The sequence below is a fragment of the Pleuronectes platessa genome, chromosome 9 (genome assembly GCF_947347685.1).
Source record: "Pleuronectes platessa chromosome 9, fPlePla1.1, whole genome shotgun sequence".
Classification (NCBI taxonomy): Eukaryota; Metazoa; Chordata; class Actinopteri; order Pleuronectiformes; family Pleuronectidae; genus Pleuronectes; species Pleuronectes platessa.
The window spans coordinates 11110904-11391361 of record NC_070634.1 but is presented as its reverse complement, the minus strand read 5'-3'; the positions used below and the strand labels follow the sequence as shown (position 1 = coordinate 11391361).

At 42.4% G+C, this 280458-nt stretch overlaps 4 protein-coding genes across 21 annotated transcripts; 1 reads left to right on the top strand and 3 right to left on the bottom strand.

Moving 5' to 3' along the window:
- Positions 1 to 10056: 10056 nt before the first annotated feature.
- On the bottom strand, positions 10057 to 11259 carry rxfp3.2b (relaxin family peptide receptor 3.2b). Its single transcript, XM_053431135.1, has one exon. The coding sequence runs from the start codon at positions 11257 to 11259 to the stop codon at positions 10057 to 10059; it is 1203 nt and encodes a 400-aa protein (XP_053287110.1).
- Positions 11260 to 20715: 9456 nt separating this feature from the next.
- creb3l3a (cAMP responsive element binding protein 3-like 3a) lies at positions 20716 to 27786 on the bottom strand. Its single transcript, XM_053431304.1, has 10 exons — positions 27502 to 27786; positions 27039 to 27155; positions 26589 to 26832; positions 25691 to 25824; positions 24509 to 24619; positions 24301 to 24407; positions 23460 to 23528; positions 23168 to 23252; positions 22512 to 22605; positions 20716 to 21444 (listed from the first exon to the last, which is right to left on the bottom strand). The coding sequence occupies exons 1-10, from the start codon at positions 27520 to 27522 to the stop codon at positions 21128 to 21130; spliced, it is 1299 nt and encodes a 432-aa protein (XP_053287279.1). The 5' UTR covers positions 27523 to 27786; the 3' UTR covers positions 20716 to 21127.
- A 16836-nt stretch (positions 27787 to 44622) lies between these two features.
- celf5a (cugbp, Elav-like family member 5a) lies at positions 44623 to 221314 on the top strand. 18 transcript variants are annotated; one of them, XM_053430504.1, is made up of 13 exons: positions 44623 to 44986; positions 62468 to 62550; positions 145643 to 145697; positions 161043 to 161049; positions 173522 to 173538; positions 192147 to 192275; positions 195093 to 195172; positions 202617 to 202760; positions 209410 to 209554; positions 217237 to 217490; positions 217708 to 217756; positions 218720 to 218803; positions 221187 to 221314. In XM_053430504.1, exons 1-13 carry the CDS (start codon positions 44623 to 44625, stop codon positions 221312 to 221314), a joined length of 1539 nt encoding a protein of 512 aa, XP_053286479.1. The 18 variants fall into 18 exon arrangements, with proteins under 18 accessions (XP_053286479.1, XP_053286477.1, XP_053286480.1 ...); XM_053430502.1 differs by having other exon boundaries at positions 202617 to 202763; XM_053430505.1 differs by lacking the exons at positions 161043 to 161049; positions 173522 to 173538 and adding exons at positions 146008 to 146016; positions 148582 to 148596 and having other exon boundaries at positions 192150 to 192275.
- A 12163-nt stretch (positions 221315 to 233477) lies between these two features.
- On the bottom strand, positions 233478 to 240559 carry rgmd (RGM domain family, member D). The gene is made up of 3 exons (XM_053430625.1): positions 240336 to 240559; positions 236860 to 237368; positions 233478 to 235058 (listed from the first exon to the last, which is right to left on the bottom strand). Exons 1-3 carry the CDS (start codon positions 240427 to 240429, stop codon positions 234369 to 234371), a joined length of 1293 nt encoding a protein of 430 aa, XP_053286600.1. The 5' UTR covers positions 240430 to 240559; the 3' UTR covers positions 233478 to 234368.
- Between the last annotated feature and the right edge of the window lie 39899 nt (positions 240560 to 280458).

The window sequence follows — 280458 nt, the reverse complement described above, 5'->3', positions numbered from 1 at the left end:
CTTTTTTTAGCTCTGGGCACCAAACAACGGCTTACTTTACGCTCCCTGGTTGCAATGCCCGGATAATCAAAGAAATTTGCCAAGATGGAAGTCCACCTGTCTTTTTAAGGAAAAGGAAGGTGGCACTCTAACTGGTCTAATGAATGGTTCAGCCAAAACACACACAAAATCGTTATGCTAAGTACAATTATTTGTTACCATGTAACTGGTGAATCAGTCAATCTGTGTTTTTTGCTATTTAACTAGTAGATTTGGACAAACTTTGAGGACCATGTCTTAAATTACACATCCCTATTCTACACTTTGTTCTGTTGTATTGCAAAAGACAAGACAATTTCATAAATTTTATGAAATTTTAACTTCCGACTTACCCACAGAATTTTCTGATCTATATTCAGGATGCTCACTGAACAACACTACAAGGCAGCCTGCCTATACTATCTGCAGGGATTTCAGATCCACAGAGGAGCTTGACACTGACTTCTTACCCCTCAGGTACAGTAAAAAATAATAAGAATCTCATTTCTCTGTGGTGCCTGCAGTATGTGGGCATCATGCAGGGTACAAAGCCCTTTGTCCTCCACTTGGGTAAGTAAGAGTCAGACAAGAGACAATATTATACTTAGAAGCATCAGCAGGATTAATAAATGTTTCAATAAACACATCTTTGTGTTACTACTCTGATATAATTTAATGTTTATTATTTTGCTCTCAGCCACAGAACAACATTCTCAAGCTTGTTATGTGAGCAGCAGCAATATGTCCAGCATTTATCACAGCGATGTGGTTCAGTCCACAGAAATTGAGGGATGGTCGTAGAGTTTTATTTCTCTTCTCCACCAAGACCCCAAGCTTGCAATGAGGAAGGATGTATGTGGCCTGTGGCGAAGACATCCAGATTATACGTCTTCATCGCCCTTGCGTGGTGCCCCTCAGAAGGAGGCAGGAGGTCAATGTATGGGAGGAATGATGATGACGAGAGGTGGCTCAGTTCATCTTGAACACCTCCTTAAAATCCAAACATTGGGGGGAACAAAACAGAGGTCCGGAAAATCTGAAGACTGAAGAATGTGACTTTAATAATACATCATGTCAGTAAGACCTCCACCCCAGTCTGGCCCCTGAGGTCCAGTCAGCATTGAAATTATGGGCTTAACCAGGAGTAACCAAGAATGAGCAGTAACTACCCAAATTGCCCATGTACAGGGAAGTCAGCATGCCACTGGTGACGTGATAATGTCAAAGGAAATTTCCACTGAGAATACTCTCTTTGACAATATATGAGGGAGTGGCTCGAGCCCTGTTTGAACCACGAGTCCCTGCAGTCAAGGGTCACTGGAAAGGTCAGGAAAAAGGAGTGTTTAAAAGAACAGGAGAGTGTGAGGGTTTTCTGGGTCCAGCTTACCAGAACCCTCCTGGTTACTGATGAGCTCTTGCTGTTACTGGACAGGTCCCAAGGAAGTTAGCCCTTATAGGCAATGATCTTACTCCGAGGTGACCTCCAAACTTGACTCGAGTTACTCCCAGCCACCTGGCAAAAGAATGTCTGTGTTGTTGCTGCTCGACATAAAAGGCAAGCACGGCTCGGAAAACTGGTGAGAGAAAGGTTAGAGGGTCTAGACTTATAGGGCAGTTGGTAATGTGGTAAAGGCAGGCAAAGAATGAATTAATCCATGAATGACTGCATGAATGAACTGTGTCAAGTGAACATCAGAAGTGCACTCATTAGCGAAAAGGAAGCTGTGAAGAGAGGGAGACAGTCGGCCTCTAATACCGAGAAACGCTGAGTGACTGCTCAGCACTAATGAGGTTACAAAGGAGTCAGACATAATCACATTCTGTGGCCTCAGGAGACTAAACTGAATTCAGTGATGAACTTTGTAATACATGCTCGTGACTATGCATAGATAGATATTATTCCTGGAAAATCTTCACAATCCTTCACCTCAGAGGTGCATAATATGTATCTAGGAAATGAAAACAACTCCCACAGAGAGTAATGTATTACTTTGAATGATCAAATAGATCTGTCCAAAGTAAACTGTGACTTGATGAGGAAACTTTTTTTAACTTTTATCTGGCATACGTTTTTCTTTTAAAAGTCCCCTTAAAATAGCGTAAATGCACGTAATTAGGGGATTAGCTAGCAAGAGGGCTCTAATCTTAAATTAAAAGATAAGAAAAGTTTGTAACAACACATAACAGAGAAAGAGGCACAGAAACAGAAGATTAGAGTGATAAAGAGAAGTAAGAGGAGAGTGTAATGATAATGAAAATTGACTGCAGATATTCCAAACACCTTTGGCACAATTCTCAAATGTAAATTCCTATTTTTAACAACCGAGTCTAATCCTTCATCTACTGGGCACTTGTTCACAGCAGATTTGACTTTTTCTTTTTAAAAACTGCAAGATTACCGCAAGTACAATTGTCTACAGTTTGCACAAATGGACCCAAAAATGTCTTGAACTAAAAACTGTTGAAACTTGAACTACACTGACAAACAGAGAATTTCCTACATCAAGCAGATACACATTCTGTCAGGTTAGCTGACAGGTGCTATTCATGAATATAGATTTTGCCCAACAAGGAGCTTGGCTGCGATGGATTCACTACCGTTTCTGCACAAGGCGTGTTAAATAAATACAGCTGTGCTAGAGGAAGAGAGAGGAGTAATTATCCTCGGTGCTGCAGTGAAAGATGACAGCGCTAGAGAGGAAGAGGCAGCCGGGTACAGAGACATAAGGCTTTCCCATATGGAATACAGGCCACAATTATGGACTATGTTATTAACTACCTTACGAGGGTAGAGGGCAAATGCAGTATATGGTGTAAACTGCGCAACATTTCCTGAAAGTATATAGGTGAAATTAGGTTTCCAGAAAGATTGTCTGGAGGGTAACAACTTTATGGATGATTGAGCGATAGCTAATAGCCCTGCAAATAAAACTTCACAAAGCCATTCAATGGAGCAAAATACCAAGTTATAGACCTCTTATGTTATAATGACAAATGTACTTTTTTTGGTTCAATATGAAACCGTGGTGGAACAAATTGGAAAATAATGGATCAGCCTAGATAATTGATGAGAAACACTTTTGACTTGGCGAGATTAGCCTTGGTGGAGTTATGTGTTTGCAGATTGTCCTTATGTTTGAACTCCTATATGTAGGACAAAATGGCCAAAGTTTGTTAGTGACAGAGGAGCACTTTTTACACCTCAAAAAGCCTTATTGTATATTAACAATACAATGAACTGAGGTGCTGAATGAATGTCACTGCTGCTATCAGCCCTGCAATAGAACAGATGGGGATTAAGTTAATGATTTCAGATACAGGCTGTTACGTCCCTAACACGTCTAAGGCATGAGGGATAAACAATTACAAAATATACCGGGCAAAAAACAAGAAAACCCAGACATTCAAGCTACGGATCACTGCATCCTATCTCTTTCTGATCTACTCCATGACTTTAGGCGGTACAGACCATCTTGGAAATTGCATTTGACCTTTATTCTGATGTCAACTTCACACCTTTGAAGCTTCATTACTGTATGTTGGACAGTAACAAAGGAGGTGACTCATTAATATGAGAATTGGAGGAGTACACATATTTTCCCAGAAACACCAGAAGGGGGGTAGAAGTCACGAAGGAGCCATTGGCCTCCCCCATGTCACATCCCTGGCCCACTTTCAAGTCATGGATCACTGTATCCCATTCATGTCCATTCCAAGGCATTAGGAGCTACAGACCATCTTGCAATGGGAACAAACCAGCGACGATACCTGCCAAATATCTAGTAGTGACGACTGTACTCAGGGGTCAGAACATCAGTATTTTTTCTGGTGTAATCCAATCACAAGGTGTTCTCTAGTTTTCGATGTTTTCTGCACTGATGCATTTCTGGAAGGAAATGTGAATGCAATGTAAACCAAACAGGACAAGACTTAATTATGGATACAGAAAACATTTGTTGGGTCCACTGCCATACAGACACAATTTCTAAAGAATTTCACTGATGTTGTTGATGCAATAACAAAGGAACTGTATTTTCAATGAGACAACAACCCTGTTTTGAATCATTAGATGAATATTGTGGGGGAGTTATGATCTTTGGCAGTCGAGCTATGGCATCACCACGCATCCTGGAAAACCTAGAAAACATGGACATTTAGTGACGACTTTTCTGGTCACGGAAACAATTTCACATCAGATTAAGATTACCAAATATTCTGGAAATTACAATCCTGGATTTTTAAATCGTATTTTAACTCCTTACATAGATAGCAAACGTAAACTAAATTAAAACTAAAACGCCAGATCTTTTGACTTGCTTGATCACATAATCTACAATGTCAGCTATAGCACATTAATTCAGCCTTCCCATTCCAGTCTAGACCCAGATCCGTGTCAAGGTGAAATCGTGTTGTGCACATCATGAAATCACCTGCTGTCCTGAGGAGCTCCTGGATCAAAGAGTGGGAAACCTGGCTGTCTTGTCAAATGCACCTAGAGTTTTGTAAATGTTATCACAGAGAAATGAAAAACAGACAAATTTGTGATGGTGAGTCCTGTTTTTTGCCAGACGCTTTCAACAAAGCCCACTTTGTGCTCTGTTATGTAATTCTTAACTAATGAGAAGTTGCATCTCTCCTGTATACGAGATGCCTTCCCCTCTCAGATCTCTCCTGAGCTGCACAGTTTTCCGCCTTAAATATTGGTCATACATAAACAATTCAACTGTATAAGGTCTCTTTCACCACAGGAACTTTTGATGGAGACTATGTGGCTTTTACACACTATGTGTCTCTCCCGCTCCCAAACAATCCCATCCCTGGTTGAAAAAGTCAAAGCCGCCTCAGCCGAGCCTGCACCCGTGTGTCGCTAATGGGGGACAATTAAATATTCCACAGATGCAACCGTAAAGCTATTATTAGGCCCTGGAGAAAGGTCAGCCCCAAGGGTGCTGTGCAACCTTCAACTACCACTTCCTGTCCAGGGGGGAACTTGGATGAGTATTGATCAAACAGCCTGACATGAATGGTATGGTAAGTGCATGATGATCTATGGCAGCACACCTGTTGTGTTTCAAAAGAAAGAGACAGAAAAGGAGAAACAAATGACTTTGACACTCGGTGTGAAACTTTGAACTCTGATACGAACTCAGATCTAAGAGCAGACAGTTCAATAAAACGCCTTTGCATAGTGTAATGTAATGTGTAGTGTGGTCTGTATCTATGTATTACTTTTCTAGTCTTGATGATCACTCAAAGCATCTTAGAATACAGTAGACAGTCATTCACACATATTCATAAAGTGCATCTATTGGCAGCACATTTTTTTCTATGATGGGCCATTCAAGGTTCAGTATCTTGCCCAAGGACACTTCGGCATGCAGATGGGGAAGATTGCACCGCAGACCTTCTGGTTGGAGGATGACCAACCTATCTCCTTGGCAACCGCTGCCCCTGTTAAAATGTAAAATCTAAGCCTGGCAGTTCTCTAGATTAGAAATAGGAGCTGAAAGTCGTTCTGCTGCCTTGGATTTCCTTTGAGTCAGCCAGTCCTCCATGTCCTGTCCTACATGCATCACTCCACCTTTATTGTTCAAAGGTTTAGAAGTCTGTTCTCCTCCTCCTCTCGGGTGTGGACTCCAACATAAACAAAAGTAGAAGTTACTGTTTGGTGACCTGTTGTAGTTAGTGTCATATTTACATCAGTCTCAGTCTATTGTATTTCCCCCGCGGAACTTCCTCATTATCATTTTACTTGTTCGGCTCCCGTCAAGCTGGAGTGTGACCTTTAATGATGTAATCTGTGACAACATCAAAAGGTTGCGGCTCAACTCGAAAAACCCAAAAAACATTGTTACTGTGGTAACCCAGTATGTCTGTTGATCTTATACCAAGTACCCAGTAGCTACTGGTGGTGGGATGTAAGTACGTCTACTTTGTTACTTTGTTACTGTGCTTTTTCATGAATATGCACTTTACTAAAGTAGATTTATTTTGGGGTACTTTTGACTTTTACTACACACTGAAAACGTTTTTTGGGAGTACCAATTCTAAAAAGTACATTGAGCCAATTGGAAACACAATTTCCTGATTTAGCTGGATACCCTCTACTACAGAGATCTTATTTTTTGATTGGATAATGTATGCAAAAAAGTCGCAACACTTGTTGAAGGCTGAGTTTGAAGACGGATGCAGTCCTACCAGGACAACAGAAGTCAGGCCGTGTCCTTGGCTCTACAACTGTACAATGGGATCACACCAGCTATGATACCTGTCAATAATCTAGTAATAACGACTGTAGTATCGATCAGAGCGTCAGTAATTACAGGCGTTGTCCCAGCGCAAGGTAGTCTCTAGTTTGTTCTGCTCTGACCTATTTCCGTATTTATTGTGCCAGTACAATTTTAGCCTTTCATTCTATTGTCAACTACAAACCTGGAAAGTTTCGTAATTGTATCTCACACAATAGCTACAATATAATGATGACAGTTATATTCAATTCACCTGGTAAAGTGCTCAAAGCAACCTCTGTTGGAGTACTTACCCCGGTGGGTATGTCAAGAACACACCTCAATGTCACACAAACAGACTCACAAGGGGAGTCTCCACTGTTGAGGCTGGTAACAATGCAAAGGCTGAACTCTTTTCTGTAGACTGCACAGCAGGATTCAAAGGATGTGCCGGAGCTACAAATCTCGGGCATGCATGGGTAATTACAATTAAAACAATTAGTGATTTTCCGGATAATAATAAGCTGCTGGAGTTATGGGGTCATTCAATAAAATAGAGTATAACTCTGATTTTTGGCAATTTGTGGACATGGTCATTCTGTAAGACCCAAATGTGGTTTCAGCAGAAAACAGTCTATTTTCCCAGCATGATCCGATAAATCCACAATAGGGGCCCTGGGGTTAAAATCTGAGCTCCTGCTGACCCATCTCTTCCCACCCTTTGTGTATTGTGTATGTTTCAGGTTGCTGTCAAGTACAGCCCACGCAGCAGACAACCCGTGGCAGATAAATGATATGTTCCCCAGAGTCAAACAAACAATAAATTGGCCACTTCTGAGCTCGAATATTGCCAGATTGTTTTTGCAGGTTTTGACAGTGTGTGTGGATCATTATACAGAAGTTTGGATGCTCTTTGTCATTTCATGCTTTACTGAGGCATATTCAAATACAAGTGAGCATGAACTTTAATTACTGCAAACCAGTGGTGACTGTGGGGCTTCAGTAGAGCAGTTGCTTGCTTTGCTCATTGCCCTAATTTTGATAAAAATTATAGGTAATAATTCATTACTATGCTCACGATTCGGTCTGTGACTAACCAGAGAAATGGTGATTCCATCCATGAGCTGGGTCAAATTTTTCTCATTACGCTTAAGTAATAATGGATGTAGGGATATTTTGTGTATGCTTTCCTATAATTAAATTTTCTCTCTCTTGAAAGGGAAAATTCTTCCTTCATCCCAGCTCACCAGAGAGGATTAGGGAGAGCTTCTCCCTTAGTCTGACAGCGACTCTTGTTAACAGCACTTTGTCAGCACCTTTATTATGTGCAGCGTGGATGTTAGTGATTGAAGAGGAGGTGCAAAAACACTGCATCAGAAAATTGAATCCCATGAATAAAAGAACAGAGGAATTATTATCAATCAATTGTCAGTTGCTCCTCTGTCCATATGGTGTTGTTTCACAGCATGCTTTTTTAAAACCCTTTAGAGGCTGAGCTGTGTAAATCATCCCCACATGTATGTTATATGCTGTCTATTCTAACTTGGCCTGGACCAGTTAGACCAAGTAGTTCATGCTCAAGTTTTTTTTAATGAAATCTTTACTACATTTCATTTACATAGTGTCTGTCGATACATTTTTTACCATTGAAACATCAAATCAACAGCAGTTGTCAGATCAGGATTAGAGTCACAGTCATTACAGAACACAGAGAGATGACATAATCACAGCAGATCACACTGTCACATCAGTTTTACTTGGTTATGTGCTCCTGCAAAATACAAAACAATGTGAATTAACGGAGAAGGAACGACTGACGGGGGGAGTCAGTGGACTGAGCTGTTGAGAAAGCTTTATTTTTATGGAATAATGTCAGAACTGATTTTGATATGCTGCAAAGACATACATTCAATGTAAATTTAATGCAAATTTTCAATTATTCATTATGCTTTTCATTCTGACACATCTACAAGAATGAGAAACATGCACCCAAGTGTGTGTGTGTGTGTGTGTGAGAGAGAAGATATTTTCCTATTTCTGCGCATAGAATGCAAAACTGAACGACCTCATCTCTAGAGCTCCAGGTTGCCACAAGGACACATTCAATTCTAGTCTATATAATAATTACACTGAACTCTTCGATGTATATCAGTGCGTCCTATCTTTTTATCCAACTGTAAATTAAGGCGTCACTATTCGTCCAGAATGCAAAGAGTCTTTGTTTTACAATGTAACCTGACTCTGCTTTTACTTCAGTATCTAGGAGAAACAGCCTTTGGGTGATTTCATGCGCCAGTTTGACGTGGACTGCACTTTTCTTGAGAAAGGATAGGATATATCAGATCTTCTACTTTCTATTGATTTTGCTGAGTTTTATTTTCTCATAATATGAGCTGTGAAACTTTGTAGCAAGACTAAACAACTCACATTGCAAATTACATTTCAGTTGAATTTTATTTTCCACGAGTTGTTCTTCTTTTGGAGAGAATCTATCATTCAGTTCATCTTATGGCAGATGCAACAGCTCTGTCCACGCCAGCGGCAGCATCAGCTAAAATAAACATGCTTCTGCTGCACTCCCATTGGGCGCTCATATCAACTCCATTCTAGATAAATGGTTATGATTGGCCAGATCAGTGGATTTAAACATGAGCTTGCTGATTGGTTACATTTCACAGATGTTGTTAAGCTTAAAATCTCATTTTCTGTAAAGAGATTTTGACAATCAGCCATAACTCTGGACTTACCACAAGCTACGAGAGTGTGAAACATTGGTACATGCTCCTGTAGAGGTACCTCAATCAACAGCTGTGATCAGTGTGGTTGCTGTTACCATGGAAAATGTATCACAACAGCGCAAATACTGTCCAATGCAATTGGATGCTTTAACGTTTCATTATGTGGACCACAGAGCTACCATGATTTCCCTTTCTAACATGCTGCAGTTTTTCAGAGTGGAGAAAACTGTCTAAAGGGATGAAAATCCCTACAACAAGGTGAAGTCATTGGAAAGAGATCATTCCGAATGCTTTATGGGATGTGTAGTTCCTTCACTCTTAAAAAAGTTATCTACAGAGTCCTGTTTCTTTTTTGCTTAAATCTCTTTAAGCCTGAAACCGTTTAACAGTAAAACACATAGCAGACAATTATAATGGTTGGAGAAGATCTCAATTTAGAAACTAAATGGTAAATTTACTTCCGGAACAAGAGCCGTTGTCAGTAAAGTGGCCGTCACTCTTATCCTCTATTGTCTCAGCTTCAAACAACTGTGGACCGATAAGCTTTTACTTATTTCTTCTCATTGTCATTTGGATTTAGCAAATATATACAGTTAGCCTACTTTTTCTAGTTTGCTTTTTAACGAACATTGTACACAACTGCACCAAAGAACAAACTATTACATTATTAGTAGTTCACTATCAGATTGAGCGGATTCGTCTCAGAGATGTCTGAGAGCTGCGACTATTTTAATCTCATTTGTGATCGACATCTATACATATTCATGAGAATTTACCAGGGTGCAGTTCAAGGGCTGCCAGTCAGAGGAAGAGAGAGAGCGAGACAAACAGCCAGAGAGTCGCTCAGTGAATCTTGGAGCGTGCGTTGAAATTGGGGCGCATAGCGATGGGTGGTCCATTATGATGGTGTTGTTTCCAAAGTCACGCAGATGTATGGGGGGCTGACAGGGCTGAGATAAACACAGTGTCATGGTAAATAGATCCAGATCAAAAGTTTTATATGGGCAGCTATCACTTATTCACTTTGTCCCTCACTCCATCAGCTGCTCTGTCACAGTGAGCTAGTCGTCCTGTCAGACATCCATTTGGACCAGCACCAGCCCTGGCGGCGCCTCAGCCACTTTGGCTTTGCGACGCAGCAGATGAGTCAGGCTCCTGAAGGATGGAGTGGCGCGGAGGAGAAGTTCCTTGAGAGCAGCCCGAAACTCCGTGCGGACCAGGCAGTAGAGCACGGGGTTGAGGCAGCTGTTGGTGTGAGCCAAGCACACAGTCAGGGGGAAGGCGTACTCCTGCACATTGTAGAAAGCCTTGCTGAAGGGCACAAGGTCGAACTTTATGAGCACCCCCCACAGAGTCAGCGCCTGGTTGGGCAGCCAGCACAGGAAGAAGGAAAGAACCACGATGATGATGGATTTGGTGACTTTGGAGCGCCGGTTTTGCCGACCCTGCTCACTTTCTGTGCTCGATGCACCGGCTATTCTTCGGGTGAGGATCAAGCGCAGAAGCAGGAGATAGCAGACTGTAATTATGATGAGAGGAATGAGGAAGCCCAGCAGAACCTTTTGCAGCTGGTATAGACCCAAGAGAAGCTGCGGATCCCAACTGCCTGTGTCTGGAAAGCGCACCAGGCATAGCTCCTCATCTGATACCTGGGCACTGGTAGAGTAGATGGCGTGGGGCAAAGTGGCCAGCAGAGAGACAGCCCAGATGCCAAGGCTTGTGCACTTGGCCCTGGCAGCTGCTGCACGTCTGCTGTGCATCTTCATTGCAGTGGAGATAGAGTAATATCGTGCCACGCTCATAGCTGTGAGGAAGAACACGCTGGCGTACATGTTCATGGTGGTAACAGAGCTGATGATTTTGCACATCACACGGCCAAATGGCCAACGGAAGTCCAGGGCTGTGTCCACTGCCCAGAAAGGTAGAGTGAGGACAAACTGGAGGTCTGTGATGGCCAGACCCATCACGAAGCAGTTGATGGACGACTGCTTCTGCCTGTAGCGCGAGTGCAGCAGATACAGAGCCAGCGAGTTTCCCACCAGCCCGAGTGCACAGACTATAGAGTAGACACACGCTATCATGATACGCACCACCAGGCTGGAGTATTCTCCTTGAAACACCATGGTGGAATCCCTGGTGAGGAGCTGCAGCCAGCAGTGCAGGGACATGTTGCTGGTGGAATCTCTGCTGGAGTGGCCAGCGTTGTCCTCCTGCAGTATCTGCTGCTCACATGGCTCTGGAGCCAGTGTCTGAGCTTCAGACTCATTCAGCTGCATGGCTGGACTCTCCTGCTCACCTATCACTTTGGTCAGTAAAAGTTGAAATCCACAAAAAAAGAGAGAGGAAAAGTTTGCGTGAGCCTCATTTCGAGCGTTCCTGCTCCATCTGTGCCAGGCTATTTTCCATAGGGCGGCAGATGAGATCCTGAGCCGCTGTTATCCTCTCCTCCTCTCCTCCTCTCTTCAGCTCCGCGCGCCACGCCACGTTTATAGGTTTCCACGCGAACGCGCACAGCTCATTCGCGCGGTCGATGATGCGCTCTTCACCATGCAGGATGGTTGGAGCGGAGCGGACGCACGCCTCTGATAGCCTCAGATACATCAAAGGGTGCCAGCATGTCCATCATTCCTTCAGCATAATGCATTTTGAACCCAGGCGCCTCAACAGAATCACGTATGCGCAGCGCCGGCTATAAAAGCGAATACGCGGAGACAGTGACGCGCGTGAAATATGCGAACGTTCGGTGAGGATGTGTGTGCAAAATGTTTACTGTAGCCAACAGGTAGGACAGTTCTGTGTTGGATGAAGGAGATGAGGAGGGGAAGGATCAAGGACATAAAGCGCTGCAGGGAACCCAACTGGAGGTTTCTGGGGGGAAAGTGTGGATGCGCACATTGCGAACTCACTGTAAATGTCAAAAGGATAGAGATGTCTTGCGCCTTCCTTCTATAAAGTGTGTCCATGTCCTTAAATCCCGCGGCTGCTGCAACTTTCTAAGAAGAAAAGGAAACCGGGTCAGCACAGGGAATTTTTGGAATACAGCATGAAAATGAAGTTTATGGAAATTGTATAATGACGTCTGAGAGCTCTGTGCTCTGTGAACATCAGAAATGATACTGGACAAAAAATACTGTTCTCTGAATGTTACGTTTTCAACCTTTATATGATTCATTTAGATTTTATTTTGTTCACTCGTTTCTCAATCTACCGTAACTACACAGTATATGTGCACAGTCTCTACTTCATATAGGAGCAGCAACACAACTCTAGTGTGTATTTACGAACTAAATTGTATATGTATGCACCTATATTTTGCTTCGTGTATTTGAGTTTGCATTATTGCTTGTGTCAACAATAAAAAACATCACAAATAAATATCCAATACAGAAGCCAAACTTTTAGAGAAAACACTCCAAAACATTTGATCTCACCTGATGTCAGCAGGGACATTATTAAGCATGAAGCTCAAAGGGATAAGAGGCAGATGGACTTGAAAACATTTTAGCTTTAAGATTTGAGAGCTGCCGTTCTACTAAGATCCCAATAGGTTACCATTTTTCAAACAAGATAAAAGCTGGGGATTTGTGTGTTTCTCTAAATAAACAATTTGTGTTATGGATTGAGAAGAGTGGATAGTTTAGCAGCACCAAAAGAAAATAAAGTACAAATAAAATCATGCGGGAGTTAGTTACAAACAGAATAAAACATTTAAATGAATTCCTAGTATAACATCGCCTGACACTCTGATTGTAAAGTGTTTTCTGGCTCTGAACTGATATAATTTGCATCATAATTGTTTGAATATCGACAATGATGAGGCTTATCTGTCCTCCCAGACTGTGTTAATGTGTCTCCTCTTTACATAATGTACTGTAAAACCACAGTTGTATTATCAAAATTCACTTTTCCTCAGCATCCATTGGCTGCCAGCTGGCATCGAGTGGGAGAGTGCACCGTGCCACCTGTTGTGGCTGCTGTTGATCCAACACCGGAGCCCAGGTACACTTCAGAACAAGTGAAGAAACAGCTTTAAATGAAACCTATTGGTCGACAGAACAAATAAAAGGGTATTTAAACAAATGAAAGGGTGCTATCATCAGCTTGGTTCCTTTCCTCAAAAATCTTTTTTGGGGGCAATCACTTCCTCCTTGTCTGTAAGTGATCCCTCCCTGCAAGTGTCAGAGCAAGTTATAAAGACATGACTGCGAGAAGAAAATAATAATCCTCACTCTTCTAATCTGTCGTGACCCACCTCTTGTCATTCAATCCTTAAACCTCCGAAAGCACAAGCGCTGACAGTGTTAATGTTCTCAGCATTCAAATTTATAATGTAGAATAAGGACCTGACATTTCTTTGCAACTCAAATCGCTTTTCATGTGAGTTATTAAGCTGCGGTGAACATCACTAATTGCAGCTGATGGAAAGGCCTTCTCATCGCATCAGTTAACGTGGTGAGGTTCCGTTTTTACTTGTGTGGTGTGTTAAAAGTTGTATATTGTAACCCTTCCTCTAGCATCTGCCACAGATTCTCTATGGGAGACAGACGACTGCAGCGCCCAACACACTCCCTCGCCTCTGAGTCCCTTGCAAAGTTTGTCAGATATTCTAATTGGGCATGATTATAACAATGACCCCCTCATATACTGCACATATTGGTCTGTTGTGATATACTTTACATATGAAGAGAAAACTGTGTAGATCTATAGAAGTATGGTCCTTGAAGAATGATAACAAATTGAAATGGCCCTTGAGGTTGTCTCTGTGTATTGGCCCAGCAATACGCTGGAGCCCTGTACCCTGCCTCTCATCCAATGCCAGCAGGGATTGGCTACAGCCCCACACAACCTTCAAAAGAAATGCAGTATCGATAATGGGTGGATGGTCCTTGAAAGGAAGAAAGTTGGTCCAAGGTCTGCATCTTTCTGACTTGTACTGCTCACTGCTTGGATGAATCCACAACTGAACGCATCGAAATGCCCAAATGACACTCAGCAGCTTTGCTTGTTTTTAACAGTGACATACAAAGGCAGCAGTACTGCAAATCGCAGTAACTATCAAAAATGGCCCACGGGGGTGCCATTGTTCTGGCTAGTTTAGCGATGATAACAAGCAATGCCTACACAATGAGGGGTCCTCTTAGGATAGCAGAATTAGAACAAGCTATATGTTGCTCTTTATTTGCAGAACACAGGTGAATGTGAGGTCATGGTGCCAGGATGATGACTTTTGGAGTTGTCTTTATTGATCATGCAAATTTGAGGGCAGCAAGTGAGTGAGCTTTTTGAAAGCATTAGCGCTTACAGAGCAGTACCCTCTGTCTGACCCAACAGATTGTTCATTCATCCTTTATTACAGAATCATCCCATGAAAGGAGAGAGTGATCAGATGACATGTTTTGAGGTCAGTGTGTTTGACCGGATCCAAGAACCAATGGTGCCAAGGGGGCCGGAGATAAGGCGTGCTCACATATTTCTGATGGCACCACAATCTCATGTTGGAGCGTAGCGTTAGGCAGCAAGTAAACAGAGCTGGCCTCGGGCTCGCAGTCAGGGTCTCCTTGAGAATGATTAGTATTCTAGGATGTATAAAGAGCAATACCAGATTCTCGTTTGTTGTGCCAATATTTGATGTCAGTCCAACTCTGGGGATGCAATTCCCGTTTCCAAACATTCATCTATGACTACACACTTCCACTTTCATATCAGAGTGTTGCAACTCCTCTGTTTCCACCCTTGTTCTCCACAATGGAATGGAGTGCATATCTAGTTGTGAGTCCTGCTTTTGAGCTTCTTTATCTAGGTTGCCTTTACATCTATCTAAGGAGATCATGTTGATATGTGTGGCTGTGATATTTGAGAAGATGGACGTTTTTAAGATTCATGTTTTAGTGGCGAGTGGAGCCAGCAGCTCTGTAGGGACACGGTGTCCTGTCATTGAAACCTTCATTTGTTTGCACTGTGTCGGTGTGTGTGTGTGAAGTGTGTGTTTGTGTGTGTTTGTGTGTGTGTGGGTGTGTGTGTGTGTAAACTGCCAAACATCTTAATAAGGCAACTGGATCAAAGCAGGTTTAAAAAGGCTTCCTACTCACAGCGAGTGCTCACACATTACAGTCATCATCCTGCCCACAGTCCTGACAGAGTGATCAGAGGCAGGAGTAATTGTTGTGACTTCTTGACAATTTTCAGAAAGCCAGTGCCAGAACTTATTTACACTTCTCCGATCTGTCCAGTACGAGCTCTTAGAGCAACTAACTGCTGTGGTTTATAGGCTACAATCCTTGCCTTCTGCAAAAATGTGCTGTCAGGGCTTATGTTATTTGGTTTAACGTTATAAGAGTTAAAAGATCTGTAACAACTGTCAGAGGAGACCTCAAGGAAAGTTTAAATGCTGTTGTAATTTCATTCATTTGGTGATCACGTGTATTTGGTCCATGGATGCATTCCTTCACAGAGATTGAATTTGTCATTCTGTTGAGATAAAACGGAGAGCGTGTCTGAACAAGGTCAGTCTGTTTTTATTAAGTTATAAAAGGCATCGCAACCTTTCAGTGCTACATGTAACTCATGTAGCACTGATTGAGAACTGTAAATTAACAATGTAAACTGGGCTGTATAAACAAATTCTATAATTAGATACAATTAATTAAAGTGAATTAGGTGCACAAATGCCTTTTTTTACAGACCCATTCTATTAATTTATGTAAAGAGACACAAAACACTTAACTCATATGCAATGATTTTGCTGAAACTGATATGACTAATGATTTAAATGAGCCCACAATGTATCTGTCTGGAGTGATTTGCCCTTTAGCCTGATTAAGCTGTACGCAACAGCTATTTACGCAATTACTCTGCAGGGATCAGAGTTTGTGGAGCGTCAAAGTGAAACTTTGAAGCAAAAGTCATGAACTGTTGTAGATAGAATAAAAGATTAGTTTTTTTCAAAAACCAAAGTACAAAAGATCTGTCATCATTTATTTATAATTTATTTCATTATTAAGTTGCTTTTCTTGATTAATTCTGCATATAGCATTAGATTTGACAGTTAAGTGTTCACAGTGTCCTCACAATTTGACAACATAATGTAAAACATCTTAAGGCCTTTTCACACCTACCTTGTTTCGTCCAGTAGGCCTATTGTGCGAACCAAAATACAAGAAAACGTTTGTGTTGACAGTTCAGACTTTAAGACCAATTGCAGTAAACAATAGAAGAAACACTCAAACATCTTTAGACTCAAAGGGACGATTCAGAAGATCCTGTAAGGTTTCAAAGTTCAACATCTTTAGCCAAAGGTCACAGACAGAGGGTGGTTCAACAAGGCAAAGAAAGCAGACAAAAAGTGAGGAAAAGGCAGAAAAAAGACACACAGGGAGGAATGTTTATATTTAACAAGACACATGCTGGACAACAGTGTGTGTGGAAGTGAATTGAGAGTGTGGCCGAGGAAGAGGAAGCTTTATATCCTCTGAGGAATAATTCATGATGAGACACAGGTTGACACAGACAACTGGAAAAAATACGAAAGCAGGAAGTAAAAACAACAATGACGGGTAAATGGTTTCAAAATAAAACAGGATATAATGCATAGAGTCCAGGCAGCATGTCACATCCACAGTTTAAATCAATTTCTGTGCCTTGGAAAATTCACTTAGCCGTTATTCAATTCCAAAGCTCAAATCATTTTCTTTAATTCATTCTTCTCGATTTTGCATTTAATTGTACTGAACTGCCTGATGTCAGCATGCGCTGTTAAGTCATAGGATGATTCATTCTGATTCACATCTTTAGTCATGTTGAGTAAAATGTCTTTTCAGTAAACTGCTGTTACCAGGTTAAACTATAATGTGTATTAAAGGAAAACATTTTATCCACCAGGATAACATACGTGTAGACTTCTAGTTTTGATGCTATCATCGAGAAGAATTCATAACTCTTTATTATCACACAGTGGATACACCAGGACTGATCATCCCCATTCTGATGTCTGCCTTTGGCCGAGAGTCAGAGACCTGCTATTTGAACAGCTTATAGTGCATATAAAGATAGAATGGCCTTAAGAGCCTGCAGGGAAATGGGTAGCAGTTAATCCAGCTAAGTACAGTCATGTAATTACGAAGATCAACTGATAAACTAACAACATCAATAAAGTCAAAGTTACATTTAAGAATAGCATCTTATTCTGCAGACTTAACGACATTACTCTCTCCCACATGATGATTCATTGAAGAAAGATACTGAAGGTGAACATGGTAATATAATAGATATCATTGTGATCAATCCCAAGTTTATTTACATTATGATGATCATTTTTGACGATTTTGTTTGATAATGTTTAAAAAGGCAAAGAGAGGTGCTGTCTAATTAGATATGTACTTATTTGAATACATTTACAGAAGGCAAAGCACTGTATGAAGCTTGGTTCTTTTTCATCAATCAATAAATCTGACTAATGTCAAAAAGGGAATAAATTGTTAAACAAATCAAGCAATGAATGATGTGTAGACAAAGCTCTCTTTAAAACTTTAGGAATATAAAAATAAATAAAACCTAAAATTTAAAAGTGTTTTCTTTCTACTAGTCTGAAAGAAAACACATTATTATGGAGCAGAATTTTGACCAGTGCAGGCAAAAAGGTGCCAGTGGTGTTGACTTTATCAAGTAGTTCATGGTACAGTTTTACAATGTACATACAGAAAACATACACTTTTAAAATTGTATTATTATTCGAAACCAGTGCAACTCTACAGTCCTATAACCTGAAATCATTAAATTAGTGCTGCTGCGGAAAAAAGCTAATCGCAGAAAAAAAAAAGAAGTAATATAAACCAAAAAACGTATAACTTGAATTGCTCTTGCACTTCTCCAAGGTTTGAGATATTGATTCCGCTCTGAGCCCTGAAGCTCCAGTTTACATTTTAAAAGTTTAAATCCCCCTCTTTCTCTCTGAAATTTGGAAACTATTTAGTTAATAAGCACAATAAGTTGATCAGGGGCAGCGTCATAGCTCCAAAGAAAAAGCCAATTTGTAGATTAAAAAAAATAAGGAAGACGACGAGGGCGCTCTTTGATTTGCTCACTCAGTCGACCTGTCATTCCCTTGTGGCGGACCAAACTCAGTGGGAGCCAATCTGAGTGTGGAGGCAGTCTGGATCTGAAGGGATCCAGCTGATCAAAGGGAGGGGTTGAGGTGCTGATTAAAGTTCAAGAGACTTTTACCCTGATTAAAGACAAAGCGAGACAGAGGCAAATGAAGGAGACCAGGGGACACGCAGAGATCAGCAATTCAGAGATAATGAATCAATGAGGTCATACATCAGTCCGCGGTGACACAGAACTCACTGAGTTTACTTTTTCTACACTTTCTTTAACATTGCATCATTAAAAGCTTGTGTTCGGACAATTTGACAAATTTCACAGGTAATAATTAATTTGTTTGAATGAACAAATCTCACATATTTAGGGATCTAATACCAAAAGCCCCTTTTCCACCAGTCAAAAAATCCATTTACATCCACCTAACCTGTCTGCATTGGGAATGGATGCATTCAACGTTCTTTCCTGGGCCAACGGACTCTGCTGTCGTTTTTTGGGCTCTGACTTCGATCGGAAGGGTTTGGAACACCCAGATGTTCGTGCTCGAGTTTAACCTCATTAAAAAGTTGCCTCCTAATTTCCTTATTATACATATTAGTTTGTATATTAGAGTGTGCGATTTGTTCTGAATCCAAATAAATCTGGATCTTGCAGATTTCAATTATTCAGGGAGGTAGACTGCTGTACAGTAATACATTTTGGAATGAATCCGGACAAGTGGGCAGATCCAGGAATTATTCATCACCTTCTTTGACATTGCAAGATAGCACCCTCTGCAGAGCTCTACAAAGTGCCTTTCTACTTTTGAATTACTTTGGTAGTTTTACAGAACTGTCCTCTCCTCTGCGGACACTCTTTTAAGTCAAACCCAGTGCAAAGTCAGACATTAATAAATTCAATTTGAAAGTTAATTGGTTTTGAAATGACTGAAGAAAGGAACACCTCCGGCTAAAAATAATAAAGCAGTGGAATTCAATAACCAGGCAGATAACAATGTGTATATAGCAATCAAATTTAAACATTAAAAGAGGCATTCGAAGGTGCATTTGAAGCCTGATGATTTTACCTACATTAGCTGTGGTAAACTGTAGTTAGCTGAGAAATAAAAAGTCACAGATTATGTACTTACCCCTATGCCAGTGGAGGAGTGGGTGAAGTGTTTGAGTCCACAAAATAATTAAGGAGTTTCAGGGGTTAACAGTGCAGCAGCCGGATCCAATACAATTGAGTACAGTAGATGCCTATCTTCAGACGTAATAAAACAACAGAAAAAACACAACATGCCTCCATACTGCTCTAGTGGTGTCATCAAAGTGTCAGCAAGCCCGGACATTAAAAACTGACTCGAAACGAGGTCATTTCTACCCTGTTTTAAGCCTAAACGTCCACCAGAAGTGGCTAAGCTAGAGGACGTTAGCATTTTCAACAGGAATGCAGCTTGTTGGAAGATATCAGCGGACATTTAGGCTCAAGACAAAGTGTAAATGATACCGTTTGGAGTCAAATATGAATGTCGGGGCTTCCGGACACTCGTATGACAACACACGAGCAGTTAGGAGGCATGTTTTTTTTTTTATATATATCTAAAGATAGTTCACCAGTTACTTCAATTGTATTGGATCTGGCTGCTACATTGTTTGCCCTTGAATAGTGTGTTGTGTGACACGTCACCCGCCCCTTCATCGGCATAGGGGTGAGTAGATAATGACAGAATTTTCATTTCTGGGTGAATTTATCTTATCATCATTTTCCGGCACACCCGCTGAAGACAATAGCCACAAGTAAGTGAGCGAGTCACGGAAATGGCAGCTTCAATGAGGCAATCCTAGCTTTAAAGACGAATTTGAACAGTTTTATCATGATTTCTGTGATTACCTGATGTTTTTCTTCTAGTGACATCATTACAGTCAAAGTTTTGACTTGTCCAGTACTTTGGTTTGTGACCAATACCTGTCAAGCCCCAGCTGGACTTTGCATTTATGGCTAATAAGATATAAACATTGTTCTATAACACTACCCAATTGGAGACTAACAGAGAAAAAGGTTTAAGGAGAGAACGAGCCGCAACAGTTTCAGCCAATTATCAGCTGAGAGCCGATGTGGTTACAGTCCAATGGTGCCTGACAGCCTTTCTTTGAGTTTGATGTGGCAGATTCATAAAGGAGTTTTAAAAAGACGGATGCTGAGATAAAGAAAGGATATTTCTGGTAGAATAAAATTCCCTGTTGCATTTCTGATTGAATAATATAAAACATCTTTTAACATGATAATGCTGCCGTTCAAGATTCAGTCAGAGCTGTAGATGTGTCAGTCTGAGGAAAAGGTCACTTTAAAATCCATATGTCAGGGATGTTTCAGTCTTCCAATTTCGGGATAAATTTGATTTGATGAAAAACATGGTGAAGTTTTGTTTTTGTTTTTGTTATTCTGTTCACTTTCCACAGGGGATATTTCAATCACAGAGTCCAAAAAGTCAGACCTTGAATCTCAATCGATGGATCAAATATCCCATCACGTCTTTTCATGACATCGCATCTCTCAGACCCATCTCATGGGAAATAATGCACCTTGTGATTTGAGCCACTTTTGTCCTAGTTATGAAATCTCTACTTGATTGAGAAAATACATCCACAGTGTTTTGATCCCACCAAAACGTTTTTGGATTTTTTTTTATTTGAAGCGGTTTTAGCCATGAATAAAGCACTTTCAATCAATCATTACCTGAAAACATTTTACAAGTGATCCACTAAGCTCAAACTGTAGACACCACCACGTCTCTATTTACTCAGTTTGTGACTCAAACACAATCATTTACACTGACATTTTACCAAAGCCAAGGAAAAATGCACAGTTTATCTTGTCAGGCAATTTCAGTGTACGATTTTAAATCCTAATACTGATATAAAACAGCATCCCCCCAAAAAAAGAAAAGGCAAAGGGATACAGAGTGAAAATATATTTAAAGGAAACATCAATGATTAAAACACAATTTCCCTTTCTGTGTCTACCATTAGGAGGAGCACATTGTGGGGAGTTTCTTAATATGGCTCACATGTCATCAGCATGTGGTCGCAGCTTGGCGGAGCGTCGGGGGTCCAGGGTCACAGTGGCTATGTGACCAGTGATTGGATCTACCTGGAAGTGGCCAATTCCCTCCACCTGACTGCTGTTCACAGATACGGTCTCTGAACTCGAGCGCTCTTCGTTCACTCCCAGCTTCCCCATCAGTGTATTCATGTCTTCCAGTCCATGGTCTGTTGGGAAATGTCGGCGCAGAGGCTCTGATTCATGTTCAGTGGAGAACGGGGGTTCGATGACGCTCAGCACGCGGGAAGCCTGGAGGTTCTGCAGGGACCGGGACTGGACTGTGGGAGGACAAGACATTCAGAAAAGAGAATTCAACTTTTTCCTCTGCTAATCCCAGAAACCCCTGTCTGCCTGTCTGTCTGCCTGTCTGTCTGTCTGTCTGTCTGCCTGTCTGTCTGTCTTGGCTTCACACCCTGCATGTGTATGCTTAAGAGCACAAGGAAGAGCATTGTTGAAATTGGTGCGATTTAGACATGTGATACATTCAATATTAATATATTCTAAATTAAAAGGCCAACGGTGCCTTGCAGTCGGCAGGGGAGGGACAGTGGGCCACAGTCAGCCGGCAGAGTTGAACACGTCTTCTCCATCCCCAGATAACCCAGAGCCATGATCGACCAGGCCATGCGTCTAAAGCGTCCCATCGGATCATTTTGATAATTGGATTTTTGTGATATTGAAGGTGCCGAGCTGACACCCATAACCTTTCATTTTATAGTGTGGGCGTTCCCAACAGTGACAGTGAGAAGTACTGCATATTGAATCTAGCTTCACTGAACTTTGAACAAAAAGGTGAACAGCTCTTTCAGAAAGAAATCTCCAACAGTCATTACCACAGGCCAAGCTAACGGCCCATTCAGAACAGGCAGGTTTACAACAGGCTTTGCACTTCAAAAACCTGATGACAATATAAGACTCTGGTCTAATCTAAGGGAAGGTGCAGGGTGATTCCATGTTTCATGTCTGTCAAACAACTTATCGCAACAAATGACATCTTGCGGCTATGCAAATCCTCATCTTGTCTCAAAATGAAGTTTGTGGGCCTGCGCCAACAGAGTTGATATCAATTTATGGTAATTCAGTAAAAGCTGCTGACAGAGCGTCAGCCCCATATCTGTAATGATAATGCATGGATTTGGTTCTCCATGCACTGGCTCTAATCTAATAGTTTTGAAGGTGAATCCTCCTCCGACATGCAGAGCAGGGCTCTGAGGCTCGGCAGGTGAGAGCATCTCCAGCTGTGGGTGAGACTGCAGTTCTGAGAAGCTCCTCGGCCGTGACAGAGCGGCCCAGGATTAGCTGACAGGTGGACACAAAAATCTATTCGGTGCCATACTTTACTCACTTCTGACTGGGTTGAAGTCTCCTTGGCTGACCTTGCTGTCGGGAAAGGGCTTGAGGCTGGGGAACAGGATAAGCGACAGGGACAGCAGAAGTACCTACGAGTGTGATATGGGAAAAAAAATCAAATACAAGGGACAGAGAGAAAGATTCTGACCAGAGAATATTTGCTTCATGCTGTATTCAAGTCAAGGAAAGTTGGTGTTTGAAAATCTGTGTTCCACACTGTCGGGCTTTTCTATGGCTGTCGGCTATTCCCTCTGTGAATATGCTTTCAGATTGCAAAGTCTAGAAGAAAGTAGCCTTGCTGCGAAGGAAAATATTCTGGGACCGAGAGCAGAGCCCTGTTCAAGTTTTTAGATTAGAAATTACATTTTTTAAATTCTTCTCCTCTTCAGGTCTTGCTCCTGCTGTGATCAAAGGCAATAAATGGCTGGTTTTCAACAGTGTAAATATTTCTCCTCATGGGGGCTGTGTCTCTTTGTGATGTCTCGTCCACTGTGCACATATCTATATTGGCCTTTTTCAATGGCTAATTCAGCTGTAGCTCTTGTTGCAGTATGGCTTGCATTGAGGGGAATTTTCTTTTAACAATGAGTCATACGGGGGGTCTGGGCAGTTTATTTATCTGCCTGGCACACACACAGAGGACGTCCTTACCAGTACACATGTCCCTGTCTGGGCTGGCTTGTTAGATGTATTCATGAACAGAGCCTGCAGCCTGCGCAACTGTTCCATTAGTGACCTGCAGACAGGGGAGGAAAGGCAAGACAAAACAGTTTGAACAAAGCTGAAAATGAAAAACACATTGAAAAAAATTCTTGGATTAACAAGGGTCTGTGGGGAGCAAGAGGGCGAAGTTTACTGCTGGAGGCAGTTTCAAGAAGGACATGTTTTCAGGAGATTACAAAAGAATAAAATGGGAGAAAAGCTCTATTTTACAATCGCTCACATGTTGCACTTCTCCAGCTGGGACACCTTCCTTTGCAGCTCCTGGTTGTGTGCGTTGCAGGCGGCCATCCTGGAAGAGAACGAGGTGAGAACAAGGAAAAACCCTTACTCACAAAAATATGACAATCTTAGTGTAAAATCATTTTTTTTCAGTCCTGGTTGATGTCATCTCATCTGATGTGAGTGAATATGAAATATTCTCATAAATGCACATCACAGTATGTAAATAAATAATAACTTTGACACAAAAATGATGATAGAATAGATTACATATTTGATTAAGTTTCAGGTGAATTTTGCTCTTTCCGGGGCCAGTAAGGGTCATCCTGTTCAAACATAAATACTGTACATATCTAAAATCCCTATTGTACATATATTTTTCAAGAGTTTGTAATATTGTTTCCTACATGCTAATGCGCAAACATACCACAGCAAATTATGTGTGTACACCTACTTGGCAACTGACCCTGATATTGACTCTGATTCTGATTCTGAAGAAGCTAGAGGCTTAGGAAGAACATTTTTATGGCATTATATCCTCAACAGCTTTAAAAAAGAGACAGGTAAAAGGGACAGAGATGGAAAATGACATATAGCGTATAACCAATTACACTTCGGTCATATCAGGGTGCCACAAAGTGACTTCCATGATGAACTGAAATAAATTGAGCAGGGGCTACCTCAGGGGTACGACAGGAAATAAACCAATACATCTAGAGTATATTGTGAAAAAAAAATGGTTGTCAGTAATGGAAAGCACAAATTCAATTTGCAGTTAACATCCAAAATTTGCAAGACCATCATCATTTGACTGGTCACTCTTGGACAAGGAAGATTCTTACCTGCTCTCCAGTCCATCAATATATTCCTTCTTCTTCTTCCTGCTCTCCTGGGCAGACTGCTTATTACGAATCTTCCGGCGTATTTTCTTCAGAACCCTTTCTTCATACTGATTAAAAAGAGGAGGCAACATTTTTCATACAGCACGCCGGAATTGAACATAAGGAGCTCATAATTGTTTTCATTATTAAAGTATTGATAGCAATTTACCTTTGTGAGCGGTAGCTGGCTGGGTAGAGACACCCCCTCCTTCGCTAGAAGCTTCTTCTCGTCCTCATTGAGAAGCAGCTCTGGAATAGACTGTTGCGATGCCGGTGGGAGCTGGTGGTGAGGTACGAATACCAACATTTAAAACATCATCACCACAGTTTGATTAAGTTTATTCTCTGGCTCCAAAGCCCCCCTCCCCCCACCTTCCCTCCCTCTCTCCCTGGAGCTAGGATGTAGTTAAATGAGTGCAGATTATCAGGCCACCTTCATCACTCTCATTTCATGGCTACCTCAGAGCAATTACGGTGTGGGAGCCCACGTTGCATTCCGCCACTGTGTCCTACATCCTATTAAACAGGGCAGCGGAGATGGGATCAATACCCCGAGTCCGATGAAATCTGAGTGTACTGCAAACTTTCCAAAAAGTTTAAAAAGGGGAGTTTGATCAGATTTGCAAAAACCTCGTCCCTTTGCGGGTCCATGATTACATCAGCAAAAGCTGCTGACAGAGCTTTTCCCTGAAGTACATGTGCACACTCAGAGTAATTCACAGTCGTGGTGAACAACAACAGGAGTCAGGTGGCTACAAAAAGACACTCACACACCCAAGACAACTCACTGCCTTGCCCCCAGCCCCCCCCCCCCCCCCCTTCACACACACTGAAAAAAACATTACTGACTTTATATATTTCAATTACATATTCATTATATATATTTATCTTTAAGTTTGACATTATTTAATGAAATCATTCTGAAGTTATTTGATTTATTTAGAGCAACTCAAAATGATAGACATAAACACAAATTCATGCACAAAAGTTACACACAAATTTAATATGTATTTGAAATACATAAAGTCACCGTTTTAGGCACAATTAGTTCTTTTGAATTTGCGAAGAACCTACCACCACAACCAGGATAATAAAAATATATTATTACAACTCTATTTCTATAGTCCTTATCAAAACATGATTAAAAATTGCTTTACAAAATGCATGGGATTAAAACAATTCAGAATAAATCAAGCGATTAAAGACTTCCACATAAAAAACTGTGTTTGAAGTGATGATTTAAAAATAGGTAAAGTGCTGGCAAGACTAATCTCCTCAGGCAAGGAGTTTCAGAGTGTAGAGGCTCAGATGGCAAAAGCCTGGTCGCCCTTAGTTACCAGGATGCACTTACTGGGTCGGGTGTTCCAGACAGAAGCAGGTCTTTGACTGTTAGCGGGAAGCCAGAGGACAGCTCTGGTCTTTGTACATCAGGTGGATATTGTATAATCCTCACCCTGCCTGCCGGGAATCCAGATTCCCATCCATCTACAACCACACAGACATGAAGATACACACAAAGCACATGCAAACAAACACAAATATGACATGCTAGTGTCATTGTTTGTATTATTTAAAAAAAAAATAAGAAATGGTATTTAGAGCTTGAATGTTCCTCAAATACCAATTAATCTGCTTGGTTCTCAACATGTGTACTATGGTTTTGAATCACTTGGTAGTAACATCAGTGTCTTTTCTGTATTCTTATATACAATCTTCAATTGTACATAATATCCTACTTTATCGTATGTGCTTCTGGGATTTATGTGCGGGAATAAAGCCAGAAGAAACTGTGAGTGAAATTCTAGATTAGATTTTTTTCCATCTACATCTTTCAATATAAGATAGATACAAGTGTAGAGTTACAAAGTAAAATAAAATATGTCTGTTGTGTTATCCCACTGTGGTGTTATATGTACATCTCTATGTGCGTACATGAATTCCCGTAACGTTAGTCCATTATGAATAATTTGTTACTCAATGTGTTTCTGAACATTATTTGACAATTATATTCAACATAGTGTAATCAAAATGAAATAATGATGTTAGTAGAGTAAAGTTGATCTACAAAAAGTTGGCAAAAATTCCCATTCGATATAATACAATGTGAATGTTTTCTGATTTCACTACTTTCATGACAATAGCCTCTTTGGGTTCTGTTGTTAAAAGCAATGAAAAATCGCTTTGGACTTGGTTCCAACCCTCGATCTCTGTAACCATATGAAGGTGTTTCTTAGATATTTGAGACTCACTGAGGTCCATGGGGACATTGGCTTCCAGGGCCGCCTTTGTTTGGGGCGTCTTACTGAAGAACCGAGTGTCCCTGTGGGGGCTCTCGGGACGCTGTGGACTGTCCATCTGGTCTGAAGGAGGGTCCTCGCTGATTCCACTGTCACTGGGAGATGGGGACCACAGAGGTGAGCCTGACACCGACTCACTCCCACTCAGGAGGGCGTTGAGGAAGTCGTCATCTGCCTGTCCGGGCGGCTGCAGCATCTGATGGGTAAAAAACCCTAAAGGCTGTCATTAGTCTGTCTGCGTGAGATGATAATGTGGCGAGAAATGGGACTCTGAACAAAACATAAAGAAACAGACAAAGATCTACAGAGTATGCCAAGGATGAACTATACGCAGTGAATAGAAGGCAAACATTTATTTGCGGTATGTATGAGGGACATTACAGATCCCACACTCTCACGCACAATCGGCTCCTGGTTTGGCCAGGTGTGATGGTTGCCATGGTGCTCCGATTCTTCATGTCGAAGAATTCCCTCATTTTGATCAAACAGCCAGTCGAGCAGCTCAATGCCATCACAACCCTGAAATGAGATCATGACCTTTAATGATAACAAACTCGGACTATGTATGTCTGCCACAGCTGGGGACTGGTGTTTTACTGGCAACAATTCACCGTGATCCTCCTTGAACAAACTGTACTGTACATGTCCCCCTAATCTATGGGGATATCTGTGGCTAGCAGGACAGTTTTTACGAGTAATAATTTTAATGCCGTTTTAAAACTGTGATCTAACTGTAAATTTGATGACCATTTAAAGATCAGTTTTTAACTTCCTCTCAGGCCTGAACTTTGCTCTGTGAAGCTGACCCAGCTACCCACAACTGACGAACTACGATGCAACAAAGAGACAATATTTAGACAGTTACCTGGTCTGGGTAGTGCTCCATAAAGCCTCGGTGTGTGTAACACAACAGAGAGGCCTTATAACACAACTGAGATCCAACAGAAATATCCAAATCCCTGTTGTTGTGCAGCAGCTTTGTCTTTGTTCCTGAGAGTCTCCACTGTATCTCTCAGCTCGTCTTCTTGAGTCCAAAGTTTAAACTCCAACTCAACACACCCAGCCGACTAGCTTGCTCTGCCCCTATTGGCTCTGAGGAGATATCATTTGATTGGTAGGCAGTGGGACACAACTGAGGATATTAACTTCTGTTTGGAGACGGACAACAAGGAAAACATCAGAAAGGTCAAAGTCTGTTGTTACCTTTCCTTTTATTTATTTATTTTTTGATAGTGTATTGACATTAGGATAAATATGACCTTTAGCATATATTTATAACACAATGAACAAGTTTTAGAAAACTAAAGGCATAACACTGGTTTTAAGAGTAAAAGATTTAGATTGTTTCACAGTCTTATGCATTTCAAATCATACCAGAAAAATGTAAATGATCTTACATTTATTCTTTGTTGAAGTAAATAAACAAGTAATTGCACATGGTTAATACATTACTGTGTTATGACTGGATTACGGGAATCATATTGAGTTGGAATAAGACAGTGTTGCCTGGAGCCTCTTTAAATACTAATCAGCTCTGGTTCAGAATGTGGTGCCCACTCTTCAATACATTCTTAATTTAAGACCAGCAACTTGTCTGGTGGCTTTAAGGTTAAAGGCATTATATTTTTTCAACTTGAGTAATATGTACCTTGAATTAGATCATCTTTTTACTTTTATTTTATTTTATTTTACTGCAACGAAGACATGATCGCACACCTCTAGGTTGTTCCAAATGTAATCACCAGACTTTAAACCACAAAAGATTGATAATATCAGCCTTTTTATCTTCCCTTCAGTGTCTGAGTGTTTAAGTAAATGTTGTAATATTTTGCTCTGGTCTTTGAAGACTCTGCATGGATTGGCACCCAGCTACTCGGCTCAGCTTAATCAGTACTCACCAGCCCGTAGCATGAGATTGTCAATAAGGCCCTGCTGTCTATTACTCACCTGAGGCTGAACCTAAGAGAGACCAAACATTTGCAGTAAGGCCCTGAACCCCTGGAATTTCGCTTTACCGATAAGAACTCACAATTGAAAAGTTACTGTCTGAGTTTTAAATCTCTCAAAACTTTTTATTGAATTGAAATATGACTTTTACATAATTCAAGTCTTAATTGTAAGTAAGTAAGAGGTAAGTAAGAAGTCCTTTATTAGTTCCGCAATAAGAATCTTTGCAATGTTACAGCAACAGAAAGACATCACATAAGTATCATGCATTGAGACTTTTATCATTTTTCTTTTACAATTACATTTAAATGTTATGTGTTATCAATTTGTCTCCCCAGATTTATAGCACAATAACATATTTAAAACCAAACTCACCTGAAAAATGAACACTTACAAACATCGGTGGGATAAGAGGTAACTAAAATGTCAGAAACCAATCTCTGGGAAAGTTGTATTTGATGTGTTTTACTTTTTAATTTGGTCCATGTCCCATCCACTAACATTAAGGAGCAAGGATCTATGACCTTTACAGCATCAAGCATCCTGGGGGCTATTAAACTGCTTTGGCTTAACTTTTGGGGAGCAGTCATGTCGTCCATTTTTCATCTAGCTCTGGGCCTGCCAGCACCAACCTGATTCTCAGCTGGGCGTCCTTCACCCTCAGGCACATTTAGCAGCCTCAGCTTCAGTAACTCTCTAGTCAGTTTCCAAAATAAATAGCAGACGACCCATAGTCTTCAAGCGTATTAACACATTGGTCAGCAGCCTGTCTGATTCAGACCCTGATTGCCTTGAGCCGACCCTTTTTGGGGGTACTCACTCTCACTCTCATATAAAGGGTTATGAACCCCTAGGAAGAGGTCATGGAGATATTGATCCCGAAAGCTGGACAGCACCACAGTGACTCTGCTGCTCAGCGACCCGGAGCCTCAGGAAAACGTTGTCAAGTGGCCCAAACCATCCTGAGCCTGCGGCTTTAATATTGAACTCACACATATTAGAGGAAATGCACAGAAAAAGGCAGAGTGGTTGAAAAGTTAAAAAGATTTATGAATAGTTCTGATGAAAAGATTTTCCTAGAATTAAAGTTACATGATGAGATTGATACTGTGTCACGCCTGCTCGGAAAATATGAAGCTACCCCCAGCAGTCAGTTAGCTTATCTTAGAATACATCTTACATGCAAGGGATAACAGCTGGCCTGCCTCTGTCCAAAGTTAACTGAATACAGCTTACTTACCTCTTAACTGCAACATTACATTTTTACACGTTTTAATTATTGTATATTAATTAGTGAGCTTTAAAGATGCTCTGTGAAGGACTTTATTAGTTTTTAGTAAACCAAGTTGGTCTTCCTGCTAAGCTCACTAGCTACTGGCTCTGTAGCTCCAGCACTGTCATGCAAGTGGTGCAGATTTTCTCATCTAACTCTCAATATGAAAGTCAGTAGGCTTCCTTCAAGTGTGTGTGTGAAACCACCCCAGGTGAGAGAATGCTAAAATAGTCGGTTTCCCTATAAAAATCTGTATCTCCATCATCTTGTGCCTGTGAGGCAAATATGCCAGATGTAGCCAGGACCAACACTTCTCAACCTTCCCCCAAAATCTCCCCCTCACATCCTCTCTAATCTCACTACTGAGTGAGTACCTCATGTCATGTGTTGCATCCAGAGATGGACATTTATTTGACTTAGCTCCATGGACTGCAAAGTGGAGGGAACATTTAACAACCAATCATTCCATATTAAACACGGCAATGCCATAGCAGCAAGGAGCTGGTCAGGTGGAGGATGTGGTGAAGGAGTCTTCTGTGAATTAACAGTGAATATGAGCGTGTACGCCTTTGAATACACCCCCGGATCTACTGAAATATGATGGCATGATAAGCTAACTGTCAGCTGACACATCGGAGTTAAAATTGTTTTGCCAGGAATAGTCCATTAGGTTTCCATAAAAGAAGAATTACATAATCATTATTGCTTTGTTATCTGATGGAAGGAATGTTTCAAAGGGCAAAGCTCTGTATGACTTCACAAGCTTTTCAGCTTTGAAAAACGCTCCATGAAAAGGAGTGTTCGTTACAAACAGAGAGTTTACATACAATGAGAAAGGTTTAGTTTCATGGCCTCGGATTCATTTGCATTATGAAACAGTATTTTCAGATAGAGACAGATGCGATTCAGCTGCCACCAGTTTATCTATTTCTTCCCTCTTATCTCTTTTTGTGTGTGTGTGTGTGTGTGTGAGAGGAATATATTATATAACCTCAGTCTATGACAGACGTGTTATCAACCAAAGGGAGTTTTGGCATTGATTTTAGTTAAACCGTCACAGTTAGATCCGTTAAGTTTACTTTAGTTTTATTTTTTAGAGTCTAATGAAAAGCTGTAATGGATAGAAGACATTCTTAGTTTTTCCCTTTCCTCAAGTTTGTTATCTAGGCTTTTGAGTATGTAAAATATCTGCCAAGTAAAAAGGTCCCAAGTCCGCTCTTGGACCTCAAGCTACTGACATGTGTGGTCAGTAGTTTCGGCTTATTTATGAGGTATCGTGATGTCATGTGACAACTTGTGTATTACTCACACAGTGGTTCATCTGAAACACCTTCTAAAAAAAAAACATAAAGCAAGAGCGGAGGCCGGCATTTCCTACAGCTACATAAAGGGGTTGACCAATCACAACAGAGTGGGCTAGCTGGCCAATCAGAGGAGAGTGGGCTTTATTAGGGTGGGGACCTTAAAGAGACAGGAACCATATCCAAGTGTTCAACAAGTGAACATTAGGCTGTGTAAACCTTTTCAAGTAATAACCCAGATTAAAATCATGAACCTGAACATGAGCATGGACTGGGATGAATAAAAGAGCAAACACTGTACTGGTGTGCACATGCCTCAGGAGACATTGCCTTGAAACCATAAGTGTCTGAGAGCAATGTGAAATATTAATTTGAAGGTGTCAGTCAGAAACTTGACTTACTGTTACGGTAACATCTTTTTTATGACTTTACTGAATGTCACACCATTTTTCTACCAATTCTTGAGGGACCTTTTTGGGACAGTTTGTTGTTATTCCTGCAGGAATATAAAAACCCTCCTGAATAAATACAGGCTAAACTTGCATTATTAAAGAATTGAATTGGATACATCAGTGCCCAGACAGTTCCTGTTGATGATGAATTGTTGGGACATTTGCCAAAAAAACATAAATTATCCATTTTAAGGCTACTCTCTGCTCTATTTCATATTCCAGCAATCTGGAATGAGGGTCAGATGACAATATTTTCTTGGTTGAAAGCTCAGGGAGAAAATATGCTAATATGTTAATGAGCTTTTGAAAACAACACTGAGCTGATATTTACAGATGCTGAAGGCCAAATGCCAATCACTACAGTAAATGCCAGTCTGACAAGAGCTGCTGCACTGCAGGGCCACTCCTATAGGTGGCATGCATAATGTGAAACTAATTTTCTCATTTTAAATACCTACTGAGAAGCTTTATATTTTAATAATATGGAATATGATCTGGCTATAGTAAAATAGCTTGGTTATTGTCATACACCATCCTCCTTGACAGGTATGACATTCAGTGGATGGAATTATTTAAAACATGTAGTGCGGATTTGGGCCACTTCAGGCCATGATGCAGAACTTGGCCTTATTGTTGCTGAACAAAACGGATGTGGGGCTAAAGGGGGCACACTTGTGAAAAAGCAATTGTGGCCCAAATGTCCCAAAACAAATGTGGGTCCCGCTTTGGCAAACATGCAGTGCTCTAGGTGAGGTGTAATCTGGATGTGAAGCTAAAGTGGCCAATGTGGTAAATATTAAATATGGCCCAAATATCACAGAACAAATGCAGGCCACCTTTAGCAGACATGCTGTATTTCTGTGGCTTACTTGTGGCCCGGGTATGGCAAAATGGAGCGGACAGCCAAAATGTCCATGTTATGAGTATTCAATACGATACGACTTTTCATTGGTATGAGAGGGTAGCGTGTTGCAGCATCCTGGCTTTTGTTTTATCTCTACAATCATGATAATTTAAAATCTCCTCATGTACTCAAATATAATAAATCGCAATATTAAAATTGTGAGCTCGTTTGTCTTTTATGTAAACTGTTCATAAGATCTTTTGTGCTTTTGGACGTTGCTACATCTTTACCATATCCTTACAATACAGCTGTGTATCTATAAGCGTTGTCTTTGTCAGACCTGTTGTATGAAGGAGGGAATATCTCTTGGAAATTACAGGAGAGCTGGTAGCGTTTGTACTGAGCATACAAAGTAGCACTCAGGGTCTGACACCGAGAGACTATTAGCATTTCTGGCCAGCTATGAGACAATCAGCCTCATTTGCATGAACTCTCTTGTGAGATACGGTCAAAATCAAGACTCCAGGAATAAGCCTGATCTGAGATCTGAGTGATGTGAGGTTTTTTGTTTTTTCCCCCCAAAGACAGATTCTCAGTAGCTTGCTCTGATTGAGGCTTTATGAAGTTAAAGAAAAAAGCTGCCGAAAGTATAAAATATAGAAGTATGCAATTGAATTGAAAACTAATATCTGAGTGGTATTTTACACCAGTGAGTTATACCAGACCAGTGCTGGAGCTAGGATTTTCCAAAAATCAGTCTCCAGCATTTATGCAAAATTCCTGATTCAGTGAGGTGCATATTATGTAATTCCTTGGTTACCGTTTGTTCTATATATTTGAGCTGAACTTGAATACACTTCAGTGAATATATTACAAAAATTGTTCCTTGTTCAATAATATAGTGATATATATATAAATATATTACACAATACTAGTAAACAGTTGAATGACCCAGAAAAATGACCCAACAGGCTCAACCCCACATTTAGTTAGATTAAATAATCACGCATTTTATCTCTGTGTATCATTTACTGGTCAATCCAATTATGTGATCTGGTAATTACAAATAATTAAATTGTCATGGGCATTCATCATATTCAGTGAGTCATAGCCACAAAAGAGCTGTCAAACCATCAAGAGAGACGCAGACGATGAATGCTCACAAACAAATCAATCATTTTTCAAAACTGAACCAGCAAGGAGAGCGGCATACGCACAGTGGATATGAACAGAGTGAAGAGGAAAGTGAACAAAGCCCCTTAGTGAATAATGGCATGAGCATTAGTAAACCAGTACAATAAACCATGAAGCAGGATGGGACTCCAGCTCCCGAATGAATTGTTTGAGGAAGAGGAGCTTGTCTTCCACAAAAGTAAATTATTCTCAGGATGAAACGTGGGCTTCACCATGCATACTTCTGAAAGAAGGTTTCTAGGAGACAGCTGGTTTTGTGGAAGAGCAGGGCTTTTGAATTGTAGGTGCAGACAGAGACAAGGCGTAGTTATCTTACACAGTCATGTATAAAAGATGGTGAAGAGGAGACAGAAATAAGTGAAGAACAAACAACTACAGCTTGTAAAGAAACAGAGAAGCTGGAGCGATTGGCCGACTGAAGCAGAGGGGTTTGTAAAGGGCAGATGAGACACACTGTGGTATTAAAAGGTATCAGCCACCATTAATGGTGCAATCAGCAAAGTGATCAACAAAGGAGTGAAAAGTTGTTATTTTCTAGTTGTGCCTGTTTCTCTGAAGCTTCATTTTCCTCCCACAGTCAGAAGGGATAGATACTACAGGTGAATCTGTCAAGATGTGTTAGTTTACCAAGACCACACAAAAAACATCTGGTGACATTTTATAGTCACCATGTGGATTTTGGACATTTCAGCATGACCAAAGGAAGACCTCATTGAATGGACTGATATTTACCAGTGTGCAATGGTGCGGATCCAAATCGTTTTATAATGGGACTGTTGGGCCTTGGCTGAAGTGTGTACCCTATTACTTGTTGTTCTCCATGGTTGTTTGTCTGTTAGTCAGCAGTGTGTGCTGGAATCGGCTCCTGACCCCTGCGGCCCTGCTCATAGAAACGGATGTGATTATAATTTGTATTCTTTGGTCAGGTTCTGTGTACGATATTTCTAAAGCATATCTTTTAACATTAACTGTGCCTAGGGATGAAACACTCCACAAACCACACAAAATGTTGGCCTTTTATTTTTTCCTGCAAACCTAAAATGCAGAGAAACTTCGAACATTCATTGTTTAGCGTGATCCTTGATGTTGAATCAGATTTTGTGTTTTGGCCGTCACACTATCACACACTAGTCATGCACAGCACAGCTGTCACGGATCGGACAAATTGGGGTTCACTGTCTTACCCAAGGACACTTTGGCACTTTGGAATCACAACACTGACCCTGAATGTCCGACCCACTCTACCTCCTGAGCCGCAGCCTCCTATTTTAATATATATATATATATATATATGTTCAATATATATATATATATATTCTAAACACTATAGTGAACAGTTTAAAAACCCTGGTTGTACTTAGCTTTTATTTCCCGTGCCATTATTCACTAAGGGGCTTTGTTCACTCTCCTATTCTCTCTGTTCATATTCCACTGGGTGTCTGCCACTCTCCTTGCTGGTTCAAATTTATTTAGCTCCTTGCATTTGATTTATATGTATTAGATGAGAGAAGCATGTTTCTAATATGAAACGCTCATGTTGTCTCATAGATTAACTGCAACCATTAGTATAAGAGTGTCTGGTTTGTACAAAGGAGCTGTGAGTATGGTTCAAGTCTGTTTACCCCGTTTTGGTCATAATCAGTGAACCAGATTCGAGCAGCCTTTTGGCATCACTGACTTGTCCAAAGGGCATTTCCACCAATTGTGACTCAGAGTAGGTGAAACAAATAACACCCGTTATTACTCTGTTTTATTAATGTTGCCCAGAGGCAATGTCAGCGAGCAGAATAACGAGGCCCTGCAACGCCACAGAGGCATCCAGGTTCACATTTACCCAGACAGACAGATGGACAGGGAGGGACAGGCAGGTACAGACACAACCTGCAGCAAGACCATGAGGACACAAAGGGAAACAGAGATGTGAGTAAATATCCCGGGTGGAGGGGGTTGGTATAATCTGCCTAAATTGGGATTATATTTACCATGTTCATGAGAAGAGTCCATATTGACGGCCCCTTCGTCTACAACATGTATTCAATTTTTTTTTGAAAATGGTGGAGTCCTCCTGAGTTTCTCAGATATTTAATTTCCCTGACAGGAACACATTTTTCGAATGATTCCAACATCCTGTGTCAGCGCGAAGAGATCCATGAGGCATGACTCACTTCTCCCAGGAGATCAAACCTGCTCAACCCAACCTTGTCCCATTCATATGTGTTCCGCATGTCAGTGTTCTATGCCTGTGCCTGTGCCCATGGTGCTTTTCAGTGTTTAGATTATAGGAATTAGTTTTGTGACCCTGCCTCGTACCTTTGCCTGTTGGATTGCTAACTTGTGTACCAAACTTTATTTTGTATTGACACTTTACCCGAGTCATTTCCTGTTTGTTCCAAGCCTTATAAAAAGGTAGGAATGTAGGAGGCATCATTCTAAGTCATACTTAGCGTGAACTCATTTCAAGCTGATATCTTAAGCTAAAATAGAAATGTACTTATACTGTACACGCTTGCTAACTGTTGCCTAGTAACAGCAGCTCTGTGGTGAGTGTTTTCTGTGGGATGTTTACAGGTCATTGCATCACTTAAGTTATTTTCCTGGTATAATTTGCATTTAAATGAGAACTCCACCTGTTTGTATGCATTTTCTAAAAAAAAGACAAATTTTACATCAAGTATACAAGTATATGCTTGTGTTTCTGGAGTGCATGCAACAAGTCATCCACAATGTAACACCTAAGTATGCCTCATAGTCTTGATGATGCTTCACAGAAGGTGCTTTCAGAGTAACACTGAAATCTGGAGATCTTCCAGAGTTTCTCAGGAGAAGAAGGATGTGTAAAAAGCAAATGTCTGAGTGACCTCAGGAGTTTCAGCTGAATTTTTCCACCTGCCAACCCTTGTATTCAATCCGCAGAAAGTCCAGAGGAGTAGTTGTGAGAACGCAGCAGGAGATCCTCCGAGGTCTTCAAACTCACCACAAGCATCTTTGAAGCTGACAAAGATGGCAAAGGAGTTTGTGGTGATAAGAGCCTACCCTAGTGCCGATGAGCTGTAAACAAAATCATGGGATCTCTGCAGCTGAATGAATAAGTTACGTCCTGTCTCTGTCTACTGCACCCCCCCTCACCTGACTCCTGCAGAGGATTTGTTGTTGTTGCTGTGAACGTGTCCAAGTAGAGAGGTTTCCGCTGAGTTGTGCAAGTGTCAAAGGGAAACTGCAGAGAAAGTCTGAACCCAATTCTTTCGGGGTTCCTCCGCAGGTCATGTCTGAAAACAGCTATAGTCTACCCGCAACATGTTGTAAGGTATTAAACGGCAGTGTGTTGACAAGCAAGATGGACGGCACTCACCCAGTGGAAGTCAGGTGTGGAGTCTGCACTGGAACATCCACCCGGTGGTTTGTCAACTCCATGCAGTTGCAGGCTCCAAACTGAGGTAGGCCCTAAAAGACATGTCAGAGGAGCTTCTGGTTTCCAGCTCCTGTGGGAAAGCAAGGATCCTGGGGCTGCTGCAGGGGGAAGATGTTCACAGATTAAATGAGCAGAACGTCTGCAGGGTGGCTCCGGCTGACGAACCTGCAGCACCCAATGTAGCTGTCGGAGGGGACTGTCAGGAAGAAATGCCAAGCACGTGGACCCAGCTGTGTTCACACATGTTTTTTATGTAACCATAGCAGAACTTCAAAGCTGCCTGTTAAATTAAATTAATCTCGCATGAATTAAACTGGCTATAAAACGTATGGAAAAATGGACGAGATATCAGTCCCCTAATCATGCCTGATTTTGAAAACCATGAAAACAGGGAAAATGTTAAAAGTAGCCTATCTCCCAATGTGAGAATAAGTGAAGAAAAATACTTCCCCTGATTCAGATGAGCACCAAAATCTAATGTGTCATGGAAATCCCTTTAGTAGTTTTTATGTAATCTTGCTCATAAACAAACATTCTAACAAATGGACAGGGTTGTACTATAGAAGAGTAAAAAGCATAATGTGACATTAAAACATTTTGAATACAGTTTTGTTTCACACCTGGGGGCCACTGTCACACACCTATCTTTGCTGTTTGTGCTGGAATTTTTTGGAATGAATATTATGTTGCAAAGGCAAAAAAACATGTCAGTTATTGATATCTGTGCGGGAGGAGTGTTTGTTCCACCAGTGTCTCCTTTGCAGCAGCTGTCCACTGGTCCTCAAACATCCCCCTCTCAGTTTGTTTAAACCCAACCGAGCAAAACACACTTCACCATTATCACTTCCATCGAATACCAAAAAATGTTTTATCATGCTGCTATTACGATATGAGCATTAGTGTTACAAAGTTTCCTCAACACAGTTGCTTTTAGTTTCACACGCCAAAAGTTGTCGAAGAGCCTCATCTGCATCCACTGTGCTAAAGCAGTCGAGTGAGGAAGCCAACCATTTACAGCTATATCTAATCAGCCCTGCTTCTTTGGCTGGCAGTTGGATTTCAGGGGATATGGGTTAAAGATAGCAAATTATATATTTAAGACACGGCTTTAGGGGTACTGGCAATAATTTATCACAGGTTAGTCATTATTTAGATCCTCTAAATGTCCTCGTGCGACCAGTATGAGTGGAGAGGAAAATCACAACGGAGCGTAGCTTCCATCTGGTGGCTGGAAAGTGTTAGTGCAAATTCAGCATCCAGAGTCACTGATATTTTCTGCCACGTTAACAGTGTTGAATGTCATCCAGATGTTAACATACCAACTATGACCAGGATCTTACTTTTCCTGAATGAAACTTAATAAATTACCAACTATTTATGCATTTAGAATAAACATTTTACAAGAATGTTCTTTAGTGCATTTACACACTCCCATGTTTTCCACTGTTCAGGCACAGATTTCTATTCATTTCCGTTTTCAAGAGGACAAATATAAGCAAGGATTCCGTTGTAAGAAGCTGGATTATTATTATTCTCACATGTCGTCGTGAGCACATCCTCCCAAGTCCACCTCAATATTCCAGGGATTTACTACATTTTCTGACATTTTCCTTTGTACTAAAGACTCATATTCTCTCTGTCACTCGACACACTGGAAGAGAAGGTATTTTGAACACTGTGCAGTCTGTTGATATGATGATGGTTTCTCTGGAGATAATTGTAATGATACTAAAGCAGCAGCAGTCCAGGCAATCTTGATATTTAGGGAGTCGTGGAGGCTACTCGTGTCACAGCAGTGACTCAAATTGGCGGAAAAAATATAAAGATTGCTCTGCAGGCCGACTGAGGAAGAGAATCATCACAGTGGGTGAAAGTGCTCTTTTAGAGGCAGTTTTTCAAATGATGAAATGAATCTTTAACATCCTCCTTTTTCAATGATTCCAACCCTTATCTTATAATGCAGGAAGTATGAGGCGCCAACAACAAGCTGTTCAGTGGGAGGAGGGTACATGATTTGGATTTGTGCAGAGCGACACCCAAATTATCCAACTGCCATAAACCTAACCAGTATTAAATATGATCATAAACAGACCTGGGTAATTAGCAAGAAACATTTAAAATTGCAATGGTAAAGTATAATCCGATGTATCACGCTAAATCTGAGGAAAGATCATTTTATTAATTCCTCCAGTGCAGTTAAGGTCTAACATTTACATAAACAATATTTTGTTAACGACTTGTGGGAGAAGCAAAGTCGGTGTAATCACAGCTTAGTGCGTGATTATTAAGACAGCGAGCTTCAGTGAGACGATGGAAAGAGGCAGCTCTCTGACCTCTTTCCTCTAATGACTACATCCATGTTCCATCCTAATTGGAATTAAAAGCACGACATCGGGTTGCTCAAATGTTTGTATAAGATGCACACACTTTAATTCGTCTCCTGGATGCGGCGCAGAGATTTTTTTGAAGTACCTACAATCTGATATTTCCTGTGTTGACAGTTTAAGATGAGGTTTAATCAGAAAAAAATCAACACTGAATGATATCACAAATTAAATTAAATAGAATAGCCATTGTTGGTGGTAAAAATGTAAGTCTTTCTCTTCAAGAAGTGTGCAGTAAAATAGAAACACAAAAACAGATAGCAGCAAAAAATATGTACAACAAATGAATGTGTGAGTGTGTGTGGGTTATTGTTCTCAGTGGTAAGTCCTTCAGTCATTGGAAAAACAAAGTGGACTAACAATTACATATTTTAACCTATTGCATTGTTGGGGGAAATCACTGTTTCAATGATATTAGTTCAAGTTGAGTTTTTAATTTACTTTTCTTAATTATACATTCAACAGAGTCTGTCTCTTTAATGGTTGCAACAGGACCACAGCATTAACAAACCGTGCCGGAGTGTTTCTGAGCTGAAAAGCTGATCGATTTCAAAGTCTTCCTCTTCACTTTTAGCCCTGGGATCTAAGGCCGGGAGAGAAAAGGTGCAGTGCACTGACTCCACAGTTCAGTCTGCTCTTATCACATCTCATCAGCCTGTAGAGTCACTGGTCCATAAAACTGTCTCCACTGTGATGTACCATCATCACATCACACCCTAATTTCCTTGAACAACACCTTACAGTTGAACAAGCATGCTTTGCACTGCATAACCGCAGTGCGATGGTTGAATTGGGCACCAGGGGACATCTCCCTCTCTCACCGCTTATTAAACCACCAGCTCCACTCTCAGAACTTCACCATGCCAGCCCAAGCAGAGAGAGGAGGCTGAACAGCAACAAAAGAAAGTTGCAGGATTTGTTTTTGTCAAGCTCATTCACTGACTCGTAACTAGACAGCACAGTGCAAAGTTCAACTGTGTGATTATGCGTTTCTCTGCCTATGTACATTGCTGTGTTTGCAAAAAAAATGCAAGTGAGGTGTGAATGTGCAGGACAATGTTGGATTTGAGTCATTAGGAAGTGTTTGGGTGTGCGTGGGTCTGTCTGACTGTCTCTCCTGTAAGTGGTTGCAAGTGCACACTGAATGCAAAATGGCTCCCTCAGCTGCCTCCCAGCGGGCCCACCAGACTTCCCAAGCTGAACCCATCGAGCCGGGCTGCCGCCCTCTCGGGGTCCGCGCTGGTTAACAAGCAGCAGAATAAACGCCAGCTAGTTAAATCGTATGTAACTTTTTTTTTTACCCTGCACAAATAGTGTGACCTTTATCGATTTCTTGTCTCTGCCTTCAGCTGGGCGAAACGCTAATGGCACTGGTCAATAAAAAGCCATGAAGTGGAAGTTCTCAATACCCACCCCTCCCTCCCCCCACTGCGTGTAGTGTGTTGACTGCATCCCCTAAAAATAGTCCCCGCCACCCTCAGAGGCCCGGTGAGCCGGTGCCATGACAGCTCGGCGCTCTCATTGGATACGAGCTGCACTGTTTGTGTCCTCGCCCGCAGACGTAACAGCTAGCACGCTGAGCCGTCCGGACGAAAACACATCCACTTCGACTCCTGTCCCCGCCAATTCCCATTCAGATGGCCCTGGCCACGTTCACTCAGTGCCTTGCCTCCTCCAATCAATACATTTGCAACACGATGAACAGAGCATAAAACATCACTGGGACTCGAGGCACACGGATCGAAAGCAAGCAGCGGCTTCAGCAACCGCGTCTTTCTCTGCAAATCTGGGACCCACTGCTTCAAAGACTTACTCTCACATTTCAAAAGGACAAGTTTACGATCAAAAAATAAATATGTCTGGTATCTGAGCTGCCACCACCCACTGCTCTATTGACTGATCGTGTCAATGTGTACCCCTGCGTGCTCCTGTCTTTGCCTCCACACTTATTGAACTTTGCAGAAAGACATATTATGAGCACAGTTCAATGGAGCTGAAATTATCCCCCACTTCTCTCCTGAAGAAAACAACCATGTGGCCTAGAAAAACCATGTGTGTCTCCTTCCAAACGTTTCAAGTCTGAACTCTGTTTTCACTGCAAAACCATGACCCCCTTTTACTGTACTTGGATGTCTTTCCTCGCTGGAAAGCCGCACTGAATCCAGAGCGACAGAGCCAAGTTTCTCACACAGTGATATGTGAGTGGAAGCTCTGGGAGGGGACCTCTGTGGCGCCCACCCTCCACAGTGAGAGCAGCAGCAGCACTATTGATTCACCTTGCAGCCTTGAGCCTGCTGTCACACACAGTGTATCACTTTATTTAATCCACTGTTAAATAGGCTGTAATTAGAAATCTGTCCTGCAGATGTGCTTTACTTAAACGGTGGTTTGTGGCGAAGTTCACTCGACTCTGCCTGTTGCAGTGTGGTTCCCGTGACAGTATTTTATTTCGATGATGGATTGGAATCCGAGTGCTATTGACAGTGTCTGCAAAGAGGAGGCAAATGATGCAAATAAACCCTCTCTTGGGGGATTAGCCCGCGTGCTGTTAGAAAAGTACTTACAGTAAATCTGCTAATTGTGGATCATGTTTCCTGGTCCCTCGTCTCGATCTAATGAGCACCTCTCGCCTCCACGTGTGACCAGCGTGCACTGTGCATCACAGGCACCTGATCAATTCCTTTTTGGATAAAGGAGAGGACATGCCAGATTGTTTTTATCCTTTTGAAAGCAGTGTATAATTAACCACAGTGAACAAGGATTTTGAAATTCAAAGCTTAAAATATGCACATTCTAAATCATGGGCAGCCATGAACATCCTGCTATATGTTATATGCTTTTCCAGATGGCTGATAGGTTAAACAGAACAGAAATAAAGAGAAATTGTTTTATTTTAACTTAAAAACCAACTCTACAACAGCAGGGTGAACAGCAGTAAAAATATTGGTTGTCATGCGTTGGAAGCCTACGAACTTCTTTTCTACGTGACCTAGACATAGTTTGCTGACTGCTCCAGTACATGGAGAGAAGGAAGAGAGGCCTGTTTCCCCTTTTCATTTTTATTATCTGTATATTTAGTTTGTTTTGTGTGTGAGTAATTGCATTTGCATTTTAAAAAAAGAAAAATTTAAATAAAAAAAATGAACAAAACACATTTATACACTTTTGCCATATTCCAGGAGAGAGTTTAAAGACGCTGAATGTTATCCTCTTAAAAATAACTGAAGCAGAAAAATATTTGTGTCATATGGTCTAGGTGTGTTGCTCTCTTGAATATTACTTCACTACCTGTCACTTTCAGAAAATAACAATGGTTTGGAATTATTTTGAGGAAACACTTTCAACACTCATAATACAATACTCACATGTCTATGCACTTAATAGCTGATATTTTAAAGACCGTATTGGAAGAGAACTGATCACTTTAATAATTTCTGTCATTACACTCTGTGAATCTTTGCTCTGGCAACTACAAGGTAAAAACTTAGGGACAATGCATGTTCTGTGCAAAACTGCAGTATAAAGTTCAGAGGCTGTTATAAGGATTCAAAAGTTTGAGTTAGACAATTTGAGTGAGTGTCTGCCAAGAGTACGGTGGCTTTGGTTTGGAAATCCTTTCGTGAATTTTTTGCCAGTCCACGGCTCCTTGCTGAGCTGCATCAGAGGTATAAAAGAGGTTTTGAACTAAGATGGCTGTAACTGTGGAATGTAAGCATTTGACTCAGGTTTTGTTATGGTCTCATACTCACACACTCACATTGTGTATCTTCTTGATTTATTCATCTTTAGCAGTTAGAGCTTTCAAATGATGTTCTCCACCACATTTCAGGAGGAAATAATATAATTGCTATTAAAATGACTGCTGTTTAATTTCATGTGTTTACAATGTTCCTTATTTTATCCAACCACTAGGGGCTTTGTAAGTTTTTCTACATTATACTTCAGTTGATGCATCAGTCAGACCTTAACTGACATTTATTATGTACAAACATTAAAACCTCAGAGGTATGTTATTTTTACACATTGCCTCCAATTCACGTTTACTTTAATTCAAGTACATCAAGAAGTAAAATAATAAATGTATTTTTAAGTTTTTTCATGAAAATCAGGTTATTCAGAGCAGAGGTTCCCAAACTGTTCAGCCCCCTGAGCGTAAAAATAACTGCACCAGACACATGCGACCCCCATTTATCCCCAAGGATATATATGTGGGTGAGTTTATTAAAAAAAAACACCTACGTGCACATGTTACAAAGTTTCCTGTGGTGCAGTCATCATCATGGCTTGTCACCCCAGTGCCATATCCAATCTGGGAAAATATCGGCTGTCTCATTCAGGTCTTTGTTGGAGCAAACAGGACCCATGTGGTCCATTGGTGTTGCTTCTCCACTTGCAGGCTGTTCCCAGGTTTTGCCTGGTTTGCCCTGGCTCTGTTTAGTGTAACCCAGTCCTTTACTCTAAGTTGTTCCACTGAGTCCCTGTCCACATCTGCAGTCTCTATGCTGCTTCCTGTGTAGGATGCAGGCTTTCCACTGTTGTGGAGCCTTTGCTGGATTTGGAGGTTTTGTCAAACGTCCTCATGACCACGGATACCTGGCATCAATTAGTTCTTTGTGTCTTTCAGGTTTTGTGATTGTCTCTCGTCGGATGTGAGGCGGTGGGACACCTGCCAACCTGTGTAAGCTATATAATATAAAGGTAGCTCATTTTGACTGCAGTGCAAATTCATAGACATAAGTCCTATGGCCTGTGAGAAGATGCTGCTAATTTCCTTTGTGATACTTTAAGTTGAAGTATTTCACTGGTTCCTCCTTCACTGTATAGAAACAATGTGTTTTAAAGCCTTACATTTCAGTCACCACTTTTGTTAATGTCGCCTCTGCTGAGCTGAAGTACTTCGCATAGGACACTGGGTGTCGCTCCAGAGTGTCCAATATCGCTCCTTTGCTTTCATTTCGCCTCATTCGCCCACCAATCCCCCCCCACCCCCCCCCCCCTCTCTCTCTCTGCCTTGTTCTGCGTGTGTGTGCGCGCGCGCGTGTGTGTGTGTGTTGTGTGTCGGATAGAAAGTCAGCCTGGTTTCCAGCTGAGTGCTTGCTCTCTCACAGAGTGTGTGTGTACGCGTGTGTATATGTGTGTATGTGTGTGTTGTCATTATTATCCACTCTGCTCCCAGCTCAGAATGGCCAGATTCACTCAGACTGAAACAAGAAGGCAGCAGCACCATCCTCAGCAGCCCCATCAGCCCGCTCACTCCAGCCTGGTTTTCACCGGACCGGGGGCATCACCGACCCAGCCACCACTCCTCCTGATCCCTCATCAGCACCAGTACCCTCAGTTCACATTTCCGAAACCCATGAACGGGTCAGAACCCATATCAATTCATCCGGAGAGCGGCAACATGAAAGACCAAGATGCCATTAAGCTGTTTATCGGGCAGATACCGCGGAACTTGGAGGAAAAGGACCTGAAGCCGCTGTTTGAACAGTTTGGGAAAATCCACGAACTGACAGTTCTCAAGGACCGATACACCGGCATGCACAAAGGTAACGTGTCGCCCCTCGCACGGCTGCGAGGCCCACACACAGCTCTGTATTAACTGTTTATCCTCACCTGCACCTTTTGGACACGTTTGCGCTGAAAAGGTATCGAGTATATTTGTCACTTTAGGAATAGTACATTTTCTCAAGCTTGATTCAGTGTCGAAATAGGTCCATTCATCACTATCATCACGTGCATCAATGCTTATAAATATTTTCATCTAACATTCAATAGGTTTGGCATTTTGACCCAATTCACTGGTTTATTCACATTTTTGTTATTTTACGCGTAAATACGCATGAATGTTTGTACGAGTCTCTGTATTTCCATCTTCCTAATAACACTTTTTAGATCAAGGGGGAGGGGGGGGGGAGTACACGAGTATACTATAAGCACTGATAGGATGACACACTGTGTGGTGCGCGTTCCTGGTTTTATTGCAATTGAAGAGTATTTTCTTTACGCGCTTCTAAGTGGGGCAGCGTCGCACGGAGGGGCTTACATTTTTAAAGAGCCCCCCCAACCCCTCCGCCATGGTCCCATCTCTTGCGGCATCATTTATTCATCCACACGCTTTCTTTTACATCCCACACAACCACCATCCACCACCATGTGCGAATGGAGCGGGCGGGCTGAGGTGCAAACCCGACACTTGCTGCGAAATCGGTTCAGTGCCAAGGCGTCTCCACAGGGCGCAGGAGCTGTCACGAGATGACGGACGTGGCCGCGCAGAAAGTGGCCAGTGATGCTGCGCCGCTTCCACTGGAATGGAAGACCAGGGGAGGCAGAGGGTGTAAATCCACGCCGCTCACGAACCATATATGTGCACACAGTGACAACTTCCAATAAGGAAAGACATAGCCCATAGGTGAGAGATCACTGCCTGCGTGGGTGGGAAAATACCATTCCCAACAGACGTATGGGGAGACGTCACCATCATCATCATCATCATCATCATCATCATCATCATCATCATCATCATCATCATCATCATCCATCACCACAACTCCAACTTTATTTTTGTAAGTTTCATTCATATTTGCACAAGCTGAAAAAAAGAGTAATTATGGCTGTTATGAGAATTGATGTAAGTAATGACCCTGTGGCATTTTGGACACATTCATCATCATTTCCAGTGAAATATCACAAGTATAACAATTATTGGTTTTATTGCTATAATAATTTGAACATATGGGACCAGTGCACTGTTGATATCGTTTACAGCACCGTAATTCAAAGAGTTGCGACAGGCTTAAATCATTAGCATCACATTTAGGATTTTAATGTGCGATTCTCAAACTGCCCCATAGTTGGTAACAGATCAGAAACACAACCGTGGCTGTCATTTTGGCACCACACACACTCTCTCTCTCTCTCTCTCTCTCTCTCTCTCTCTCTCTCTCTCTCTCTCTCTCTCTCTCTCTCTCTCTCTCTCTCTGAATGCCATTTTAGATCCATCATCTTGCACTCCTACAGAGCAGATGTTGATATGTGAATGATGTTGGTACAGGAGGAGATAAGCCTTTTATTGCAGTGACATTTGGAAAAGACAAATAACAATCTCTGCCAGTAATGTAACTGCCATTTGCAAACACTGCAAACAACGCCATGTCTTCTATGACATAAAGAATCGCCACCCGAGGATGTGGAATTGGCTACCATAACACTCAACTGTAATGAAGCCCACACATTTAATCCAGAGTGAGATTATAATAAATGTATTTTAATAAATACATGTGCATGCCAAAGCTGATATTAAAATCCAAAAATATTTCCGCACTCGACCACAAAATATGATTAAGGCATTGTACCACATACAGCTCCCATCACGCCACACACTTCATGAGGCCACATGCCTGATATTGTCAGCTTGTGGACAGAAGGACATTTTTTTTACGTATCTCTTACTGGGCATCTGTCGCTATGTGTTTGCGTGTGCAAGTTTGCAAACATATACCTGAATGTCATTTCCCTGGATTGCGTAATGATTGCAGTATTTAGCTCCTGAGTGATTATCTCTTCATCATGGTGTCAGGGAAAAGACCTTTAAGGCTCTTAGATGTGTTTTCATACAGACACAATAGAGCTTTAATAGAGCTTAAGTGTCATTTGTGACGCAACATGTACAAATATTTTTTATCTGTATTAGCATTTTAGCATAAATAAGCTAAATTAGTTTTTTGTTCACCTATTTATAAATTTGAATACTTTTCTGCCTATTTTTCTGCATATTATTGAAATAATTATCATTGGCTTGTTGCATCTATCTTTCCCTGGTGTTAAAGTTAAACAACTTAAATGAATAAAAACCTTTTTAATTAACTCTATATTCTAGTAAAGTATGTATGTTCTTCTGTTCAGTTTGAAATGGAAAACTCTCATTCAAGTGAGTGAAGAAACGTTATCCTGTAAACTTTACTATTCATTATATGTCAGTCATGTATTGTTAACATTTATTAAGTTTTTTTAGTAAAGAAAAGAAACCATCTTGTTTAATGCAGATTGATGAGATCATCTCTCTGAAGTAACAGAGTATAATTAAAAAAGTTGAAATCTCCTCTAAGTTCATTTGTACCCTTATTCATTAACTTACAAACATCTAATTAATTTCAGATAAGTCAGTGCAATTAAATGGCTTAGAATGTAATGAATTCTGGCCACAAATTAACAATAATCAAACCCTAATATGTCAATGATCTCTGATGGGGGTTATTTCATAGTTAATCATGTTTTCAAGCAGAAAGGATTAGCAATATAGATCCTGATGGAAACAGTGGGTCAGCTGCATCAAAGACACACATTCAGACTGACAGAGACATTAGTGGACAGGGGGACGAGCACAAACACACACAAACGCTTTTCATCATTTGAAATGTTTGAGCATTTGCATTGTCACTTATTTGGTTTGAGCTTTGCATGTTTATTATTTCCTCTTTTCCTACACAACTATTTTGTCCCCCCTTTAGTAATCCTCAAGGGAGAACATGGAATTAGTTTGTAAAGCGTGATAATAATGCACGGCCATAATAACTTGACTCAAGAGGATTAGTAAATGTGCATTGTCTGAAGCAGCAGTCTCTTGGGTGATCAGCTGGTTGCCTCCCTAAACACTGGCTGCCTCTGCCAATTAAAAATTCAGTCTAGTCTGCCTCTTCAAATGATTAATTCTGCCCACGCTGTCGATGGCCTGCCAATTATTGTCGCCCAATTGGTATTAATAGGTGGAGGATTTTCCTGATGTTGAATTTATCCCAGACTGTGAAAACTTCTCCCTTTGGCTCTAATTAGCTTCCACTTATAGCACATGCACTTCCACGTTCATGCACATGCATGTATGTAGAACCGAGGCTAATCGGCCGACCGTGTGTTAAAATTGCTTCTTTTCAAATTTTCCTTTTTATTTCTTCTTCAAATTGACGGTTCTCCTTTGAAAAACTGAACGTCCCCTCAGAGCGACGCTGCATCTTTTTCAGTGGAGATGTTTGTTGAGTAGCTCTGTTTGTCAGGGGAGATTATATCCTATGAGTTTGATTGGGATTGACTAATCTCCCCTCGTGCAGTAGAGTAACGTGCACTCAAAGGAGAGAGAGAGGAAGAATTTTTTTTCGCCCTCGCAGGTGTGATTCAGCAGAGAAAAAAAAAGCATGGAAGACAAAACAAACCCGACGCCGCTCCTCCAGCCGAGGCAGCCCAGTCATGTTGAGATAGTGTCGGGCATCATTGTGTTAATGCTTTAATAAGTGGACCAGAGATATTGCCGTAGACCTCAGCCAAGCAGAAGCACATTAAATCACAGAATAATCGAATGAAATATTTATTCAAGTTTTTATTTTTTTTCACCCTCTGAGTCAATCTGATGGATAGCATTCCTCTGTGGGTTGTCCTCCCAATAAATGGCAGAGAAGGGAGGAAATAGGAATAGTTGGAACAGCATATGCATCAAAACTGACACGGTATTAATGAGAGACCTCTTGTTTTATAATGTATATATACACTATATATATATAACAAAGCCTAGGAGGCATTAGCTTTGATGAAAGGAAGCTGTAGAAGCCTCTCTATCCTCTTTGATATGATGGAGGTGTGAGTTTATGTGCACGTCTGTTTTTGTGGGATCCTTATGGAAAGTGTCAAAGATCAGGACACTGCTGTAGAACAGCCTCCCCCTGAGGAAACAGATCGAATAAATTCACTTATAGACCACAAACAGAGCTGTAGAAGAGAGGGATAGTGACTATATAAATACAATGTGGCATAGCTTAAGGCCTTTGCCTGTAAAACCATTGTGCTGTTGCTAATGAAATTAATAAAGGTTTTAAGAGGGAATAAAATCAGCAGTGAGAGAGTAAAAACAACTATCAGTCTTCTCGCAAGTTTGTGCATTGATTCAATTGAATGAATGTAGAATAAACTCTTCCGTCAGGCCGGTGAGTGAAGGCCACCGAGCCAGGCTAATGCAGTAACAACACTCGCTTTGCAATCTTTAAACGTCTGTAAATATTGTAATAAGCAACAGGGCATTCCTCATAAAAGATGCAGCAGCTCAACTGGTACTGACAGGCGCTATGGGCCTTGACTTCTAGATGAGGAGCGCGGCCTCTCGCTCTCTTTTCCTCTTTTCTGTTGGTTTTCCAAGGAGATTTCCAATCTCAGCTGCCGACAAGGCCCCGCTCTGCTGGAGGTTAGTGTCCGCGCACCGAACTCACCTGGCTTTCATTCTGTCTCGGCTTCTTTCCCCTCTTAATCCCCTGCCCAAGAGAGCCTTTCAGACGGATTGATTTCCTACATCAATGCAACATTCATTGTGGCTTGGAGTATATTTTTGCTTTCAATATATTTGAAGTGCCTTTATTTCGTGACCTTTGTGTGGTATGTTTGATGTTAATGGGCGTCTGGAGCAGGGAGAGACATGTGCTGAGAGGTTTCAGGGAAACATCGAGCAAATGGATCACAGAGAAACTCGTTTATGAAGCCTGTAGTATCTGTTTATTTCCTTAAATGGACAAAAAGAAGCTGTGTGGTGGTTCTTGTTTGACTGTGAACTTTGCCAACAGTGCCACATTTGGAGGCCTGATGCTAAAGACCTGTGTGCCTGTGTTTAAAGACACCTTTAAGCTACCTGTAGTAAATTCACTGGTAAGACTCTCTTCACTTTGTGTTTCTCTGCCTCTTAGAGTTTGTTGATGCACATGATTTGATTATTATCTCCACCATGAAGGTTAGGTTTTGACTGATATTTATGGCTGTGCAATTTGTTGCCGATCCAATCTGGTGATTTTAAATGGGGTTTCATAAGGGGGAGGTATGCGTTGCATGGAGTACCATTGTTGTTTCTGTTATGTGTTGATGGCAGTTGATATAATTGAAAACAATTATATATATATATTTTTTTTTTAATTGCAAAATGATAGTTTAGTTTTTGGGACAAACTAATATAAATTATTGTGAGAAAATAAAGCAGGTTCATTGGAAGTCATTAGGTCGTTTTCAGTGAGTCACAAGTCGCACAGAGTCTGTAGAAGTGTACCACCTTCATGTTCACACACGAAAGGTTACAGCTATTTCCTTCATCTAAATAGAGGGATAGAAGCCTATCTATTTTGTATGGGTAGCTTAGCAGAGAGTGCCATTGCCTACAGACGAGAGTGTACTCACATGGGGGGGGGGGGTTATAAAGGCACAGAGAAAAAAAAAGGAGCGAGCGAGTGAGAGAGAGAGAGAGAGAGGGAGGAGGGGGTTGGTGGTTTCTGTTAGAATAGCATGAGCTCTTTAATGTTGTGTTTGAGCCTGACTGGGCACAGATTTATTTTAGAGGGAAAATGAAATAACAAGGGAGAGGGGAGAGAGGAGATTTTAATGCAATGTTTTGTGATAATCCCTCTCCATTTTGGAATGGTTCAGGAGAACTCATGCGATAAAGCCTTGTACAAGCCTGGAAAATAATAAGTTATTTGTCTTGCCTTATAGCGCTGTGCCCTTGGAGGGCTCGCTAACCTCGTGTTTTGGCCAAAAAACAATCACAGATTAGTCAAGCTGTCACATCTCTGTGATTGCCAAACGGTTGAGCCCTTGATGCTGGTGTGAACGAGCAATGTATAAATGTTGAACATGTATCTGCCTGAGAGTGCACGTGAACACAGAACTGCAGCGGCTGTGACTTAGCGCTGTCACTCCGTCCCCTCTCTGTCACACGGCTCAATGTGACAGAGAGGAATCGCAGGGGGAGGACGCCACATGTATGTAGCGCTGGACTGGACTGGAATGACAGGCACACACATGGGCACAGAACAATGGATGTATGGTGGAGGGGGAAATTGTTTGTCAGAGATGCAGAAACAAATGGTTGCTTTCATCCCAAGGTGGTGGGCGGATAAAGTGATGGCTCAGCTCGGCATGTGGAGGATCTCTCTCTGACATGTCGAGAGCTGTCTGGGCACTGAGGGGTGTGCGGCTGGGGGCTGGGGGTCAGGGCGAAGAGGCAGATATAAGGAATAATCACCCTATTAACATTAGTCATAGTTACTCCAATATTACATATGGTGCTGATACTGCTAATAGTGGTACTACCAACCAGGCTAGGAGGTGATTACTTTTTTTATTCGGAAACATCAAATACAAACCACAATTTAATAAAAGATGATATTTTACAGAATAAAAGATGCTAAAAAGGACAGTTTTTTGACAAACAGCACTATCTACACTGAACCCCTTTCTCATACAGATATTAAGCCCCCCCGCGTTTTGACGATGAAGACGCATTTCAGATTGTAAAACGTCTATGAATGCTCAGGTCCGTGAGGGATGTTTGAAGATACATGCTGCTCAGCATGGTTATAAATAGAAATTCTGTGGTATTTCCGAAAATAGGTTAAGCTGCCGTCGCTGCACTGCTGGCATGACATCACTGATTGCCTGCCAGCCTCCCCCAAAAGGCCGCTCCCATACTGAGCTCAAAAGGAGGCAGAGAATGAGGGGAGAGACGGAGGGAGCATCTGTGGGCGACCGTATGGGCCGTGCCCCCCCCCCTCTCATCTCCAGCGCCGCTCCTCCCCTCCCCTCACACCCCGTTCCCTTCCATCACGCAGCCATCTCTCCCCTCACTCCTCCCATCTATCTTCCCCACTGAAGGAGCAAACGCTGTAGCTAACAGTCTCTGTACTTTATTGCCAGAGACACACAAACTGGTCAGGGGCTTTGTACTGGAGATGTATCGCCTCCATTTTTGTCAGTGTGATACAAGCAAATTGAAAGCCAAATAGTGCAGAAGAGACTGATGACAGATGGAATTTGTGTTTCCTTTTTTTGGTGATCAAATGTTAATTTGGTTGAATGAGCAGCGCGTGTGGACCGGTTGTGGGTTCCAACACAGTCTGTGGATCACTATTGAGTTGTGGATCTGGCTTAATTAAAAAAAGGACAAACCAAATTAATTAATGGTTGATGTGTTTTCACATCATTGTGTATGCTATTTGGATTCATTTCAGGATCCTTTTTAGTCTATTTCCATCATTATTGTTAAATATTACTCTTCTCCATCTCAGTGTTGACATGAGATATATACATTTAAAAAAGAATGGGACACAAATTCATATTATTTGGCATCGAGGGCATCATTTTAAATGTGCCATTGAATAGAAAGAAGAACCGGGAGAAGAAGAGTTGTCATTACAAGTTTGCTTATAAAGACCTGTAGAATTAGTGCTTCCTCTCACGGTGGCCCACGTCGTATAATGAAGAAGAATGTGAGTGTGCTGGTGCAGCCGTGTGGTGTTTTTTCTCCTCCTCGCACGTTTTCCTCCTCGCTTCTCTTTCAATTGCTCCACGCCAGCAACCCCTCAGCCTTTGAAGTGCTGTCTTTAAAGGTATCTTTCAATTTGTAAAATCAAAGTGACTGAAAACCGATGCGTCTCTTAGTCCACAGTCAGTTTGTAGCTGCCAGTCATCTGCGATTGTGGCTTTGCTATGATCAATTGATCTGTCTCAGAAGTTTAAATGCCTTCCACCTTTCAAAGAGCGGGAAGGGTCGTTAGAAATATTGCATCAAATATGCCAATCAGGTGCATGAAATGAGCAGATCAGTGGAAACATTGTGCACTGTGCTGTGTAGACAGTATAGGAAATGGGTGTGAGCCAAGTGAAAGTGATTTTACTCTTCCCTGTTCCCTGGACTTGTTGGTTTTTCTAAGAGGGTTGTTGTTGTTCACGAAGAGGAGGAGATGTAGTTTTCTGACTTTCCAGGAGGGAGGTTGGGGACCCTCGCAGAAACTTTTATTGATTTCCGTGTAAATCCCCTGGCCCGAGCAGACTCGGCCGCAGGAGGAAGGGAGGGAGGGATGATGGGCTGGAGGGACGGGACTTGGCAGGTAAACTCCCTTTGCCCTCCCACAAGCAGCGCAGCACGAGGGAGGAAGTGTGAACCTACACATTATTTACAGCTCTGTGAAACTCCATCCATTAACAGTGTCAATTAGCTTGCTCATCAGGGATGCAGGCCACGACATGTATTTATAGATCGGGCCCTGGCTTTAATAGCAGGAGAGGGATGAAGTACCCAGATAGTCTACAAAAGCCAAGGCTGACTTTTAAAGCCGCAGCACAGTGGAAGATGCCAAAGTGCTGTATCCCAAGTGTTAGCCTGAGCCATATACTGAGAGAGCCCCAGCCAGCCAGTCTTTCACACCTCTTAAACTGTACGGGCTGCCAACTGCATTAGAAACTTAATCATGAGCTACCGCCTGAACTGTATTAATGTTTTCAGCCTCTAAACCTCCCTGTGTGGAATGGGCTGTTTGCTTGGCCTGTGGTGATGCCGGCTGCGGCTTTCTTTCTGCACCTGTAAAAGTGACCTGAAGTAATGGAGCTGCAGCAAGTAAAGACCTGCTGGACTCACCACTGCTGCTGCACAAAGATCTGTTCACCAAATCATTCAAAGTTTGGTGAAACTCGACTCTGGGAACCCTAAATCAGCTTTCTCTGCATTTGTCGTAATCGTCAACGTCACTTGTGTTGATGATTTTCAAAAAATAATTAATATTGAATGTCTCGCCTGTCTAAATTGCACCAAATTTGACGGGGCACTTTCGCTGGGCCCTTAACAATACACATGACAGGTGTAAAGCCGACAAGATGAATGGTTCTTGCGATATGCAAGTTACACAAAGACAGACAGACAGACAGACAGTCAGACAGTGATTTCTGGAATTAATAGATTATTATTACTAGTGGATTAAATAGATAAGTATTGAGTTCACAAACCCAGTCTCGTCTAGTCGGCCTTCTTAATGCCAGTTCACCTACAGTAGATAGTCATGAGTAGGTATATGTCCGTTTTGGGGGGGGGATATACGGTTTGGACTTCTAAAAAGCACTACTTGTGCACGGAGAGAACTATTTAACCTCGGTCCCAAGCAATAGATGGTGATTGTCAAAGTCTGTCTCTGGGCCCCAGCATTGATCCTAAAACATGTACTGAGCCTTCCAGAAAGAATTTAGCGCAATTGTCACACTCATTAGGCCATGCACGTCACACAATACCACGCACATGTATACATTCTGTAAATATACACCCATGCTCACACATGCACACCGGCAGTCCTCGGGGAGGTGCTGCCTATGGATCTGTTTGACTGCTGCTTGGGGGCTATAGTGTAGTCCATGTGAGCGAGCATAGCAACAAATCAATGGCTGAGGTCTCCTGCTCAGGGGTCAGAGAGGATAGCAGGGAGGGTCTGGGGACTATTTCTTGCCCTGGTGATGGACACTGATGCTCCTCAGCGCTCTGCAAAGTTCATCCTCCCCCTCCACAGCGATTGCTCAAGGTGAAGGGATGATGGGAGGCAGAGTGAAAGGAGGATTTGGAGCCGGATGCAGCAGTGATGAAAGGATGGAGTGATTGATGAAGGAGTGATAGGAGATAGTAAAGCTAAAGGATCAGGTGATTGGGACTGAGCACGGTCGCTGCATGGTTCACTTTACTGCAAGGTGGCTGTCTGACTTAATTAAGGTTTACAGGTTACGCTCGGCTATTGCTTATATTACAGTGCTCATTACGAGCCCATTAGGTCTGGGCAGAGGAAATATTGTTGTCAGAACAATGAGTGAGAGCCTTTTGGAAAGTCCGTGCCAACTCCATGCTCCACTTCTTCTGTTTTTAATTTGACCTCTGTCTCTGTCCACCTCCAGTCTGTCCTCCTCCTCCCTGAACGTTGGTGTGATTGTTTCACTGTGCGAACCGATCTAGGGTCCTTTTTCCAAAGGTGATGGAGTGATTACATATGAGTTAAAAGCTTCTCAGAGACCAGACTGATTACCCCCCTCACGGTCAGTCTGTGCCACTGAGCTTCCTGCATCCCCGGCTTGCAATGATTCAGGTCATAATCACATTGTATCAGCGCTGATGATGTGTGTTTCAGCGTCCGACCCCTGTGAAAGGCTATCAGCCCACCCCCGCCCCCACACCCCAGAGCCCCACATGGCAGTAAATGAAGTAAGCAAGTAATCTACCCAAAGTGATAGCATTTTCCAAAGAGTGCAAATGATGTGTGAGGGAGCAGGCGCTCCTGGTGCCAGGACTGGCTCGGTTTCTGCTACCCTCACACTTTCCGGCCAAGGAAATGCCACATTGAGAACAAGTTCACACTTTTTCATTACACTGGGGCAGCAGGGATCCTCTGGGGCAAGGAGATGGAGAAAGGGAGCAAAGAGGGCATGGGAGGGGGAGCGAAAAGAGAGAGATTGTGGTTTAAACCAGCCACGTCTCTCAGGAGCTGCATTCATATTTGACGACTCTCGCAGTACACAATTTATGCCCGATGCCAACGAAGAAGTAGGACGTTCACACTGAGTTCCTGCAATTGACGTCACAGCTCGGAGCAGTCAGTCGCCATAGTGGCAGACACAAATTAATCTCTTCATGGACTTGCTTGGATATATATCGATTTCATTACCTGCTGAGGCAGTTTGATTATTGTGAAACGTTATCAAAGAAAATCTCCTGTATGATGGACAACGTGTAAAGAAACAGAAACAAATACAAAAAGTTACATTTTGTGGCATTCCTGCAGGTATACCAGTGGATACTAAAGCTAAACTAGCAAACACAGTAAGGGACCATAATTTTATATAATCCATCAGCATTGAACATTTCATCAATACATGACTTTTAGAAGCAGCTTTGGATTTCTCAGCACTATGAGTTTGGAAATGGAAACTATTCAGAGAAGTTACAATGAGAAGCCGTTTTTTTTTAATCAGAAATAATTTTATGAATAATATCTCTTAGCTTGTAACTTGTATAAGATATAGGAGTCACATGTAATTTATTTACGCACATATTCTATTTTCTGTGTTTGTGTTATTTAAAAGTATTGTTTAATATGTGAAGATGTCACCAAAGACAAAGCTGTAGAAACCTTACAGTAAAACTGATAGAACACATGATAGTGACTATAACCAGAGCACTGGTGAAAAACAGCTTTGTGTGACACACTTAAAGACAGAAGAGGAACAATATGACATTAATGATGTGTAAATGTAAATACACAACATTAAGTATATATAGTTTTAATGATAGTAAAGCGTGACACGTATCACTGCTGCCAATACAGCCAATTTGAATGAGCCAATCAGGGGCCAGGAGGAGCGCATGACGGCGACGCATGGACACGCGGTGCCACCACACCTGCAGTGAAAGTGACGTGAACGTAGTAGAAACGGTGCAATCAGCCGGAGCTCAGTCACGTGTTTTAAAGTAGAGACTCTGCTGTGATGGTGCTGAGGAGAAGCTGCTCCACTGAATTCACTGAGCCGGTGAGTCATCACTAAAGAAAAGTATATCAGTTGTTCGCCATAAGCGTTTGTGTTCAATCGTTTTGTTCACTTTGTATACACAACTCCTGTGTGCATTTGTCTGCGCGTGTGTGTGTGTGCGCATTTTGTTGCGTAGCGCAACCTTTAGGTAGCTGCTAAATATGTGGAAGCTTCTTCTTCTTCGTTTTCATCTTCTTCATTTGTTCCTCTTATTTATGTATTCAATTATTTATTGGTTGAACAATTATTCAAGGTAGTGTAAAACAAACAGGGAACATGGGCAGCTGTGTGAATTATTGATGAGCAAGAGACGGAACTGAAATGAGCTAAACTATTTCAAGATGAATCGTGAATAAAATCAATAATTACTTTCAATGCACATTTTAAAGGGCTATGGTTCATTTTTTTACTAATATTCTTCTGGGTAATCTGTCAAATCACAGTTATGGGCCACACATAACAGATGTTAACAAATGGAACTATTATATTCCTGTTGATTTTTTCCATGTATGAAAACCCATCCAACCAAAAGGACTGATGTGTGTCTCGGCTCCTCACTAATGGACATGTGGGCTAACAAAGTTTGAACGTTTTCGTATCTTCCTTAATTTAGGCCACAGATAAATATTTCTCATAATGTTTTCAAGCTGTTTTCCAGCGGCATACTTGGCTCAACCGTAAACTTTCCCGGATATATAATATATCACTGCATCATCAGGAAAATCTTAAAAAATTGGTCAACTTTGCCAAAGATAGTCATTCATAGATATCCAGCGACAGAGCTTTAGAGCACATCCACTAGAAAAACAAGCTAGATGTGAAAGTATAGTAATTCAGGTGAGTTGTGATTTTTTTAATCATTTGTTTAAATTCTATGGCTGTATATTCTGATATACTGTGTGTTTAAGTCCTGTCAGGTAATTGATCAAGAATAACACATTCTTGTTTTCATTTATGAAAGACAGGTTTGATTGATGTGGTGAGCTGAAGGTGATTTTTCTTACCGCACTGAGAGCACAATGCACCTCAGTGGTAACTCTTTGTAGGTAGTTGCCATCCAACACCTTTTTTATTTTCATATTCATATCCCCAGGATGATTTATGGGGAGGAACATATCACTAGCTTTCACATTGTTTTTCATAAAGTTCATTGCTTTTGGGCCAAATGTGGAATAGTGGCACCTGCAGTGAAGCTGGGGCTGTGCAAGTGAGGGGAGCCCATGAAGCAGTTCTGAGTAATTTTTCCATAACAGGAATGCAATGTAAATGGTGTAAATTTCCAAGCATGATGCCCTATTGTTACCACCAGTAAAACCCCTCTATTACATAGAGAGAGGAGAATGTCTTACTGTATTTTACTGCAATTGCGATGATAGTTTCTGGAGGAGTTGAGCTCCTCAGTTGTCTGAACAGTAGTTTTAGGACACAATTTGTTTTTTTTTGCTAAATTCTGGACTTTTTGTGGATTTCATCAGTTCATCAACAAGGAGGATGCCAGTTGTAAAACATTTAGTTTGAGTATGTTCACATTTGTGACTGTATCTTAACCATGTTTGTGTCAAGATCCTGGGTTAATGTGCATGGACTGTTATTTGACAGTACATCTACTACATACCGCCTTTAATCAGGTGTTCCAGTGTGGACTCAGTCAGTGCATGACCAAAATAAAATACAATCAAAGGAGTCAGTTTGAATTCATAATCAGCTTGATTGTCTAATGCTGAGGGACATTATTGTCCTGTAGAGGACAAAGGGAAATTAAGAAGCTGCTCACAGCTTCAGAGAAAACAAATGATGTATGTAGGGTTACTGCTCCAGGAGCACCTCAGAAAACTAAAGTAAGTATTAAATCTTTGGAAAAAACGATTTACTTTCCTAAATACAAATTGGCAGTGGAGGATAGATGTTTTTTTCAACACAAATATCGTTTCCTCTGACTGCAGAGAAATGCATACTTTTTTTATGTGTTGGCTGCATAAATGTATAGTTTGATCATTTACGGTAAGTTATAATAACAGCACATGGCACACTACATACTTTATTGTGTTATAAGTTTATAATTGCTTAGATGTATGATTTAATGTGTTTATAAAGGCTCTTTATAAAGATGGACAATGCATCTCACCCTCCTCCCACTATGAAGGTTCGAAGCTCAAATATGAACACTGCCATTTTTGCACATTTGGAGTCTGCATTGTAGTGATCCGTCCCGCTGATACACAGCCTCGACAAAGCGCACCTGTCAGTTGCATCTGTCAATCATGATGTTTCACTCAGTTTTAACAGAAAATTACGAATTAAAACCGAACTTGCCAGAAAAGGGACAGGAACCTCAGTTTGAGAAAAAAAAATTTGATGTGTATTTTTACTTTCGGCCATTTCCTATCCATTAACATGGAGGAGGCTGGATTTATGATCTATACTGCAGGCAGCCACCAGGTGGCATTCGTAACACTTTGGTTTGACTTGTGAATTATCTGTCATCTGGTCCTTTTTTAAATTCAGTCTATAGTTTTATAATATGTGAATTGTCTTAATGAGACCTGTAAACTTGACACAGACTAGACACCTGCTTAGAGACAGACCCACAGTTTTGGTAATCCCAGGGCATGTAAGTGGCTGTCACCAGACTATACACTTTCTTTCACTTCTTACTTTGTCTCCCTTCCCCCCCCCCCCCTCTCCTGTCACGTAAGACTCTTTAATTACATGCCAATTCAACATAGAGGAGATGGAGAGACTCGGACCAATTTCCACACACACACACACACACACACACACACACACACACACAAACTGTGCACATTTTAAATTATATTAATAAGAAATGGTTGATGAGCAGAGCTGGCACTGGTGATGAGAAAGAAGTCCAAGGAGAGGTAGAAGAAAGCGAAGAGGAGCAAAGAGGAAAGCAGGAATTTCTTCTTTGGAGCTGAAATCAATGTGTGAGATAAGAGTGTTTTAGGTTTCTATCAGATGATGCAGAGGATCATCTCCTCACAATGGGAAGGCTTCCCCCACTGCTGTGTCAGCAGGCTCCGATTACAGTGGCTTTTTTGTTGTGTTTCAAACTATTTCATCATGCCCCCTCACCACCGCCACCCCCCCCCAGCCCCCCGCAACAATTTTGCACTTGGTATGCAATGCAGCGGTGGCAATTTGTACGTGTTGGGATTCCAATTATGGAGTTGTTAAAGCTTTTTCGCCTGTGGCCTGCAAATTCTTATTAAGCCATACATTAAAGAGCGCAGAATCACATTTAAATGGAGTTCATGTTTCTCTTTTGTTTGCCAGTGTTGTGGTTGTTATTAATTTATTCTCAATGCCCTATGCATTACACATTAACAAATAAATCGTGTTTGTGATTGTAATGCAAAATACTTGTTTCTTATTCAGAGATTGGGCCAGCATTTGTCCAGTAAACCAACAGCAACAAGCCCAGAGAGAGCGAAAAAAAAGAGGAGAAAAACAACCACTTAAATGGAACCATTCGCTCCTATTACACTTACCCATCTGAGAAACAAACAAACAAACCCAAAACGACAATGGAATTTCCACACTCCCTGTATTTCTCTACCAGCTGACGCAGAAAAGAGAAAGGATATTAGACAGAGTGATTGAGTGATTTGCTTGGTGGCCATTGGAAATCATTAGGTTAGGGGTGCTGGGACAAGGGAGGCTATGGGGAGGGCTGCGGCGTGACACCGCTGCTACAGTCAGCCCCCGTGAAGGTCACAACCCTGGAGAGTCTCCATCACTGTCTGTCTTTGTCATACTGAAAAGCAGGATTGACCACTGACTGTCTCAAAGAAAAGCAAGAGCTTCATGAATCAGGGACGAATTCGAGGGTATTTTTTACAAAAAGCGATTCAATCATTGTTGTATGTAAATGTGACAACATGCAAGCACAAACACATGTGCAGACAACTAAGAGTTATAGCAGCAGGGCAAAGGGCAGCGAGGTTATGGGTCAGGTAATAGATCAATAGGTGACACGGCATTTCAGCCCTGCTTTTTGATGCAGTCCTGTAGAAGTTACATTGGAGACAAAGTAAAAAGGTCATTGAAAATGCAAAGAAAAAACATACACCCGACAAAATGGAAAAGGAACGACTCAGTGGATAAAAGTGATCTCACGTGCAAGAAGGTAAACGAATTGGAATACTGTCTTTGTAACGACACTTAATACATCACCACACACTGAATACAGTTGGCGGTTGAAATGAGATCCAAAATGCAGTGGCTGCTATTAAACCATCGTCAAAGTGGCAGAAATATGAGGCCTGGTAACCCATATGAACCTCATTAATAGAACACAAGCAAATCTATTTATTCAGACAGTCAGGGGGAAAATGATTGCCTCTGTACTCAATCTGGTTTGTCTCCATCTCTTGTCCTGCCCCGGCCTTCTCTTCCCTTCTCCACATTGATTATAGGTGGATGTTTGTGTGCATGTGTGGAAGCATACTTGTTAGGTATTCACCCTGGAGAGTTTTTCTGAATCTCCCTGCTTTCTCTATCCCCACACTGATCTATCTCATCCCTCCTTCTTTCCTCTTTCTTCCGCTCTTGTCACAACCGGTCAGGGTGGGGAGGCTGGCCAGGCTGCCAGGAGCTTTGGACAGGACATGTTAGTTGGGATGGTGAGGCTGGACAGGCCTGGCAATTCATCCAAAGGATTCTGTGCTCCCTCCTCCTTTTTGTTGTCAGCTTGTTTTTGCTCATCTCCCTGTGCCACCACAGAAAACTGTCCACTTGTGTCATTGTGTATTGCACAGTTGCCTGTTTTTTAACTTGTTTTTAAGGAATATTGTGTTTTCATTGATTCATGAAACTCTCTAGATTGTTCCTTAACTCTTTTACTTGCATAGAAATGATCAAATTACATTTTCATTACTGTCTACATTTTTTACTTGTCTCTTATATTTCAACATTATATTGGAACATTTTATTTTAAGGCTGCACCTATTGTTTATCTGTTAAACAATAGGTTTGATTGATATATCAAACAAACAATTAAAAATTTTTTTTATTTGTGTATTACTCGATTAATATAATAATGAATTTATCAATAATAAAATGTTAATATTTGTTTATATTTATGTAATCATCTTCTATTAAATACAAACAAATATGAGGCATTATTCCACAAACTAGCCCACTGTGAACTACTAATCTTCCTTTTACAGTCCCATACAAAATGTCTCCAATGGTAAAATTTTAGCAATTTTATAACACTGAAACTTTGAACTGAAGTTACACTGTACTTTTTTTAAACAGGAATAATTAATTTATCAGTAACAAACACACTCTTGCAAATGAACAGCTTTGACACTTTTTTTCTTTGTTTCCCGCTTTCTCTTGTTCAGTGAGAAAAGTAAACTCTCCCTTGTGCTGCCAGGATTTACTAACGTAAAGATGAAAAAGCTGCACAGGTTAAATTAAGACTACGGTAAATGTGAACAAAGTTGCGCATGTTAAAATAGATACAAAATAATAATCTAATAATAGATGTGGGCTCTACAGAACAGCGTCTAGGTCTGGACCTGACTATTGGTGACTTATGCTGTGTAGATGATCTACAACTATAGAGAGACAACTGTTTGTGTGTGGGTTTGTGTATATGTATGTATATTAGTTATTAACTCAGCTTTATATGTTGTGTTCCTCTGTTGCAGGTTGTGCTTTCCTCACCTACTGCGCCAGAGAGTCGGCCATCAAAGCCCAGAATGCCCTCCATGAACAGAAAACACTGCCAGGGGTAAGTGACAGTCTCTCTCGCTCGCTTTCTCTGCCTGTCTCTGTCCCTTCCGCTTCTCACTCTCTCTCCCTCCTTTCTCTCCATGGTGGTCAGCAGTGCCATCTGCACCCGGCTGCACACCAGCCGGCATTCTCCCTTGTATAGTCCCAGTGATGAAAAACACTTTGGAATGCAATTCAATCAATAGCTTAGCCTTTTGAAGGCCTGGTTTCAACTTTTCTGTGTGTCTGTTCTCTCGGGGATATAGCCGGCATTGATCAGACCCACTTTGCCTCATACTTTTGAAGCAATGGCTTAGAAAAACAGTGTTTGTGGTGCCAAGCTCTGCATTTCTGAAACGTTGTTGTCAACAGAAAATATATTAGTTTAGATTCATTAAAGGAGACATATTATACTACACATATTCAGGCTCAATTTCAATTTAGGTTATTACTTAAAAAGGTTTTCATGCTCTGATGTTCAGAAAACTCATCACCTTCCAATTTCCTCTCACTGCTGCAGATCCTCTATTCAGCCTTTGTCTGAACCGCTTGGCTTTTGCTCCTCTCTCTATAAGGCACCTTCCTGCCAGCCCAGTCTGCTCTGATTGGCCAGCTACCACACTCTGTTGTGATTGGCCAGCCACTTCCCGTGCATGTAGGAAAAGTCGACCTCCGTTCCTGCCATACCTGGCTTCGTGAGGGAGAGTGCCAGCTAGCTGCTAGATGGGGATTAAGCAAAAATCTTGAGGTTTTGTGACACCACAATGCCCCGGAGCGAGGAGCTCCTTTCACTGCCAACGTTGGGTTTTTTAACTTTGCAGAACTGTTGCACACACAGCTCACTGGTGGAAAGAGAAACTGAAAAAGCACAACATGTTAATTTGACCATTAGAAACATTTTCTAATCCAAGCTTTATCAGGTGGTATTCACCCGTTTTGACATTTATTTGTTTATTCATTTGTACATATGTGCACCATGTGTGTGTATTGGATCCTATTAGTCATTATAACAATGACAGAGGGAAACAGAAGGAACTAGTGGGTAGAAGTGGCTCCCTGCAGAGGCAGCATGGCTTAACATGGTCAGATCAAGCCTGCACCAGGGAGAAATATCACTGAAGATTAACTCACCCACAGCACTCCCTCTGATGCAAGACAAAGAGCGGGAGGAACCCAGAGGAAACATATGGGCTTGGTTTAAACATGCAAATACAACTACTGCCGCACACTCCGAAACATTATTCTGGTGGCTTTCCTGAGAAACAACTTGTTTCGTTTATCCTGCAAATTAGCCAAGCGTGAGGCTGGAGGGCGTTTTCCTCCTTTTCATTGAATAATAAGAGGGAAGACAGAGGGAGAGGAAAACATATTTTCACATATTGCCAGAGGATGTGTTCACAAGAGGTTAGAAGTTTGTTTAGCATCGTGTTTAAACAATGAGAATTTGGTTGTTATTCTGTTTTCGTCCGTGGTCTGAATTTCTATCAAGTTATTCCCTCACTTCTTATTCATAGTCTTATATATGAACCCCACAACCCCCAATATGCTTTTGCTCCAACCCCTCTGGGCTCTGACAGGTTTATCATTCATCTGAATGAAGTTCTTATTTAACTCTTTCAAATAGTTTTTATTATATAGCATTATATTTAAGAAATCAGAACATTGCGTTATCGTGCATGTCTTCTATATAAAAAAAACTGACTTCACCAGTATGCAATAACACATATAAAAGAAAAGAAAAATATATAAACTCATACTAATAAAAAAATTATAACTTTACACAGAAAGAGCAAACGCAGCTTTGCATGTTTCATTTTTCCCAAATGTTCTGAAAGCTTCTCTCTCTTTCTCACGCACACACACTCCCTCTCAGGGACTCTGAAAGTTGCTACGTATCACTCATGAGATATAAAACCATTTTCTTGTACCTTTCAGTCGAGCCTCAGCCCTCCTGCTGACTTCCCCTCTGCCAACCCAGTCCTCTCCATCCCATCCTCCTCCTGCCTCTGCTCTTTTTTTTTCTCCCCCCCCTGCTTCTATGCCGCTGCTCTTCCTGAGACAGAGCGTGTCATAGAAATGTAACAGGCAGACGTTGATAAGTGTCAGGCCTCACAGACAAGGCTGCTCTGCTGTTCCCTTCAACTTCACTCACGCACACACACCACAAACACAAGTGGTCCAAGGCAGCTTGTGCTGTTGTACTGAAGCCACACATGGCACAAGCCGGTACAACATTACTGCCAAACAATAGCTGTAGCAGGTTCCCTAGAAAACATACCGACCTTTTTTTGATATAGCCTTCGGATCGAGCAGCTGCTAAGCAGGGATTTATAAACGAAAAGGCTCAGTTATAGGACAGATATTTTAAAATAGTACAACAGATATAACATAGTTACTGCCTGGGGTGTGTTTGTGCATTCGAGTGCCTCCTACTGCCTCTCCTGTCATTGTCTCATGAACCTCCCTGCTCCCAAATCTTTTGCGATATGACCCCTGTTGCTGCACCTCTTGATGGTAACTAGATATGCCAGTTTGGGTGCAGAATCCTGCTTGATATACCGTTTGCCAGGGGCTATGTTGTAATTAATGTAAACTAAAAATCCTCCAGAGATGAGTTATTGGTTATTAACGTGTTTTGTCATTAACCCCTGCATTGCTGCATTAACGACCGCAAACTTCCAACATTGTTTTTAGATTACCGTCTCAAAGTCAAACCACCTCTATGCAAACGTGAGTATTTCACATCCAGCAATTAAACCTAATGACATAGATTATGAGGCTAGTGTCAGCATGTAACTGCTGACATTGAATACATTTACCGAAAGCAATTATCCGACTATTAACCTAATTCTGAATAAGACATTATTTTGGTCACAGTGTTTACATGCGTTGCTAATGGAATACTACATTCATATTCCTGTTTACATGTTAGAGCATATTCTGATGCATGTGTTGTCAACCATTTGACAACTGCTGTTCATTTAAAATGTTGACGTTATCATGCGAAGAAGACGTATACGTGTCGGATTACTCCATGTCTTCATTTGATTATTACTTACTTTATTCATATTTACATGACAGAGTCTTATTATACTATTAAGTCTGATCTGGTTAATATTGGGATATTGGTATACATGTAAACCTATGCAATGCCTGGTGACTTGCTTCACAGCAGTGTTAACACAAGGCCCCGCCCTTTCCTAATTCACTCTTTGGCCCTACCCCTTTACTTTGCGCCTGGCCGTTAAGGCATCTCTATGTGATGTAGGGGTGGTCACCATCTAGCCCTTCAAACACCCCTTCAACAGTAGTGTATTCAGGACCCCCCTAGATATGAAGGGGTAGACGGATATTCCTTAATGCTTCATGAACGAACAAAAGGGAATTTCAATATTGTTATTACTTTAATTTTACATGATTGTTCTGCATATATCTGTATCGACATGAGCATATAGTATTTGTTACACACCCACAACCCAGTGAAGGTGTTCTTGGATGTTATTATCCATGTCCCCCCTGTTACACATTAGCTGCTGAAAGGAGCAGTATGGCCTAATGGAAGTGTACTGGACTGGAATATAGATTCCTGTGGTGAAGTGTGATGAGAACCTTGGGGACTCGAGTGCCTGACATAAGTTTGGCCACTGAATAGGAGAAGCTCTGACAGTTTAGCAGGTGTGCGTCGCTTGGCTCTATTAGCCGTGTGTGTTTGTGCGTGTGTAGTAAGCTGGCTTTGCACTGCAGCCAGCCCTATGTACATACAGATAGCAGTGCATAAAGGTGGGAAGAAAAACATGTGCACATGGCAGCTTGCCGTGATCACACACCGCCCACGACGCTGAGGCTTGGATATATTATCTGCGTGCTGTTTCGTGCTTGTTTGTTGCTGATGGAGATGCACTACTTTTTACATTACATCACCATATGTGCGCTTTCGTGTAAGTGGATATGCGTGTGAGTGTGTTAACCCAAATATCAAAAAACAAATCATTAAAGTGAAACCTTGGTATTCCCTGGTGACCTGGGCACTAGAATGTTTTCCTCATGATCCCTTTATGACACACTTACAGCAGGAAGAGACTGACAGTTAAGGCTGTTGGTGTGTGTCACAGCTATTTACACAAGTCCGCAGAAGATTTACTCCACCCAGCATCATGACAAAATCCTGCATCCTTCACGCTATCCACCCACCCATCCCCCGCCCACCATCCCCAGCACCCCCCCCTTTTCAAAATCTCTGTCCTCTCGGTGCCACTCCTCAAATCCAGCAGATCCAAGAAATAATCTCAGCCGCTGCAGCAAGTCTATTTGCTGTAGCAGAGAAAAACACGCCACCCTACCCCTTTTTGCCATGCTAGCATTGTGTACAACAGTGATTGTCTTGGAGAAGCATTGGTGGAAATGTGTTTTCTTCATGCATTTACTCCTTGTATTAGTTCAGCTCGACCTGGGGGGAGTGTCAGAGGCTGGCAGTGGTTCAGGAGGCAGGGTTATGGAAATAGCACCCACATTAAAAACCCAATGAGAGCAGGGAGAAGATTATGCTCCGGCACACACATGTGGGCTCCTGCAATGTCAACACTCTAAGTAGATCCCCTCCCTCTCAATTGCCTCCAACTCCCTTGGTCTCCATTTCTGTCTCTCCCGCTCTTGTGCTCTGTGCCCTTTTGTGCACACATACCTGCACTGTTAGTCTGCTGCGTGACTGCCCGTGGACACATGGGCGTTTATGTGCATGCATGTGTTTGCCTGGAACTGTATTTGTAATTGTGTGCGCATGCCGTTGCTCAGCTCAGCCATAATAAGATGTGTAATGAGCGAGGAGCAGTGCCTGGCTGTATGTTGTGGAGAGTGGTCGACCTTGTGCTGTGGAAATGAGGCTGCCGCCACGGAGACGTTCCTCAACCACCGTAAACCGCCCAGCCTTTCTCTGCTCGCCTTTATGTACACACGCACACACACACACACAAACACAAATAAAACACACACCCCCTTACTTTTGTGCGTGTTTGCTTACCCACCTGTTTATCAACTATAGCCAATACTGTATGATTGTGTGTGTGTTTGTGTGAGTATGTACTGCATGTGCCTGTGTTGTGGGGATGGGAGCAGACCGGTCAGCATGAAGCCAATCGGGGTTGGCAGGATTGGAGGCCATGAAGTCACGGAGAGGGGACTCGTCAGAATATAGCCTTTGGGTAACACAAGTGTGTGGTGTGTGTGTGTGTGTGTGTGTGTGTGTGTGTGTGTGTGTGTGTGTGTGTGTGTGTGTGTGTGTGTGTGTGTGTGTGTGTGTGTGTGTGTGTGTGTGTGTGTGTGTGTGTGTGTGTGTGTGTGTGTGTGTGTGTGTGTGTGTGTGTGTGTGTGTGTGTGTGTGTGTGTGTGTGTGTGTGTGTGTGTGTGTGTGTGTGTGTGTGTGTGTGTGTGTGTGTGTGTGTGTGTGTGTGTGTGTGTGTGTGTGTGTGTGTGTGTGTGTGTGTGTGTGTGTGTGTGTGTGTGTGTGTGTGTGTGTGTGTGTGTGTGTGTGTGTGTGTGTGTGTGTGTGTGTGTGGTTTTTCTTAAGCTAGAACATTTTAGTGGAGTGGAAGTTGAAACGAGCATGGTCAAGGTCTGTAGGAAAAAAAAAAAGCGCAACGAATATAACATTAATGTTCAAAGTAAAAATGCTGATGCGTCTCAGGTTCCATACCTGTAATATTATTTACTTTAGCCTTGAATATTTATGTAATTTCTGAACACAAATGTTTTATCCAGGCTCCACTCTCAAAAGATCCTTGTGCCTCTTTGATGAACAAACACATGTAAGGACCCAGATGTCTGTTAAAACATTTCAACAGCCTCCATGGAGGCCGCAGCTCTCTACAGAAGTTCAATTACTGCAGCTGATCTCAGAGGCTTCGTGAATTTGCCTGTAATGTCTTTGTTGAGACACTGAGATGACAATAGAGTAGAGGCTGGCACTCCAGTGCTTTATGTCTATAACCTCACCTACCCACTGAACTTATTACTACCCAAGTCAAATTACAAGGAGATGACTAGAAGGAGCATGTGTTGTCATAAATGTCTGGAGGTCGGAGGCTGTTTAACAAAAGAGTCAGCACACTTGCAGCAAAACTTATTTTCTGTGTTTGTGCGTGTGTGCATGAGGAATGGCATATTGTTGTAACGCACGTAAAGAGATACTGTACTAGTGCTCCTCAGGGAAATGAATCCTCACACCCTTGGAACATGCGCTTATGGTCATGGAAACAGACACGAACGCACGCACACGCACACACACACACACACACACACACACACACACACACACACACACATTCACACACACAAATATTTGCTCTTGTGAAACACAGGGGCTAGAAATAGAGCATAAAACACTGGGTAACTGTTGCAGCCATCACAAAGTTGCTTGTTTTTCACCCTCTCTCTGTCTCACTGTTGCTCCTCCTGTCCCTTTTAATACAGATGCACACATACGCACACCTGCCTCTTCTTTGTTGAGCTCGTTTTTCTGTTCGGAAGATTAGCCACATATTTAGAGAAGCCTTCTTCTCCCCAGGGGATTGGCTTCCAAGGGTATTTTGAAAAGAGAGCAGGATCTGCAGTCTGCACATGCCTTTAGAGAATAAACAACATCCAGTGAAACACTGGAGACATTTTTTCATCATAAAATTTCATTTCATTTCGCCCACTATATACTACATTCATTTGAGGATTAGGTACTTCGGAGATATTTACTGGGGACTTGGGATCTAATCGACCATTCTTCAAAGATGCCCTATCCCTGTGCATGCATAAACACACGCACACACACACACACTCATGTGCACAAGGAGAGCGTCACCCATTCACACCTTACAATGTTGTCTAATTAGCAGATTTAAACAGCTGGCACCCCCTCAACATCATGGTTGTACCAGTCTTTGGCTTTGCACGATTCTCCTGTTTGTACAACTGCATCTAACCTCGCCGCCACAGACGTTTTAGGAGCGCCTCAGAAAAACGGCTTCTTCTTTCATTTTTGTGGTTTATGAAGATTGGCCAAAATCTTTATGATGCATTGCTGCCACCATCTAGCATCAATTATTTCTTGCATTCAAGTATATTTGTTGCTATGTATGATTCAAAGTAATGCAAAACTGTAAATAAGATATATTAGTAGTATGATAGAACAACACACTTTTTAATGTCTTATATACAGTAGAAGTATCCACATTTGATATGAGAAACAGAGTGCACCAACTTTCAAAAGTGAAAGATTTGGCTCTAAAGTAGAGACGACCGTATTTTGACCTCATCAGATGACATTACAGTCCCACTCCCACCGTTCAGGACATCTCACTAATCGACTCTTGGGTCGAGACGTAGCTTGAAATACCAAAATAATCCCCTACACACCCTGCCCATTAAGCCACTTCACAGTGAGAAGTGTGCTATTTTTTTCCTGAGGTACAGGTTAGCAAAAAAGTTGAATTATTAATGTTTTGGATATTTTTAGCCTGTTTAACCTATTTCTGGTTTTGGCTGGAGACTGCTCGCCTGCCCGTCTGTGAGATTCAATCATGTGACACAGCTGTGATCTGGGTTATAGAGCTGGGTTTTGTGTGTGGAAACTGGAAGTGTTAAGGTAAGTTTCATGTTTTCTTTTTATTTCATCATCACTGCTTGATGCTGCGCAGTTCAGATGATCTAATGTCAGTTTGGCACTGAAGCATCACCTGTAGCAGCGGGGCTGCACCAGATGAGTCTGGTTTTACCCCAACCCGGCGGGCATGGCTGTGCAAAGCTGTGCAAGAGGCAAGGCCCAGATACCGAATGACAATCCATCTGTAGGTCCATGTACACACATGTACAGGTGTGCCACTGCCTGCAGACACAAAGAGAAGAGTGGGAGTGAGCGGTGGGGTGCGTCCATGGATGATAGACTATAGCTCTGAATACAGGTGTGTGTGTGTAAATGTCTGTGCAAGTGTATGTTTTTCATGTATATTGAAAGAGAGATGTTAAAATATTAGCTCGAAACTCAGAATATTAAAATGGACAAGGCGACAGTTAGGGATGAAGCAAGTGTAGCTGAGAACATGTCACTTTACTGAGTAATGAAGGACACACTTAAAACACGTCATCCAATGTGACTAATCGGAGCTGACATCTCACTGGCTGGACCTTGTGCCTCTGGGAGAGGAAGGGGGATGAGTAAGGTTTGTGTGAAAGATTAGAGAGAGGTGAAGTGATAGAATAGTTGAAATATTGAGGAAAGTAGGGATATGGAGGCACGGGTCATGTTGACAGCAAACATTCCTGTGTGTGTGTGTGTGTGTGTGTGTGGGTGTCTGTCTGTCTGTGTGTCCCCCCGTGTGCGTACTGTTCCATACACACAGCATGTGCTGTATATCTGTGTTCGACTGAGATGGCACACTTGAGTAGTGGAACCAAAGGGAGCTCATTTGTAAGGCAGATCTTTCCTTTGGTGTGGTGTCCGCAGAGAGGGCAAGTGGGCTGCACAGCACGACAACCAGCATTTGTCAGCAAAAATCAGGAATAATGAAATACAGTACACATGGCTGGAGGGCAAAGAGAGGAGTGTGAGTGACAGGAGGCCCGAGTGGAAACAACCCGTGGCATCCCTCCATCAGGGCTACCAACGTTCCATTTGTTTTAAGCCTCAGCCCCCTTCCCATCCTAGATAAGGGCAGCAGCAGAAGAGAGGAACAGTGTGTGTGAGGGTCCCTGGGGGTAATGACATGGAATACAAGTGTATGGGGAGTGCTAGTGATGGGCCTGCTCATGTGGAAGTGGGTATTTGCATTGCAGAAGAGGGCTGACAGCCGAGCTTGCTCAGAGGACCAGTGTCAGGGTGATGGCTAGCGGTGAAATCTTCTGTCGTCTTCCCCGCAGACACATGATACATCTGAAGTAGCACTGGCAAGAACAAACATGTTGGCATGTTCCTTATCTCTTTGTGGTAGGATTGTGTGTTTTGCAGCAATTTATTGGTTTATTTCATTTTCATCAAACTTTGATTGATATCATTGTTCCGTTTTTGTCCATCATGGCTTCAAGTCTTAAAAGTCTTTCATAAAGAAAATTACAATAAGTTGGATGGCTGCAGAAAAGCTTAGAATATAAATTATATAGTTATTGCCAACAGCTATAGTCTGTGGCCTCTCAACTATTTCAGTCCCAGCTGCAATAAGAGGCAGCTTTTAATAATTCAAAGTAAAACAGTATACTGGATGTCTTCCAGGCAGCAAGCTCACCCACAGACAGGTAAAACAACCGAACCCCTCACTCCCACCACAACCCAAAACCATGGCAGGACTGTATCCTACCTGTGAAGGGCACACACATCACTGGTTTGTGTTGTTGTTTGCTGCACTGTGTAGAGGCTCGCATTTATGTGTGTGTCCATGTAAGTGAGTGTGCGTGAGAGCGAGCGACTGTGCATCCAATTGAGACTGTGTGGTCGCCCACTCCTGTCAGGCCTTGTGGCTCCGTGCACAGCTGTGGCACACACACATACGTGTGGCGCGTATTGGAGCTCGCAATTTTGAGTCACGCTGCTCGGCAGGGCCAGTGTGCATCCTTTAATGTGCTTTCTGATGTTCTCAGACAGGTTTGCTGTGAATTCAGCTTGGAGGTAGAAAAGAGGAAATGGAAAGGAGGGAGAAAAAGATGAAGATGTGTGTGAGAGAGAGCGAGTGGTGGAGGGATGGTCAGGAAGAAGATTGAGAGTGAGATTTAAAATAAGTAAGAGCAAAGATATTTGAATCACTGAGTCGTGAAGATTAAGAAATGAGATGGAGTTGCTGAGATAGCGAGTGGGAGGTACTGATAAACCCACTGCCAGCTAGTTTGAGCCTGTACTGGATTAATCAGATGAAAAGCAGCAGTGTAGTGCTTCTACTTTTGCTGATTCCATGATCTGAAGCTGACATGTCTCCAAGTCATTATGTTGACAGTGTGGTGCTCACGCTCAGATTTGAATGTTTAAACCATAGACCGTGTACAAAGATGGATGACGTTACAGCTCTCACAAAAGTGAAGCCACAGCCTTTTGATAGCCACCTCAGAAAAGTATCAGTCATTATGTGGTGATCAGTGTTGATATTGTTGCGGTCATTTCAAACTAATTTGAACTGTCAGAGATGTCGGCTGAGTCGGTGTCGCTGTGTGTGCCAGGAGTAAGATGACCCCTGACTGACATATGAACACTGCTACCAAAGCAGTGCCTATTCCCCCTAAATGATAGTTTCAGTGAACTTGACTGCTTTTATAAATCTATATTCAGAATGGGGTGGACAAGTACTCCATAATGTATTTAAAAAAAACAAAAAACATTAAACCCCAGTTTAATCTTGAAGGAGATTCTTGTTCCAGATATTTTTCCAAAGTGAGAGACTAAATGAGGCTCAGATGCAAGGAGATCTGTGCCTTAATATATAACCTTGTAATACAATACCTATACTAATTAAAATATCCACGTTCCATCAATATCATTCCTAAATTAATTAAACAGATTTTATTGACGTAGAAATTGAGGCAGATATACTTGAAATCGGAGGAGTTGCTTACTTTATTTTCTAATTCGGTTTGCTTTAACGAGGGAATGCCAGGCATGCTCACATTACCAACAGGGAAATAAGTGCTTGCACACCTCTACAGCTTGATTGTTTGGTTGTGCACAGCTGTTGCACATAATGAAGCTCAGTGTGAATATAAATTGGCAGGGCTCTTTAGGTGGTAACGCTTCACCAGGAATGTTTGAGAGCTGAAGGATCTTGAACTTGTTTTGTTGTCATTATATTTCAAGCTCCTTTTATGAAAAACTGCAGCACTCATCATGGGGTCTGTCCGGATCTGGCTGTATAATAGTTACAGAAGATGACAGATGAGTATCAATGCCTGGTATGTGCTCTGTGATAGACACACATGAGGATGCACATGTGACTGTTGTGTTTCGAAGAAGTATGCTCGAGCTGTCTCTCTCATCATTATCACACAACTTCAGTAATAGGGGTCAGGTGAATGATTGCCATGGCAGCGTGGGCCGCCACACTGCTTAAATGAGTGTACACGCACAGAGACACACACACACATAAATATAGACCGAGGCAAAGATGTGCACAGGCACAATCCATTAGGCGCTGGGGCAGAGAACGAGACAGCACATTTATTTACAGAGTTTATTTTACCCGTTTTTCTTGATTCATTATTTATGAATCTATCAATCTGTACGGCACCGCTGCAGCATATAGAGTTTGGCTGCTTTCCTGCCTACTTTCCATCTGCCAGTTTCTCTCTGTCTGTCTGCCTGTCTGGCCTTGCAAGGCCTCTTCTTTTCCCATCAGAATATGTCTCCTATGCAAACTCCCTCTCTCCATTCTTTTCACTCTTTCTCTTTTATTCTGTCTCTCATCTCTCACATCTTTGTCATCAGACTAGTTCCTTTGAATCTTTGATCTATTATTCCACCTCTAAAACATTTTAAATTATGATGATGACTTGCAAATTTATCTCAGATTAATTTGATGGGTTCAGCTCGTCCCCATGGGTGTGCTTTTACTGCAGTGTTGTTAAAGGGATAGTTCACTAAAAAATATATATAATCACTCATTATATACAAACCATTATGCCGATGGAGGGACGGGTGAAGTCTTTGAGTCCAGTTTATTCTGGGTGAAACTAATCTACTCTTAAGACGTGGTATTGGATCAGTACATGGATTTGTGTACTCACTGAAGCCCGACCTGGCCTTTTCAACATTTTCGTTGCTCGTATTTTAACATCTCTCATGGAAGTGACAGGACATATATTGCTATTGGCTTTAAACAATGGTAAAAGTTTGCGTTGATAATGTGCGAGTTCAAGAGGAGAGTATGCAAACACTAAAGATTACTGAAAATATATTAAGCTACAATATCACTCATGAATTAGTTAATGCATTAAATGTGTTTGTATGGTCTGTTCTGGTAGAAAAATGCTGATTGTTAACATTTACAGCTCTTTTGGGGACTGTTAACTAACTTTGCACAGAATGAATGGCAAGCCTTCATGTCCTCTGACACATATAAAAGCACTTAGGCTGTGTCTGCCAATGACCAGGATCTGATAATACCAGATTTATTATAGCGTCCGTACATAGTGAGAGCCCTGTGGGTATAACCAGGCCAGCTATAGTTCCACTGGCCGAGTATATTTCAGGTTGTAGTGAAGAGAAAATAAAAGCCTTTTTCTTTTCTCATACTCTTTCTCCCAGTCTCTCTTTCACTCTCTCGCACTTTCTTTCTCCGTCAACACTGCTATCTTTCACCGCCCAGCCCCCTTTATTGGAGATGCTTGATAGTGGTCTGGCTACAGCTAACAAAATAGAACATACTTTAATAAAGGCAGAAGAGATGGAAGGTTATCTTAGGATCAGTATAGAGCGTGGCTAAAGAGAGAAACATCTTCTTTTTTCTTTTAACAAATGTCAAGAAATGTCATCCCACCTCAGCCCCACCCTGTAAATCCTGGTTTCTTTTTTTGGTGCATACCAAATAGGCAGAATTTTTTTTCCCTTCTTGGAATAGATGAGAATATTGGATGAATGAGTGTAAGAAGCCGTGATGATAGAGTTTGATAGCCGGATGTGCGTCTGATCTGTTGGTCAGACGCAGTGATATCCTACCAGTTCAGAGAGTTCACCTCTGGATCTATTTATTTTTAATTAGGGAATGAGGTATTTGTTACAAAGCTATAGCTAAAAGAATCAAAGGCACAACTGTGGAACAACACACCTAGCAACATGTTTTCCTTTTATCAGTTTTTATTTAATTTCTTTTTCCAGAGTGGCTGCACACAGAGCTTGTAAGACAAATCCTTTCTAATAGGAAGCCTCTAGGGCTGCAGAGGAGCGTGGTCGATACCGAGAAGACACAGAGGGCTTTGAAGATGGCCTATCTCTCTGCCTCCATCCAAATGAAAAGGCGAGAGAGGGGCCCGCAGGGACAGAGACAGGCTAAGTTTCTATTAACACTATCTACATAACACCTAAGATGTACCAGTGTTTGATGTGACAGTGTCCAGATTAACTCACATTAGGGGGAACAACAAAGCCCCGGGTGCTGCATCCTCTCTTATTGCCCTGGGACAGGAAGAGACAGGATGTTTGTCAGACCGAAACAAGGGCCTACGAAAACCCCAATTCAAACATCTACAAAGAAATAAGTTTTCTCTGGGTGTTCTACGTGTTGTCTAAACATTTTGGTAGTTGCAGAGGTAATGTCCCCGAATGTATTTATTCTTACTTTAAAAAAATGATTACTTTTTGAATAAAATGCATTGTGGCTCCAGTCCTACACACAAAGCCCCACAGTGAATTATATACACAATACTCATCACCGAAGGCATAAACTGTTCCTGAGATTTGAAACAACACAAACATTTTAATATCCTCACCCCCCTCTGGTGATTTCAAAGTGTGCATTTTTCTACAGTGGAGAGAAATTATTCACCATTCACCATTTGGAGCCATCAACAAAAATGTGAAATAAATTCTGAGCTACATGCGTTTGACACAGCAATTGTCTGTGATTTTCTCTGACAGAGACGTGGATGAAAGCCGTTAGTGACAGCACGTGAATAACAAACAGATCAAGTTGATATTCTTGTGTTTTTAAATGTTGTGTTTTTCTGTCGCTTACATCCTCAATGATGGGTAGACAGAGGTTTATCAGAATGGTTGTGGTTTTGTTCTGGTTTGACATATTTATGACAAAGATGATTCAGGTAATCGACAGAAATGTCTTTACATTGTCGTCTTTACGTTATTCTGACAGAGGAATCAAAATATACATTGAAGCTTATTTGGGAACTGAAGTAATCACAGTCTTTATTTTTAAATGGAACTTTGATTTTGAAACAAAACAGCTGATTCACTAGATAAGTGACTGAGTGGTTTGTTTTTATATTGAAATTAAATTATCTAGTAATTGGGGCTATGGTGATGATCCAATGAAATAAAACTTTTGGTGATTTACTGAATTCTCTTGCCAAATATATTAAGGGGAACAACCTGTGACACCTTGTGTGAAGACATTTGTCAATTATAATGCATTACCAACTTATTGAGTGGATTATTAAATTTTACAATTACCTCCGCCGAAGAGGTTATGTTTTCAGCCCTGTCTGTTTTTTGTTTGATTGTAAGCAAGATTACACAAAACCTACTTGGTGGAATGATGCGCTACAGGTCAGGAAAGAACATTTTTGGTTTTGATGGGTCCAGTAAATGTTTCACTGTTTTTAACCTTGTTAGATTTTTTTGACATTTTAACGGATTTCTCTGCGAATAGTTCATGGTTCTAGATAAAACAAATCAAGCACATGTAGGGCATGATTTCTAAAAGTGTGTTTCATTTTGTGCCGCTTGATTGAAGGCTTAGACTATTGAGCCTTAGCATAGGTGTGCACTCTAAGGGCTTTTTTAGTTCAGCATATATTGGCCCTATCTGGGTATACACACTATATAGCACCATCCTAATGAGTTTGTTGCAACTAAATGTTTGTAATTGTTGAGCCCCTTACATACCTCATCATTTCAATGGTCTGACATTGATTTGACTTCTTGAACGTAGAAAGAACCTGATTCATTATAGTAAAGTAAACAAACCTTTGCGTTTTGCCTCCTTGTGTATATGTGTGCCTATGCAAATACTTTGTGTACAAATGTTTGTTTAGAGCTGTCACAAAGGCAAATCTAATCCTGTGTGGTACCTGTCTCCTGGGCTTTGTGTGTCCTTTGTGTGTCTCTGAGCCGGTAAATGTAAACCTTAAGGCTCTTTGCTACTCTGATGGAGAACCATTACTTCAGACTGAATCAAATTAACATCATTACACTAGATGAAACATCTTTGTTTGACTGGTGAACACAGTGGTTGGGTTGTTCAGGATCGTCATTGGTTAAAGGATGAAGTCAGTTTTACTCTCCTGTTGAGAAACTGAGGAAATGGCTTCTCCCCTTGAGCCAAAATAGGCTCTAATGCATTGCCTCTTCTCTTTGATGTTGACTATTAATATGAATGGACTGGGGGCTGTGGTTATTATTGTATAGAAATCTATTTTGGAGATGTGGATGTTTACAGAGAAGAGCACTGACAGCAGGGGAACACTGAGTATCAAGAGATTTAAGTACAGTGAATCACAGGCTTCAATGTACTTTCATCTGAATTTGAATCTACTATAAGAAAAGCTATTAGAAAAATTCATTAGATAATCCTTGGCAGCATATTTCTCAATGCAGTTCTCAAAATATTTGGAGATAAATATCCCACAAAACCAGGCTATGTGTTGTGGGAATGTCAGTCTTCAGAGCAAGGAGAGATGGTGCAGAGAGATGGCAGTCTTAATTTTTGCAGATATGTGTTAAAGTAAAGCATTGCATCTTGAGCATTCACCAGCCCACACGCTCCCACGTCAAGCCCGTATATTTAGAAGTGGGAAAGGCTTTTTTCTTCCTCGTGCGCTGTGGTGCGAGAGGTGCACGGCGGTTCTGAAATGTTTGTCTTTGTTCTCCTGGCAGAGTTTTCGGCGTGTGGGCGTTCACAGTTTCTAGGAGCACCTCGGGAATGCATTTCAACAGATGGAGGTTTTAACTGGAGAGCTGGCTTCCAGAGAATCAGGGCTATATGCTTTTGCAGCCTGCTATTTTAATTTGTTTGTTTGCTCGCTTGTTTGTTTGTTTGCCTATGTGTTGTTTTTGGCTGGTTAATCACAGGGTGTGCCGATGATAGTGGAGTTGCAATTATGTTGTCATGTAGCTATAGGTTTAAACTGTTAATTAAATATCTGTTCCATCAGACACAGTATTTTGAAGGGTTGTTTTTGTGTTTAAGTTATTTTTGATCGCATGCGAGCTGCGAATCCTGCTTAACGCAATGTGACGTTAGCACATTGTGAGCAACAAGAGAGGAGAGGACTCTGCTGCCTGTGGTTCTGTCCATGGTACTGAAATGATCAGTCACATAGGGACCAAGTCTTCTGTTTCTCTTTGAATGTAATGAACTTTGCTAGACTGATTTGCATCTGGCCTTTAGATGGAGTAAAAGATACACACAATGTGTAGTAGCAGTGTTGTCGACCACATTTCAGTACATGTGACCTGAATGAATTGTGGGTGTTTTGAGCCATAGACCGTTCGCTGTGCAATGCACATTAAAGATTTTTTTTTGCAAGGCAAAACTATTCTTACCACCTTGGGGCAAAACTGCAGCGTGTTATGACACCCATCTCGTAGACTGCGCTCAGTCTTTTGTCTAAAACACATTTCTTATTTGATATGACAGCCTCAGAAAAGAGTAATTGCTTTTCTGACCTGTAATTTTAGCTCAGCCTTTGTATAAACCAAAATACGTACCTTTGATTTATGTCTTTTGTCATGCTGCCGAACTCCTTTGAATTAGCTGAACCCATGTGGGCCTGGCTGTAACACTATGTTTTTCCCCTCTCCTTGAGATGTTGACAGATTGAACATTTTAGATTCAACTCTTTTGGTCCACATTTCAATTTCGTGTTATTTTGTTAATTAAGTTAATTATTGAGTGCTATGATGACTACGCGTTATACATCCCTTTTGATTATTGTAAACCACAGTGGATATTCTCAAGTAAAGACATCCTTTAGATGTTTTAATGCCTTTATCTTTCCTCTCTCTTTCTCTTTTTATTATCATGTTATTACTCTTTCTGGCCTCTTTTTCATCCTCTGTCTTCTTACTTCTTTTCTACATATTTCCATCGCTGTGTCTCAGAGCCATTTTTCTCCTCACTCAGCGGTGGTGGCACTCCTCTCGGGACCGTGGGTGCTAGAGTGCCGCAGGCTTCCCTGGAGCCACAACGTAGCCTACAAACAGTCTGTCTAAGACCAGACAGGACTCCTTTATATTAGTCCTGCTTAAATAAAGTACAGCCATGCAATATCTTGGTTCTGTATCAATGGACGGTGGACAAAGGATCTATTCGCCAATATAGGCCAAGGCAGCCGTCTGCTGCAATATATGAATGTCTAATTTATTTGTAAATCCAGTGGAAGTCAAATTTCTAAGTGTGACTTGCCCCTAATTATTGTTGTGTCTAATTTAATCTCAGATGTTTAACACTAGTGTGTATAAAATGTGCTCTATAATTTGTGTAGCCCAGTCAGTTTAGAAACCAAACAAATAGGTCACTGTTATGGTGACGTGCTATAAATAGTTGTTTGTGTGTGTGTGTGTGTGTGCGTGTGTGTGTGTGTGTGTGTGTGTGTGGGATGTTCTTTCTAATTTTAGGCTGTCGTGAGGAGAAGGCAGTGAGGAGATCACGAGAGTGAAGGAGGTTTAGTGGTTTAGTATTTTAATAACTTGATTCTGAGGTATCTCCTGCTGTAATATATCTCCTTAGCTGGAGATAGGCCTTCCATACCTCACCTGTGTGTTATATGCAGCTGAATACAGCGGTGGCTTTCCAATAAACCAATGATGTTAAAACATATATGTCTAATATTAAAAAAAGGCTTTAATCTGCGCCACCTTCCTGTTTAAACCTTATTCTGAGCTGGAATGAAGTCGTACACTCAGCATGGGCAAAGTAGATCCAGACAAGAATGAATCCAGACAGGAGGGTCATTTATTAATGCACTTTTCTTAACCTATTCTCCATCAGACCGGCCTGTGATCTGTGCATAATTTTGGAGAGAGCCTCATTAAAACTTAGATCTACATAAGTAGAGCGGATAAAAAAAGACAAAAATGCATCCACGGGGTTATGGACATGAAATAACCATTTTAGTTTCCAATTAAGCGTATGTTTTATAATTAGCCAAAAATAGGGGTTCCGTGCCTTAATTTCAATCCTGCTGTTTTCTATTCTCATTTGCCCTGAACCTTTTCTTTCACTCAATCCACCACATTGCATAAGAAATTAAGTTACTACGAGCTCACTCATTCACGTGGAAAGCCCCCTATACTTGTTCATTTTGTTTTAATGCAGGGAGACAGCTCCGTCCTTTTAAAGCCATTCCTGACAAATAGCAAATGGACCCAAGCTCTGCACAGCCAGTTGCTACACTCACAAGCCTTGTGGATAAAAAAAATGTCACTATACCTTTAGTAAGTTCTGATTCTTTAGACTGTAATACCACTAAAGATTGAGTCTGAATGGATATAGATTCTGACTGAGAGGGGAATGCATAATGCTGACACTGTATGATACACTGTATGATGATTCAATGCGCAGTAACACAAAATCTCAGGATTCAATTGATTTTATTACTTATCTCATTAATATTCTGCACTGTCAGCATCACATTCTGCTTTACTTGAACGTTCTGATACTTGCCAAGCATTACTCTAAGCTTTATCTCGTATAGTGTCAGTGCTCATTCGCGGCTCCATGCAGAACAGTCAATTCAACAGTGGATGCTGCTGGTGGGAAGTATGCTTTCTACTTCCCACCAGCAGCATCCACTGAGGAGAGGCTCACACACTGCACTGCTGCTGTAGAGAGTCATTTCTTTCGTGACCCAGCAGAGACAAACAGCTCACACAGTGGTCATTTTTTATACCCCTTTGATATACCTGCTCTGTTGCCCTGAGAAGAAAGAGCAGATTGTTTGTTTTGCTGGGGCCTCCTTCATTTTGCAGGAGAAAGACACCATTAATATTGTCTCGCCATAAATCTTATACACTGATAATGGTCGCATTGCTTGAAGATGAAAAGAAATAGTGCATTACTGTCACCCTGGCAGGTAACACATGAAGCTTGCACCGGGCGCCTGCTTTGAATAGCCTTGATGTGTTATAGGGGCAGCAGAGGTATAGAGAGGAGGAGAAGAATAGAGGAAGAAATCCGGGAAGAGGGGGAGGCAATGTGGTGAAAGAAGTAAGAGGAAATCCGTTTGATCAAAGGTAATATGAGAAACAAAAATAAAGAAGGCAATAGAAAAGAATGAGAAAAAAGATACAGGCTTGCACGAAACAAATAATGCCATGAAGGAGATGCAGAATATTTATTATATCCCATATAGTGACTGCGTGCTTGTGCACAGTCTCTCTCCATGAGAGAGTTAGTAAACAAATCAGTGCAGAAAGATTGGTTTCTGCTGCAGTCAAGAAATATTAAATCTGAGATGCTGGTTGAAAGCTGCACAATTTTATAAATACAGACACTAAGAATAAATTCACATTTGTCCAACAAGACCCAGTCTAAATCTGCAAACTAAGAATTTCAAATGGAAAACAAGAGCTATCTTTAAACGATGGGAATTCAAAATTCAGAAAATTGGGATCCAGATTTTTGCAGCACTTCAATAATAAATTACATCAGTTTTTATGTGCAAGGGACAAAGATGTTGTGCTGGGAAGCATATTCAAGTCCTTCTAGTCATGTACAGACCTCTACTCCGCTTTTTATTTTGAAAAATTAAATGTTATGTTGTTCCTTATTTGTTTATCACATGTTTGAGCAGAAGTTTTTCAGGCTTTTAGACTCTTGTCAGTTTTTCCTCTGTTGTCTCTGGCTGCATTCATACCATAGACTGTAAATCAAGATGGACAAAATGACTGCTACCTAAACATGAAGCTGATCGCCACCTGGTGGCTTGCTGAAGTATAGGTCATACATCCCACCTCCTCCATGCAAATGGAGGGGACATGGACTGAACTAAAGTCAATGTACATGATAAATACCTTTTCTCAAAAAAAAATCAGTCATTTTATGTAGTTTGTATTATACTGATGTATATGTGTGTACAATTTCCCAGTAAGATTGCTTTTAATTAGTGATTTAATGCTAAAATAGGAAAAAACATCATGATCGACAGGAAAGACAGACTTGCAATTGGTAGCAACATTCACATCTAAGATATTTTAGCTTTGGTAATAGATCCTGGGTGGAAGTAGATTCGCATCATCCATCTTTATATACAGTCTATGATTCAAGTATATTGATCTATATTATTACAGTACAAAATGAATTGCACTAAATGTTTTGACAGAGAAGAATTAAGTGAATCAAATAATTTTATTCTGTACTTTTTAGACGAACTTCGTAGTGCTCAACATATACCTTAAAAACTAAGCTTTTTCTTACCCAGATATTAATTACAGTACACAACATTATGAAGGTAATTTTGAGAAATTCCGTTTGGTGTGTATGATACCGGATATATGCACATAAAATAGGCTTCCAATTTTAAACGTACTGTACCTCCTATACCACTGTCTGACTTAATACAGGCAAAAAATATGGAATAACAATAATATCAAATGAGTGGATGGCTCTGTTCTGTTATGAAACAGAAGCTCACGCTCGGCTGAGTGTGGGTTTCCTCAACCAGGAGTAGTTATGTGTATGAAGTATTTAGACATGCTCTGTATATAAAAGCAAGACCAGTGTGTATCCCCACAACACTTCACAGCCTTAAAATCTGTCACAAGTCATCATCGTCTTCCGTTTTGTTCTGACTTGCTGCCACCAACCCCCTCCCCCTGATTGCACTCTCCAGCTGTCTCTCTCTCTCTCTCTCTCTCTCTCTCTCTTTCTCTCTCTCTCTCTCTCTCTCTCTCTCTCTCTCTCTCTCTCTCTCTCTGTCTCGCTCTCTGTGGGCATGTGACCTCGCAGCAGACTTGTGGGAACTGTAGTGATGCTGTCAAGCTGAAAGCCTCCCCAGAGTCACAGAGGAAACAACAGAAGGAAACATAAGAACAACCTCAAAATGTCGACACAAATCCGTGTATTTGTCAGGCTGACCTGGATTTACTCAAAACAGCATTCAGTCTTACCAAAGAAAACTGTCACCATGCAACATATTGCTTTTTTAGAGATAGAAAAGCAGATAGGTCTGACATCGTTCCCCTCTTCAGATGCTGCTGCGCCTGCACACACGTCTGCTGGAAGACCCTTGTCAAGGCTACACATTATTAAGAGCAAGTATAACTCGCTAGCACAAACAAGACCTTGAATTTAAAGAGGGAGTAGCAGTCAGTCTCAATCATAACACCCCAAGTGCCATAGTGGGTTCACACACACAAAAGTACACCCACACGGACACACTTTGTTGTGCACAGACTTGTGCTCATGTTTTCTCTATCATTCTTCCAATTCTGTTAAAAGTGAGAGTTGGACGAGAGTAGCAGCAGGGAAAAAGTTCCAAAGTACGCCCTCCAGTTCTCTACCATTTCTCTTTCCACCCTCTTCCGCCCGACACCCACAACACTCTCAGTCCAAACCCCCATTCCCACTTTGCCTCAGTGGCAAACTGAGGTTTATTTCCCTGGTGGAAATATTGGGCTGTCAGTCAGATCAATTGCCAGTGTCCAGGGCACTTCATGGTTCCTCTAATTATAATCCTGTGCAGCTGGCGTGGGCCCACGTAGCTCTTGGGCAGCCATTGTAATAGAGGCATCACAGGGCTATAGATGGATAGAGCGAAGCGTCGGCCAAAGCCTTGCAGTCATCGCTCGTGTTGGTGGAGAGGCTTTACTCCAGCAGTCAGAGCAGGGGCCAGGCTGCCTTATCTGGCTCCTCCATGCGGCTCGTTGTATGCTGGGGGAGTGCATTACCGTTTTTCTACCCCCCTCTCTCTCCTCTTTGTCCCCCTACGCCGCTCCTCGCTCCTCACATCCTTATGAGATGTCTAGGCACTTTGCCATGTGCCATTGTAGAGACAGAGGTGCCGTCTCCTCTGTAATATTTGGGATGGAACCAAATTATGGCTTGGGTGGCTTTGAGTATGTAAAGTGTCTTTGTGTAATTTAGACTGGATATTTTGAGTTTGACCATTTACTTTATCATAAATAATAAATATAAGAAAATACTAATACAACCATATATATAACCTGAATTACAAAAACTTTTTTTTTTAGATTCTCTGCATTGTTTATTCGATAAAAAAAAACAACTTCATATCGGCATATATGAACTCTGATAGAACCACAAAGATGTTTGTCAAATGTTCATATAGGCAGATTGTTTTTTGTTAATGAGTCAACCGATTTACTGGTCGGGCCGTACTCAATAATTGAATTAAGCTGTGTGATACTAGCGGTATATATCAGGTTAGGATAGAAAGCAATTCTGATATTATGGAATGAGGTTACAACTGCTATTACAGCTTGGATCTGAAATTGCTCCAATTTACTCAGTAAAATTTACATAAACCTTTAGAGAAAATTTTTGATCAGTTACGTGGATATGAAATTTACTATAAAAGAATTTCCAATTTTGGTTTTATTAAACAGTCCTAAGCGCAAGTGGGATTTTATTAATGTATTCTGAAGTAATATGAATGTGAACTGCTGTCACTGAATAACCTACATTTCTGTTAAATATTGCCTCATATTTTCCCCTTCCAAACACCGCAGTGCTCTCGCCCGCGTCCTCACCAGTAGAAGTGTGAATACTATGTACAAATGGCACTCTGCCTCCCCCTCCTCGTCACTGGCGTTGTGCGATTCCCATCCCAACATGTTGAAAGAAGTGTGAGAGAGGAGAGCATGCAAGCGAGGGAGGGGTGAAAAAAGAAAGAAAGGGAAAAGGAAGGGAGAGAATTTGATGAGGAGGAGAGCAAGAGAGAATGAAAATGAGCACAGACAGCAAATGGGTGGGGGCAGAGAGTGAGGGAGTGAGGCTCAGAGATGTGGTTGAGCGAGAGCGAAAGAGACAATTGCAATATGAAAGGACATTAAAATGAGAACGAGGGAGAAAAGAAAACACAGGGAGAGAAGATTGTGATGGAGGGAAAGAGTGCATGGCAGGTGGGAACAAGTGAGACGGGGAGGCATGAACCAAAGAATAACAAAGGAGAGACATGAGGGTTATCGGGAGCAAGCTGGCATCAGATATACACAAGCTAATCGAGTTATAAGCTGCTATAAGAAACTATGGGCTTCTGCTGGAGAAGGAAGGAGTGCGAGGGACAGACAGAGGGGGAGACAGACACGACATAAAGAAACAGACAGAAATGCAGAGAGAGGCGTATAAAGAAATATAGAAGAAATCATTAGAGCGATTGTGTCAAGGCTTGGGAAAAAACAGACTGTAAGATCTTGTGTGTCTGGCAGAGGAGCTGAGGCTGGGGGAGACTGAGGAGATGAGTGAAAGGCACTGATGCATTTGAGAGAAGTACAGTAGAGTATATGTGCAACAGAGAGTCAGAAAGTCCCAGAAAGCGAGTGGGTCGATGAGGGATTAAATGGCTTAGATGGAAACTGGGAATGTGTGCCTCCACTGGCATGACCGTGTGTTTGTGTGTGTGTGTGTGTGTGTGTGTGTGTGTGTGTGTGTGTGTGTGTGTGTGTGTGTGTGTGTGTGTGTGTGTGTGTGTGTGTGTGTGTGTGTGTGTGTGTGTGTGTGTGTGTGTGTGTGTGTGTGTGTGTGTGTGTGTGTGTGTGTGTGTGTGTGTGTGTGTGTGTGTGTGTGTGTGTGTGTGTGTGTGTGCTCTGCATGTGTGTTTTTAAAAGTATAACCTTATGTGAAAGTGTGTTCCAAACCACTCAGGACACGGTGAGCATAACTGCAGTGGTTTTTATTAATAATTTAGATATGTTGTAATTCTCTGAAGCATTAAATGTCCCCGTCTGATGTGGCTGATATGTACATGTGTGTATACAGGCGTGTGTGTTTGTGTTTACATGCATGACACTGTATATACAGAAGTGGACATGCCTGTGTTTCGGCTTCAGTCGTGAATTTGCAGTGCTGCTGGAGAGGGGGGGAGGGAGGGGCGGTATTTAAGCTGCATGGTCTGGCAAACCAAATAGACCATGAAAGGAAAAAATAACAAAATCTGACCCCCGACCCCCCCCCCCCCCCCCCATTCCTAGCGGATCGCAGAGTGCAGCTCAGGCTCGCTCTTCACTCTATTCCTTTGTGTTTCAAACCACTGGCTCCCTCTGCCACGCTTTATCTTTTATTTTGTTTCATATATTTTTTGGGAGGGTCTAGCTCTGGTAATTTTTCCCTTCGCTGCCTTGCTCTCTCTCTCTCTCTTCTGTCCTCTTTTCCCTTCTTTACTCTCTCTCCTTCTCCATCCTCTCAAACCCCTCGCCCTGACCCCATGGCCTGTCAGAGGTGTGACAGGTGTGTCACGGCTCCGTCTGTCACTTTCTCAACTTGTTGACCTCTTGTCTTCGAGATTACTGGCAGCTCTCTCCTTGCCAGCTTGGATTGACAAGATTGCCCGCTAACAAAAGCTCCGGATGATGCGCTGTGACCATGCCACCCCGCCAGCTTCCAGTCAGCCAGCCCTATCTCAACCTGCCACCGGGATGAGATTGGGCTGTGTGCCTGCGAGCGTGTGGTCAAGTTATTATTTATTTGTGTGGAGTAAGTACAAGCTTTTGGACTTCTCTATTAAATATCTCTCCATGTAAGAGAGAGAGAGGCAGGGAGGTAGGACCAAAAAATGCACAAATAGAGGGATTGTAGAAAGAATAGAGAAGGAGTGAGAAGAGAGGGGAGATGGGTGTGAGAAAGAGGGGAGGGAGCATGCGTCAGGGAAGATGCCCATAGAACTCTCAACCATTGTTTCTCCCAGTGTGAGTTGTGTATAATCACTCAGCCCGACCACAGTAATGACACCATCTGGGCCTGGGGAAGACGGCAGCGTCTCTCAAGCTGAAAAATGGATCGTATAGATCCAGGGCGATTAGAGCATCAGTTGCACCCAAGCTACCTTTAGAATGAGTTCTAGCAGCTAATAATCACGGCAGGTAATGTTGTAGAGGCTCAAACCTCCACCTATATAAAAAGTTGGGATGGTAATGTTTATGAAATACTGTCTCAAAGGCAGATTTTATTGTTTTTCAAAGTGAAAGCCAAGTGTATGGTGGAGGAGGGAGAATTATTGTGTTTACACATAGTTTTGTTGTCAGTGGGTGAGGTGTGATTACTGCATACAGAATTTCCCCCTTAAACCTGCAGGCAAGGCCTCTTTAGTCTAATCAGACATTGTTCAACCTAATCCATCCGCATTTTTCATTTACCAGCAGCAATCCCACTTAAAGCCGAGACACATTGGAACCAGAAAATGGCTCCTAGTCCTACAATCTAACAAACTCAAATAAAGGTCTGTCATTGTACTCCAGGCTCCAGGGCTCATGCATTCATTGAATCTGTAATGCAGCATCCATCTCCATTTTAAAAATGATACCCAATTTATATTTTGTTTTTACAGTATTTCTTTTGTGAAGATGGTGCTGGAAAAAAGAGGAGACAAAAAAAAACACGACAATGAAGGTTCTCAATGACCTGTTGCCATGGAAACACCTCTCTATTGATCTAGCCAGCCCTCTTCTCCTTTTACATTTGCCTTCACTCTCACTTTTTCCCCCTTCAATCAGTCTCTCTTTAGTTACTCTCTCCATCCAGGGATGCACTTGGTTTCCATCTGTCTGTCGTGTTCTGTCATGGAGATTGATGCCTTGTGGGGCTATGCTAACCTTCACCTGGTTCAAGCATACATTCTGCTCTTCTGTTCCAATCTGTCAGATTAGATCCGCCGCTACCTGCCTCATCCATAAACACATTTATTCAGAATTTAAATCCTAACCCCGGGCGATGATTCAGTAAATACTTTGAAGTGCAACTGCGTAACGTGATTGCATTATTAAATGTTCTTATGCCCAAATATAGACGAACTGCAGGCTAGGAACAAAAATGTACTTCATGCTCATTTCAGCTCATTTTAATTCATTCTGTAATCTACGCTGCATTTGCCCCCTGACACACTGTTGATAACATGCCATGCACCCTCTGTATTTATTTCAGTTTTCTGTGGACCTTTTTTGCATCAACTTGCTTAGGATTTTACTTGGAGAACTATGAAATGAAGTGTGTTTTTTGGCCCTGCAAACTATTACAAGTAGGCACCATAGTATTTAAATATGTCAAACCAAAAGGTAATTTAACAGGATAAAACATTTGCAATTAATTATAACGTTTTTTTCAGTTCCCTTTTTTACTATAAGGTGATTGACATGCTGCACCTGGATATTAATTCAGAAGATACTAATCTGATGCAGACAGAAATCAGTTTAACTTGTCATTAAACAATGAACACACGCTAACTTCACATTTGTAATCAGCCAAGCTAAGATCATTGTGATGGTGCATTCACTGCTGCACATGTTCACTTATATTACTGCACATCTGATTGCACACAGTTTTTTTCAAGGCCAGTGTGATTGTGTTTTGTATTCCTTTTGCACAAATTAACCTTAAAATTCAAGCCTATCTCTGTGCCCTGAGGGCTTCTCCTCCACCGAATAGAATTTATCAATGTGTGTTTATTTAATTTTCCTATTCAAAGAGCTTCCTATTTTTCTCGCTTTCAAATGAATTATTTAACCAAACAATGGAAGCAGGATTGCTTGTTCTGTATGCCAAGTACAGTAGCAAAATGACACACATATGCACAGCCACCGACGTTTCCTACATTTATTTGTGCATTGTCCCAAATATACACTTTGGGGCAGTCCATGTAGCATTTAAATTGCCACCCAATGTGATTTCCTCATCCCTTTCTTTCACCCGGGACCATGACTAATACTAGGAAAATGGCAGCCAATATTTTCAACAGGGGGAGACCATTTTCTAATGGTCCAAGGAAGAATATATTTTAAAATGGAAACTGCACATGCAGCTCGCAGGCCTCCTACACAATAGAACCGTTGTAAAGCATGTGTATACTGTATGTGTGTGTGCGCACATGTGTTGCGTGGGTGCATGGGTATGTGCTGCTCTAGGCACACTGTAGGTGGCTGATACATCATATTATGACTGCTAATGGACAAGAGGCTACATTGACATTTAAATAAAGCTGATCTTCTGCCTGAAATACAGATAACGCACCACTGGTAATTCTATTTTCATACATGGTCCTTCTGGTAATCTTTGCTGACTGATAACAACCTTTATGCAAAATAATGAAAGAAAACTCCACTAGGTAAACATTTTGAGATGATAAAGTTTACGATTATAATTATTAGCAAACTGTCTTTTGTAAGTATCCATCACAGACTCTCTGCTTTGTCTTTGACCTGTTCACATTTTGGTTTTATTACCTCCGCCAAGGAGGTTATGTTTTCTTCAACGTTTGTGCGTCTGTTAGCAGCACTTCACAAAAACTACTGGAGTCATTTCTAAAAGACGAGGTGGAAGGATGCATTGTCGGTCAGTGAAGAACCCATTCGATTTTGGTCTGGATCAAGGGGTTCATCCAGGAATTGTTTTCACTTTTATTTAGTATTGCGAAAAAGGGCGATTCTTTTGATGGTTTCAACAATTTTCCAGACAATAATGCATGGATCCGGATGAAATTTATCTTATTTAGGGGTCTGATATCCATGAGTGTATACTAATTTGTTTCAGCTTGATTTTATTTAAGAGAACTGTTGGGCCTTGGTGGAAGTATGCACTATTCTGAGTGCTACTCTAGCTGCTAAATTATGTGGTTTAGATTAGAGGCCAACCAATATGGATTTTTCAGGGCTGATGCCAATACAGATAATAGGAAGGAAAACATTTCTGATATTGGCCGATGACTTACCATAAAGGAAACACAAATACAACCATATGAATATGTACAAGGACTTCTATCATTGAAATAAGCAGAAATGCATGAATATCTTTTATGCATTGCTTATACTGTAAAATAAAAGTTTTCATACTGTTGCAAAGGTGAAAGGCTTATATTGACAACCAATGTTTTTTGACTTTCTGAAGCATCAGATCTCAGAAATTCTCAGTTGGAATTTATCTTTATGGGACCATATAGTTAAGCGATACTGTAGGTCCATCTTCTCTGTCTATCCACATGACACATCTTGACACTGTAACAAATAGAGATTCAATTATTTTGTCAGCCTTCATTAGATTACTGTATCATTCAATTTGTGTCAATCGTGCCATGTTGCTGTTCTATGAAGCTCTTGTTCAGATACTATCTGTTACAGCCCTGACATCATTCTGTCTACTCTGCACTCCATTTTCTCCCCTTCCCGGCTCTCCCAGGTCTGTCTTCCTTTTCTCCTCTTCCTGTCTTACCTACATGACTCCAAACTCCTCTACCAGCGTGTTGGCCTGTTTTCTCTCGCTCCCCTGTCTGCCTGTACTCCTGCCTTCACAGCATGACAGCCCACTAATGAAACCAAGATAAGCATGCCAAGCAAACTGTTCATTTCAAATTAGAAAAACTCCTGGTCACACATAAGAAAAAATACAAGTCGCCCCCCCCCCCCCCCCCCCTCCCTCATCCTTATCATTGCTGTAGTCCACCCTCCTCTGCCCGTCCCTAGCTAGCCGGAGCAAATTTGATTGGGTCTGGATAGGGAAAGAATGGCAGCAGATAAGGCGCCTGAAACTGTCGCCAAACGAGGCCTGATGCAGCCGGGGATAACGGCCGAAACGCAATTATGTCGGCAGAATTCTTATATTAAACCCCAAACACCAGTATAACACTGCCGCCACCTCCGTCGCCGTTCCTCCACCCCTCGTCCCTCTATCCTTCAATCCCTACCTTTTCTCTGAATGAAGAGTGTGTAATCTCTGTGGGTACAGATCTCTCTCAGGTCTTATCATGGCTGTAATCACACCCCTCCCCCCCTCCTCCCCAACCCTGCCCAGTCAGATGGACTGTGTCTGATAACAGCAACGCTAAAGCAACATTTTTCCCTCCTCAGTGGAATAGGCCAGCAATCCTGTCAGCTTGAAGATAGTTACAGCTGTTTTCCTCTTCCTTCCTTAATGCGTTTCACACTTACTCTGAGCATCTTTGAGGTTGTAATGGTGGGAAAGACATGTCACAGTTTACACAGCAGGCATTATTTTCCGTCTTCCGCTCCTTAGCCCGTCGACGATACAGAATATAGTGTCATGTAGTGTCATATTCTATTTTCCTCTGTATAGAACATATTTATATTCCCACAGCTTTTGCCTTATTCATCAGAAACAGCTCGAGGAATGCTATGGAAATTCAGGTCAGTTGTTCCTTCAGCTACTTAGTCACGACCCTTTCAGGAGGAAGATTCCAGCGCCGTAACATTTTGTGCTAATGACGGAAGGGCCTTCCTCTTTCCCAAAGCTCTCTGTCAAGGAAAAATGAGTTTAATTATAATAATGTTCGCTAGCTCTGTCTGACAACCTCTAGAAATGAGTGTCAGTATCCCAAACATACATACATCAGTGTCAGCGAAGATACACATTTATTTTTTTTACATCTTGTAGAATGGTTTATGGAGAGCAACGTATCAGAAGAAAAAAAATCCCGACCCAAATCATATAGTTAATTGATTATACAGTCCAATGTAAAAAGGCCATTTCTTTCCAAAATCAAACAAAGAACAACCAGTGCTCCAGTGGCATTGACGACATTATTATGCAGGGAGAAGATGACTTTAGTTGCATCGTTCTGAAAAGGGATGATGATGGGGAGTAGTGGAGGGTGTATTGGAGATATATAGGGGTTGTAGTTTGGAAGAGGCGTGATAGCGGTGGGGGAAGGTGGGCTGGCCAACATGCAGTATTCTGCTGTTTCCTGTCCTCCAGCTGTGAGGGCCACGGCTGCCACAGCACTATTAGGGGGTCTGGGTCACCGCCTGCCGAGCGCTCCATTGTCAGCTGCCCGCTTAACAGAAAGAGAGGGGAGAGAGAGGTCCAACCTCTATTGTGCCACCACTGCACAACAGCACAAGAGACAAAAAAACACATCAGATGACTATATAATTACACAGTGAATGTAGTCCCTCCCTCACCAGCATTTCCTTTTTTTTCTATTCATTTCTTTTCTTTGCCCCGTCTCTTTCTTTTTTTCCGGTAGAGTGTCTGCTAATTAGGCGCTTCCATTAGGCAGCCTATAATTGGTTTGAAAAGTAATGACAAGCAAGTTTATTTACAAGGTAGTAAGAATAAAGGCAGGCTTTGTGCTGATAATAATCATTTACAACTGCAGTAAAGGAGGGAGGGAAAAAGTCCAGAATCAGTATTATTTGATGGACAGACAGTTCAGCACCATATGTGTAGTTATCAATGTTTTATCTTGTCTGTAAACACACTGCACTCCGCACACGGCCAGACATTTTTTCATTTTGCTGCTGTTTTGTTCAGTGTGCAAATACAGGCCTTTCTTTGATAAATGGGTGAGCTTGAGCTAAAGCAAAGAAGACGTGCTGGGCAGCTTTCTTCATCTCTTCCCTCCCTGCCTTCATGCCATCATTATGCTAAATGTACAGAACTGGTCTGTCAGCTGAAAGCCCAAGACTCTGCTTAGATGGTGTGATGGCTTGAAGGGTAGAATCAGACATGGTGTTATTTCAATAATGTACAATTTTCCTCTCAGAGTCGATTGGTAGGTGAATGCAGCAGAGATGGCAGGCTAAGAGAGGGAGGGTTGACCAAAAGACAGTGAGAGTCAGAGCGAGGGAGGGCAAGGGGGAGGGGGAGGGGGGGTAATGCCCATTGCACTATTGGACATCTCTGCCCTTCACTTTCCAGGCAACAGATGGAAACAGTGTATTAAGTCACCTAGGGGCAGCCCTGGACACCCTGGCATAGCCAAGGCATGGCCAGGTTCAGGGGGAGCAGGTGGGCATCTGTTCCATGCCCTTAATCGCTTGCCGCACCCGCTCTCCCTGTGGTGAGCTTGGCTTTTTGTGTGTGTGTGTGTGTGTGTGTGTGTGGAGAAAGTTATTTATATCGGTGTACAGTATGTGTGTCTTGGTGTGGCACCTCTCTGCTTCCTTCAGTCAGGGGTAAGGGGAATCACTCTGTGGTTACGGGCTATTGCAGGCAGGTTTAACGCACTAAGAGTGAACAGCACAGGAAATAAGTCATTGGTTGTGGTTTGGATCGTTTTGATTTTTTGGGGATAGCTCAGACCGACATCCAACGCATGTCAAGTTAGGAAGATGTAGGACGTGTAATACTAACTGGATCAATGTTTACAACGTAACCACGACCAATGCTTCGGACCTTGGTGGAAAAACACTTCAAATAACATCTACTACTCTAAACACCTACTTTACCTGGAGAGCTATGTAAGGCCTATGGCTGTATCAGGCAGGGTCAAACAAAATCAGCCATCATCAAAAAACATCATATAGATGACATTTGACAATGAATATATGCAAACTGATTTAAGTTAACGTGCAATCATTCTAATGGGGATGAGTCCAACTTCTTCCCTATTATCAAGCAAACATGGCTAACATTGAATTTAATTGAAGTTTCTTTGTTGGTGCGATAGATAAGACATTAAATGATGTGAAATCCAACTGAAACATCCAGGATATGTCGTTGGGTTTAATGTGGCCTTACATCTCAGTAAATGACTGCAGACAGCTGCTGTTGTGTTAAAGCACCATTGAAGATTTTCGTCTTCCTGTTGTCGGCTCTCGCAAGTTTATGTGCTTACCTTTTAAATATTGAATCAGGCTCTGTAGCAAACATGAACAGCCTTCAGTAAATATGATTGGCAGTCACGTTTCAAAGCCGGGCTAATTCCAAGAAGCTATTGATCTCTCTCCGCCTCAGCTTTCGCCTTGTACCAGCTATGAATACCTGTTTACTTTGCCTAGACCCTGGGCTCTAACTCGTTTCACGCTGTCAGGCCGTCTGACCGTCTATCTGCTGCTCTTACAGAAGGAAAATAACTTCTCAGACATCTCAACATGGTGCTAGTGCACAGCGGATAAACAAAGAGGAGTAGCTTTCACACTGCATAACAAAGCAGAGATGCTGACTGAGTGGGTACTGCAAAAGACGGTCCTGCATTTCTGATAGAACTAGAATCGTATTTTTCAGGATGTAAATGATGACTGTTTATTACCTATAGTCTAGAATTGTAAATCAAATGTGCACACTAATAACCTTGTACTAATACCGTTTAAAGGTTTTCATGTGGTGGTTTGTAAATCCCTTGTTGTCCCTCTATCTTTGTCTTTCTCTAATTCGTGACTCATTCTTTGGCATCATTTCATCCGCTGTATTAATCATCTGCCTTCTGGCCTCTCAGTCCAAAGTGATCGGTATGAAAAAAAAGTGTATTACGTGCTCTCCCTGCCTGAGCTGCACACTTTATTGCTGTCAAACCAAGCTTGAGATTTGGTGGGAATCGGGAGCACAGGGGGAATGAGGGAGGGAGACAAGAGTTGAGGAAGGAGGTAGAGAGGGAGAGATGATGGCCCAGGCTCGACAGGAGACTTAGCTTGTTGTTCCACTTGAGTTTTACTTTACTGAGCAAATCATTTGGTTGACTGGCGTGGTGTGTGCGCTCCCCTTCCTCCACCTTTTCATCTTCTCATCTCCTGTCCCACTCTGCCCTCTGCCGCTCTCCTCCAGATTGGAGAGAACATTGTGTTTGTGTGTATGTGTTTGTGTGTGGCCTCTTCCCCTTATGTCCTGCTGGTCATAAGCAGGGGTATGAGCAATGATATAACTCACCACAACTTCCAGATCACTGAGCTGTGTGGGTGCAGATGGGGCAAATTTGTGGCTATTTCCAGCAGTATAATCCAAATGAAGATGGTCTGACTGTGTGTGTGGGGGGGGGGGGGGGGGGGGGGGGTTTGTTTGTTTGTGTGTAGTCATTCCTCTAACTTTGTGAGGATCAGTTAGATGTTAAAGGCCTTGCAGAGTGGAGACATTTGGGCCAATTCTCTCAACTTGAGAGAGCTGTTTGAGGGTATGGACCTGATTTTAGGAATTGGGTTACAGTCAGGATTAAATTAAGATTAGGACAAGGGTTGGTGTTAGGCCTTCAGTTGTGATGGCTAGAGTAAGGGTGGGGGGCTAGGGAATCCAATATGTCAGTGAGTCTCTTAAAAATATATCAATGTCTATGCGTGTGTAAGTTGTCCTACTTTACTGTCAACGAAGGGCTTATGCAATTTTAAAGTTTGTCCAAGTAAGTTTTTCATCTGCTTTCGCTCACAGACTACAGGCATGCACTCGCAGAAACATAAATGTTACACTGTGAGTCTACAGTTTATTGTCTTTGCCTTTAGGTGTGCTCTATGAGCTACAGCACAGTTTGACACATTATGGGCCGAGGAATGAAGTGCTACTTAGAAACGCAAGACCACATCCCAATCTTATTTCTCCTCAGCACACATGAGCGTGCTTAACTACACACACGGACACACATACACAGGAAAGCACACACACACACATCGTAACCGAGCTTTGAAGAGTAACGAAGCAAACAATGAGTTTCCCAAGTGCATTGTGGCTCGGCTGCCCTGCTTTAAATGTGAGGAGAGTCATCAGCACTTAAACGCTTGATTGATGGCACAGAAGTGAGGATGATTGTGGGATATGCCAGCTCCAAATGACAAGCAATTACTCATTTTGTGTAATGAAAACCTTAACACCAATCATTGAAGCTTTACACCGTGCTAATGCTTTATGTAATATTATATGTTCCTTTCATCCACCCCTACACCCACCCCCGCTGCCATCCCTCGGGTGTCGCAGCAGACGTTTACTAAATAACATAATTTGTAATGGCTGAAGTGATGGCACAACAGGCCTGCTAAGTGAGCGAGCAGAGGCAAGTGTTTTATGGCTGAGGGTTGTTTTTTTATTAAAGCTAATCTATGGTGAAGAGCGGAGAGTCCTGGCAGGTCTACTTACAGTAGCCATGCAGTCATCAGTGCCATTAGGTCTTCTGATTACTGTTCTAAATGTTTGTGCCGCTTTTAGCCTCACACTTTTGTTAGTTGCTATGGCAACAAAGGCTTAATTATGGTTTTTAGTGTGTGTTCCTATGTTGCCGTTTTGTATGTGTTTGTGGCCCTCGGCTTCAGCCAGCATTACATCGGTGTGGGTACGAATGCGCACACGCACACGAAGCAGGCGTGTTCGTCAACAGCTCTGTGGCGTGAGATAATGAAAGTGCTGTCCTCCTTTCTCTCCTCTGCCTTTGCTCTGCCAAGACCACAATTACCCCTGCACTCCTCTTCCCCACAAAATCACTGTAATTATCTGCAGCCAGCATGGGCACACTGGCTGGCAACAGGTGCCATGTGAATGCTAATCCCCCTCCCCCTGGCTGCATGCTATTCTTCTGCCTGGCCTCTGACAAACCAACTGTCACTGGCAGAAGGAACGACACTCCAAAGCTGCACACTCCTTCAGAGCTGCATGCGTGTGGACAATAATTAGATGTTAAGTAGTGGGATGTCAAGACTAGTTACAATTTGGACCTTGTGTTGAGTCTGTACTGAGGTGTGTATACATACAGATATTTACTTCCTTTATTTAATTTTTTCTAGTACATACACCAACCATGTCAGGACCAGAAGACCTGATGGGGACCAAGGATCCTAATGAGACAAAATTAAATTTCCCAGGGCTTGGTTAGGGTTAGGCATTCTTGGTTATGGTTTAGATTCGGGATGTAGGGCGGCTGTGGCTGAGGGGTAGAGTTGTTGTCCTCCAACCAGAAGGTCGGTGGCTTGAATCCTAGCTAATGCCGAAGTGTCCTTGGGCAAGATGCTGAACCAGAATGGCCCCTCATAGATGCACTAATTGGAAGTCGCTTTGGATCAAAGCATCACCTAAATGACATGTAATGTAATGTAAAAGGTTTGGGTTAGGCTGTCCACAATTAATGGAAATACATGTAGTGTCCTAACAAGGACAGTCGGGCTAACTGTGTGGTGTGTGTGTGTGCGTGCTTGTGTTTGCAGAGCATCCTTTCCACTTTGTGGTGTGTACATGAGCTAAGTTTGTACACACAGAAGCACAAGTACAGACACACAAGTACAGGGACACACACACACACACACACACACACACACACACACACACACACACACACACACACACACACACACACACACACACACACTCACACACAGAGTGGGAGAGTGAGAGAGATTTGACATCAATCCATGACATTAAATGAAGTGTGAAAAACAGGTCAGAGAGGACTTCCTGTCTTTATAAACAGCCTAAACGCTATCCAGATGTTCCATGCCTCTCCTGTCCCTACGAAATCTGCTCACGTCAGCACTAAATGGCAAAATATAGCCTCTTTAAAGTGATATACACCAACCGAGGCAAGGACATCAGTACCTACTACCTTGGCTGCTGCACTTTGGTCCTATGGTCTGAAGTAAAAATGTCAGCCCCCCTGCCTGTATTTATAGTGCATTTCACTGTCTTTGCCTGAGTACCATCCCAATGAAAATGAGCAATATCTCTTTATTTCTACTTCTGCATGTCCATCTGTGCCAGTAATCAGTTGTGCTTTCAATATTCCGGAATTTGACATGACAAAGATGAAGAGGAGGATGCACCCTGTTCTACTCACTCTTATGTAAATATGGTTTTGAGGCAGGTGAGCATAATGTGGGGAGAAGACAGAGAGTACTGGAAGGCTCCAAGCACAGGTACCTATCTTTTTAGGAAAGAGCTGGCTTTCTTTATATAGCCAGAGCATAAAGAAAATATAGTGAAGCCAGCAGCACATAGACAAGACAGTAGAAGAGCTCTGAGTTAGTGTGGTGTAGTCTGAAGTGTTGGATCAGGTGTCTCTTGTTTCCTCACGGTTCAGTATGTCCCAGCTGTTTGAGCCGTGGTGTCCCGACAGACTCCTCTCTCGCTCTGCCTGGTAAATGGAAATGCTGCCAATTCATGCTAATAGCTACGACGAGGTGTATCGAGTGTAAAGCATTTTGCTGGCTTTTATTTTGAATGCAGTACATTAAGAGGAACAACACAACTGTTGGGGACAGATCAGATCAATAAATGAATAAATGATGATGGCTTTTACTTTCGAGGAACCCCGAGCCAACACGCACATGTACACACACGCACGCATTCACGCACGCCCGAGCACACACACACACACACACACACACACACACACACACACACACACAAACACACACACACACACACACACATACACACACACACAAAGACATATACCAGCACAACATGGTGCGCCCTTGCCTTCTCTCTAATGGTCGTCAGGCACACTGGTGTGACCTTTCCATCCACAAAGAAGAAGAAATGCCCAGAACTGATCGTCGGTGTCTTTTCATTCTGCCCCCTGTTCCCCTGTTAGCTCAGCCATTATTCTGGACACAACCCTTTTGACATGGGGGCCACGCTCAATGTTTAATGCTGTTTGTTTTATATTCCTGCCTCATTTCCTTATATAAAAATTTATGATGACATTCTCTACCTTCCATAAAATATTCATAAATGTCATTACTAATAACTTTAATAGATCATCTAAATTGATCCTTCTGTCTGCTTTTATCTAAGCTGCCCAGCATGGATCCATTAGTTTGGAGTGAGAGACAAGCTCCACTTTTATATTGGTTTTGTGTAGACAGGACAGGGTACACGCGTGCGTGCGTGCGTGCGTGCGTGCGTGAGTGTGTGTGTGTGTGTGTGTGTGCGTGTTTGCGTGCGTGTGTATGTGTGTGTTTGTGTGTGTGTGCGCGCGCGCGCGCATTTGTGTTTTAGACATGTATTAGAAACTAGTTCACATATATCAGTTTTCTAATCATTTCTGTGTGGTCATCACGCAACCGACAGATTCAGTTCATTTCCTTCAGACAGGTTCCAGCTGAGGCTTACATTCTACAATCTTTCTATATTAAACCTGACACCAGTCTTTCTGTATGTGGTCTAATGACTTAATTCTGTCTTGAAACAGTATGTAACCCAAATAAGTTACATTTTACGCTAACAGTGTATAATCACCGATCAAGATATTGTCTTATCTCTAAAGTCTGCCTTTAATAATAAATTGTTGTTGTTTATAAGACTTTATAATCTTACATGTCCTATAATTTGAGGAAATTCATGGTCTTGAATTTGTGTGTTCACCTCTACCAACCAATCTTTCCCTCAATGGCCTCATATTGACAGAAAAGAGACGAGATAAAACATGTCACTGATTCTTGATGCTAGGGAAGACTTCAGTAAGTCTTATTGGAACAACAACAATTTGTTGTATTGTTCGCCACGTCTGCTCCCCTGGATTTGCTGGTTGTCTGTTTTCATGATGGGGCCGAGCCTCAGTGTGTCCCTCTGCCTCCCGTCTGTCGTCCTGACACAGAGATGAAAGATGAAATGGAGATTGTGACTGATGCAATTACGGTGCTGCTGATTGAAGGAGAGGCCAAATTATCACCGCTCTGATTGGGCTTTGTCTGGACTGAGAGCATGCCACGCTCTGATTAAAGTGTCGCAGTTCTGTGTGTGTGTGTGGGGGGGGGGGGGGGGGGGGGGGTAGAAGAAAGGCTTTGGATGGTAGAAAGGATTTTTTTTACATTGTCATCTTTGACCTTCCCGCAGGAGAGTCCTCCTTAACAAGAACTAATATTTAACGTTATTGGAGTACGATAGACTCTATTTCTATTTCTGGCTTTTTCAACAATATTTTTTTTAAAGTACTATAATAATGGACGGCACTGTGGTGTGATGTGTCCTCACAGCAAGATGGTTCAAGGGTCTTTCTGTGTGGAGTTTGCATGTTCTCCCTGCGTCAGTGTCGGTTTTTCCGTGTTTTCCTGCTTCCTACCACAGTCCAAAGACATGCAGACTGGGGTTAGGCTGATTGGAGACTCTAAAATGTTGGTGTGAATTATTGTTTGTCTCTGTACGTTGACCCCGGGATATGCTGGAGAGCTGTCCAGCACGTACCACACCTCTCGCCCAATGTCAGCTGGGATGGGCTCGAGCTCCCCCCGCCGACCTTGAAGGATGAGCTGTAAAGATAATGGAGGGATGTAATAATTCCTCTCAAGGAAGGGGAGGGGGGTGTCTTACCTCTCTGATTTGACAATTTTGCTCCTAATTTCTTTATTTATGTTTAATCTTATTTCATGATCAGCTACAAATTGAATCTCTGCTGCAATACCCACCTTCTACCACTGGAGGCCTCATTTCTGTCTGTCTCCATCTGTTTTCTTGTTGGGCAATATAACCCAGTGCTTCTTCCATATATTTTTCACACTCTTTCTGCGCATGTTTTTCTAATGGATACTTCCCCCAACCCCCTTTCCCTCTTTCTCTCTCCCTCTCTTTTTGGCCCCTCTCTCATCTCCTGCTCCACTCTTGCATCAGTCTTTTTCAAACAGCTTGTGTTCAGCTGAGCTCACACTTCAAACATGCATTTTAAAAGAACCGAAACCATCTCATGTTAGGGAAAAAAGCCCCTGAGTCTTATTTGCCCAGCACTGCCACAGTCTCTCCCTCCTTCTCTCCTTCTCTTTCCATTCAGCCCTCCATCCCATCCCTCCCCATCCAAAATGTTGTTTGTTTATCATCATTGGGCAATCCAGCTCCAGGTTGTTGCATCAGAATTATCAGCGTGACTAGCGCCAACGCACAGTACATGTGCGTGTGTTTGTACTGTTGGTTCATTTGTGATTTCAGAGGGAGTTAGCTCACCCCTGTGGCTGATCCCGGGAGCCAGCTGTTTTGCTGTAGACTATTGCAGCCTCACAGCATGGCAACATGAAGGTAACGCACCTCATATAACGTACCCCCACCCTATTTCCGCTTAGCCCGACTTGAAAGGCTTTACGCTCTCTCAGCAGGCACCTGATCCCTCCCTCAATCCCTCCATCCATCCATCCTTTCTTCTGTGTTTCCCTTCCACTTTTTGCTTGTTCCCGTAGTAGACTGTAATACTAGGCGTTTAAATAATTACACATAGGAGTCCGCGGACGAATGGGAACCTCAGGCTCAGTGTAATGTAACCCCTCACGGCAGCGTTTTATGCTATCTTAAGGCCGGGTGCTGATAGGCCAAGCTGTGATCATCGTGTGTATCTCTGTGTTGGTTTGCCCGGCTGTTTAAAACCAAGCCTGATGTAATCTGTGGGAAGAACAGATTTCTAGTGACAGAGTGTCTGGTTGGAGATCCCCAGGCTTTATCTGTAAAGGGAATCTGACGGCTGAGAGAGCTCTCGTGACAGGGTCTGAAAAAAAGAGGATGATCCGTACTTAAGAGTTTACGCAGATCAGAGGTGTTGCTTGAAAATTGCGTAATTTCTCATGTTTTCTTTTCTTTTTTCATTTAAAGGTGAACTTTTCCCATAGGCCGGAAAAACAGGTGGAGAAACAGAACAGAGCAACTGACGTAAACAGATTGAACAGCATACATAATAAGTGCCCTCTCTCTTTTTACGCTTCCACAAAGCAACAAAACAAACAAACTAAATTAAACACTACAGTTTTCAAACTGCATCTTTTTGTGGAGGCATTTCGAAAAAACTCTAGCATAAAAGTAACACTCGCCCACTAAACACTCAAACTAAGATCATGTGGTACAACCAGGCTATATGTGGCAGAGGGCTAGTGTACCATCAATAGTTGAGCTGTACTTTTCACCATCTCACATGCCAAGTGTAGGTTGCTTTGGAATCGGGTGCTGGGATTTGGCTAGCCTAAGCTCCCACTTATACGTACGGGGAAGGTTGGTGGATGGAGCCTGGCTCACAGCTTGAGTCCTGTTAATACAGATGGCTGTTTCTGTACGTCGTATGGGCTGGGTTTATGTGCAATGCCAATGAATATTTATGTGTTTAAAGCACATTTGTGGTGGGAGGCTCCTGTGGATATGAGAACAAGACTTTGACTCCCAGCTGTAGTGAGTGTCAGGGGGTGTAGGGGCATTGGAGTGTGGCCTAGGGGATGAGGATTCCTATTCAGCTGCAGGCTTTATGGCTTAAAATGTCTTTATTTATCACTAGGTCTGGAACATGAATATACATATACATAAATATTCTGTAAAAGTGAGTGGGCAGTCCACCTTTGTTTTAGATTTGTTTATTACCTCCAACAAGGAAGCGGTGTTGGTGTTATGGGTGTTTGATGGTTTGCTTAACTTTTTAGGAAAATGCAAAAAATACTGAACTGATTTGCCCCAACTTGAGGGGCGGGGGATGGGGCATAGCACAGGGAAGAACCAATAAAATGCGCATCCAGGACTTTTTTTTCATCACCTTCCTTAAACCTGTGCAATAGGCCATTTTTCAACTTCTTTCAATTTCTCAGGATAGAATATGTGAGTCTTGTAGAAAAGTAGACTTATCAAGGATTGTTTGACCTTGGCAGAGATATTATTTATAATATCGTGAAGAATATAGATGAAGAGGATGACAGCAACAGTTTTATAGGAAGAACTGTATTAGTAATTGAACATATTGACCCTTGGAGGGCTGATTCAGGGTTAAATCGGCCCAATATTCCTGTTGTCTGAGCCAAGCCTTAGACAGAAACATCAACACATACAGTAAATAAGCATGTATATGCATGACTCAAATAAATATCTGGGGTTTTGACACATCTTGTGGTTTTGCTCTAGGGTGAACGAGTTAATTACTCTTTAGGATCTTTTAAATAAAAGTCTCAGATATCCTCATGGCAGTGTCTGTATCACTTAATGAGGTAAAACCACGGAGAGAACATCAAATGGATTTTCAGGGCGGAGTTTGCAGACTGATTTTCCAATAGTGTAATAATATAGTGTCTTCAGCTCCTTTCGCACTTACCTACTGAGTGTATACTGTACAGTACATGGCCACCTCTAATCAAATTCTCTCTCTTTCCCTCCCCCACGCCTTCGGCTCTGGTGCATCTCCAACATCAGGTAAGATATTGTTCTATCACTCTAGTAATCAATAGCAATATGGCCTGTAGCTAGCAACACACCGACACTGTCTACACTCAAAGATTTAGATGTGTGCAAATGGCAGCAGTGATATTTTACTCCAGACACCAACAATATTATCAGAGCCTAGGTGAAGCAGGCCAGTAAATTCACCTCTCTTCCATTGTTTGGATCTTTTATCAAGACTGATGCTCCCCAAGTAATGAAAGCTATTTGGCAAGAGCTGTCGCTACGTGGCGTCCTGGGAGGGAGCTAAAAATGCTCTGGCTCACGTTGAAAACAGCTCGGCTCAGGCAGCTGCACCGCTCCTGCCGCTGTGTGGTGCGTCTCCTTAGTCCTCAGCTCTCTTGTGACAGCTCCCCCCAGTTTATGACAAATGGCGGGGCGCTGAGCAGGCTAACAGGGAGGTAATGCCTGTTGGTTCATTAGTAGGCCAGGTCACTGTGGGTTGAGGACCAGACATACATTGCTCTACGCTCCCTGCTCTGATGGACAGAAGCACTGGTGTCTTGTCCAAAGAAATATAGTATAAAACAAATGGAAACCTCATCTATGGATGCACAACTGCAAATTACATGTTACAGTTGCTGCTGTAATGGTCATTTGTCATATAGTTTGCACTTATCATTCATTGATGTTTGAATTGTCTTTTAATGATCCAGTCAAAGATTTCCCCAACCCAGTCCTGACCTCTAACCCACAGACCTTGGCCCAAAGTACAGAAATGAAGTGAGTCTCTGGTGATCAGCTGGCATTAGACGGTTGATCCCATCTTAAATGCCATCCATTTTTAATCAAAAGATTCTTTATTGGCTGTTGGGAACCCCCTAACATCTGTTCTACCTCATCCTTGAAATCAATAGGCAGGCGCCGCACCATCCTTTTCTACCGTTCTGTCCTTCATTTCCTCAGTCCCTTCCCTACCACTCACAAACTCTTTCTTTTTATCTCTTAGTCACTCACTCGCCTCTCTCCATCCTATCTAAGGGCTCTCAGAGGGCCACAGCCCAAACTGCTGGCCCTGTCTGTCTATTAATAAATGGCATTAACTACCTGGTCCTTCAGGGACTATTCATTTTAAAGATGAACTACCTTAAAGTACAACACAATGCCATCTCATTTTTACTGCTTCCTCATTACTGCTCAGGGCAGCTCTAGACTCATCACCAGCCCTTCTCCTCTGCCCCCTTATCCCACCATCCCTCTATCTTTTCATCCTGCCTCAACCACTCCCTTCCCTCACTTTCCTTTTGAGTGAGCGAACGGAGCATCCATATCTAAATCGATAGCAGAACAAGAAAAATGATTATGATGACAATGGTAACAAAGTTTCCTTTTCTCCAGATGGATTTCTAATTTTCATAAACTCCCATCAGCGGGATGGTTTGGCCTTTGAATAGCCAGTGTTCCAGTTCCCATCTCTGCAAATGCATTTACAGCAATTGTGATGATAAATCTAGGCCCTCATGCTAAAGTGTTTTATACTTGTATAATTACCATAATAATCAAGTTTATTGTGGAGTGGCGTCCTATGCACTACCACGGGTGTTTCATTCTTAGTAATTACTGTTATAAATGTGCCACAGCTACTGTGTATCTTCACAATAGGCTTCCCAGGCCAGTGTGATCCATGACAATGTGGTACACTTCTGGCCCTCTAAATCATTTACAGTTCAACATATAGAGCCTGTTATGTTGGCTTTAATTACCTCCACTCACAATAAGCTTCACTACCATGCTCACTAATTTCACAGTAGACAGCTAATATCACAATCAAAGAGATCAATGCAGCTAAAAAGAAAATACACATTTGCATTTGGTTGTCCTCTCATTAAGTATTTTTAAGGTATTTTCTCCATTATATTTTTGGGTTTTTAGTAGAAGATGAATCTGAATGCTTGCAAATGTTGCACAAGTCTTCCCTTGTGTCTGAATGTCAAAATATTTGTTCCGGGTTTGTTTTAGAACCATGGCAAACGGGTGAAGGGAAGGTTTGAAGTTGTAGAGGAACAGCCTCATTATACTCACCAAGCTGCACAGTTATTCTGTATGAAGTGGAGATAAAAGCAAGGGAAAAGCTGAGAGCAAGAAGAAATAAAGAACATGGGGGAAAAAAGAATGTGGTGAGAAAAAAAAGAGGAAGCTTGAAGGAAGAGAAAAGGGGGCTGGATCAAACACATATGGGGGAGGAAGGAAGGGAAGAAGGAGGGGAAGCTCCATTTGTTTCTAAAAAAAGAAGTAAAATACAAAGTTAAAGAGATCAAATTATTGCAAGAGATAGGGACTCCACCGGTATGACTGGTTTATCAGCTGAGCTTAATCGTTTAAAGTCTCTTTCTCACTCTTTGTCTCTGAAGTCCTTAAGACAATTTCAAATTACTCTATGCTGATATGGCTAATGTTAATTAAAACCTGAATGCTTCAGCCCTTATTGTGCTGATGTTGTAAGTGTCAGAACCTTTTTTTTTCTTCTTTCATTTGTTTGTTCTTTCTTCATTTCCTTCTCATACGAAATATATATATATATATATATGGGACGTGACGTGCACGGCCGGGCCATCAGAGTTAAAGTGACCGGAACGATCCGGATTCATGATCCGACACAATCGATTCAGCCTTTACTGCACCCTGATTCAGTCAAATCTAAAAATCATATATATATACATACTTGCATATAATATTGTTAATGTAATGGTTTATATTTCTCTAATTAATAAAACATTTTTTGGGGGGCTGCCCTCGCTTCTAAAAAAAATCTTAGTGGAAACACTCAGGAGTTGATACTGTTAAGCAATAAGCACAGCATTTGTTGTGTGTTATAAAAACATGAGCAAGGAGCAGCAGGCAGGTTGGGGATGCCAGCTAACACTCACTGTCGCCACATTGCATGCATTTAACAAACGTAGATTTTAAGCAGTTGGGGTCGATATCTGCACTTAACCTAATCAAGTTGTCAACCTTTGATAAATAATGAAAATACTAACATCCTTTTTAATGGTAAAATATATTTATCAATATGACATTTTGTGAAAATACTTACGTTTGTGTATCGGTAATTTTTTAACAACACACTTTAACATCAACATGATGATATTGAGTCACTCTAATCGTGATACAAAACTTTTCATACTGATTCATGTCTGATATATATTTATACACATGCATTTACATATGTATACAATGTTTACCAGTTGTGCTGACGTTCACAGCACATTAAAGACATTAAGACAACTTCACAAACTATTCAGTGCATTTCCCATGCATATGAATAATTAAAATGCTTTCTATCAAATGTTGTCATCTTATTCTGGGTATTTTGTGTGTGTTTGTGTGTGTGTGTTAATGATTGTGATAAACTACCATTCACATACCTCAGGTTTACACCCATGGCCCAGTGTGAGCAGCTGCTAAGCGAGCCTTTAAAGACTAATTCAGAGGCAGCACTTTAGCACACGTGCTTTAGCTTACTAATATTAATACCTCCACCTTACACTACTCTAACATTGCTCCCACACACTACTGCTTTAATGCAGGGATTCATGCAAAGCAAGCATAAAGACGACTCGTGCACAAACATTAATACACATCGTCTGATGCTTGAAGATACACGCAGACAAACACATACCGGCCTTCCCCAGGTTGGGCTTTCAATCGAGACACAGTCCTGACATTCTTCAAAGACCAGGCTCCGCTGGCTCCGTTTCATTCTTGTCTTGTCTGTGTGTTCTCTGAGACAGATGTACTGTATGGTTCTGCTGAACTACTGAGTCGAAGAAAATCACTCTGTTTTTGTACAGAGACGCGTCAATCACTGTCCTTCGATAAGCCATCTGGCACCTTCATGGCAGTGGCTAATATTTATAGATGGCATAATTATATTCACATTGTATGACTGATTATGTGGCAAGAAAATAAGCAGTATTATTATGGTTTAACTTGTCTAAAAGTGTTCTAACAGGCCACTACACCTGGCGTCCAACAAGAAGATTGAGGTAAAATCAAGTGCAGAAATTCTTGCTGCTGTGTTATCGTATCATGGTGTCACAAGTGTGAGTGTGTGCGTGTGGCCACTGGAGAACTACATTTAAGCTCTCCACCATAGATAAAAAGGGTTAATTTGACACCTCCAAAAGCTATTTCGACATCCGGGCGACCGTCGCTACTATAGCTGCCCGGTTTGACATTCTATCTTGTTTGTATCCTCCCACATTGAATATGCAATCAAATCGCTCCCCCAGCAGATGAAATGGTATCCAGTTGACTCTCATATCCTCCACATGCATGATGTGAAGGCTCCTCATAGCGAGTGTGTATGTGTGATGGGAGGGGGTTGAACCAACCCCTGGGATCTGCTCTGTGATGAAACATTCAAGAGGAGTTGCCAGAGGAGTGTGTTCAGCAACCGGCTGTAAAATGAAGCTCTGGAAAAGCAATCTCCACTCACAGAGACCTATTGCTTTCATTACCACCGAAGCTCTGTGCATCAAAGGCTATATTTTACTAAGATAAACGTTATGTCATGATTTCATGACGGTGGGAGGGTCTGGATGGTCATTTGCATACCTTATACATGCATGCTGAGTATACAAAGAGCTGGGTAAAAACATTACTTGAATATTCGGAGTTCATTCTGACCCTATCATACTTGGTAAAGCGTGGAGCATGTATATTATGCCCATCCCACACATATTAAATGAAGATAAATAGATTGCATTAATTGTATAGTATCTGCGCTAAAGGCACTGATTAATGCCACTGTTTGCTGATTCAGGCGCTGTAGTGATTTATGAGCACTTTTATAGCTGATAATTTTCATCATGCACATTGTTCATTGTAAGACGTTTGCAAGTGAAATTATGTATGTGTGTGTGCGCGTGCTCCATAGACACACGCTGTAGCAGTGAACATGCAGGGAAATTCCATGAGCGTGTTTGTAGAGGTGAGTGAGGGAGCAGTCAGCGTTTGTTTAGCTAATCAGGCAAATGAGTGTCATAAAGCAAGCCAGAGGCAGGACGGGTGCGGGGCGCCGCACAGAGGAACCCCCCCCTCCCCCCCTCCCTTCTCCCTCCTGGGAATAGACCTACCCACCCTACTCACGTCCCACACATTACATTTCAGCAATTAAACATTGACTGATGCCTGACTGATCAAGGTTACCAGGCCAAGGTGAAGCCCAATGAACAGTGTCACATTGCTTTATGGTCTCTGTCCCATAGGTCTCCATTTTGATGGACCCTGCTGTGCACTAATACACTCTGCTCATTGGAACTATCCTCACATGACCAAATGTCAACATTATTTGTCCTTAAAATGGACCATTGCTTATGTTTTCCGCACAAGTGACTCTTGAGATCATGTCGACTTTTGTGTCTTAATGACTGGTTGTTTTTTTAAACAGGATATATTTATGTTAAGTTTCAAAAATGTTAGTGTTAAATGAATGAATGGCTGTAACTCGATAGGCCTTTTATTTTTGTGTCCGACCCTGAACCGAGCAAGTGGGGTCAGTTTTGGATGAATTCAACTGTGCTGTGCTTTATCCATATTTGTAATGATAAAGTGATTTAATGTCAATATTGATTCACACTTCTGACTGGCATTTTGTCTATTGCAAATGTGGCTGAAGCTCATGGGTTGTAATTTTTAGAGCCATCTGTCATGCCTAGCTGCTGGAACGTTTTTCTTAAAACAAAGATTAATAAAGTAAAAGATATTTCCTGTGCAACCAAGAAACTCTCGTAGGCCAAGGTGTAAGACCCTATGTGCTGAGGGAGCAGGGAGAGTAGGCGAGTTGGTGAGTCTGTCCGTTTGGATGTGTTCTGTCTTCTGCCTGGCACACAGACCAGATCCCAGAGGTGAGATGCAGGTTAATCAGACATGTTGCTCTGAATTAGAGTTTCCCAACCTCCCAGCACCACCACCGCCCTTGCTGATTTCCTCAGCCTGCCATCCTCCATTCTGTGCCTCCTTCCAGTACAAGCTTCCCGGCAGTAATGTAGATAACTGCCGTGTAATAGACTTTTTTTGTCAGGTCCCCTGGTGTCAAAGCGGCCTAGGTTCCCTGTGACATGGCTATTGATTCCTGATCGGGCCTGCTCACTTGAGTGGCTGGGGAGAGATGTAGCGAGAGATTGAAGGCCGGCCCAGAGGCTAATGGGCCAAGGGGGCAAGGCTGAAGGGTATGGGGCCAGGCCAAGATAGACCTCCTCAATAACAGTCCCTTGGAGCTACACTGTCCTTTAGGTAAATGACTCATTTCATTATAATGATTTACGGAAACCCCCCCTCCTGTCCCACCTGTCATAGCCAGACTTTTTTGGTCTCCCTTGTGCTCTCCCATGCTGTTTCATTTTCGCTTCTTCCCACTCCCACCCTATTTCAATCCCTTCTTCCATCTTACCCTCAACTGGCCATTCAGAGAAAGGATCATAACTCAGGTCAGGCCTATAAAAGTGTCAGGATGACAGCATGCATGGACCTTGCATTATAGGGTCAGCCTGGACTTCATTATCACAATTAGACTGGGCTTCTGTTGGCTGGCTGGATGGGGGACTGCTTAGCCCAAATGCTACCATGTATTGTACTTACTAAGGCGAATGACTGGAAAACCCAGAATTCTGCAAACTTCCATTAGACGGCCCATTTTTTAACACAATGTCTGGGCTGTAATGTTTTGCTGCCAAACAGAAGAGAACCTAAGAGCGAAACTGACAAGTCACTAAATGTTGTTACTGGAGGAGAAGCAAGTCAGCATTGATTTATTTATTTATTTTTGGAAGAGTTCAGGGTGACGAAAGTTTCAGAAAAATAGACTTGACTAAATAAACAAAACTAAGGCTAATCTAATATGTGGATACCTGTCAAAGGATTGGGGGTTCAGGGGGGAATAATATTCATGTGAAAGGCCATTGGAGGATTAGATTGAAAGGTCACAGAGATGGAGAGAGAGAGAAATAAAGAGGGAGCAACATAATGTAGGCAGAGCAGCTGTTCAAAAGAGGACAAGAGAAGGAAAGAGTGGGAAAGGAAGCCTGAGAGTGTGTGTGAGAGAGAGAGAGAGAGATTGCGGGAAGACGAGAGACTGTATTTTTTAGGAATTAAAGATTTATTGACTGGAGAAAGAGCAGAAACAAAAAGGGAGCGTGATAGTGTGTTGGAGAGAAGAATGGACATGACCAATCATTTCAAAAGTCCTGAGTGGAGAAATTTTCTCCTTGTCATTTTAATTTGGGGTTGGACATTGTCTCATAGAAGACGATGGGGAGTCAGTGAGAAGCACACACTAGAGATGGGCATAATTAATCCACGATCGATTATTGATCATTAAGAATTTTGTCGATGACATTATTTTTATCCACGAAAAAAATGGATTTCGTTATGTGGCAGGATATCGGAATATCCGAGATGCCTGGAACGCATTAAAGTGAGGATGTTAGCAGCTGGAGGAAGAAGCCGGGAGCTAGCCTCCGCTGCTCAGCTTCATGTCCGCACACGGACCCTCAGTCCACGGGGAATGGAACCCGGACAGACCCGGGTCCGGGTGAGGGGTTCCGGGAGTGAGGACGTGACAACAACCGGACTGAGAGGTCGAGGACCATCAAATCCAGCTAGCTCTCAGCAGCTAGCTGCTGCTCTCTCCTGCGGCTAGCTGCTCTTTCAGCGGGGCTTAAGAGTACAGCAGCGCATATTTTCAAGTGTAACCAGTGAACGGAACACGTTTAACTGCCACAAGAGTTGTTCATCTTGTAATAAAGATCTCAATGAGGAAACACGCTGTGTTTTTTTTATTTTCACTGCATTTTAATATTGCCTATAAATAGTGAATTTTAATATAAAAATATTAACGATTAATCGAAAATCTATCGTTAATTCTCCTGACGATCGATTAAGACAATTTAATCGAATGCCCACTATAGAGTTGCACATATTTATGGGGTGTCTCATACCTGGTCTGAGGTGTAAGAGTGAGGAGCTGAAGTCAGAGACTGTCCACCCCGCTGCTAGGATCCATTAATTCAGAGAGCAGTCGACCCAGTGCTTTCAGTGGACCAGGTGTGGCCTTGAATGATGCCTGTTAAAAAAAGACCTAATTTCCATTCTGGGGACTTTAAGTACTTAGGCTTGTCGTGCCCAGGAGGGTCGTACGGTGTGGTATAGAGAAGTGCAGGCAAATCAGAGCGTGAACCGAGCCACTGTGAATCGCACTGCTTTAAATTGAACTGGAGCATGGCTACTATGGTCTCCCTCCCTCTGAGTCTCTTTGTTACCGTACAGCTCGTGACTGACTTGTCGCACTGGCTGGCTAACTGATTTGTTAGCTTCCTCAGGCTGGTCTGCCAAAAACAGCAGTCCCCTTCTGACCCCCCTCCCTCTCTCTCTAAAAAGGTAGTATTAATATGCTCCAGCAGTATTTCCCCTATCCTCTTTAGAACCTAATCAGACTTTATTCAGATTTGCACAGCTGTAGTTCATGTATTATGCAGCATTAACTGGTACTTCAATAGTCATTAATAACGAGTCGGCTGGCCTCTGAATAAACGATGATGCAGGAGGATGATGAGGTGTGCGAGCAATGGAGGGCAGGGAACATAGCCTGTCAACTCCTACAATATATGTCCTTCAAATTGTTATTTATTCCCTTATTGTGTGCCACACTATGACGTCAATGACAGCAGCGGCGTTAGACGCAATTATAGCAGTGGCAGCTTTGGAGCACTGACTTTGAGTTTGAAAAGTTTTTCGAGCCCTGAGCACCCTTTGTTGAAAATTCTATTGAAATATTTGTTTGCATGGCTCAGTGGCATTTAATCTCCTGTTGTTCATCAGTTTCCGCTTGATTTATTTCTTCACCTTCGCCTATTTATTGAATTTAATTACACCTCAAATCCCAACGCAAACCCACTGCTGGTGAGGGCGGAGGGAGGCGGGGGTGCAGGGAGGAAAGGGGAGGAGGTTGGGGAGTGATGTCGAGTATAAACCATGACTCAGACAAATTGCCTACTCCTCCCAAAGACATACAGTATGAGCCTTGTTTTATTTAAGCATGCTCACATGAAGACAAACACACACACACACACACACACACACACACACACACACACACACACACACACACACACACACACACACTCACACACACACACGAGTGGTTTGGGGTCAGTAAATCAAGCTAAGAACAGACCAGTAAGACACACATCCTCTAAAACTCCGGCAAATGATCTGTAGTCGGTCTGCGGCCTCGCCGACCACATAAAATATCGGTCAGTTAATTAGGCAGTAATTGTGCAATGTGCTCTCCTTTTTATGTGCCATACATTGGACCATAAAGAGGCCAGTGTGAAGATGACTGGGAGAGAGGGACACTGAGGTGTGCACTATAGCATCAGCCCATTCCAGGGCTACAATATGGCCAGAGGTCACATATATTTCTCTTTTGAAGGGTAGTGGAAAAGGCCCAACCCTCTGCTGTATTTCACTGAGAGGGCTAATAACTGGCTGTGTGCCTTTACTCTTACCTCTATATATACCGTATAATAACTCACAGTTTACTGTGTTAAATTTCCCTTATCAATGTTTCTCATTTATAATGTTCATATGTGATCTGCTTAAAATTTCACTCGGGTCCAGAAGTCTGACACCACTTTGTACTTGTCAGCAGAGCATTCAAGATGGACTCTTCTCAGAGTTTGACATCTTTTGAAGAGATATCATTCTCTGGAGATACAGAATTGAAGTTGAAGGTATCATGACGTGCACGGCTGAGACCACTGAGCATGCTAGACGATCCATTTCACTCTCTCCTTCTGTGATTGAATGGGCATGGACTTGGTCATCAGGTTCAGATATTAGAGAAAGGACATGCTGTATGCTTTCCATCTCTTCTTTTATGGCCTGTGCTTACATACTGGAGCTAAACTGAAGTTGCTATGAATGAGCATGTGCAATATTTGCTCACATGACATCTCACTCTGTATTTATTCCTGAGTCTCCGTGTGCTGATGCATCCTGGGGTTAAGGCCGAATTATAGTCGGGTTGCACGCACGCACGCATGCACGCAAGACACGCAACACGCCCCTTTCGTGCCCTCTGCGGGCTTGCGTGCGTCCGCCAATTTTTCTAACTACACGACAAAGCGACGCGAGCCTCACGCAGCCTGCAAGGCTTGTGATTGGTCTGCTTACTACATCCCGTCCAGAGTCTAGTTTCCGATTTCATGCCCCAAAATACGCGGAAATCACGGAAGATTTAGAAGAACGAATATGGACCAAATAGAAGAGCACTTGGCAGAAGAGATCCGAAAGTATGACCACTTGTATAACCCGTCACTGACTGGAGGATTTGTCCGCCAGAAATAGGCTATGGGAGCCGGAGTGGCGATGTAAATAAACAGTCGACGAAGAAGAAGACGTCTCTTCTTTGTGTGTTTTGTCTTTGAAAAAAAAAGTTACTCCGCCTAGTGTTCTGGCGGTGAATTGCGTTGCAACACGCGCAGCATGTTAGAGAAGTATAAACCAAAACGAGTCCGTCAATGCAGCTGCGTGGCCTTCCGCGGTTGCAGTCGCAGGACTATAATTCGGCCTTTAGTTTATGTGTTGTGCGTGTGCACAGAACTGCAAGGTTTTGTGTGTGTGTGTGTTAGTGTGTGTTAGTGTGTGTTAATGGGTGCTAGTGTGAGTTAGTCAGTGTGCTGCTGTACTGCAGGGCCAGCAGCACACAGAAGCGAGACAGAGATGTGACAGTGATGGCTCCTTAGCCCCGGGCCACAGCTGGGAGGCCTGAGACACACCCACGCTACTGACCTTCACTGTCACCACTGCAGTAAACACACACACAAACACACACACATGCATAAACACACAGGGACACTCAGCACAGCAATGCACTCACATGGGTCCATGTAGCTCAAACACATACGGGGGACAGCAGCCCGAACGCGCACACACACACACACACACACACACACACACAAACACACACACACACACACACGCACACACACACACACAGGCACGCATCATTCTTCTCGTTTCCCACCTAAACTCAGCTTTTTCTCGTCTGTTCTTCTTCCCTCCTCTCCATGAGTCAGAGCTTATCAGGCCAGCTGAAATGATTCACCACCAGCTGGAGCTGCTTTCTGCATTCAGTTCTGTCCCTCAGACAAACTCCATATACTGGTACTTCATTATCATCCTCACTCAACCCAACTGTTTGATCTCACACCCCCACACTCACTGGCCTGCACACACTTCCAATTGTATTCCATACCTCTGCTGTGTTTGTCAAGACTCATCCCTTCTTCTCCATTGCTTTTCTTACTATTCATACATTTCTAATGATGCAAGCAGAAGTATCTTTTTTCCCAAATAACAACCATGAATTTTGCGTTCAGGATGCTGTATTCAGATCTGTGCAAGGTTGTAATGACTCTCCTTGGCCTCCTGGCTTCTCTATAAATATTTATGCTCGGGGTGGTGAGCCTACAGGTCATCACGTTCTGCGCCTGCTTCTTCTGTCAAGTTAGTTGTCAGGCTAAAGCATGATGTGCATAAGTAAGCGTCACGCAGATGGGGAAAAATTATATATTTAACTTGGACAGCTACAGCCTTGCACTTCTGAACCCATCTGAGGTGTCGCAGTTCTCGTCTACTCTCTCTTTAACATTTTATTTTCACTGCTGTTAAATGGACCTATCGTGAACTCATCATGCATATTCATTTATATTCTTAATTTGAACTGTGTGAACTGACACGGCTAGAGCAGCGTTCAGTTGGTCACACCTAATGTGATCTTAGCATGTAAAATTCATCATGCCCTAATTTACATTCAAAATCAGTCAATATACTTAATACTGCATTAAACCACATCACTCAAAAGTTCAGCCTAAGCTTTTCTGGGTGCATCCATAATCCACTTCCCACACACACCCTTATACAGTCTGTATGTAGGCCCGTCAGTACATAATGCCAAGTGTTGTGCTCGGAGTGAATCCCATGCTGCTTTACTGTCGCAGTGCGTTGTTGGTGTGTTGTTTTAGTGTCACAATATACTAAGAAGTACGCTAACAAGTGTTTTTTTATGGTTCGTTAGTCTATTACGCACTGCAGGGAAATATCTGTGATGGTACGCAGAAGAACCGAGGAGGATTGGCGATAATAGGGCACAGGAGAGGAGAGCAGGTTTTAATGGGGCAGAAAGGAAGGAGATATGTTTGTGTATCTTAACCACAACAATAACATCAGTGGCTACTGCACTTTCCTTGATCTACCATAATAAAACTGTGCACACAAACATGGGAGAAAATAATGTTTCTCCTTTATATGGATAGCTGTACTCGCAAAACCTTTTACACGTGGGACATCAGTTTCAATAATTTACAATTTCGTCCTCCGCTAACTCTTGTATCTTATTCTTCCCAAATAAGTAAAACAGTAGAGTGCAATTGCAGGTGTTTCAATGCATTATGTATTCCAGAATAAAATAGTAGTCTTGCAGGTTCTTTTAGGCCACGGAAGATATCTGGCAGACTAGAGAATTTAGTTTTCTACTGAATCAGTGCTGAAGTACAGCTTTTGGTTTGAGGTTTTTAAGCTGGCCAGCTTTCATATTTAGGAAAATTTGATTGCTCACACATGCTGTATTGTTTGTATGTGTGTGGAGTTGGGTAACAAAGTCCTTCATTGTCCTGCTTACAAGCAACAAAAATACCACTGCATAAGTCTAGATAACGTTACACTTAGCCTACAGTTAGTTGACATGACAAAAAATGCCCTGAAGATAAACCTGACAGCAGAACGTGCTGCAAATGTTTGAAAACTATTCTGTGTAAAGAGAGGAACACGACAAAGTTAACGAAGCATCTGCAGACACTCAGCTTGGTTGACCCCATGCTAAGTACATCAGCGTGTTCATGGCAGTGGGGAGACAATTGCTCTAGTAGTTATCATGCAAGGAGACTCTGATTTAGTGTTAAATTGTTGTAGTTGGGTGATTTTTTTTTTTTTGTTATGGCATTTTCTGATATAAATTTGAGTTTTACTTTTAAATTTTGACTTTTAAACCATTTTGCCTAAGCAGTAAAAAAGGCAATTTCTTTGTCGACCATTTCAGTTCTGACACAGTTCTTTAACAGGTAACATTTTAAAAGTATTCGTTTAGCACCATCATCAGATTTTTTTTAATGATAATTAACCCTCTTTGTGTGTCTGTGTATATATGTGTTGGTTTTCAAAGCTTTGTGTGCAATAGAAAAGAGATATTCGGTTCAGTCAAGAGGACATGCAGCCATTGTACTGCTGAGCAAGGCAACTGTCGGTCACATGTAAGCTGCACCTTATGTACTGCATTAGCGTGTACATGCTTCTTGTGTGTGCCTATGTATGTTTGTGTGTACCCTCTGCATGTGCACACACACAGACACACATATTACATGCAACTGTCAGCACACTACAGCACTGTATATCAGGTCCATGCAGCACCATTAGATCTTTCTATGACATTTGATTTACACGGGCTGTCAGAAGCTCTGTGAGCTGTCTTCTCTTCCAGGAATAACCTACACCTCCTCTGAAAGAAAAAATAAAGCACTGAAACAAAGACGTAAGGGTGGAGATGCTACGTGTGTGTATGTGCGTGTGCGTGGGTGTGTGTGTGTGTGTATTTACGCAGCCTGGGGGTAAGAGTTCCTGCAACACTCCTGATTTACACACCCCAAGTCAATGTTGAAGGAATTAGATAATTAGCTGCTGAAAATATCTGTGTGTATGTGAGAAAGTGAGAGACATGTAGTATTTGCTTATGTGTGTTTTCATGCGGGGGGGGGGGGGCATGTGTTCTCCGTTCTTGTCCATCTTCACTGTAGTGGTTGCAGTGAGCTGAAAAGGTGAGCCCTCTGCCACCCTTCAGGTTTCACTGTGGTGGATTAGGGGCATGCTGTGTTTGGCGTGAAGCTTCAGCCATTCACAGAGTACTGAGCAGCGAGGGTGGGGGTGAGCTTGTTGTTTGTGTATCCTTGCTGTAAGGATAATGATGTGATGAATGGAGAGAGGGAGAGAGTGGGTGAAAGAGAGAGAGATTTCAAGGCTAATGCCTGAGGGGATGTCAGACAAACCTGTGTATGTGTAATAACCACGGAGGTTAAAATGCTACACCGGCACTAGAGATGGCTGCCAAATATTTTGACATCCACTCTACCTCCTCCGCACAGCTGCTGCTGAGGTTAAGGAAGAGAGGGATGATGTACAGCGGAGAGAGAGATGGATGAATGTGAGTGAGAGGAGGGAGAGACTAGAATGTGAAAGAGTGTGGGCAACCGAGGTGTTGATATACACTCAGTAAGAGAGATTGGGTGGGAAAGAAAGAGAAAGCTGCCTGCAATGCCCGCCTGTCTGTCTCCCTTGATTTCTTTCTCTCAGCGCTGTGTGCCCGAGGATGCGTCCATAGTGCTATTTGTTTCAAGGTTGTTCTAAATGTGACTGATGTGTACCGCCAACACGCTGTTTGCTTTGCTTTCTTTCACCACAGCTGCATGCAAAAAGAACGTCACACCTTATTAAATGTGGCACAAATAAAAAACAAGCAGCACAAATGATGCAGATGGACGTTACAAACAGGGTTATCGCCATGCTAACATGGTGCAGGGCTGAGTGTTTAATGGCGTATTTAAATTTGTCATCCCTGTGAGCTGTTGAATGCCTCAACAAAAATCAGTTATGGTCTGCGAGATAGGTCACTTGATGCACAGTGTTTATTACCAATTGAAATAGGGGGGAAATTACTTTGCCTGCAGATAGGATGCTTTGTTTGTGTGTGTGTGGCTGTGTGTGTGTGTGTTTGTGTGTGTGCGCAACGTCTCCATAACCCCCCAGGGGCTGTATGTATAGATTGTGTCTCTCATCTTCTTTTTATTCTGGTGTGTATGGATAAATAACTCCTGTTCCCTTTAGATTAGCCGTGACCTTTCCACCCCTTCTCTTTGCACCTAACAGGCCCTTACAACCCTTATCCCATGATTGCATTGTGAATCCTTCACAGTAACAAATGTCAGCTTCATTGATTGGCCATCTTAGCCAAAAATAACAGACGCCTAAAATTGGGGGGGGGGGGGGTCCGCCATTGCCCGGCCGCGGGGTCCCTAGGCTGTGCTGAGAGCGCGTGTTGTGAGAGATTGCAGAGAAAATAGAAAACCTTACTCATTAACTTCAAGTCCACAGCCCCAAGATTTCATGGATTAATCAATGCTAACCTACTTTATCAAAGACACTTATCTTCCACATACAGAAATCTATGCATGTCCCCGGCCAAGAGGTCGATAGCAGGAAATATTTTACATTGCCCACCCTTTTCCATCACTAATCCTCCTTCTCTCTCTCCGTCCTCCTCGGTCACTGCCTCTGTGTCTCTTCTTTTGCCTAGATGTCCTTGGGATGGGAGCGTGCGTAGAGAAGGGAGACCCATATCAGATAACTTATTGGTTCATTTTGCCCATCTCTTTCCAATAATGTGTAACATTACCAGTGTTATTAGATAGGAGATTAATGGTGCTTGGCCCTGCTCCTCCTCTTCAGGATGGGACAGAGAGGAGAGAAGATAAAGGAGAGAGAGAGAGAGAGAGAGAGAGAGAGAGAGAGGAATGGAGAGATGGGGAATGAGAATGAGTGAATCCTCTTTGAATCCGGAGGCCTTAATGTCTGACTTAGCGCTGTAGTTAGAGGGTCATTTCACCGAGCTGACTGACAGACCACAGGGCCCTGAACTTCTCCATTTCCCTCCTCCATCCACCACCATCCTGCTTCGCCTCCACCCTCTTGCTTCACCTCCATCCTCCTGCTTCGCCTTCCTCCATCTCTATCTCTCCATCTTCCTGAGTAGTACCGTTCAGCAGCCTTTGATCCTCCTCCCTCACATCAATCAATGCAGACAGCAGAGAGAAGTGAAAGAGAGCGAAGGATGACTCGTCTTCCAGTGCTTCAGGTGCTGTCTCTGCCGTGTGTGTCAGGCAGAGGTCTGATGCTCTGTTTATTTATGCTCTTATTTATGTGTTTATTAGGTAGCGCTGCTCCCCTTCTGCGCTCCTGTTTTCTCCGCTCCCTCCGAGGCAGTCTGCAGAGGTGCTGTCAAGTTATTTGATTTTACCAGGGTCATAATGTTGTAAACATTGCTGATCTTAACAACCATACTGAATAGGGATGCCTCCTTATCACTGCTGCTTTTTAAATCTGCGTGGAATTTCCATCTATTTTCTGTATTTCAGCTCTCTTTACACTTGCTCACTTTATCCCCGACTCCTCCTTCCCTCCCCTTTCCGCTCCCTTTCTCCCTTGTATGGAGTAATAACTTGCTCATTATGGGATGTAAGAAATATCTACTAAGAGATTATACCAGATATAAAAAGCTCACAGGTGATGGGAGTCAGAACTTCTCTGCATCCATAATGAGGCCCGGGGATTGCAAAGCACGCTCCACAGGGACCGAGCATCCTCCAGTAGCCCCGCACCGAGGCCTAACTCAGCTTATTGAGAGAAAACTCGGCCCAGCCCAGCCCAGCTCAGCCCAGCTCAGCCCAACTCAGCCTGGCTCAGATCGGCTCAGTTCAGCTCCACTTGACCTTGGTCTGTGTAATTACTGTATTTACTGCAAGCTCATCTGCTCTTGGTCTGTCAGTCAATGGACTTGGGAGTTTTGTTGCGCCCTTGCGTTGCTGTTTGCCCGATGCACCCTTGGCCTCCTCCTCATCTGCTCACCTCATCTGCTTAGTTCTGGGGAAGGAACAACTTACCTCCCTGGAGCTCTGTCGACTGAATGCAGTACACCTCTCCTCCCTTTTTTTTGTTTACTATCCTGCCTGCCAAGAACTGAGGAAAATCTGGCCAGTTCTATCCAAATACATCTCTCTCTGTTCCAGGCTTTGCCTTCAAGATGTGGTTTCATGTTTTTTAGCTATGGTCTTGCTTTATCAATGATAGTCTTTAGTTCATCTTCACTAAAGTTGTGTGGCCGAATTTGGAATGTGTTAAACCTTTCCTGAGCTTTTGTGCACATGAAAATTTTTTATACTGTCTTTGTTTTCATATGGAAAGTTATTGGACACAAAAACTACTAGAGGAGGAACATTTAGTTCTATTGAGCATCAAAATCCGAATCTGTATCTTGGAAAGAGCTCTTGGTGGGTGATATTTATTCAAATATATATATGCTGATCCTCAAAACCTCAAGCGACACAGCTGGAAATAAATATATATGAAAAAGAGAGAATAAAAGCAGAAAGTAAAAGTTGTGAATTCTTAGCTTGTGTGCTGCTTGAAAAAAGTTGATACCTCAGTGGAAGCATCTAAGAAACATAGTCATATTAAGGAGGAAGGGGGCAGGATGGAAGCAAAAGAGGAGATGAGGAACATCTTTGTCCATGAAAGGAGCAGCGAAGGAGAAATGTTTACACAGAGACCGGGATCTGTTACAGTGACCAATGGCAATAGGGTCTGTCTCATGGAGCGTATGGCACGCCTTGGGCCATCACTCCCCCTTTGCTGTTCCTCGATTCCTCCACTTCTCCATTACTTGTACTTAACACACACAGGTAAAGTGGCAATAAAGAAGAGTGTGGGTCAGCAAGAGAATCATAATGTGGATAAAAACGAGTAAAAGTGAGTAGAAGGAATGATTTAGTGGAAGAAAAAATGTCTGACAAGGTGTATAGTATATATAGTGGATGAATAGTAAAAAAGACTAGGTAAAGAAACTAGCTAGAAATACCATTTCGCTAGGTTTGTGATAAAGGTTGTCTGATTGTGAATTTTGGGTTCGATCACAGATCGTTTGAAGTAGTATCGTCTGATCCCCGGGTCTATGGTCCTGTTTACACCTGATTAACATGCATATTTGGTGATCCAAGTGACCACTTAAGATCAGATTTCTCTTCCCTGCTCTACATGCAAATAAACACTACAGGGCTGAACCCTAAACAGAACTTTGTCAGTAAATGTCCATTATTACTGGCAAGTTGTCCCTTTTTTTCAATTCAGGGCCACATTAAACTCCTGTATCTGCCTTTGTCTGTGTCACATGTTCAACCTGTGTCAGCTGCTGCAGGAGTGACACTGTACAGGATTTTATAACTGAACTATATGAGCAGGACACACAACTTTCTCTGACTGTGTGGAAATCTGATGTTTTCACATCACATCACGAAGAAATGCAATTACAGCGCAGTGCATGTCCTGCCGGACTGTGATTGGCTCTCACCCGGCAGTCACACATAGCGGACTGCAGTAGAGGAGGTTATACAACCCGATCAGAAAGACCACTTACATCAGAATCCACTGCTTTGCAAATAAACATGAACAAGTTTGCAAAGATGAAATGTGTTGCGTTTTAACCAACACTACTTAGCCAACACACAGATTAATGCTCATGTATAACTTTTTCAGAATTTATAAACCGGTGAAGCTCATGATGCTGCCTTTACCATAATTTATCCATACTGAGTATTTGCAACTCTCAACAGAGATGAGAAGAGAAGCAAGATGCCTCACTCGTTAGCTACTTCCTCCATCAGCTCCGGGAAAAAAGGGTTTCTCTGTACAGAGTTGTACTTCTTGAGTGACGGCTGTTTGTTTCGCCTCATCTGATCAGCTCCTCTGATTGGCGTTTGTAGTGATTGCCGGTCAAACCAATTAGAGGAGATATCGGCTGATACTGATCGGTGGCTGATCGATCAAAGCACCCTTAACTGTGATTGTATGGATTTATTCTCACCACGGTAATAAAGCAACCTATATCCACAGCTTGGCAGTTTACCGCCAACCCCCCAACATTTTTAGGTCCAAACATGTATGAAAAGACCCAAAATGAACACTGTAAGCAGATTAAGTGGAGTTGTTCATGGCTCTCTGGGTATCTGCCTTGGGCTTGACGGTGCTATGTCCAGGCTGTGTGCCCTCTGTTGGCATTGGAGTTGCCATGTTCCCTGTGTCTTACCTGACTCCGTGAACTCTGCCTCGGGCATTGGAGCTGTGCATGGCTACCTGGGTATCTGGTCTGACTACTCAGTAACATCTGTGGTGATTATGTTAATGAGCTTGATCCCGCGGTAGGCATCACATGGCAGCGTTATTCCAGCCGTACGGTATGATTGAAGTGTTTATGGTCAATGTAAAACATTGCAGTTGAAAATGTACACAACCCCTTTACACAACTCGCTGATTGTTGTTTAATGAAGTAATACAGTAACGAACTTATTCCGCTGTCAGATGACATAACAAGTACAAATTAGTGACTGAAAAACACTCCATTAAGAACTGTATGTCAACCAGAGACTGAAGAACCACCTATAATGACAAACGATCTGAAAAGTTTTTTTCGTTTTTTCGTTTGGTACCTTTCCCGTCCTTTCCCATCCGAGGGTTGATTGATGACCTTCACTCCAGCCATCCACCAGGTGGCAATCAAGATGTTTTAGCTTTAATTTCGGGGAGCAGTCATGGCGTCCATATAAAAACTCTATTGTCTGAACAGTCAGTATATTCCCTCCTGACGTCATAATACAGCCATTTCATTTAGAAAGAGCAACAGCCATTGGAGACGCTAACACTCAGCAACAGTGTAACCTTATCACACACTCAATCATTTAAATACAATCGTGTTTTTAAAGTTGTTGAGGTCCAAGGCACAGACACATGCAGTCACTCACTCAACTCCACAGAGTGAACCCCCCCCCCCCCCCTTTTTTTTTTTGGCACAAGCAGCTTTTACTTGGTGTTTGTTTCCCTCTTTGACCTGTGGGGACTATTAAATGTCACTTCCCTTTAAGTGAAGAAGAAGGACAACTTCACCTAACTTCGCAACACTGTTAAAGGTCAGACATCGCTGACAACTACACAAAGTACACCCACACACACAGACACAGAGACAAAGTCTTCAGAAAAACAAACATGCAGGTGTAAACCCACACCAACATTAAGCGCTTACACTCAATGACCCTTTGCCTCATCTGTTCTCTCACCTTCCTCTTAAGTGCATCTCTTTTTCAAGATATTTTCTATTTCATCTTGTGTAAGCCTGAAGGTTTGCTCAATGCGAAGGTGTTTTCTTTCTTTCCGTTAACGTTTCACTTGGGATATCAGATATCGATTGTGATGTTTTTTATTAAAGGAAGGTGTTTTTTGAAAGAGAAGCAGCTCTGGAACAGGAGGCATTCGCAGGACACTCTGTCAGATCCACTCCTGCTCCTGAGCTGATGAGAATTAATGCACTCTCTAATATTCAATGAGCATGTGTACCTGTGTGTTTGTGTGGCTTTGCATGTGTGCTAATGGTTATCTTACGTTTTTTACTTGTCTACACTGTGTGTATACATTGTCTGTAAAGCTATGTTTGTCAATGTGTGTGTGCTTGAACAACTTTTCAGTCACAACAGCACAGCCATATATTACAATTTGTCTGCCTGGCCCTGAAGTCTTCATTAGACAGTCACGAAACACAGAGATGGGGCTGCAATATACACAAACATATTGTTTTTCTCTGTGCATTCTCTCAATCAGCTCTCGGTTTCCATGTTTTGACAGAAAAGCTGTGAAACAGCAATCAAGCACAAAACTCAATCACAATCTTTCATCAATGGTGCATTTTACAATGGGTGAATGATGAAGATTGAGTTTTCCAGTTGATCCGTCTGTCCATGGACTCTGCGCTGTTTGTAAAATGATGCATCAATTTAGTGAAAATGAACCTGATTTCATATTCATCTGTGCTTATCATCATAACTATTCATGCTAAGGATATCATGGCTGAGTGTATTTGATCACTTCACTACAAACAGTCTTCCCAGACGGCTTTGTTGTATCTTTCTTTGCCCATTAAGCTGTTCATTAAAGAACGGCCTTGTCTAGGCCTACAGGGGTGTGTGCGTGTGTGTGTTAGTGTGTGTGAAGTATCTTTGTGTATAAGTGTAAATGTGTATGTACATTGTGCGTGTGCAGGGCCCTGTGTAGATACAAAGGGAGAGTGTGCATATACTCTATGTTTGCATACCCTCCCCATTATCCATGCTTTGTGGCACTGTGAGCGGGGGATGCAGATTTGTTTCTGTCAAGGTTAATAAATGAAGAAATCAAGGTGAGTGTGTCTCAATCCAGACACAAGGAAACTGGGGGGGGGGATCAGACACCCAGCTGGTACCTCTGAAATTTTAATTAGGCCCTCTCTTTACTTCCCCTCCACTGCCAGACATTGTGGTCGAGTATTCAGACATCAGTGGAACTATTTTCTCACTCAATATTACCTCAGCCAGTGATGGGATGGTGCGGAGCTGCGGCAGCACCCCCTCCACCCCCACCCCACCTTCTATCCACCCATCTCCTCCTCACTCAATCTTTGAAGCACACATGGTTTATTGTGTTAATAGTACTTTGTGGAGTGTACACCACCATGTATTGTATCCAGTTTAATGGAAAGACATTCACACAGACAACCTGTAAAAGTTGAATAGGTAGAACTCATGTGGTGCAGCTCATTGGGACGTTGGCAAACAAATATGCAAGCATATCTATTAGCTTTGGCTTTGGATAATAGCACTAGGACAGTATTTTTCCAAATGAAAATGGTCACAAAACTGCACGTTCTAGATGCAAATTGCTTATTTAGGTGTGTGTGTGTGTGTGTGTGTGTCTGTGTGTGCATGCGTGTGTGTCTCTCTCCAAACAAATCAGATTTATTAGCCACTGTTCCAGGGTGATGTGATTTTATTGCCCTGGCAGTCTGGAAGGAAAGGAATTGGAGAGCAGAGCAAATATAACAGAGAGGAAAATATAAGAATATCAATGTTGTGCTATGTAGCCATCTGTTTGTGTATTTGTGTGCATGTGTGTGTTCATAACATTCTTGGAGGCCGCAGAAAGGTTTATGTGTTGGCTTTCTATTCTCCAAAAAGTAACTCTAAAAACTCATAGTCTTCATTGATGGCACCATACAAAAACGCTAATGCACACAAATGCCTTGCAACATACAATCTGTCACACCCATAGTTTTGTAAAGTTTTTTTTGTAACAACTACTATTGGACTGTCTTCACACTTTGAACAGATCTTGAAACCCACACTTAAAAGGAACCATGAAAAACAAGTTTATTAAAAGGTATTTCATTTTCACAACAGACTCTCCTCTGTATGTTTGCCATACTTCATGTGTATACCAGATGGACCGATTTCAACACATGAATTATTACTCAACTTTAATCCAAAACAGCTCAGTCCAAAAGAGCCAAATTAGATCTTCCCACATATTCCCAGTCTTCCCATGGGGAAGTGGTCTCAGTCTACGTTCTTTTAGATGTAAATAGAAGTCCAGATGAAAGACATGTGATGGAAATTCATCTTGAGATTTGAAATAATGAAATTCTCAGACTGGAGTTGCCATTGAGTCTTTATAATAGTAAGCTCTGCAGAGTTTACAAGCACGGGTGCTCAAAATGGAACAACTGGCTGCAAGTTCACAGAAGCCGGAACTTATACAAAGAGGCGTTTCATAAGACACGATATGAAGAAAAAAAGAAGACATGAAAGACATGAGATCATCCTCTGTCTTATCTGCTGTGTCCTTCCGTCCCCGGTACCAGTTAGAAGAAAAACATCACCAAATAAGGGTTCCATCCTGTCAGGTAGACAGTATCACAGCAGTGAGACACCTAGTAAGGGGATTTCCAATACCTTAGACACTGGACAGTGATATTTTCCATTACAGACAACTTAAAGGTTTGTATAATGAAAACACAGTTTCATCAAACGTATCACTTTCATGAATTAGTTATGACGAATAAACATGACTGTAAATATAAGATCGACACAGCAGCATACATAAAAGCTCGTCCATTAGAGAGTTAATAATTCATTTTGGACGTTGTAGGTTGTCAATATGTCTGGTTGGTCAAATAGAGTTAAATCATATTTAGCTTCTTATTTTACAAGTGGGCAAAACATGCAATACGACTAACGTTCTCTTTCATTACCAATTGGTAAAAAGGTCAAAATGAGGCACCATTCATGCTTTAGTTGTTTTAGACAAACTCTACTCTTATTGATAACCTTGTTTACGTAGAAAACCGAGGGAAATGGCTCATCCTTATCCTGGTGTTCTCGCAATCTGTGGTAGAGGAGATTGCATTTAATTGCCTCAGCAGTAGATAATACAACTCCAGTAACTGTTTATAACAATCTTCCATGTTTTTGGGAGGATTCTTCAATTTTCTCCCAAAAAAAGATTTAAGATTTACCTGCTGATGTTTTTCAAGATGCCCCCTGTATATTAATTTCATTAGGAGCGTTCTATAGGAAGTGGGCAAAGCACACTCCATTATTTATGGAAGTGTAATTATCTATGGTGTCACGAGCAGGCAGGAATTTACAAGACCCCGGTTCTGCATCAGCACAATGGCTAGCTAGGTAATGAAGTGAACACACCTCCAGGCCTTGCAATACACTGTGTGATCTTCTCCCTTGTTTTCACTGTTGCTTTTGCCACGTTTTTCTACACTATACTGCAGAATGTTTCAGCAAATGCATACCGACTGTAAGTTTTAGAGGCAGAGATGTTGGTATTTAGCTATGATAGTGTATTCATAAGTTAGTTGATTGACGATTAATTAGGGTTCGAAATATGCATCAGCATAACAGATTACGTAAGTACCTTAATTTGCATGGAATGTATTGATTCGTCAAACTATTCCAAATTATGGTGGTTCCCACTCCTGCTTGTGCTGAAAATTAGACTTCTAACATGCAGCTTTCTCCTAAGTACCTGTGTCTGGGAATGTAGCTTATGTGGAGTATATGCAAATGTGAAACCATAGACCAATAACATTCAATGTCATTTGAATACAAAAAATGATGCTATAAATAATATTCATAACAACTTAACACGTTATTTGCAAAAGCGAAAGCAAATATCTTTTTGACATTTCTCTGAGATCACAGTGGATGGGCCCAACTCTACTTTGTATTCTTTGTAAAAGTGAAACGGTCAAACACTCGATCACTACGTTACTCAACGAGGAACATTTTTAAGTTGTAAGCAGTTAATACATCTTTAAATAATTTGTATTTTAGAAAAGATTTGGCAGATTAATGGATAGAAACATAGTGTTGATTGCAGCCTTACAATTAATGAGCAACTTTGAAACTGGGTTTATGGTTCAATTATCAGGCAAAAATGTCAAACGTCGCTCACTGTTTCCTTTTCGTTTGTTCTTTAAATTAGCTTCATTTCTGTAGGATGTAATTGTAAATTGGTGGTTCTTATTAACATCACCTTGATCTTTGGTAAACTGTAATGTAGGTTGCGTAACATAACAAAATTAAAAATAAACTTTTAGAAAATAATTGATAGTGAAAGTTATTATAATTTGAAGCCCAGTATTTCTTGAGCTGACAGCAAAGAATATCATTTGCAAATAAAATTCCTCTTCATATTGTTCATTTTGTTTTACGAGAAGATGAACTAGTAGATGTTGGGAAAGTTGGTTTTCCATGGTGCAATTTGCATATTTTGACATAACAACTGATTAAGAATGCAATCTGATACTCTGCAATAGATAAAAAGCTTTTCTTCAGACCAATTCAGATCAGGATATTGTCAGGTTTCTTTGAGCATGTACTTGTTACTGACATGAATTTAATTTTGATTTTACAAAACGTTCCTGAATACTGTGCTGTTACTGTTGGTTCGAGGATTGCCTTGAAATGTGTGCTTTTACTGCTTTGTGGAATGGACTATTATGGAAGAACATTAGCATTGAGAAAGAAGAACATTTGAGACATATTCTAAGTATGTGTGGTTTATTGTGAGAAAGGAAGAAGCGGAAGCAGAGACAGGAGTGATCCAGGCTGGCCGACTTTCCCTCTCTCCGGCCCTGCATTTCGTTGTGTGTGTATCCACAGCAGTTGCTGCGGCAACGATAGGGTCATTTACATATAAATGAAAGTTGCCGATCACACGCTGCTGACCCCATTTATTTCAACGGACAGACAGACAGACAGACAGACAGACAGGCAGGCGAGGCAAGCGCCAGCGAGTTGCAGAATTACTCCAAATTACCGCATTTCCATCCCCACATCAGGCCTGTCAGGCCTGCAACCATCGTCCCGGCAGTTTTTTTTCTTCACTTCACCTCCTCCTCCTTCACGCACCCACCAGCAGGTCTGGAGCGACTCTAATTGGCAGCAGTGAATTTAAAGGACCTGTCAGTGGCTGAGGCTGTCACCACCCAGGACATTACAGCAAAGAAACAACATAGCCAGCATTGCACAGCATAGCACAGAAACAGCACATTCAGGTTAGCACAGCAAACTTTGCACATCACAGTGTGGGAATAACACAGCTCAGCACAGCATAGTATGAGCAACAGCCCAGCTCATCATCAGCTCCAAATCTGTGTCATGTGCAACATCCTTTACCACACTTTACCTGTTCATATTTCGCCATATCATTTTTCTGTCAGCTTTCCTTCCATTTCTCTTTATTTTCCTTTATTTGCTTAGTTCTAATCAAAGTTTTCCGCTCAAAATTCATGCTCCATGTTGTCGTTCTTCCATCATGTTTTCCTCCAATACTATATTCTGGTCTGCGTGAGCATCTGGATTTGAATCCTGAGCCATATGCCCTTCTAGCATCTTCATGTCCCTCCTTCTTTCCTCACACACACACACACACACACACACACACACACACACACACACACACACACATTGCAGTGTACACTTTAGGTACCACACTGTTCGAGGTCTCAAGGTTTTACAAGACAGATTAATGCTACAGGCCTATATGATCTTAATGTGACAGCTGTGTCCTTTTCCAGGCGGTAACACACTTGCACACACATAACTGGGTATCTCCACACAAAATATAGTATTTTCTTTTTTCCATTATAAAAAGGAGAGTGATGAAGCTTCATAGAGAGAAGCAGCCGAGCCGGTGCTTGTAGCTGCTTTATTTAGCTGGTAAAGCAGCCTCTCCTCTTGCTTATTTGTCTCTTTCCTGTCTCATTCTTGGTTAGCCAAGCACGCACCCTTATTGGTTCATTAAAAGGAGTCTGCTGCCGCTGCCCGACTTTGCTATAAGCAAAGGAGAGAGGGAAAGAAAAGAGGTAAAGAAAAGGGGAAAGAGTCAAAACACCACTCTCTAATTACTCAAGATTGATGCATCCAGTGAACATCCTGGTAATCAGTGTTGTTTTTATTTGTTTAATAGTAGGACAGGGATCACAGGCACGCTGACCCTCTGTGATCATTAACGGAATTAATGCTGGCAGAAACGCACACAACTCGTCCCTGCTTGCCTGGTTGGGAAGCAGAGTGTCAGAGTGTTGGTTTGTGAATCCATATGTCTGCATGTGTTTGTGCACACGTCTTGGTTTGCATTTACATTTGTTTACATTACGAGTACTGAAATTAACCAACCATCCATACCCATCTGGATTCACTTACAGAGATGGTTATTATTCTGGGTGTGATCACTCCAGTGTGGAGCCGCCTCCGCTGCCTCCTGCTGTCAGCACAGATACCGTTTTTACTTTAGCAGATTACATGGGGATGGCAGTTTCTTGAAATTTCAGTAGTACGACCACTATGGAGCATAATAACATGTGTTTTTTGCCATAAAATACATTTTAATACTTCTATTGAATGAATAACACATTCGTAATGTAATAGAAATTCATGTTTTTGGATTTTGGAAAAGTACATATACAGATTATCCATCAATAGATACATGCATACCTGCATGGGACTCCATACGCACTTAACATTTTTCTGAATATGAACGATTTTGAATTCCTTTAATATATTTATATTTGAGTATATTCATATTGTAGATTTATTTAATGCTAGTCAAGGTTAAGGATTAGTCAATGATTTAGTCAGATTTCGCAAAGTAGTTTTTCTAAATACATTTTTACTCAGTTAGGCACCTAACAGTTGTGCTCTCTGGTAGACAATATTGCAATTTTAGAATCTTTTAAAACTCGAATGTAATTTCTTTCTCTATGTGTCTGTATAAATTGCTAATATCGGAGTAGCTGATAAATTTGTTTGGCTTCATGTTTTCAGAATTTTATTTGTTTCAGCCTCTAAAATTCAGTATCTCTCAGGCAGTAGCTTGTACCCCTCCTGAGAATTTTTGTCTGTGTGCGTCTGATCAGATGTTTTTACTCTCCATCTGTCTTCGTCCTGAGAGGAATCGAGAGAGAACACATTCATTTCTGCTGTTCAGAGATAATGCAAGGTGGCATATGGGTTTGGGTGAAGTCATGGAAAAAACGGAGGGCAGAGTGTAATGGAGGCAGCCATTGGAAAAGACGGTACTCTAATTTCATGGTAATTAATTAATGTACAGTAGCTGTTTGCTGGGGATCAAGCTGCCCCCAGGGGCTGACATGCTAAGCAACTGCCAAATGTCATGACTCCTGACAGGAGGAAGGGGGTTGGCTTAGATGGGTCAATGAGTAATTAAAAGACCCTTTTGTACCGATATCCTGCTCAATTCCTCTTAAGAAGACACTTTGTTGACCTGTTTACTATGAACTTAGCAAGTTAGCTTATTTTTCCCATTGTATGAGCCGCCTGCGTGTCGGTTGGCAGAGTAAATCCTGAGAAAGATGAGCAGCAGAAAAAGCTCCAAAGGCCTAAACTATATCTGGTAGTTATGTGTGACACACAGTAGAACATAGAGAGAGTAAAAGTGGGAGTAAAATATGCAAAGGGCTAAATCCTCTCTTCATCTTCATCAGGAGCTCTTAAGACTCTGAGACAAGTTTCCTCTGGTGACCAAGATTTCCTCTGCCCTCATCACTCACTCATACATATGTGTGTGTATAGGTGTTTATAGTGTCTTAACAGCCACTGCAGTCTGCCTGTAAGTGGAACATATGGAATGATTTGTGCTATGAATCATGGGTTTCACTGCTCGGCTCTGCACTGCGGTGGGATGTCTGTGGATGTTAATGAAGGCCCAAAATTGCCACTGTATCTTTGAACTGCAAGGGAGAAGGAGAGAATTATAAAAATGCAAAAGGAGAGAAGGCAAGAGCCTGAATTTAGTTTCACAGAGAGGCAGAGACTGCGAAGGATCAACGAGTTTGAAGGAAGGATAAGGAAGTCAAAGAAAACTTTGCTTAGATTTGTATGCAACACCCGGCACATCTAAACACTACCACTACTATATGCTTCTCTGCTTTGGAACAATGTCATAGGTAACATGTACAATTGCACACACACGGAAGAGGAATGTGAAACACAGAGACCTTGAAGGCATTTTAAACCGCGGCTGTCCTACTGTCCTACCTCAGGCTAACCTCAAGCAACCCCGTGATGTAGTGTCAGCAATGACATTGGGATTCTATTAGCAGGTTGCGCGAGTCGCTGGCCCCCTGCCCTGTGGTGAGACCCACCATTGATCTGTCATGGGAGATGGCTGCTCCCTGCTCCTCGCTCCCATAGGGCTCAATTTGAACCATTCCAAAAACCAGGACCAAACCCTCGGCTTGAAATCTACCTGGGGAGCAGCGAGAGCGAGTAGAGCGGAGAGCCCAAGGTCAGGCGTGATACCGGTGTGCAGATAAAGACAACTGGGCAGGGTCGAAACGACCACAACGGCCAGTGAAAAGTCAGGTTATTTGTTATGGATTTCCAATGAGTGAAATCACCGGGTCTATATGGTGCTGTTTATGGATGAGTGAAAGTGTGTACGTGCATGTTCGTGTGCGTGTGTGTGCGTGTGTGTGTGCTTGCGAGCACCATCCATTCGATGTGAGACTTGGAATCCTCTGAAGGACAGAGAAAAAAAGTGAAAGTCTCTCTCTCCATCTATTTTGAATGGGTGCATAGTGATCTGTTTTCTCAGCCTCATTTGTATTTTTACTGAATTAGCCCGGATGCGCAACCTGAACCCACTTAAGCATGTCACTTAGCGTTTGTTGAAGTTTGCAGAGACGGGGCCCTCATCAGGTTTCAATGAGGGAGGCTGCGGCTAAGTGGCCACTTGTCATGTTTATTTATTTCATTTTTACCCGATTCCCACATGAAGTCTGTGTTTGCTGTCCAAGCTGTTTAGAGAGAAATGCAGGACCGGGGGGAGAGAGTGGGGCTTATGGTGGATATGTAAGTACCGTACATCCCCAATTGGCTGTTGTGTTTCATACAATATTTAAGTTTCCTAAATTGAGGTAGTTATTTTTAGGCTGTTTGAATGGAGTACATGCTCTATATAGTGTGAGGGGATGTGTTGAATACAAAAAAAATCTCTTTGCGAAGGCATTTGAATAATCTTGAAAAAAATGTGTTTACATATATTCATAGAGCCTTTTAACCCTTTTTGACTCGCACAGTATGAAGCAACACTGAAGAAAACAGGGTTATATGTGAATTAACAGTATGAAAGTACAAACAGAACAGAATATTGAAATTGCCCCCACAAGCAATTCTCAGCTGCGCGGTGGCATTGAGGCACTTTTTGGTGCTGCTCCATTTTATATGTATGAAAATCTCTCATGGATCCATGATATACATTATAGATGAGGGCTCCCATTCTGCACTCCTGTCATTGGAGCAGAATTTTCCATGATACCCCCTCCCCACCCTTACTGCCGCCCACTCCTCTCTCCTCTTTCTTCATCCCTCTCTCCATTCATTCCTCCCTCCATATGCCCTCCCTCCCACTGGAGTGTTGTATCATCCCCATACCAGCTGCCTTTCATCCCTCTCTAGCCCTTTGGTCTCTTATCATTCCATCCTTCCATAAGTCAAACCTTTACATCTTTACTTCCACTCATCCACCCTACCTTCCCTTCACTTATTTCACCCCTCCCCCTTCCATGCCATGGAGCGTGCAAGAGGGGGAACATGTGACCAGAGAGGTGGGAGACTGCTGGGGCTCCCCCTGCAGTGCCACCGTACGTTGATTTGTCTCCTCCGGTTCCATATTGATTTTGTTTAAAACAAGGGAAAAATACAAGAAGAATGAGGTGCCAGAGGTGACATGAAATATATAAAAAAAAAGAAGCAAGGGTAGGAAAGAGAGAAGAGGAAAAGTGCCTCCATGTATCAAAGCTATGAGTCTGGTCCTGGGTGGGTTGAGGCTATTATCAGGAGGTTAGTGTACAGCGGGTGAACTCAAAAAGTAGGGAACAGAGAAGGAGACAGGGTGAGATCCTTTATTTAAAAAACTCATCTTGTGTCTAGCAAGCCCCTTACTTTGAGCTTGCTAAATGACCTCTGGGGTTGGTTGCGTGGCAAATGTATCTCAGTCTACGTCATGCTACAGTTCTTACCTTAAAATGATTCTCTGCTACATTCAGTTTAAGTTGTGTGCAGAATAATCGATCCCCCCCATTAATTCTACTTAGCTGAGCTTCACAGTACAAGCCCGGGCTCGACTGGTCCACCAAGGCCAGCGCTGCTGAATGGCTGACCTTTCCACGGCTCCGACTGCCATTGATTTTCAGCAGGACTTATTTCATGAACTGGGGTTTGGGACAGGGCACTCAGATGAAGATGAACTATGAGGCACCATCAGTTTCTTTGGCCCTTTCCATTTTCTTTGCACTCCCCTCTCTTATTTCCCTCTTTTTCTCTGTCCACTTTACTTTGGAATAAGTGCTGTGCACCTTATTGGATGAGCTCCGTGGGTGGCATTGTCTGAGAGCAAATAAAGCGTCCCCTGTGTGACCGCCCCTTGAGTTAAGAGCCCCCCTAGTCCCCTCCAAGTGGTGGTATATGTGTGTGTTTTACGCTCTGACTCCTTTGTATGCATGTCTGTGTCATGTACATGTAAGTGCTTTAAGAGGGCTTTTCCTGTGACATGGCCCCTTGGTATTTGCAGTTAGGAAATAATGCAAAGCAGAGAGTGTGAACAAGCCATTAGGGCACCCAGGACTGCACTCAGAACCGAAGAATCCAGGAAAACAATCCTGACCCCATTGAACGACGGAAACAACATCCAGCTCACGACTGCAGGGGTGAAGAGGAGGGAAACGAAAGAGAGAATGCATCTCAAATCCCAAATGTACTTTCAGTAGGATTTAAGGTCCCATATTGCACAATGTTAAACCTTTAAGTCCTAATTGTTAGACGAATGTGCTCAGATGAACATCATTAAATGAATAAATTAATATATAATGAAAGCTAAGACAAGGATGGGGAAAAAGTGTGGGAGGCTTCTGAGTGTGATTTAGCTCGAGTTCATACAGAGTGCACAGTGTCTCCCTCTCTCCCTTCCGCCCTCCCTCTCTCCGTCTCTCTACTTGGCCAGCATAAGCTGTATATCAGCGACTGTAAAAAACATCTTTAAATGTATACCTGCTCATGAATACATGCATGCTTACAAATGTTCCTGGATGGTGGGAAGCATGGGGGACAGGTGAGGTCAAGGGGTGTCAATGCTGTTACAGTATGAGGTTAGTGGTGGGGATGACACAGCAGACAGGTGTGTAGCAAATCTGTTGCACCTCAGGTTAGAGCATCATAACTGTATAACTGGAGATTTCACTGTAGATTAGAGTGTGGGCTCACTATCGGTGCACAGGCGTTTTCAGGTAATGGATCAGTGCATGCATTTTTTTGTATGGGGAAGAAACAGGGACAGTCTGAACCTATTGTACTGGGAAAGGACCCAAACTTGACCCAGTTAGACTTCAGTGTCAGTGGCTGGGTGTGAACCCACAAATTCTTCTAGACCTAAATCTCTTACAAGAGTTTCATTATTTTGGACATTTATCTGCATATATATTGAAAATAGATTGTCTCCTATTTTCTCCTATTACAAACAGTTTTGGGTTCAGTATGTAGTCTGCTTCACACTGGAGGAGCAGGGGATCAGACTTCAGATCCTCTGGTTAGTGGATGAACCGCTCCCGTTCTGAGTCACACCTGCCTGTAGATGTCTCTTGGTTTCTATAGAACTCATTCCTCTTGTTCTATAAGGCACCTATCCCTCCTGTAGTGCCTCAAACTACAGATAACTCTGCAGTCTAACTGCATCCAACAGCACATACATCCACACATCTTTCTTCTGTATAGTACATGCCACAACTTCTTTTATTCCATATGTACTAAACATTTACTGAACACACTAAACACAATGTACACATGGACATATCGGAGCACACAGTCATTGAACACTGCCCCAAACCACATTCATTCACCTGCTCCAAATCCAACTATGAGATAAGTCAGCCCTGGTCTTGGAGGGGGAGAGCAGAGTGGGATTTGGCTGAGACACTTCCAATGTGTTTTCCACTCTAGTGCTTCTTGTTCTCACTTCGTCAGAGTGTGTTTGCCGCAGACTGGGAGAAATGGCGAGAGGTCAGGCCGGTGTGATGCTTGTTCAGCCCTCGGGTTCTTTGCAGTTCAAGGTTGAACCATGCAGGCGCAGTGAGAGGGAGGGGGTTTGTGTTTCTCATTTCACTGTTTCGCAGCGTCACACTTGAGAGCGAGCGGAAGAGATGAGAGACGGGGCCAGAGGACGGGCTTGTCCCTTTTGTTTGGGGCTGAATGCGCTTAGAGACAAGCAGGGATTTTCTCTAAGTGTCAGGATGAAACATAAGCAGGCTTCACAGCCAGGAGCTGGAGTGGTGGGAGAGTGATGGCACTGTATGTGTGTTTGTGTGTGTGTGCGTGCGTGTTTGTGTGTGTATGTGTGTGGTGAGGGCATGTCTATCTATAGTTATGAGGTCCAATTTTGGTTGAATTTGTGTGGCCAAAATGTCCTCACAATGTTGTTATTCAAAGGGCTGTTCGAGGGTTAAGACTTGGTTTCATGGTTAGGGTTAGAATTAGGTTAAGGTAAGGGCTAGGCATTTAGTTGTGATGGTTAAGGTTAGGTTAAGGGGCAAGGGAATGCATTATGTCAATGAGTGTCCTCGCAACTATGGAGAGTTGTGCATGTGTGTGTGTGGACCTGGGGTATTGATATGCTGGGACTGAAGCTCGGAGCAGATGGACGTAGCAGGCTGGCCCTGTGTCGATCCTGTGAGCTCTGGCTCCATCTCGCAATCCCCCCTTTGATGGACACACATGCACACTCACGCAGCCAAGGCAAATGTGCCAAGACCATATTTTACCAACTTGATAATAGTGCTATAGAATAACCAATGCTCGATCATCCTATCATTAGCAAACAGTGTGTCAATCTGATCTGCAGCTATGGCAGATGTGGCTGGTTAATGAGACCGAATGGAGAAGTCCTCCACTGACATATCCGAGTAGAGAGTCGGATTTAGGGGAAATGGTTTTATAGACAGGAAGCTTATATGTACAGTGAAATGCAAATGAAGAGTTCAGAGAGACAAACCATCACTATTTTAAAAATGATGCAGTTGGTTGATGGATTTTTTTGTCTGACGTTTTTTCTGTCTCCTTTTTCCGGTCTCTGTCTTTTCTGGCACCTCTCAGACTTCTCTATTGTCCAAAGCCAAAATGCTTGGCTGTGTCTCTATCTTTTCCAGCCGTCCTTCTTTGGCTCTTTTCTCTCCTACCCCTCTCCCCTCTTAGGAGGGATGGCCTAGGGAGTTGAGGGGTAGAAAAGTGCAAGTGCTGGTGAATTGCTAATAGGCAATCATAGTGCTCAGGACCAGGATGCCTACTGGAGGTCTAGGGACCATTAAAGAAACATCATCTCGACATAGGTATGCCAAGAATTATGAGTCAGTGGGCAGACAGCATTTCTTGGCTTGTATTGGTCAGGGCGGCGGGCCGTAATCTGTCACAATCCTAGAGTTGCTGTGACAGCAGCAGGAGCATTCTGGGCTCAACACAGGCTGTAAAGGATACATCCAGCCAAGGGTGTATGTATGAGTGTGGTGGACTTTATGTCGGGGTGTGCAATAAGTGGAAAAGGGACCAAACCTGACAAAGTAAGTCTCACAAACTAAAGTCATCTTCAGTATATTAATTCTATTATGTGGAAATTGTCAGTAAGGTTTTTTCTCATTTCATGAACCTGAAAGTACAACAATGAATTCCATCTAATCAAAGTTGGAATTAACTAATCCTCAGGCTTGTGTCATTTCTGTGGGTTTAATCCAAAGTGTTAAAGTCAAGTAAGTATTGTTCCACCAAGCAGTGCTTATCGATTCCAATAATAATCTCTGACCAGTTTAACTGTTGCAAAATAGTTGCACTATCAAGATGAACCATCAGTAATTTGTTTCATAGATAGAAACTTGAGTTTGAGTGATGTTTAGCCAAGAAAGAACATTTCACCACTGCATGTTTCAGTCTATTACACAAGCATGTGCTTATTTGACTTCATATCCTATGACATACTGCAGATATAAATAAATGTTACTCATGGTCGTTTATTATTTGTAGATTTTTCTGCACAAAGAACTTGGTTCATCTTTTATTGAGGTGAATGTAACAGTTAATCACGGTATGGATTTCAGGTCACATCTCCTCACCCTAAGTCCACTTTCAATAGTGTGCTTGCATGTCCTCATGCTGTATGTGGTGTTGTACATCATTACTATGGTTGTAACTCACTGACAGTCAGGCAGCACATAATCTTCAAAGCAAATATCAAAGGCAGCAGCCAGATAGGGAACATGGCGTCATTGCATAAGGGCACCTTTAAGCATTAAAGCCTCACACAACGCGAGATCTGTTATTCTGTCATGGAACATATCCTCTGCCATTTCATTAATTCCTGCTCACTCCGGACCCTGGCTGTGGTGCATGCTGGGATTGGCATGATGGTGCCCTTCTGAAGCCACTGGGCTGGGCCTTTCGTCATGATCGTATCTTTCTAAGGACAGTTCCTCAAAAATTAACTGAAGAGCGCAAACCACATCAAACGACGTGCAGAATAAGAAAGAAAGAGAGTGAGAGAGGGCGTCTGTGTGTGTGGGAGAGATGAGAGCCCACCAGAAGCTTAAGCCTCCAGTGCGTTGCGCAGATAAGATTCATTAGATAGGTTGGTAAATGCAAGAGAGAGGCAAAGCGAGGCAGACACACAGAGAGAGAGATTGAGCTTGCTGCTGCTCAAGCATTTGTTGACACAGATTTACAATGAGTCCCCCACTGCTTCACGCATTACAGTAACACGCCATGTCAATAGCTCTCTGGGCTTGAGAAGCAGCCGTGCCAAAGATGTCTGGGAGTGATGCCCTTCCACTGATAACCAAAGTGTGGCTCATAAATCCGGAAGTGGAGGATAAAGAAGAGTAGGAATAGGAGTAAAATAATATTATTTTTTTTACTTTAGTTTTCACTCATTAATAAATCCCAATTCAGTCTTATGTGTCAATGTCTACATCTAGTCAGTCTTTTCATTAGTTTTCCCTTTCTTTCACTTCTTTATGATCCCTTTCTTCCCTCCTGTTCCATCTCTTTCAGTCTCTTACCCCTCTCTCCCTCTGTTTCCCTTTATCTCTTGGATGCCCTGCTACGGGCTCAGGACAGGATATAGGCATTAGCTCAATCCCCCTATCTGCTCCGCCTTGTGATTGCACAGTGTTTCTCTCACCCACACACTCTAGTCGTCTGCAAAAGTCCTGCAGGACTCAGAGTCACTTATACAAATACTGGTAGAGCGCTTACACTTCACGAGACAGGAAGAAATAATCGACTAGACAGACAAGTATGGCATGAGGGCGAGTGACATCATCTGTGCAAAGGGGTTGGTACTGAGGTAAACAATCTCGCAGGTGGAGGATGATATTTATATTTATTTGAAGTCAATCAGACTCTGCTGGAGTAATAAAGAGTTTGATGAGAAGCGGCACAGACTCGTGCCACACAACTCTGCTGAGTCATGGTGCAAACAAATGAAGGGCTTTTGATGTGTGACATTCACCTTCATGAAATCTTGATGAGGGGCTGTGTTCTACTGTGTGTATAATGAGGGCTGTAGCAGTCAGACAGCTGGCCAACCACTTCAAGTGGTGAAGCTATGATAATAGAGAGGATTAGAAAGGCTTTTGGAAGCGTTGGGTGGATGGACATCAGGCTGTCTCGGAGGCAGTTAGTGTTTTGGGGAAAGAGATAAACAGGAACTTGGATGGCGTCAAACAACAGAAGGTCTAATGGTCTTAATCAGAGATGTTGTAGTGGTAGTAGTTGTAATGGTACCCCAGATTGAACATGTGTGTGAGCTAGCAGCAGCCTTTTTGCTAATCGTTGTATTACAAGGAGCATTCAGTGTAGCAGATGGATATCAACAGCTCCATTCCAAAAGGAGCGATTCTGTCTTTAAAACAATTAACACTTGTGCAAAGTGACTATGAAGCAAATAAACTTGCACTTTCTAAACAGGAGCATGTATTTTTCTCTATGACTGATAAAACTTACCTTTAAGGAATGTAAGTGCTATACTTTGTGCCAGGGTCCAATATCAGCCTGAGTATATTGTGACCCAGAAGAGGGATGACTTTGGGTGGTTCAGAAACAATCAATTGGCAGTAGACATGACATTTCAGCTTGTGTAGTGTTTCATAGGGGATGAGAACCAAAGCCACATCTGTAACACCTGACAGTGTCCTAATAAAAAGACTAGCATGTTATTTATTTTTTAATCTTCCAGGATCTTCCCTGTGATGATGACCAATAGGAGCACAGCTGACAGCACTCTGCTAGACAATATGAAGTAGTAGACAGATGTTAATATTGCAAAGCAAAAGAGGAATGGGGCCGGTGTCTGTGTGAGGTGCACAAGACAGCCAATATCATACACATTGCTTTAAACGTCATGTTCGTTTCCATTCTTGTGTCCGCAAGTCAAACACATGCAATTCCTTTCCCGTGACATCACACACATCATGCAGGACGGCAAAAAGCAGTTGGTCAGGGAGAAAAATGTAGTCTGTCATGCCTCTGGGTAAGCACATGGCAAAGAGTTATAAATGTGTAATCACCTATTACATCTTTTAGTCTGAATCCAGCATTAGAAAATCGTAATAAAATCCTCTCTTATTCAAAATGGATAGAGCATTACAGAGTTAAAGTCTTCTCATAGAACTTCTCAACTTGTTTACAAATGTGAGACAAGCTGAGGTCTGCATGTGTCTCTCGGTCCATGTCAGCATCTCAAGCATTAAATCCTCTTCGTTCTGATAGGAATCCCAACGCTTACAGTGGCTGCCATCTCCTCAGCACTGACTGATGCTTCTTATCAAGACCGCCACACTGCTGCGGCAAGCACATTTTCACTTGTGGGTAAATTATAAATCATTTGCACATTCTCCCACATGCATTCAAACAAATATATGAAGAATGTAACATAGATCTAACACATTCACACAGACCAGCGCTGTTATTGCATCAGTAAATCTGAACATGCTGTGATGACTTCAGTCAGAAATGCACCTGCACAAACCAACTTGTGTATTTGGGCAGGTCTTCAATTTCAGAAAGCCCACATGTGAATGGACAACTCCACCACACCACTGAGATGTAGAGTAGATATATAACTAATAATACATTTACAAAACAAACAAACAATTATTTTGTCTATGATTCACTGTTTCTTGCAATTCAAATACAGTATATGTTATTTACCTCCACATAGGATGTTTTGTTTTTAGACATATTTCAGGGAGTAATAAGGAATGCGTTCAATTTGGTGCAGCTTGATTGAATTTAAGGGGACTGATGGGCCTTGGTGGTGTTGATGAGTGGTATTCTAGTTTATTAGTAGATTCCCGAAGACTTAGTAGCCTTGATAATCTGTCATTTATCAGGGCAACTTACAATTACTTAATTTCCAGTTTCCAAAAATGGATGATTTTAGGCAGATTTTCTCCATCTTCAAAATATCTTTGGGTTTTGGAATGTTGTATAAACTGTTTATTTTGTTAATTTTTTTTTTAGTTTGTAAACCCAATGACAGCTAAGTCGACGACGAAAATAATGCATTGTGGACAATTGTCATTACACAAGCCATAGTATATTGTTGATAAATTGGGTGTAAAGCTACTGCTTCAGTGTCTCACAAATATGCTATTGAAAGAGTAAACACAAGGGAAATACTGACATGCAAATCACATTGAATGTAATTTACTGTCTGGCTATGAATGTAGAACCCCTTTTCCCTCTTCATTGCAAACTTTGTTACAGGGATTTATTATCTGATGGAAATTGTGCATTGTTTTGTTGTAAAAATGCATCATGGCGATGGTTTGTTTTTTTCACTCGATCATGCCGTCACATTTTCATGTAAAGTAGTGAAATCTCTTTTCAGATCCAATTAATTTACCATATTAAGAATTGTTCATTACCAGCCTCAGTAAGCCTTTTAAATCTGATCTCAATTTGTAGTTTTATTGTTAATGAACAAGTATTGTGATTGCAATGAGGCAGTTCATAACTTAATCATTACACCAGGCACTCTCGCACTGTAGCTCTCCTACTCCCTGTGTCTCCTCCCTACTGTATACAGTACAGATTTATTAGCTGGAGCCAGGGCCCCCGGACAGTCACCACTCAGCACTCCCTCAGATCAATAATTGGAAATATTAATTATATCAGCAGAGATGGCCCAGTCAGAAGGGGGCTGTTTATGTTCCTGTTACTGAGCAGTGCAGCAATATGAGCTTTGATGGCCCACTAATACGTATTAATGATCCCGGGACAAACATTACTCTATATTAAACCTGAGTGAAAGCCAGAAGACACCGCACATAGTGAATGGCCATTACAGTTATTTTATTGCAAGCGCTGTAAGTAAGTGCTGTTGCATAACTGTTGTAAAAAGACTTTTACTACTGAGAGATGAGCTTCTACAAAACCAGGACAATATTTACTGCAGTTTTATTTCTGTTTACTGCGTTCCTGTGTATTGGAAGTTCATCTATTTGGATAATATGTTAAAGAAGGTTGAGGCTTGGAATTGCACCAGGACCTCGAAAGCTTTTCCAGAGCACTGTTATTGCCTCACAGGCCCTCTCTGGAGTTCAAGCAATGTGGATTGTGAGACTATTGCTCCATCCCACTAAACTCTACTAGTGATGAACTCATTAGTGTCAGACAGATTCAACAGTGAACTCAAAATCCTCCCCACTACCAAGAGGCCAACTCCTCACTACACTTCCTTGACTAGTTCGGTGTATTTTGAAATCAGACAGTAGAATGTCCTTTGTAGTCGCAGTTCAGGGCCCTTGGTTCTTTTTCTAAGAAGAAGACATTTGCTACCTAATCGGGACAAACTTTACCAGAATACTGGAAATGCGTTGTGATAAAGTAACATTCATCGTTGTATTACATTAGTTGTGGCTGGTTTGGAAAACCTGGCTGATTAAACCAAGTGACTTACACATCTGCAAGTGGATAAACATGGAAACATAATATCACACCAGTAAAAAATAAAAGTCTCCATCAATACCAGGTAAAAAAAAAAAATCCGACAAATACAAACAGCACATCAAATTTGCATAGTGATAAGGAGGTAGTTGGTTGATTTGTAAATATACAGTGTTGGTAAAGAGCAGCTGAACCGTATCTCCCTTAACCACTCTCTCCATTTCTCTGTGATGCTTCCCACGATCTCCCTCTCTTTTGCTCCCTGCTTCTCAACTGCCTTACCTCCCTTAACTAAAACGTAGTGAAGCAGCAGTGGCTGTTTTACTCAGCTCCATGTGGGTGTGACGAGGAGCTACTAGCCCCCGCCCACAAAGAACAGAGTCAAAGAAATAACCCCCAACAGAATCTGAAGTTAATGAATGGCCTCCATGGTAACAGCAGTGCTTAATACATTTTACTTAAAGTAATCTGCTCTCTGCATGTGTGAGAATGCATACAATAAAAGTGTGCTTTGCATCGTGCACTTAATCTCTGCTGGAATCCTATCATTCTCTTCATGTGTTCAAGCGAAATGGAACAAACTGCAGAGCCATCACTCGTGACTGTTAGGGACCATAATGCATTGCTTTTAGGCAAATAAATAGACCATTAAGCTGGCATGTTGGAAGCTGAACAGTAACTAGCTTTAGAGAGAGCTGCCTCCCACACACAGGCACCCTGTAGAGACAGCTGAGATCATAACATGCTAGAGGAGCCTCAGCCGTAGATTTGGCCACCTCCTCCGAGCATTTGAACAAAAATCAACTGGCAGGATGGAAGCGTCTTTTGTCCGTTTGACATGTCAAAGGCAAATTCAAAGAAGTCCTGTGTTGCTGTGAAGGAACAGAGGATTTCAAAGTTATCGCTGAATTTGTCTTGCGGTTGTTTTTTCCTGCTTCATTTGGAGGTGTTTCTATCTCGGAGGTTGCTTTGAATACATGCGTGCAAATGTCGCGGTTGATTCTGTAATCTATCTGCACACGCTGTGGAGCAGTGCGCCCTGTGGCTTTGCATTAGCATACTGTAGAGTTACTTTGCTTGTGTTGTACAAGGAAGAGAAAGCACTTGTAGATGGGGAGGGAGCAGGATGGGGAGCGAGAAACAAGTAGCTAAAACCTCAACCTTCAGAGGCATAATATCCTCCCTGTTTTCCTACAAAGACTTAGCTGGTGCTAGTTATTATTTACGATGGGTAAATTTATGGAATATTTTCAGTGAAGGAAGGTTACTGAGTTTCTCAAGGTGAAAATGGATACGTTTAGCACTTAATGAATTGGGCCTGGGCCTCTCCCCCATATATCAGCATGTTATTAAGACATTTTAAAATCCCATTATGGTGTTTCTCCTTGAACATGTCATGCTTTTATTGGACTGCCCTGTCTTTAAATGTGACCTTTTCAGCTCTGCTCTGAAATAGAACTGAAAAAAAAAGATACATGAGAGGACGATAGAACAATACATACATGTGAATATTCAAAAATATCAGTGCTGAATGGTTTTCAGTGGGTTGACTGGAATGGCTGATAATAGCAAATAGTTTCAAGCAATAAAAATATCCTTAAATGTCAGCTGTAAATGGTTTACTGTAAATGGCAGAGCATGGTAAGAGGTTGCTTTTATGTTTCAGTAATCGTGTTATACATTTGTGCTACTTTTGGCCCCAGTGTTATTAAAATGTGTGTTTCTATTATTAAATCTATTTGTTTTGGGTCGAACAAAAGGGGAAGAGTCACTGGCACTGATTTTTGAAAATGAATCATCCTGTTAGCTTTTAGCGCTAATGTTGCACATGTATGCAGATTAAATGCATACATGGGTGGGCATATACTCATATACTTTTTGCCGCAGCTGTAAAGCACATACTGTAAATCACAGCCACATCTTTCAAATCTTTCCTCTGAAGAAATCAGAATCTGGTAAAATTGTTGAGCTGGAACAACAAATGAAAAAAGAAGGAGGTAAAATTGGGAAGGAGGAGAGCGTGACACAAAAACTATGATGACAGCGGCATCTAATCAGGGTCCAGTGGATTAGAGAAAGGCTCCTAACCAGAGAATCCTTCCCAGCCAGACTCTCTCCACAGCCCAAGGGCCTCGATCAATAGGCCCGTATTGATCTCTCTCCTCCTTTGGCTGGATTCACTTTTATTAGGACTGCCCCAGCGTTTCTCACTTAGACACAAATATATGCAGCCTTTCAACCCTTCCATGCACCTGACGTGAAAACTACAAACACGAACCAGATACACATGTTGATGTCATGGGTCACTTTTGGAGACACTGAATTTATTTCATGGGGACCCTTTTTCAGTACTTTACACCTACTATGTAGCTGTTGTCTCTACTGCAATGGTGGTAAAGTAATCAAGATAAACAACGTAATCCAACTTTTAACTATTCATCCAAAATTGTTGATGAATTTGTTGATGCCTCACTGAATGTTTCAACAAATATCGGTTTCAACCACCGGTGCTGACGCTTGCTGCCAGGATGCTAACGTTAGCTCTGTTTCCCAGGTTAAACTACTGCATCATGTATATTACAGTGAGAGTTCTTTGTGTCGACTTTTGAAAAGTTTAACTACACTTGACTACTTTGAGTTCACTTTATAGTCACTTTAGCCTCTTCTTCAGCTTAAAGGTGAATTACCACCACCCACTGATATGAAGTCTGGACTCCAATTAGTTTCTTGCTATCTCTTTCTGTCTGTACTCCTGTGACCATCTCATCCAGGTGCTCTCTCATGTACCGACATTTGGCACAGTTTGATTAAACATGGATCTAAACTTGGTTTTGCCGAGGTTTTTTGCTAGGTCCCCTTAAAACGTCAATATCCAAACGTTACCACAACTTGCTTCAACTTAACCTAAGGTTCCTACTGGAAAATCTGCATTTTACACATCATACACAAGCATCCAATTTGATGTGTGAATGAGAGCAGAGGTGGTTTTATATTGTCAAGTGAACTTAGCCGCATGATGGTGTTTTGGTTTTCTCTCTAGCCAAGGCACTTTGATCAGTATCACAGAGCAGCCATTAGTATGGGATAGAGGGACTTGACACCTCTGGTTTGTGGCCTCTTGTTGTAACACGACAGCCCGAGTCGCCAGCGCTAACTTCTCTGTTGCCCTTTCTTCTCTCTCCTCCAGATGACTCGGCCCATCCAGGTGAAACCGGCTGACAGCGAGAGCCGCGGAGGTAGTTGTCTTCTTTTCTTCATCATTTATTCATGTCCCCTTTTCATCTGTCTTATCTAGGCTAATTCTTTTCCTTCTCTCCCTCTGATCTCATCTATTCCACTGCGCTCAAGCCGCATTTCTCACTCTACCTTTCTTTTTTTAATCTTTCTCTCAGTTCCTTTAATTCTTATTTTGCTGCACAGACACAATTGTCAGAAGTTGAAACAAAGTGTAACAAATAGTTGGAGCCAAGCTGAGTCTGAATATGCAGTATATTGAACTTATTACATGACATCTAACAGAGAGGTTTCGATGTTAGACTACATGTTTCCCAGCTTGTGTAAGTTCTTAACACATTTTAGTGACAATGTCTGCAATCTCCTCATATACTTTAAAGTGTAGACATTATACATGTTCACCTTTTCTTAATTTGTTACCTGTTCAGATCGACTGGAATTCGGAAGTGTTTCTTTTGCACTTGTGCCCTTGTACATTATAATTGATGAAATCGTCTGTTATTGAAAGGATGTAGGGCTCTAATGTGCTCTACAGCTGCCACTCTCTCGTCTTCTATGCCAAGTACATTATCATTACATTGTAAATTAGATGGTGTATAGGCTCAATACTGGAACCATCGCCATGCTAAGGCCCTGTTAAAGCCCTCGCTGCTTGATCTGTTTGCGTTTGAAACACAAGAGTAAATGGTATAGTGAGGGAAAATGGAGCAGGGCTACGCTCCGGCTTGCCAAACAATCAATACATTTGCAGGGTTCTTGCCAAGATCCTCAGTGCTTGGCCTTAATTCTGTTGTGTTTGATCTCGAACGTTTTTGGAGGCTTTCATTGACTCACTGCCATATCTGCATATATGTTAATGCGACAAGGAGGCATCCTTCAAGTCAGTGGCAATGAACCTCACTGTTAATGTTTTTTTTTGGGGGGGGGGGGGGGGTGTGCATCTCATGTGTCAGCCAATGACAATGCAAGTGCCCTTTTGTAATTTTAAGGAGGGATGCTGTTCTCATCCTGGTGGAGGAAAAGAGAGCGAGGGGGGATTTGGAAGTGAAAATCAGTCAGGAAGAGAAAATACACAAACAATGCCAGCTGCATGCAGCTGCTGCGCTGCACTTCTGAGGCTTTACCTAAAAACCTCTGCCTGTTTTGGTTGAATTAGGATGACTGGCCTCTTGGCTGCCTGTCAAATACACACAGTCTTCAAAGGACAGCATAACCCCCTGAGATGAATGGAGGAGAGGCCAATAAAGATCACTGTCACTCGCCTATGCTTTTCTGTTTCTTTTTTTGTCTCTTTCTCTCTCTCTTTCTATCTCTCTTTCTCTCAGACATTCATTCACAACTACAGAGGAGTGGTGAGACAAGCTCAGGGGTCTTGTGTTGTCAAGATTGATGTCCTCTATAGCTCCATTGATTTTGCCATTGTGGTGCTGTGTGTCCACATTAACAATGACACTCAGCTGTCTCTTTCCTTGCTTGTGAGTGGCCTGTTTTAGAGCTCCCTTGGCACTTGGTCAGTATGGGGTCCTCTTATTGGCCGGCCGTGGGGACCCCACCGAGGAACAAATGAGTGCTAGAACTGAGCTGAGAGTTGCACATCATCTTAAATGAACAGGTCAGAGTGGCGCCACAGGGGCAATCAAACACTAGCATGACTTTAACAGGTTAGGAAGTGGGAAGGGGTAGACAGGAGGAGTGTGATCGTATCCTTTTAGATCTTCTATTTTCATCCTGCTTCTTAACTGCTAGTTTTAATTATTCCTGCGATACTCACTGGGAAATATCATTTTAGTTTTCTCAATATCTGTTTCCTCCTTTAGCTGCTGTTGCTACTGCAGCTGATAGATCGTGCTGTTGATGCTGATCCATGGCCTACTTTTACAAGATTTGCTTCTTATTTGCTGTAAAGGACTGAAGGGGATTTCATTGTACTGTCTGCAATCTAGGGTCTTGTAATTATTACTCCTCTTATTTCACACTGTCAATCTTGGCAAGATAAAAAAATTGTTATTTTATTAGTATGTGCCTTCTGTTTCCAGAATCCAGATCAATATCTTCAGGACTATAACTCAGCATGCCGTAAAAGGAGCTGGAAGAGCGGATGTAAAGATATTAATTACCCTCTCGGAGGGAGAGACACCGGGGATTCACCTATTCTGGCCCGCTCTCTCAAGGGTCTCTTCTCGTCCAATAGGGGGCATATATTCCTCAGTGAGCACAGTCGCACTACAGCACACAGTCATACTAATTAGTCCCTCGGTCCAATTATGCGGAGGACAGTTCAGATCACCTGCACCAGGTTTGTCTTCCATGAGGGAAAGACCTGTTACTGTGCCTGCTGGACCTCTGCTCCTCCAGGAGAAAGTCTCTGTTATTAAGACCAGACGTGCTCAGACCACACCAGTGTCTTCCTCTGGTTACAACATCAATCTGCATACCTGCAGCCGTCAAACAGAACGACAGTCAAACACTCCTCTGACTAATTCTGATAAATATTTGAGGACTCTTGGACATTTGATCAAAACTGAGCAGTTTCCCAATGAAGATCTCCATAACTTTAACTGTGTTGGACACTAAGTACAACCTGGTATAAATGACAACACATCCAGGCGTATAGCTTCACTGAGGCCTTATGAGTAAACCACCTTGCCCATAGAAATTAAAGGGAAATAAATGGAAGGGTAAATTCATCCAAACACTCCATCAACCCCTGCTGCCACCTAACAAAGACACACTGTGAAATGAATATTAATGGCCAATCACCTACCTAATCTAGCAGAACAGCAGCCGTTACCCATTGAGCCACCAGGACCGTGGACGTCTCCGTCACTGATGACGCACACCTTTCTCAGATGCTTCTGTTGGGGGAGACGTGGCACAGAGTGGAGGCAGCAGGGACCTGTCCCTCTCGTTTTCTCTTGACAGGTCTCTGATATGAAATGGATTGATTTTTCATCACACGTGGCACTGATGACTGGCACTGACTGCTGCTGATATTTCATTTTTGAAGGGCTGTTCAGTGCCTCCTTAGAAGGCGTGGCGTCCGCACACAGGATAAATCAGCCTTAACAATTTGATTTCACTTCCGAAACCCCTTGCCAGCGACTCCAGCCACAGCTTTCTACCTTTCACTATTTGCCAACATTTTATTCATTTGTCTCTTGTCTATCATGAGAGAATTTTCTGGTGCCCATTTTTGTTTTCCTAAAGTTTTGAGCTCATCTATTTGTCCAGAAAGCGGAGCAAGGAGCAGGCTAGCTGTCAGCTGGGGGTCTTGGTGTTGCAGCAGGCCTGCCTGGCACAGCTAAAGCTACAGCCCACTGAGGAGGACTGGATTAGAAACAGTCTCTGCCATTATGAAGGCCGGCCTGCCGCCCACACACACACCCACACAGTGAGGACAGACAGGCAAACACATACGTACCATACCGCTCTGACACATACACACACACACACACACACACACACACACACACACACACACACACACACACACACACACACACACACACACCTCTCTCTTTGTTACTCACACATGTAGTGGAAAGTTGGATGTACATTATAATAGGAACACATGTGCACACACGGAGCTTTGTCCAATTTACATATTTACACACACACTCTCTTTCTCGCTCTCTCTTTCTGACTTGCTCTATCTGTCACACACAGGTATCGTGGAAAGTTGGATGCAGATTATCATAGGAACACATGTGCACACAGAGATCTTTGTCCAGGTTGCATTTTTTCACACACACACAAAGTGTACACATGGATACAGGACACATGATCCACGATCAGCTGCCACCACGGTCACAAAGGTTTGCTGCGGTTCGCCTTTCGCTCCAGTTCACTGAGATGTGACGGAAAACAAAGCATGAGAGAGGGAGACGGAGAGAGAGAGATTGAGAAAGAGACAGTGCGAAAGGCGAGAAGTTAAATGGAGAGTGAGGGTGGAAAAAAAGAGAGAGAGATTGGGAATCTAGATTAAGAGAGCAGGGCTACATGCTCTGTTGCTGTTCTGCGCGCAGCTTTTGATGATGAATCTATCTGGCGTAAAAGACAACAGAGTGGTCTATGTATTAAACATCAGTGGTGTTCTCTTTTTCTTGCTAGAGAGTCGAGCTCCCATGTCAGAGCAGCTCAGTAATGAAGCAAGCAGGAAGACCTCTAAGCTCCACTGATCCCCTTTAGAAAAGAGAGGAGGCCTGTAGGAGAGAGGGGTAGTTAGAGGGAGAGGAATGAGGGGAGGAAAGATGGATGGCCAGAGTGGATAGGTGAAAGAAGGGAATTTGTTCAGAGACACTAAAAGCAGGGGAGAGAGAGAACAAAATAAACAGAGAAAAGTGTGGACAAACCAGAGAGAGGGAGGGGCAGCAGGGGCCAAAGCAAAAAGCTGAACAGTACATCTTCTCCCTTCGGAGGGAAGAAAACTATAGATTACTGGTCACAATGTGCTTGGCTGGGCATAAATGGAGAGATCTTGAAATAGTAAGTAGCGTGTTCAGAGGTGCTGGGGATCACAGGGAGCTAATCCAATGTTGAGGCCAGGTGTGGGTCACACATTCAGACTCCCCCCCCCCCCCCCCCCCTCCATCTAAATCCCCTCCGGTGCTCTTACACAAACAATGCGGATACACCGGCCTTTGCTAGCCACAGGGTTCAGTCAGCTAACTCCGCCAGGGCCGGCCCAGGATGTTCGGGTCACTCTGCCTGTAAGCTTTTAAATTGTACCCTCACATCAGCACAAACAGGATTGTTTTGAGCGGGAGGGGGTGGAGGGGTGAGTCGGGTTTATGGGAGACAGACAAGAGGAGAGAAAGCCGGAGTGCAACAGACGAACAGAGGCAGAGAGTAGAGATGATGAAATCTTTTCTATGGGGATGCGCTTTTGCTCCTGAGGGTCAGATTGTGCTGAGGCTGTAGCAGTTATGCAGAGTCAGTGGAAGAAGTACATCACAACAATTTACTAATACACTGGGTAGGTGGAGATCAATTAGCCTTATCTAACAAACTCCTGATGATAATACCGACGCAAAAGTTGCTGACGCGGCAAAGAACAATACGAGAAGGCAGAGTGATGATGTAATGGATTTAGCAAGTGGAAAAATGCAGTTTTGCAGAAATACTTATTTTCCTACAAAATACGCCATTAATGCAACTTCTGCACATTCGCAGATGGAAGCGGGAGCAACTTACAAATGGGACAAATGAACGTAAACAACTTAAAATATAGCACTGACAACATTGCAAACTCACTGAGACATACTGAAAAATCTGCATGTAAGGTGGCATCATTGTTGCATGATATCATATATTCTGCAGTTATTGCAACTACACTCATACTTATTTGACTATCCACACATACATCGACCCTGTTTAGACCTGGTGTTAGAATTTGTCCTGAGTGAGCTGATCACCGTTCAGGGCTAAGCACAGGTCGCACCCAGATGTGTTTCCAATGCGTCTTCAGATTTCATCCCTTTTTTTTTTGTTAAAAATGTGTCCTGGGCCACATAGCTTAGCTGACGTCCTGTCACCTGTTACAGTTTCCCAGTCTTCTCAAATTCCATATTCTTTTTTGGTGGGTTAGGGTTAGGGTTAGGGTCCAAAACACTAACACATTTACTGTTAACTCAGACTGGGGAAAAATAATGTCATTGGGTCTTTGTAAACCGGAATGACGTGTATTTTGCATATAGAGGAGACAAATTCACGATGCATTGTAATAAGTTTGAAGAGAATAACTTCACACTCAACACTTGTGATCAGGACAGATGTTTCAACCAGGTCTGAACAGAGCCACAGATTCAACTGAACACGCTCATCCTCACACCCCTTTTTTAAATATATATATATAAAAAAAAAAAAATAGCACACATTCCTCCCGCTCTGTCCCTGGCTCGTTGCAATGGTCTCGTAGCGTAGCAAAGGTTACTGTTGAACACAGAAAGGAAAGGTCAGAAATCATGTTTAGTTTTCCTGGGGCCGGGAGGTAATTCCAGCGAGCAGATTGTGTTCAGGCGAGCAAGCAGGCAGGGCAGGCCAGTGGTGGAGATGCTCATGTAGAAGGAGGCGAGGCGGGGATGGGGACAAGGTTATCCAGTCAGCCACTGCCTCTCAGCCCCTCCGCTGTCACCCTTAATAACACCCTCTCCCTTATCACCGCAACAATCACCTTGAGAAACAAACTTGTCTTCCTTCAGAGGGGGACGGAGATGGGGAAGAGACGGCCCCCATATATGCATGTGGTCTGCCATTCTTATTAAACCACCTCAGCCTCTTTGGGGACAGACAGACTGCAGATCAATTTAGTGCTCAATTTTCTACACTTTATTATTCATTCTCTCTCTCTCTCTCTCTCTCTCTCTCTCTCTCTCTCTCTCTCTCTCTCTCTCTCTCTCTCTCTTTCACTGTGTTCCCCTCCTGCTCTCATGCTGATTTTCCCTGTACCCTTTGAATACATCAAAACATGTTGTACAATCCTCCCCAAATTGCTGTGACAATAAGGAATCCTAAGTTCTGTAATACTCAAATATCTCAATTTGATGTTGGAGCTGCCATTTCAGTCATAATACATGTGCAAACTGACATCTCTATGCGACTAAAAAGAGAAAACCCAATTGTCTTATTGACACAAGATGTTTTTACGCAGGATCAATTGTTGACCTCCACCACTGAACCATCATTGAACTTAAACTTTCTGTTTGAGTGTTTTAAAATGTCAGAGTAAGACGTTGCCCTGATGTTAATTCAAAATTAATATCATGTTTTTAATTGTGTCAGTCATGTTTGCCTGTTCCCTGCCATGTAATGATCTCACATCCTTGCACGTTTCATAGTACCTTATGTTCATGGTGCTTGCTGTACATGTTCCACGTAGATCCGAGAAAGCTGAACTTGTCTTTTATTTAGATTCTGCATGATGAACCTGTTCATTTCATTAGCCATTTAATTGCCATCCACTTAAAATAGCATGTATGCAGTAGCTAACATTTGGTGAAAAACAGCTTCTTCAGCAGCATTTTTGATTCCACTTCTTCCCAGTGTCTTTTCCTACTCCTTCACTTGAATCTAGTTAGTACAGGATTCCAGCAGATTTTAAATTCTGAAGTTGTGTTACTACAGAAATGCAACGTGTGAAATATTAAGCAATTAATCATAAACTTTGTGCTGTCCATTTTATAAAAAACATATTCTTCTGTTAAGTGTATCCACAGTGTAGGTAGATAATGGGAGTGACAAAGGTTGATCAAATAGTGTGTGTGTGTGTGTGTGTGTGTGTGTGTGTGTGTGTGTGTGTGTGTGTGTGTGTGTGTGTGTGTGTGTGTGTGTGTGTGTGTGTGTGTGTGTGTGTGTTTGTGTGTGTGTGTGCGCGCGCTCACAGTGGACTTAGTGCTCTGTGATTGCAGTGGAGCTGGAGGAGGCCATGCAAAGGCTCTGATTGGAGGATGAGGTCTCGGTCAAATCACTGCAATCACCCGTTTGCTGCTTCTCTCTTTAATGACACCACTTCATGATATACCAGGCTCATCAAGCGAAACACACACACACACACACACACACACACACACACACACACACACACACACACACACACACCGAGGTCAGGCTCGGCAGATCGGGCAGGACTCAGAGCAGGGAGAAGAGGTCCAACAGCAGATGGAAGGAGACTAAAGCAGGCTAGAGACACGTGCACACAAGCAAATTAACACACACACACACACACGTCTCTCTCTCTCTCTCTCTCTCTGTCTCTCTCTCTCTTTCTCTCTCTCTCTCACTCAGCACATGAGTAAGTGGTGTTTCGTTCATCAACTTAATATTTACAGCATATGACGGAGAATATTGAATTATAAAAGTGTTAAACTTATTGCAGAGCTTGGAGTCGTTCAGTCCAACTATACACGTTCAATTCTGGCCTCTTCTCTTCACTGCGGTTCTTCTTCATACCAATGAATTCTCTGCCCTAAATTTCTGAGACCTTTGCTCCATTACGCTCCATGGGGTAAGAAAATGTCCTATTTGCTCATGGAGAGGACAAATACCACAAGGAGCTTTGGTGTGTGCAAAGAATAAAAGAAACAAAATTCTTGTTACACTCACAATCATGCACAATCACCGGTACATAATAATATGAATATACACAAACATTCCCATGCACTCTCATGATGACACATGCATTTGGGAGCAGAAGCCCTACAGTTTGAAGTCATATTGTTTTTCATTGTGTTTAATATAAAAACAAATGTTGGTTCCCTTTTTAACTGTTGTAATTTCTTCCAGTGGTTGTTACCGTATGAAATTTGCCTTGGATCCCTCGTGAGTGGGGGGCATGAAAAGAACATGAGTGACAAATACAAAATGAAAGACAGAGCAAGCACAAGAGAAAGAATGACAGGGCAAATAAGTGATGACAAAGAAAGAGACAGGGAAGGAGAAAAACAAGAGCTTCTTTTCCACCTCCGGATATATCGGCAGAAAGAAAATGTCAATATAAAAGAGAACTGAAAATATATGCAATGCAGTCACTTTTTTATTTTTGTTTACACAATACAACTTTACCATGGAAATGTCAGCGTAGCACTTTAGTGTGTCTATATTGAATTTAAAAATCCACCACCTTCCGATAAATGAAAATGCCAGCTAATATATTTGAATGGATCTTAAAAAAGTATGTATAAAATCAAAATTTTACACATTTGGTGCATGAATGATGGCAGTAATAGATTTCTGAGTGCTTTTTAGCTCTGCACGTATAAAAGCAGTCTCTGCTGCAGGACGTTAGAGAAACAAGAAACAAAGTTACGGGCAAAACATCCATTGTAAAATTAGATCTGTATTCAGATTGAGTATTTGTGACTCAGCTAAAGCTCTATGTCTGTCCCTGCAGTCTCACCTCTCCTTCACTCTATCGCTCCATCTCAGCATATTAGCTCCATTAGCCTCTCATATCACCCTCCATCTCTCCCACTGTCAGGCCATGCCATTCAACTAAATCACTGTGTCATGCCACCATTGGACTGGAAAGGACACCTGCTCCAACCAAAAGGTTCAAACTAAGATATGGAGGCAGTGGCTCGTCCAGAGATTACCTTTCCTGCAGGCCACGAAAATACACAGAAATATTGAACCTTGTTAGGAATGTAGCTATGTATCATCATGAGGCTCTTGTTACTTAAGCTGTGGAAGCTGTTAAACCAAGACAAGGACGCAGGGATGGCGTGGAGCAGCGCGGCGATGACGTGCTTGCGATGCACCATTAGGGAATGCCAACGTTGGTTCAGTAGGCACCACAAAGAGGCTTTTAAATTAGGCCCAGACACGTCTCACCTGCCTCTCCCGTCTCACCTGCTGAGACGACAAATAGTGCTGGGAGCACGCACACACTGTGACGCACGGCCCCGTGATTACCCACCCGCCCACTCTCCATCCAGTGTCTTTCCACCCATCTGCCAGTCAAACGAGTGCAGAGGTAATGGAGAGAGAAGCAGTCATTCTGGGGCTGTAAAACTGCAGCAGCCGAAAAGATGATTGGGCTAACCTTTGCTTTGGTGCATGAAGGAAGAAGCTGTGTTTTAACAGTATTCATTAGTAGACGTGTGTGTGTGTGTGTGTGTATATTCCTGAGTCATTGTTACAGAGCTGTCACCTGAAATACGAGAGCGGGTGTGGTCTTGCTCTGACTGCCCTGGCCTTGACATGTTCATTGTAACTTGTGTTGTTTGTATTTTCTCCATTTTTTTTTTTTATACTCGTCCTATATTCTTTTTCTCGCACTAGATATCTCACTAGATTTATCTGATGTCTGCTTTGTTTGCCTTTTTTCTCCCTTGTTTTTTTTAAGTTTCTATACTCTTGGCCTTATTTTGCTCTCTGACCTTTCCCTTGGCCAACACTCACTGATGAGTCTATCAGGTGAACGAGCATTGTCAGGGATGATTGGCGAATGGGTCTCTCTGCAAAGAAGTTAATAAGCGTATCCCCAGACAATTGAGTTCTTAGGGGCATTTGGCCAGGTCCAAACACGGGCCATTCTGATTGCCTCTTTGCAATAAACATGAAGAGGGCCCCAGACAAAGAATACAAAGGCAGCTGAGGTTGCACTGGGGAATAGGTCGAAAGAAGATTGAGGCTTCAAATGACTGCTGCACCTTCAGCTGCGGGAACTCTGACCCGGCACTTGAGCCAGTTTTATAGAAAGCGAACTTCAAAGCACACTTTGATATCACAGGGAGCTATTGGCTGAGATCTAGGGGTCCAAATTGTCTTTTCATTCTAGATTAGCTACAGAGTGGGATTTAGACTAATGACAGAGGTAGAGTAGTGTCTCGATAAGGAGGAGATTCTTATCTGGAACAGATGTTATTTGCTGTGCGACAACGACAGCTGATAGAGATCCACAGTGTTTTTTCCCCCCTTTATTTCACACCTTCTTTTTCGCATCCTCACTGTGGACCTACAGCAATAAACTTGTCACCAAACCCAAAACATGACACATCATCGCTTGAAATATAAATAAGCCCATTCGTTACCTATTGATTTCCCAACCATTAGGGAAGCGAATGTCTTGGCTGTTGTTGATGTGGAAGATATTGTGGGTCAATATTGTGCTGCTCTTAAAAGCCACAGGAGATTTTCAAGGAATTCGGTAGGGGCAAAGAAAAGAGGCCAGTTTACAGCTCTAATATCAGGAAAATGTCTGGACTAGTTCAGAGACATCTGCCTGGCATTAATGTTATCTGGGAATCAGGGAGCAGTGCAGGCACAATGTGCTTTAGGGAAAGGTACAGCCCTTGACAGCTGCCTGCCTGGACTGCTGGCACACATCAGCCTAATATGCAGGATTGGAAGTGGGGATTGATTCCTGAATGTTAAAGTGAAACCTTGAAGCGCCTCTGCAACCATCCTACTCTGACTGTCGGAGCGAGGGCTACTTCGGCGAGGCGATCTGGTATCCTAATCTGATCAGGCCTCTTAATCTCTGGCAGCTCAGTTTAACAAGACCAATCTGACAGCAGGGGCAGCAGCCAATGACAGGGGGGACATGTTAAATCTGGGCCTATCAGGCCTGAAACAGGAGAACAGCATCGTTTGGCTGCATGCTGGGTGTAATGATACCTGGTACAGCAATGGTATCAAGAGATGCTTCATTTCCCAGGTCAAGGAGGAACTGGAGTTTGAGATGCCAAGGGATGACGAAATCCCCAGCTCGCTGGCTGTCAGCCCCGTCTCATAGTTGTCGTCCTCCTTCCTACTATCCGCTCCAGCCTGCTGTTATTTTTGGAATATTCTCCCGGCATGTACAACCTGAATTATTTATCTGGAGAAATGGAATCCCTGCGCAACATTCATACAAATTTATGTTTCTACCTTACAGACCCCGACAGGGCAATCATTAGTTCTCAGGTTTCATCAGATTGATATATCTAAATGAGAATGATCATAATTATCTACAGAATAACTTATTTTATGAAATCAGTTTATATTATTGTGAAAATAACTGGAAAGTTATGTTTTCACCCCTTTCCATTTATTTGTTGGTTTGTAAGCAAGATTACACAAAAACTACAGAAAGGATTACCTCAAAAATTTGTGGAATGATGGAACCTATAAAATGTTGGTGCAAATGCGAAAGAAGGGCCAGATCCGGGATTTCTTAAATCACATTTGTTAACACTGTGAGATAGGGAGTTTAAAAGAAAACAACATTCCCACTGATTTCCCAGGGAATAATTCATGAATCTTGATGAACAACCTGCCTTCCGTCCCTCTGTTCAATTCCCTCGGTTGTTTTTACCCTTTCTGTCATCGCACCATATTTTGTCATGTCTGCTTCTGTGTGTGTGTATTTGAGAGAGAGCGAGACCAGCTACTAATGTCCTTTCTGTCTTTATTGCTCATGATGAGTGCTAATTGCTTCTTTGCATTCTTATCACACGAGTCCACAAACAGAAAAAAAAAAAAAAGCAGAAAAGAAAGACAGACAGGAAGCTCTGTGTCAGTATGAAATGAATGTGACCTACAACTGCAGAGAGGCAACGTACAGCAACAGCACGGAGGAAACAAAGGGTTCTGTCAAAACCCAGTGCTATCTCACCGGTGCGTCTGTGAATTCCTTTCTGCGTTCGTGGCTGCATGTCAAGCTGCCTTGCCTTCTATCTGGATGACATTAATGAAAGGTGAAACAGGGAATAATCAAAGATCACAATATTTTACCCTTAATACTGATGCATGTTCGTATGCTGCTGGCAGGAGAGATCTCCTTGTTGCTCAGCTCAGCTCTGATCTGACATTAGAATTCGCTGCTACATTTCTCTCTCTCCAGCTCACTTGTCTCGCTTTCCCTCTCATTCCCTCGGTGGCCCTCAACCTCCCCAACCCATCCACCTCTGTCCACTCAGCCTGCCTGCCCGGCTGCAGCTAAAGGGTAAATGTAGCTCAGGGGAAGTGTGTTACCTCCACCGCAGGGTCCCGGGGCTCACCATGTGACCCGGACCTCCCAACATCTCGCTCTCGTACTTCTCCTCCTGTTTGCTTCTTTTTTTTTTCTCCACGTCAGATCTCTTTATCTCCGTCTGCTCATCCAATGAAACCGATAGAGCCCTGAGAGCACTTCTCTGCCCAGTTCAAAAGTTCACCTTTTTTGCAGAAAAACACTATTGACAATACAAAGTATCAATATGCCCGGGAGAGTGTGTTTGAATTATGCAACTAAAGGAAGAAAATACCACAGTTAGAATGACCTCTTACATAATTTATCAATGTAGAATATCAGTATAATAATAATTTATAGTTTTTCAGAATGTACAAAAAACTACAAATAACCAGAAGAAAAAATATTGCTGGACTACATGCAGAATAAAATTCTACTGATCCATACAAGAGAAGATACATTTTCATACAAATAATACATATTTTTGGGAATATCTTATTCTATGGGAATTTGAAATAAAGGAAAATAATTTAACATTTAAAATATTTAAGCTAAGCTAAATGTATCTATACAGGGTTAAAATCCTAGCTTTGATTAGCAAAAGAAAATTAAATTTATATGGAACCATAATGCATCACCTTCACCGAGGAGGTTATTATTTGGGGTTTGTTTGTCAATTTGTCAGCAGGATTACAGAAATAACCAATTTCCATGAAAATTGTGGAGTATGGAGTGTGACTTAACCAACAACCCATTCCATTGTGGCACAGCTTCACGGGGGATGGATCCAGGAATATTTTTTTCACTTCCTTTAACATTGCCAATATGAATTTCTTGGTATTTCTCAGAAACTAATTAGTGTATTTTAATGAAAACTTAATTTATGAGTTTGTGCAATTAATTGCAGGTAGTGCCTCTCTAGCTCAGTGAATAAAACAACCTTTTCATAGAGAATAAATATTACGTTTTAATATGAGGTGTAAACAATGAAATATTTACAAGGATCACTGTGGAGAACAACTCCTAAGATATTCACTTGCAGTCCATGTGAGGTGTGGATCATTACTAACACACCCGACATATTGTTTTGTTTGACCTTACCTTGGGTGATGCAGGATTTTTAGATTAGACTCATTTTGAATGGTTGGCTCAGCTAAGCAGGTTGTTTTGCTGTGTGTGGACAGCAGGAGTTGATCTTTTTAATCTTGCTTTGTGCTTCGGTGCTCTGTATATGTGTGGCTGCTAGTATGTGTCCATGTGTGTCTCTAGCTGTGTGAGGCTGAATGGCACCTTTCAGAGTGGGGGTGAGACCATGTGGTCTGCACTGACTGCTTTGGAGCGAGGCAGGAGGGCCCAGCTGGTTCAGGGAGAAGAGCTCTGTGACTCGCCAAGGCAGCCTCACCGCCTGCCAACCAACCAACCGACACACACAAACACACACACACACACACACACACACACACACGATTACATAGTGCACGGTAAAGAAGATTGTATACAGAAAAAACAAATGCTGAGAATCGCACACCACTCTCCATGCAAATCAAAAGATTATTTTACAGCCAATGTGGCATTGGCTATGACTGCCGCTGTTTGTCAGTGTGTCTCAGCTGAGCTCCTTCATGGACATAAACCTAACATGCAAAGAAGTGTGAAGAACACATTCAGGCCTCCTGTTTACATGGGGACAGCGCTGTGTGCACCCACAGGGCTTACAGAGATTCAATCATTTCAGCTGACCTGCAGCCAGGATTTGGTGAAAATAGCCGCCTACCTCCAACAAAATTGTCCAATATCCTTGAATGCAACATGCAGGGGAAAAAACATCTTTATTTGTTGGCAGCCAGGTGCTGGACCTGCAAATTATACATGACCACAGGTCCTATTGATTCTCTCTTGTTTTTCGCTGTCTGATAACACATTGTTAGAGGAAAGTTGGTCCAGCGGACTCCCACAAATTGTTTTGTAAACACAGTCCAGAAGCTGTCATATGTAACAAAATGAATTTTCTCAACCGGTAATTCTATATTTCTCTCTGATTTAATTTGTGTGGATTCTGTAGTTCATACAATGTCCTGGAATCGCTCAGGCTTTTCTTTACCATTAAATAGAAGGACTTGATTTGATGTAACCATTTGTGTTGGGTGTGTAGCACAGAAAAAGGATTTGCGTGTTTTTTTCACCCAAAGCTGCAACAATAAATTTGCAATAACCGTAATGTTGATTGCTATATTTGATCAGCTTTCACAGAGAACAGTGGTTGGTGAAACAATACTTACTTTAAATTTATATCTCCTGGGTTGTTGCAGCTCTATTTATTCTGACCTCCATCCCGCCATACGGTCCACTAGGTCTCTAGTGAAATCTGAAGTGTATCTTTAAATGGTGTGCAAGTGCTGCAAGACTTGCGCAAATTAGCTGTGTTAAAGTATATGTATGCCGTCGATGGAGGGAAGGCTCACTGGAGGCACTGTGCTGCTTATCTGAACAGCGGGGACGTGAACAGAATGATTAGGTAGTCTAAGCATGGGCCGGGCCATTTTCACTACTCTTCTCATACAGCAATTTCTCTCTCTGCAAATAGTCTAAAGGGTAAGCCTAACCAGGGGCTATGTGTGAGTGGATGGACGTCAGAGAGAAACAAGAGCTTTAAAAGGAATTTGTCATTTTAAACAAATTGGTTTGGAGGGAATCAAACTGAGCTTTTCTCCCCATTTAGTCCTAACTGTCACAATGCGCTGAAGGAAAATGCCTGGCCCGAAGTGGGAGTGTTACTGCTTACCTGTAAAACCTGTAAACCTGCGAGAGGACCTAACGGCGTGTGGTCCCCTGTTTCTCCATTAGAGAGGCAGCTTGGCACTCGGAGGGAGTAATTGGCTGGATGGGGCTTCAGCAAGCTTAGCCACCCTGCTGGCACAACAAGCCTGTCTGTCCCCGTCCCTGAGTTGCTGCTCTGCTAGGCAGGAGCGTGCAGCCAGCTCAACTTCTGCCACGTCCCCTTCAAAGCCTGCGGAGAATCTGGGGATGGCAGCAGCTGTTGTCCCAGGGGAGCCACAGGAATTCAGGGCCTCTGGTCATTAGTGGGAACCAGTGTGCTGGGACGTGCCTGGGTCTTAGACAGCTGGGAGACCTCTATCACCCCTCATCCCTTCACTCCTTACGTCCATCCATTTCCCCATCCCTGCCAAGAAGGATTCTGTATAGTCAACCTTCTTGGCTCTCACGCAAGGCTAAGAAAGGCTCGGTCCCATGTGGCAAGTGTGGAAGGAGCGAGGGAAGACAGTGTGGGATGTGTGCTCTGCAGAAATAGTGTATATAGTTATCACAGGAAAGATTTTTGTGTTGTGTTTTCAGGAAAGTTTGGAACAGAAAAGAGGTGGGCGTGCATGGTGTCCCATTCTATTAATGAAACAAACTCAGAGGGAAGTGGACTGTGGATGAGGACAGTGTAGCTATAGTGTCATTCTTTATAGCAGTTTTAAGATTTACAAATTGTCTAAAATTGTGTTGTTAGGTGCTCTTTTTCCACAGAAAAGTGCCTCCAATAGTTGTACTTCTAGTTGAGGCTCCACTTTTAGGATTTATGAAGACTTTGCAAAGATCCACTTTCAAACCTGGATGTGCTGCACCTTCCGTGCATATGAATCTGATACAATTCATTTTCACAGAGAATATGACCTTAGTGCAGTCAAAGTCGAAATCACACAAATGTTTTACAATGTGCATTATGTCTCTTTGTAGTTCGAATATTTTGCTGAAACCTTGAGAGTCTTTGTGAGAAAACAAATAATGGTAGATATATGGATATTCCTTATGAATATATAAATATATACAGCATATGTAGTTTTTTTCTCAATAAAGGGGAAAAAACATTAATATTGAACCGGACCCTTGCTTTATCCTTGCAGTTTCTCTGGTGATCCTGCTTAGGATGGTGTGTGCGTGCGTGCGTACAGACACACACACAAATCTGAGCATGTTGCGATTCCATATGACTTATGATTCACTGACATTTGGTGTGTGCTGAGACATAAGTCTCTGCTGAGTGGATTGGAGAGAGCGTGCCCATGTGTCCATGACGCAGTGAGTGAACATCTGGACGAGCCCAGGCTCCACGTAGGTCTGGACCACTGTCGGAACTCATCATGATGCTGTCGCTGGTTTTTATTATAGCCCTATATCTAACTGGGAATACATCCATAATGCATTTTTCTCAACATTGTTTATGGATTAGGCAGAAAGGAGGCTGGATGGGTAAATACTCAGCTGCAAGGATAATCAAAAGGGTGAAAAACGTATGAAGGGCAACAAATTTAAAATAACTAAATTGCATTTTAAAAAGTAGAGAAAATGTGATTTATTATCTTCTTTGTTATAAAAGCAATTTGCTAATATTTTTTTAAAGTACATACAATAAGTGATAAGACTGCTCCTCCAGGATTTTGGGATCCAAACAAATAGCACAACTTCAAACAGTGCAGATTAATTGTGATCATAGTCCCTTGTGCAAACAGTTGATGTATGACCAAACTCACTTTCCTGTCTCTGGTAGTGAAGTTGCAGGAATGTGTCACACAAAACAAAACTTACCAACAAAAACTACTGCAGGGTGTGTGTGTAGGAGAGAGAAATATCAAAGTGTGAGATATTATGTTGAAGAGATTGAAGAACTTAATTGATAAAAGTCTAAAAATATTGCAACATTCATTGCAATTATTTTGTTAGAAAAGCTGTCATGAAATCAGAACATTTTGGCTGCAATGATTTAAAAAAGGTCCCGCAAATCCAGGAAGGATTGACAAACAATTCATACACGAGGAGAAGATGAGAAAATGTTCGTATCTGAATTACAGTCGAATTAATAAAAAATTTACAAACTTCTTGTGGTGACCCGCGTCTCTTTATCATGTTCTGGCCCCCATGTAACGTTGTGCTTTCTGCAACAAACAAGAGCGGCTGAGTTCAGCTGGACTTCATGTCAGATACGATGCTGACAAACGATGCCTGGAGCGAACAAATGGATGGTTGTTGGGGAAGTGGAGTTTCAGAAGCTTCTGTGGAGGTTTTGATGCATCAGCCTTCGTACAGGCCCAGAAGCACCCTCACGTTCAAACGTTGTTCCAAAGTGAGGCTCCCCTAAGATGATAGTTTCTCCATACACAGACAATTTCAAAACTATAGTCAACACCGGCGTTTTAGAAACCTTACTTATCTTAATTACTGAATAACACTGAAGCTGCATAATGTGCAGTATAACTTTGTTTAGACCATTACCAAGTTTTCCAATGCAATTTCTTCTTCTATCAAAAGAAAACAATGATCTATAAGGCTATCTGTGTGTGTAATTAAACAGTCAGGATGTAAATGGAATGCTTCTGCTGCGTTCACAACACTAGGTCTCGGGTAATAAACTGCTGCATGCACATGCCCAGGAGAGAACATTTACTTTTTTCTCCCCCTGCATTTTCCTCTGTTGGCTTTTCATGCATTGTTAAATGGGACTGATGGAAGTGCCCTGGCCATTACTCACCGCATTGCCTGGCTAATTTCTGTGCTCTTACAAGTACAAAGATGTCAAGCAGGAGCAGCAGGCTTACCTTGGCTTCCCCTGAGACCATTAATCCTTTGGCTGGTGTCGTCGCTGCCTGCACCCGCTCACCTGGTTCACAGCGCTGCCAGCAAACTGCTGTTCCCAGACTTTTTACGCAACCTATCTATTTATTTTGGTTTCCGAGTCGGCCTCCATCACGAACAAAACCGGTTTGGAATTGGCACATATACACCTTTCTTAGAGTGAGACTAGCACAGTCTCTGGAAACTTTTGTAAGTGCATGTGTGTGTCTGTGTGTGTACAGTTTTTCAGAGAATGAGGAAAGTTGTGAAAGGATAAAAACTTGTAAAGACAAAACAGAATGTCATTCTTTAAGAACTTTGTCTCCATGACCTTCATACATCATTTCTGTTTTTGAAAGACATGCAGAGCTAAAAAATATATAATTCTACAGTCGATACGAATGTAATCCCTATATATTATCCATGTGATGTTGGGCAGATAACTCTAGACTGGTAAAAGTAATTATTCTTAGATCAGGTTACAAGGAGACTCTCTCAATAGATACTGACCTTTCACTGTAAACCCGCCTTTTATTAATACATCATTTTGAGGTTCAGTGCCAGTAAAGGTCCATTCAAGTATAGAGGTGTCTAGAAACGCACATGGCAGGATACTTTAAATCTGTTCAAAGTTTGCAGATGCTCCTCGCATACTGCAGTGTGCAAAGCCCCCCCAATTTGATCAACTGTTGAAAAATATTGTTATAGTTGAAGGCTTTTCATAGTTGGGGCATGTGGGTCAAGTTTACCTGTTTGTCTATATTGTAGTAGATGGAAAGACTGACACTTATATGAATGAAAATCTTTCCTTTGAAGCAGCTCCCTGCATGTAGGATGAGGTTGTTTTTCCACAATGCGTTTACATCCTTAGTGCCTAGCCTCTATCAATTCATGTGGGACTTTTAGTTTTATGCAAATGCTAGGCTTACTGTGGATAATATTCACCACAAGTACCTGCATTTATACATTTTTAGGTTGGAGATTTTGGCCTGATTTAGTTAGGCTGTGTAGTGCCTCTACTGTATATGCACCAAGTGGGGCCCTTAAAATGTCTGAATGTTTCTTTAAAGAGTCTTATATGTGATTTTGATAGGTCTTAAAAATTTACTTGATTATGAAGTTAATTACATTTTAAGAAGCTGTATTTACTTCATTCTTATGTGTGTTAATAAGGGCCCGAGCACCAACGGTGCCCTATTAATAGATGTTTAAATCAAAAACTTTGTGTATGAATAAATTAAAGTTGAGTGGTAGAAAAAGGAAAACGTGAAAAACCTCAAGCAAATAACTGCCAACGCCCAGTAATGTTCTGTATTCACATCTGGAGCATCAACAAAGTTCAGCCCAAGTGCAACCCAGTCCTGCATTAACAATGCTAACTCCTGCGGATCTGGGTATAAGCGACCTCTTGAAACATTAAAAGCGGAGCCGCTCTGGACCTGACACTCGGTAGCTAAACAGCACTCATAAAATTAAATAAAACAAAAGCTGGCTGAGTTTAAGAACATTCATGAGGGGATCATTGCCAGACTTCTGTGTAGTCATATTGATTTATTTAATTCTGTAACTCTGGTTTTACATCATATCCTTTGTACTTTTTTTGCCATGTTTGGATGTGAAACAGCTCTTAATTTATATGGATAATGCTCTAAAAAAAAGTCTAAACTGACACTTTTTACCCACAGAAACATTATTAAAGAACGATGGAAACATGCACTCAGTAGTTGTGCTGAACACATTATACTAGAGCCTTTTGTTTCTCATGCTTCATCATCACAGACCGACTTTATTGCTAATTTTTCACCCTTGTGTCTGTTGTGCCCTTTTTTTTTGCTTTAAAATAATTAGCAAGTGTAATTGTACTGTTACTGCCACTTTGTATTCGCATTCATTTTACAACATTTTGTGCATCAAAGTAAATGCATGCAAATGACCTGCGTCCAGATCGATATCTTGATTGCTGCAGGCAATTGCTGTTTTATTTGGAATATAAATTCTCTTCTGCTGCCGTTAAGAAATAAGAAAATCTGTTGGGTAAACAAGACTTGGGGAAACCATCAATGGAACTTAAGGAATGTGTTCTGGCAGGAATATCAGGTTGTTTGCACCTTGCAGACCAGCTGATTATCCGTTTCCAAGCATCAAATACACAACCACTCACAATTAACAGTTGGTCGTTCAAATATGCAATTACTTTTTTAACAGGGAAGCTGCTTGAAACAGAACCATTACACTGACACATCTGTGTGATGGTAAACTACGTTGAGAATGGTTTTAACTTAAGTGTCACAATGACATGAAAACCTAGGAAGGCGTAGTTTGAACCTTTACCACAATGTGATGATACTGTGCATCATCATGTTAACCATACACTTCAATAAGCACTATTTTCAGACACTGCTTGACGTCATGCGGAATATATGGAAATTACAGCTCAAGCACAAACTTGATATCAAGCCTGTTTTCTCCTGCATGCTTTACAATCTTTTACACTCTTTCTCGCCATTTTCTCTCTTGTTCTATCTATCTGTGTCTTTACTACCCTGCTTTTTTCGAGCATAGTAAGAGCACATCTTCATCCAGCACTGAGGAAGGTGATGGTGCTGCGTGTAGAAGGAGCATGAGGGAGGTGGACAGTAGATTACCTTTGCAATTTCAAGAGAGAATGCAGCTTATAATGATCTGAGATGTTCCCGGGAAAGGTCAGCTGAAATTGCAACAAGCGTAATTAGTAGCTTATCAATAATGCATCCAAGGGTTCAGTGGGTATGCAAGTCTCTCTCTGTGTGTGTGGGATCATCCATGCATGGCTGGGCAGGTGTGTGTGTGTGTGTGTGTGTGTGTGTGTGTGTGTGTGTGTGTGTGTGTGTGTGTCTGTGTGTGTGTGTGTGTGTGTGTGTGTGTGTGTGTGTGTGTGTGTGTGTCTGTGTGTGTGTGTGTGTGTGTGTGTGTGTGTGCGTGTGCACCTACACACCTGTGAGTATCCAGGGATGACCAACGAGAGATCTTCTCCTGACATTCATTAACATAAAAACACCTATATGCCGCTCAGGGGAGCTGCTGAGCATTAGCATGCAAATCCCCACTAACAAGCCACACATTGCCCCCTACGCCGGTGTTGACACAACTCATGGCATAACAGGCTGATGGAAAACCTCAGGACAAGCATCGATCATTAAGGCAATTATTATTGATCACCGTATGCTATAAGTTAGGAGAACAATTTAGTCGGGGGGGAGGGATAACTAGAGAATTATTCCAAAATAGTATCAGCTCTAATTCAATATCCAGCTTAAGCAGTGAATTACATTCTCTTAAAATTTGTACGTGCGCTGGTTTTTTAGAGATTTTTGGTTTGTTTTTAATATTTTCAGTTTTATCTTTTTACATTTGACGTCGTCATCTAGCTCAACCCCCATGGTGCCAGATGACACAAGTGGAAGTTAAGCTCATTTAACACCCATCTTTGCTGATTTCATTACGAAGGATTGCATCAGAGGCATGATAAAAAAAGGTGCACTTTACGCTTGTTTGACTTTGTTCCAGATCAACACTATTTCCATCTTCTTCCATCATGTTGCACATCCACACACGGGCTGATAATGTAGCCACTAACGTTTCACTGAACACATCTTTCTGATTTCACAGCATTCATCTGAAATATTTTACTGGAAAAGGTAAACTTGAATATCTTGCATAATTCATCAGGGATGTTCAACTAGTCAGACCCCTGGCGAGCTGATACGGAGATCAAGATTGAGGTAGATATCATCTGGTCCACAAAACCCTCTCCTCACCTTCTTTTCCTCCTCCAGCGGGTGAAGTATGTGAGCTCTTCAGATCAACATTGTTTGACGGAAGACAGAAACCTGAGGTGCATGTTAGTGGTGAGGAACGGATGGGCGGGGGATTGTGGGGGATCGAGTGGACCTCAGGGAGTGTGTTTGTGCACATGTGTGTGTGTGTTTGCGGAAGTGTTGGTGTGTGTGATGTAATGATCCCAGGTTCTTTGGCCCGTGCCTGTTGATAAGTTGCTACAGAACACATGAACAGGGGAAACGGGAAGCAAGCGAGATGAATGTGATTGGATTGCCGGCCGAGTGCAGCCTCACCCATCTGTCTCAGAGTCTGCCATCCCATCTCACAGGCGGCAGGAGGTAATTGGGTTCATTGTTCTCACCACAGGATCCCCCGGATTGAAAGCTTCATTATCTGGATAACCATGAATGTAAATGAACCACACGTATGCAGTGGGGTAATAGGAAAAAATAGATCATTGCTTGGCACAACCACAGCACAAAGCACATCCCCAAACACATACAGTGCTCATGCATATTTTTCTTTTGGAGCAATCAAATACCTACACATTTGCAATCGTGTCTACACATTTTTTAATTTCCTCTCTCTCCCTCTGATGCACACTCTGTTTATTAATAATTTGTACGAGAAGATAATTAAATGAGATGTACAAATTTTAGACTCTTGAAAAGCCCTTTGAGTTTCTTTCATCATATGAAACAAATCCAAGTTCAACAACCATCGCAGTTGTCCTCCATCATGATAACCATGATTTATACTTTCATGGCTGCAGCTCCAAAAGCTGCATCTGACAATGGTGCTCTGAGCAGCTAATCAGGCACCTGTGCTATCCTCACCGGAGCTTCCACCGTGAGTGGCAAGAGAGGACCTGAAGAACAACAGAAAATTTGATGTGCTTTGAATTATTCATGTAAAACCAGTGTATACCAGAAACCCGGGCACACATCTCTCTAATTAGGCAGAGTTTGTGGCTGAATGTTAGGCTAAGCCTTTGGACACTTGTGTCACGGTTGATGATGGAACGCTGCCTGCTCCAAGATTCACTGGCCCAGAGCCCTCGCTGGCAGCAGCCGGGGAAAGGGTTAAAGCATCTGCCTCCTGAAAATAAACAGGAGCTCGCAGTGGAGCCCAACCACTCTCAGATCCTCTGGCAAATCCATCAATTAGCTGCAGATGTGATCTGCATTCAAGATTGCTGCAATTTAAGCATGTCGGTAAAACGGCCTAATCTGGTCTCTGATGGGCTCTCCGGTTTTCAATTTTCTTTCCAGGAGGAACCTGGGCTCTGGTCGTACCTGGGGTGTTAGCCTACTGGTAAAATTGCACTAATATCCTCATATGAATGATCACCCCGTCCCTCAGGATTCACGTGTATACCACCTTTACCATGATCATGTAACTAAAGAGACTGGATGTGCTGTGGGTCATTGAACGGATGGAGCCTGGAAGGAAAGGAGAGACACAGTAAAGTGGAGCAAAGTGCTGTCCTTACCGACTGTGCCATGCTGTGCCTTTGAGTCTGTTGTCGGGCCCTGTCAGATTGTGTTTACTTTCCTGAAGGACGTTTCACCTCTGGAAGCCTGGGAATGAATGGAGAACTCATTTCTCCAACAGAGTCTAGTCAATCACTCCGCATTTATTCTCCTCTCTCGCGGTGACCTCTCCCCAGCCAGGCGAACAATGGCACCCTCGGAAACTGCAGATGAGTTTGACTCAAAGCAAGGCCTTATATACTGGGCACATCAATACTTCTAAAAGCTTGGTGAAATCAAAGAAAGAAAACATTACATCAGGCAGAGGCCATGGGGCACATTCTTTTGCGAGTTTACACTATATAATACATTTTAAACCATGTTATATTGTGTGCTGCATAGCCACAATATACTCATTAGGTTATTGAAAGTGTTCTGTGGGGTCTGTGAGGTACGCCTTTGTGCATCAGCACTCGACACAGAGCGGATGAGAGCTGATTCATCTCAAAGAGGTTTGAAGCTTAGCATGGCTGCATAGTTAATGTCATGACTTGGGTCTGGCAGATGGCAGAAACAGTTAGGGATCTCATTAGATCAACCAAGCGTCCATGCATCGTTGCAAAACCTTTCATTAAAGTTCCATTGCTGGAATGCTACGATCTCGCAATATTGGTCAAAGTCAAGAGAGGGTAGAGCAAAGTGTAGAAATTTCACATCTGCGAGAAGCGGAAAGATTGCATCGATGTTTGTGTCTAATCAGGAGGAGATGGAGAACGCTTTGGATGTGTGTGGTTTGCACAAACGTGGATACAGTATGTGTTAACTGGAGCCTTTATGTCTTTGTTTTCGTTTATCTGTGTGTGCGAGTGTTTGTGTGGGTGTGATGAGTGATGCATCCTTGCTGAGCATAGCAAACAGGATTGTTATGGTCACAGAGCACATTTTGTACTTTTCGCCTTGTAATTAACTGGAATTGGTTTAGCACAAATACGCTGCAAGCGTGAGAAACCGAAAAAAATCTTTCTCTGGTGCAAATTATTGACAGTTGGTGAGGGGGGGCAGATTTTTCTTTTCTTTTCGGGAAAACAATTCAAAGTGCCTCCATGTTAACACTTATTTTATTTGTATTATCTTTAATGACACAGAGGCTAAATGGACCATAGAGGGAATTGATTAGCAGCACCCTACAGCATGGCAGCCTGGAGTCAATACGGATGCTTTATGGGTTTTTAAAAGACATTTAAAATGAATTTCCATATATGGTTTAAGGCATGGCACTAATCACAGCAAGCAGTCTCCTTATGAAGGATGCTATCCACTTGGAGGCATCAGAATCGTTGGCTGGCAGCAGTCGTTGCATACGAGGGCATCGCTGTAGAAGGGATGATCGTAGACAAAGCAATAGACACAGCAGACTGAAAAGAGCTCTCTTTAAAGGCACAGTTCCTCTAGCAAGTGGAGGTACCATTATCTTTAATGCTGATCGCTGCGATTTGAAAGATGGTGAAGGAACATTTTCTGACATTCAAGTTGTGGCCTATTTTTTCTTTTCTCCCCAGTGATAATACCCTGTACCCAACTTGGTCTATTTCTGAGCTAAATCCCACCAATTTTACCAGGATTACCAACAGGAGACAATGAGTAAAGTCATGGCAGAAGTCACTCAGCACTTACTTACTTTATCTTTGTCATCCGATAGATATATAATTATATAAAGCATATAGTGAGGCAGCTGGGACTCGGGAGGTCGACAGGAGCTGGGCATCTGCAAACCAGAAGGACGGTGGTTTGATCCCTGGCTCTTCCGGTCCATATGCCAAAGTGTCCCTGGGCAGGACACTGAGCCCCAAATTGATGGTTGCTTTCATCTGTGTGTGGATGATTGATGTGATAGAAAGTGCTGTGGAAAGAAGCCCTGTATGAATGTGTGTGTGAATGGGTGAATGCTACTTGTAGTGTAAAGCCCTTTGACTGGTTGATTAGACTATAAAGGCGTCCTTTTACCATTTCAGATCAAATGTTCCAGTCTTTTAAGAATGTCATTTAATGTCCAGAGGGTATATGTAAAAATGGAACAATATTAACAATAATGATAAGCGCTAGAATGGCACTCATTCTAGAGCATGCCCCAACCAAGGTCCAACAGTCCTCTAATGAAATCACATTTAAATTCATTTGAACCTGACTTTTATTTCGATCGGCACTAAATTACAAACACAAACAAATATGAGTCTCCTAAACATCCCAGATTCTTTTCATCAATATGAATCAATATATCTTAAACATTTATTCTAACTTTTTTGTCAGTAGCCACAGTTAAACAGTATTAGCTGGTAAAACCCACAATTTGGAATGTGTCTTGCGGTTCATAGAGAATGTTGCTGTTTACGTCCTCACAAGTTGAACGCTGCATAACTGCGACTCGGAATGCTCAGAAACTTCCAGCACATCACAGGTAGCGCCATCAAACACACAACCACAGGTTTGATCTTTCAAAGGCGAGCGGCAGAACATAGTCTGTGTGCTTTTTGCCCTGGCAGACTTAGATTGAGTTTAGTTGTTGTGAGCATTACTGATCAACACCTTAGGAAAGCAATTGGCAGAGCTATTATGCACAGTGATCTTTCCCAGTTACCTCTGGTGATAGGAAAGCGCGGAGGCCCATGCCCACAGCTCTCTAGTCGATGCTTTGCTGGGATCTGTGGAACAGAAAACCAAACTATTTACAGGGAATACAGCAGCCTCAGAAGTAGCTTCTAGCCTCAGGGTGCAAAATACTTGAAAATAAGCTTCTGGTCTCTTTGATGTTTGTGTGCACCAAATCTAAAGGTATTTTAAGTAGTGCTGCCTTTGAGCCAAGGACGACTCTAAATTGTCTCTTGCAGCTGAAGATGGGTGAGGTGGGGAAGAGGGTTAAGCAAAAATCAAGAAATATTATATTTTTTCTGATGGCTGCATTACCATAATGTACACTTCACACGCCAGCTGACAGGAGTAATCCCAGTGGTGCTTTTTAAGATGGCTATCAAGGTTATCTGGAGCAGCGTAGTTTATTGTTCATCCACTGATGAGTGAGGACAACAGTCTTGGGACGCTCTCGTCATGAAAAGATGATTTTTTTATATCGGGGGACATAACGTTTCTGTGCGACGCCGTCCTGTGTAACAGCTCTAATATGATGGACGAAAACTGTTGTTGAGCAAATTAATTGAATTGTTTATAACATCTGCCTCTTCACAGCTATTTCATTTTTGTATTCCTGCTGCATTAAAGCCTCTGTTCTGCCTGGCAATCTGCTGCTGGTGTTGTTGTTGTTGCTGCTCCTCAACAGTTATTTATCACAACAGATAAGACATCTGTCTCAGAGCTTGGAAATTACCAACCAAAACAACATAACACACTCAACTAAAGAGCTTAGGGAAGATATGAAAACACATGCGAGGGATGAAAGTGTCATACATGGAGGAATAACGTCTTGAATATCAATGCACAGCCAAAGTCATGTAGCTGAAAATGTAATGAAAGGGGAATCAGAGTGAGATTGAGTTGGTGGGATGGAGAAAACACAGATCACACACGAAGCTGCTCTAGGTGGCCACTCTGCGTGGTTCCAGCCTAAGCTTTAGCTGGCAAAGAGGGAAAATGTGACAGTATACTGTGAAAAAAGCTTTCCACTATTTCAGCCAGCCTGTCGACATGTAAGGACTAGCACAGCAGTGAGTCCCAGGAGGTCTGAATGGCACACAACATCCTAAAAGACCCCAATTTTGAAATGGGGTGCTTACTAAATTGCTGTAACTGTGGCTTTTCAGGTTTCCTTTTGACTCCAAAAAGGGAGATGAAAAGTAACATTTCACTTTCTTGAAAGCATTTTTTACACTGAGAGAAAAAGTAAAAAAAAAAATTTTCACTCCCCCCCCCCCCCCCATTCTGTTGTCAGTAGGTCACCTTACTCCATTTGCTCGCAGAAGCAATGGTCCCTCTCTCTGCTGTTAAGAGAAATGTTGATTGAAGCGCACATCTGAAGACACATTTAGGAGAACCTTATTCCCTATTTGTACTGAAGTGTAAGACCCATGTGGCAAAAAAACAAAGTCTGGACCTTTGTACATTTACACAGTCGGTTATGAGTTCACAAATAATGCTGCCAGAACCATTTCCCTCATCTCTAAATGCGATCTTGCACCTGATATTACCCTTTCCCTCCAAACTATTAATTTGTATTTTTCACAAGGTTTGGGCAGCTACCAGGGTAGGGAAGGGATTATTGCCATTAAACATCCATTGACTAATTTAGCACAAGCGCATAGCACCTTATTGTTGGACCATTTGATAGTGATTGTCCACTTATATCCTTATTTTAAATCATAGTCATAAGTATTTAGGGTAAAGTCCTGTTAGTGATAATTTCATGCCCTCCCCTTGACATACACTCATATAGCTCATACATTCATTACTCGGCAAATGTGATAACAGAATGAACTAGAATGGCCCCCAGTGGCATACCTCCATCAAGTCCCTCATGAAATCACATTTAAATTCACTAGATCAAGTTGTTTTGGGATCTGCACCAGATTGCAGACCCTAAACCACACACAAATATCAATGTGCCTGTTTTGTTTCATCAAGATGCAAAATATACCCCCCCCCCCCCCCCCCCCCCGCTCCAAAAATTCGACAAAAATGTTGAAATGGCCCATGTTGAAAAAAGTGAGGGGAAAAATCCACATCAAAATACTGATCCGCACCTAAACTGAATATCAGTAATATGATATGTGTTGGTAATGTGTTGCCTGCATATACCCTGCAGCCATAAAGCAGCATCTCATGAAAGCAACATGTTAAACCTCAGTTTAGATGAGTAGATCAAACGACTCAATTATTGCAAATATCTAAATGTGTCACATTGATTTACATGAAGCAGCTCTGGATAAATCAATGCTTTGTGAGAAATGTGTTTGCTCTCTACATTATATTTCTTGTCAGATGCGACGCTCTAACGGTCTCACAGGGCAGCGCCTCCATCACCGGCTGCCATGGAGACAGTTCTTACTCTCTCCCTGGTTTGCCTATTACCCCGTCCTCTTTGATGTCTGTAGAGAGAAGTTGTGGCTATAATTCTGAACCCGATTTCTTGTCTAAGCCTCATGTGTTCAATGGAGGCACCTGCTTTAATCCCAGGTAACACCTCTGATCAAGGTTTTAATTTACACTGTGATCCCACGGAGCATCCTGCCCAGTGATGGATGGGCTTTGCCTTAGGTGGAGGGGGAAAGCTGAGATCTCTCATTTGGCTCCTTTTTTCCCCAGGTACTACAAACACAAGGTGTGACAGGAAATAGAGGGAAATAGCAATCTGTGGTCTTTATTTATGTTGGTGCAAATTTCCTCTGTTGCAACAGCTTCCACTGAATTACTGAAGCGTTCATTGGTCTTGGGCTTCATACGGAGAAAATGTCCGTATTTGTGTGTAGACGTTCTTTCTTTCTGTCCCTTCCATCTGTTTATTCTTTCTTTGTTTCATTTGTTCTTTCTTTCTCTTGTTTGTTTATTATTTCAATCTATTCTATCTTCCTGTCATTAATTTGCCTGTTTGTTTTTTCTTTCTTTTGTTCATTTGTTGGTTCCATTATCTGTTCTCTCTCTCATTCTGTCTTCATTTTTTTTTTCTTTTCTCTTCCTTTCTTTCTGGACAGTATGATGTCTTTGTTTTATTCTTTCTTGCTTTCTTCATTTTTTTCTAGTTGAGGTTAAAAGATTTTATATAATATTAATACTAATAAAACCATCTCTATACGGTAAACGTGGAGTGAGCGCATGCTTGGGTTAGACAGAGAGTGATTTATTTCTCACTGAGTGATCTTCCAAAACAAAGATGGTGTTTTGGTTTTCGCTTGAGGAAAAAATAAAAGATTGCTATTGCCGTCTCTCAATTCAAATTGGTTTACTCCCGGCTGCATTGATTTCTCTTGTTACTGGAGGTCACAGAGAGAAAATTGAATTGGAAATTGTAGAAACACTCTATTATTTCATTTTCCTAGCATTTGTATTTTTTCCTCACCCCTCCTTATATTTTTGGAAGTCCGCAGTATAATTGATGGGAAGAGCAGTTCCTGTCAGGACACATGAACGACTTCTCTGAATTTGACCTCTCTCATAACACTGTCTTCCAATGCAAAAGGTTGCATGTACCCCTGTGGATTTCAATCTTTGGTTTGCATTTATGAGAGCCCTTTCTCATTGCTTGCGTCTGATTCCTCCTCTGTGCACGTGGGGATGGTTCTGTTTTTACAAGGAGGACCCGGGGTCATATTTTGTTGGTTTGCGTTTTTTGTGTATTTTACTTTTGGTGAAGAGGTGAGGTAGGGAGGTCAAGACGGATTAATATCAAGGTGAGGGAATATTTCATTTTATTGTAAAAACTTTCAAAGAAAGTGTCCTCAATAAAGTTACTTCGAAAAACTGTTAGATTGGAATTAAAGGTAAAGGTAAAAACAATCCATTAGTGGTAAACCCCCCTTATGTGAGTGTCATTGATTGCTTCATTCCAAAAAGACATTAAGGCATGAAGCACCAATCTGAGAAGTTGGCTATGAGCTTTAAAACACTGAACTATCAGACTAGACCAAATATGGTGTCTTTTGACGAACAACCACGGTCACATCGCAGCTAGAAGTTACCAGTTGGAATACCAGTTTGGCCGAGATCTTTCCCTGAGGGCTTTCCATGTACTCATCGTGTCTGTGTGGGTTTTCTCTGGTTACTGTGGCTTCCTCCCACAGTCTGAAGGCATGCAGATCGGGGGTTTGTTAAGTGGTGTGAATGTGAGTGTGAATGGAACTTTTTCTCTGCTTGTTGGCCCTTCGAAACACTTGTGACATGTCCAGTGTGTACACCACCTCTTAGCCAATGTCAGTTGGGATTGGATCCACCCCCCCCTTCAGGATGGAAACTGTAAATTATATTCCAAGCAAATACTTATTGCGAACTAAAATCACCACATACCAAATGATAGAAAGGCACAGTTGAATACAGTCAAATTAAAGATTTTAAGTTTAATTACATTTAGCCTATTCTGGTATTTTTGAATTTCCTGAATCAACTAATGCTTTGACAGGTCAATGTGTGTGCTGTGAAAAAAAATATTCTGGGACATTTGAAAGTGGATAGCTACATTTGCAGATCGTGAGTGTGAACTTCCTTCACCCTGTAATAATAAAGAAGAACATTTTACTGTGATTAAATAGGATAAATAATTCCGAAAAATAACCGTTGAATGATTTGGTATTTGTTGGGTAACAGCGCTGTAGAAATCACATATGTGACTTCTGTTAAGGAGATTTTCACTGCAGGAGGTCTTAAGGCGAAAGAGAAGGGACAAAGCATTAGTAATGAAGAACAGCAATGCCACAGCCCCAACAGGATTAAATAGGTAGCTTTCTCATTCTAAACACCTAATCAGGGACTGGTTTCCGCCTGGGATGAAAGGTGAATGTAATTAACTTTATTCAACAAGCTTGTAGAGCAGAGACGCGGTGGAACAGGCACAGCGCTAACAGCCACTGCTAAATGCAATATAAGCGGTGACAAAACATACAATATGTATTTACAGTATATTGTAAAGCATCAATCCCAGCATAGAAAAAAGGAGATCACTGTTGCTGTATGAAGCTAACTTTGCCATGTGACAAACAATTGTAACTCTGTCCTTACGTTTTCAATATATTCAATTTTATTTTTTTGTCTGTTTTCTATGACTTCTTTTTTCTATGTGTTTTCCTGTGGATACATGCAGGTTTGAAAAGCTCATTTTTTGTCGAAAAACAAGTGTTTACATACTCTTGAATAATAGTGGCACATTGTCTCTCACACACTTCCTAATATGCGACAGAATTAACCTGAAAATAACTTAATGAATTAATTGCAGGGCCACAGAAAAGATTGGTTCAGTGCAGAGAAAACTAAAATGATATATATTTTTTTTTTTCAAAGGGGAAGGGGCAATTTACCAAGACAAAGAAAACTCCAGCTTTAAACCTGCTTGTCTTCAAACGTATTGAACACATCTATTCACTGTTGGTCTCTGACAGGCTTTTGACCAGCGTTTTCTCTGTTTGGCCATTTATAGCATGGCGAGCTGAACCCAGTATCGTAGCAACAGTAACTATGGGAATAGAAACCTGTGGAGAGGTCAATGGGATGGCCTCCACTTGGCCTCGTTGTACAAAGGACACATTGATTTTTTCTAATTCCACCTCCGCCGTACAACACCCACCTCAGAGCACGAACTGAAAAATATTTGATGCGTCCCTTTTCATTTTATCTGAGACCAAATCTAACTCATTGAAAGTCCAAAACTTTTAAGCATTTTAATTACAGATTTGAATATGAAATACATCAGGTTGTTGTAGATTGTATCCTGCATCTCCTTTCTCTTTTTGCTGCATGTTTTGTTGCTATTTGTCTCCTGTCCCTGTTTGTGTGTGTTTGTATATTAGATGTTTGCTTCAGTCCTCATGAGGCGAACCATCCAGGGACTCTTAATTGAAAAGTGTGCACAATAACTAATCAGTGGCAAAGCAACTGCCCTTTAAAATGATGAATTAACTAAACTAATTTCAGATAATCCTTCACCACGTCGGGCCACGCTGACAGCACCGTTTGATATTTGGAGCGCACACGTCCTTCTGCCAGTCATTTCACTTCAGACCCCAACCTACCAGAGGTACAGGTGGCGTGGTTGATAAACGGCTGATGGAGCTCTGGGAAGATTAAAAAACAATGAAGTAGCTTGACGTGAGTGTGTGCAAACATATCACGTCCCATAAAGTCAAACACACAACACATGCACGGTGACATTACCTTAAGCATAGATTGCATAATGAATTCATTCCTAGTATTAACTTAAATTCAAAGTTCATGCCTTACGAGAGGTTTACCAGTTTAAAGTCTGTTTCTGTGTTGATGCGTGACCTTCCCCCCCCCAAGCTTCGTAATGCATTCTGTCAACATGGTTGTCGACTGCAGATTAACACAGTCAAACAGTCGTAGTGTGAAAAGGAAAACATGCTGTTTTCATAGCAACAGAGGAAGCTCTTGACAGCTTGACCAAGATCAGCCAATCGGTGTCTGAGATAGAAGTGTGCCAGAATGTCTCCAATAAAAAAAGGCATGAACATACTGAAAGTGCATATGTCTGTCGTGTGTACCTACACCTCGGGCGATTGACGTTAGATAAATGAAAGTTCGATGAGGAGGTTTGGGTTCGTAAAATTAATTGTGCTGTTCCGCGGGCGTCTAATTGCCAGATGTTTCACTATCATTACATCACCTCTACCGTGTTGTTATGGAGTCGTGTGAAGGTTGCCGGGGAACATTGAGACGGATACGGCTTCTTTGATTATAACTCGCAGCGGACTGAAGAGTGACAGCCCACAGATTCCTCAATCCACTAAACTCAACATGTTTTTTTTTTAGAGCATTCGTTACATGTTGCTTCACTTTGCTTTGAAATAATATACCCATGGGATTTTCTACTTTTGTATGTGCTTATGGTTAAAGCTATGTTAATCTGGTATCATGTGACTTCTTGCTAATTGTTCATTTTGTTATTTGTTGGTATTTTAGTAGGTTTAATGAATAGATTTTGCTCATCCAGCTGGCTGTGTGTGAAACAGTCTGGATGAGAAATAAAATATATCATAGGCCACATAAGACTATACAAGTTAGCATGGTTCCTTTGTAGCATTAGGCTCCAGCCGCTTGCTCAAATAGAACTGATTATAATTAAACTAAATTAAATCAAAACCATGCAAACAAAATTATTATATGTATTGTCGAATTTACAAAACTATTCCTACAGTTAGGGGAAATCTGAATCATAAACATCCTAAAGTGAGGTTCAATGCTGCCAGTCTAATCTTTTAAAATGTGTCTTTACATCTAAGGTGGTGGCCATGCATTCACTACAGGGATTATGCGTATTGAGTCCGGTCTGACATTTTGTTTCTGAATCTGTCATCTGTTTAGAAGCGTGTGGTCAGTCAGGCCAGCAGCAGTGACAGTGGAGACAACTGGATAAAGAGGAGGAGATGATCTGCAGGAGCTCCCTGGCAGGCAACTGTGTGCAGGGAGCCACTGTCCTCCTCTCCCCTCCATGCATTTTTCATCACACGCTCTCTTTTTTTTATACTGTTTAGCTTCTCCCTCCCCACTAAACTTCCATGTGGTGCGTGCTGAAATGGCATTTTTCAGCCTTGCACACAAAGCCCTCTGGTGCTCTGTGTACTTGAGTTTGAGCACGGCCAAGTTTGCTTGCCTGCGTGTGTGCTTGTGTGTGTACCATGTGCTCATGCATGCATACATGTGAATACTGGGGATGCTATGCTGGCTCATTCCCCCTTCTCAAACTCATACATCACATGATCACAGAGGGGAACAGCGACTAAGAGAGTCAGAGAGCTCTTATGGAAAGTCCATATAGTCACTTGGGCAGCACCCAAACTGCAAAATAGTTGAAACTCCCATTATGGACAGGATCATCTTAAATTATTCTGAGCCGAAATTCAAGTTTCATTTTGTTTTGGCCCTAAGCGACGGGGCAAACTGCCTGGGTGAGATCAGTAAAGGTCAGAGGGAATTAAAATGCTTACTGTAGGTTTGTCCCAGATAGAGGGAGCGAGGAAGAGATAGAGGGCCAGAGGATAAGGGCACCAGCCTGATAGTTTAGTCTAAGTTAGAGAGAGAAACAATCTGTCTCTTGCGGTCTTATTCTATTAGGTATTAGCTTGACAGGTCAAAAATATTTGAATCCTCACATATCATATCCCAGTATATTGATTATATTCATACAATTCCACATGCAAAATTGAAAAAAGTAAAGTATCCTTATGACTCAGTGGGTTTATCGACAGAGACTGTGCTGTATGATAGATTTCTACACATGCCAGAACACTGGAGGATTTTCTATGACGATAAACAAATCCAATAAATCTGGTACACGTAGTAAAACAGCAACTTTTAAATGTTCTGACATCCGATGAAGAATTTCACCCTCCTCTCTTGATGATTCCTCCAATATAGAGATTTTTCTTTCATTAAATATCAAGCAGAATATCCTGGAAATGAAAACAAATGAGCTGTCAGGAAGATTGGGGCAGAGGAAAGAGACAAAGCACCATTCTTCGTGTGTGTCTGCAAGAGAGAAGGGGGTCATTCTCGCAGCAAGACACCATTCCATCTTTTCTTACACAACCTTATATGTTCTCTTCATTGAATTATATATTTAAAATGTTGTCATGAACTTTGTGAGTAAATTTTATTGTTGCAGAGTTGAGTCACGGGATCAACAACCAAATGTTTTGTATCTTAATAGCTGTGGGGTTTTTATCCTGTAATGTTCTGGACTTTGGATCGAAAGGTGCAGCCAGACATTAACCACAGATATACAACCCTGTCGGCCTGAAGGGAGCAGAAGTCTTAAAATTGGAGAATCTTTAAAGTGCAGGTACTCACCCTGCCAACAGGTGGCACAGGCTGGACTGAAACTTCAGGTTTTTATCCTACTGGTACCACAGCTCCGCAGATGAGCCTGGTTTTGGTGTTTGCTTACTTTCTGTAAAGTTCTTTTCAATCATGATTTTTTTAAGTTTTCAGTTCCCACTACAAATTGTACATTTAAACCATTAAGACATGATGTGCTGAATCAAAACGCACTCTAAAACCACCTAAAACCTAAGCGTTTTCTTAAGAATTGATAGAATTACCAACATGTACAAGAACTTAAATTTCTCCGCCTCTAAAGCAGATGGATAAGAAACAAAATAAATATGGGTTTCATTGTAAGACACTTCTGGTTCTCAAAAAATTATGAACATAGAAAAAACATTTCCCATAATGCATTTTGCCTTTCTTGACAGTATTTCATGTTGCATCTGGTCTAAATGAGTTCAATCCAGTTAAGTGCAAAGAAAAAAAAGAATTATTCTTTAAAATGTGCTCTTAAAGAACAACCTGCTGCTGCTCATTGTTTCCTCAACTAATGTTAGTGCAAGTGATGATGGCAACACACCTTTTCCGTGTGATAATGATGATGCTCTCCTCACATTGTTTATAAAAGACGGGTCAAGTTTCTATGTTAGGATCCCGCTGATAAGTATATACGGTCAATGCTCGCATCATTATTAGTCAGTGACAATGAAAGATGTGCTTTAACACATCATACATCATGCATCATTTTCTTTCCTAGATGTAATATAGAAGATGTCATGGACAGCTTTGCAGAAGCGCAGGGCTCTGTGAAACAAATCTGTGATTATCCAGACAAGTAAGGATAAAAGTTGGAAGAGCTGGTAGCAGAGCCTCATATGCGTGTTCGCCTTAGGCAACCAAAACACTATGGCTGTCCCACATTATGAAAAGCTTTCAGTAGAATCCCATCTTCTAAAAAAGTGCTGATTGACCTTCTACCCTAATTAAAGTGCAGCATCGCCAACAGAGAGCAGATAAGACAGCTCGGCTGTCAGTGTGAGTGACAGGGTTAGGCTCTCCCCCTGCAGTCACATCAGCACTACAGAGGCCATGCATACAAAAAGAACGCGACAGCAGCCTGTGAAAATACTCCGAGTTTAGCATCTCCCCTCCCCTCCATCAAGAATCAGCTCCAACTAATGATATGGAAATGGTAAAGTATCAAATACACCGGTGAAATGCTTGAAGGTTTATGTATTCATGCATTTGCAGCTTTACATCTCACAACATGTTCCTCCATCCTATAACTGAACAGTGCAGTTTTTTTCCCATGTATGACAAATGAAGCTGCTGGCTGATGTCATATGTAAGGAACAGATCTGACTGTCCTTAAGGCCTCTCTCTGTATAGGCAGGTGAGTCGACCCGTGCACCCTGTGCCCCTACAGCTCTGACACTGTGGGCCAGGAGAAAGCTGAATGCAGGGTCGCCTGTAAGCCTCTTTTGTTCATGTGCAGCAAAAGTCATCTGCCGGCTCAGTTGCTCTCGCAGGCAAAGCTTCAGAGAGATAGACCATATTCTGGTACATCCTTGCTCTCTCTTGAGCTGGAGTTGGGCACGGCCCCTCGCTTGCTGTCTCCTAAGCCTCTTCCCTCTCATTTGTCTCTCTATCTCGTGCTTTCTCCTTTACTTAAGCGTTTTCAATTTTTTTTTTATACCTCTGGGCTGCCGACAGCTTCAGCCGAGGGCTTTATGTTTTCAAGCTTCCATCAAATGGTCCACCTGATTCTCGTGAATGTGATATATCAGGATCAGTGTTTGGAAAGGTCTTTAAATTTGCCATAAACTTTCAAATATTTGGTACAAACTGAACATGATATTTGGATGACAGCGGTCAGGGTCACTGTGACCTCGGGCCTATCACGTTGTTGTGAATGGAATATATTTTTTTTAAAAAGCCTGTAAAGAATTAATTACATTTGTACAAACATAAACATGCTTGGTGGATTGAAGAGAGCAACAATAGCATTTAGAGTTATTAAGTAGAATCATGCAGGTTCACGAGACTGTCTGTCCATCCGTTCATCATATCCTCATGAACACGTTATCTCAGGAAGGTACAAACCTTCACTTCAACTGATTACATGTACGTGGTCAAAGGTTGAGGTAACTGACACGTTTTTCTTCCTTTGCCTCGAGAAGGAATATGCTAATTATACTCTATATGGCTTATCAAATCCCCTTAGCATCTTCACTACATATATGACATTAGTATGATTTAACTTTAACCTTTCTATTGTCTTTTCTCAGATAAAGGCTTTTGTCCCAGCATGAGTTTGTATTTCATAATATTGCAGTCGTCCAGAGGTGAGGAGGTGAGATGATATTTGTATTGTACTCTATATTTAACACAGGGCGGGATTTCACATGGGGCTCAGTTTGGCTCACTATGTAATGAAGTTGGTTGTCTCTTGCAGTCGACAATTTTGTTGCTCCGTGTTAGAAAAAAAGGTAATTACTTGAGAGCAGCCATGGACCTTACCTTCATGGTACCTCATTAGCCATCCAAGATAATCACAGGGTGATATGAGAGAAGGAGGCGAGGTGGAAATAGTTTGGCAGAGGGAGATGGCAGAAAAATGTAAGGACCGGGCAAAGAAAGAAAAAATTGTCCGAGAAATGTGCAACTGTGCTTTCAGGAAGAGGAAGGAAAGAGAGAGAAACTGCATGGAGAAGAAAGGAGGTGGGGGTTGGTTGAGGGGGCTGGCCGAGGGGGTGTGTCCGACATTACCCTCATGAATCAGTGTCAGTGGAGCGATGAGAAAATAATTAAGAAACAGGCTAGTGCTGTGTTAAATACTGCCAAAGGTAAAAGGCCCATTCTATTGTATAGAAACACAATCTAGACGGAAAAGAAGAATGGCGATAAATGGAATAGAGGAAAATGGGGGGAGAAATCCATATCATAACGGATGCCAAAATGCCCTTCAGATGGCATTATGAAAGGGAGACAATATAAATAGCACTGCCATATTGTAAATGTTTATATACAGTAGCTACATTTACACTCTGCACAGCAGTTTCTGGATTTATGACCATAGCCGTGATACACTGTAGTTGACACAAGGCTGTGAGTAATATTTCACATTTGTTATCATATTGAGTGTAAATTTGCTGAGACGTTTACTGTGGATATATTGTTCTTCTACTTTCAGGTGTTCTCGTACTATAGTTGGTGGATGTGTGAGTGGATGTCGGGGCCTAGAGCTGAGTGTTACTGTACTGAAAGCAAGTGAAAGGAGTGCACAAAGCACACACGCGCGCCAGCGGTTGCATTTACACACCTCAGAGGTTTTTACGTGGAGCATTTAGGGAAAGGGGAACCAAGTCAGGAGCCTGTAATTGTGTGTTCAAGGCCTCCAGCAGAGCCAGGATGCAGCTGAAATCCCCCAGCCAGCAGCACAGAACAGAGCAGTCATTAGATTGCACTGATGCATAAAATCTGTGGAGATCTTTAGAGAATATTGAGTGACAGGAGGTCCTGTGTGTTGTATGTGCATCTTACATGTTTATATGTGTGCAGGGGAAAAGCATGCGTCCACATACAGATCTGTGGATGAGTCTTTTAGCTGTCATATATAATATCCATCATCCTTTCTGCCAGCGGCACAGAAAGAATTCATGATCACTGGTCTCTAAATCCCCTCTGAGATCGAATCGACTCAACCGTTGTGGGTGGAGGAAATGTGTACGGTTGAAATGCAGAGTTTCTCCTCCTGTGAGGTTGCTGTTCGCCATCATATCACAGTTTGATCTTAAGCTCCTCGGCCTGACTAACATGTTATATGGCTTGTGATGCAACAGTTAACCAACCACAACCTCCCACTCCCTGCTGGGAGATTTTGTTTGTGGAAATTGTCTAAGATGCCTCTTGATGTCATATGTTTAAAGCACAGCATGTACAGTAGTACTGTACATGTAACAGTACGCACTATATGTCGCTATTTGTATTTGAAATGTATTTCCCGATGGAGCCTGTCTATGAGGCTGTGTGAATATGCAATTTTATGGTTACTTTGGTTGTGCTTGCCCACGTGTTTGCAGAAAAGCTGAGCAGCCTATAGTGCCGGTGTGTTTACATCATTGGTTCTCTTGGGGTAAGATACAGCCACTGCAGGGGGGGCAATATCAAGTGAAACTAAGCTGAACGAAGATGGCTTATGCAGGGGAAATAAGGAACAAGAACTTGATGTTACTTTTTAAATCACAAAAGATGTTTAAACCATGCACAGAACTGATAGCCTCTTAGTAAAAACGCTGGATAATGTCAGAATGAGGCGATGTAAGAACACAGCAATAGATCCTCCGGAGGATTCACCGCAAGTGAGTGGGCATATAGATGATGTTTTTAACAGGTGACTAATACAAAAATGAAAATAACAAATATCTCAGGATGGAAAAGCAGTGCCATACACAAAGATATCGAGAGCTTTTAGTGATAAGGGCCGATGCTGATGTCAATGTGCTGTAAACAAAAACAGGTGATCTCCCAGAATTAATACGTTGCATCCAGCCTCTTGCATGCTACACCCCCCCTCACCTTAACTCTCCAGAGATAGTCATGAACATGTCTGACCGGAGATATCCTGCTGCCTTGTGAAAGGCAAACTCAGGAAAAAAATGTATGAAGATTCTCTGGATTTCACGTCTGCAAACGGTTGAATAAAGATATTTGTTTTATTTGTGGTTTCCCCCGTCAGTGTTTCTGATAAAAAAAAAAAAAAGATTTAGTCATGAACGTTTTCAGCTTCTGAAGGTGTGCATTCAGAAAAAGTTTGCGAAGCTCTGCCTCACATGTATGTGAAAGCAGTGAGGCCTTATCCATCCCAGAGGAGGGCTTAGTGAGGGATGTGCTGTTTCTGCAGCATGGCTATCAAGGCCCCAAATGCGCTGCTTCATGGCATTTTTACTGATGACTTTTACGGGTTGCGGCCAAGCTGCCAATGAGCAGCCTTGACACCAAAATGATGAAACTCTGACATGAAATCACGCCAGCGTCCCTGCAGGTACTGCAGGAGCTAGGGATGCAGGTCGCTGTAGCTTCTGTTAAAGGAGCCATTATGGACTGAATATACAGTAACCTAGCAAGAGTCCCAATAAAACACATTATTTTTAACATTCATATATGATTAAATGTCAGTTCACTCTCTGTAGTTCTCTTTTTCATTCTTTATTCAGTACTTTATGTTTCAATAGAAGTCCATGCTGAATCGCTTTGGTGATGAAATTGCACAACAGGGAGCATTGGGTGTGATGGCTTTTAGGTGAGAACCACAGTATTGTTTTCTTTGCACTGCTGTTTCCAAGCAACAGCCACGAAGTTAAGAGGAAAACGGCGCTAATAAGCCTCCTCATTAGGGACGGTGCCTGGTAGGCCTTACAGTTTGTGCTGTCAGCTCGGTGGGTTAGCATGCAAACTTCAAAAGACAGCTGATAATACAGCGCCCGCACACACAGGAGTGCTCATTTACTTTGGAAATTGGTAAACAAACTATTCTATCAACCCACATTTCTTCCTCGGTTGAAAGGTGCTCTGGTGGAAACCTACTAACGGGGCTGTGTGTGAAGTGGCTCCAGCGGTATGACAAAATACGTGGCCGTCCTCTGGCTATTGATAACGCAGCACATGAAAGGCTCATTATTCAGGAGTTAATTTGGCAGGGTTTTCCCACCCCGAGGCTGTGCCAAACCTCAGCCTCCCTCCCTCGTCGGTCTCTGCCCCTCCTACCGCTAATCCCTTACTGTCGACGGGCTGGGGAAGGATGACCTTAGCACTACAGGGCACACGTACTGTACACTCCCATGACCTGTACATGCACATTCGAGCACACATACACACTTTTATACACATCATCTCATTAATGCAAACACACCCCTAGTTAGATCCCTATATGTTATAAATTGGATTAGATTCCACTGGCTAAGCACTGTGATCTCTTAGGGTTAATTAATTTCCTTCCATTCTGTCTGTGTTTTTTATGCTTGAACACACGCTGACACTGTTATTGTGTGGCATCCTGCTCATTGGAGAAGTATAATAGGCTCGTGAAGGAGAGAGAGGAAGCCACGATGTTCGGTATTCCAGCTACAAAGTGATTTTGATTCTTTCGTTCTTTCTTTTGACAAGGAAGTACGCTACAGTCGAGAGCTCTAATATGGTGGATCCTTCCCCTGCTCGCCGCCTCGCTCCCGCTCTTATCTTCCCCTCCAAATGAGAAAACCTGATTGGCTTCTCAGGGCTCCTGTTTCTGCCTGGATGCTATCTCATTTGGTTTTAATATATTTATCCATTCATTATTGTTCCTTTTTATCAGCCCGCTAATATTGTTCATAATTTGTCTTTATCTCCAAGCCTGACAGTCAAATTTGCAATCTGGCTTCAGCAGACAGATGGAGAAATGACCCTTCTCCAACCCCTCCTTCCCCAACTCTCTCTCCTCCCCTCATTCCTCCCCTCCTCTCCAAATTCCAATGAAACATGACTGACAGCCCGCTGTATAAATAGTTGTCATGGCAACCTCCCCATCCTTCTGACAAGTGCTTTTTCTCTACAGCGCACTCTCGCCCTCTGTCAGGATATCTCTCTACCTCCGTCTCCGCTCGCTCGCTGTTGCAACGACCGAGAAAGAGACGGAGCAGGAAGAATTTGAAAACCAGAGAGCACCTGAGGCAGTCGGCGTGCCTTTCTTCCAACCCACTCCCCCCATTCCTATCCCTCCCCCTCTCTCCCCACTCTCCTCCCACCCTTGCCTTTCTTCATCCTCCCCACCCCTGACAATGATTTACCAACTCCTATGGTGCACCTATTTCATCCATCCTGGCTTATCAAGGACTGCAGGACTGTATGCACAGCAACTTACAGTATAGGCACATCATTCTCACTCTCCCACACATTCACTCTCTCCCTCTCTCCTCCTCTCGCTCCCTCCCTCTCTCACTCTCTTCCTCTCCGCCTCACCCGGCTCTCTCTTTTTCTTTCTTTCTCCTGTTGCTGGAAACTCCTACTCTGTCCCATTGCTATTCAATGAGTCTCATTTCACTGTCAAAATCCTCGGCAGCCTGCATTGTAGTCATGGAGCATACAGTAATAAGTCTCCAGTGTGCCGGGCTGTGCTGAGGAGTGTGTGTGTGTGTAGTATAGACAGGAGATCCTTCAAACTTGCAGTGGAATTAAACATTATGTAACAAAGGAGGGTGCTGTGTGGAGATTAGGACCATGTGCATACGTAAAGAATTACAATGTCGTCGTTAGCCATGCGTGTGCTGTAATGGTCAAACTACGGCGTGAAGATTAGACATATGAAATATTACTGATTTAATTTGCTTGTGTGCAGCCACGCAAACACTCCACACAAGGGCAATGCGCTCGCACTGAAAAGCTTATATTGATTTGAAAGGGTTCAAATGGACGCAGTAATGTTCAGTGTGTATAACCAGGCGGCGCTGCCATTTTATTATTCTGGAGTTTAATTTCCAATGCATTTATTCCAAACAAGCATCTGTTTAATAACTCAGAGTAAATTAAACATGATGGGGGGTGAGTTTCAGGACAGCAGTGGCGTGTCACAGTAAAGTTGGGTACAGTGATGCCACAGTGAGCTGTAAATGTACCTTGCTGCCAGCACGCTCCGCAGTTATCACACTTAACTTGCTTGGGGTTATGAGAAACCTTGAATTGTTTATATGATGACATTTCACTGTAAAGGCTAAAGCGGAGAGACGCTCTTATTTAACAATTGTATTATTGTTGGCATAAGCTCTGTTTTGATGAAAACAAAACGTTTTTTTCATGTATCTACAAGTGTCTACCACATGTTTGGAGCTCTAACAGAGAGCAGTTTCCAAAGGCTGCAAAAAGAGAAAATAGTCAAGCCACAGCAGTGTTTGCTACAAATCATGTTGTGTGTGAGACTGACAGTTCAGTTCACTGAGCTAAAAAAACATGATTCTATCACAAACATTCTTATCATCCCCCACAGAGAAAAGCTTAAGTGCAACAGAGGCACCACTGTTTTACCTGCACATGTAACTGAAGGCATCCATAGGTGTGTAGCTGTGGTGCTCTGCCGAGTGTGGAGATCTCTTCCAGTCAGTTTCCATACATATGGAACATGTCAGTGGACTGAGAGGTTTTATGCTGCAGGTACTGTCCTGCATGGATGAGGCAGATTTGAATACTTTGGCTGGATTGCAAATAAAGGACCAGTTCTCTTGCACGGTTGCAAAGACTGAATTCAGCTGAGCAAGTCCAGGTTTCTGCAGCGACTGTCTGAGACTGTGATGCTTGGATCAAAGGGCCAGTGAAGATGCTTCAGAATAAAGATTCAGGTTTCAGAATCTGTGTAAACAGGCAGTTCGGTGAGGGAACCCCACTGAGAGACATTTTTTTTCCCTTTTCTTCAGTTTTGAGGAATATCATGCACTGTCTACCTAGCTTTGTAGTAGAATAATAAACAGATGAAGCAAGTTTACTGATGGTGTGTTGCAGCTGTGGACTCCAGCAGTTATCAGAAGCTACAGTGGAATATAGATACTTATTAGCTAGTTGGTAGTAACATGCATAATACATATGCAGTACATCAGCAGTCTCGGAGCTCATCGGCTGTTTTCTGATGGCGAATTAGCCTCTGAGGGCTAAAGACAATATTTTGGGGCTTCAAGGGTAAACAGTGGAGAACGACTCCTTATTCCATTCGTCCTACACCGTCTACAGTCCAACTGGTTTCTTTTATTCCACTACGACATCTTTTTGAAGGTGTTTTAGATCCAGACAACATTTTGGCTAATCTCTATTAACAGATGTATGTGTATGAATGTAGAATTAAATAAATAAAATATATTAAATAGCAGATGCATTTCTGATTACGCTTCGATTACGGACTCGAAGATGGACTGACTTGATCATCAGAGGGCGAGGTCACCTAGACCTCACAAAACACGAATTTGGCCATATATCAAGAATTAATTTGATAATTATGAGAATAGATTTGACCAAATCTGTAACTTGCCTGTTAGGAGGGGATAAAGCTGTGAGTTGTTTTGTACTCTGCACAAAACGAGTTAGACGACATTAATCTGGAGAATAGCTGTAATGATGTAAAAGTCGAGTATCATAGTTGGGAGATAGTTAAAAGTGAGGTCATAGTATGGGATATGTCATCTTTAACCCTCTGCATTCATGTATCAGAGGGTTTCCTATACATTGTTTGTGTCATTTTGAGTGGGGTTTTGCACCGTGTGTGTTTTTTTTTCCCACATTTCGTGTTGTAGATTAATGAGATACTGTTTCTAATGACGATTAACACAAGATCTGAATTCCCAAGGTAGCATTTATAGTTAAGAGCAGCCGCAGCAGAAGCCTAGATTGTAGAGTAGATCTCGTAAATGATGTGTTTTCATGCATGGTTAGCTTGTTTTCAAAGCACACTCTGAACGTCCACTCCATCTTACTCTCAGCTGCAGATAAAGAACTCTGACTTAAAAATACTACTGTTATAAAAAAGGAGAATCTTTCTTACATTGCAATTAACTCCTGCACGTGTGTCCCTATATATATTTCTTTAAACGCCCATTGAATTTGACACCAATGTTTAAGGCTTTTGTGCAGCTCAGTGTGAACCAGCATCACACAGGGATGTGTTTTGTGTTTGTCAATGATCCTGTTCTACTCAGTGACCTATAAATATTCCTCCTTCCTGTAGGTGGGGGTGCCTTGCCAGTTAGCGATCTTCCATCTGAAGGAAGGATGTAGTGTTGTACTTAAAACATGCCACGTGTGAGCTGTTCACAGTGTGACCGTCAGAGTGCAGCTCATATGAAATTGATAAAGGTCATGCATTAATTCAAAACTGGTCAGACCCCATCACCTACTTGAACATGGGGGTCACAGTCAAAGTAAGGGAACGTATAGGACATGGAGTGTGATTCACATTGGTGGCTCTGTGTGTGTGCGTGTGTGTGTGTGTGTGTGTGTGTGTGTGTGTGTGTGTGTGTGTGTGTGTATGACTGTTCCGCCCTATACATGAGCGTATATGAGATGTGGTCTGGCAGCATTCAGAGAAATTTGTGCAGTCCAGCCCCTCCCCCTATACCTGACTCCCCCCCCATCCAGCCTCAGAATTTATATTCTCCCTCAAGCAAAAGGAAGGACCATCTTGGCCTTTCATTTTCCAGTTCAGGGCTTTCCTTTTTTTTCAGATAAATGCTCTCCAATCCACCCTGACAGATGTCACATTGCATCACTTCCATTTTGATACATTGCCTCTGATCCTGCCACTTGCAATAAGGAGCCCGCACCAGGGACGCCCCTCCCTAGACAAAGCTCTGACACGGGTGATTATTTTAAAGGTGCATTATTGGTGGTAGGAGTGCTGAAACCCTAGCAGGGCGCCTTGTTCACCCACACTTGCCACTGTGCCCGCTGCAGGAATGTGGGTATCATCTTGTGTCTGGGTCAGGAAACGACAGCAACGCGACATATTCGGAGTCACCCTGACACTGTGCAATACCTCTGACAGCGATTTATGCCGCTCCCAAGCTCTTCACAGTGGCGGCTGCCAGTCCTGTCTCTCACTCAGTCTCTCCACAGTGACTTCACAGGTCAGAGTTGGAGAAACATTCTGTACAATGGTAAGGTTTTAGTGCATCTTCTGCCCGCAGAGACACTCTGCACAGTATAGCATTAATCATACAAGGCCAGCGTACATCAGTAAACACAGTGTGTCAGGTCAAGGTAAAGATCAGATCCCACAGCATTTAACAGGACTCAATAGCATAGAAGCTATCTATTGAAAAGTCAGCGTTATTCATGGCATGTCTCCCAGCCTTTGCTGCTCACTGGAGAGACACGCCATTGTTCACTGAAGAGTCCACTGAAATATTTCTCTGGCTACACAAAAAACACTGGATCAGCAGCAATTAGTAGAGTAAGAGAGAGATAAAGAGAAGGAAGGAAGGGAGGCAGACAAGAAAAATGTAGCATCAGCGAGAGAAAAAGAAGAGCAGAAAAGAGAGAGGGGAGAGATGAATAGAGAGAGTTAGCAAAAAGACAGTGATGAGAGAGAGAGAGAGAGAGAGAGAGAGAGAGAGAGAGAGAGAGATGTGAGTTTGTAGTCTGTGCAGTACAGTGTGTAGGAGGTTGGTGCTGCCCGAAGCCCCTGGTGCTTTTAAAGGACCAAAGTCTTGCTCATTGTCTTGGGTCTCTATCTGTGTGTGTGTGAGAGAGAGAAAGAAAAATCTCTTCATTAGTCTTCTTTGCTCTTTCCCTCCAGCCCCTGACCACTCACTTGCCCAGCAGCGACAGTGTATGTGCCCATATGGGACCAGACCCGCTTATACTAGAGATTAAAATGATCAGTCTTGGAAAAGAGATAATAGAATGTGACCGGAGTTCAACCAGTGCTGCATTAACTAGACAGTTTCTCTACTGTACCGAGCCTCTGTGAACATGTCTCTCTTTGTTTCGGCAGAAAAAGAGACTTCCTCCTCTGTTCCGCCAACAATGCTGAAATTTCACCCCTGTGTGTTCTCAAATTAGCTTCATAATTGCGGTCAAAGTTTTAATGTATTCTTTTGTCTCTTCTTCGTTTGTTTCAGAAGACAGGAAGCTGTTTGTCGGGATGCTGAACAAACAACAAACCGAGGAGGATGTTTACCGCCTCTTCGAACCCTATGGAGTCATCGAGGAGTGCACGGTCCTAAGAGGCCCCGATGGAAATAGCAAAGGTAGGAGCCGTGATACAGTTGTCAGTATTATTTAGGTCACTGACAGAGAAGTGACAGTGTGTGTGAGTGTCCGTGACAGCTGCGGATATATGTAAAATATATGTGACACATGCATCAGATGTTGGTCAAGCTGCGTTTTCATGCGATCACAATCATTTTTAACGCTACACAGTTTGATTTGCTACTTGGCTACAAGCAGTGACTAAATAAGTTTAGACTAATATATCATACACTGTTCAATGTTTGACTTTCATCACTGAAAATTGTGAGAAACATCAAAATGATTATTAGTTTATTTGACATATTTATGAGACAATTTAGTGTAATTCTGAAAATCGAGATGTTTTAAATCTTGTCCTATTTAATAGGATTTTAATGGTTTTACTATACTGTTTTATCCTATATTGTTTTTATAGCAAAGACTTTATATATAGATAAATAACATGACTACTCTAAAGCGGCTTGATCGCCACCCTGTGGCTGGCTGCAGTATAAGTAATAAATGTGGCCTCTTCCATGTTAGCAGATGGGACATGTGCAAATCATTTTTTTGTTCTTATCCCACTGATGTATGTCCAGGTTCTCATTTTTCTAGGAAGTTAGGTTTGATGGAGATGCACGGTTTATCTCTGTTTTAAAGACAGACATAGATGTTTGGCTGGATGAAGGAATAATCTTGAAACAGACGGAGCACTTCATATTGTCAGCTATTGTAATCCCATTAACGACAGCACTGATTCAAAAAATTCCTTCGATTTTTTATTTAAAACTCTTGTTTTAAAAGAAAACTATATTATAAAGCCATAATCTGTCAATCTTTTACTGTTCCTCGGTTACTGTGGTGTTGGCATCTTCCAGGTCTCTTTAAGATCAGCCCAAAAACTTTTGGAAACACCACTTCCCTCTGACATGCAGCAATAAGCACAGAGACCAGTGGTTCTCCTTGTCTCTTAAGCTTATTCCCTCTACAGTGCTTATGGAAATTGTTGTGGAATTAAATATCTGAGGGGGTTGAAGCCAGAGCATTCTGACTCTGCAATGGTTTGGAGGAGGAGAAGGAAAAGATTGATGTCAAAACAATTCAAGTGTCCCCACAGCGAGGATGCAGGCTGACATCTTATGGATCTGCAGCACTTGTTCTCTCTCTAAGTCAGATCTCTGTTTTAGAACATTTGATTCTAGACATTCTAACAATAATAAATAATAAAATGAATGAAATAACAAGAAGAGTTAGAATTTATAAAGTAAAAGCTAATGAATAATTATTTGATTTAATAAAAGACGTTGGCCTACAGGAACGTCTTCAGCTTTGTTTTTAAAGAACAAAGAGATGTACAGAGATATGACTAAATGAAAGAATAAAGTCACTTTTATTCGTAATGTTTTCTTATGCTCCCCCTCCACCCAGACACGAACCAATGCTGCAGTAAATTTTTGCATGAATCTTGATAAAGTAAATTTGATAGCAAAATATTTCACGCCCCTTCGCTATTGCACATGTTGAATTTCAAATTCAAACTCTTTGGTTTATTTCTGACATTTTATGACGTAAAGTATATCAGGGGTTACACGTCTATTCATAACCGCATATAGTTTGTACTAATGTAGCAAAGTCCTTGTACAGGTCATGTCAGGCTCCGGCTCTTTTCTATCCATATCTCAATAAGGGGCAGTGGTTTGACAGCTGAGTGGGCATCCTGACTGGCTAGTGTCCGCAGGGGTAAGCCCATTAAGAGGGGAATAATGGCAGGGCTGCTAGGTCAAGCAGGATAGTAGATACCAAGGCTAAAGTACGGAAGATTGAATAAGAGCACAAAAGAAACTTGAAATGAAATAAAATTAGGTGAAATAGCGTTTAATAATATGAGGAGAGGGCGACTCAGTGGATAGTGCTGCTGCCTGACTGCAACAGACGCATATTCAGTCCTCATACGTTTCCCATTCAAGTTTGAAAAACTCTTATCAAATGATAAAATTATAATAAGAGAGTCTTGGATTTTCAATCAGGCATGAAGACGAAGGATGGTCATTTAGTCTTGAAAGTTTTTACATTTTGTGCGTTGTGATTTGTTTGAGTCAATACCACAGTACTTAAAATGTCCCTTCATAAATAGGCAAAGTCTACAGCTTTGAATCAAATTGTGGTACATATTTTAGGTTATAATATCCATATAATCCATTTTCCAGGTCTTCAAGGGGGGCCGTACTTAATTTTAATTATTTAATAATCCATGTGCAACAGCAATGTGCACTTTGTGAACCCACGAAAGCCATCGTCAACTTGTTTTCACTTTATCTACCCCTGACACTATCCCTGGAGGACATTCGAGATGAGAGTGTTGGCTCTGGTGGTTTCTAACCCTTTTTTGCTTTCATATTCACAAAGACTGATCAGAGCATCTTCCTGAACAACGAACAGTACTGAATCCTCACATGGCGGTTCTCTATCTGAAAACATTGAGTCAGAGCCAGTTTCGCTTCGTATTTAATATGCACAGACAGGCATGTGGTGCTAAATAGCATGCTTTTCTGCTTCATCAGTGCAATGTTTAGCCTGAAGCTTCTGCCTGCTTGTCTGCGTGCCTAATGCCCGGAGTGGGGCAGCCTGCTGTGCAATGAGAGCCTCTCAGTGCACAGGGATTTCTTTGGTATCAAATACAATTTTACATCCTCTATTAATGTACTGTACGCTTTTAAAGGCTCCCTCAATTGAATGCATTTACTGTATATCTATATATGCTGTATGCATGTGTGTATGTGTGTGTGTGTGTGTGTGCGCACACCTGTACCTACATGTGCATCTGCTCTCTCTTCCAGGTTGCGCCTTTGTCAAGTTCTCCACACATACTGAGGCTCAGTCTGCAATCAGCGCCCTCCATGGCAGCCAGACCATGCCAGTGAGTCCTTCTCCCTCTGATGTAAACACACACACACTCACACACACACACAAACACACACAGACACACAAACACACATAAAGAAGTGGAAACATACACACGGCATGTAGCATCCTTTGTGTGCACAACAGATACAAAACACAGCCTTCCACTCACAATAGTTATGTGCGATCCACCTCTCTTCTGCTGTAATTCCTCATTTCTGAACTCACTCCCAAACTCCAATGTTTTAATCAACTTATAGAAAATGCAATCATCCTCATGCATATCCCAAAACAGATACAACCAGAAATAGTCTGTCTCTTTAATTAACATGGTACTTAAAAAAAAAATCCAAATCTGATTTCCAGATGAATCTGTTTAGAATGATAATTGAATTTTGGGTGACTCATCAATCAGTAGTTCTGCTTGCATAATCAGTGAATATAACGCCAGTGTGAGATTACATTTGCTTCTTATGTAAGCACTGCGTGTCCTCTGAATTTTCTCTGTATTGGATTTACTATGAGCGCTGAAGCTGCACTGCTCATTTGTATGTGCCTCTTGTTTTGGCGTGGACCCTGTTTACCTGATGGTGTCAAAATAAAAGCTCCTTACTCTGCTCTCCAAACCTGAAAAGAATTATTCTCCTTGACATCTGGCGAGCAGACAGTCACTCCCCATATTATTCAGTGGCCTGAAGCATACTACTGCTTTTATTCTCATTTTTGTTTAGGAAATCCTTGTCTCAGAAAAGCAGGGACCCTGAACTCTTGCCCACTCTTTCTCACAGGTGTTCTGTTTCACTGTAAGATTTCATTATTAATGGTTGCCGATGTGTGGCGCAAGAGATGAATGCAAAGAGGACACTAGAAACCAGCTGTGCCATTTTGGCGCAACATCCGAGTCAATCTAAGTGCAAATGACTGCAGGTCAGGAGGAAAGAATCAGGACGTCCGCTCTTCGTCGCTCCATCTCCCTATCTCCGCTAGTTCTCTTCCCACACTAGTCCCTTTTTGGCAGCCTCTTGGGATATTAGGCAATAGACTTGTTTACTCCACCTTTCACCACATTGGTTCCTGAATTATTCATCTAAGCAGGGGGCCGAAGGGAGGGGACAAAGAGTGGGAGAGGGAGTGGGAGACGCAGAGAGAGAGAGAGAGGGGGAGGGCAGTGGGAGAATGAGTGAATTGACAGGATTTATACCTCCTGCTCTGTTAAATTGATTATAGAAATCTGATCAGCATCTCATATCCTGTGGCTCCTGCAGGAGAGGGCACAGTGTGCCTGCTTTGCTGAGATTAGCAGGCCACCGGTTGACCATTATGCCTCAGCAGGACAGAGCTATTCAGAGCACTGTGCACATCAATGAAGCAGAGATCCTGGAAAAACCCTGGACCAAACATCCTCTGTATCTGTCTGACACATGTTGGCGATAGTTGGGCGACTGCTGCAAAAACTAGTCATGCACTGATGCAGTGATTGAATGAATAAAAAACATGATTCATTTACATCACAATGGTATGCATATAGATTAATACATAAATAAAGAAGTATGACAAAGGAAGAAAGACCATTGACAGCTACACTACAGTATTTATTAATTTAAGTTATAATCAATGAACAACATCTGGTGGCATTCTTACCTCTTTATTGAAAATAGAGACAATTCATTGTTCTAATAAAGTAAGACCAACTGAGCCAGCGTATTAATGTGTGTGCGTATGTACTGCCCCAGCAAGGCTGCAGCTGATGAGTTAGAGAGATGACCATGAGCTTGGCCAATAGCCTCACGAGCTGAAGTGCAGAAGTGCCACGAATATTAACACCAAGACTAACTCCAGCAGTTTGATAGATCTACTGCCAATCCCCCAAAGCATGAACACTGGCTTCATAGAGTTTATGAGTGCAACTTCACACACATACAAACACAAACACACACAGTGGCATACAGACACAAATGCATGTGTGTGCATACATAAACATCTCCAAACAGTAGCACTTTGTGGGCAGCACATTTGCATGAGGGCAGACACACATGCACACACAGCACACACACACAGCCCATATTTCTCCTCGCCGTTTCACTGTCACATGCTCGTACAGCCACAGGCTGGGGTCAAAGGCTTCCTGACTGATCTTATTTTCCAGCCCGGAGGACTTGAGCTGAATACATTTGTGTTATTCATGTCGAGGGGGAGTGGGCATTTTGTATGTATGTGTGAGTTGGGAAGGGGGGAGGAAATCTGCATGGAAGGTGCACATATGTGGAGTGTGTGTACATAAGTGACGGTCAGTGCATGCAAAGGTTTATTTATGGATGCATACCATGAGCGGGAAGGAATATACTTCCATGTGTGTATTTGTGAGTGACACCAAGTGAAAGATTATTTGCCAATCAATAACAAAGATGTAATGTCAGTGTGTGAAGGATGATCCTAAGATAATCTAAGTGTATGAATTATAGGAGTGCACCAGCAGGTCACATATAGGACCTTGTTTGGATCTCCATCACACCCAAATCCATCATATTCCAAGCATGCAGACCTCTGTCACCCTTACACACACCCCCGCCATCCCTGAACCTCCTTCAGCTATCACACACGTGCACACACTTCCACAGTTCAGCATATGAGTGGCTCAATTAAACATTTAAGCGCTAGAGCTGTAAAGCAAATTGCTGGGATTCAGCAGGGCCGTGTAGCAAGTACGTCCCGGGACATTATAGGAGGGGCGATGCGGGTCAAGTCCGCAGAGCCGTGCAGATATTTTTTTTCACTCCATTTCCACGTCAGCTCAGCCTGAGTTTGAGCATGTTTCAGCTGACACAGGCACTGGGATAGAAACACTGGAGCAGGAGGATGGAAGGATAAGAGCAGAACAAAGGAAAGCAAATGAGGCAAAGTTTGCATAGAGGAGAGAGCTTGATGATTGAGAGCAGGGAGAACAGTAAAGGGTAAAAAAAACAAAAAACATCCAAATGTGATTCCCCAGCTGCTGGATCTTCCCTATTACTTCAGAGAGCGAGCATCCACATGCACATGCTGAGAATGCCAGGATTTGACACTCAACAAGACACATGGTTTTAATGTACAGATCCACATGCCGGCGCCTTAAACAATAATAAAATGAACAAATCTGCAGATAGTGTGAATTACGGTTTCTGGTGGGAAAGCAGTTATAATCTCCATTTGTATTCAGTGAGATGCAGAGCTTTAATGTCAGTATTTCACGAGGATGATAGATCGTTGTGTTTCTTCTCATTAAACAATGCTCTGCCTTTATATTTTAACTTAGTATTTATTGTTTAAGATCTGTCACTTCTCCCACTAGTTTTTCAACCCAGGCAATTTACATTCTAATAACCTAATAGATTACAGTCATCAATTATGTTACTAGCCAGGCTTACAGAGGACGTGTATTTCTATGATTTCAGTGGGGAGTAGGAGTGGAGCAATGGGTTGGTGGTGGCTTATTAGAATACAGCAATAAGCATAGCATCCTTTAATGTGCATGAGTTATGGGTGATACACATGTAGGTTATGTACATGCAGCACTCTTTGTCTTTGTCTTGAATGGACAGAATCAGAGTATAACTAACACACCATTAAAACAAATAATACATGTGACATGTGAAATTTGACACTGCTAAATACTTATGACAACTGGTATATGATTGGCTTCTATCAATATACATTAATTTCTGTACTTGCAAAACGCCATCAGTCATAGGCCAAGTCCTGTTCCAGTTCATGGTTTATATCCAACCAAGGACAGATCAAATATTCATGTGTTCTCACCATGTCCATTTAATTGAAGGGTACTTTGGGAGCTAACTTGTGCAGAGTTGGGGCAGTGTCCCAGAATGCACTCTGCACCATGCAGTGACAGTGGCAGGGATTTAAGTTTGGGTTTTGAATATGTGGTCAGCTTATCCAAACAAATTGTTCTGGCATTTCCTGACATGTGAGAACCCTGAGTGCTCATCTCCGACCGACCGCTCAATGTGCACGTTTGTCACAGGACAACAATCTCAGCTCAGAAAGCCCTTGGCAATTCACCACTCTCTCTGTTGTCTATAGCATTTTGATATATGATAAATTTCCATTTAGAAGATGACATTTGGTCAGGGTTGAAACTAAATATTTCTTGAATACATAATAAATACATGATTTGTTGATCAGTTAAGCCACAGCGGTGTTACAAGTGTATATTTAACTACAGCCACTTTTAATTCAACATTTTCCCCTTTGTGATCTGTGAGTAAAGATTATTTTGTCACAGTACAGTCAGGAACAGTTGTGACAAGCTGAGCTGTTGAATGCTACTGTTCCTACTGCAAATAGTTGTCCTCTCATTGAGAGTCTGGACTTATGAGACATAGAGCTGAACTTATTGAGGTCAAACTCCCAAGTACAGAGGTCTTGGAACACTGAGTATTGAGACGGGTATTGTACATTAAAGGAATATGGAATGAATAGCTGGGCATGCAGCTTTATCTTCTTTATTCACATGGATGAGTGGAGCTTGGACACATGCAGCCTTGCTTGGCAATGAGACAAGCCTGTAAAGAGGCAGACTTTCCTCACGTGGTTCTGAATCTCTAAAGTGTCTATTTTATCCTCCCTGTTTAACTCCCCTTCCTTCAGCGGCTCTCTAGGTAGCTGGGAGCCGCCTGGCAGGGGGATTCTGCTCACACTTGGCAGCTTAAAAATTTAATGAGACTTTTACTTTACACTTCATCCTCCTCTCTTTACAGCAATGAAGATTCTGCTCCCTGATATTCTGACAAGCCTAACCGGGGAAAACCTTGGAGATACACAAATGTGGCAATGGGTGCTTAGCCGACAAGCCATAAGATTCAGGTGCACTGAGGAGAAGCAGCAGGAGGGCCAACTCACTGTATAGACCTCTTTGAAAATAAAATCTTTACAGGGTGTGAGATGTACATGCAAGAGTATGAAAGAGTATAACACAAGGCTTTTGTACAACCAGACAGGTTGTTGCATTAACAATAAACAGTGTATATACTTATTGAAGCAGGCACACTCCAGTCTGGTTCTAGATTGAAAAGAGTTTTTGACTTTAAAGCTCCAATTTAATATCCTCAGATTATGAAATACTGCCTTCCTCAAAGATTAGAGGAGCAGATCAGGAACAGTGAGAGGGAGTTAAAATATGCAACATGTGCAAGCACATCTCCTCTGTATTCTGGTCCTGCACAGGCCTGTCCTGCAAGCTCCCAAAGATAAACCTCATAATAAAAGTAATGATGCAGATCGTCAAAAGACATACCTAAAAAACCCTGAACCTGCAACTATGTTTTATCCTAATGTGACACTCAGGGTTTCCGCGGTGTCTTAAAAAGTCTGAAATTCAATCATCTGAGTTTTAGACCTTTAGGGAGGTTGTTTCTCAACGATAAAGATATTAATACGCTGCTATTATTAGCTGCAATAAAACTACAAACAAGACCAATGTGCAACCCTAACCCTTCTCATCTCCTCATCACACACATTTACATTGTGCATCTATGCGCAGCACTTTCTCTATCACACATCACTTACACACAAGCGGTACAGCCGTCAGGGGGAGTTGGGGGTTCAATATCTTCCCCAAGGACACTTCGGCCCTCCAAAAAAGTCTATGGATCCCCACTGTCTCTGCCTCTATTTTGATAGGTGACATGGAGTTTCAAAGAATATTCTCTGGACTACTTCACCCCACCTTCAATTATGGGGAAGTGTAAATGATTCTGGGACTCTACTACCACAACTGATATTCTGTTGTACACTATGGTCTTAAAAGTCTTGAATTTAACTCACAGAAAGCCTCAATATATACCATTTCGCTGCAGAGACAGCGATAGAGAAAGTGCATCTCTTTAAGATTATATTGTTCCATCTAATGTTTCCATAAACGACAATTGTTGACCTAGTTTAGCAGGATGGCACACACTGTAAGAAGTAAGACAATTAGTCACTCAGCTGACCGGAGTACAGATGTCAGCCATCCTGACAGTCTGACAATTAGTCTGTCAGCCAGTTAGGCAACCGTCTACCCAACTAGGTTGTTAGTCAGTCAATCACTCCGCTAACTAGACAATCCACCATTTAGTCAGGCAGCTGACCTAACAAGCTGGCCATGCACCTACAGCCCTTCAACCCTGTGATTCAAACAGCAGGCCAGCTGGGGGGAAAGGCTTGAGGGAATATTGTGAATAGTCGGGAGAGAAGGAAAGGAAGAGAATAAAATCTATACAATACAGTCGAAAGGTGTAGTGCCTTTGAACAGACATCTCCGTGGATGTCTTCATTAGTAGACATCCCCAGTTCCTCGGTATATTAAAAGATCATCATTACATTTGTCCAAGTCTAACTTCTGCCAGGGTTTCCCTCAGATCCAAAGACACCTAGAAATACCCCTTTAGCCCCCCCCCAACCTTTAATCCAAGCACTTCACAAGTCACCACTGCTATTGACAATCTTGCATCAATTTCATGGGGCCTCAAATCGTGACTGACACACAACCTTTCTACACTGTCAGATCAGAGTAATATTTCGGCCTGTTATATGGATCGATTGGCCAGTTTGGGGGCGCAGAGGGGAGGAGCGGCTCAGCACACAAAAGGTCAACTGTAGCGCTAAATCATTTGAAGATTCTTAATGAAGGGAGTGTGGCAGACACACCTGCTGGTTTCAATATTGGGCTGCAGAAGAGAGGTATTAGTGTAATAGAGGGATGGATGGGTACAGATGGTAGAAGAGTGAGGTCAAAACAGAAAGAGGACAGAATGATGAGCAATTGTGCCAAAACACAACATTTTCTTTGAAGATCACTTTCCCCAAGGGTCAATATCAACTACGGCCAATCATAGCTCTTATCTCAAATCATTGTAAATTGTAGACCTTTTAACCTTAACTGTGGGAAGTACATGTACTGTAGCAGAGAGGACAACCTGGTGGGGGGGGGGGGGGGGTGCAGGGGGGCGCACAACAAGGATGCTTCGGACCAAGTGACTTTGGACATTTGTAAAACACTGATTGAAGGAATCTGCTACAAAACCAGTTCACATATTCACGAGCCACAAAATATATGGATCCTCTGAAATCATACAAATGTGTAATGAAGCAGCTAGAATGCTAAAAAGAAAGCATGCAATTAGAGGAGCTCAGTAGGTATTGATGTTAACAGTTGTTGTCGCTAATGAACGTGGCCTACTGAGTAATATGAAATAATAATGACCATTCCTCATGCACTTGAATAGAATTTTAAAGCCATTGTTGATTGTCTGTCTCTAAATATTTATTGAATATTAAATTATAACAATCCAGCAAGTCGCTTAAATCCTTGAGACTGTTTCTTCTGTTGACTCACTGTTGGTGTTAAAGGATCTTGCAGTATAACTCTCACTTCTGTCTCTCCTCTGATTTTATCTTCATTCCCTCTCCCCCCCTCCCCTCAGGGTGCTTCCTCCAGCTTGGTGGTCAAGTTTGCCGACACAGACAAGGAGCGCACCATCAGACGTATGCAGCAGATGGTTGGGCAGTTTGGCATCTTCAACCCAGCCATCGCCCTCCCCTTCAGCACCTACAGCTCTTACGCACATGCGGTGAGTTGGAAATGGCAGAGGTAGCACAGAAATGAAACAGATTAGGGTTGATTAGGCTTCTATGGCATTCATGTACATACACAATAGGTGATAAGATATGCAGTAGACACAATTAAGAATAGATTAAAGATTAGAATAAGAAACCACTCCACGGGTTTCTGGATTAGTGTTTATTCATTTTGTTTTTATCAAAGTTGTTCAAGCTGCTACTATATTTTTTATAATTACAATTAATCAAATGGCCATACATTCACGAAAGATGTTGCCTAATACTATATTATCATTCTACAGCCTCACAGTCTTACAGCTCATTGTTTGGTTTCATGACTCACCAAATGATAGAGATACACAGTTAGCGACCAGCTGGTGAACTGAGTGACTCTTTTTAACAACTGAAGAGCCAGTTATCTCTCTCAGTAGTTGATGGAAATCAAACCACAGAGGAGACTACACTTCATTTATCAGTCGCCAGAATCACAATCGCAATGTTGCTCCAGATATAAGTCTAAAGTTTACCAAACTTAAAGTTAATAATATGATACCTTTGTGTTTACACCTTGTTTCTCATCCCAACAACCTTACCAACAAAAAAGTGAACCAAGCTGTGTAGAATAGAAAACTTCCAACTTGGGAGCCGTGGAAACAAACACCCAACTCATGGACCACACTAAAGAAAAAATGTAAATGTATGCCAACATGTTTTTTTGAAGTGTAATCCTCAATGAGCTGATCAGTGATCAGTGTTGCATGTGTTAGAACCCACATCACACGTGGGATTAACACACACATTTTTATTCCTGAGCTTTGATCTGATGTGGTCCAAATAAGCATAATTAAATGTGCTATCTGCCTCTGAAACCTGCAGTTTAAAACTTTTCCAGTTATTATTCCAGTGCACACTAACTTTTTATGGGCAAATCTTTTCCCTCGACATGTAATAGGTAGATATTATCATAAGTGAAAATGAGCTTTTCCAAACTATCATCAGCAGCGCTCTGTACTCCTCTGCTCTTAAGCAGCGCTGCCATGCCATTACACTCGCTCAACTCGTAGGCACACACACATTTACAGTAGTTAGCATGTACCCTCCAACCCCTTCATCAGCTTCCCACTGCCCTCCCGCCCCCGTCTACTGTACCCCCTCCCCCTCAGGGCATGGCACCATACACACAGCAGACCCCCGGCTCTTTGATGAGTTCAGACAGCCTATGCAGCCGCTCTCACCATTGGCCTACCCCCCTTTGCCCTCTATCGCACTGATTCTCTACCCTCCCCCTCCTACCCCCTGGGCCCATGAGATGTTTAAGGGGCCACAGTTGACTCAGTACTCCACGGGCAACGCATCTGCACACCAACTTTCTTCTTCCCCACTGAGGCAGAGCACACACATGCGGAAGAAATCCACACACACATGCACAACCCACTCGAAAGCAGGAAAAACTGAATTTAAGAAAAGCTTTCCATCCAGCATGTAGATGAAAACCTGGGCCTCTGTCACAACACACTGCATAAATACACATAAACCGTATTTATAGTATTTATTTATACAGACAGAGGGGCACAAATAATTTTTTTTTCCATCTTCTTATTTGGGTGTAAAAGTTTAATGTTTTTTTCTGCTCCTAAATGTCAGGATTAATTGTTGACGTTAGCGAAGTCTGGGGGGGGCTTATCCTTTTCCCTCATTTTCATATCACAGCCATGGGACCCAGTGTGCAATGTGCAAATTGACCATCCCAGAGTAATTGTGAGGCCATCTCTTTTGCTCTCTACAGTAAAACTTCCACCTTCATTACCATTCATGAAATGCAGCCCTTTTGCAGGAAATGTGGAGAAATGCAAATGTTTAAGGGTGTCGGAGGCAGTGGTGGTCTGCGGGGAGACCATTGTGCCCCGCTCAGGTTGGCCATGACTCTTATTTACTGTGGCAGAGACCCGTGTCGACTCATACAGAAGCGCACAAGAGCGTACACGCACGCACACATAGTGCGCAGCAAATGTTCTTCCTCTCTCCCTCTCTCCCTCTCTCCCTTCTGTCTGTCTTATATAAACATATAATATGACAAAGAGCAAGATGATGTTAGGAAATTGAGTTCCGAGTGAAGGTAACAAGGGCAAGGGGGATACTTCAACTTTAGAGAGAATCAATTACCATTAAATGTAGAGGAGAAATTGTATGTGGTTTCTCGACACAAAGCTGCATTTGTCTGAATGAATGATGTTAGTGAAGGTGAAATTTTTCTTGCATTAGTATTATGAATCACAGACACTGTGTATGCCATGTAACTTGATATAATAATAAATAAAGCAAGCATCTCTGAGGCAACCTTGGAGATAAACTCGCTCCAACTTTGATAAAGTAATGAGAGCGCAAGAGGCAGTAATGGATTATCAGCAAGGGTCTTGTTTTCGTATCTAGCAAAAGACTTATTTAATGATCCAAAACAGTAGTTTGGTCCACTAGATACGTAATAATGTGGAATAAATGGAATTATTAGTAATCTTTAATGTGGCTGTCCAGCTTGTGCAGCGGTTCTGATTACGCTCCAGTCATTGGCACTGGCTGCATGCACATGGTGCGCCGCCTTGATTCCCCTGTAGCCACCAGGAATGTGCTGAAGTGATACTATGAATGTTTCTGTACGCCAAGATAAACTACACATATTCCCCCAAGACGAAAAAACCTGCAGTGACAGAAAAAGGACTTTATCTCCAAAGACACACTACATGTTCGCCTACTCTTCATATCCACCGGCCAAGAGAAGAGGAGGTGGCATGGTATAGAATACAGACTTGGGGAGAGATGGTGTATATATAGCTATATCCAGAGAGTACAGTAAATGGTAAATTCAAAGAGCTACCTCTCCACCACAGCAGTGGATAGGATTATAGAGTTGAGCTGACAGCCAGTAAATTGGATTTTAGGAGAAGGAGGGGGGGCTATGAACACAAATTGGAGGGTTGCAACACTGACAACATATGCCAAAAATGAGAAATGTGCCATTTTCGCGATAGACACAGACACTGGCGTGCTCTGACAGCATACATCCTATTTGCAAAAAGGTGATTTCATAAAACACAAGCCGGAGGAGAGCGAGCGAGCGTGATTCCATGTTTCATATCGGTGTTAGTGGTGAGTGATCATACTGTAGCTCTCCCATGAATGCCAAGTAATAAACCCAGATTTTATTACCTTTCAGATTTCCTCTTTAAGACACAAACATTGTATTTGTGCACGGTTAGATTTGATTCAAGGCACTTCTCCTCTCTCCGTGTGAAGACAGCCATTTTGGCTTTGCTTGGTGTCTTTAAGTTGGAGGACGTACGTGCTGTGTCAGATTGAGAGAAGTTTATCCGGTGCTGTGCCCCTCTTGCCTCCCTAAAAGATGCTGTAGGCTGCATGCAAGATGGATAAATGAGAGGAGAGAAAATGGTTTAACTCGGCGCTAATAGTGACAGTGTGTGGGTGGATGAGAGGGAAGATGACGACTGTAAACTCACATTAGGAAACATCTCCCCCTGTTGGAGGCACTCACATTTGAAATGGAGCCTTTTGCAACACAGCCCACATGAGAAATGATGTGAACAGATTACTGCATCATTTGGCTGTACAGTAAACTGCACGCACGCACGCACACACACACTCACTGGTACTCTTGACTGCCCCTGCATGTGTCTATACATTCTAACATCACCACACTTTCAATAGAGATGAAAAATCTTTAAATGTTTGCGTGGAAATACAACCTGCTAGCATGGAGGGGGGTTACAAATGAGGGCCCTCTGTTTTCATTTTTCTTTCTTTTAGTTCACCTCAGTGACCTACTCTCTCTCTCTCTCTCTCTCTCTCTCTCTCTCTGTCCCTGTCTTTGCCTCCCTCCCTCTCTAAAGCCGTCCCCGGCTGGTTGGGCTATAAGGGGTCACATGTGACAGAGCTGAGAGTCAGCGAGTCACAGAGCAGCGCTACAGAGATAATTGCCATGTGATAAAGAGGTGATTGCCTGCTGGCACCAGGGGAGAGTAATGCCATCAGGTTGCAATAAAAAAGCAGATGTCTGACACTAAATGAATGCTACTGGAGCCCAGGCAACTTTCTTTTGCTCCCTTTCATCTCGCGCTCTACTCTTTTGTCCCCTCTTGGTTTTTTACCTCGCTTTTTCTTGCCTCTCCTCTTTCTTTTTCAAGAGGAAGCAGAAAAGGTTGCGTCTGTGATGATGACGACTCAGCTGAGCTCATTCTCCATAAGAGACATTTGATATCTGCTGGGTAGTGCATAAATAAAGAAGCGGGAATGGCTATTGAATATAATGCCTTTGAAATTTTGAAAAAGAAGAGGAGAACATACATATATGTACGACAAGTAAAATGGACATAACTACTCTTTTTGTTCTTTATTTATTTTTTATCAGAGCCAGTTTGCATTAACCACTGCACTCCAACATAATTACATCCCAATTTGCAGCATTTTAATTTGGAACGAAGCATCAGCGGATGCCAGAGTTGTTATCAATGACAATCTGGCGGGTGGCATTAAGGTTTGCATTATAGAGAACATGCATTGGGAGTGAGGCAGCTAATCTGAAGTCACTAGGATACACTTCCACTCCATAAGTATGCAAGGCCACAATGAATAGACTGGAGGCTTATTAGAGTGAAGTCCTCATTGAAAGGAAGGAGCAGCAGCCTAGAAAAGACAAAAACACAATGAGTGGTGTGACAGTGTATTTACTCTCTAACACCAGCACAGTCCAACCCTTCATCCTTAAGTCCAGCCCTATTCACATCTTAATAAGGTGGCAGTCACAGCAGCGCCAAAGCAAGGAAGCCCCAGGTGCTTTCCCCCTTTGTTTGTTTTTATGTCATTGCCTTTGTTTGGTTTCCTGTTTCCTTGCTGTCTTTCGCAACTATGCCCCCTTAAAGGCTCAATTCATCTTATGTGGAAGGGAATGGATGATCCCCATTTGTCACGTTGATAAAATTATGCAAATGACAAAAGGCTTTAATAGATAGCAATGGTGAGGCATGTGGCTAATGGATGAGATGCCAGTGTTGGGCACTCCACAGCGGGACAGTCGCTTTCAGGTTACCTGACAGGGCCACTGAGCGAAAATAATTGGCTTTTTCGTTGCAGGGTCGCCATGCAAATGCAAGCAGAGTGGTGTTCTATACGGCCACTGTCTCACAGTATCGTCATTAGCATTAGTGCCCTTGGCAGAGGAGTTAGATTTCTGCTTATATAAGTCAGTCTCTGGCCGTGGCCGTCAGCAGCTCCCCTGACACAGAGCAGCTATGCAGGTCTACGGGGCTGATGGGCAGCTACACTGCCAGCGAGAGATTATTGATTCCCCAAATAAACCCATTGGTTCACCAGCTGCAAAAAGCCATTGTACAATGATGGATTTTCTTCTGAATTAGGCATTCAGCAGGAGGTTTGCACAGGGATAATTTAAGCTGAGTGCAGAAACTCAAATAGTCTCCGTCGCTCTCCATGCTTGTTGTGCGTGTGAATGTGTGTGAGTGCAGTGCTGTGCAGCGGTGCATGGGGCCATGTCTTATGCATATGAATAAACACTGTGGGCTGCATTTGATGAAAAATTCTCACTACACGATAAGTAGAAAAATGCAGAGTGAATGAATCCTATTGATTTTATCTCTTTGTGGGACCGTCCAATCAGTGGCTACCACTGAAATCTTTCTGACTCACAACATACTGTATTAGCAACATGGCTTTGAATTAGAATTGCCAGCTTTAAAACATATTGTTTTAATAGCTCAGTGACTGGTTTAAGGGTAATTTCATCACAGATTGGAGCTCTTCAGTACTCACAAATAACAATGTTGTTTGGTAAAATAATGTCTGTAAAACTGCTTTTCAGTCAGGGCAAAGACTGCGGTCATGTGACAATGTCCCAACCCCAAATGTATTCAGTTTGCTTAATGCTGTCTATTTTGGCAAAAGTGGCCTAGAGACAGGCCTAGTGGTTTTCCAGCTGAATCATAAAACAAAGCAAATATTAAACGCTTGGATGAACGCGAGGCTACGAGCGCCAATCATTACAAATACATCAGAAAATTTAAAATGAGTCCTGGGAAAAACAGAAGAGAGTGGGAGACAACTGTGGCATTTCTATGCAGACCAACAGAATGTTGTGAAGTTTGACAATTGTAAGGAAAAGCGATTTCAACTCTATTGAAAAGTTTGCCTGTTCCCTAAGCACGAAGATAATGTGCACATGTCAGTGCCTTGATTTGTATGAGCCCAACAGACAGCTATTAAATTGTTTCTGTAGCCGGTGACAAGCTTCCAGCTGAGAGAATAGACAGATTCACTAAACATAGGTTGACAGGCTTCTTTTTTCTCCCCTTTCTTTTATTCTGCTCTACTTTCTATGTACTTCCCATGCACTATCCATCCATCAACCTCAACATACATCCCTCCCTCTGTTCTACCCTTGCTACATTTCCCTCTCTTCTCTCGCTCCCCTTCTCCCGTCTTTGTGCGACTCCTTCCCAACCTACTATATTTTCCATTACCATCTGTCCTTCCCTCACCTCTTTCTGCACCCCGCTCCCCCTCCTGCTCTCTCTCGCACCCACATCGCACCCCTCTCTCCTCCACCCACCGCTCCGTGTCCCTCTTCTTTAGCTCATGCAGCAGCAGGCAGCCATCATGGCAGCAAGCCACGGAGGTTACCTCACGCCCAGCATGGCTTATCCCGCCACGCAGATCCACCAGATGGGGGCGCTCAACATCAACAGCCTCCCACCCACTTCCATGACCTCGGTGTCGGGTGACTTTCATCAAGCCCTGGGTGAGCACACACTTTTATTCCCTTTGATCCTCCCCCTTGTGCGTGCCTGTTTTGTGTGCGTATTATTGTTTGCAGGGTCTTGGTTGTGTTAATCTCTTACTGTAAGTGTGTAGATCTTATGTGTGTATTAGTACGTTCCAGTACTTTTCCTGAAGGGGGTCAAATTCTGTTTTTGATTATGTCTATATTAATATTTGAATAGGGCAAGCTATAATATTTGTGTGTGTGTGGGTGGCTGTGTGTGTGAGCTTCAGCAAGGCCAAAAGAAAGAGTGCCTGCTTACTGGTAATCCAAAATTATTCCACTGGAGAAAAAGAGACTAAGATGAAAAAATACATTCAGTGGGATTTGCATGTTTATGTTGTTTGTGCATGCCAAAAATATTTGGGGATCTCGGTGGAGTTGAATGAGGAATATCAATAAGTAAGTTCACAGATAAGGCAATAATTTCCCCGTAGTATTTTGACCTTGTGCTTTGAAGCACTTGCGCATGATCTTCATGCAGTTGGTTTTGTTTTCCATAACAAACACCTCCTATGCAGATACATTACAGAGAAAAGAGAAAGACTTTGAAATACCTACCCACTGCATAACATTTGCTTACTCAGCAGTGCTTCATTTTCCTTGAGACAGAGGAAAACTTCAAGATTCTCCACTCAACAAAAGCATGAGCTGAAATAAATAATACAGTATCCAAGTCTTTGTTGTGCTCTGCTCACCTACTTTGTCTACACTGCAGTATTGAGTTTTTAAGGTGATGACTTTGGTAACTTTAGACCAATCAGTGTGTGGGAGAGAAAGGGAGAGAACCGCCATCAGTGCAACAAGGCCCATTTTAACATTTCTTTCTAGCCGTCGCAGGAAACCAGCATCTCGCTGCTAACTCGGATTCTCTCTGCGTTGTGGTTTCTTTGGGGAAGAAAACAATATCTTATAATGGTATTCTGTTCACTTCTCCATCCGTAGACACAAAACAGGAAAGTTTTATGGTAAAATGCCTGTTTGGCCCTGTCTAACCGCTGTATTAAAATATACAGTACAGATAACCAACCCTTATTAATGTTTTAATCGAGCATGTCTCAACCTGAAGCCAAATATGGATGTAAAACCAAAAGTGACACACCACACCAGTGGGCTCGCCTGCTGTACGTGTTCAATGTAAAATTCTCAACACAGGGCAATACATCAAGAGAAGAATCATTTGTCACATATTCACAGTGATGTTTCCAGCGCAAAGTGTGCACTTTTGGGAGAGCATAATCAATCAGACAGTGATTAAAAGAGGAGCTCAGTCTTGCTGAGAAGCTCTTATTTTGACATGTGAAGCACTGACGGCAAGGCAATTCACGTCTTTGTGTTCAGCATGCACACCTGTATTTTGCAACACAATAGTGCTGATGAAAGACAGCGCAACTGTTCTGCAAGGGACTTGATCTATGTGTGTGTGAGAGAGTCGTGTCCTCCAGTCTTGTTGCATTGTTTGCTCTGCCTGTTCAGCTATTCAAAACTGTTCTCGATAGCCAAAATCAGTGAAAGTAAATATTTCAGGATTTTTTATATTCTGCTCAAGCTAAACAGAAGAACTTGTGCGGGGAAATTTAAGGCAATTTCACATCAGTTGGCAACGCATACAGCCCTGGCTTAGGCATGGAAAAATATCTTTATGCCTGTGATTCGGAGACAGAAAGAGGAAATAGAGAAGGGAGCGTCTGTGAGCCTGTGAATCTGATGTGTGTGAAATGGTGCCATTTATCTGCTTTCGGACATGATTACCTTTTATTATTGAATGTAATACATTATTAATCCTTGAGAGAAAGCATGGCTTCTTTGAATTTTCAAGGACTGTCATAAATATGAAATGTTTTATTTCCCCATTTCTTCATTCATTAATTTGACTGTAGCTGCCAGCAGCTGCAGCAGTGCTAGTCTGGCTTGATGCTTTGGTATACACAGATATTTCCTCTCTCCTTCACACTTGTGGCTATGACTTATTTAGAGTTCATTGAAGGAATACATAACATTACTGGCAAGGCTGTCTGTATAAGTAGGCCAAGAGACTCTGACACTACTGAGAGACTGTAGGATGTCTACCACGAATCAGTGGAATAATTCATTGTAATATCAGAATCTGTTTTTAGGGTGTGGGAGCAGAATGCTTCTCTGCTCCGACAGAGGTTTAATTTATGCGTTAAGTTATCTCATCAAACAAATTAGATCTCAAAACAAATCTTTGAAATCTGAAAGGACAATGTCCCCTTTCCCAAAACAAGAGCATTTAGCCGCTGATAGCTATACTACCGCCTTCCCAAATTACACATGGTGCTCTGCATTAACATAAACCTCCAATCACAGGTTAATAGATGAAAGAACCTTCCTATCCTGAGGTAAACGTGTGACATTAATCCTCCTATTTAAACGATCAGTATAACCTCTGCAGCATAAAGACTTGTTTGCGACAGCGAGCTGAGGTACAGAGGTTTGGAGGTTAAGGGTGTTACTCTGAAAACAATGAGACATCCATTTGATCAACAGATGCAAAGCATTTAAGCTTGATGGTGCATAAGCCGTTTGCCAGATGGTTCAGCTGATTAGAGCATGTATCCTTACAATGATGCATGATGATGCTTTTTGAAAATAATGTTCACCAGGTGCCGCTCCCTGAGCGCTGCTGAGGAAATAAAAGTTGAACAAAACAAGGGAGAGAGAGGGAGAGACAGACTATCAGAAAGAGAGAGACAGAGGGATAAAGAGGGTGATAAAGGAGAGGGAGGGAGAAACGGAAAGAGATCAGCAGATCCCGCTGAGTGTGTGTGTGGTGAGGAACACGGAGTGTCAAAGATGCTTTGTTAGGATCTGAGAAGTGTGTAATCAAAGCCACTCTAATGTTCTGTTGCTCGGTGCTACTCTTCACTAAAGACGTACATGCAACAGCACATATAACACAAAATACACTGCAGACGCTCCACATCTAGAGACAACCCACTCACAGACACATGAATGTGTTCTAACATCCTCGCTGGAGGCGAATGATTGATGTGGAAGACTTCCATGGTGACAAACGCCATGAAACTAATGAGCTGTTCGACATAGTGATCTCTCTCAGTATGTGCACCTGTCCTCCATGGATGACGCGTCATACATGTTATACACACACTGTGTATTTAATGTCTAATTGTGAAACAAACACGTGTTGAAGGCTGATTTCCAGCACAGTGTCACATCCAAGTTACTTGAATGAAAACAAAGCTCTGTAGTGTCTTGAGAGCCAGATGAAACACCTGTGTGTTTTAATGGATGGTGTGACCTCCAGCTTACAGCTCATCTCTAACTGCCGTTTCTTTAAGACTCGACTCCTCCCAAAATGAATTTTACAATAGATTTATCTCGAAGGGCAAAGATATCAACTTTGAGACATGTCCTGTTGCACAAAGACCCATTGTCTCTCAGATATCAAATCCCCCTCTTTCAGTTTAAATGAGGCCTATTGCATCAGAATCTCTACAAATCCAAGGAGAGGAAAGGAGCCGCTCTGTGACAGTGAAAGGTATCCTGTCCCTGCTGCGTGCAAGCTACTGTCAGAGAGCACAGCTGCAGCCCTTGATCGGACCAAATCTGGTCCGTCTGAGCAGAACTGAGTTCCGACGAGCAGCACAGGCTCGTCCATCTGCTCTGTGCAGGGATGTGAAAGTCAGAAACAGTGGTGTGGTCAGTGCATTGCATGTACATTGGCCTCAGGAGTGGAGCAGACAGCACGAGACCATGTGGAAAGTGGCTGTATTTATATGGTGGTAGTTTTATTGTCAACTAAAACAAGAAAACTACATGTTTTATAATTATCGTGAGTATCTCATAAAATGCGATGTATTTTTTATTTAAATAGATAGAGATTTTCTTTGTGTTGTCTCTCCCTCACATATTTCTGGGAGAGGCTTTTCCGCACTGTAACAGGAGTTAAGAGGAAACTTTTGTCCAATGAAATCTTGAGATTGGAAGGAGACGAAGCGATAGGCTAGTAGCAGAGCCTGGCATATGGTGGAGGGAACATAGCTTGGAGGTCTACTATTGGGTTTCGCATCAAGAGAAAACCTTAACAGCAAGGAAAACAAACATTGTCCTGATCCACTCCAACAGTTTTTAGGGTTTGCTTCCGAATGTTGTGAAGCAGGTGAGTATTGATGGGCACACAGAGATACTGCATACGTGTGCTTTATAGATTGTGGCTCAAGTCAGTGTGGTTGCATGTTTAGAACCTGAGCAGCTTTGCAGATCCTAGAGACCATCACTGACTTTAGATGTTAAGGGTAATAATGATATTTCTCCATTTGCCCTGGTAACTTAACACTAAATGCAGGAATGTAACTTGGCTGGACAGAGTTGTATCATTAACAAACAACTACATTCTCAGCTGAAATTTGATTACCCCCCCAATTGCTCGCTAAAAAAACAAAACAATAAATAAGACAATCTGTTGAGACTCTTTATTTTCTATGCTTTTGTTAAGTAGGACACAATGTGCTTGAACAAGGTATAATTTTCTAAATGTATTCAAGGATGTGTTGCTTTACTCCAACCTAAAGTAAACAGTTAAAAGTAATGTGCATGTTACTGAATCAGGACTTGTGCATAGATGTTGCACATGAAGATCTACCCCTGATGAATAGATGTTCAATTTAAGATGAGTTAAGGCAGCCATTCTTCTCTAATAAAGCATTGAATTTGATCGAATTACAGGTAAGATAACTTCCAGCAACGTCATCAGCTTCAGGTCTCAGTGACTTTAAGTAGAAGGAACTTATAGCTCCCACAAGTTCCTCTACCTAAAACCGAATAATATTTGCATTGATTACTTATCATTTTTTGGTGTCACATTTTATTTGCTCAAACGAGTATTTATCGTAATCTAAGAGACAGATTTCAAAGTTTCACCTTTTTTTATTTATATATATTCAACTTGCTTTTGAAAAAGTTTCCCTTCCCATATTCAGATTTATTATTCATCATTTCACAAGCAGACAGGCATTTTCTCTGAGTCAAAATGCATGACATTTTAAATCAGTTAGATGAAAGCATCTGTTTGGACTGCTTATTACTTGCTCCAGCGAAAGACAGTCCTTGTGCTCGTAATGACTGCACTCACCAGTATGGGTATAGCATTCCTCCTTGATTTGAATATATAATTAGCATAATAAATACTTCTGTCGCATGTGAAGACTTCTTTGGCGAAGGCAATCATCGCAAGAAGCAAATCAACAGTTTCCCCCCCCCCCCTCTAAGAAGCATCCTACGAGAATATGAATTCAGTCTTCCTTGCATAACATAAACATATGTGACACACACATATGCATATTATTTAGCATTGCTGACTTCTTTTTTTATAGTAATAAGAGCTGAGAAGTGATAGTTAAGTGCTTGCTGTATAGAATATGTAATCCGCTGTCCTGTAGCCTCATACTCAGCCAGGGCAGAGTGAGGAACAACATGTCATTATTACAGGCCCAATACACACAGTGCAGGCGGACAGCCTCATGTATATAGGCACTGTTGTGTGTGCATTGTAAACAGGCTATGAATACAATTTCCCACAATGCAAGAACTATATGTCCAGTGAGGTATAAAATGAAAATGTCTTGTTATTTTCTAGTTCAGGATAGTAGGAAATCATCCCCATCTCAACTGAGGAGTATTTTCAGGGGTCTGCTCGTGTCGGATATTGGGCCATTGTGGCAGAGAGGATAAAGATGATGACTAGGCCACATAAACTTCTTCCTCATGTAATCATTGTTTTATTGGGCATGGTGTTGCTTATTGTCTCTTCCTTGTATGCTGACCCCATTCTTTGACCCCGCACATGTATAACGCAGCTGCTGGGATCATTTTCAGCATTCGCTTTAGTTAAGTCATTAGGCGTGAAATGTTTCAGACCAATGTTTGTTTTTATTACAAATATGATTCTTAATGCTTATCCCCTGCTGTGACATTTCCAGCGTGATAACCCAACATGAATCGGTGGTCCAAGTCTGTTACCAGCGTCACGTGTTCTCCTCTTCCCCAGATGTCATGTCCAACTGCTGACCCCAGATCTTATGTAATTTCATGTACGGGGTCTGCACAACCTCCTACTACTACCTCCGCTACTCCTACCACCGCCATAACGTCGACACATACGTAGACACACACTCCCACGCCACCGCTAAGCCTCGGAAAATGAATTTGCCTGATGATGGAGAGGGTGCATTATCTGGCGGTACAGTAGAGTGCGTGTGGCCCAAGCAGACTAGCTGTCTCTAGTCCTCAGAATAGGAGCGGCAGTCTCCTGGGTCCTGGTAGGAGAATGGGCTGAAGCTGCAGTCTAATTCATCACAGCTCCGCAGGAAACAAGCAATCGTGGGGAGGATTCAAAAAAAAAAAAAAGAAAGAAAGAAAGAAAAAAGGAAACCAGTGCAAAAGACACAACAGCTCTCATTGGACCCAGGCAATTCCCCTGTTCACCGCAGCAGTCGGCCTGACTGTCAGCTTCCTCATAACTTAAACGCTGAGGCAGGGAGAGTAAGAGGGGAAGAGAGAGGTGAGGAGAGGAGAGGAGCATTCCCTTATGGATATGTAGGAGGTATTACTCAGTGGTCGGAGTGGTGATGTGCAGCATATTTACTGATATATTAGCATACATTACAGCACACGTTATGGGTATATACTGGGTGTGATTGTTTACCCTATCTGGACCACCTCTCACAGGGGGTTCTTTACCGAGGCACCAGATTGTGGGGATATGGCATGCCGGAGGGTTTCCGTGACAACCTGGGCTTTCTGTCCAATCAGGGCGAGGGTTTCCAGATTGAGAGGTGGTCCTCAGGGGAGCCGTACTTCAACAAGCTTGGATGCTTTGCCACGGAGCAGCCGTTTTAGAGAGACCATCACGCAGTGAGACTCTGCTCAAAATGGGTACTTTGACGTTCCCGGCATAATTGGAAACACTTTCGAAAGGAGGGTCCTTTTAAAATGCATTGAACAAGAGAGGACAGGGAGCATCCAATTTCGATTCCACTCATGAACCTTCCTGCTGCTGCCTTTCAGGCGTGTACCATATATGTTATGACCCACCCATTTGTCAAACTGCCAACTGTTGTTATTTTGTCTTTTTATGATGTATAAAAGTAACAGGCATCTTTGTGTTTTTCCTACCTGCTCATTGAAGCAAATCTCCATCTATAATCCCCTGCTATGTAGTCCAGATCTTCTATTTTTTTCACCTCCCTCTCGGAAGTTGCATAGTGGTTTCATCATCTTGAGCAGTGGGAGCCAGCAGGGTATCGCACAAACACTACAGACAGGCTCATTTTTCACAGGTTGACTCCCAAGCTATCCTGCAGGATGTGTCACAGCAAATGGCAGATATGTGACAGACTCGCGTCACAGCCGTGTCCTTGCATTAGAGAGGAGATGCATGGTAGCTTCGGGTCACGAGCCTTGTGCGTGCGCTGTATTTTATCTGCTTGTGCGAGTGTGTGTGTGCAAGTCTTTAGTTTCTGTTTGCAGTGGGAAAGCATTTCAATGTGGACACTTTGTCTATGTCTGAACAGATTATAACAGCATCATGTAGAGCCACGCAGATGGAACCCTCCTGATCCGGTAACAGCAGACCTTTTTTTCCCCCGCCCCTGCAGGCCTCAGTTCTCCACCAGCCAACATCACCACCTCCGCCGTGCCCAGCCTCGTCACGCCCCTCGTCAACGGATTCACCGGTATCCCCCATCAGCCCAACGGACATCCTGCCGTGGAGGCCATGTACACCAATGGCCTGCCCTCCTACTCCACCCAGAGCCCCACCGCTGCGGACACCCTCCAGCAAGCCTTCACCGGAGTACAGCAATACACAGGTGAGAGGCAGGAACACTCTGTGCACTGTAAACTCTGCTACGTTTACAGTGTGAGACTGTAGATATTGTTGGGCACTGCCCTTAGACCATAACATCACGGTGACTTTGATTACATGTTATGTTTGTGTGATCGACCTCAAGCATCCTTGACACTGTTCTCTCTCCCCCCCTCGATTCTCCCTCCTTCCTTGTATCTCTCCCGCACGCCGCCTCTACGCAGCGATCTACCCGACCACCACACTGACTCCCATTGGCCAGACACTGCCCCAACAACCCCAGGTCATCCAGCAGCAGCAGCAGAGAGAAGGTGAGGGTGAGAGAACATTATTACTTTTGCACTTCATACATCTCATCCTGTGTAATGGATATATAAAGAAGATGACTATGGCGGACCACTATTGCCTCTACATTGAACACTCACCTCATTCTGTGAAATACATGCATAAAGGATGTGGGGCTGAGAGAGGACTATTACTTTAACGCCGTACACATCCCATTCTCTCTAATAGATAAATAAAGCGGAGCGGCTGAGAGAACAGTATTACTGAACGCACTTCACATCTCATTTTAGGCCATAAAGCATAAGGATGAAAGAATAATGTTATTACAACATAATGTATATACAGTATGTATCTTAAAATTAGGTTATACATTATTTGCAATTGCCCATGCCTCTTTTCATAAGCAGTAATAAAAGCTTGTATCATCAAATTATTAGCTGACAGAAAATAGCGGTGTAGCCCAGATAGATAAAATGAATAAATAATATTTTATAACTAGAATGTCACAATAGAGTTCATACCTCTGCCAAGGCCCACATTTAAATTCACTAGATGGAGATTTTTATTTAGATCTGCCCCAAATTGTACAAACTCATAAATATCAGTACCCTTAACATGTCAGATTTTTGTAATCAAGATCCATGAATTATTCTGTGGGAAATAAATGGACAAATACATGTATTCTTATTTTAAAAAGACATTCATATCCACATTTAATCCAAAATATCTGGCTAAATGTAAATAAAAATCTTAAAGTCCTTGTGAATATCCCAACAGTGACAGCAAGATGAAACTTTTCTATTCATTCTTGTGTGTTATAGAACAGTCATTTATTATCACTGACAATGTCACAGACATCCTGGAAATCTGCATATTTTCTCTTAATTTAATTCAATTCTCTCTCTCTTTCTCTCTCTCTCTCTCTCTCTCTCTGTCTCTCTTTCTCTCTTTCTCTCTCTCTCTGTCTGTCTCTCTCTGTCTGTACTAAGGTCCCGAGGGCTGTAACCTGTTCATCTACCACCTGCCACAAGAGTTTGGAGACAATGAACTCATGCAGATGTTTTTGCCCTTCGGCTCCGTCATCTCCTCTAAGGTCTTCATGGATAGGGCAACCAACCAGAGCAAGTGTTTCGGTGTGTTATTCTCTAACTTTCTAACTGACTTTTACGACTTCTGAACATTTCCACTAGAAAATGCTTTTAAATATTTTTTTCTTAGTGTATACTCATTCTTCCTTGTGTCTTTTTTTTGCATTTCACATAAAGATAAAATGATGGCAGGTCCAGGGGCACAAGTCTCTAGAGAGACAAACGGGAAAATCAGCAAAGTGCCTTCGTATATTATACATATAATTGAACTACAAAAGATCAGACTGAGACTGCAAAAACTCTTTCTGTGTGTGTGCGCGCGTGTGTGTGTACGTGTGAGCATCCGTGTGTGCGTGTGTGTGTGCGTGCATCCGTGTGTGTGTGTGTGCATGTGTCAGGGCCCTGACTGACTGACCTGAATTTGCATCTTGATGACAGTTGTGTTTTGGTATCAGCACCGCGGAAAAAAATATGCTGAGTACATTGTAGCCAAACTCGCCATGATGCAGTCGATCACAGTCCGTGTCCTTGTTTCTGTTTGGCAGCTGTGTGACCTGGAAACCTTGAGGTGCTGTATCAGCATCAACATTACCGTTCTGTAACCCCAATATCTGTCAATACCCTCACTGCGGAGGCTGATTTACACACCGCCACACCACCCTGTCCCATTTAGCTCTGTCAGCCTCCACACACCAGGAAGCTGCAGGGCTTATAGAAAGTTTGAGCAGGCAGGCAGGGACGTCAGGGGGAAAGGAAGGCAAAGGACAATTATGGATCAGCATTTGTTTTCACTTCAGGGAACCACAGAACCCTGGGCAGAATTGATCGGTGATCCTGAATCCCTGGGGGGACTTAATAACATATAAATTCATGAAAGAAAAGCTATTTGCAGTATTGACTTATACACTATGCATTTACAACATAATGTTCGGCCTGGGGAAGGAGGTAGTACACTGGTCTAATTAATCTAGAAAAGAGGAAGAGAGGATAAACTTGGATTGATGGTGTGCAAAAGACTGGGAATCACAGAGAAAGAGAGGAAGCACACTTGTAATGTGTGACAGGACTGAGCTGAGGGCTTAGAGCTGTAAGCTTGCATCACCTCTCCATCTCATCTCTGCTCCCCAGCTCGAATGTGTTAACCCGATGGTGGGTTAGGGGGTCACCTCCTTTTCCCTGCCTCTGTACTTTCTTCAGACTTCCGCTCAACCCCTCTCCAAGCCGCCCAGTCTTCACCCTAATGGGCCGACTCCGAGCCAAGCAGGCCAGCCAGACATCTCCCCCAGGTGGCTGTGGAAGTGGAGAGACTCATGTTTTTCTGCTTTTCGTGGGTCATCGACTTTTCCTAATGACACCACAGACACAGGGGAGCGCATCAAGCGGAGACACACTCCACTGCAGTTTCTGGTCACTGGATTCTCGAGGCTTTATTTTTACACATGATGGAAACAGGATGTTCAGCATTGGTTGTTGTTTTTTTTTTGGGGGGGGGGGGATTTTTGGGAAATGCTCTGAGGGGTTTTCGTGTCTCCTCACGATGAACTGTGTTTGCTCTTGTTTTGCTTGAACTACTTTCATTCATTTATGTATATTGAGCTTCCTACGGGTTTAAAAAAGATATCCTGATGAGGATATGAATAAAACAAAGAGCAGATATTTAGAGGGATGACGTGGTCACTACACTGGTTGGTCTGTGCTATCAAGCACTTTTACAGAAAGCACCTGCAAAAGAGAACCAGGCAAATTTAACAATTACAGATGTTGAAAGATTAAATATAGACTCTCTGCTTTTATCAATACATTTCCTATTTCACTCTGTCTATTCATTACAAAAGCAGCATTTAACTAGAATGAATTGGGTTCTGTCTTACCTTTAAGAGTCGGCCTCTGTTTTTCTCTACCTCTCAGAGGGATCACGGAGCAGTTTGATATTACATCTCTTCCAGACACAAGCTGTCAGCCAGGAGACAGCGTTCAGACAGTGATGCTTTTAGACAGTAACCTCCTCACACATGTTGCACTTAGAGTCCCACCATCCTCTGTTATTTTAGCTGGAACTTAATGAGAGGGCGTGCAGCAAGAAGCAGAAATCCATTTCTAACACTTTGTTTACACGGTGGACAAAACTGAACGCTTTTAACCAACAAACTGGAAAGATTTGTTTTTAAAACAAATTTAAAGCAATTTGTCACGGGCTCTGAGAATTCTCTACAGCGCAGCCTGTCTCAACAGCGCCATCTAGATTCTTTCAGGAGACAGACATGTAGACCATGATGAAATTAAATAAATTGTGTCACTTTAGTCACAATTTGGATACTCATAATTACGTTATTCTCATTAAAGTGAATTATTTTGTGTCTCTTCACAGGTTTCGTGAGCTTCGACAACCCTGCTAGTGCACAGGCAGCTATTCAAGCGATGAATGGCTTTCAGATCGGGATGAAGAGGTTGAAAGTTCAGCTAAAGAGACCGAAGGATGCCAGCCGCCCTTACTGACACAGCATACCTTCAGTATTCATTGCAGCAGCACAGGTGAGTGTCAGTACAGCATTACCTGAGGAGCTACAGCTTTTACCTCTGCCAGGGAGGTTGTTTGTTTAGCAGCAGTGTGACACAACAAGTACTACATTGATTTTCACCGAAGTTGGAGCACGGGCCAGGGAGAAGGCCGTTAAAGTTTGATGTGGATCCAGAGCCAGAATTCTTTTTAATCAATTTCCTATCTCATTGAGAAATTATGTTTTACTTGAAATACAGTCTGGATTTGAACATCGGACATATTAATGATTGTGTGGCCCTAAAAATCCAGACACTTTTTTTCCCTACTTAAATAAAATATATGAGAACTTTACATATACTGTATGTTGTTGTGATAGTAGCTAGATAACACAAGGAAATGGGATCATGCAAACTATATTTAATTTTCAAATCAATTAAAAGTCAACCAACATATTCACATTTATTGTCATGTTATTATGTTCATCTGTCATAGATACATTCTTCCTAGTGCTCTGCTAATCTTTGATACTGCAACAACTAAATATCCTGTATGATAAGTAAATATAAAGATAAAACCCCAGAAGGATGTCCGGAGCTGTAGAGTCTGCAGACACTATGGAAACTATAAGAGTTGATTTCATATGCAGCACAGCAGGCATATTAATTATGGGGAAATCTGTCATGGTGGTGATTGACAAAGATTGATTGTTGGGCCAGTGTGGGTTAGCTCTCTCCAGACCATTACGCTGTTCTAATAGAGCCATATTGAACTATCCAAAGTTTAAGGACATGGATCTGTGCAATGACAGTTTAATGAGCAGTGAGATCTGAAATTGCCTTTTTTCTTTCTCTTTTGCAGGTTTTAGAGGACACTGGAAGATGTCTCGGAGGAGTTAAACTTTTTTTCCTTTGACAGCAAAATATGTTTTTAAAAAAATCAACACATACGGAATTTTTGAAGACATATCAGCATTTACTTATGAAGATATAGGTTACGGCAGAAAAAGAAGACGTGAAAAGAGGAGGAGGAGGCGCTTCGCCGGGGGACTTTACAGTAACAGATGGCACAGTGCAAGATCGACGAAAAGAAAAAAAAAACACTGAAAAAAGATGTAATGAGACTGAACAACAGAACTTTTTTCTTGTTGAGACTTGAATTGTTAATTAAGCAACAAACTAACAAACAAAAAAGCAGCAACAACAAATAGATTTCTATATACATATTATATACACATATATCTAAGGAAAGAGGCGCTTGTGGCTTTTACTGTACTGGACAAATGAGGGTTAAAACTTGAAGATCAAGAAAAACAGTGGAAAAAAGAAGCTGTTCTATACGTCCACTGACAGACTTTCTTTCTATTTCCCTCTTTCTCTTATTCTCTCACTGTCTCTCTCAGCAAGCGCAGAACTATGACTCTTGGAGGTCACTGAGGTTTCCATTAGCAACAGTAGAACTGCAAATCTTTCACCCCTAAGGGACCAAAGGACCAAACATTTTTATTGTTCTGAACAGTAATATATAGTATTAATGATACTGATACTACAAACTACTACTAATAATATTAAAAAGTTAACTTAAGAAGAAATACTAGCTTCAGGTTGAAAAAAAAAGAGGAAATGTTTTTTTTTGTTTCATTTCCTTTTGCATTTATAGCTACTGGGTTTGAGAATATTAAAGCAAAACAGAAAAAAGTATAAAAAATAAAGCTATACTATTTTAGTGGCGTAGAATATGTGGGTTAGAAATTGTTTCGGGCATGTTCAGGTACGTTCCACTCATCGCTCCATCCGCATCCCAGCGTTTCATCTCGGAGGTGTGATCTATCGGCATTATTGTGTCAGAGGAAGGAGGAGGAAGTAGTCCTGCAGTGCCAAAAGCGACATAATAACAGCCCCCCTCAAAGTGAACATGTAACGCTGCCCCCTCTGTTTCCCCGTCGGCACATCACAATCCCATAATAGAGACAAGAGTCGTTCGGTGTCGTCATTAAAACCTTGATATTACAGATAATCTGACCGTAAAGTGCTGTGGTGAAAGCACCACCCGGCTGAGCTGGGTACGTTGCAGTAAAACAGCACAGCATCTGTAACTGCTTAATAAAATATACAAATGAGGCTGACAGCAGTTGTAAAAAAAAAAATCCATCGGCGTGTTCATAGTGGTCCCTGCCAGGTCGTGCCCTCTCCCGCTGCCAAGCTCCTCCAGCTGCTCTCAGCAGGCGAGAGCAGTCTCTCTCTCTCTCTCTTTCTCTCTCTCTCTCTCTCTCCCCCCCCCCCCCCCCAAGTGCCAGCATATCTCTCTTAATAGGGCCGAAAGCTCACCCACAGCATAATTAGGATAATGATGATATTGATCAGATGGGGAGCAGCACCGCAGGGCAAGAGATGCACAATCAATTACACATTGGCATTTTGAATGAATTGACTGAGTGACAGAGTTCATTCTTCTCTCTGCGTGGTTGGATGGGAGTCTCTCTCTCTCTCTCTCTCTCTCTCTCTCTCTCTCTCTCTCTCTCTTCTCTCTCTCTCTCTCTCTCTCTCTCTCTCTCTCTCTCTCTCTCTCTCTCTCTCTTTCTCTCTCTCTCTCTCTCTCTGTCATGCATAGTCTCACTGGGGGACCCCAGACCTGACAGTGGCGTCAGGGCCCATGGGACACGTCGACGGGTCTTAAATCTACGTCATTATCACACAGAGACAAAAAGGTTCAGAGGTTTACAAGGCTCAGACAGAAACTGTATATATTTGTTTAGTAAGGATTGTACAAGTTCTTCAGTGAGGAGCAGCTGTACTTTTCCCACCCCAAAGGGTATAATAGCACAGTAAGAGCTTGTACATGGTGAGGAACAGCCTGGCATTACCAGCCTTAGGAGGTCAAATTAAGAACAAAATGATCCATCAATTAGACAGCGGCAGCCCTGTAAGTGTAGCTGCTACAGCTGCTGCTGCTTCGACACGACAGCTCACCATTAGCACCGATCACACATGGCGGCTGTACAGCGTGGTCACGACATATCACGCCATATCACGCATGATTAATTAAGTCAACTCGCATCATCTGGGGCGACGCGGTTACAAAGAGACAAGGGACATCCCGAGATGAAATCTGGTTTTCACAAGTTGTTTGCTTTTCCTGTTGTGCCTCTTTCTTTTGGTTTCCATTTTAGTCTTCAGTTAACCTTCACCCAGTTTTGAAATATTTCTCCCATCATCCCATCACGCCAGTCACTCAGGACGCTGTTCGACCTCAGTGCTCTGATCACCCCTCTACCCCTCACATACATCAGATCACAGTGGAGCCGGTCAGGAAACGACTACTCCTCTGTCGTCAGCTACGACCACTTCCCTGGTCCTGACACCTTTATCCCTTATTTTATTCTTACTGTGGCTCAGCCCGTCTTTTTACTTCTGGTTCATTGGATCAGTATTATTAAAGAGGTTGAGTTAAACTTAATAGCTGACCTTTCACCCTCACTCACTGTATATTGTTTTGTTGCGGGCAATTCTTAGAAGTTTTTCAAAATGCCTTTTCTGATCACAAATTGCCAAATTATGCAAAGCATATCCACTCCATCTCCTTATCAGACTTTAGACATGTGCCAGATTCCTTGAACATTTTCAGAGAACATATTAATGTGTTGCTTTTGCAGGAAGTGTTCATTATTAAAGTACAATATGTGATTTTGTTATATAGCATATAACAGTGCAGGGGGAGGGTCAGTCCAGGCTGTAATGATATACAAAAGGGAAGATTTCATATATACTTGCCAGGAGACAGCTTTTTTTATTTTATTTCTCTCGGTCTCGTCATGAGTTACCGTTGGTTTCTTCTCTGCTGTCAGGGTCCAGCAGCTTTAGGAAGCTGTGATATATGCCCTCCTCTCCCCAGGCCATGCAGAGCCTTATAAACTCACTCAGAAATCTTTTCTTATGGGATTTCTGCTGGAGAGTTTTTTAAATTATTAACATCAAATTAAATTTGGCCTTCACAACAGCTTGGGTAATGCAAATTAAAGATGCCAGCTGTGGCTGAGATTTTAGGAGTTTGAAAAGATGTTGAGTTGTTTTCATTCTGCCCTAAAAAAAAGAGAAGGCAATTGGATTGAGCACAAATGTGTAGGTTCTGTGGACGGAGACCGTTTCTAACCTTTGTGAGTTTGCGGTTGTGTATGTAGCACATGAGCCTATCGACAGTATACACACTGTATCCGCCATGTCCAGGAAAAAAGGGGAAAGTAATGAAAGTACTGGAATTTGAGATATGACTGAGAATCCTCATGCAAAAAAGAAACAATTCATCATTACATTGTTTTCACTTTCACTTCCATCATTTTCAAAAAGGTCGTCATCCTGCCATTGTGCCCAATCACAGAGCATGCTCGGCGAGGGGGGGCAGGGAGGGTGAAAGATTGCGATGGTGGTACTACTCGTATTAACAATATGACTCTTTAACTTTAACTGGTTTGAATGCTAAGGATAGTAGCTTATTATAAATATGAAATCTGTATATTATGGAAAATCAGCACAGGACCTTTCTTTGGGTAAATATAGGGGTAGGTTTTTTGAAGTGTGGGTGGGGGTGGGCGGGGGCGGGGAGGGTTTTCGCTTTATAAAGATCTTAACGTTCTGGTTTCTCAGCACAAAGTGTACGAAAACATATAAACAGCAGCGAGGAGCCTGTGAAGTCGACTTTGCCGATTCACACGGCACCGGAAAGAAGAATCTCAGTACTATTCTTTTAAACCTGGTGGAGAAATGCTGTTTACAGGTTGTATTGTTTTCTTTTCTTTTTCTTTTCTTTCTAAAGGAGAGCGCCACCTGTTTTTGTGGCAGCGTCAGTACAGCATGGATTAACTGACAGGGAAAGCAGTATCTTTTTATAAAAGACAAAAAAACTTTGGACAAAAAAAAATAACCTATGTGTTCTGTATTAGCCTGAGAAACCAAACTTCCCCCCCGTTGAAATTTCTTAATACTTGCTGCTTAGATTCCTTCATATTAATCATTAATGATTTAATAATTTTATATTTTAATTATCCATTCAAGTATGTAACTTGATGTTTATTTATTTATTTAATTTATTTATTTATTTGATTATTTATTTGGCCACTTGAATTATTGTTTTATTTTATGGTTATGGTAAGATAAAGATATGTATCAAAATGAAAATGCTTATTGGGGCTTTTCTCTCTTTCTCTTCTTTTTTTCCAATTTTACAATAAAAATTCAAACTGGTTTTGTTTTGTGGCACTGATGATGTTGAGTGAGGTGCTGTACCCCCCTGCACAGACAGGGGGAGCTGTTGCATTTGGAGATGCTTCCCCTGACCAGGACCTTGACAGTTGAAGGATGTGAATCTCTTACAGCTCGTCACCTTGGAAACCATCACTTAAGCCTCTTCCACGCCGAGTGATGATGATGATGTCATGGCCCTTTAAAAAATAACCAATCACTCCTGCACATCCCTAAGCTTTTATTTTTCACATGTGGTGTTTGTGGTATTTGCGGCAGCTGCTTGTGGACTGAGGCATTTGGGGGAGCCAACAATTCATCCTACGCTTCCGGACGCTTCAGTGGTGGAAAGGTTCCCATCGCCTCCTCATATGGAGCCTGTGTGTTGCTGTGTGAATGATGATATAGATTATCTGTCACTGTGAAGACTGAGGGCTTCAGCAGTTAGCAGGTCAGCTGATGCTCCGCTGCAGGGAGGCAACCGACACACACACACACTCCTGGTCAAAGGTTCAAGAGCAGCTCCATGACCCCCCTCCCCACACACACACACATCTCTGTGTTTCTGGAATGAAATCATACAGGAGATTCTAAAAACAAGGAAACCTCTTGTTAAACTAAATTGAAACTACATCCAGCAGATGAACAAACTTGGGATGCTCAAAAAGTTGTTGCAGAATTCCTTTTTCTCACCATTCAGCAAACAATGCAGTGTAGTTCTGTATTGCCCTGCTTATAGATCAGAGGGTGTAGGGACGTGTTCTTCCTGCTCTGCCTTCAGACAGACACTTGTTCTGATAGACATCACAAAGCATTCTGTAGAGGTAGGAACTGTTTACTTTTTTGAACCTTCATTTACTCCCATTGCTGCAGAAACACCGTAAATTAACCAATTTATTCATCTGAGTTCACCTTTGTACCATTTAAGGTTACTTCACTGGACGTACCTTCCAGACTCGGGGTGCAGTAAAACATTTGACCGGTAGTGTGTGTCAGGACCTTTTAAAAAAAAAAAAAGATGACAAGAGAACATAAAAACCAAACCGCTGCACATAAACATCAGACGTTCTCAATGTTCAGACGTCACAGAGGCAGTAAGGAACTAATGACATGATCCTCATGAGAAGCACTGAGCTGTGACCAGATAGACGGAAGACATCAAGCATCGGTGTTGAACTCATTTGGTACCAGGAGCTAAATCTGATGTGTTGACTTGCCTCTGCACACCTTATAATTATCACCTTCCTACAGCAGCCCTCAGTGCAGCAGCAGAAGCGAGGCAGCTGCGACTCCACGTTTTGAGGTGCAGGGGACAGATATGAAAGGAGAGAGAAAAGAAAAGAAGAGGGGAGGGGGGGGGGGCACAAAAAGGTAGAGTCACTGGCACATGAAATAAATCGTCCCAATTACAATAAAGTGTGGCTCTTGGTCAGCGTGCACGGCAGGCAGTTCATCTTTATTACAATCAGTTAATGAAAATCAATCCCCCTCCTGATAAACTCTTATCTCCATGGCCTATCCGTGCCCCTTGTGCAGGGAGATAATAAATTAGGGTAATATTGCCTTTGATGAGGGAGTGAATTGCAAATTATTGTAACTTTCCAAGATTTATGATGCAGATGCTTAATTTCCTCACTGGGTTTTTCAGGGCGCCGGTGTGCCGGGGGGGCATTTGTTAAAAGTTTAGTGACACGGGCTCGTTCATAAAAATACACACTCAGACAACCAGGTGTTCTCAGCTGTTCTCTACTGTTACAGTAGCAGAGACGCAGGAACCTCCGAGCGTGTAGACTCTGTCCTTAAACGTGCAATTTGAACCAAGAATAAATATATACGAGGAGGCAGGAACCCAAGGGATGAAACGTGTTTACTATCATAGGCCTGCTTATCACACGGCGGTACCCTCCCCACACAGCCGGGCCTCCATCACAGAATCCAGCAGCGTATGATTTGATATGTAGGTCAATACCCATTCTGCAGTGAGCCAGTGGGTGAGACGCGTGGAGTTGCTCGCTGTCACTCGGATTATTGAGGAGACACAGAGAGATTGAGCTGGTCAGGTATGAGAGAGCCTGCGGGATGAGATAGCTGTGTAATCTCTGTCACTATAGAGCCATCTCAAAAACAGACACAAACAGACACACACACACACACACACACACAGTGAGAAAGTAATAACTTCTCGCTCTTTGTTCTCTAGCAGTGACCCGTGTAACAGGGTGTAATGTATGTATATGCTGGACGTCTTCTGCTCACCGCAACAATCAGACTCTGAGTGCATCATTAAGCAGGAGTGTGTGTGTGTGGGGGGGGGGGGGGGGGGGGGGGGGGGGTTAGAGGGTCTCGTGCGTCGTGGAGAACATGCAGGAATGATGCCAGGTGATCCTTTAAAGAGCCACTTGTAGGCTATAGGCAAACACAATCTCAGAAGAGCAGCTCAACGAGTTTCCATCTCATGCATCATTTAGCACCGAGTGAGAGTCTAAACTGTTAAAAATGCATTTAAGATGTTTTTTAAACATGTGAAAATCACTATTAATCCCCTTTTATTAAGGTTGTTATCATGAAATTTGCATCTGAGGCCTCCAGTCGTTTCTCCAACTTCAGGTGTGACACATTAAATATCGACCCCAAAGTGAATTTCAGCCTCATAATGCTCCCGACACTAGATCGTCAAGTCTCTGCTCATCAAGGCCACATCATCAAGTCTCAGAACAAGTTGCATTAAGACCGACTGTGTATGTTTTCAGTTGTACACCTGCACGTAGGCAACCGGACTTACTAGCTTTTGTGGTTTATGTTCACCTCCTGATACCAGAACCTGGATGACTGACAATCTTCACAGATAACATGTAAGTCACGTTTCCTTTTTAGCTCAGTGGTTCCCGACCTCGTGGTTAAGGCCGATCAAAGGGTCACAAGATAAACCTGAAGGGTATATGAGTGGCTTAGAACTGAAACAATCAGTGGATTAATCAATTAGCTGATTGACAGAATTAAATCGATGACAATTTTGATTATCCATCAATCATTAATGTAGTTTTTCAATCAAAGGCTGGTCTCTTGCATCATGGAGACCAGGCCGGAATGATCGGAGCTGATTATTTTAACAGCCACTTGTGTTCTCTAACACCATCTCAGACCAGCAGCTGAATGAGCTCCAATCTCATGCATCATTTAGCAACGAGTAAGAGTCTAAACTGCTAAAGTACAACTAATTTAGATGTTTTTTAAATATAACAAAATCACCATTAATCTCCTATATTCACTTTTATACGTTATTATCATGTAATTTGCATCCGAGGCGTCCATTCGTCTGTCTAACTTCAGGTGTGACACCAAAGTAAATTCAGCCTCATAATGTTACCAACACTTGATCATCAAGTCTCTGCTCATGGAGGCCACCTCATTTAAGGCTCAGGAACATCTTGCATTAAGACAGCCATCAATCTATCCATTATCAATCAAGGAGAGGACTCACACACCACTATCTATTTATCTTGCCAAGTGCTCTATTAATATCAAATTAATTTCCCCGTAGAGAGTATCAATCACTCACGCATTTCCCCCCCCCCCCCTCTCAACTCATTAGCTCGGTAATTGTCCTTGTTTACAGGGGAAAGTCAAGACAGGACGGCTCAGGGAGGCTGGACGAGCGCTCTGCACAAACCTCACACAACTCCTCCACCGTCTGGGAACATCTGACACATTCCTCATTTACAAATTCTCGAAAAATAGTTATTTTGTTACGTTGTGAGTTTCTAAATGTTCCGAAGTTATCAAGAAACTCTTCACTTTTCAACAGATGAGGAGAGAGCTCTCACACAGAAATAAAATATAGTGCTGGTGCCATCTGACAGTGCTGTCAGATGTTTGCAGCTCGACAGATGAGGCCAGGAGCTTTTGTTTTAGGTTTGTTTAAGACCGTGAAGCACATGCAGGAGAACACTGAGCCACGGAGCTAATGACTCCATGGCTTTGGATTGAGATGAGCCCAGAGTTGGAAGAATTCTTCAGATCTTTTACTTCAGTGTAAGTACCTAAGTATATAGTAAAGATGTACTTCAGGAATCCAAAGTACAAGTAATTTTATTATTCATTCTATTTGTATGTTTTTATTTGATAGGGACAGAGCACGTTAATGAATGTTAGTTTAAAATGTAAATATGCCGGAGTTAGCAAGAACTACATCTGGTAAGAAAGAATACAAAAATGAAGGAATAAATTCCAGCACTTGAGACTGATAACAAATACACACACCAGTATACAATTACACAATTAGAGAAAAGGACCAAACACATGACACTTGAGCCCAAATAAAAGTGATCATACCGCCCTTGTTTGAGATGAGTGTGAAAAGTGGAATGAAGCTCTCTTGCCTGGGTCCTGTTTTTTTAATAATTTAATAAAGGACGGTGAGCAGGTCCACACAAAACTTTTAAAGTATATATAAATGCATGAATGATCATATTTTAATTTAAAAGTGATGTGACAGTCATGGACACTTTATAGCTTTCTTGAAACTACTAAGTACTTCTGCTCCTTTGTGAAGTGACCTGTGACTGAGAAGTTATTATAGATGACTTCATCAGATGATCAATACTACATCGGTATGTCCATTCTCAGAAGTCTATATAGGATTCTGTACTATCACCTAATTCACTTCTACACTTCCTGAAGATGCCGGGACCTTGATGACTGAAAATCTTCACAGATAATGTTGCATTATTTTATGGGAACCACCAAAGGGTCACAAGGAAAATCTGAGGGGTCGTGAGATTATTAGAGCTGAAATGATCAGTAGATCAATCGACTGGCTGATCAAAAGAAAATCATCTGTTATTATTTTGATAATCAATCAGTCATTAAAGCTTTTAATTTAAATTGCCAAGCTTCTCCTCATTCCAGCCACTGAACTATGACAATTAGCTGTTTTTCTGATGCAATAATCAAACTGAATATTTTGGGGTTTTTAACTTTAAGTCAGACTTTAGAAAATAGTGAAAGGTATTTTTATTATATTCGGAAATTGTATTCATTAAATTATCAATCAAGAACATAATCAGCAGATTCATCAATAATTTAAATGACCGTTAATAGCCGAGGTGCAATGTTGACATTTTACCTCCTCATTTTTAACATAACAGGAGAGGAGTCACATGTCCAAACTATTGAGAACAACTGATTTAATCTTTGAATATACATTGTATATTAAGTCTTGTCCTAAGTTTTTTTTTATGTCCAATCGTAATCTGACCAGTAACCATGTCTTAGAGTTAAATCTGACCGAGTAAAAATCATAGTCACACAAAATGAAAAGACTCAAATAAAGAACAAGAACCTTAAAACTGCACATAAACTCTGTACTTCAGTAAATATACTTTTCACTGCTGACTGTCAAATTTAAGACTGTCAGTTTTTACCTCCAGTCCACAATCAGCTTAATCTTTTCACTTCTCTCTGTCTCTCTCTACCTCCCTCCATATCTATTATTCTGTCCATCCTTGATCCCTCTCTTGTCACCTCTCTCCATCCCTCTCTACCTTCCTCCATCTCTTTTCATTTCTCTCCATCATTCTCTGCCTTCATACATCTCTTTCATCTTGTCCATCCCTCTCTACTTTCCTCTTTTTCTTCCACCTCTCTCCATCCTTCTCTACCTTCCTCCTAAAGTTAGAAAGGAGGTAATGGACTTGTGAATTGTTTGGGTTGATCAGTCCAAACCAGGCAGCTTTACTTTAAACTCAGTTCAAGCTAAAAAATCAGTCTTAATATTAATCTGATAAAACTACTAATTATAGCATTACATTTGAATGTGTTCACAAGGAGCCTTCTCAGTTGCATTTGTGACGGCAGTACCAGCTGATCACATCCCTCTCTCCAATCCCTGCACTCATTGTTCAGTGCACAGTGCAGATTAGCATCGGGTGCTGTTGTTGACTCTAACCTGGTGTTAACCACAGACTAAATCCTATTTGGAGCCGTGCAGAGCTCTGGCAGACTAAAGCAAAGGCAGCAGCCAGCTCAGCACTCAGAGGTAACATTTACACAGGGGACTGAGAACATACTGTGGATCCCTGAAGCTACAGCCAGCCTGTCTTTATACCACGAGTTGTGACGCTCTGTGGACTGAGGACCCCACCAGGACCCGAGTGGTGCTACAGGCTCAGGGTTAGGAAATGCCACAAACTGTGATTTCAGCTTTTTGAGATATTTTTTATATTTGTGTGTCACCTGATGCTTGCAGACATGCACTGAACTCCAGATAATCTCCTTACGTACTGAGAATGCAAATGTCCCAGTGAGAGCCTGCTGACTCTCTCTAGTAACTCCTGCCAGCCCCTATAGTAAAAACTAATGTCTGAGATGTGAGAACACAGCAGATCATCTGCAGGATTCATCGCCAGCGAGTTGGCACGTTGATGTATTTACATTTGACAGATGAATATATATATATATATTCATCTGTCAAATGTAAAAACAGTTGTTCAGTGCATGTCTGCATATGTATGTATATATATATATACATCAATGAAAAAGCAGAGCCACACACGTCGTAGACACCAAACCAAGATGTCAAGTCAGCTTTTGGTGAGGAGGGCAGACGCCGGTGTCGATCTGCTGTAAACAAAAACACATGATCTCGTCAGTGGAATTCAGAGTTGGATCCTGCCTCTGCCTGCTGCACCCCCTCTCACCGGAATGCTCCGATTTATGTGCTGTTATGAACGGGTCTGCGTGGAGATTATCGCTGTGTTGTTCATGTGAGAAGGGCGAGCTCTGGAGAAGTTCCCTTTTTACTATACTCCGGAGTTCATCTCAGATTTATGATTTAACCCAGAAACAGTGAAGACATTTTCATATTAATTCTACAATAACTTTAAAATCATCAAAAGAATAAGGCAAATGTAAAAAAAACGGCCCATGGTCCAGAGTGTCCAACACTTTAATACAGAAAATTATAGATACATCACAACAACACATATTAGTTTACTTTTCTTAACATGTCTCAAAATAACCAGCTAAACAAAACCAATGTAAAACATATTACAGGTAAAACATCTATACACAGGCAAATGTACACAATATTAAACACATATATACACTCTTTTAATATATTATTATATAAAGATTTGTGGGGGTTTAAAAACTGGAAGCCAAACAGCTTGAAGAGGAGTGTTTCAAGGAGGAAATGAGAACGGCAGAGAATAGTTCATGGACACATGTTATGGATAGGTAGTTTTTCCTTACAGTTGTTGGATCCTGTGTATTTAGCATGCTGGTTTCTGAGACGACTCTTGAAATAGACAAAGAAACATTGAAATACACAAAACCTGCTATTAAAACCTGTAAGTGCTATTGATATTACTGGATTATACAGGATCTAGAAGCCACATTTGCTCTGCAACAGCTTATATTTCATGGAGTTATATGCAGCCAAACATAGTGGAGAGTTTGGAGGTTGTACATTTTCTCAATAAAAATGAAATATTTACAAAAAAAACTCCTTTCTGTTAATCCGCCTTAAGGTCAGCACACACGGTTTTACCTATGTAAAGCAATGAATAGTGAGAATGTAAACATGATTGTACGAATTTGTTTTTCTTCAAAATTATATGATCCGTGTATGAATCCACCAGAAATGTTAAATGGGAGAAAATGTCATTTTTTTTAGTGTTAAATCCTTCAAATGACAAAAACAGAAAACAATTCAGAAATTCAACAAAAAAATGTCTGAGCACTAATCACTCTTTCCTCAAGCTGGTAAAGCTTCCACGTTCTTCCACGCTCTTTTTTAATAAGCATTTATATTTATTTTTTACAAAAGCAGCAGAGTGAGGAGGAGGAGTGAGAGCAGGGGGGCTGCAGCCGGTGGGTGCGACACCCCACCGTTGTAAGGACGAATAATCCTCGGGGAGTTCTGCCTCAGTTTACTGGGCGGCAGTGCCTTTAAATCCTCCAGAGCACCGAAGGCTGCCATTGAGAACTCTGGGTCTCCAGTGGTCAGCAAGTCAAACACGCAGGACTGAAAGTACACGTCCTCCACCTGCAGAGTCTCTCTACACTTGGCCGTGGCCCGCTCCACCGTGTACACCTGGTGTGGAGGCCGCAGAGGGCCCAGCTCCGTGTTGGTGCCCTGCAGGCGGGGCTGCTGGCTCTGGCGGCCCAGCCTGTGCTCCTTGATGAGCTCGTTGCGTGGACAGCCGTGCAGGCAGAGCTGAAGGCCGCCATTTTCGTCCGAAAAGTCCAGCTTGTCCTCTGGCATGCGGATGGCGAAGGTCAGGTAGCTGCCTACACGCCGGATGATTATTGAAGTGCCGATGTAGCGGGCCTGAATCTTCACCTGCCGGCCCACTCCGGAGCCGCCTCGCTCTACCACGGTGAGGCTGCCGCTGTCGCCGCCGCCGCTGCGGGAACCGTCCTGAAAAGCCAGAGGCAGGTCCTCAGTCGTGGCCTGGTACACCTTCTGATCTGTACAGCCTTGATAGGACTTGAAGATAACTGTGATCTGAAACGGAAAGAATCATAAAATCTGGTATAATCATCATGTTCATTTGTTTTCATCTCCATTCTAATATTCTTCCATATATGAGTTAAATACTCCTCGCTTTACTGTAATGATAAACTTAGAGAAGAGGCCTTAAAACTAACCTGAGCGTGAGCAGTAACAATTACAACCACACGGTGGCAGCAGGAAACCACTCATTTAAAACGCTTGAGGCGCGTGTTCATGGCCTTCAGTGTTTTTTTATATACTGCTGTGATTTCCTCTGATGTTATTAATGCCAATTAATTCATAACTACAGCAAAGTATAGAAGAGACTGTTAACAGTGTTTCTCTGCTTAGCAACCAACCAAAGACAAGTCCTCACATAAACTACAATAAAACACTGCCTGGTCTCTATTATCACCCAGTTCTTCAGACACACAAAAAATGACTAAGACTAAAAACAACAGCGATAAGTCCACTGGTTGTCCTTGAGTTCTGGATTAAACCAAACTGTTTCATAACCACATCAATTCTCCAAGCATCTTCCATCACTTCTCCAACACCGGGCGTGCTAGTTCTCTTCTCTTTTTTTTTTAACTCAGTGACGGACTGTGATTTGTATTCCAGCTGAGCTTTGAAAAATTGGGGCCTAACCTCTGTTTCTTCCAAACACCTTGACAAAGCGGTGACTGTGGGCACGTTTACATTTACAAGGATACTGTACGTGATGGATGATTTCCTGTCTGAAATCTGGCTGTTAAAACCAACTGCAAAACCACGATGGGTCGGGACGGCTGCTGGATCAGACGCACTCTACAGATTAGACTACAAACACCTTTGTAAAACTTTTGCTTTAAAATATTACTCCGATTATCTTTATTTAGTTTAGTAAAGTAAATAGAATTACCTGATAATTATTCAAGATCCATGAATTAAATTAATATAAAAGCATCCTATTTTAACTAGTTTTAGTGTAAAGTGAACTTTATCTACAGCTGAGACTTTGAAAACAACAATAAACTAAATGAAAATACTTTAGAGAGGGAACATTTTGCAGTTTCAATTAACAGAATAAAAAAAAGAACCTTGCTGCTGACCCAATTATTCCTTTATTTTTCCACATTATTCCATATTTACACAGAAAGCGCCCCTGTTAATTATTTGACCAGAGGGGTGAAAAAAACATTCCAGATCCTGGCGGTGGAGGAAAATGTTTGAGCGAGCGTTAATCACTACCATATGACCACCCATGTGTTAAAGGTAGAGCGCTGAAGCATGTCTGTGATTCAACACCACTGAAGGACTCCCCTCCTCTCTTTTCCCCTCACAGATCTGAAGGAGCTCCAAGACAAGAGGAATGCTGGAGGCTCGAGAGGCACCGTGGAATGACGATTAACTTCACATGTTTGATACTTTATGGCAACGCTTGAGCTCGCGAGCTAGCACTCAAAAAGCAACGTGCTCATATAAAAAGGTCATTAGAATCAAACTTAGTGTGGTGCTAGCATTCATTTCTGACGTGGATATAGGTCGTTTTTAGGACAAAAGTAGTAGATTACAACTTATAGTGCATTAAATCATATATTAACGACAAACACCTAGTAAGATTGTGTGCTTATGTCCCCGCACCCTTTTAATTAGAGGTTTCCTATGTGGTGTTTGGGATTATTTCTATATTCCTTGCATTTGTTTTGTGGAATTCTGAATAGATTCACCTCTTCATGCCTCCAAAAAAAGACACTGTGACAGAGGTTGTAAGTAGACTTCAATGTTTAGAAATCACAAGCCAGAATAACCTCCTCTCTAAACCCATCCTTACCTTGCTGGTTGCCGTGGCACTCGAGCCCAGGACGACGGGCACATTGGTCACCTGCACCGACAGGTAGCGGTTATCGATCAGAGGCCACGCCCCTTCCACCTTGCAGGTCTGAAACTCGTCTCGGAAAGTCCGTAGGTGCGGGTCTCCAAATAATCCACAGTGGGCGTACTTCTTCTGAGCAGCAGAGCCCGACACAAGGACCCGGTTCTCATAGTCGCACAGCTCCGACACGGCCGGCCGGGACGTGCTGGGGACCTTGGCGGAGGACGTGGGCCCGTCGCTGGAGCAATTGTGCTGAGAGAATAGCTCCTTAATGCGGAAGACAGCCGAGTGGTAAACTAAGTCTCCCCTACAGCTGCGCGCCTGACGTCTGGTGCACAGAGCGTAGGCCCGCAAGGCGATGCAGTAGTCCAGGTCCATGGCCGCGTCCTCCTGCAGACCACTAGAGGGTGAGGTAGAAGACACGTACTCCGTATTGCAGCGCTGGATTCGACACTGCTGGCAGTGAGCTGAAAAAACAAATAAATTCACATCAACATTTGGTTCTGCAATGCTGTGACAACGTTTTTACAGGATTCTAGTCGTTCTCCTCAGTAACCCCCCCCCAACGTGATGCTGATCAAATCTACCAGTCTGAACCAAAACAAAGTTCAGTCCAAATAAGAATCTAAAGTCCATCTGACATTTGTGGATATATTACTTCAGCTCAGTCCACGAGGCAGCAGAGTCAAAACTTTTCCACTATCAAGTTTAGCTCAATCTGGAGAGCCATTAAAACCAAAATGTGTGAGCTCATGAGGCCGTGATTCCACACTGTGCTCCAGAGTCAGTCAAAACGTATTTCCCCCAACGAGTCCTCACAGAAACAGCATGTTTCCTCGCTGTAGGAGGAAACCAACCTGTGTTAGTTTGCCTGAGGGTGTTGAATGTGGTTTGGCTGTTGCTGAGGTAATTGAAGTCCATTAAGTTACACTACATGGCACAGCGGGGCTCGGTGTGTGGAGGCAGCTAACTTCAAGACGATCACATGGGGACTATCACAAAGAGTCACGCTTCTTCAGCAACTCGGGGTCCAAGCTGGAAGCAGGAGAAGGGTGGGGGGGGCTAGGAACGCAGCGTGCAATGTTTGGGTGGTTTCACCTAAATCCACGGCTTTCGCCCAAGTTATGACTCACAAGTGGGATATTTATTATAAAACAAAAAGAAACACGACTTCTCTGGGAAATAAGAGTGAGGATATTCATCAAGTTCATTTCAGCTGTGTGTTACTTTGGGGTGGGATGTCTCACATGCTGAGTGGTACGGATTTCATTTTCCATTTCCACCACACAGCAGATCAACACCAGCCAGAATCCAACAACACATACATCACCCCTACTGGATCACTGGCAACAGGCTGCTCCTCTATTGCCACAGGGGATTCTTCTGTTTACTCCACAGCTCCATCAAAATCTCCCAGCAGACACCGAGATAAGTGTGTGGAGATTTCACACCAAGTGCACATGAATACTTTTGAATCCGCTCTTCCCCCCCTCACCTACATCTGATGCACTGAGGGCACATGGCGGATGATTAATGCATCTCACAGTTGCCGCACTTCGACACCAGTCCTGATGAAAACTAAGATGGAGTTGGAGAGGTCAAGTCGGAGGCATTTCGCATCCCTCCTCCAAATTCTAACAAGGGCTCCGGCTCTCACTGAGGTCGCCCGCGTCTGCTGGGATTGACACTTCACAGCAATCATTGTCTGTACAGACATCTACACCCATGCATCTACATAAAGAGTGTTTTTGCTCCAGCACTTAGTGGGCTACCAACCAACAATGTGAGGAGCATGCAGGAAACAAGAGAGCGGAGAAGGGGAAATATAAAATGACCACACAGACAGCACTGCTAACAGTAAATTATTATATCAGATCAGAGATAAAAGAAGGAGATTAACAAAGGTCACTGATGTTTTGGGACACGTGTCTATTTTAATGTATTTATAAGTCTGCACAATGTAGCAGTTTTCACAAACTCAACTTATAAATGCTTTTCAGGAACTATTTTCGCACGCTTCAACCATTAGACTACTTGAAAAATATTCAAATGAAAAGTTTGAGAGGAAACTTAGGTAACAACAAGTCGTTACAACAGTACCACAACAGTAAAGTGGAACCTGGGGGCCGCCAGGGGTCTTTAAAGGAGCTGCAGGACATTAAGTAGCCCCAATGGTGCTGTTCATCATCTTAATATACATGTTATCAGTATAGATCATTAACTATCAGGTTGTAATGACCTGATACTGAAGCATGACTTGTCATTTTCCACTGATTGTGTCTGAATAAACAAACTTGAAAGTCAAAAACTATGATGCTTCTGTTATTTGATTCCTGATAAACTGCTATGTTAAACATATGCTCAAACAAACATCAGTGACAGTAAGTGATAATAATTGCATAATGAAAAATGTATGGAAATAATAAAGCTGAGGGAAGTGGGGTTTTTTTTGGGGTCTTTTTTTTTGTACTTATTCCTCAACGGAGATAACACAAGTTTAAAGGCTGGAAATTAAACTCCTCATTGAAAAATCTCTCAAACTGTGTCTCCGTTAGAAAACTGAGAACCCTGTTAGTGGGTGAGCCCATGTTGTGAGTTAAATACACCTCCTGATCCGCAGTGTGCTGAGTTAACCTGCTTTCTGATCCCAGGCTGCAGACCAACACGTTCAGAGGCCAAGAAGTAGGACCCCCATGCATGGTAGCTAACAAAGTTAATAAATGAAGCATGAAGTGGGGGAAATACCGAGCTCTCCACTTTCCACAGCCGCTCAAACTCCACTAAACCCCCCAGTTACACGCCCCAGTCGGGACACGGACAGTGAAAGCGGTGGTTTGGTGTTTCATTTGTGGTGTTTCTCTAGTTTTTTTTTAAAGAAAAACAAACTCCGTGTTTTTCTGCTGCGGTGACTGCGGGTGCTGTCGAACGCCTGTTGCTAGCTGGCTATGCTAACGGAGAGCTAGCCCCCTGACTTCAGTCAAACTGGTCACGGAATGTACTAATGTGTGGTTCGAACGTGTTCGTGGTTTTAGCGGTCGGGGCAGAAACGAGCCGTGGGGTTGTTTAGAGTTTTGGTAAAGCGGTGAAGTGGTCCGGAGAAAAGACGGCGGAGCGGGTGGACTCGTGCTAGCGGCGGTACGGGTGCTGCGGTGCTGGATGCTGGGACACTCCGCTGCTCCATGACTTTGTCCCCCCCCCTCCACTATGGAAGTATGGATGCGATACTTACAGCGACTTTTTTCACACTTTCAACGCAAAAAACAACACATTCGCCACATTCGATAACCCCCCCTCCCCAAACTTCTGTAACTTTCAGCGAACTAACTTTCCCGTTGTTTGGCCAACTCCACCTCCATTGCGGGGCAGTGCGGCGGCTCGCATGCAGGGAGCGGAGTGGGGGAGCACGGATTGGAGGGAGAGAGGAAAACGCTTACCTGCTCGAAACAGCAGCGAGAGGAAAACCATCGTCAACGTTACACAGTCCCAAAAGTGCCGCTTAGCCGTGGTGTGAGGTCCGCTTCTCCCCATACCAATCCATCCAGTTAGAATGGAGCCTCTCCACTGCTTCTCATCGACGCTGCTGCTGCTGCTGCTGCGGGGGAATCACACACAAGTCGGTCTCTGCTGCGCGCTGTCATCCAACAGGGGCCCCTGACTCTGCCAGGGACGCACCGAGGGAGGGGTCTAAAGCGTGCACACAGGGGCCCAGAGGTGACCGCTGCCCAATGGAAGTCTGATTATTCACCGACCACTTGAGATTCACATGTCGAGACAATAACAGGGGAGAGGAGGGGGCGAGGACGGAGGGAGAGTGGACTCAACTGCACTGAGACATAAGTTGTTGTTGTTGTTGTTATCACAAGGAAAGTGAGGAGTCACAGGTTGTTGTGATAACAGCTTATTACAAGTGCATATGCACCACACAGCCTGATTTCAACTTTTTTTCTTAAATACAGAAATGAAAGAGTAGAAAATGCATTAGAAAATAAAGAATCCCAGGTTTTTGTGGGTTGTACCACCGTTATTATAAGTACATATACCATATACAGCCTGTTTATATAGCTATGGTTAAAACTTAGGGCTACTCACCCAATTAAAAGGTATCAAGTGAGAAAAGTTTTTTCCCTTGCTTAGGAATTGAAACCATAAAATTTGCCTCAGACAATGACGAATCCCAGGTTTTTGATAACTACTTTTTCTATGTGCGTATCCAATACACGAGAAGTTCTCAAACTGGAGTCCGCCGATCCCCAGGGGTCATTGAGGATTTTATTTTCACTATAATTTCCTCCATAAGTAACACTGACACAACGTAGGACTATTTTGGTCCTAAATTTCATTAACTTCCTGGAACACAACATCCAAACAAAAAAAAGTCTGGTCTGTGGTCTCATTTTTGTCAACTGAGGGCTCTTAATAGTGCCAAGTGAGACAGGTTTGAGTGCCCTCAACCACAGAGGCTTTGGTGAGAAATTATTATTGTAATTGCCCGAATTACAAAATTAGGAATCACAGGTTTTTGTGATAACTGTTTATTATATGCTCATATACCTTATATAGGCTATATATAGCTACAGACCAACTATAAGTATAGGGAAACAAAACTTTTTTCTGAATTGCGAATTGAAAGAGTAAAAATTGCATTACAAAATGAGGAATCTTTTGTATTTATAAGTCAGTTATGCACCGACTTATTACATACAATGTATAACCTGTTTATAAGTGTGGTTAAATGTTTAACTTAAGCTTAATTTCCGTCTCAGGCAGAACTTAAAGTAGTAGAAATTGCACTACAAAGCAGAGAGGGAACATATGTCCTGTTAACCCCCCCCCCCCCCCCCCTCCTCCTCCTGGGGACAAATGCTTGTGTATTTTCAGCGTTAAGCAGGATTTTCTCACCTGTTGTTTTCTCACCCCGGCCTTTGTTCTGAAATAATGGGGTGTGATTGACAGTTGTGTGGGCAAACTAACAGATTTACTTTATCTAACGAATGTGTTAAATGTGACAAAGTCCTGTTTTTGAAATAAGAAATGAGATTACCCTAATGACTGAAGAGTTATGACTGAGAGTTTGTGTGGGTCTCACTCTGTTTGGGGGTCAGCAAATTCCTCGTTTGCGTCTTTTTTTCCCCTGAGTAATGTTTTTACCTGCCAAGAAAAAAAAACATGGCCGTTGTCTGTTTTTGTCGCTTGAAATTCAGAGAAAATACTCCGGCTCGATTATTTTCTCTCGGCAGGTCTCAGTGTGCCATTGATTTTTCCATTACATTTTCAGTTAGCAACTTGTGTGTTACTCTTTTCCTTTTGTGGCCAACTTTCCATCTCTCTCACTCCTTCAGCGACACTCTGTCTTTCATTTGCACAGCTGCTGTGAGGCCAGACCATCTGCAAGGCACACACTACTCACCAACTCTCAGCCTTTGCCTGAGACACTCTGTGCACTGTTTTTTTACGCCATGAAAATGAAGAGTTTCAACGCACCAACGGAATATTAATACATTTAGCAGTTTAAGTTTGCAAAGTTTTGCAGGATTTGATTAGAAGTTAATCCTTTGTTTAGGTGCAGCTGAGACATTTGGGACTGTAGCTGTGGGTCTCCCTCTCCGCCTTCTTCCTGACTTTATGAGGGAGAAGTGAACCCAGGCAGTTATTGGATCACTGGTTTTTCTATACACATGCAGGCTCCTCTGGCCACACAATTGTGTGATTCAGGTGGCCTGTCAGTCTTGTGAAAGGTCTTCACAGGCCCATGTTGATGTGGGGCTGATATATATAGTGGCGGGGGAAACGAAGACAGCTCAACCCAAGTGGAACGTTTGGATTGTTCTGAGCTGCCTGAAGGGCCTCTGTCACACTGGATCCACTGTGCCAAGTTTATCCCCCCAGAGGGCTCTACCTTACTCTGTTTGTCCAGCTAATTTTGGAGGCTTGCTTGGTTGATCTGCTTTATGGCCGTGCTTTATGGTCACATTTGAATCCCCTCAAAAACGCGAGTTACTCTTCGCATTTCCCTGGACAACCTGGAGACGGGGCGAGTGACGCAGCGCAGGAGAGAGATCTGTCGGTGGTGTGGATGTACTGAACAGCGAATTCAAATGAACGCAAGACTCACCTGTTATAGTGTTCAGCACCAACTGATGACATTTCCTGAAAGAAAGAAAATGACAAAAACACGTTGTTTAATTCAACTTGTAACAGCTGAAGATAAGAAAAACTCAAATTTAGAAACACAGTAGAAACTAGTATGACACATAATAGAGGGCACACCACCACCAAGTCCCAACAATCCCTTTAAATTCAATCAAGCTGCACCACATTGCACATACTCATTGAAATCAGTCCATCACATTTTAAAATTGATTAGTCCCAGGTTTGGCCCACACCGCAACACTGTCATCCACATACCACTCTGAGTGATGGCACTCGGGCAGTCTGCTCCTTTTTGCCAGATCTCTGCCGCAAGTACTTTTATCGAGATCCATGGATTATTCCAAAGGACATCAGTGAAAATGTAAATCTCGATAAAAAAAATAATTCAAGTGAAAAGGAATTCCTGGATCTGCAGCAAAATGGAATGAGCTCTTCTCTGACCCATATCACATCCTTCCAATTAATTCTGGATAAATCCATCCTGTAGTTTTTGCACAATCTTGCTTACAAACAAAAAAAACAGGAGTAAGACATAACCTCCTTGGTTAAAGTAATACAATAAAATGTTTACTTTCCCAATCTGTGTTACATAGAAAGTCCACAACATCACAGGCATAGCTTCACTCAATAAGCTGCTGTCTCTCTAAATGAGCTGTGGTTCCACATGGTGGCACAGATGACCACTGAAGCAAACAGTTAATTGATCCAGGTGGACCGTGAGGATGAATTCAGCATAAGCAAGAAAGCTCTGAGACGGCCCGTCAGGCTTGATGGGTGGAGAAAGACCTCTTTCTTCCCATGTTTCCTTATGAGCGTATTGCATTGCATGACCCAGCAAATATGTATACACTGCCAGTCGAGAGTGAGGGTGTGGGTGGACGACAAGAGGAGTGTATATCAGGTAAAACCAAGGCCGGCATATTTCTCATGCTGACAGTGGGTCACTTGTTCTGGTACAATCGAAAAAATACAGTGTGAAAAGCTGGTTTCTATCAAACTCAGCTAGAAGAGGAAGGGTACTCTTGACTTTTTCTTGCAAATATTGTAATATCACTAAGAAGAATCGAGGTCCTAAAAGCGCTGCTTCATCGTTAAAACTTCAGACTTGGCGACAAAAAAAATGTAGAGAGTGAAGCAGGAGAGAGTGAAGACGAAAGAATGGGAGAAAGGGGGAAGGGAGGAGGACGGGGGAGAAAAAGAGGGGCTGAGGGATTGGGTTTCCTCTGACTGTGTGTCTGGGCAGCTCCACATGTTCCTCATTAAGGTCCTCACACTGTGGGACCAGCTCCACACCGGGATGCTTGTTTTTGTTATTAGGCCTAACTTGCTGTGGTCTGGTGGAAGCCCGAAAAACAGGACCAGTTCAGGACCATCTCCTGCACTCGCTGTCCTCAAACCGAGGCAAAAACAACTCCGCTGACCTCACATGTCCACATCACCACACGCTACATATCCGGCATATTCGAAAACCTGCCTAAGGGGAAAATGCACATTGAAATCTTAACCCTGAAAAATGTATAAATTATGCAGATGTAGTGCACCTTTTTAACCTGTAAATACAAAACCACTTAATTACTCAACCCTATGTTCTCTTTAGATAAAAGCAGAGACAAAAAAACTAAAACAACTGCTTTTTATTTCTTTTCCGAAAAAATCCAATGTTTCCAAAATAATAAAAAAGTGCAGCTTCAGGAAACTGTTGATATTTCATGCTTCCGATTTTTGTTTAATTTCATGCCCATTTAGATTGGTCAACCGAGACATGTATCATGTTTCTTCTAGCGGCTGATAACATCAGAGATTGGAATCAGAAGTAGCACGGGCGCTCTGTAGCCTTCGCTCGCACCACATGGTTGCAACATAAGAGACACACTTATTGAATTTTAAACAGGAACCAGAGCAAATTGACTGTTTTTTTTTCTCTTCTGAGGGCCCCTGTCTGAAATAGAGTGGCCTATAGCGCAGCTGAGGCCGCGGAGAGAGGTAGAGATGCAGAAAGCGAGCGTGCCTGGTTCAGGCCTCACGCTGTTAGAGGGGGGATCTGTTATCTCAGTGGAGATAAGGGAAACTGTGGTGTGAGTGTATACGGGGCAGCGCTGATAGCATCTCGACTCAAGGATCCCACTTACGGCGCCCTGATTGATAGCTGACGGCCCAAACAGCAGGGGCTTTGGGAGTGTTTTTCTAGGTAACCCACAGTAGGTATCCATGCAGGCATCTGTTTGCTGTGCTCCTTTGGATCTTTGTCTCCGAGTAAACACAAATTACCACACATGCTTGTCATGTGTGTGGAGAGTGCACCAGCTGGGGCCTTGCACTACCGGAAATCTGAACTTCCAAGTGTTGAAACAAAGGAAAGACCGAATTTGTATATCTTTATTTTAACATCTATCTGTCTAAGTCTCTGTTTGTCGCCACACTGAGCCAAACCCCTCTCTCTCCTTTTACCGCCCTCCTTTTCCACAGAACAAATGTTGACACAGTGTCAAGCCCTGTGCTCATGAATAGACAGTCAACTGACAGGTAACCCTAGCTGCGGGGTCACAGGATCATCCCGGCCTGACGAGGGATGATGGGTAAAATAAATGGAGAGCAGCACACACAGGGACCTCTGATGTCCTCGGCCTAAAGGGAGAGAGTTCAGGGCCATTTGACCTCTGACTTAAGCCCTGCCTGCGAGTGTGTGCGTGCGTGTGTTTAGACGGTTAAACCTCCCCCCATTCTTGTATTCTTTTTTTATTCTTTAATTTTTATTCTGCCTCCTCTGTCCCTGGCCAAGTTATTTCAAACCAATAAATCAAGTAGCAAAAACAGTTCACTGTACGGCTTCACTGAGCAGCCTGTGAAGCTTATTCCAATGCATAACTTTGTTTGAACATGCCTCAACTTTCTCTCTACCTGACAGCACTCCCTCGCTTTTACCCATCAGCCGCGATGCGTTATGGAAACAGGAAACAAATTGCTCTGTTATGACCTATGACAACTCTCTTTGCTCCCCAGAAACTGGTGGCAGAGGCACATGAAATGAATCCTCAACATGTGTCACCTTGCACACAAGACTGTGGAATGCCGGATATACACTTTCTTCTATTTTAGAATTGTATTTTGTGTTATGAAATATTCTATGCAGCAAACAGGAACAGTTCAATTATAACTAAATGTTTTTTGGGTGCTTTTTTTTCTATCTTTCATTTATGTGTAATAACATTTTCCGAGATAAGCTGATTTCCAGGAATAACTATATCAAATTTTTCATTTTTAAATGGACATATGTTTGAATAATCTTTATTTTAAACTCTCACATGTTAGAGGTCACAGAAAAGATGACCCCTTAATCTTTAGCCTGATGCCTGGCATTTTAAAAGCTGGTTAAGCTTTTTTTTTTTTTAGTTCTCTTCTTGCCCTTTACACCTGAGAGCTTTGAGGACTAACCTGCAGATGTGTGTGTGATAAACCGTGTCCTTCGGTTAGTCGGCAGCAGTTGGTTTGGTTTCTGCCCGGGCCCATCCACACAACGGCCTGCTGACCAAGAATAGCAGGATAGACTATAACTCACAAGAGTGTAAATTTAGCCGTTCTGATCGACCAAATTTTTAGCCATGGAGGCATTCGGAGAATGTTCCCTCCTGCTCGAGGTTGGTTCAAGTCAGTGAGACGTGGAGCAACATGGCGAGGGTGAACACATCCACCAATCAAGCTTGACTGACTCGTCGTTATAAAGTAGACGCTGAGCACCAATCTTTTAGGTGGGGAAACGTCTGCATGAAGTGCTGGGAAATTGATACGGCTGTTTTTTCCTCCCTTCCCTGCATTTCAGCAGATGTTTCTCACATTCACATATAGAAGAGTGTGTCCTTATATGGTTGTATGGGATCATGCATATCACACAAAACAGAAGAGACACATAAAACAACCCTCGGTTTAAAAGAACAAACTTCAGTGTTGGAGCTTGTGAGTTGCTACTGACACTCTGCTCCCATAGCTATTAGTTCTAACATTGTGTTAGTTCATTATGTGTTAGTCAAGAGCTGCGATTGGGCTACACACATCACATTAACACTTCAAACAGTTTGTTTTCAACATTATTTTTATCAGTACGAAATCTTCATTAGCATCTCCAGGTAATTGTAAATGTGTTGATGTGGTGAATCATGCCGGAGAGGAGAAAAGAAAACAGAAACTTACCTTGGATCAGTGTGTTTGTGGTGTATGCTGTGTTGTGAACTGGACTGCACTGCTCTGACAGGAGTTTGAATGGGCAGACGGCGTTAACCCTCCACTTCAGCTGGCCAACTAAGAGCTTCGGGGCAGCCACAGGGACAGATAGCCATTTGAATCAAGGCACATGACAACAGCTGTCTGTTTCAAGAATCGGCACTTTGATTAGAGCAGGATGGTAGTGAGCGATGTGGCCTAATTCCTACATATCTGGGTAGGGCACTTCTGAGAAGAGAGAGAGAGAGAGAGAGAGAGAGAGAGAGAGAGAGAGAGAGAGAGAGAGAAAGAGAGAGATAAAAAGTGAATGCACCGAATGGAAAAAAGTCTGATGCACAATGACATGCGTGTATTGTCAGAAACATGCACACCCACACTTACACTGGACTTATATTCACAGGCTTAAAACCATGTGTCACATTTGGAAAGCTTCCCATCTTCCGCAAAAGTCCATCAAACACGCAGACAGAAGGATATGAGTGCACTCCACTGGCTCCACAGCAAGTGGGCAAAGTGGACGGGATGTCTTTCTGTTATTGTGGTCAATCCTCATCCCTGTGCGACCCCCCCAGCCCCACCCCTGCAGTATATCTCCTTCTGCACCCATGCTTTATGCGCTTTGGCTTTGTTTTTGTTGCTCAAACACCCAGGACACAGCTGTTTATGGTTGGTAACAATTACCCAAACACTACGGAGCCAGCCTCACCTCCGTGCAGCTCTTTCATGTGGCATCACCGTTAAAGCATGATATGAGCAGAATTCACAAGCAAGAGGGATCATGCCCCATAATGTGTGTTTGGTTATCATTTGGCTGCTGCAAATAGGCCGAAGAGATGTGAGTGTGATTAAGCTTCCCAGACTGGCTCAGCGCGCTCGCTCCGGGACACAAGCTTGCGTTCCCGGTGATTTATAGATGTGGAGTAGTCAGCCACAAGGCCTCAGGCTGAGGGAGAGTGAGGGAGAGAGCAAAACAACAGTGCTTGATTCAAGTCTGACAAATATTCTGCAGGAAATCCATACAGACTGCTCCATCAAATCTTTCCGACCCCCTGGTTCTTCTCCCAGCTGTAAATTGCAACTTGTAAACTCACAAATTCCACATTAACAAAGCTGAAAGGAGAAACAAATTGTCTCCTTCAGTTTACTTTATGCAGCAATGCAGCGTACGGTTTCTGCCTTTGCCCAGACAGCATAGAAAATGCATCTTTCCAAGCTCCCTGGGAAATGGAACAGATGTGAGTGTCCAATAAAAGTGAATCTTAATCCTGCATGCATTTTTCAAAGTTGTGAAATTGCTAAATACCTCATAGGCTGCACATGATTCACTCGGCATTGTTCTCTCACCCTCCCAGAGTTTGTTCTGTCCAATCTTTTCAGGCGAGCAGCTGTTCGCCCTGACAGCTGCCTCGGTCCATCCATTGCAGCCGAGAGGCAATTAAAAAATCAAGCCAATGTTGTGTTTAAGTTGATCCATTGCTATTTCTACATATAATCCCCTCTCTCATGCATCCCCTCTCGTTTACGTACACACACATGGACACACTGGCTCTTTCTCAGGCTGATACATACACATGCTCATGAGCAGCCCCATCAAGATGGTATGGAGATTCACTTTTTTTCTAAAGACAAAAGCCCCAAATTGCAGGGACATGGCACCGTCGGATTTGAGGCATTATTGAGGCCAGAGCCGAGAGGAGCCATATAATCTCCAAGACTTACTGGTCCACGGATTTTTTCCATATCTTCTTCAGTGGAGGTATGCGGCCACACAAAGTCAGACTGGCGTCGCACTGGCATTCAGCTGAGGGTTAAATCGAGCTGAGGCCGTGCCTTGTGCCACAAGCACTGATGCATTCTCATGCGCCCATACACACGTAAACACAAAAGTCATAGAAGAGCCTGAATGCCCAGTTGTGTGTCTGTCTTTCTCTAATACACAAGCCCTCACACACGCACATGACCATGCGTCCAGTTGTTCTCTCGTCTCACGGCATACAGCAGGTGTGAGCTTGGGTGTGACAGAGTTAGGCTGGGTGGCAGTGTGGCTGGATGAGCTGCAGTCTGACGAACAGCTTTTCTATTGTTTCTTATAGTGTGTGTTCTTTTGGAATTGATTTGGAAGATTTAATGGGATTAAGCGATTGGCCATGCAGTTTGGCTTCCAACACATTACAAATGTGTATTAACCATGTATGAATATGTGAATCTGATGGTTGTGCCTTTTACATTTCTTACTTTCTTTGGCTTTTCACACTAGTTAGCAGAGTAATCTCCCTACTAAAGATTGTTATTTACAACCGACCAACCCAAAACCCACCAACCAACCAACCATCTACAACCAACCAACCACACTCCCAGCCAACCAACCAGCCAACCAACCAACCACCTACAACCAACCAACCACACTCCCAGCCACCAACAGACCAACCACACTCCCAGCCAACCAACCAACCAACCAACCAACCAACCAACCAACCAACCAACCAACCAACCACCCAACCACCCAGCCACCCATCAACCAACCAACCACCTACAACCAACCAACCACCAATCAACCAACCAACCACCAATCAACCAACCAACCACCAATCAACCAACCAACCACCAATCAACCAACCAACCACCTACAACTAGCCAACCGCCAAGCCACCCACCTACCAACCAACCAGCAACCAACCAACCAAAACCCCTACTTACCAACCCAACCACGAGCCAACCAACCACCTACAACTAACCAACCACACACCCAACCACAAACCAACCAACCAAACACCCCCCCAACCAACCCACCATTCAACCAAACATCCCCCTAACCAACCAACCAAACACCCCCCAACCAACAAACCAAACCCCAACTAACTAACCAACCACCAAGCCACCCAACCAATCAACAAACCAATCAACCAACCAACCAAACACCCACCCACCCACCAATCAAGCATCCACCCACCAACCAAACACCCAGCCACCAACCAACCAACCAACCAAACACCCACCCACAAACCAAGCAGACCAGCAGTGTCTTATGTCAGAAAATTACAGATGTAAGATATCATGCATATCGATTCTTATATTGAGTAGCATGAGCCAAGTTATTGTCAAGCCTTAAACTGCCGGAGATAAAATAATTCATGGCAAAGATAGAACATTTTCTACATGACACGACAATACCTACCTATGCATTTTTGTGCAATGTGAAATACTGAATAAGCAATTATTTTCCTTCTCTCCAGACAAGTAAACATTCCTGCTGCTGCCAACTCATAAAGCTGCAGCTCATTCTCAGCTCTGGAGGCAGAATGACATCAGAGTTTTTTCCCTCTCCGATTTTTTAACGAAATGTGGGAAGATTATTATCCATTTATGGTTCAAAGAAAATGTCAGTTTGCAGGACGACCATCAAACGTTTGGCTGCTACAACCAAAACTTTCACTCTTTTTATATCTTCGGCTAATGATGTTCTCATAAAGTCCATTTCAAACAGGCGTATGTGGGAGATTCAAGTTAAAACAACTCTCTGCCTCATTAGCTGTTGACCTCCCACAAAATGAAATAGTTAGTTAGCATGATTTCCAACGTAAAGTTTGCTCCTCCGTTAGTTTTTCTTCTGCTCTCACTGCCGCTCTGTGCATTATTCTTTGCAGATGCCATCACTTTGTCGGTGCACTGCATAATTGTCCCTAACCAAAGAGATGATCCCCATGATTTATTTGTAGTGGATGGTGCACAGACAGACCATTATGTACATTGAACGGCAGCCTCCAACCAGCTGCAGACTCACGGTTTCTACACACACCAAGTATTTTTGTTAAAGCTCCCGTCCAATATTCTGGGAAGACGGGAAGTATGGATCATATGGGATGGTGATTTCTGACTTCCTCTGGAGTCTTGTCTAATGATTGCTGGGATAAAGGGGCCATCATCTTTCCTGCCCCCCCCCCCCCCCCCCCCCCCGGAGTACTTCCTGTCTGCCACATGTGCGCCGCAGCATCCAGATGTTCATATACTTTATTCTTTTCTCTGTGGCGGTAGAGAGGGAAAGCTGTCAATCACAGAGTTACAGGCCGGAATGTTTTCTCCTGACATTATTGTGAATATACTGCAAAAATGTTTTTTACTTGAAACACTGCACTTTGCTCTCTTCCTCCTTGCTCCTCTTGTTCTGTTTCTTCACTACCTACTCCTCTTCCTCCTACTACTCTTCATCCTTCTTATCCTCCGCCTCCTCCTCTTCCTCCCACTCCAGACAGGAGCATTATAGAGTAATAACAGTCAGCTAGGAGCGCTTTCGTAATTGCCCGGGCTCATGTGCTGTGGAAACCCAGGGCAGGGGCCAGCGGCATCAAAGCCTGACTGATCATTCCTCATTCTCCCTCCACTGAAAGGCAGGGAGGAGGGGGGGTCATAGGAAAAGGAGGGGGAAGAAACACAAATACAGATGGACAAACAAACCAGGGGAAGTCAAAACTGAAGCAGATGTGGTGATAGCAGTAGATGAACAGATAGACGGATGGGGAACCGGAGAACCTGGGCCCAACTCAGAGATTCCTCCTCCTCTTCCTCCTCTCCAACACCTGTTAATATTTAACAAACAATCGAGGGTGGCAGCGGCAGAAGGGATGGGAGAAAAAATCAAGAAAAACAAAAAAACTGTGATGTTGAGGTGACATCATGGATTATTAAGGTGGGGGAGGGTCTAATAAGGGCCTGGTTTGGCCCGGCCGGTAAAGAGGGCAGGAAACTGAGGCAGAAGCAATTTGAGAAGCTGAGGCCTCAGTCTGCAGCTGTGCACTCATAGTTTCTCTCTCCCAGCGACGCAGCTGCACGACTGACAATACTGCAAGTATTTACCCATGACCTCTCCTCTACTTCACAATCCACTCCAAGTTCACTTGACACATATGTTTCCAAAGCATATATGTGAGTGTATAAGAATTTCAAATCATGCACTTAGTGTGAGAGGTGAAATGAAAAACCTAAAGTCTCTTCAAATAAAGGGGTAGTTCACCCAAAAACGCTGTTTACCCCTGAAACTGTGTTTTGTGGACTCAAACACTTCACCCATCCCTCCATCAGCATAGTGGTGAGCAGATAAAGAGTGAATTTTCCTTTTTGGCTGAACTATCCCTTTAGGCTGAGAAGAATCTTTGCTGCCTCATACGAAAAAATATGTCAAAAATTGTGTAAAGCCTTTTTATATGTTTTCCTTGGCACCTTTTTCCAGAGCAGTTTGAGTCAGTGGAGCGGCCTACTTTTTATTCATGTCATGTGTTTTTCCTTCTCCACGTTATAACATTAGCATCACTAAGATGGAAAACATGCAATCATCCCGACACATGTTCTCCAGAGCGTGGAGATTAGCAGAGACTACAGTCAAACAATGAGGTGAAGATTTATAAGACGCTGTTGGACGATGCTGCTGCACCACACACTGTGATCAGTCGCATACCAACAGAGGATCTCTGCGGATTGCGATGCTCCACTTTTGAACAACTAATGCCAAGCGCCGAGGATTTATCTCCGCAAACTTTTTTTTATTGGCCGTGTTTAGAGTTGCCAGATTGTGAGCAGCTTTCCCCTTTGAAACTTTGCGGCGCTCGCAGTGCCACAGTGCCGCATTCATCTTTCGCAGACGCCTCAATTACATCCCCACTGATAGCCTTAAAGTTGAAGAGGAGCTCAGGAATGCTCTGATGGGACAACTGCCAAGCATCACTACACAACGCCATCAACTGCTAGCGCCCAACCGAGAGAGGGGGGTGGTGAACATCAGCGTGTTTACAGACCAAGCCAGGAGACAGAGAGAGAGAGGGAGAGAGAGAGAGAGAGAGAGTCAGAGAGAGAGAGAGGAGGAGGAGGAGGAGAATAATATGTGGCACCGCTCTGAGAGCTGAGCCCTCCACCACGCCGCTTTTGTTGCCAGATCACAACCAGATGTGCCAAGTGTGTCCAAACAGGAATGACTGTGTGAAGGCAATTTTCAGCAATTTGTCAGAATTTAGAGTCCCCCCCACCTCCCTCTACACAACCCCCACCGCGTGCCTCCAGAAAGACAAATACGCCGTTCGGGAAGCACAACAATGATCCCAGGAAGACTCCTGCCGATCTTTTCCCCACAGCGGAGTCATGTGTTGAGAGATATACAGGGTAACTGTCTGAGCGTGGAGGGGCAAGACGAGGCCTGCAGTATTGACAAATAACCACCCACCTAACTTTCATGTATCAGCATTACTGGATATACTGATCCAAGTGTGCCGCACATTTATTTACTCCTTTGCTCGGAGAGCCAAAATCCCTGACAATGTTCACACGCCCTAAATCCATCATCCCAACTCACTTTGGACAACGCAGCCAAAACAAAGAGAGGGATGAATAGAAAAAAAACGGTTGTTAATCTTTCTTCAGACGCCTCATAAATTAAAGCTTCACTCTCAAGGTTATGCAACCAGCAGAACCTCATACTAGTGCTAGCTTGATCTCCACAGCTTGCGTGTTGTTGTCGTCAAAGTCTGTTTACAGGTCTTGAGTAATACTATTGCATATTAGGGAAAACGGGTGTATAAAGCCTTTTTCAACTCCAAAGCTGTGTGAAATCTGATATATATCCTCCAGTGATGTCATTGGAGTAAGAATCAGCGGACTTAAAGGCTACCAGATAAACAAAATCTGTCCGTGTATAGAAATAACTGAGTTTACCAGACTTCATTAACCTGCTTCTTTTCTTTGCTTATGCTGATATTAGCTGCTACTAACAAAACACCCAATAATCTCTAACTGAACTGATGGCAGCCGTGTTGCAGTGTGGGTAATGTAGGCACCAGGTTTCGACGTGAAAATCCAACGTGTAACATTGTTAGAGGACTGTGGGATAAGAACCAAAGTAAAGAAGTCATTAAAGGGTACATGTCAATTAAATAACCAAATACGGTTTCTGCCATTGAAGTTAGCTGTTATCACACTGATGTGTGTTCATTTTTCTCCTAAGTTTTGTTTTAATTCGTTATTTAACCCTACAAAAACAAGGTGAAACGTCAATGATAATCTCTGGACTACTGTTGAACCCTAATCCTTTGAATTTTCCAATTCTTCGAGACACTGGGAAAGACATTATTTTGTGTAGTCTCTCCTCACTTGGGCCTCCCTCATAAGAAATCGGGGGCAGTGTCTCGTCTTTATGGCAACCATGAAACGTGTCAGCTCAAGGGATTGGGGATTGGAAGGTCAGGGGTGAGTGATGGGGGCTAGATGGAGAGATGCACCTCATTTCCTCTCCACTTCCTCCATCTCCACTAACTGCACAAACAACACAGTCGGCGGCCCTCACCTGTGCAGAATACATTAAGAACCCAGCCAGCAGCCCCCCCGGGACCTGCTTTATTGTTTTGCCCCTCATCGAAGCAATCTGAAGAAATAGCTTTTGTGCCCTTGCATGCGATGGCAGGTAAGCAGGTAATCTGCTGACAGACGTAAGGGAGCTACGGCCTGATGAGACTCACGACTGTATTTTTGGCTCAGGCTCGTGGTCACGAAGGCCTAGTTGCGAACACGTAACAAACGAGGAGCATCAGGCTGCACTGATTCTGTTTAGTGCAGTGAGAAAAACACATGACCCTCTTGGATGCTAATAAGCAAACACGTGGAGGTGGTTGTAAGCTGCTATTCAGCTCCACCTCAGTTGTTCTGTCAAATGTGGCGTCTTAGTTGTTTTGCTAAGTTAAATTTGGTGTCTGTGTTTTTCTTTTTCTTTAATGAATCCCTCCCACCTAGTCATTTCTCCCCGTCTCTCTGCTTGAGTTGAGTCACACGTTCAGAAGCCTACCAGTCTGAATCCTGGGACCAATGAAAGGGACAACTGTGGGAGGGTTTGCATAACGTTTCTGTCAGTCATGTGCCTTGTTACTCCGTAAGAGAGCTCAAATTCACCACTTATGCCTGTTTTAATTTGTTGCCTCATTGCTCTGGAATCCAGGAAAAATGCTGCTGCTGTTCATTTTGCTTACGAAACGGTTAGTCGTCCTCTCCGGCGAGTCTCTACCATATTTATTAGATTTGTTATGTTTTTGTAGTAAGATATAGAAATTCTCTTATGTATCAGCAACAAGGAAGTATACCCTACACTGTTTGGTTTTAATGTTTCGCCAATGAAACATCGCTTTCTGGAAAAATCCAGTGTATGAGGGCTTGATGTTTTATCAAAAGTGAAATTTTCAGGAAGAGTGGCGTGTGGGCCACTGTGGTGCAGATTGTCATAACACAGAAATCGAGTCAATTCCAGTCAGTAAAACTGCAGGTTTTTCCTCCTTTGGGTGTGTGTCTAGTATTACAGCTGAAAGATGGACAGCAGCATTAGAGTTTCCTTACAGGAATCTGTGTGGGTGTGAGAATGAGTGCACATGAGCATACTGTACTGTTTTTAATGGGCAGAGAGGTACCTTTTTTATCCTTGTAGGTGTGTGTGTGCGCATGTGCACGTGTGTGTGCGTGGGTGTGGCTTGCAGTTGATCAGACTTATATGCGGTGTTGTGCATATGTTTGCGTGTTTGTGTCATGAGGGAAGGCTGTTTTCTCCTCTGGTTTTGAGCGACAGGCCCACTTTGTGCTGGCATGTGTGTAGGCCAGATGCGGGCAGAATATTTAAAACAATATCCTGGTGTCAGAGTGTTTGTGTGCTGTGCGCATTATTTGGTTTCGCGCCGGATCAAGTTTGTGCGAGGGCTATCTGTGTGAGTGCACAAGTGTGTCTGTGTGTACATACAGTGTATATTGCATGTGTACAAACATGTCTCCTTATCTTACACCATCAGTCATGTATATGTATGTGTGTGCGTGCCGTGACAAGCATTTAAATGTGGTTCTATCTACGAGGTTTCTTTTGGCACAATTATGTTGACATGTGGTGTATGCACTTAAATACATACAGTACGCTGGTGTGTGCGTGTGTGTGTGTGTGTGCGTGTGTGAGACAGACAGAATGTGTTCAGAGAATGTGCATTAGTGCAGGCGGTGTGTGTTTGTGTATATAGACACATGGCAGCTGCTGGACACCACCTGTGGCTGAGCCCTCCCTCAGGCCTGTTGTGGCTCCAAATAGTCCCTGTGGGCTCACAGGGACTCAGCCTGTGGATATCAGAGATGTTCAGGCACACAGAGAGCCAGACCATGCTTGAAGGATCCTTTGTTCTGGCTCTGCACACTTTTACTACAGTGTTATTATTGTCCTCTACAGCAAATGCCTTTGCCTAAAAAAGCTGATTTTAGACATGAACTCCAGACAATGTCCGAAAAATTGGGTTTGAATATTATCCAGCCTTTTTACACATCAAGAATGCAGCAGAAGATTGCATGAGTTTACAACAGCAAGAAAATGTCCAGTCCGTATGTTCAGAGGAGTGGTGGCACCTGGGTAGAGCAGGAGGCCGGACATGACATCAAAATTTTGTTACAGAAATTATATAAATTCACATCGACCCCGGAGTGGCCATTAACAGGAAAAGTTCTTTAACGCGACATCTTTTTTGATGTCCTCTACATGCATTTGTTTTTAATCAGGGGCCATAAAGGGGCTACAATTTGCACTCAGAGGCAAAATAATAGTCAAATTCTGGATTGAGTAAGTTGTTCATCATTCCTTGTTTGGATTCAGCTCCATAAATTGAGCAAAGCCAGATGTCGTTAAATATATTCAAGCTCTCTTTGTACGTCAAAAAGCTTGGAAAAGAAATATTCTTTACAAATTGTCTTATTTATTGTTAGTAAATGGCAACAGAGAGGACAAGGATACTTCAGCAGCCAATCAGATTTCAGCTTGGGCCAGTGCCCCCTTGGCCCACCCCTGTAACAGCTTCTGATGGGAACTTCACTTAATCTTGAGAGTGTTGAGTCGGCAACATGCCCAATGGTTCGCTTGGAGATTTCCAGATAGTCTCTTGCTATATTCGAAAAAAATGTAAGGACATTTAACTCGTTGGTTAGAAAAATTCAATAAAATGTCAGGAGCAACTGAAGGCCCCGTCACAAATGGAAAACCTTCAGATCCCAATCACTTCCAATCTGTGAGAGAGAGAAGGTGAATATATATATTTGCTTCCTTTGGTAAAATTAGGAAAATTCTAGTGTGGCTTCACATGGCTCCTGATATTAGCTTTGCATCCGCTCGTAGGACATTTACATTCTCACATACAGCCCACTCGAAAATTTCAGGAAAATGTCCAGAGTTATGGGAATGTCTGAAAGCAGCAGAAGTAATTACTTCTTCTCTTTCCTCCATCTTTCCTTCTCCTGTTGTCAGTCTTGCAAGGCTGTTTTTTTTCTTCACCTCATGTTGGTGTGGCTGACAGATGTCCTTCAGCTCTGTCGTTTACCCCCCCCCCCCCCCCCCCCACACATCAACACAGCTCCAGGCCCCACAGTGCGACAAGAACCTGTCAATGACTCCTCTGTGAAACACAAAATGGACGCCCACTGTTCAGATGTTCATGATGTTTAAAAAGTCTCTATTTCTAGCATAACAAGATTGTGTACAATAATCTGGGTAAACATAATCTTTCCCTCAGCAGCCAGAAATGTGTATATTGTTCCAGTTTGTTCCATGTGATTTTAATTCACTCTCCGCTCATTGATTTGTGTTTACCTCTGGTAAAAACAACAGCATAATGCTATCCGAAACTTTCTCAACATTAATGCCTGTGATAAAGAAATGTTCGTGAAAAGTTTAAAGGCTCAGTTTTTATTCATTATCCCCCACTAACTCAATTTCCGCCCAAGCGGCTGATAGTTACAGCCCATAACCGTTAGATAAGATTACTAATAACCTCTAATTGCTTTCGAAGAGGACAGAGGAGAGAAGAGAAGAGAAGAGAAGAGAAGAGAAGAGAAGAGAAGAGAAGAGAAGAGAAGAGAAGAGAAGAGAAGAGAAGAGAAGAGAAGAAAGGAGAAGAGAAGAGACGATGATAAATAATCCTCCAGCTGTGTGGTGGAATGTTAAACTGAATTACAAACAGAGGAACAATCCTGTTTGTCTCTCTTATCTTTGTTTTCTGTTACCGCAGCGTGCATTGTCTCCACATGGTAAACAGATAAAAATAAGAACACAGTGATAAGCTATTGTTAAATATATTAAGTTGGACTTATTGTGTTAGTAAGTCGTCCATTAGTGAGGTCATCATGAGCCATTTCAGCAGAGATACAAAAAACAGGTGATGATGTCTATTTTTCCGCTGAGAGTTATATCCACTAAAGTAAAAAAGAAAAAAGAATGATAATTTTCTCCATGACTCAGTGCATGCTGGACTTTTAATGTGTCTTACTCACTGCTATCATTACACATTACAAAGTCCCATTTGACATCAATTGTCATTTTTCCAATGCTGAAATGGCAGACAGGTTGGAGAATGTGTGTGTTAGTCATTTGGAAACTTCGTTTTTGGGGGTTACCAGTGTCATATCCCACAATGCACCGCTGAATTCCTTTAACATGTGGTGAGTCAGGAAAGGGGTGGTTGACCTCTGGCTTTTCATGAGCCCCTCGGGAACTGCTTCGCTCCGCTACTCCAAAAAAAAAAAACTAGGATCACTGCACAAACTGCTGTGTTGGTTGTGACTGGAATTGTAATCACTTTATTCTCCTGCTTACCTCTCACTGTTGTGTCTTTTCTTTCTCCCCTCTTTTCCCCTTTTTCCACCACTCTGCATTTTCTTATTCATGCCTCTTTTTTTGTGTCTTGTGTCTGTTTTAGTTCTCTTGTGTTTTCCGTGTAACAGCAGCTCTGCAGATGTGATCCATTAACCCTAGGTGGGAGAGGGAGAACGTACAGAGAGCTGTAGGTGAAACGTGCTGCTTGACTTCTTTCTGTTTCCTGTATGAACACATTTCTGCTCTCGGTGTCTACACAGTGTGTAATGTCCTTGCTGTATTGTTCAGCTGTGGCTGCAGTGATGGGATTTTGTACGTATGTCCCTTCTTAATAAGTAGAAGGGGATATTTGTCAAAGACACAGAATCGAACAGCTCACTACTGTACTTAATGTCAGTACAATTTTGAGGTACTTCATTTTAGCTTAGCCGTCCATTTTTCTTCTAAGTTACTTTACTTTATGAACTTATCAGAGGGAAATATAGTTATCGTACTCTTTATTATACTACATTTCTTAGCAGTAGTTAACTGGTACTTTTCTTGTTAGAATTTTACATACAAAACCTACCTGCAATAGGGTCAGTTTGAGCCATGCTGTGACATGTCAGTCTAAAGGTCAGTAATTTTGTCCTCTTTTGAAATATCTGGATTTACAAATCTTTCTTGTCGCACCACCTCGATGTTCTTGGGGTCTTGTTGTATGAAATAACATTTGGTTTAAAATAACCTTGATTCCTTGACTTTTCATAGCGCATGTTCATTAGGTAAATTTAAATGTATGTTAGCTTGGCTTATCACCAAATGTGTGCAAAACTTACAATCAATATCAATGTTTTGAAGTAATTGATGATATGCTCAACATTAGCCTGTTTTCATTGTCATTACGTTAATAACAGCATGACAATCTAAGCATTTAGACCATCATGGAGTTTACATTTCTGTCCGTATCAGATCAAGCCAGACAGAGAACTAGAAATCACAAAACCGAGCCTGACCAAGCTCCATATTTTCATCACGTATGGACACATCCAGTGGAAAGTAGCCAAAGTGATTAAATATCTTTGCAAATGCCAGTTGACACCTGTTGCATCCACACTCTACTAAACTCTACCTACAGAGATTAACTTCAAGGTCTTAGTGTTATCGCAATATTATACCATTTTTTTAATACTTCCACCAGGTTCATATAAATAATGGCCCGTTGTTTATAATAATGCATTTTATTGCTGCCTGACTTAATAACCCTAAAATAGGACAAACATGTAACTTGGTCTTGGGCATAGATTGATAATAAATAATACATTTAATCAATGGTAATATAGACATTTTCGTATGTTGTTTTCTCCAAGCTTGAAAAAATAAACACTTCCAGTGATTTTCAAGTCATTATTTGTATTCCCTCCACCATGGACAAAGAAATAAACTATTATGTTTTTACTTGAGACAACACCTCATTTTATAAGCTGGATTACACAATAATCTAAATAAACCATATTAAAAAACACTATGTTATCGTGGATGGTCCACGATGGTGGGTTAGGGTCAGGTCCTGGTTGTAAAAGTACACGTTGAGTTATGTCCCTACAGGTGCATTAATCAAGGCCAGTGGATTCCTGATTAGTGGAACAGCTTTTTATCAAAGGGAACTAGTTACAGATCCAAAGGTCTCGTGGATGTCACTGAGGCCTTGGGGCATAAGGAGGCTGAAATGGGGCTCTGGCTCAGGGTCATGAGAGGCATGTGTCCCGATAGCTTCATTGTGGCACTGAAAGGGGCTGTGTTGTTGGGATGAGGAGCGGCTCAGCTCTTGGTCCATTGATGACAGTGGTGGTTGTGGGGGAAACTGGTGGAGGGGACGCAACTAGTGGGGAGCAGAGATGGTAGAATGGGAAGTAGACAGCTGCACAGGGGTGAATAGGAGGTCCCTTTGTGTCCTGCCAACAAAAATCTGCGACCAATTATCTGTGTCTGTCTCTCAAGGGGGACTTCTAGAACATGGGTGGGTGTATAGAGAGGATGCATTAGGGTGCAATGTTGGTGGTTGGGGAGCAGGGCGCTGCATTTGTTAGTTTCAGGTCCTGTCTTTTGCTCTGGTCTGAAACCTTTTAGAGGAATTGCATTAAACCTCTGCTTGTATTTAAGGTTGCTAATAACCAAAAAAGTACATCGTAGTCAAGATTTTTTTTGCATTAAATCCGTTGCTTGCAGCCAAAGGTAATCCCAAGTAAGAATGTTATTATGCATTTCCTGCGAGTCTATTTTAAGCACAGGAAAATAACAATTTGTCCCACAATTGCTGAATTACGCCTGCCTGCTCCTCGCCCCCACCTCCCTGAGAAAGCTTCCTATTTGTGTGGTTAGATATCCAGCTATGTGAATAGTGTGTCCTACAGGGAGGACGGGGAAAGTGGTGGAGAGAAGGGAAGTCGGGCCCATGGATGGCTTGTGAGCCATGTGTTAGACATTAAAGAGCTAATTACAGTTTTAAAAGCCCCGTGTTTACCGCTGAGAAAATCCTTGTTAGGTGCATTTTACTGTCTCCCCTGAAATTATTCATCCTTGACAAGCTCAATTGACATGATCATAATTACAAATGTGATTGCTTCTTAATCACGCGGCCGCTATTTTTTTTTAAGTCTGGAGAGGAAGTCGGTGAGGCTCAACTGTTCCTCCCTGACTATTCGGCACAACAGGAAAACAGAGTTGTCTTGTAATGGCACACTTGAAAGGAAAACTAACAGTAGGTTAACACGAGTTGTTATATCGTAGACATTCATCATGTCTTGCTGACAGGAGAGCAATCAACACAGGTAGTGAATAAGTAGTGCTTCTCTTGTTGATGGCCTCGGAGTTAATTCTGAACTGGTGCTGCAGTGTATTTGTTTGAGAGGAGGATAAAGGCCTGTTGTGAACTCTGGCCCAGTCGGGTGTGTTATTGCGCAGCTATAGGAAAGGTATAGAGTAACTCCTCTGCCACTGACCCCGCCGGCACCTCTCCCCCTCCCAGTCCCACATGGTTGCCAATAGCGATGACTTCGGTTGATCTTCACCTGTCAAAGCAAAGCTCCGACTAAAGACTTGCAGCTTGAGGAGAGGAAAGGAAAACAAGAGGGAAAGAGCAAACAAGCCAACAATCGGCTTTGTGTGTGACTCAGATGTTTCTTTTCTTCTTAAGAAAAGGGTTTGAGAAAAGTATTACGATTTTCTCATGCACTCAAAAAGCAGTGAAAAGTTAGAATAGATTTATTTGATACAGAAAGGTAAAAAAATTAATATATAAGAGTTCTCAGGGATATTTCCAACTCTTTCATAAACAGTAATATTTTAGTCCTAGTAACACCTGTGGTTAACATGGTATCGGCAAGTATGGTTAAATACAACAGCAAACTTTTATTGAGCAACTACTTGGTCAGAAAAGTAACAGAAGAACAGCTGCTACACAAACATTTTGTTGTTTTCAAATAGCTGCAACACAAGGACAAAGTCAAGTTGATTTCGTTGCTGAGTTGGAGTTGTGCAGCCTGTTGTCTGCAGGTCACCATCCAACACCAAAACATATTAAATGACGTGCTGAGGAAACAATTGTCTTTATCACCGAATCTTTAGAAGTGAAGAAAGTGACCTGGGATGGCTTTACAATAAACCATAGCATAATAGAATCCTGTTCATCAGTGGAAATACTTAGTTTGCGTGAGAGAAAAAATAAGCAGTGAGTAGAGCACAAACCACCGCCAAGGCTCAACAGTCAATTCACGCTGTAACGTAGAGATCATGTCTGATCATCAAGATTCCCTAAATCTGTGAAAATGTTGAAAGACATCCCTACAGACAAATCCCTGTATGGTTCCGCACCAACATTTTCTGGATACTTTCTTGACCCAAAGCACATCCTTCCACCAAAGTTCATGGTAATGCGTCCAGTAGTTGTGTGTAATCTTGGTGAATAACAAACATACAGGGCTGTGAACATAACCTCCTTAACAGCAGTAACAACTCAGATTTTGCTTTGACACAGTATGGAATCAACTATGAGGCTGAAATGTAATTTAATATTGTTTGAAATGTTTTGGTAGCTGGATCTTCACACCTATTATAAGAAAGGCTCTTTTCTTTATTGCACTGGCCACAATAGAGTGCTGATATCAATCTAAAGTAAATTTTTTATATTTGACGGATTATATTTACAGTTCATTGTTTCCTCTGAGTACTTTTAGAAATAAGACTGAGGTAATTAGTAAAGTAATAAGTAATAAGTAAGTACAACAGATTCAATGGCTATTGTCGTTCGAATGTCGACCATTAATATGAGCAAAAATTGGGTTTTATTTAATTTGTTGTATTTATTTTGTTTTGTCTCAGTGTTAATGAACCCAGAGGTCTGAACTTACCCTTTCATTGCCTTGGGCGTTTTGAAAAGGAGAGAAATGCGACAGGTCCTAATCAATCAATCAGCAGGCAGCAGGAGGTTGGCATTGTTTTGCATTTCTTCAGTTTGTTTCTTCCTGGGATTTTGCTCCTCTTGATAGGAGGTTCCGCGAGCACACCGACAGTTGAAAGAGGAGTCACATTCTTTCAGCGCAGATTCCTCTGTCCTCCTTTTGTTCAAAGTTTGTGTTTGTTTCAGGGTCTTTTCTCACCTTGAACTCTTCTTTTTTTTTTGTGGACAAGTAGACATAACCAACCACATACGGGGGCCAGGATCAGTTACTGCCACCGTGTTGGCCTTTATGGAACTAAATGTAACACTTAACTGAATTTATATTCTCAGTAAAAAGTCTCTCTGGTCCTGAATATTGGCAAGGTGGCCTGAATCTGTTTATCTGTGGTGGCCACACTGGGTTGTTATAATGTCAGTATTAGCATATGGGCAATTTCATTGGCTTTTCACAATTACCCATGTCATGTGGTTTCTGTCAGAATGAAAGCACAATGAAAAATGTTCCGTCTTTATAGGGGGAACAATTCTTTTTTTTTTTTTTTTTTTTTTTTATATTTTTGTTTATTGGAAGTAGTTTCACAAGAAGGGGGAACAATTCTGAGGAAATGTGATTGAAGTTGTCTGACTTAAAGAGAGAACCCTCCCGGTGAAAAGAAGAAAAAAAATCCCTTTTTTTAGCCAAGTCTTCTGTTCTGCTTGACTAGTATCTGACCCCCCCCCCCCCCCCCCCCCCCCCTGGTCTTGGAGAGATGCAGTTAAACATTCCAGCCGATGTATCCCCCTCCGAGGCAATCTTTTTAGAATTAAAAGACAAATTTGGGGCAGGATCCTCTCTCTGGACGTTGTACTTGTCTTGAATCAGGGGTTAAGAAAATAACCTCATGTCTTTTACCTCAGCGTGGGTCAGGGTCAGCGAAGGGTTGGGGGCAGGGGCATTCATCCACGGGTCATTGTTACAGTAGAAAGTAGCACGGGGGGTTGGGGGGGGGGGGGGGGGGTTATCACAAAGGAGCTACAGGGTGATCAGACCCTCCTTCCTCTCCTCTCTGGGGTTCGCTCACAGTGAGGGATCTGCAGATTACCCTTTCTCTACAAAGCTGTGGGGGGTGATTGTGGAAATTGAGGCTACCTGTTGCATGAAACAGCTCAGGCATTATGCATGCTGCTGGCCTGCCACCCTCAGGGGAAGGAGAGTGCAGGCCGCTGATGGAGACTTGGCTGTGGAGCCTGAAAGCACATCTGGTACTTGTTGTGTGCACTACTTTTTTTTGTCTTAAAAGTGCAGATGGTCTTGAATTGCTTTAAAAAATCTCGACAAAAAATGTAACCGTAGGGGAATTTTGACCTTCCCTTTGGACTTTTATTCTTGCTGGTTCTGGTTCCATGGGACATGGAAAACCTGGACATTGATACAGCTGCAGGCCGCTTGAGTCTGTAGAATGAATGTCCGTAGGAGTAAAAGAACCACACTCGACCAGTTGTTCTCTGAAGAGGTTATGTAATGAAGCCCAAACAGGTGATGTATGCGTGGGCCGGAGCACCAAGCTGTGGCCTGGCTGCTGTTGACATTGGCCTTGTTCTTCAGGACCAGTCTGCAGGAACGACAGGGGCCTGTGTTCAGGGCTCTCAGCTCTTCTTCACCATTTCTCCCTTTTTTGTTATCGCAAATCCACAACGTCGCTGTTTTCTTATTACAGATTTGACATAAAGGGCATCGAAAACCACTATAAACTAATGTTCAATTAAGATTTTTCAAAGAAACGTAATGACGAGAAGCAGAGCATGGAGGCTAGAACAAACAACCTGACTTACTCCTGCATTAGCCAACAGCCGATGGAGCTTTTCTGGCAGTGCTCAGTGTCTGTTGACTCACTGAGGAGCACCTTGCCAGCTATTCATACTTTCCTCCCACTTTTTATTTTCTCCAGCAACTCAGTTAGCCAGCTAACCAGCACATGAGGCAGCCAACCAGAGACCCAGATGGGAAAATCTATCTGATAAGCAATCTGGTCTTTACTTTCTTTGTGGTTTTGTTTGCTCAATTGCACAAAGAGATAAGGAAAAAGAAATGTAAAACCTTTATCTTCTCAGATAAGTATGTTTGAGGCAAGTGAAAATAAGGGTAAGCAGAGAGAAGAGATAATTATAAACTTACTAAGCTATATCACTTATGTCCTCTAGATTTCACTGAATGTATTTGATTAAGAGACACAGTTTATAACTTCGGGCAATGCTGCAGCACTCCTGGCCTTCTTGTTGCCTGGACAAAATGGCTGGGACCCTAAAGTGGCCCAAGTTGTAAATGGTAAATGTGGCCTAAATAGCACAAAACTAATTCAGGCCACCTTTGACACCTTTGGCTGACATGCGGTATTGTTATGACCTGCTTGCTATACTTGACAGACCACCCAAGTGCCATCCTCCCACGTGGTATGTAGGCCAAATCTGGACCAGAATCATTTTGGGATGTGAAATTTGGTTGACAGAAATTATGAGTTATTGCGTCTTGGGTCTGATAGTTCTGAGCATTTCTATTAGTTATGATGCTCACTAAAGTCATTTCAGAGACCAGGAAACGTGGTGACGTCGCTACAACAGCTGGAGAAGATACATGAGCATTCAGACGTCCAGAGCAATCAGATAGATTTTAAACAATCCAGATAATCTAAACTACTTTGTTTGTGTAGGAAATTAATATTAATCACACATTTAATAATTCTTCAGTGCAGAGGAAAGTTGTGTGCAGACCCAACCTACATATGGTCACTCAGTGTTGAGCCAGCAAGGCAGTGTTTGAACAATAATCAAGAAAACAGACAGACTGAATACCATCCTGAAATTAAACCAAAGCAAATGGATACGCACGCTGCCATTTATGTGCTGGGGCTCAGGGGTGGAGCCGCGGTCGTGACAGTCTCAGCTTTCAATCCTGCTGTTTCACCCCATTTTTATTGCATCAGATAACTAATTCAAACAAAACTTACTGGGAAAAATTAACACTTGAACAAACATCAGTCTGAAATGACAGACACCATCTTCGAGAAAAATGTATGTGACCTGGACCTAGCCTATTTCATTTGACCCATGTCCCATCCACTGACATAGAGGAGGGAAAGGAGGGATATATTATCTATAATGCAGTAAACCACCTTTTCTTAGCACACAGTCTATGGTTTTAACCTTGGCCTTTACTTCCTCTTAGACAAAGTACATAGATAAAGTGTATAAATATATAGATGCTGTCATCAAACACTAAACAGGACTCTTTGGCTGTGGCCTAACACTGAGACCATGTCTGCGCAGAGATCATGGAAAAACAAAGTGCTGTGCTGTTCCAGAGTGGACAGACATTTTTTCCACTGATGAAGGCCATCAGGATGATGATGATGATGATGATGGTGATGGTCATGCAAACGATAGGTTTTTCTGACCCGGAGATCCATCGGACAGCCAAGATGGGGCTCTCCCCCACCGCTCCGGCCCCAGACTGATGCCCCTGTCTGGAATGCAATCTGCCTGCCATCTGCAGGCCTCTGTGGCTCTGTTTCATAGTCAAACAAACACCTGTCAAAAGTCCATGTCTCATAACACATAGCTCTTGGAAATTGGCAAAAATCTCGACTTCTTCCTCGCACCGAAAACCGAGGGGAAGAAGGGCAAATGTGGGTTTTTATTCCAACCATCTGTGCGTGTGTTAATTATAGATTTTTATTGAAGGCTCAAAGGACCAGTTCTACTTTCCACTGAAATGTCAAAGAATAATAGGCCATTCAAGGTGCTACATTCGGCGAGGTGTTTGCACAATAAATTATTACAGATTCAATTTGTTTTTGTCTCCTTAACATCAGCTGGCGCTGCTGATTGAGCTGTGGGTGTGAAGTCAAGGCGTTGTGATACCAAGAGCTTTAGAGGATGTTCTCAGATGGAGGAATAGTCATGGAGCCTTTGTATAAAATCCATCCATGCCCCCCCTCTTCCTCCTACTGCTCCCTGCTGTTTTCCACATTTCTCTCTCTCTCTCTCTCTCTCTCTCTCTCTCTCTCTCTCTCTCTCTCTCTCTCTCTCTCTCTCTCTCCCTCTCTCTCTCTCTCTCCATCTCTCCATCCCTCCCTCACTCACTTTGAGATGAAGGGTCTGCTGCTGGATGACAGGGTGCTGCCTGGCAGCCGTCCAGGCCCCACATCTGCCTGACTGCTGTTCCTCTCTTTCTTTTCCCCCCGGCAGCCCCCTCCCAGTATTGGTTCAGTTGTCAGCCCGTTTCAGGGTCTGTTTCAAGGTCTGCAGATGTGTGTCTCAGAGCAGCAATGATGGACTCTCGCAGAGATCTCGAGTGTGAGTGACTAATGGCTAGGGGACATCTCTGAAGGCATTGAGGAATGGATTTATCCAATGCCGTTTGTCACGTCGCCTGTCGGTGCCAATATTAATGCCTGATGGAGGGCACATATTCACTTCTGAGTGGAGCCCACTCACTCGCAACACAATAGAATCACAACATAGAGTATGTATACAGATTTGAGAGAAAAAGGTTTGTATTCATCTTAATATCAAAAATTAAATACAGGTAGTATGGGAACAAATAAAGAAGGTGAAATACAGGTTCCTGTTGAATTATGAAATTGAATAAAACACGACGAGTGAAAGACATAAACAAATGTTGACAAGAATACGACAGCTTCAAGGCCACCTGGTTTTCCCATATAAGTGACTGTGGCTCACACAGACCATCTGTGGAGGCTGTATAACTACGTTTCATCTTTAGGAATGATTTTACTGCCTCCTTCTTGCATCTGCCATCAGTGAGGTTTAAGGAGCCATCCCACTTAAAGGACAACCTGGAATTAGTCACATATATATTTAAATTCATCGTAAAACGCAATGGGACGTAAAACAGTATAAATGAATCGTTCCGAATGAATTTCTCCAACTGTTTGCATTTACTTGAGCTTGGGAGTAAGAAGAGCTTGGTGGTGTATTGAGAGACAGACATGCATGTTCCGATTGCTCGAATCTTATGGGACATAAGAGTTTGTGAGAAGGTGTCTCGTGTCCAGATGCCAAAAGAGAGAAAATATATTTTCATTGAGCATTTTATAATTCATAAAATGCTGCGAGACCGATCGAAACAACAATTATATGGAAATAAGATGAGAGCATTTTTTGGACAACAAACCATGCACTGAGTTTTATGTAAAGATGTGCTAACTGGGGGGTTAGGAGAGGGAGAGAAAGGTAAAAAGAAACGAGGAACTGACAATTAGGGACAACTAATCACCAAATGTGTAGCCAAGCGCATCCCCCCACGCTGGTGCCAGCGCTTGCACTGTGTTTGAACCTGTGCTGAATGCCAACGGCAGATAATTATAAACCCGCAGGGCAGGCCTCCTCTGTGCAGAGGGAGGGATGGAGCCTCAGCCAAGCCTGAACTCCTGACCTTCTTCACACACCAAGCGTCTGTTGTGGGCTTGGGGAGGTGCAAGATGGGTCACAGCAAGCCGTGAGGCAACTGGGAGCGAACGGCAGAGGGAGGGAGAGCGAGGTGGTGGAGGAGTAAGGTGGGGGTGGTGGGCAGAAGGGAGTGGGGGGGGATGGTTGAGGGACGCAGAGCGTGGAGGGTGAGGTGGGGGATGCAGGCGTTTGAGGGAGGAGGTGCTCACTGGAGTGGTCACTTTCTGTGTTGTTGGTATTCTTTGGTGAGAGCTTCTGACCAATCAGACGGGAGAAGGACTCACTTGGCGAATCAGAGTGAAATCCTCAGGGAGAGAAATCCCTTTTGTTATGTGTGTTTGGTTATCTCCGCTCACTTTATCAGCGTTCATTCATTAGGTGGGGAAATGAAGTCTGTTCTCTTCCTTTGTATGTGAAGACAACCCTTTGTTTGAGGTTGATCATCTTTAAAAGTTTCTCTAACTTATCATCCATCCCATTGTCATACTTATCAACTGTTGGCTATTTAAATCCTCCATTCTTGGTCTTAAAACCCTGATCTCTTCAAAGTCTGGTTTATTCTAATGACAGTGTTAAGTTACTTCTTAGACACATTGAAAGAAAGAAATGACTTACTGTTCAAATACAAATTTTAATTTGCCATTTTACTTGTAACTCCAAACTGCATTGAGCAGAAGTTTTAATGTGGCAGCGGAATCACATCACCAGCCAATCAAATCACCTCAATGTGAAAGAGGAGGTAGAGGCCACTGCTGGCGTGTCGATTTTACTTCCTGTGTTTGTCACTATAGCATTGTGTATGATAGCTAGCATGGCACGTTAGCATGAAAGCCAGCCTTGTTGCGTGTCCCAAACGCAATGAAACTGTGATTGTTGTCGTTATGTTGGTCATGCAACAACTTTCAAGCTTTAATGCAAAACATTCATGTGAGTCCGGTGCTACTTGTTACCCTGATTTCAGTAGTTTAGAGGTATTGACCATCAGCAGCAAACTTTACTTCATCCCTAGTGACTGCATTAAGTGCTGGTCCTTAAAAACCACGGTGATTGCTGAATGTAGTGTTGCCTCAAACACACCGTGTCAAGGTTCCCCATTTGGAAATAACAGAGGGTATATCTCTCCCATTTTAGTTGGGCCTAACCACATCCCAACAACTCCAACCCCCAGCAGCTTATTGGCACAAAAGTACCATCGTTCTAAAGCCTGAATGCAAAGAAACAAAACCGATGAATACCTCAACATCTAAGCCGGGTGCAGCTGAGGCAGGAAGTGACGTATTAACTCAGCTGCAGAGATCACGTGATAATTTATCACGACCATCTCTCTTGACATCTTCGTCTGTGTCTTCCACGTGTGTGTCACTGCCTTTTCACCGTGACATGAGTTTTTTCTATTTTGCATCTGTCGCGCGTTAGAAGCCTCATTAACCCCCCTCCCCCCCTCCCCCCCCTACTTGCTCACGGTGAATCTAGATGGGTATCCACCACTGTTTGCACAAATTGTATTCTCCTGGATTTCTACAGACATTATACTAGGGAGCTTTAGAAAGTCTGCAGAGGCCCCGGAGCGTCTCACTCAGACATTTGCGTTCACACATGCACCCTCCGGAGAAATATGGAGGAACTGCAGAGTTCTGTCCATGTCTGAAATCAGCTCTAGAGAGTCTAAAAACCCTAAATAATCAAAGAAAAAGAGCTGTACTGGTCTGTCAGTATGAAACTGATGATATTGTTTGCAATGCGTGATAAATACATTTGTGCCCGACCAACACTGACGTGGATCATCAGAATATATGTCCCTGGTCAGGTTTTAGTCACTTACAGTTCTGATTTGTCAGATTTTGTCCACTTTATACTATTTCTTCTGCAGTTTACACCATGTTTGACATTATCGGGATAATCCTCTTAAGATGTTCTTGCCGTTTATCCCTCAAAATAATACCCCAAATAAAAAAGGTGGGGAAAAAAAGTCTTGACTAGAGCCCCAATCTTAATTTTCCCATCTTCTCTGTGAAGTCAGAAATGTCGACAGACCACCTCGGCTCATCTGGCCTCCTGCTCTCATCATGAAGATCTCTCTCGCTTTGCACTTTGCCAATTTCCCATGATTGAATGTAATTGGGACCAGATAACCCCCTCTCTCTCTCCCTCCTCAGGAGTCTTTGATCACTTCTGACCTGGCTCTGGCTCAGCTCTGACACACTGGCAACCATTTCTTGGGTGGTTTGTGATTGCTCGCAGACAGACAGCGAAATATATTGAGTATTGAGGTGTGAGCCTCAGAAATCCAGCGCGCTGCATGGAATATTATGACTTTATTACCTGGGATTGTTTGGGTTTGTACACAATTTTATCTCCCAGCTGTGAACATATCTGCGCCGTAGAGCAGCGTGAGTTATTTGTGCAGAGCTGTTTATGCACGTGTGCGTGCATTTCATGAGTGATGGTCTCGAGGGAATAAAACAAGATGTGCACAGAGATTCCCAAATTCGATTCAGAAGATTTGTAAATCCTGTGCAAATTACTGTTGCCTCGTTCTCTTTCTCCCCACTGAACTCCCTCTTTGAAACTCGTCTTCTGAGGCAATCACTCCCAGATGGAGAATATTAGACGTAATCACTTCCATTTGCTGGCTCTTTTACTCTCACTGCGAAGTGACACACCGTCGCCCCCTGACATCTCCTCACAATGGACAATTACAGAGCACTCATCAATCATTTTCTGCGAAGAACTCTGACACCCAAAGTCTGGTAGAAATCACCTCGATTGATAACCTAGATAACTCTAAAAATCTGCTGAAGTCCACGTTCTCTCTGAGTCCAACTATCTGTGCTATTCTTTGTGGGCACTTCAGAACTGTCAAGTGTACTAAGTATAACAAGCCGTTCACTTATAGTGTAGAACACATACATACTGGAAGAGTTGCGTTTGATCTACTGTTTGATACAAATACCGTGTCAAGGCATTGGCTCAGCTTTAAACATAACAATGAGCTTACAGTCATTCTGCTGAGGGGAAGCGGTCTTTCACTCCTCCATTTGGAATAGCTGCAAATCACAGATGAAGGAGACTGAAATATGGAATAAGAGGTGTCCACCTCTCTACCTTCAGACTCTTTTAATTAATTCCTTTATCTCCCTGCTATGCTCTTCTCTCGTCCAACCACCAGCTGCCCTCCTGTCCCATCCACCCTCACCTCCTACCTTCGCTCTCCCTCTCCCTCTCTTCCCTCCATCCTTCATTCCCCGAGACAGACAATAAAGCAAGCTTTTCCATGGCTGACCTGCGATTCACCCCTACCTCCGCACCATCACAAACCACTGACAGAGGGTGAGTTACAGCCTGAGATCCAATGTGGTGCAGAACGCTCCCGGATCCAGGGCCACAATTTGTGTCCCAGGGCGTTCGGCCCCTGTGGCCGGTCGGCTCTGTTCTTCCCTCTGCTCAGCTCATCGCTGACAGGGTCACTCAGACTCCAGACATGCACAAACCGCTCACATCATGGTCCCATCGGAGGAAATTCCTATGGGTTCGACAGGAATAAAGAAAAAACAAAGAATGTTTGAAATGAAGGACAGGAAATTCTGTTTTACTGTGAAAGACCTGCAATTGCACTCAGGTCAAATCGACTCACATGTGTTCGTTTTTGAAAAAGACGCGGAGCAAATTTGGACATTGGTCTAATTCCAGGCACGAGCTCCCCTCTGCTTTTCTCACGACCTTCGTTTGACACCGCCACATCACTGACCTTTGGATCGGTCGTTTGGCAAGCAGAACATATAGTTCATGTGAATCAGATGTTACTAAGAGGAGACTGAGTGCTCCTCGGCTGCCTGGCAGCTCGGCCAGAAGAGGAGCACCTGTTTCCACATAAATCTCCAGATAAATATGATATACTGTAGCTTGATCATATGTCTGGACATGTGGAAATCTGATTCCTGTTTTTTTTCTTTTACTCCCCCATGAATTCTTCATCTATCGCCCCGAGTTCCTCAAGTTCCCATTTCTATCGGACTTGAAGTAAATCCAAGAATTGAGGGTTTTAAGCAACAGTCACATGTTTCGTCAGCCGCCTTCATCCCTGAGAGGTTGCAGAGCAGCTTGACCTCAGGGTCCCAGGCTTGAGGTGGAGGCCCAGTCTGCCCTACGAGTGGAACCATGAACCGTGTCAGGTCATGTCAGCTCTTTGCTCAGCTCCACTTACTTGAATGTAAATAAAGCCAGTCTGGCTCTGTTCCACACCAGCGGTCCTGCTCACCCTCTTTTGTCAGGGCCAACAGATGACATTCAAACCGGAAGGTTTTTCTCAAAATAACTTGTTCTTCTTTAACAATAATGAAGTTGAGCATTAAATATACTTGATGGAACATAATTTTTTTCGTTTTCAGAAAATGCACAAACACCACTATCTTCTCATTGTAGTTAATATGTAGCTGGATCCAACAACTAGTTTAGGTCAACATAAGATTTGACCAAAGGGAATCATGTAGCCTCTGCTTTGTCCCAAAAAATGTAAATAAAGAATACCAGCAGTAATTAATCTTACAATTGCTACCTTCAGACATTCTCCGGAGTCGAACAAATGTTCAACTGAGAGCCTACAGACTGTCTGCGGGCTTTCTCCGATCAGTACCCTGGTAAAAAGTCCACTGAAAGCCCGAAAACACTGATGTGATTTTCCCGTTGTGATGTGATGACAGATATTTTCCGATGTTCGTGTCTGAAAACAGCTGAATTCAAATAAAATCCCATTGTAAAATGACACCTTTTCCTGTATCTGGTCTTTGTGTGACCTTAGCTTACTATCTGCTGGCTAGCTTATATTTAAAGGACAGACCGAGGGTAATCAATCTTCTGAACTAACTCTGTATTAGAAAGCGAATATTATTTCCACAAATCTTGAACTTTAAATGCAAGTTATGAATTGTTTCCATACCATGATGTGATCTAGCAATACCAATATTGCCTTGCCCCGACAGAAAGCAAAATCCAATTCAATCACCCCAAATCTCCCTCCCCAGGAATAACCCATTTTAAACTGGGGACTTCATCCCAGAGTTAAAGAAAAAGGAGATGGGGTCTCAAGAGGTCATAAATTGTAGAGGCAGACCCAGTTTGCACAGAGAAATGAGTCCAGGCAGAAGCTCCCTCAAAGAGTTTAGTGGTCTCGGTTTCTCCCAGAGTTTAACCCTCTCACCTCTTCTCATTGGCCACTCTTTTATTCAGGAGGCTGATTTATTGGGAGTTCACAAGGGATAAAAACAGGCATAGCACAGCCGTCAGCCCGGCCTGTGATAAACGACCCACGCTGCTATCTTCATCTCAACTGGGACCTACAGTTCTAACGACAGAGACAGGGTGTGTGGGGGGCCCCAAAGTCTGAGACCATTTAAATACACACATATATATATGAATAGATGTGTGTGTATGTTTCTGTGTGTTGGCTTGTGTGTAAAGTTCTTTAGCGACAGAAATCATGCTCAATCCACACTACTACGTTTTCATTTGGAAACGCATCAACTCTGCTACAGATGTGCCTGACGTCCACACAACTTTGAAAGCTGCTAAAAGGGAGAAGTTATGAAAGACATGGGCGTCCCACTGGACACAATCATTTTCTGAGAATGCTAAAACAGTAGCTCATCTCCGACGCACGTAAAGAGATGTATCATCGTAAATCACAGAATTTAACTGCACAACAGCTGTAAAGACAACAGTGTTAGTAATGCTTGTGATTGATTATCCATATTGTGTTCTACCCTGGTAGCTGAGGCTAATTTAGGCTGTTGTCCTCCAGTAGGTATTCATGTGATAGGAGCTTGACGAATCAGTGAAGGCTACGACATGACCGAGAAGACCCAGTCAGCAACTGGCTGTGTCTACGTCCTTGTTTCCTCTGTTTCTGCCCATCCAGACTAAAACACAGCCCAGTAGTTTTCAAACTGAAAAGGGGCCAGCAGCGTTTCCAATCTGTTTTAGCTCTAAAACTCTGGAGTAGTGTGGATACCACACATAGTAGCGTGGATGTAACCTTGAAGTGAAAGAAAATATAAAAAACAAAACTAAATCTTATCAACAGACGATGCAAATATTTTGATGGAAATATTTTCAGTATCTTTAACTGTTAAGTTGTGCGTATTTTTTTAATTTCTTTCTCTTTCTCCCTTACTATAATCCCCCCCCCCCCCCCCTCCCCCCACGTCTATCCCCGGTCCTGCCCCTGGCTGCCCCGATGCAACACAGCCCCTCTTCTCCCTAAATGAAATTCTTTGGAAAGTCATTTTATATCACCCTTTGACTGTGCATTGAACTGTAAAACCACCCCATTGGAAACTAAATAAAAGGATAGGAGAGAGGGAGAGAAGGGGGATGGGGGGGCAAGGAGGAGAATTATAATTCTTTGCAGGCCTTTGGTATTAACCCAAACACCAGAGCTGTCAGCAGTTCAGAGAGGGAGGTGCGAGGGGCAAACATTCAGTGTTAATTGGCACTTTGTAAGCTCTGAGCCTTCCTTTTGTGAGGGAAGTGGAAGAGAGAGTGAGCGAGCAAGAGGGGGGAGGAGGAGGGAGGTCAGCAGGGGAGGGGGGGACGAGAGAGAGAGGGAGAGAGGGAGAGAGGGAGAGGGAGGGAGGGAGGGATGGAGGGATGGAGGGATGGAAGGAGAGACAGCTCTTGTTCTTGTAGGTTTGTTGGGCCTTGTTGAGGGTGTTTACGGTTCACTTCTTATCCTTTGTTAATTGGGCTTTCTCTCCCCCAGTGAAAAAAAAAAGAATTCATGTAACCCCCAGCCTGCATGCCACCCATGCGCCCTGTGACTCGGCCCACCAGCCCGATCAGCAAGCGAGGGATAAATGACAAAGACATAACGAATGGATTGTCCCGTGAACATCATTAAATGCTGCAGATGCACACAAATCTGTGTGTCCGGCTCCATATCTCATCATATGAGATGTAACTGAAAGGGTCCATGGTGCTAAATGTATTGAATTTGGAAAAACCTGCATATCAATGAGAAGAATTTCATTGATTTGATGTTGTTTGGAAAATTGCAGCCACTAATTATTCTCCCTTGTGTCCGCAGGTGCCGAAACCTCAGCTCACGAGCAGCTACTTTAGAAAGTAGTTGAAGACAGTTGAAAGTGTATTTCTGCTAACAATGCACAAGAAGATTCACAAACTCCTTAACGTTTATCTGATGCAGGAAGAGAGCAACGTCAGACCATTAGGTGCAGGATGTAAAAACAGCCCCTCTGTCCTCTCTGAGGATCCTCTCCTTCCGCTGATGTGTTTGGAGTTATCTCAAGTAATTAAAAAGAGAGATTGGCAGACACAAAGAGAGGGAGGGAGGGAAGAGAGAGAGAGAGAGAGAGAGAGAGAGAGAGAGAGAGAGAGAGAGAGAGAGAGAGAGAGAGAGAGAGAGAGAGAGATTGGAAGGCACCTGTGTTCAAAAAAAAGAAAGAGGATGTTTTTTTGGGTGGGGGCACTGGCGTGATGCTGGACCCTGCTTCACAGAACCTCTGGCCTCTTTCTGTCTGACCCTCTCTCTCCCACTGACTGATGTAAATAATAATAGTGCCAGTATTGAAAGGACACAGGTGTCAACCATTGTGTCGGCTCTGAATGGACCTGGTGGAAGGAGGTCAGGGGTCGCAGGGCCACCTCAGCACCTCTCACACCCACAGTTTTTATTCACACCAACGCTCCATAGGTTTTCACTGCCCTCCCCTACGCAGTCTCCCTCTCCCTCTCTCTCTCTCTTTCTCCCTCTTTCTCTCCTTTTGTTATCAGCGCTCAGTGTTTTGTGAAAACTTTTCAGAGGTCATGCACAAGCTCGGTATTCAGGAGGATTAACATTCAACAACACATTTTCAAAATTAATTGGCTCACACAACAGATCAATGGCTGCTTTCAAATTGAAGAGCCAATAAATGCATAGACTCGGGCAGGCTAACATTTACACTTGTTCTTTAACGTACTGTTTGCATTTGTTTTATGTGGCAACATCCTGTTACACGTCACCATAGTGTACTCGCATGTTTGGCATGAAACAGTGATCAAACTCGTAGGGCACTCAGTATAGCAAATGACTTTGCCATGGCCCAACTGTCCATCACAGCTGCATTCAGACATGCACTGGTCTCCGCAGTTCCTCCCTATTTTCTCCGGAGGAGGTGCATGTTTGAACGTAAATGCGAGTGAGTGGGGTGATTAATGATGCTTCTAATGTGTGACAGGCACATACATGTAAAAACTAAAAGAAAACAAATATCTCTCGGTGACAAGGCGGTGACACACACATAGAAGACACGGACGAAGGTATCAAAAGAGTTTGTGGTGATAAGAACTGACACCAGTGTCTGCGGATTGTCAAGAAAACCACATGGTCTCTGCAGCGGAGGATTTGTTACTGACGTGAACGCATCTCTGCAGAAAACATCCTGCTGTGGTGTGCGCATGTGAAAGATAGACTGCAGGTAACCTGCATAGCCAATTCTCCGGATTTGACCCACAGGTCATGTCTGAAAACCGCTTTAGATTCAATCAAGCTGCACCTAATTGCATACACTCATGAATATCAGTTCCCTTAATATGTCTGATTTGTTTCATCAAGATCCATGATTATTCAATGGGAAATTTAAAAAATAAATAAATCAGATCTCACAATATTACTTCCTCATCTGGAGAATTTTGGGGGTTCTTCCCAAACACATATCACATCCTTCTACGAAGAAATTTTACAATTACAATTGGCCTTATTGATAATGAGGCCAACACACCTGATGATGCTAAGGTTCAAAACGGAAGTAATGCCCCTAACATCCACTGGTGGCCGCTAACACCTGCTTACATCTGCTGGTTGTTGGTAACTTCAATTGTGCAAAAGAACAAAAACGTACAAAAACGTGCAAGGGAGATTCACCATCCTGTCCTTTATTCAAAAATAATAAATACATTTTAAGGGGATGGTTATGTTCCAGATTATTGTTTAGCTTGGAACAGTTACTAAGCTAAGCTAGCTTTAGCTCTACTGACATTAAAGCACCATTAATCCTAAAACATTCTCAGAAAGAAGGAAAATATATAGCATAGAGCGGCTGTGGCTGAGGGGTAGAGTGGTCGTCCTCCAACCTGAAGGTCGGCGGTTCAATCCCCAGTCTGACCCATCTGCATGCCGAAGTGTCCTTGGGCAAGATGCTGAACCCTGAATGGCCCCCCATAGAATAACAAAGTGCTGCGATTAGATGCACTGTATGAATGTGTGTGTGTGAATGGGTGAATGTAAAACTGTACTTTAAAGCGCTTTGAGTGGTCATCAAGACTAGAAAAGGGCTAAATAAATACAAAACCATTTACCAACACTTCAAACACTTCTCAAATGAAAAATTATCTTAAAAGAGCAGTGCATTATGTTGGATGTTTTTCTTCATCAAGCTAACATTCATATGCCATAGTGTGACTAAGTAAAAGCTTTGGTAGAGTTCTTCTTGCTTATGACACAACAATCTTTCCACAGTTGGATTGGAGTACTGTTGGACATTGTTCTGTGCAGATCATCTCAAGCCCTGTCACATTGGATATTTTCAGATCTCCAACATTCACAGACTTGTCCCTAATTGTCCTGCAGCGGTTCTGTCTTCGTCCTGTTGGAAGGTGAAGCTTTGGCCTAGTCTGAGGTCCTGGAGACTCAGGACAAGGTTTTAATCAAGGGTAGTTACTTACTTTGTTCTGCTCAGCTATTCCTTAACCCTGAGCAGTGTCCTTTTTGTGGAAAAACAAGCCACATTATGATGCTGCCACTGCCTTGCTTCACCATGGGATGATGAGTATTCCTGTTTTCTTCCAGAAAGCTGATGTTTAGAATTAAGGCCCAATAGATCCAACTTGGTTTCTTCCGCCTAGAGAACTTTGTTTCTCACAGTCTCACGGACCGTCATTCAGATGCTTTTTGCAGACTTTCACTGAGGAGATGTTTCTGTCTGTCTGCTATGAAGCTCAGGAGTTTGTATGTTCAGCTTGTGTCTTCGTGGGCTTTCTCCAGGTACTCATACTTCCTACCACCAAAGACATACAGTTGAAGGAAGGTGAATTGGACACTCGAAATTGACCTGAGGTGTGAATGTGACCTGTCCAGGGGTTACCCCGACTCTCGCCAAATGTGCTCCGGTTCCTGACACGACTCACCCAGAGGATAAGCTGTATAGATAATAGACGGATGTTCAATCCTTTGAATTTGCCACAGGCAGAATCAATCACTCAAGGTGTAGAAAAATCCTGAAGACGATCAAGAGAACCTGGAATCACCTGATCTCAATTTCAAGTGACAGAGTAATTTGTCTGAGGGCTAATGTCCATCCATCCATATAATACCTATTTTCCTTGAGGGCAATGGGATGGAGGTCTGGGGCAAATCTCTGAACACGTCAGTATTGTATTTAAATTTTTACTTTAAAATAATTTTAGAAAACAAATTTACATAGTTGATTTAGAATATTATATCATAGGCCAAAACTTGACAAATTAACCAAATTAGTAATAAAACTACTAAAACACTTATTTGACCTGAAACTCCCCAACTTCCATTTTATATAACTGTATTTATACAACTGTTTTTACTTAATATTTTTCCTTCTTTTTATTTTAACTCTATAATGTCACACATTTCTGTATTATATTTAGCATTTTAAGGTTGCAAAGTCATATTTTTACTTTACAGTTTGAAAATCTTGTTTCCTATTATTGCTCTAATCCAAGGTTTTTTTTAATGGACTTCGTTGTTGCTTTTTCCTTCCTCTAAACGTTTCAAGTTTAAAAAGTGGAGGGGTGTGAATACTTTCTCACTCCGCTGCACTCTGTCCTCAGGTGTAACCACTGTAACCTCATACCAACATGCAGATATGATACAATGTGTGTGTGATCACAAAGTACTCTGCCATCACTTCCACCTTCACACAGGAGGCTCAGGAGACCCATTCTCACCAGCTGGCAACTCATTCTCTCACCACCGGTTGATAAATGTCACATGTGCACATAATGCACACATGCCAGTGAATATGAATGACACGACTCATGTGTGTGCCCCAAGGCCGTCGTTTTGTACTCAAAGTAACTGATGGATGAAGACAGAGGGAGATTTGTGGAGCAGTGTCCTTTGTGCTCAAAGAAGCAGGACAAGGGAAGAATCGTAAATTGGGACTCGTGCATGATGGTCGATGTGCATTTCCATGGATAAGTAACTATTTATGGTGTGAAACGAGACAGTTCTCCTGCTTCTGCAAAGACTGATGGTAAATATGAAACTGTGGATAACGAATGCTATGTGGAGAAAAGGTTATGGATCTTACTACTGTCGCACACGTAGGTTTTTATCTGTTGGCAAGAGACAAAATAATATGTGTTAAACCTTGGATGTTAAAACAGGACTATCTATCTATCTATCTATCTATCTATCTATCTATCAATCAATCAATCTATCTAATCAACATATCTTTCGATCTCGCTATATCTCTTTATCTCTCTATCTCTCTATCCCTCTAGCTATCTTTCTATCTATTTATCTATCTATCTATCTATCAAGGTATTGTACACTATATTTTGTCTGTGTGTGTATGTGTGTTGGTTGTGGTTGGATGCTCCTATAAGATCTATGAGATCCCTGCATGTTGGAGATGGAGAT

Excerpts from the sequence above, each read along its gene's own strand:
- rxfp3.2b (XM_053431135.1), bottom strand. The coding sequence starts at position 11,259 with ATGCAGCTGAATGAGTCTGAAGCTCAGACACTGGCTCCAGAGCCATGT.
- creb3l3a (XM_053431304.1), bottom strand. The coding sequence starts at position 27,522 with ATGGAGCACTACCCAGACCAG. Across the intron at positions 27,156-27,501 it reads TGGAGCACTACCCAGACCAG|GGTTGTGATGGCATTGAGCT; the intron begins GTAACTGTCTAA and ends ATCTCATTTCAG. Across the intron at positions 24,620-25,690 it reads TGTCTGGAACACCCGACCCA|CTCCCACCGGCATCGCAACA; the intron begins GTAAGTGCATCC and ends CCTCACCACCAG.
- celf5a (XM_053430498.1), top strand. The coding sequence starts at position 44,623 with ATGGCCAGATTCACTCAGACTGAAACAAGAAGGCAGCAGCACCATCCT. Across the intron at positions 202,764-209,409 it reads ACAGCTCTTACGCACATGCG|CTCATGCAGCAGCAGGCAGC; the intron begins GTGAGTTGGAAA and ends CCTCTTCTTTAG. Across the intron at positions 217,491-217,707 it reads TGCACTGTAAACTCTGCTAC|ACACTGCCCCAACAACCCCA; the intron begins GTTTACAGTGTG and ends CCCATTGGCCAG.
- rgmd (XM_053430625.1), bottom strand. The coding sequence starts at position 240,429 with ATGGGGAGAAGCGGACCTCACACCACGGCTAAGCGGCACTTTTGGGAC. Across the intron at positions 237,369-240,335 it reads CTCGCTGCTGTTTCGAGCAG|CTCACTGCCAGCAGTGTCGA; the intron begins GTAAGCGTTTTC and ends TTGTTTTTTCAG. Across the intron at positions 235,059-236,859 it reads GTGCCACGGCAACCAGCAAG|ATCACAGTTATCTTCAAGTC; the intron begins GTAAGGATGGGT and ends TTTCCGTTTCAG.